Source organism: Salvelinus namaycush, chromosome 34, assembly GCF_016432855.1.
Source record: "Salvelinus namaycush isolate Seneca chromosome 34, SaNama_1.0, whole genome shotgun sequence".
NCBI classification, from domain to species: domain Eukaryota; kingdom Metazoa; phylum Chordata; class Actinopteri; order Salmoniformes; family Salmonidae; genus Salvelinus; species Salvelinus namaycush.
This window is the reverse complement of record NC_052340.1, coordinates 11,137,717-11,386,738: the sequence shown is the minus strand read 5'-3', so window position 1 is coordinate 11,386,738 and position 249,022 is coordinate 11,137,717. Positions and strand designations below refer to the sequence as shown.

Sequence of the window (249,022 nt, the reverse complement as noted above, 5' to 3'; positions counted from 1 at the left end):
AGACCTGTAACTTCTTCTTTAAGAGGCTCCTCTGTCCTCCACTCGTTACCTGTATTAATGGCACCTGTTTAAACTTGTTATCAGTATAAAAGACACCTGTCCACAACCTCAAACAGTCACACTCCAAACTCCACTATGGCCAAGACCAAAGAGCTGTCAAAGGACACCAGAAACAAAATTGTAGACCTGCACCAGGCTGGGAAGACTGAATCTGCAATAGGTAAGCAGCTTGGTTTGAAGAAATCAACTGTGGGAGCAATTATTAGGAAATGGAAGACATACAAGACCACTGATAATCTCCCTCGATCTGGGGCTCCACGCAAGATCTCACCCCGTGGGGTCAAAATGATCACAAGAACGGTGAGCAAAAATCCCAGAACCACACGGGGGGACCTAGTGAATGACCTGCAGAGAGCTGGGACCAAAGTAACAAAGCCTACCATCAGTAACACACTACGCCGCCAGGGACTCAAATCCTGCAGTGCCAGACGTGTCCCCCTGCTTAAGCCAGTACATGTCCAGGCCCGTCTGAAGTTTGCTAGAGAGCATTTGGATGATCCAGAAGAAGATTGGGAGAATGTCATATGGTCAGATGAAACCAAAATAGAACTTTTTGGTAAAAACTCAACTCGTCGTGTTTGGAGGACAAAGAATGCTGAGTTGCATCCAAAGAACACCATACCTACTGTGAAGCATGGGGGTGGAAACATCATGCTTTGGGGCTGTTTTTCTGCAAAGGGACCAGGACGACTGATCCGTGTAAAGGAAAGAATGAATGGGGCCATGTATCGTGAGATTTTGAGTGAAAACCTCCTTCCATCAGCAAGGGCATTGAAGATGAAACGTGGCTGGGTCTTTCAGCATGACAATGATCCCAAACACACCGCCCGGGCAATGAAGGAGTGGCTTCGTAAGAAGCATTTCAAGGTCCTGGAGTGGCCTAGCCAGTCTCCAGATCTCAACCCCATAGAAAATCTTTGGAGGGAGTTGAAAGTCCGTGTTGCCCAGCAACAGCCCCAAAACATCACTGCTCTAGAGGAGATCTGCATGGAGGAATGGGCCAAAATACCAGCAACAGTGTGTGAAAACCTTGTGAAGACTTACAGAAAACGTTTGACCTTTGTCATTGCCAACAAAGGGTATATAACAAAGTATTGAGATAAACTTTTGTTATTGACCAAATACTTATTTTCCACCATAATTTGCAAATAAATTCATAAAAAATCCTACAATGTGATTTTCTGGATTCTTTTTTCTCATTTTGTCTGTCATAGTTGAAGTGTACCTATGATGAAAATTACAGGCCTCTCTCATCTTTTTAAGTGGGAGAACTTGCACAATTGGTGGCTGACTAAATACTTTTTTGCCCCACTGTATATATACAGTATATATATATATATATATATCACAGGAGGTTGGTGGCACCTTAATTGGGGAGGACGGGCTCGATCAATAGTTTCAAAAAAAGAACTGTGGATAAAGTTTTATCACAAGCCCATACAGGTAACTCCTAAAATAAAGTTAACATAAAGTGTCTTAAAAGGCATCGATTCTACAAGTGGACCTAAACCATGCCAGGAAAATGCACCCCACACCATAACATATACTTTGTCTTTCATTACTCAAGTATTTGCTTTATTTTGGCAGTTACTTGTATGTTTACAGGGAAGGTTGCAATTTGGGCAGCAAGTGCGCCAAATATACAGCTTGTCACATTGTGGCCATAGACATACAATCCATAGAAATGTATTGTAAACACTTACCCTGGCAATTTGACTGTTAGACTCATGGGTACGATAGCAATGGCTGCCAGTCCTGATTTGAATGGGAACTGCCATCTATGGATTATATTATACAGTGGCAAGAAAAAGTATGTGAACCCTTTGGAATGACCTGGATTTCTGCATAAATTGGTCATAAAATTTGATCTGATCTTCATCTAAGTCACAACAATAGACAAACACAGTCTGCTTAAACTAATAAGACACAAACAATTATACGTTTTCATGTCTTTATTGAACACACCGTGTAAACATTCACAGTGCAGGGTGGGAAAAGTATGTGAACCCTTGGATTTAATAACTGGTTGTCCCTCCTTTGGCAGCCATAACCTCAACCAAACGTTTTCTGTAGTTACGGATCAGACCTGCACAACGGTCAGGAGGAATTGTGGACCTTTCCTCTTTACAAAACTGTTTCAGTTTAGCAATATTCTTGGGATGTCTGGTGTGGACCGCTCTCTTGATGTCATGCCACAGCATCTCAATCGGGTTGAGGTCAGGACTCCAGAAGGCATATTTTCTTCTATTGAAGCCATTCTGTTGGTGATTTACTTCTGTCTTTTGTGTTGTTGTCCTGTTGCATCACCCAACTTCTGTTGAGCTTCAATTGGTGGACAGATAGCCTTACATTCTCCTGCAAAATGTCTTGATAAACTTGTGAATTTATTTTTCTAGCGATGATAGCAAGCTGTCCAGGCCCCGAGGCAGCAAAGAAGCCCCAAACCATGATGCTCCCTCCACCATACTTTACCGTTGAGGTTTTGAGGTTTTGATGTTGATGTGCTGTGCCTTAGTGTTGTGTGTTCCTCCAAACAACTCAACGTTAGTTTCATCTGTCCACAGACTTTGTTGACTTTGTTGTCCTTAAGCCATTTTGCTACAACTTTGGAAGTATGCTTGGGGTCATTGTCCATTTGGAAGCCCCATTTGCGACTAAGCTTTTACTTCCTGACTGATGTCTTGAGATGTTGCTTCAATATATCCACATAAACTCTGTCGGAGCCGGCCGCGACCGGGAGGTCCATTGTGCGATGCACAATTGGCCTAGCGTTGTCCTGGTTAGGGAGGGTTTGGCCCGGTAGGGATATCCTTGTCTCATCGCACACTAGTGACTCCTGTGGCGGGCCGGACGCAGTGCACGCTGACCAGGTCGCTAGGTGTACGATGTTTCCTCCGACACATTGGTGCGGCTGGCTTCCGGGTTGGATGCGCGCTGTGTTAAGAAGCAGTGCGGCTTGGTTGGGTTGTGTTTCGGAGGACGCATGGCTCTCGACCTTCGTCTCTCCTGAGCGTGTACGGGAGTTGTAGCGATGAGACAAGACAGTAACTACTAATAATTGGATACCACGAAATTGGGGAGAAAAAGGGGGTAAAAAATATATATTAAAAAAATATATATATATACAGTATATCCACATAATTTTCCTGCCTCATGATGCCATCTATTTTGTGAAGTGCACCAGTCCCTCCTGCAGCAAAGCACCCCCACAACATGATGCTGCCACCCCCATGCTTCACGGTTGGGATGGTGTTCTTTGGCTTTTTCCTCCAAACATAACAATGGTCATTATGGCCAAACAGTTCTATTTTTGTTCCATCAGACCAGAGGACATTTCTCCAAAAAGTACGATCTTTGTTCCCATGTGCAGTTGCAAACCATAGTCTGGCTTTTTTATGGCGGTTTTGGAGCAGTGGTTTCTTCCTTGCTGAGCGGCCGTTCAGGTTATGTCAATATAGGACTTGTTTTACTGTGGATATAGATACATTTGTACCGGTTTCCTCCAGCATCTTCCCAAGGTCCTTTGCTGTTGTTCTGGGATTGATTTGCACTTTTCGCACCAAAGTACGTTCATCTCTCGGAGACAGAACGCGTCTCCTTCCTGAGCGGTATGACGGCTGTGTGGTCCCATGGTGTTTATACTTGCGTACTATTGTTTGTACAGATGAACGTGGTACCTTCAGGCGTTTGGATCCCAAGGGTGAACCAGACTTGTGGAGGTCTACAATTTTTTTTCTGAGGTCTTGGCTGATTTCTTTTGATTTTCCCATGATGTCAAGCAAAGAGGCACGGAATTTGAAGGTAGGCCTTGCAATACATCCACAGGTACACCTCCAATTGACTGAAATGGTCAGAAGCTTCTGAAGCCATGACATAATTTTCTTGAATTTTCCAAGCTGTTTAATGGCACAGTCAACTTAGTGTATGTTAACTTCTGACCCACTGGAATTGTGATAAAGTGAATTGTAAGTGAAATAATCTGTAAACAATTGTTGGAAAAATTACTTGTGTCATGCACAAAGTAGATGTCCTAACCGACTTGCCAAAACTATAGTTTGTTAACAAGAAATTTGTGGAGTGGTTGAAAAACTAATTTTACAGTTTTTCCCAATTGCTAAAACACAATTTTGCAAACTAGGCTGGTTTTATCAAAATACTTAACACAATTCACAAAACCACACACCCAAACTGCAAAATACCTCATATATCCTGCAAAATGAAGCACTGCAACCAAAACTACATATAGCATTATCAAAATCAAACGTTTGCACGAAATGGCACCCACTTCATTCATATTACCAGATTTTTGTCTAACCAACTACACACTGTTGGGCATAATGAAAAGCACTCTCATCTTTAGTATGCTTTGCCATAATACTAAAATAGTTCAAATTGTAGAAAATTCTTCAGATGCACAAAAATATTTGCAGATACACACACATGCTGTTGAAACATTTAATTTTTTATTTTTCACCAAACAAGTCAGTGCAACATATGCACAGCAGATATATTTACATTGGACTGAACAAAAATATGCTCACAAAAAAACAGTAAACTGAAAAAGAAAATTGCTGAAAAAATGTGCAGAAAAAATATATTGAAAAAAGAGGCAAGAAAAAGAATTAGGCAGCATCTTGCCGCACAGCTGGGTCTGGCCACAACGCCTCGTCCACATCACAGCTGGGTCTGGCCACAACGCCTCGTCCACATCACAGCTGGGTCTGGCCACAACGCCTCGTCCACATCACAGCTGGGTCTGGCCACAACGCCTCGTCCACATCACAGCTGGGTCTGGCCACAACGCCTCGTCCACATCACAGCTGGGTCTGGCCACAACGCCTCGTCCACATCACAGCTGGGTCTGGCCACAACGCCTCGTCCACATCACAGGCAATATCTTCCCTTGCCAGACATCGAGGGAAGAAGCGCCTTGAGTGCCTTATCCATCCCTGAATCGCACCCACATCAATCTCATCACATGCCTCTTCCATAGCCTGCACAAGAGGCATGCGCACAAGGGGCTGCCGGTCGTATACCTTCCACCGCCATGTCGAAAAGAACTCGTCTATGGGGTTCAGAAATGGTGAGTATGGTGGGAGGTATTGCACTAGAAATGGTGGGTGGTCAGCAAACCAGTTTTGGACTGGGGCTGCACGATGAAAGCTCACTTTGTCCCATACTACAACGTACCGGGTTCTTTGATGGTCTGCATCATTCATACGCTCTGGTGGTATGAGATTGTTGTGGAGTCTGTCCAGAAATGTGAGAATATGGGCTGTGTTGTATGGTCCAAGGTTTGCATGACGGTGGAGGACAGCAAGCATATTGGAGATGGCAGCGCACATTGTGATGTTCCCACCACGTTTGCCAGGAACATCTATAATGGCTCTGTGGCCAATGACGTTTCTCACCCTTCTTCTGGTCTTTGCTAGGTTGAACCCAGCCTCATCTATAAAGATGAACTCATGTGGGATTGCATGAGCATCCATTTCCAGTGCTCCCTGAAAACAAAGAACAAAAGCAGTCAATATGGTGTTATCCAGTACACTGGGAAACAATGCTGCGTGTAGTGTACTGCAGTCAATATTGTACTTACATCCACATATGCTCGTCTGACCTCTTTGTTTCTTTGAGAGTTTCTCTCAAACGGCACCTTATAAAGTTGTTTAATTCTGATTTGGTTTCGCTTGAGAATGCGAGCCAATGTGGACAGACTGACTCGTTGAATGTTGTTGAATATGGTGTTGTCTTGGATGATGTGGCTTTGAATTTCTCGTAATCTGATTTCATTATTTTCCAAAAACCAAGTTTACAATGGCAGCTTCCTGTACTCCGGTGAACATTTGGGCCCTTCCTCCACCATGGTTGCGTCTCTCAGTCCTTTAGAAAAACAAAAAAACAAAAATATAGGGCTTGGACAATGCAGCCTAAAGATATTTCCCCCACAGTAGAGTAAATTCTACAAAAAATGTGTGCAGTTAGTGTATGACATCAGCCATTCATGAAGTAAACAGGTGTCACCCAACTGATACACTATGACATGGGGTGTACTACATAGTGTGAAAGAAATGTTGGTTACATACCTGTACTCCAGTCTAAATGTCCGGATGACACAGGCGACAGTAAAACGGCTCAAGTTGGGCTGCACTCTCTGTCCAGCCTCTCGCATTGTCAGCCCATGGTTGATGACATGATCAACTAAGGTTGCTCTGATTTCATTTGAAAGTTGTCTTCTTTGGCCATGAACTCCTCTACCAGCTCTACCCCTACCTCTCACTCTTCCTCCCCCTCTCATTCTCACCCTCCCTCTTCCTCTTCCTCTCTTTGCAACAGCTTCCATTGTTGTTTCATAGTGCTTACTTCCTGATTGAAGTGGTAACAATTAACCATTGAGGGGTTTGGCCAGGTGGCACATGTATTGGCCAATTAGCTCATGTAGTGTCATTTTGAATGGCAGTGTTTTGAAATGGCAAACATGTGACTTTATGTCAGATTGTTGTGTCTTATGCAGAGAACCGTGTGCAGTGCATTTAAAAAGTGCCATTTTGAATTGCAAAATGTGTGTAAAGCAGAAAATGTGTTTAGACTTTTGGAGACTTGAGAAGAGGTTTTGCTCTCTGTGTGTCAGTTTAAATAATTGTGCTGTGCATGTCATTTTAGTGTGTTAGCAATTGGAAAAAACTGTAATGACACCAACATAAGTGTATGTAAACTTCCGACTTCAGCTGTATACACTGACTGTACAAAACATGCTCTTTCCATGACAGACTGACCAGGTGAATCCAGGTGACCTGTGATTTCTTAATCCAGCCCTGCCTCTGAGCATGGCAGCCGGGACGACATAACAGCAGGGATCAGGAGAAGAGAACATGAGGGGAATGCCTTTACAGTATTGTATCTCAAGCAGTGTTTGAAGAAGAGTTTGAAGAGTCTAGAACAAGAATACATCAGAATCCTATTGGATGTAGATGATGATGAAGTTTTAGAGGTGAAATAGGAAGCACCAGGCAGCATAGCAGACTAGTATGGCCCAAAGCAGGACAGAGGGAGAGGGACAGAACACTGCTACCTGAATGAGTTGAGAGGAGCTGCAGAAAGAAAAAACTGGGATCTCACTTAACAAAAGGGAATGTATTACATCAAGAATGTTGGACTGATTTTAATAGTGTTCCGTTTATATGAAAAATAACAAGTATTGCAGTTTTACAACGAAGATTATCTATCCTCAGTGCTCGCCGGGGTGCGTGGGAGTTGAAGAGTCGCATGCAGTCAGATCTGAAAACCCTTTGATTCCAAAAATCTCCTTGAGACTTTTTATTTTATTAACGGAGGATGCATCCTACTGATATTTTACCGTACCACTTTTTTACAGAATTTTTGTTGTTTTGTACAACTGAGAAATGTGTTTTTTGTCTCTGCATTTTAGACACGCAAGAAGTATTTTTTCCTGTCGTTAAAAAAAATCCAAGTTAATGTTACTGTTTGATTTATAATAAAATTCCTTTTACTGAATTATTGCTGGTCTTGAAGCTTGATGATGCGTCTCTGCTGAAATCTGAGCCTCAGCAATTATATCTGTTAAACTGATGATTGCTGACATCACATACATAGTAGCTAAACAAATAGCATGTTTTATTGCATCTATTATGCATCGTTATCTATCATTTGTTGTCTCTAGTGGTCTATCAACTGATGGATGTGCCCTTAGCTGTAACTGTTGCCTGATTGCAATGCATTGTTTGAGCTGTATTCATGAAGTATGCTTGTCCATGCGTCTGCAAGTTGCGTTTGTGTGTGCTCATTTTTCTTGAATGAGATCGTGTGTGTGTGTGTGTGTGTGTGTGTGTGTGTGTGTGTGTGTGTGTGTGTGTGTGTGTGTGTGTGTGTGTGTGTGTGTGTGTGTGTGTGTGTGTGTGTGTGTGTGTGTGTGTGTGTGTGTGTGTGCAGTGATCAAAGTCTATCCACTCTGGTGCGGCTTTGGTTACTGACTGACATAGCAGGGAGAGGAGGGAGGGATTTGGGGGATAATACTCTAGAAGGGAGTCTAACGATCCAAGATAATTGGATCTGTTACATTCTGTAGTTAAGAATGACAGCTCTGTTGAATGAAAGGTTGCACTGGTGTAATCTGGGCTCTCTCCAGCATCACCAGGCTTCAGGTGATTATCCACTCAAAGCTAGGTTCACTCCTAATTTCATCACTTAATCTTCTCTGGAGGTTGGGAATAAACAGGTTATCTCCTCAAAAAGTCTTGGAGAAAAAAATGATGGAAGAATGGCACCGAAGTGGATGGCTGCCGTTTTATGGCCTCCTAACCAATTGTGCTATTTAGTGTGTTTTTTCGAATTTTTTGTAACTTATTTTGTACATAATGTTGATGCTACCGTCTCTTATGACCGACAAGAGCTTCTGGATATCAGAATAGTGATTACTCACCTCAAACTGGACAAAGATAATATACAGTTGGCTGAGTTTTCCGTACATCGGCAGGACAGAACAGTTACGTCCGGTAAGACAAGGGGTGGGGGTGTGTGTCTATTTGTCAATAACAGCTGGTGCGCAATGTCTAATATTAAGGTAGTCTCGAGGTATTGCTCGCCTGAGGTAGAGTACCTCATGATAAGTTGTAGATCACACTATCTACCAAGAGAGTTTTCATCTATATTTTTCATTGATGTTTATTTACCACCACAAACCGACGCTGGCACTAAGACCGCACTCAACGAGTTGTGGAAGGCCATAAGCAAGCAATAAAAAATTATCATCCAGAAGAGGCGCTCCTAGTGGCTGGGGACTTTAATGCAGGCAAACTCAAATCTGTTTTACCTAATTTCTACCAGCATGTCACATTTGCAACCAGAGGAAAACACTTTAGACCACCTTTTCTCCACACAGACGCGTACAAAGCTCTCCCTCGCCTTCCAATTCTATCCTCCTGATTCCTGCTTACAAGCAAAAACTAAAGCAGGAATACCAGTGACTCGCTCAATACGGAAGTGGTCAGATGACGCGGATGCAACGCTACAGGACTGTTTTGCTAGCACAGACTGGAATATGTTCCAGGATTCATCCAATGGCATTGAGGAGTATACCACCTCAGTCACCAGCTTCATCAATAAGTGCATCGACGACATCGTCCCCACAGTGACCATACGTACATACCCCAACCAGAAGCCATGGATTACATCTGCACCGAGCTAAAGGCTAGAGCTGCTGCTCTCAAGGAGCGGGACACTAATCTAGATGCTTATAAGAAATCCACCTATGCCCTCAGACAAACCATCAAACAGGCAAAGCGTCAATACAGGACTAAGATTGAATCCTACTACACCGGTTCTGACACTCGTCGGATGTGGCAGGGCTTGCAAACTATTACGGACTACAAAGGGAAACCCAGCCGCGAGCTGCCCAGTGACGCGAGCCTACCAGACGAGCTAAATATCTTTAATGCTCGCTTTGAGGCAAGCAACACTGAAGCATGCATGAGAGCACCAGCTGTTCCGGACGTCTGTGTGATCACGCTCTCCGTAGCCGATGTGAGCAAGACCTTTAAACAGGTCAACATTCACAAGGACGCGGGTACAGACGGATTACCAGGACGTGTACTCAGAGCATGCGTGAACCAACAGGCAAGTGTCTTCACTGACATTTTCAACCTCTCCCTGACCGAGTCTGTAATACCTACATGTTTCAAGCAGACCTCACATCAACACCATCATCCCGGAAACCCTAGACCCACTCCAATTCGCATACCGCCCCAAAAGATCCACAGATGACGCAATCTCAATCGCACTCCACAATACCCTTACCCACCTGGACAAAAGGAACACCTATGTGACTACAGCTCAGTGTTCAACACCATAGTGCCCTCAAAACTCATCACTAAGCTAAGGACCCTGGTACTAAACACCTCCCTCTGCAACTGGATCCTGTACTTTCTGACGGGCCTCCCCCAGGTGGTAAGGGTAGGCAACAACACATCTGCCACGCTGATCCTCAACACGGGGACCCCTCAGGGGTGCGTGCTTAGTCCCCTCCTGTACTCCCTGTTCACCCACGACTGCGTGGCCAGGCACGACTCCAACACCATCATTAAGTTTGCTGACGACACAACGGTGGTAGGCCTGATAGGCCTGATCACCGACAACGATGAGCCTATAGGGAAGAGGTCAGAGACCTGGCAGTGTGGTGCCATGATAACAACCTCTCCCTCGAGAGTTTCAAGTTCCTTGGTGTCCACATCACCAACAAACTATCATGGTCCAAACACACCAAGAAAGTTGTAAAGATGGCACAACAATGCCTTTTACCCCTCAGGAGACTGAACAGATTTGGCATGGGTCCCCAGATCCTCAAAGTTCTACAGCTGCACCATCGAGAGCATCCTGACCGGTTGCATCACCGCCTGGTATGGCAACTGCTCGGCATCTGACCTTAAGGCGCTACAGAGGGTAGTGTGTACGGCCCAGTACATCACTGGGGCCAAGCTTCCTGCCATCCAGGACCTATATACTAGGCAGTGTCAGAGACTCCAGTCACCTAAGTCATAGACTGTTCTCTCTGCTACCGCATGGCAAGCGGTACCGGAGTGCCAAGTCTAGGTCCAAAAGGTTCATAAACAGCTTCCCCAAGCCATAAGACTGCTGAACAATTAATCAAATGGCCACCCAGAATATTTGTTTTTACACTGCTGCTACTCGCTGTTTATTATCTATGCATAGTCACTTTACCCTTACCTACATGTACTTACCTCGACTAACCTGTACCCACACACATTGACTCGGTACCGGTACCCCCAGTATATAGCCTCATTATTGATATTATTATAATTTTTTAAACTTTAGTTTATTTAGTAAGTATTTTCTTAACTATTTTCTTAACTGCATTGTTGGTTAAGGGCGTGTAAGTAAGCATTTCACAGTAAGGTCTACACCTGTTGTATTAGGCACATGTGACTGTCACGACTGTCGTCGGAAGAAGGTGAAGACCAAAATGCAGCGTGGTAAGTGTTCGTCATGTTTAATAGAAACTGAACACTAAAAAGCAAAAACAACAAAGTGACAACCGAAACAGCTCCGTCAGGTGCAACACACACTAAACAGAAATGAATCACCCACAACACAAAATGGGAAAACAGGCTACCTAAGTATGGCTCCCAATCAGAGACAACGATAGACAGCTGCCTCTGATTGGGAACCACACCAGGCCAAACACATAGAAAACCAACAACATAGAAAAAAGAACATAGACTGCCCACCCTAGTCACACCCTGGCCTAACCAAAATAGAGAATAAACAACCTCTCTATAGCCAGGGCGTGACAGTGACAAATAACATTTGGTTTGAACTTGGGTCAAAAGACTATTCAATGATTATGATGGATTGATTCAATGTCATGGTATGATTACTGCAATTTTCTGTTACAACGATTATTATTATGTCAAACAATACATTGTTATTGTAACCAATATATTGGTTATCTCAACCAATACATTGTTTGGGTAACACTACTTGTCTTTGTCTTGTAATAACCGAGTAACTACTTTGATATGTCAAACATTTTATTGCGCAGATAAACATAGAAACTAGATAAGCTTTTGGCTGTCATATCAGTTACTATGTAATTACATAAATACAAGATAAGTCTAACTTTATGGTAGCTGTTAAACTTAATGGGATTTTGGTCAATATTTCTGTTGAAGTGTATAAGAATGTAAACCTAGATTTGGGATTAAGATCTGTCTGTGTCCTGAGTCCTTTATTCCTCCTTCACACCTACTGAACTACACAAGAGATGACAAGCATAACACGGCTTGGTTAAAATAAATGAAAGGAATGTTGGTAGGCCTAAGCCTTTCCCTTGTAGCTGAAAGCTGGACAGACAAACAAACAGTCATCCTCTCATCATCTCATTCCACACCCAATTATGGGTTGTACCAGGCACAGACAGTGACTAGGAGGTAAACCTCAGCATTTTGTAAAAACATCACCCTATTGGTGCACTTTGTCCCAGCCCCAGGTCCTCACAAATGGGCTGGTCTGGGCATGTAGCAACAGCAGCAACAATACACGCGTCACCATGGGAATGTGACTTGAAGGCTGAAGACTTGACTGACGACTTACAGCGTCCCCTTGCAAGACTGTGCAATCTATCTACGTTATGCTGAGAAGTAAAATAATGAGTAATAATGAGGAAAATAGTCAAGGGGAGAGGCAACTGTAACGCTCAAAGAGTGAATGGGTGTGGAGTCAGGCGCAGAGAGCAGAGGATACGGGGAAAAACACGCCTTAATGTCCAACCAAAAAAGGTACAAAAGGTAACGCCGAACATAGGCGTAATACACTCCACCTAAGTACACTCTGGTATCAAACCGGACAGCGGAAAACCCATATAAATAAAGAACACCTCTCACAATACAGAAACAAGCCCGCACAAACACAAGCCGGCTAATCGAACTTAAATAACAACCACCCCAAAACCCCAACAAGGAACAGGTGAAAACTATTAGACAAAACCAAACGAAAAGGGAAAAAGGGATCGGTGGCAGCTAGTAGACCGGTGACGACGACCTCCGAGCGCCACCCGGACAGGAAGGGGAGCCCCTTCGGTGATATTCGTGACAGCAACAATACAATGAGTGTACAAAACATTAGACATGACATAGACTGACCAGGTGAAAGCTATGATCCCTTATTGATGTCACTTGTTAAATCCACTTTAATCAGTGTAGATGAAGGGGAGGAGACCGGTTAAAGACGGATTTTTAAGCCTTGAGACAATTGAGACATGGATTGTGTATGTCTGCCAATTCATAGGGTAAATGGGCAAGGCAAAAGATTTAAGTGCGTTTGAACGGGGTATGGTAATAGGCGCACTGGTTTGATTGTGTCAAAAACTGCAGCGCTGCTGGGTTTTTCACGCTCAACAGTTTCCCATATGTACATAGCCCATCTATAATTTAGCCCAAACAACTACCTCTTCCCCTACTGTATTTATTTATTTATTTAGCTCATTTGCATCCCATTATTTCTATTTCTACTTTGCACATTCTTCCACTGCAAATCTACCATTCCAGTGTTTTACTTGCTATATTTTATTTACCTCGCAACCATGGCCTTTTTTTGCCTTTACCTCCCTTATCTCACCTCATTTGCTCACATTGTATATAGACTTATTTTTCTACTGTATGTTTTGTTTATTCCATGTGTAACTCTGTGTTGTTGTATGTGTCGAATTGCTATGCTTTATCTTGGCCAGGTCGCAGTTGCAAATGAGAACTTGTTCTCAACTAGCCTACCTGGTTAAATAAAGGTGAAATAAAAAAAATAAAAAAATAAATGTGTATGAAGAATGGTCCACCACCCAATGGACATCCAGCCAATTTGACACAACTGTGGGAAGCATTGGAGTCAACTTGGGCCAGCATCCCTGTGGAACGCTTTCGACACCTTGTAGAGTCCATGCTCCGACGAATTGAGGCTGTTCTGAGGGCAAAGGGGATGGGGGGGAGTGCAACTCAATATTATGAAGGTGTTCTTAATGTTATGTTCCTGGGTGTATTGTCCACAGTATGATTTCTGTACAGATGATTTTTGAGTCTGCCATCCATTGCTTTGACAATTTTGACAGCTACACTCATGTTTGTAAGTATAACTCTCAGATTTCTGTACACATGAAGAGATAATATCCTTTACCAAAAGATGAGAGGAGGGCCATGGTACTTTACATCACAGCACTGCACATCTACATACACCTGGATAATCAGAGGCACAGTCTGTTTGTTGGACCTTGTAGCTAAACCCCTTTTATTAGTTTCCCACATGTTGACATCTGAAGAATCAGCCCTCTGTTGACCGTGCCCCCATGGAGACAGTGAGAAGTGAGGGTCCATTCATTCTCACTGGGAAGGTAGAACTGAAATGCACACTACTGTACCAAACAGAGGCCTCTCTAAGAATACACATTACACAAACACAAAGCAGCACTGTTGGAAACACACAGGTAATACCCAGAATCCTTCACGTTTGCAACTAAAAGGACATCCTTGAAATTCTGTCCATGTAGAAATCTGATTATGGGATGTAATTCTCTTGTCGGTGTAGGAAGTGCATGCCCCTGGGATTGATAGTTGTTCACTACAGATGTAATGGTATCAGAATTAAATGAAGACATAACTTCAAAGGGCTCTCTAACGTAGGCGTACACAGGGGTAAACTGTGGTAGTGCTGGACAAATAAATAAATGTCTCACCCATTAAGGATAATTACAAAGTTAAAGACTAGGGCTCTGGGACAGGGGTATTGTACTCTAGGAATAGCTGGCCGCTCCCACAGGGTAGCCAGAAGTTTACAGAGAAGGCTGATAAGAGAGGAGGATTAGACACACAAGGTCACATAAGGTGATGAGTGGCATTGAAAAAGGTTTAGGAGTGAAAACATTTAATTGTCATATCCAATGCTTTCAAAGGGGTGATGTTGCTACTAAAAAGACATAACGACAAGCATATTGCCAATGTAAAAATCATGAAGGCCTACTCAGGTAAGTGCAAAAGATGATGAGATTATTATTTTGCCAGCTCAAGATGCTCATCCTCATTCTTGGCAGTACTACAGAAGTGCAGTACTCGACGAACCATCAAACAGGCAAAGCATCAATACAGGACTAAGATCGAATCGTACTACACCGGCTCTGACGCTCGTCGGATGTAGCAGGGCTTGCAAACCATTACAGACTACAAAGGGAAGCACAGCCGAGAGCTGTCCAGTGACACGAGCCTACCAGATGAGCTAAACTACTTCTATGCTTGTTTCGAGGCAAATAACACTGAAACATGCATGAGAGCACCAGGTGTTCCATGAAGACTGTAATCACGCTCTCCGCAGCCGATGTGAGTAAGACCATTAAACAGGTCAACATTCGCCAGGCCGGAGGGCCAGACGGATTACAAGGACGTGTACTGCGAGCATGCTCTGACCAACTGGCAAGTGTCTTCACTGACATTTTCAAACTCTCCCTGTCCGAGTCTGTAATACAACATGTTTAATCAGACCACCATAATGCCTGTGCCCTAGAAGGTAACCTGCCTAAATGACTATTGGTCCGTAGCACTCACGTCTGTAGCCATGAAGTGCTTTGAAAGGCTGGTCATGGCTCACATCAACACCATTATCCCAGAAACCCTAGACCCACTCCAATTTCCATAGCGCTCCAACAGATCCACAGATGATGCAATCTCTATTGCACCCCACACTGCCCTTTCCCACCTGGACAAAAGGAACACCTATGTGAGAATGCTATTCATTGACTACAGCACAGCGTTCAACACCATAGTGCCCTCAAAGCTCATCAATAAGCTAAGGACCCTGGGACTAAACACCTCCCTCTGCAACTGGATCCTGGACTTCCTGACTGGCCGCCCCCAGGTGTTAAGGGTAGGTAACAACACATCCTCCACGCTGATCCTCAACACAGGGGCCCCTCAGGGGTGTGTGCTCAGTCCCCTCCTGTACTCCCTGTTCACTCATGACTGCATTGCCAGGCACAACTCCAACACCATCATTAAGTTTGCCGACAACACAACAGCCTGATCACCGACAACAACGAGACAGGTTATAGGGAGGAGGTCAGAGACCTGGCCGTGTGGTGCCAGGACAACAACCTCTCCCTCAACGTGATCAAGACAAAGGAGATGATTGTGGACTACAGGAAAAAGAGCACCGAGCACGCCCCCATTCTCATTGACGGGGCTGCAGTGGAGCAGGTTGAGAGCTTCAAGTTCCTTGGTGTCCATATCACCAACAAACTAACATGGTCCAAGCACACCAAGACAGTTGTGAAGAGGGCACTACAAAACCTATTCCCTCTTAGGAGACTGAAAAGATTTGGCATGGGTCCTCAGATCCTCAAAAGGTTCTACAGCTGCACCATCGAGAGCATCTTGACGTTGCATCACTGCTTGTAATGGCAACTGCTCAGCCTCTGACCGCAAGGCACTACAGAGGGTAGTGCGAACGGCCCAGTACATCACTGGGGCCAAGCTTCCTGCCATCCAGGACCTCTATACCAGGCGGTGTCAGAGGAAGGCCCTAAAAATTGTCAAAGACTCCAGCCACCCTTGTCATAGACTGTTCTCTCTGCTACCGCACGGCAAGTGGTACCGGAGCGCCAAGTCTAGGTCCAAGAGGCTTCTAAACAGTTCTACCCCCAAGCCATAAGACTCCTGAACACCTAATCAAATGGCTACCCAGACTATTTGCCCCCCTCTTTTACACCACTGCTGCTACCTACATATTACCTCAACTAACCGGTGCTCTCGCACATTGACTCTGTACCGGTACCCCCCTGTATATGGTCTCGCTACTGTTATTTTACTGCTCCTCTTTAATTACTTTTATTTCTTATTCTTATCCATATTAACTGCATTGTTGGTTAGGGGCTCGTAAGTAAGCATTTCACTGTACACCTGCTGTATTCGGCACATGATACTAATAACATTTTATTTGATTTAGTTTTATTGAATGTAAAATACGCACCAGGAATATGTGATGCCAGGCCAACGATGGTTAATAAATAAAGATACTTCACTCAGGCCGTTTACCATTGAAAAAAATGGTCAGTTTTGTTCTACTTAACTAGGTGTGTCTCCCATAGACAGTAATGCCTGGTCTACGTAGTTTATTGACTTCCACTTAACCAGAAAATAACCGTCGGAAGAAACTGCGTGTGGGGTGACTCGCTTCCTTTCCCCTCTTTGGTCAGGGCGAGGAGTGTCAGCAATACTTCCTGAAACACCTGTTTGTCAGGTAGTGCACACTGGGCAGGCACAGCGGAGAAACTGAGTCACACAAAAAAATGGACGACGAGTATCCGAAACGCAAAATTTGACTAGACTTGACAATTTATTCGAACTTTTTCTAAAGCCTTACATCATTCTACTAAAATGGTTTGGCATCAACACAGGATTATACGTTTGAACATTGTCGTGTTGCTGTATTTAATGGTTTGTTTTGGTGAGTACAACCCTCTCATTTGTCAAGCTCGTTTTCAATGTCACAGATCAACGAATTTGCGACACTAGACTACCTTTACTTTACATATGAAACACAAGCATTTGGATTGTGGGTGTTTTTATAGAATCCTGATTTTGTACCTTGTATAATTGTCTAGGCCTACTTTTAAAAAAAGCTTACAAACCAATTCCTTATGAATTATTGTTAGAATTATTATAATAAGTCACATGTTTGCCTTCATAGTTAACATGATATATTACTATGTATTTATACAACCCTACAACATTTTCAATAGGCTACTATTTATCCATTTGTGAATAGCCACAAATAATTATACTGCATGTTCACAACAAACCAAATTGCGCCTGAGGCTAGGTTCCTTACAACAGGAATGCAGTAGCCTGTCATGTGAAATTCATAAGACTCATGGCTTTGAATTGCTTCGTCTTTTTCCCTTGTTTTCAACGTCACTCGCGTTTTGTTATTGAGTTTAAAGTACCCTGCGTCCAATTCCAAGCAGCCATTATCTAGAACTGAGAATATGACTCTTGGGTGAGGTCTACTGACATTGAACAGATTTATATAACTACTGGTTCGACAGTAGGAGGAGTCATTTCCTATATGTTTGAGACGTATGGGGATACATGCAACTGGCTCAAAGGGTTGCCAACTTTCTCATCAACAATTAGAATGTCAACCGCTATCAAGCATCTACTGCTCTTCAGCTTGAAATACTTTTTTCAACATGATTGCTACCTTGGTTATGAGATTAGCTTGTTCATTCTCGGTCCACTTTACTCCAAGGTGTTTTGAAATAGAGCAGGATATCTGCATACCCTATTAACCCTCTGATTCTGCTCTGTACGGTGTATTTTAGATCACTCAAATATTTGTAGTTCACAGTACTTGGACTGTCTCTTTGTCCTTAGAGAGAGTTATTTTTTCCCTTCTTTTTTTAACATTCCTTTGAATGTGTCCTTCACTTGTCCAAGGTAGAATAATTATAATGTACTGTTGAAATCTGAATCTCTGAACCACGTACAGACCTACAGTATGCTGTATGTTAAATGATACGTTTGCATTTTCCTGTGTGGGTTGGAGTTCACATGGAAAATACAATATTGAATCTATGGGGGTGGGCCTGTTTTGAAATATAACACACATTATGTAAATGTTTTGTATTTTTTTTGCATTGCACAATGTCTGCATTGGCAACTCTCATCACAAGGAATACGACTACTACTGTAGGCTGTGTCGTTATTGCCATGTTTGCTGAAAGTTGATGGAAAGATCAACAGCTGTTGTTGTTTGCCTGCCAATCCAGGAATTGGTAAAGAATCACTATTACTAGGACACTATTACTGCTACAACTAGTCTTCTAGTAGTCTTGTTGTCAGATGGTGCCAAGAAAACAATGTTTCCCATGGAAAATGCTTTAGATTGTGTTTTTTCAATTAATGTCAGGCAGTGTACAGAAGGTTTGATGTTGCCATCTGGATACTGGGTTAATACTGGGTCAACAATGTGGGCCTTTGGGGTTACCTTTGACCTTTGACATTATACACAATTGTCAAATGAGAACTTTAGCTTTATTCTGTTTATTTGTGTTTGGTTTATGTGAACTACCTCGCTCCGAAATTATTAATCTTTTGACTTCTACAATGTATTTTGTTCCCAACTGGATTTCACTTAAAATTCTGTGCAATCGTCTGCCCTTCCTCCTCCTTAATCTATCTTCCTCATCTGACCACCTCCCTGCCCTGCTGTCTCTCTCAGTGCTGTGCCCTGTGTCAGCCATGACAGTGAGCTCCCCTGCAGAGGTCCATTCTGTGAAGGGCGACGCCGTCACCCTAACTTGCACCTTCACCTCTACCAGCCGAGCCACCAGCCGTATGTCAGTGGACTGGTCCTACAGGCCCCAGACCGGAGGCCCTCCGCAGGCAGTAAGTGCGCACCATAGAAAATGAATCAGTATATTGAGTTGATTTGTTAATAAAGCACACATTGAATGAAGAATTATTGTGCTTTTATGTCCTGGCATGGGTACACTCAATATGGCTGCCGATACGTTGACTTTAATTGTGCCGTCCGTTCTAGTAATTCTATTTCTCTGAAACCCTTAACCCCTGGGAATATGACTCAGAAACCCCAGGCAGTTAGGGGCAGGAATCAGGATCACTCTTCCACATATTGGTGATGTGGTAAATGTATGTTAAATGTATGCCTCGAGCTGGAAGTTGCGAGTCAGAGCTCTGACACCAAAGTTCCCCTAGATCCAATTTCCTTCTCCATACTCAGAGCGGCTGACCGCGTACATTTTTAATTCCATTTGGAGGGGCCGATAACGTATACGCTATGTAGTTGTTGGGATATCATATCCTATAGGAGCTCTCAGCGCTAAGTGATAGCTAATGTGCTGTGGCTCCCTTGATGGGGTGATAGAAGCTGTTGGTTTAGTCATTAAGATGTAGTAGTCAGGCCTACTGCTGTGTCAGTGTTTGCAGATAGAGTGGGTTCTTATGTCACTGACACAAACTCTTTATACTAGGGGTGTGTCGGCTTGGCTGTATAAGCGTAGCTGGGTTGGTCGATACCAGAGTATACCGGGAATCCAACAAGATCCTTGGTTTCATTTCTTTATTTACTTGAAACAAGTTTGTTCTGTGCAACTATAGACGGAGAGTGAAATGTTTAGAACATTTCGCCGCATTCCCCATAGAGCTAGCCAACACAACAGAGCTAGAGAGTGAATTTGTCTCTCATGGCACATTTGTTTCCATCCAATTTCATTAGTGGATTCGGACACTTTTATTGCCACAATCGTATATCAAAAGGCACTGTGAATAAGCATTTGAAAAAAACTCTATCAGAAATATAATTTACCAGCCAAGGCTTGAGAACTATGAATTGGTGGTGTGCTTCAGTCTCCCTGCATAATTATCAATATCTTGATGAGAATTCATTTCCAGGACTGAAAAGGCAGCTCTAGCAACGGACAGCGATGGAGGACTTGTGATTCAGTTCCTCTGAATGACACTGAATGAACAACTCCAGTCAATCAATGTCTTGTATAAGACATGATCAAATCAATTCAATATTCATTTAAATGCAATTGCCCATGATCCATCAGGTTTTTATTTGTTACGGTAACCACAAAGCTTTTAACCACAGGCCCTAACATTGCACCCTGAGTGCCGGTTTCCCGGACCCAGATTATTCCAGGCTTGAAAATCATTCTCAATGGAGAATTTCCATTGAAAGTGAGTTTTAGTCCAGGACAAGCTTTAATCTGGGTCCGGCTCTGAATGTTTCAGAGGCACTTGGCTGTGTATAATCTCCATGTGGCTAGGTGTAACCTGTCTGGTTGACTGAGTGCAGTGATTAGATTTAGTATGCTGTCTGTATCAGCCCTCTCAGCTCTATGGCTGTCTGAACTGAAGTGCCTCCTGGAGAGCCCAGCCCATACAGAGCTATAAAACAATATAACTGTTGAGCACCATTGATTGTTAACAGGCCTGCCGTGTGTTTGTCTTCGTGTATATTTTCCTGTGCTGTTTATTCCCTATGTGTAGTTTGTTTTCTTCAATGTGTCTATTTGACACTTCTTATTGTCTATTTGTCTGTGTATTACTGTCTGATGAGTCAAACCCTATTTTAGCTTCAACTTTATTCCAACTTTATTCTACACCCCCCCTACTTTTCGAAAACACAGTGATGGTTATGTGATTGATGCAGTGTTTCTGTTGTCTGTGTCTTGTAAAGTGGCTCTGTAGTTGCTAAGGTCTAAGTAACACTAAGAAACACTGTCCTGCCCAGAGCCGTCACAATCTCTCCTCTTCTCTTTGTTCCCCAGTTCTTCCACTTCTCCTCTCTGGCGTTCCCTCCTCAGGACGGCCAGTTTAACGGGCGCGTGAAGTGGCTGGGCAGCCCGGCCCGGGGCGACGCCTCCATCCAGCTCCTCAACGCCTCCCTCAGCGACAACGGCACCTACACCTGCTCAGTCAGGAACCCCCCTGACGTTCACGGATCCCCCACCTCACAGACCGTCCTCACCGTGACGCCCAAAGGTGAGGCAATTACTTAAAAAATGTATGTTTAGGGCAATGCATTGATGTCAATGGGACGTTTGAGCACATTTTCCAGTAAGAAAATGTGCATCTCAAGTCAGGATTTGGCCCTTAATTGAGAGGCAGAAGTTTAGGATTTGTTAGTAAAGGTGATTGTGGGTTCACACTATTGACCTTGGGAATGATGACGTGTAGAACATGGCTTTATGGGAATTGTGGCACTGGGGGCAGTAAAACCTACTACCTCGTGTTCAATACTGGTATGGTTGGGCGCATATTTATTGGTGCCTTTTTAAAGACTTCTACAGTAGATTTAGGTACGTATGTGCTATGGATTGAGTCATATTTTCCACAAAGCTTAAACCATCCCTCTTTAAGAAGCTTTTACAGGTTTATTAAAGCAGTTGTATGCGAGAGGGCGTGCTAAACAACCTTTTTAGCACGGCTGTGCTGCGGTCATAGGTAACGAGGCGGATCTCGTACCTAAAGAGATCATAAAATCGTTAGCGTCTCCACTCTGCGCTGACACTGAGTGTGTATGTGGTTATGATGAACCCTCTCCTCTCCACAGTGCCCACGGTTCGTTTCTCGGACGTGGCGGTGCTTCTAGCCTTCATCCTGCTTCCTTCTGCCATCATCACGCTGGTTCTGCTGGGTCGCATGTGCTGCCCTCCGAGGGACAAGAGCCAGGCCCAGGGCTACCACTCCCCTATTGAGGTCACACCCGAGTGAGTGGATTTACTCCTCAATCAGTGCACCAGTTCTTCAGGACATCCTAGACATATGGTTTTAAAGAAGTGATATGGTTTCTGGTGAACGGAGCCCCCAACCCTGACTTGCTGAATGGACATTATTGCTTTTTCTCAATGAATCTTTCCTTGATTCCTTGCGTCTTCTCTCCTCCATCTCAAAATGCATTGGAGAAGAGGGTCCAAGGGGAGGGGCAGTGGACCTTCTCCTTCAATAAGATTGTGAAGGAGCTGAGCAGAGAGGATGCGAGGAATCAAGGAAATATTCATTGAAAAACTGACTTTTGCCAATATAGCAAATTGCTAATGCTGACCGTTTTGTGATTTGACCAATTTGAACTCTATCATCTTTTTGACAGAGATGAGCCTGGCTTCAAGCAGATCAACCGCAAGGAGAAAAACATGACATGCTGCGATCTATATTTGCTGGTATGGCCCTATTTTTTATTTTTTTTTCTCATGAATTACTTAGGGGCACATGTCTCGCCCGATCAATTTCATACTCTTAAATTTTACATGTAGTCTACGTCTGACAATATGAGACGTCCATGAAATATTCATCTGTTACCCCACTTCCTGTCCCTAGGATTCCGACTATGAGGATTACTACATCCACAAAGAGAGGCCTCTGGCTCAGGGAGAGATCATGGCTGAGTCTCAGTGCTAGAGACCCCTGGTGGCAGTGCTCTGTAAGGTGCTCTGCCTTGCCAATGGGAGGGGTTGGCCAGAATTCTCGCTTACATTGTTTGTTAAAAACGCCAAGATTCCTGGACTTAGTTCTGTCTCACACATCAGTATCCACACCCACTCCCACTCCTCCCTTCTTTCATGGCTTGTCAACAGCTGATTCTACTGGTGGGATAGACATGGATCGGGTGCCTGACACACGGACACACACATACGTTTTGCACTATACTCTAAACATTTCTGGATAGATTTTCCTATTATGAAGGAGATGCGTATATTACTAAGTTATTGTCTGCTTTATCAATTTTGTAATTTAGAATCATTGTTTTTGTACAGCTATTATGAGAGTTTTTGTTGAACTATCGGTCCTTATGGAATCTATTGCTAGAATTGTAGACAGTCTTTGCCTGTGGCTACATCTGCTTCATTGAGTCCAATTAATATTATTTTAAACATATATTTCAGAGTTTGTGTTACATTTGTACCCGTTGGTATAACTACATTCAGGAGTGGACCAATTATGACCTCTGATTTAGATGTTGAATGAATTTACAGGATTTGATTTACATGTTGGAATTTGGATGTACAGTGTAGTGAATGTTGTTGAATGCATGTATGTGCAAATGATATAAAATGATGCTTAATACAATACATAAATGTTCTTGTCCGTTGGTAAAATGGTTTGTCCATTTACCATGTAAGTTGAACTACAGTACATTTTCAATAGTGTCGGTCTTTAAACCTTATCTGACTTAAACGGGCACCCATGCTGTTTGAAATCCCCATCCATGTTGCTGGTGTGAACTACACTGAAGTAAAATATAAACGCAACATGTAAAGTGTTGGTCCCATGTTTAATGAGTTGAAATAAACAGTCCCAGAAATGTTCCATACGCACAAAAACCTTATTTCTCACAACTTTTGTGCACAAATTTGTTTATATCCCTATTAGTGAACATTTCTCCTTTGCCAAGATAATCCATCCACCTGACAGGTGTGGCATATCAAGAAGCTGATTGAACAGCATGATCATTACCCAGGTGCATCTTGTGCTGCGGACAGTAAAAGGCCACTCTAAAATGTGCAGTTTTATCCCACAATACAATGCTACAGATGTCTCAAGTTTTGAGGGAGCGTGCAATTGGCATACTGATTGCAGGAATGTCCACCAGAGCTGTTGCCAGAGAATTGAATGTTCATTTATCTACCACGACCTTCAACGTCGTTTTAGAGAACTTGGCAGTACGTCCAACCGGCCTCACAACCGCAGACCACGTGTAATGGGTCCTGTGGGCGAGTGGTTTGCTGATGTCAACGAACACAATTGCATTTTATCGATGGAGATTTGAATGCACAAAAGTACCGTGATGAGATCCTGAGGCTCATTGTGAGGTCAATTTTCTTTTAAGGAATCTGTGACCAACAGATGCATATTTGTATTCTCAGTCATGTGAAATCCATTGATTAGGGCTTGATGAATTTATTTCAATTGACATTGTTGCATGTTGCATTTATATTTTTGTTCAGTATAAAAACCTAGAGCAGTCCAATAAATTAGTCATGAGACTAGTTTAGAATATTTAAATTGAATTATAAAATAAATAGCTTGTCAGATTCATTCCTCAGTCCAATTGATTTTGTCGTTTCATCCTAAATGATTTACAATAAGGTGAAATAATTGTTATTTCTACCCTGTTTGAACTACCATGGCAACACATTTGTGTTCTATTCAGTGATTCATATAAATCTAGAAGGATCACTGGTTTATACTATTGAGCGTAACCGTATTACAGTTTGAACATCTTGAAGAACAGTCTGGCCTTAATGGCCATGTACTCTTATAATCTCCACCTGGCACAGCCAGAAGAGGACTGGCCACCCCTCAGAGCCGGGTTCCTCTCTAGGTTTCTTCCTGGGTTCCTGGCTTTTTAGGGAGTTTTTCAAAGCCACAGTGCTTCTACATTTGCATTGCTTGCTGTTTGGGGTTTTAGGCTGGGTTTCTGTATAAGCACTTTGTGACATCAGCTGATGTAAAAAGAGCTTTATACATACGTTTGAATGATTGATTGACACAGTCCATAATAATAGATTTGAGTGGCTGGCTGGCTGGCATGCAGGCCACGGTGGATGGATGTCTCAGTAGAATATTGTAACGATTTCTCTGTGAGGAGGAGATGTGGCATAATCCTGCAGCACATGTGAAGACAGAGCAGAGCCCCTTGGATCCTGTCTTCGTGTGTCTGGAATCTGCCCCCCTCCCTCTCCCCCCCTCTCTTTGGTCAAAGAGGGGGTGGGGGCTCTCACCACAGCATGCGTTGTGCCTGGTCATCACAGAAGATTCTGCGCAAATTTGGGCAGAGAGGAGGGAATGGAGCCTGGCTGCTGCCACACCCGGCCTTCCTCCTCTCCTCCATGGCCACGGCACTGTGAGAGCTTGTAGTGTTTCCATGTGAACAGAGCACTGAAGAGAAATTGACGTGTGTAAGCATTATCACTCTGTTTCACACATTCTCATTGGCAGCAACATGCCGGTGTCTCTGCCAGAACAGGGAATTGGTATAGGTCATTTAGGCTGGAGCTTGGCTTATTTATTGATCTTTACCAACAACACTGACTGAGTGGGATTTTAGCAGGAAAATACCCTCTTTAATATAAAAGCTATTTAACAGGGCCACCGCCCCAGTGTATGGAGGGAATTTAAAAAAGAGAGAAAAGCAGAAGAATGGGAATTGTCTGTTGACAGATTGGATGTATTCAGTCATTCACACTAGGAGATGTGTATAGGGTGGGGTTGTAGCTCTCGCCAGTGCAAGGCTGCATGCTGGTCGCCTGTGGAGGAGAGAGGGAGAGGGAGGGAGAAGAGGGGGATAGGTTCATCACAGAGAGAGAAGGAGGGGGTGTCGGCGTGAACAGAGGGAGGGGAAGGGAAGGAGGGGTTTTAAAGGGTGAGCTTGTAGTCATTGTTAGCCAGCAAGTCAGAGAGAGGCGCGAGCAGGCAGACAGTGAGTGTGTGTGCAAATTGTGATGAGTAAAAGCATTAGGCGACTCAGCTGTTGGTACAGCCAGTGAGCGTGTGCAAGAGCGCGAGAGCGAGGGAGTGAGAGAGAAGTGTAAGGCAAAAAGGAAAGAAAGAAGGGAAAAGAGAAAGGATATTACAAGTATGCTGTGCTGCATAAGAAGAACAAAACCGGTAACTGCTTTCCTTACAGATTCTCTCATTCATAGCTGTCATTTTCAAAAATGTGGCTAAATTGTTCAACTTTTGGACTAATTACTTCCGTAACTGATCTGAGGATATGCTTGTCTAATTCTTTTGTCTTCTTGGCTCACTGGGACTTCAGTGATGTCTCGGATGCAAAACGGACACGCCTTGTTAATGTAATTATGTTTGAATGAGTGTAGCCACAATGCTGCCAGACCTCATACTGTAATAGCAGTAAGATGAGCCTGTAACATGAGGCTGTGCTCTTTTATACTATTATCGATCCACTACTTTAAACACTGAAACACGTATTGATAGACACTTGATGCACCTGTTTGCTGCCTTCTGTGATTGCCTTGACTGCTTTGTACTGTAATCAGGGGATACATGAAGACTGAGGATACCACCTCCATTGAGCACAATAGTGTCTTATTACCTTAAGGCTGCTTTTAGTTGATGCACTAATTGACGCTAAAAAAAAATCCTATTTTGGTGTTATCTCTAAGAAACAGGAGGATAGAGAGGCATGTTTGCTGAGGAAAAAGGGTGGGGTAAGGATCCACTGACTAAGACTCAACTCCTCTGGCCACGGTGTCTCCAGGGTATAAATGAGGAACTTAAAGGGATTAGCACGGTTCTGGGGTTAAAAGTGTATAGTGTCAATTAGGTCTACACATGTTTATGGGTGCATAGTTGTGAGAGAAAAAAAACTGATGAATACATACGAGAGAGCTCCTTTCTCAGAAAAGGAAGGTGTTGTGAATCTACGGGTGAGTCTAGGAGGTGTACAGTATGAGATAGTACCTTGATGTAAGTAGCTCTCAGAAGGTATTTTTCATTAGCACAGAGCTATCCATCTGCAGAAGCTATCTAGAGTGGTCGGGATTTTATCGGCTTCTTAAAGCACTGGATTCCATCAACACCTGATTGCTGCTTAAATGTCAGCATGTATGAGTCATTTTAGCTCAGCCAGGCTGCACATTGCACTGAAGTGGGTGAGGCATCCCTCTTTCGCTCTCTCTCGCGCTCTCTCTCACACAGCTTTAATACTGCATTAAGCCCTATCTCCACACAATGCTGCTATCTGAATCGTACACTACGCTCGCCACAGGGAAAACCGCCTCCCATGCAGCATCCAGCCCATTCTCTGCTTTCTGCTTTTGAGCACTGGATAATGAATGAATGAAGTCTCTGGGATTTAGACAGATGAACAGAAAGCATATAAATGGTGCAACAAGAGAGATTGCTCTCAACCGGCTTTTTCAACGGGCGCCACCAGCCCTCACTGTCAGAGCAGCCGTGATTGTGTAGCCTTTGTTCAAGGGAGAGAGAGCAGACTAATTTAATTAAATGAGGGTGGCTATTATGATTGAGTATTATCTGGTTGCAAACATCACTCTTGGGGCCATCGAAAACATGTACAAGACTCATCAATTCACCGTCCTGGGAATAAGGCGTGCGTCGGAGAGGCATGGGGCTGTGCGGATAGGTGAATGTATTCTCCTCCACCTGAACCCCCCCCCCCCCCCCCCTCTCCTGCAGGAGGAGTGAGAGGAGAGGAGACAGCTGGATGAAAGGGTGTGGTGCTGTGTGAGTGGGTAGTAGCAGCTCAGGGAGAATGGGGGCGATTCAGCTGCAGACTGCAACCCTGCCTGTCTGCCTGCCTGCCTCCTCTGTAGTGTTTCTCATCCCCATCCACTAGAAAACCAGACATATATCATGCTGGGATTTATTGAAGGATATACATTTACTCGACATACTGCGACAGACAATATATTTCTTGGCAGACTTTTTTTTTTGACCCTGTCCCTGTCTGGTTTCAGTGTTGGTGTGTAAGAGCCAAGCTATCTTTTTAGTACATCGACTGGTTCAATTGAAACACACATACAGATGTTAGTGTTGGTTTACTGAGATAAGAGCAATATAAGCCTACCTCATTTGCATGTCAACATACTTCTGTCCTTGCGTCAGCACTCTGCGTTCCTCGATGTGGGGGAGCTAGGGAGCATCTGCTCGAGTGAATAAGAACAAAAAGAGGACACATACCGACTGTGCGTTTGTGCAAGCAGCGGTCTCATTCCCCTCCTGTGGCAAAGTCTCTAATGGTTTCCAAACTGAGACAGCGGTCTGACGTGGGGGGATGGTGGCTGGCTACCGTTTGAAAGATCCATCCATAAACCCACCGTGGGGTGTGGTTCACACGGGGTTGCCGACCCAAGGACAGTGGCTGGGGCGCGAGATGTACACATTTGTCTTTCAGATACTGTAGCCTGACTTGTATTGGTGGTGTATCATATACAGGCAATCAGCTATCTAAAAGGGCAAATGCAACTAGTGTTCCTGGGAGACCGTTTTGAGATATGCTCATTTTATGAATGGAAAGATCACGCACTGAGTGACATAATGGAATCAGACTGTTGTTTAAATACGGTTGTCTGAAGCTGTCTCAGGAGTCTGGGTTTCAATTGACATATCAATGCCTTTTAACATCAATTATTTTTAGATCTTCAATGATTGAGGTTTAAAAGGGATATAGGCTTGTCTCCCCAGACATCTGGTTGGAAGACATTTCCTGAAGTCAGATTATATAATTTTGATATGTCTCTCAAAAGGATGTTCTACATTTCTGTAGGTACATTGGTTAACAACGGACATAAACATGCAAATATATCGCCTTGGACATCCTACCATTCATATTACTTGTCTGAATCACGGGTTTGGGAAGCAACCTTATAACATGGCAGGTAGACTTTACTGTTTTGTGGGTTGAATGGACAATATACTGTAAATAGGCTACAATTGATTGTGGTAAAATTGTTGTAAAATCAATGAAATGAGATCTATGCTCTTATTCAAAAAAGTATAGGTGGTCTCAACACATTTACCCAACTGAACAAACATAAACTCATTTAAAATCCCCAAATGGACAGTAAAATACAGTATCTTCCCATTAATATCAAAATTATGTCATCTCTCATATTCCCAAAACAGTTTACAATTACAGTTTATTAGATGCCCTTTTCCAGAGCGACTTACAGTAGTGAGTGCATACATTTTTCACACTGGTTCCCTGTGGGAATTGAACCTACAACCCTGGGGTTGCAAGCGCCAACTGAGCCACATGGGACCCTAAAAACATTTTTGGTAGATGCTCTTTTCCAGAAGCAATTTGGGTCAAGTGCCTTGTTCAAGGGCACATCGGCAGATAGTTCACCTAGTCAGCTCAGGGATTCAAACCAGCTACCTTTTGGTTACTGGCCCAACGCTCTTAACCGCTAGGCTACCTGCTGCCCTTCTCAATCTCCATAAGTCATTCTTATGGTGACTCACAACTCCAGTAAGTCATTCTGTTTGAGTAAGTGCTTAGACCAAAATTTGGCAATTGTGAGCACCTATGAGATCATTATATTAAATGTACCATTACGGCTGTGAGGGTGTGCCAGACACTAACAGTCTATCACATCTCACTACTCCATTAGCTATACAAGCACTTCAGTTCATTCAATTATTCAAAAATAATACAGTTTCATGGCTTTAAAAACGTAATATATTTATTGGGAGCAGGTGATTAAAACATCTTCTCCTCCTAAACGTGCCCCCTAAACGTGCCACACACACACACACACACACACACACACACACACACACACACACACACACACACACACACACACACACACACACACACACACACACAGAGAGAGACCCTGAACAAACACCCTGACCGGTGGAACCGCGAGCCCCTCCCTGCTACCCTGATTAGTAACCTGATTTATAGTTTCCTATTGGCTGTTTTCCCAAGGGGTCAGGTGCAATGTCAATCATGGTGACATATAGTCTTTCATAGCCTAAACCAGTAGTTTTCAACCTTTTTCGGGTTACTGTATCACCCCTCATGTGCATTTTACCAGTAGTCCTATGGTCTCATGAGTCTTCTCAAGTACCCCCAGTGGATAGGCCAAGTACCCCCACGGGTACTAGTACTCCTGGTTCGGAACCACTGGCCAAAAACAGCAGATGAGTTAAATGTAGCACTCTGGTTGTCAAGGTAACGTTTGATCGTTCACGGGAGGATGGCGGTGCATCTTGACGAGGTAGCAACCAAAGATGGATCCACAACTCAGCCTCCAGGAATCTAGTAATTAAACAACGATGTACGCCATTTTGAATATCATAGTCATAATAACATAATTGATGTTATTATGACTATGATATTTCAAGTGGCATTCAACATAATGATAGTAACTGATGTCAGTATCTAAAAACATAGCAAAACAAATACTAATTGGAAATGAGATGAATCATCAAAACATAACTGATCCACATGCAGCACTTTTTGGTTTATTATGCAACGAGACCAAAAATGTATTTGTAACAAGAAGCAAGAACTCCTCGTGAAAACATCACATTAGGTAACATCGTGACAGACAAAGCATGTAACGCTACATCATGGATTTAGAATCCCAGTCTCTTTGATTTGGTTTAGGCCACACTGCCTGTTATGTTTGCGTTACATTAGTTCACTCTATTATTTTCAGATTAACATAATTTGTCTGAGTGAGATAAATGCATAATTCAAATCAATACGATCTGTTTATTTATTTATTCATTTTGAATGTGATGATCATTTTTTTCCTTTGTCAATTTCAACATCATTGTTCCTTTTTCCTTATTTTCACTTCATTTCTTTTTCATTAGATTTATAAGAATCATAACACAGCCCTCTATTTGATGGACCACTCCAACTATGGATCCAGATACTGTATCAAAGGTAACATCTTGGCGCTCTGTACAGGCTTCAACACCTATCCCACTCCTATTCCTCATCTGTTCCTAAACTCTGCTCCAGTCATAACCACCAACTTCTTCCAACCCAAACCTGAACAACCCCGCTCAGATCTACATCCCACTCTCACCGCCTGCTCGGACTCTACCTTCTTCTGCCTTGAACAATCCACCTTTATTCTACCTTAATTTCCCTTAATTCTACATATAACCTAGTGTCTATTGTGGGTGGTGGGTATGTTGGTGGGATGTGTTGTTGGAGATGCCTTTTGGAAGTGTTCTTATTCAGAACCATTGGGATTGTATGTGAATGACATCCAATGGCGTTCACCACGGTGGAATGCTATTTGTTCATCTGCCACGATAAGAGGAGCTAATGGTTGGACGTTGATAGAGAAGGGCTATACAATAGTTACTGTCACTCACTATTTGGCAGGCCTATTGAGTATGGGCCTCTGATATCACTTCATTGGAGACCTTTCGCATTCAGCCATAAGGATGGGATGCAACAGCTTTCTAAGAGTTTAGTAGGTCACCGGAAGGGTACCTGTTTGGTTCTTTGAAGAGGCAATTGAAATTCTTGTTAGTTAGATAACAATAATACTGCTTCATTTTAGGGCAGACACAAAATGTCAATTGTCAAGAAGTGATATGCTCATCACTTCTTGACATCCTGTCTCTTTCCCAAGGTTGAGAAGAATGAAGAGGCTGACCAGGAAATCAAGCAGGATGAGAAGAAACCAGAGGACAAAGCCCACAAGGCGGCCACCAAAATCCAGGCCAGCTTTCGTGGACACATACTCCGGAAAAAAATGAAAGATGGAGAGGAGGATGAGGAGGCCAGCCCAGCTGTCCCAGAGGAGGCGGCGAAGGAGACGGCAGACGGAGAGGAGGAGAAGAAGGAAGACGCCCCCCCTGCGACTGAGCAGGCTGCCGAGGAAAAAGACCCCACTGATGTTAAAGAGGAGGAGACGAGCCAAGCCAAAAGCCCCATCTCAGAAAAGCCAGCAAACTCTCCTGCCCCTGTCGCCACCTCTCCCGTAGCCGCAGCCACCTCGCCTGTGGCAGCAGCAGCCTCTCCCACTGCAGCGGCGGCACCTTCAGAGCCTCCCAAAGAGGAAGCCAAGGCAGAGCCCAGCAACACCAAGGAGAAGCCCAAAGAGGTGGACAGCAGTGAAGCTCCGGTTTCTGCCCAAATCCCCTCCACTGATTGTGCTGAAAAGAGCGTGGAGGGTGGTGCTGTCCAGGAGGAGTCCAAACAAGCCGACGTGCCTGCTGCTACTGTCAGTGAGATGGCTGATAAGGAGGAGCCTCACCAAACACAAGACAAAAAAGGTAGGCCTTATTGTAACCCAGCCTCTGAGATGCCCATCCACGTAGATGAGCTTAGAAATAGGCTACAAATACAACACAAACCAAATAGTCTACACAATAGCTTGAATAATACATTTATTATTAATAATACAATTGTCCGTGAGCCAAATGTACAAAATGACATCATGTCAAGATGTTACTCATAATCTCTTTACATTATCTTTGATTGGTTATATTAGCTTAGACTAAACAGTATGACAGAACAAGGGAAAGGCTCAGTAGGTTAACTTGTTCCAGTCCAGGAACTCCCAGACTGTATGATGTAGCCTACCTAATGGAATATGTGCAGAATCCTCTACAGGAGGATCAATGTCTGAGTCCTGAATGGCACCCTATTCCCTACGTAGTGCACTGCTTTTGACTGGAGCCCTATGGGCCCCGGTCAAAAGTAGTGCACTTTATAGGGTACATGCTGCCATTTGGGACACAATCTTAGACAGGACTGGGAGAAACTAGGTCATAGAGGCTACACTGTCCGCAGGTTGTCATAGTTACATGTACTGGTGTAGACCTGGAATATCTGGCCATGGTTTTTAGACTTACCGAATGATAAATTACTTAAACTGGTGAATGATAATTTACTTAAACTGGTCAATTAAGACTGAAACCAGCAGACCGTGAAAACAAGCAAGACCTGAATGGCTAACCATCATATGAAGCACTAGACAAATGTAGGTCATAAAGACCAATGTAAAGGATATAGTGCAAATGAAATTCAATATTTTAGTGGAGTTCAGGTGGTCCTTTGTGCTTCAGCAAAAACAAAGGAAAGGAGGGGTGCTCAACAATAATGAGAAAAACTAAATATTTTAGTATTCAATATGTAGCAGTGAAGGTGTTTATATTATCTGTCCGGTATATTCAGGCTCTATACACAATGAAACAAGACCTTTCACAGAAATATTATTGATGGAGACTTTAATGAATGACTGAATCAACTTTATTGATCCCCAGAGAGAGAAATTGGGATAAATAATACATTAGCTCATCTTCTAGGATGGGTTGAAATGTCTATATTTTCACAGTGATTGCATGGTTACCACTGCCTTACCTGAAACCTGCCCATTGAGTGCCCGTAGAATACTAAGTGCTGTGTGAGTCATCTATCATGAGTCACATACACAAGTCCAGCTCCATCTCTGATTCCCAGAGGATGACCAACGAAGATGATGTCATGCTGATGATTAAAGTCAATGCAGTCAGGATGACATCACTACCTCCATGAAATGAGGACAATAGCTTTGATTGGAAAAAACTTCTAAAGGTCATTACAACTCATAGTGAAAATACTCATATTGAAAATAAATCTTAAACCTGTGAGACCCAATGTTGCAACAAAATAAAATTCCTAAATTGCATCTTATACAGGTCCTAAACAAAACAATTATGCCAAACACAACACAGTGCATCTCTTAGTAGTATTTTTTGTGTGTTGGTATGATTATTGTGGCTATCAGTAGCCTCTGAAACATTATAAACTGTCCACTCGTCTGAGACCACACTGGTCACCTACACAAGCAGTATGTTGTAGCCATCCATGCAAGTACATGACTTAATATATTTCCTGTATTCTCTAAGATGTAGTGATTATGTATAAAAAATATATATAGAAAAAAACATTCTGAGCTAGATGTAATTTGTGCTGCAAAAATGCAACATTAGGCTTGAAGAGTTGCCAAAACACTGTTTCCCTTCCAAGATCTATCTGCAAATAATAAGGACAACCAAATACTTCAGGAGTAACTTTGATGTCCCTTCTACACATCAAAAGAATATATATATATTAAAAGAATACTGCCATTGATGACCATTCATTTTATGATAAAGAAGTAAGATAAGTAATCTCTCTCAATTTACCCAGAAACGACAACCAAATATGTTATCCATACTGTACATAGAAAACCCCCAAAATAGTTGATCCTGTTTTTGATAGTTAAATACAAGAATTTGAATTGGTCAAGTCAATCAATTTCCTATTTCAAACAAAATAGGACTTAATTTCAAATGTATATACCATTAAACAATATTTTCCATCACATGTAAATGTTTTGGATCCATTTTGATGTGATTTTCATATAATTTCAGTTTTCTTACAACACGTTTTTGCTTCCATTGAAGCCCAATGTTGCACTTTCGCAATGTTTCCCCCCAAGATTTCGACAAACTTCAAATTCCAAAAACAGATTATTTTCATAATCAGATGCCTATTACAAGTATTTCTGAAGGGTAAAAAAAAATCTGATCTGGATCTATGCTTAAGTCTCACAGGGAATCATAGATATTGGCCAGCTGTACTAAAAAATGAGTGGATTTCTTTAGATTTAGTTTTGGACTTGGGAATCCCACCTAGCAGGTTCTGAGAGGAAGGAACAGCAAAATAAGTATTTTTGTAAGTATGTTAAGTAATAAGTGAAGTATAACAATTTGACAGCCACAAGCATATACAGAGCTCTTTATAATGGGTCGCTGTAGAGCGGGGTCTCTGTAGCCTTTTTATTACTGTATTTCACACAGTCCACTGAGAATAAACAGGTCTCCAACTCACCGCTTACATTACCTACTGATCAATAATATTTTCTCACACAAAATTCAAAAAAAATTCTCTCTTTCTCTCTCTCTCTCTCTCTCTCTCTCTCTCTCTCTCTCTCTCTCTCTCTCTCTCTCTCTCTCTCTCTCTCACTCTCTCCCCCCCTCTCCCTCTTCCTTCTTTCAGATGCTGCCGAAGAATCCCAACCAGCTGAGGCCCCAGCAGAGGCAGACCAGGAGTCCAAGGAGGGCGAAGAGAAAGTTTAACATAGAGAAAAAAATTACTATGATTACAAATGAATTTAAAGGGTGACTCTTCTCCTTCTGAATGTGAAGACAGTCCATTTTTATTTGTTTGTCATTTTTTGTGTGGCGATGATTTTCATATGTTGGGGGAGTTTCCAACATGCGTTTTTTGGTTCAAGCTATAAGTGCTATGATTTGGGTATGTTCCGTATCTTACATGATTGAATCGATGGTTGGACGTATCCACGTTTTGAACTGAGTTTCAAAACCCTACAAAGCTGGACAGGACATTTTCATATTCTGTTGATCAAGCTTGGTTTACGTTCTTTGAGTAGTCGGTACTTCCCCTTCCTCATTTATACAACTAACAGGTCTGAGGCGATTTTGAGGACTTTACAGAAAACGATGAATACTATGACATAAATGTTGTTGGCCCCACAACTAAAATCCCCCTTCCAAATTACATGATTAGCATGAACCATCTAACAACTTGCATGGGAACTCTTCCACTAAGAGGAACTTTTCGCAGTCACAATGCAAAAAAAATGTGGCTTCTTTTTGATGTCCTTGGTGTTGTTATGACAGTTTGATATAAATTGGAATTACTCTTGCACTGATGTTAAAAAGAAAATCAAACAAACAAAACTAAAAAACTTTTCCTATGTTCCAGTGAGTGCAATGTCCAGTTTGAATCTGAGGAGTTAAATTGTGAAAAAATTAAAAAATTAAATAATGGTTTCAATGTCTGTTTTCAAAATAAAGCAATGTGCCAATTACCATCATAAGTTGTGGAATATATTTCACCTGCCAAACAAAACATTTGCTAATGAAGGCTAATGATAAGCCACTTTCACATAACCCCTGAAATAGAGTATAATAGTAGTATTATTAATGAGATCTAGAGACATCTAGTGGAGTGTAATAGCACCTGCAGCTTTGGGCTTGGGTCTCGATTCAATCTGTATTGCTGAAGTACAGCACTATAGTGCGATTTAAATTTCTAGGTCATTTCCGATTGAGTCGACCAATGCAGTGTTTACTGTGAAAGCAGTCCGCTAACTCGGGAACACTGGCTTTAAATTTCTATTACGCTGTATGGCAGCTCTAAAGTACTATATATTGAATCGAATCTCTGGTATGAAACATTACCCAGCAATTAGCTTATTAGTAACAAATGCTATACTTTTGGGTCTCGATTATATCCTTATTGCAGAGTTTCAGCGCTATAGCTGAAATTTAAAGGCAATTTCCGATTGAGCCGACATATGGAGCGCTCACAGGGAATGCAGTCCTCGCTAATGCAGGAACATTGCCTTTAAATGTCAATCAAGCTACAACACAGATTTTCAGCACTATGGGTTGAATCAAGCCCAATTGGCTTGATAGTAAAAACATACTAGTGGTAAGCTCCATTCTTTTTTTTACTAGATAGGTTATAGATACACCCATTCTTCCATCCTCCCAGTATTTGACACAAACACTTCCAGCTGGTCAGGTCTGTGTTGGAGGATCAGCTAGTGTTTCATAATCACCAGATGGATTTCTCATGAAGGATGGACTGGTGCATGTGCTGTCCAGGGTTGGGGTCAATTCCACAAATTCAATTTTAATTCAATTCTCTCTCCCTGTCAATTCCCATTTCATTTCATTCAAATTCCCAGTCAGCCTTTGAATTCAGAGATAATTCAATTCCTCTGAATTCCAATGTTAGGTCAATTCCGATAATTCAATTCCCAATTCAATAGTATCCCCAAAAATTCCACAAATTCCAATTCCAATTCCATTCCCTCAGGCTGATTATATCACTGTTCAGACAGCCTAGCTATACTGGAATACAGGTTGAAATGATTAAAAACAAATCTTAAAACATACCATTAACTGGTAAATATATATACGATTCCAATTCAATTCCCAAGATTAAATGTTTTTACAATAAGAATTTAATTCAATGCAAATTCTCCACTTCATGAGTGAATTCAAGAATTTAATTTCAAATTTGTCTGCAACCCTATCACTACACTTTAAAAGCTACTTTTCCACTTAGGGTCAATGTAACGCCCCCACCACCTCCTCCTGAGTCGTCTTTCCCTTGAGTCTTTATCTCAAATGGGGCTTCGAGGTTTAAAGGTTAGATCAAAACGCTACAAGGTTCATAGAAAATGAATTGACTCCATCCATTCATCAGTGTCCACATATAACGTCCCTTTCCTTCTATAAAGGCTATCATTTCCGCGAGACAATGCAAATGACTGGGATCTCACTGTTCAGATAGCTTTGTCAGTGTCATTTCCAATGTCCAGAGTTAACTGGCTAGAAAGTGTCATAGAAACCCATCTCCTTTTCCAAAACAGATTTATAGTTTTTCAAGCACTCCAGAAATGTATAGTATAGGACACAACTCTCCCAATGAGAATTAACAATACGTATATTATTTTATTTGCATGTTACATGGTGATAAACACAATTGTACCAGGAAGATACTGTGTTTCAAGCGTTCTCCAAAAAGATTACTCATCGACATCTCAATCCACATTCAAATACAGAACACTGAATTCAAACAAATGTATTTTGTGTTGAAAGTTTTTCTTGTATACCTTTACATACCATTTTTAGAAACCAATCGCAAAAAAACGTTAACATAAATCAAAGGAAACAGAAAAACGGGACATTGCTGTGTAATGATTGTGTAATTGTCTAGGAATTCCATTCTTGTGACAAAGGGAAGTACAAATGTGACATTCCTCTGTGTCCTACAGTGGGTAATTATCAACAAAGTGAATTTAGGGATAGACTTAGCTTAAATATATTCTAAAAACATTTTATATACAGGTGAGATAAACCATAAGATGGTGGGTTACACATGTAACCATAGCTTGGTGGGATGGATAAACATGTGACCAATGTAAATGACTGGTAATTCATGCCGCATGTATCTCTTTCAATGGCTTAAAACAAGCCAAAGTAACTCAACAGGGTGTGCACACACACACACACACACGCCAATTTTATACAGCGATGGGATGCAATGTTCATTATTAGTAAGAATCTAGATAGACACATCAGTCCCAAGGTCTTAGTCATAAGGGATCAGGGACTGTATATACAGTCAGGGTACAGTGCAGTCAGGTGAGACCCCTCCTCTTGGGAAAGACTTCAGCTAAACGTCTGATGGCTCACTGGCTGAGAAGACTGTCAATCAGTGCAAGACTGCTTTCCCCAGTGCTTTAGCTTTGCCAGGCAGACAGGTACAGTACCGTATTCTAGTCCCCAAGCCTTTCCATTCAGACATGTAAAAACACTTCCCATCAAATTATAATACATACCCCTTTATTGAAGTGAACAGACAGATTATTCATTTCTTAATCAGATTATTTTGTTAATAAACTATCGTCCAGAGGCAGGATGTACAGTAGGCCTAGCATTCATTGTTTTATGAAAAATTTAAAATACAGAGATGACATACAGATAGATTCTCAGTATAGCACTAAGGCTAACATACAGCAAGTCTGTTTTTTTTTTTTTTTTTTTACAAAGAACTCAGACTGCTTAGATGGACAACTACCTTACAGTCATGGTTCTAAAGCAGTATGAATTCAGTGGAGGTTTTTAACAATGATGAGATTTCAGAGAGCATTACTTACATTAAAGGTTGGTTTTGTGAACACACTGACTTGACAAATAGCGGTAGACAATGTCATCAAGAGACCTATCTGTTTTGTTGGCCTTTGTTGTACTTGTTGGCCTTTGTTGTAATTTTGGCATTCCGCTCACGGTCACTCTCCATGAGCTTTCATTATAGAAACCAAATACATCTATGTACTCTACTCAAAGACAAAAAAAAAAAAAAAAAAAAAAAAAAAAAATGTGTTGGAAAGGTACAATAAATGTACTAACTTGACCTTATTAAACCCTTTTAAAAACATTGATCTCTAGTGGTCTTTACTTGCATGGTGCAAAGGGTTGCTGCCATGGAACACTACAAGTTAATTATCAACAAATTACAGACCTATTTAGAAACATGGACATATTAAATTTGTCTTTATATATAAGGACATTGGATTCAAGTATATACACCATTAACGGAAATGATTTAAAATAAATCCATAAATTATGAATTTCCATATGTCAATATGAAAACACACATACAGAAAAGAAAAGCACATCATTCATGTCTATCCAAATTCCAGCAGTATAACTGTTGTAGCTCAAAATTAAATGGAGAACGATGACAAGATAAAAGCTAATATGGCAGGCCATTTCTGAAGCTAAATACAGTTTGCCATAGAGAAACTGAACAGCATATAGTTGGCTTGTAATCATACAAACAACATACGCTGCAACAATAATTACTATTTTTCTTGTTACAGTGGTGGAACAAGTTATTTTTAACATATAGAGAAATACTTTTTTTAAATTATATACAGTAACGCATCAATATTACCTATGTTTTGTTTGAAGAAGGTCCTGAAAGTAGGTCTTCTTTTTCGACATAAAGAATGAATACACATTTCAAGCGTTTCTATGAGGGTTTGCAAAGAGTAGTTCACCAAAGCATACCTCATGCTAGTCCACAGTTATTGAGCATCCTCATCCTTTGATGCATCCAAAAATGAGGCAGTTAATTTAGAGGCAACTAGCCATGTATCTAATGTAGCTGAGGCTATTTTCACCCGGTTATGATCACTTTACTATTGAAATGAAGTATACCAAGTATAACATTGCATGTTCTACTGTTTTTCTGTAATGTTGATTGGAGTGTGTTGGCTTTGACATAATGTGTAATATAAACTGTTTAAAATCTATTGTTTTGTTTTATATTTTTTTAATTTAGATTTTTGGACAGATATTGGCATATTATTTAAGCAATAAGGCACGAGGGGGTGTGGTATATGACCAATATACCACGGCTAAGGGCTGTTCTTATGCACGACGCAAAGCAGAGTGCCTGGATACACCCCTTAGCCGTGCTATATTGGCCATATACCACAAACCCCCAAGGTGCCTTATTGCTATTATAAACTGGTTACCAATGTAATTAGAGAAGTACAAATACATGTGGTCTGATATACCACGGCTGTCAGCCAATCAGGATTCAGGGATCGAATCACCCAGTTCATAATGTCTGATAATGCACTGGTTACAATGCCCTTTTCGTTTAACAATACAGTAAAATGCCATTAGGAAAGGAACAGTAACTTGAATGTCTCAGTGCTTCTCGCAGATATCCATGATTGTTGTACTTGACCTGAAATCCCTGCCACTTGGAGGTTAAGACTTACGTATTCATTTGGACGAAATACAATGAACCACACCCCAACCGAAACAAGAGTAATGACAGCGGAAAAGCAAGACTTCAGCATGTTAAAATGGCAATAAATGTTTCTTAGAAAAAGCAGTGTTTGTTCCATTGTCTCCATTTCATATTTTTTTGTTACTAAAACTTATTAATAAGCCCATTCTATCTTCTTATTATCTAGTTTGGTGCATCGGAGCACATCAGGATTTTTGTTACATTACGCAAACAGTCTCAATGTAATAACTGGGTAGGTAATAACAATGGTAGGTTGGTGGTGTTATTAACACTTGAAGAGAAGGCAGGTGATGGAGGCCAGGAGGAGCCACAGTGACTGGGATAGGCAGGCAGAGCCGTTGATGTCTCGGCCCGTACCAGGTCCTGGAGAGAGAGGGAAGGAGGGAGGGAGAGAGGGAGAGAGGGAAGGAGGGAGGGAGAGAGGGAAGGAGGGAGGGAGAGAGGGAGAGAGGGAGGGAGGGAGGGGAGAGAGAGAGAAAAAGAGAGGTTAAAGACTAACATATTAGTTTTGTTGATGTTTAATTTAATATATGTCACTTCTATGTGATGTAATAATGTGTAAATGTATAAACTGTTATGCCTGACAGGTCCCTGTCTGAGTATCGGTACTGTTGCTATGACACTACAGGAATTCATTTGTGTGCAGTGAGTGACATCTGGTGGTCAGACCATGTAACACATCATTTTCTAGGCCCACATGTAAACGGAATAGGGCCTAGAATTTGTAACATTGTCTAAAGTGTCTAATTTCAGAGACATTTAACTAAGAGATTTTGGAGGACTGCATACTATTCCAAAGTCACTTACTATAGAGGAAGAGACTAGCATTTTGGATCCCGAGTTTGTTGGTTGCAACACAAGTGTAGTTTCCATAGTCCTCTTCTGTAACGTTGGAGATCATCAAGACAGTTGTGGTCCCTACGATCTGGATGCTGATTCCCTGGGCGTTGGATAGCCTGGACAAGACGCCACATCACGTTAGGCATTATAACACACTATGCATAAGACTCAGGACATCTGATTTGTCTGCCACTTTTGTCCTTAGAATACATACAGTAGTAGTCAGCTCGTTTCAAATAGTAAATAAAGGTTCACACAGTTCCTCTCGTATATTTACATACAAATAATGATTTATGATCACATTTGTTTGCCTTATCATAGAGTCTATTGACATTGAGTAGACACAACAGTGCACTCTTTCCTGGACATAGACTGACCAGGTGAATCCAAGTGAAAGCTATGATCCCTTGTTGATGTCACTTGTTAAATCCACTTCAATCAGTGTAGATGAAGGGGAGGAGACGGGTTAAAGAAGGATTTTTAAGCCTTGAGACAATTGAGACATGGATTGTGTGTGAGTGCCTTTCAAAGGGTGAATGGGCAAGACAAAATATTTAAGTGCCTTTGAACGAGGTATGGTAGTAGGTGCCAGGCGCACCAGTTTATGTCAAGAACTGCAATGCTGCTGTTTTTTTTAACCCTCAACAGTTTCCCGTGTGTATCAGCAATAGTCCACCACCCAAAGGACATCCAGCCAACTTGACACAACTATGGAGTCAACATGGGCCAGCATCCATGTGGAACGCTTTCGACACCTTGTAGAGTCCATGCGAACTGCCTCAATTCGTCGGAGGGGGGGGGGGGTGCAACTCAATATTAGGAAGGTGTTCGTAATGTTTGGTATACTCAGTGTATAATACAATGTAAAGGCACACTTGAGGTAAAGTATGAAGGGCTTCAAACTGATCCCGTCTTTAACATTTTAATGTGCTAGGACAGCTGAGACTGATTTAAGGGTGCAGTGGGTTTGTGCTGACACAGGTAGTATAAAACATTTGCATAAAAAGGAAAGTGAGTGCACATCATGAGACAGCATAATCTGATGGCGGGGAAACCGAAAGTTTGCAACTACTTACTACTTCTTAGCTACTTTGCAACAACTTAGCATGTTGCATGTTGCCGCGGGGCGGCAGGGTAGCCTAGTGGTTAGAGCGTTGGGCTAGTAACCGAAAGGTTGCAAGTTCAAATCCCCGAGCTGACAAGGTACAAATCTGTCGTTCTGCCCCTGAACAAGGCAGTTAACCCACTCTTCTAGGCCGTCATTGAAAATAAGAATTTGTTCTTAACTGACTTGCCTAGTTAAATAAAGGTTAAATGTAAGTCGCTCTGGATAAGAGCGTCTGCTAAATGACTTAAATGTAAAATGTAAATGTAACTAACCCTTCCCCGAACCCTTTAACCTAACTCCTAATCTTAGACCTAACTTTAAACCTTAAGCCTAACCCCTAGCCTAGCTAATGTTAGTCACAACAAATTGGAATTTGTAACATATGGAGGGAGACAGATTTACGTTTACAATGTTACGTCTTCCCCTGAGTCCTGGTTGAGCAGCATGGAATACAACATTTCCAGCTATGGTCAGGTCATAAGCAACTGTGTGAAGTCTGAAGCATCCAGGGAAGGGATCCAAATAATACCTAGTTCATTGCACCATCATCTTCCACTGGTAGATGGCAGCACATGTCTTTTCAATTACATATTCACTTTAAGAAGCCACAACCATTTTTTAACTGAAGGACAGATTTGATTCATGTACTAAAATGGGGCAAAAGGTACAGAAACTGGTTTGAACGGGAATGTGTCAAACAATCAGGCAGACACATCTCATTCGCCGCCTCTCGATGTGGCATGTGGGTGCATCTAAAGTAGGCTATTACAGGAAACGGCGAGTGACAGAAGTAGGATGTCTACAGGCTGTTGATAAAGGAAATCAACAAGACATTGTACGTGGCAGGGAAAATGGAAAATGTTGTCAAGTGGTTGTGACAGCAACTCATGTTGATGGGAGAAAGAAAAACGCTTCCCCATATTCAACATTGTGGGAATATCAGGTTCTGTGAAGAGCACTCTACCATTGTTTCAGTTCACAATGAGTGAGTACAGTGTTCAGTCTGGGTTAACCAGGCTATACTGTACCACCCTCCTCTTCCCTGAAGACATTCATGCGGCATAGTTCAGGGGCGGTGCCAGAACGCGGGATGTAATCAGAAACTAGAGACTAATAGAGGACCGGGAGGTTCCAGAACGCGGGATGTAATCAGAAACTAGAGACTAATAGAGGACCGGGAGGTTCCAGATCAAAGGACCAAGCAGCAGCAACAGTAATGAGCCTCAGAATCCCCAGTAGAGGATTAGGAGGAGCGGGTCAGTCTTGGGAAATGCTAATTGCTGCAGTATCAATAAGCACTAGAGGATTCCTATACATCAGATGCCACTGGGAGATGGTGTGGACATCTCAGTGGTAAAGTAGTTCAAACGTAACAACAGTGGTGAGCAGTCATGACGAGGTCAGTGCTGGTAAGGTTAAAGGGAATTACAGAAAACAAGTTGAGGAACAGGCCTCTTGCAAACTGGAAGTAAATATGCTTGATAAGGTACACTAAGTTAATCGTTAAAGACAAGACATATAATCTACTGGCCGAGCATTATTTGAAATTATGGTATTGTATTACATCAAGGAAGTCGTTGAAGGAGATACATTAATAACATGCAGAGGTAAAGGAAGGGCACTTAAAGGTATTAGAGTTTGAATTCAAAGTTTGGCAGATGTTTTCTGACCTGAAAGGTAGTCTAATGTGAAGACGAGTCCACATGCCATGCCATTGGCTGTGTAGATCCAGCTATATTACTCAACCCCAAATGAAAAGATAAGCAGAGCAAATCTGGAAATTATATGGTGCTTATCTTTTCCATTAATTTTCGATTGTGGCATATAGCTGGATCCACAAAAACAGATGGCCTGAGATGTGGATTTATCTCAAGAAATAACCAAGCCAGGAATTTAGGGGAACAAAACAACTACAGTAACATTGTAACCCGCAAGGTTCCATGGTTCCTTGAGATGTGTATAGGCTATGGGCTCCGCCCGGTCACGCCCTGGCCATACCCATAGTCACTTCCTGGTTTGAGTTCGTAACCAAGAAACTCTTTGTAGTTTAAAAGACTAGTTTTCTCAACTCCATACAACTTAGAACATTCACAAAGACTTGTTTAAGGGATTTTGTATTGATTTTCAATACATTTCCCTCTGTGGACTACTGCTTCTGTAACGTTTGGAAGGCTTGGTTATTTGGATTTTGGTTTGTGGTTTGACCCTGTGTGCTAGCTGATTCATTAGTGAATATACACAATTCTTTACTAGCCATAACATTTTGACAAGAAGGTATACTCTCACTTCTAATCAAAACATTTCCCATTCATGTACAGTAATGCTAGTGCCTTACAGTCCATTCACAAACCTATCTGTCGTGCGGGGGAAATATGTTAAGAGCCCTGACGCTCTGTCTAAACATTAATAACCCTTGTGATGTGGTTTTGGAAATCTTTAACACTCAACTTAATTATCATCCCAAAACAATTTCACAAATGATACACTTACACAGAGGTATTTTGCGATGCATATTTACAGTACCTGAACCACGACACTTCCGGAGCTAATGGACACCCAGGAGGGAACACAAAAAAAATGTTGTCTCGAAGCTGTGTTACACAAAAAAACCTCTGTGGAAATACGTGATAAAACAGCCAACAGTAAGTCACTGGCGTAACACAGTTTCTCTGGGCCCCCCTGTAAGGTTTGCGTTATAATAATCAAATGTGTCAGCCAGACAGCCACTCACAAAGTAGATTACCGATCGCTGTCCATGGTGCTGAAATTGCAACATGTCTACGCGACTGCATGCCTATCGAATCGATGATAAGCTTTCTATGGAGCCAGGGCACACCTTTGCTTTAGCTAATGGATAAATGTTTAATGGTAGGCCTATTTTGGTCATCATTTTCTCAAGGTTAAGCCTAACATTTCACAAAGCTATACACGGTGTCGCAATGCTGCCATTTTTAGACTGCTGGCCAGTGGAAATAATATAACTACTTTTTCAGTAATTAAAGTTGGAAATTCAAACATTATAGATTGTGAAATATATTTTAGATACAACAGAACACTAATCAGCTACCAATTGATTTTTTTTGAATATACAGCCTTTATAGGGTACCTGAACCTGCATAAACTGAGCCGTCATCCCGCTCTCTTCCAGTTTAAGTCTATTAATGCCAAATAATACATTGTCTACCCTCAAAACACTCGCTTACTAGGGATTGTTCCATTATGCAGTGTACTATCTATAGCTGCAATGAGAAAAAAAGTAGTCGGTTTGAGGATAAATTCAGCCACTATTTGTTGTTGAACTCAGTGGGTTTTGTCTGGCTAGTAGCCTACATAAATGGGCTGCAATATTCAAAGTAAATTCAATCCAACTTGAGAGACTCACCTGGTCTCCTGAAGTCCTCCTTTTTGTGTGCAAATGTTTTCACTATGGTCTGTAGGTCCAGGTTGCGGCCCGACTGTTTTCTATACTGAGTATTGCCACCCCAAATAGTCTTTCCTGAGACATAGTGCAATATACACTGAGTGTACAAAACATTACGAACACCTTCCTAATATTGAGTTGCACCCCCCCACCTTTTGCCCTCAGAACAGCCTCAATTCGTTGGGGCATGGACTCTACAAGGTGTCGAAAGCGTTCCACAGGGATGCTAGCCCATGTTGACTCCAAAGCTTCCCACAGTTGTGTCAAGTTGGCTGGATGTCCTTTGAGTGGTGGACTATTCTTGATACACACGGGAGTGTGTGAAAAGACCCAGCAGCGTTGCAGTTCTGGACATGAACCGGTGCACCTGCCACCTACTACCATACCCCATTCAAAGGCACTTACAGGAAATCTTTAGTCTTGCCCATTCACCCTCTGAATGGCACACATACACAATCTATGTCCCAATTGTCTCAAGGCTTAAAAATCCTTCTTTAACCTGTCTCCTACCCTTCCTCTACACTGATTGACGTGGATTCACCTGGTCAGTCTATGTCAAGGAAAGAGCAGGTGTTCATACTGTTTTGTACACTCAGTGTATGTCCATTGTGCTGCACACAATTTAAAATTAGTCTCGAATGACGCATGCCAAGATATACCAGAGATAGGGACTGTTGATATTGCAACCACACAACTCAAACGACGGTTCACCAGTATGAACAAAAATAGCTTTTTTTGTTCAAGGCCCTCGAGCCCTGCATCTTCTAATTTATTGGCTGTCCAGTGTCCAGACGACCTGTCCCAGAGCTTCCTATACAGTTAATCTCTTTCCATGACGTGTTGAGGCCGGGAATTAAGGAGAATGAGAGGCTCAATTAAAGATGTTGCAGAACTGCTGTATTTGTGCCCAAGAAAACTAAGGTAACCTGCCTAAATGACTACCGACCCATAGCACTCACGTCTGTAGCCATGAAATGCTTTGAAAGGCTGGTCATGTTTCACATCAACACTATTATCCCAGAAACCCTAGACCCACTCCAATTTGCATACCGCACCAACAGATCCACAGGTGATGCAATCTCTATTGCACTCCACACTGCCCTTTCCCACCTGGACAAAAGGAACACATATGTGAGAATTCTACTCATTGACTACAGCTCAACGTTCAACAACATAGTACCCTCAAAGCTCATCAATAAGCTAAGGACCCTGGGACTAAACACCTCCCTCTGCAACTGGATCCTGGACTTCCTAACGGGCCGCCCCCCAGGTGGTAAGGGTAGGTAACAACACATCCGCCACGTTGATCCTCAACACAGGGGTCCCTCAGGGGTGCGTGCTCAGTCGCCTCCTGTACTCCCTGCACGGCCAGGCACAACTCCAACACCATCATTAAGTTTGCTGATGACAACAGTGGTAGGCCTGATCACCGACAATGATGAGACAGCCTATAGGGAGGAGGTCAGAGACCTAACCGTGTGGTGCAAGGACAACAACCTCTCCCTCAACATGACCAAGACAAATGAGATGATTGTGGACTACAGGAAAAGGAGGACCGAGCACGCCCCCGTTCTTATCGATGGGGCTGTAGTGGAGCGGGTTGAGAGCTTCAAGTTCCTTGGCGTCCAAGGTCCAAGCGCACCAAGACAGTTGTGAAGAGGGCACGACAAAACCTATTCCCCCTCGGGAGACTGAAAAGATTTGTCATGGGTCCTCAGATCCTCAAAAGGTTCTACAGCTGCACCATAGAGAGTATCCTGACGGGTTGTATGGCAACTGCTTGGCCTACAACCACAAGGCACTACAGAGGGTAGTGCATACGGCCCAGTACATCTTCCTGCCATCCAGGACCTCTATACCAGGCGGTGTCAGAGGAAGGCCCTAAAAATTGTCAAAGACCCCAGCCACCCTAGTCATAGACTGTTCTTTCTGTATTGGAGCGCCAAGTCTAGGTCCAATAGGCTTCTAAACAGCTTCTACCCCCAAGCCATAAGACACCTGAACAGCTAATCAAATGGCAACCCAGACTATTTGCATTCCACCCCCCCCCCCCCCCCCCCCCCCCCACGCTGCTGCTACTCTCTGTTATTATCTATGCATAGCCACTTTAATAACTCTACCTACATGTACATAATTACCTCGACACCGGTGCCCCCGCACATTGACACATTGACTCTGTACCAGTACCCCCTGTATATAGCCCCGCTATTGTTATTTACTGCTGCTCTTCAATTATTTGTTATTCTTATCTCTTATCTCTTGTTGTTTAAGGGCTTGTAAGTAAGCATTTCACTGTTGTATCGGTGCATGTCACAAATGAAATGTGACCCGAAAGCACCATTCCTTTCTGTCCAGTTTCCCTGATGTTTCTACAGCAATCAAGCTGTTTTTACCATCCCTGTAACTGTCGCTTCTGCGGAGAGATCATTTTCTAAAACTAAAACTCATAAAGAACTACCTAAGAACCATTAGGCTCTCGTCTGACATGAGCTTTTGGACACCTGAGTAAGCTCCACTTATTGCACTGGTGTTGTCGTAGGCTTGACCACGGCAAGTGTTTGCTGATGCCCCCTAATACTTTCAATCAGTTTGTTATTTTTCAAGACCTGGGGCACTTTTGCAGTCACATTCCTGAAGCCCAAGAAACAAACAGTATCCTAGTACATACGGAAATAAAATAAAAAGTATTTATTACATTTAAAAAAATGTACATCGATGACAGGCGTAAGGGCCCCCAAAGCTCGTGGCCCCCGCCTTCCAGGGGCTGCGGGGGTGTCTGGTACACCAGTGCATCTTTTGCATTTGTAAAAAAAAAAAAATTGGGATGATAATTAAGTTGAGTGTTAAAGGTTTCCAAATACGTATCGCAATCAAGGATCAATTGTTTCTAGATAAAGCGTTTCACACTTGACCAAATCACCTCAGCTAATCAAAAGGGACGTGGAATGATTGGAGTCAGAAAGGCAAAGTGCTGACTGAACCCGTTTTATAAAAAAATGGTAGTGAACAATTTAAATATCTGAACAATCATCAATTATATACTGAGTACCTAGACTACTTTTGCAATAAAATAGCAGATAATACTTATACTAAAGTTGCTCCTCAGTTTGTATTTTTTTTATCATCACATTCATGAGCTTACAAAGACTGTTTAGTGTGAACATTACCATAAACACTTTTCGGCTTTGCATAGCCACTGAATATGTTACAGTGAAGCAATCTGAGAGGCTATTACATGACAAGTGTTAAGATGAAAGGAACATGGTTGCCATTGCTTAGTGATCACATACGAATTTCCACCTACGGTTCTCCTCTATAAGTGTCCTCTCTGTCACAGGTGTGAAATTGGTTCCCTGGACAACTTTTATATTTTCATATGACACGCAGTGCAGGCTGGTGGGAGAAGCTATAGGAGGACGGGCTCATTGTAATGGCTGGAATGGAATCAATGGAACGGAGTCAAACGTGGTTTCCATATCTTTGATACCATTCCATTTATTCCATTCTAACCATACAAATGTGCCCGGGCCTCCTATAGCTCCTCCCACCAGCCTCCTCTGATAATAGGGTAGGCTCTTCCCCCATTATGACCAAAGGACATGTATTAAAGGGGCAGTCTGGGATTCAAACAACCACAAAACGCTTACCTCTTGTCATCTCTGTACCACTCAAACTCTGGTTTGGGCACTGCGGCCGCATCACACTGAAGAACCCCCATACGGCCCACCTGGGTTTCAGAGCTCTTGGCATTCTTGATGGCGGGAGGATCTAAGGATTCAATCACAACAGTTCATCTGGTTCTATCGCTTTCATCAATTAAGGAAAGACACATCGTGGATCTCAATGTAGTAAAAACATCTGGCCGGGAAAACAGGAGTCACCCCCCCAAAAAAGTGACTTACAGTTGACGACAACATTGACGTATTTGACGTCCGGTGTGGCCACGTCATTGCTGGCTTTGCATTCGTAGCGGCCCGCCTGGTTCCTCATGATCCCTGATATATCCAGGTACTCCTCCCCATCTAGAGAATCCGCTGTGGGGAGACACACAGAGAGAGAGAGAGAGAGAGAGGGTGAATGGAGGACATAGGGAAAACAGGATAGCTTCCAGGAAAAGCAGAACAATGATGTTCAATGGGGCTCTGAATCCGTCATTACTTCCAATAAGCCTGATTAGCAAATTAATGTCGGACCAAATGTTCGAATGCAGCATCACATGGACATACCTGAAACAGCAGTTCCCTTAATTAGTCACGTATGTCTCCTGAGTTTCTCTCATTTAGCCTATCTAGGAGTGATCAGGATGAGGAGAATGCCAAGCATGCGGATAAGACTGACTCTGCAGTGCTGTCTTGGGTTGATTAGATACCCGGTACAATTGCTACATACAGTACCATGGGGTAACATTGACGAAGGTACCATGGGGTAACATTGACGAAGGTACCATGGGGTAACATTGACGAAGGTACCATGGGGTAACATTGACTAAAGTACCATGGGGTAACATTGACGAAGGTACCATGGGGTAACATTGACGAAGGTACCATGGGGTAACATTGACGAAGGTACCATGGGGTAACATTGACGAAGGTACCATGGGGTAACATTGACTAAAGTACCATGGGGTAACATTGACTAAAGTACCATGGGGTAACATTGACGAAGGTACCATGGGGTAACATTGACGAAGGTACCATGGGGTAACATTGACGAAGGTACCATGGGGTAACATTGACGAAGGTACCATGGGGTAACATTGACGAAGGTACCATGGGGTAACATTGACTAAAGCTGTTCACAAACAAAACAATAGTGTACTGTATCAACATTTCTCTTGGCATTCCTAAATGGATATTGATTGATAGGAACAATAGCCTGCAGTGAATGCATGAAGACTCCTGAGACCTGTTTAACCTTATAACTAACATGTTTTTCCCAAGCCCTGTAAATGTGTGGAAGACAGAGACAGTTTCTGAGTAAAAAAACCCAGCTAAACCTCCAAATGCCACCGAACCCAACTAAATAAAACAATGAGCACGCCGAAACTGAGCTGACACTCAGGGAGCAAGGTCTTCTACCCGTGAAATGAAGTAACAACCCTGGGAATGTCGATACGGAAGACTGTTCCTTTCCTATTAGAGACACTCAAGTTATTCTTATACATTTGTTTGTGGCTAAATCCAAAATGTAAACATACCGAACAACCTCAATTTCAAGTCTCAAACTGCATGGCAACAGCATTCACAGCTGCATGCCCAATGTATCAAGCTCTTTCTGTGCCACACCCATAGAATTAACCCTAACCCTGAACCCTAACCCTAACCCCATAGAATATATATGATAGGATCTCTATGGTTACGCTTATGTTTGGTATGATTGTCTGGTGTAGTTCAATGCTTATGAATAGAGCACTCAGATCAAAGGGTCCTCCTAGCATGGCTACCGCAGCCATATCAAACACACTCATCGTGGACAAAGGATGCCATGATTGGAAAATTAGGATTGAAATCAGTTGCCATGGAAATGTATTGTGGCTGCTTGATCGTTTTATCATTAAGGCAGTTGGACTTCACCTGAATAGATATTTCTTGAGGGGCTAGAGAGAGAAGATGATGACTTAGCTACGATCTACAGTACGGTAGCTTACTTACAGTAGCTATCTAGGTAACACTTTAGTTGGATAGTCCATCTGTAGTCACTCTACAGACTTTCAGTAACATTTCTACTGTCTACTGACCCTTACCCAAGCTCTAACCCTAACCTTAACCCTTACCCAAGCTCTAACCCTAACCTTAACCCTTACCCTAAACTTTATTCAAACCCTAACCATAGCAAGCAGGTTTCCACCAACAGATCTACAGACTATCCAAATAAAGTGTGACCAAAATGATCAATTATAATAATAAAATCAACTTCTTTATACAAGTGAACTGGAAATATTACGTCAATAACTCAGCAGGGTCCAGAAACAACTGTATTATGAATATGACCAGATTAATTGCTTAATTAATGATTCTATGAAATCAAAGAATGTCCCCCGGGAGGCTTGAGCAGCCTCGTGATAAACACTGTTCTCTCTTTACATACACTTCAAGTACTAACTCTCAGAAAGAAAGTAATTATGAAAAATAGGCTTACCTTCACCAGGAAAGAACCTGTTTCTATAGCTACTCAATCTCTGTGTGGATTCAGCAGGTATAAATCACTGCTTTCCTTGGGCCCCATGGGGAATGGAAAAGTGATTGATTTGGAGCACATTAAAAATCACATGACGGCAAAGCCATACAACTCTATGCTAATCGAGTGAGTGACTGAGAAACCCAATGAGGTGGGAGAGAATGGAGTGCACATTTCTTACTTCACATAACTTCTTATTTCACATAGATTGTCAGGGCAATAAATCAGTTTGAGTTGTGTGAGAAAAGAGAGATGAATGAGAGAGAGAAAGAGAGAGAGAGAGAGAGAGTGTAAAGAAAGAGAGGAATTCCAAATCACAGACATAAATAGTTTGTGTGGGTGTGTGTGTTTTTGTATGTGGCTGTGTGTGAACTGTAGAAAATGGAAGACTGATGTGTCTGTGTGTGTGTGTGTGTGTGTGTGTGTGTGTGTGTGTGTGTGTGTGTGTGTGTGTGTGTGTGTGTGTGTGTGTGTGTGTGTGTGTGTGTGTGTGTGTGTGTGTGCGCGTGTGTGCCTGCAGGAGTGTTAGAGAGTGTGTCTATGCCTGTATCCTGGTCTGACTGGGTGTAAGACATGAATAGGTGTTCTCTACCATTCTCCCCCTAAAGTCCTGGGCTCATTCAGTTGAAAACAAAGCCAATGATCTTCACTTGACGCAGACAGAGACCCCTAGGAGAACTGTTCAAAATCATCCTGTTGGGCGGCTAGCTCTGCCTAGCATTGCCAAACAACCCCCTTCACATCAGCTTATTGTGACTACAGGTGAAAGTTTAAGGTCCGAGTCATGGCATTCGGCAGCACACTCCTCCAGCTTGCTTTGAGCCTGGATGTACTTTAGATAGATAGATGTAGGGCCTATGTTGCTAAGCTGCAAACGCATGATAAGCTATGACAATTAAATAAACTATTTCTTCTTCACCCATTTATAATGAACAGTGTTTATTATGAAAACGGAACTTAAAAACTTCACTATGAAAATGGCACTTAAAATTCAACTTTGATGAAAAGCTCAATTTTTCTGGTGCCCTGCTTTAATTTATTGTGTTGACTGTGCGCCAGCAACACTGAAAGACAACGCATATAATTATTTTCCAACATATTCTAGTTCTGAATAAAAGGCGTACGACCCTAGGGCTATCTAATACCAGGATTTGGGAGCAACATAACAGTGCAGTGGTCTGTGAGCCTCACACTCATAAATGTGTGGTGAAAAGTTATTTGCATTGAACCGCATTACTTTGGGTTTGTCTCAACAATTGTATTTCCTTAAATTCTTGGGAAAGCAACTACATTATGGTGAAGGCTAACCACAACAGTGACAGAGAGGGCTTCCAACTACAGGGGGCTGCTGAGGGGAGACAACTACTAATAATGTCTGAAATGGTGTGAATGGAATAGTATCAAGCACATCCATGTGTTGGATACCATCCCATTTATTCCAGCCATTACTATGAGCTCGTCCTCCCCAATTAAGTTGCCACCAACCTCCTGTGCTACCAACCCACTACCACCTCCCCACCACACACACACACACACACACACACACACACACACACACACACACACACACACACACACACACACACACACACACACACACACACACACACACACACACACACACACACACACACACACACACACACACACACACACACTCCCCTGTGCCAGGAGGGAGCTGAAAGCCTGCAGCAGTAGCATATAACTCATCTCAGAATGAATCAGATGGGACTGGGTAGGTCAACTCTAATCCTGGTCACATTAGCATGGAATCACCGAAATTCCACTCACGTTTGAGCCTCGTACTGCAGCACGGAATGCCCACCTAGCCAAAAGAGCCCTTATATTTCTGATGGCATGTTTCCTTGAACAGGGTAGTTCAAGTGCACGCGTCTGTGGGCAAGCCAGTATTTTGGAAAGACCTTTCGTAAGGGAACTAGAAGGCAGATTTGAGACACTATAGAGAGCAAAGCACAAACCATCAGTGAGGAGAGACTCAGCATCACGTAGCAACACAACTGCAGTTGGGAACTAAATGCTCATTTGCATGGCCATGCATTATTCATGAGCATCATTTACCACTGTGCGAAATGTTACATTTATTTTGTGAATACTAATTTATGTTAAGCAGTTGATTTTGGGAGAACTTGGGGAGAACGGCACAAATGGCTCTGCAACATTTATTTGATTTTGTCTACACTACTTTCTAAGTGCTTCCAAATGGAAAAGGCTCGGTTTTATCTTTCTCAAACACATGGAGCCAATCTTTTTGTCGGGCCATTGTCTGATTTAGATGATGAGGGGTCAATATATAATTAGCTCAGCCTGTTCTTTAAGACTCTTAGTGGGAAGATAATGAACAAATGAACAAATGACTGAGCTAAATCACCGGCCCTTTCTCATTCTTTTGGTCATATCAGTAGCTAGAGGGCCAACCACAATGAAAACACCCACATGCTTACATATACGGAGGTCTTCAGGGAAACATTTCCACCTCAGCGAAAGACCACTCTTTGATAAACCTCAAAACCATTTTACAGATATCATTCCCATTTGTGCAGGCTTGCCGTATCATGCTGATCAGCGCATCAGATAAACAAATCAATTTTATTGAATCACAGACCGCACGTTATTCCAGCATGGCTTCTAATTTCCTGATTCTTTATGGATTGGTCAAATAGCGTTGCCTTGGGACAAGGACACTCAGGTTACACTCCGGTTACATCACCCTTAGAACATCCCATGATGCATCACGTTGTGGTCACAAATGCCTGGAGGGGAGCTGTGAGTGATGATGGGTGAGAGTCACACAAGTGTGGCTCTTCTTACTCAGTGTGGCTGGGTGGTGTGTATGGTGTGGTGTGTGTGTGTGTGTGTGTGGACGGGATAAACCTTCAGTGACAGTGGACAGGTCTGGGATCAGCTGCAGTGCCAGATGCGGAGCTCTCTCTCTGTGATCCCTGGGGGGAGCACTTAATCCCCTTCTACGAGCAGCCCTCTACATGTTTCACACCCGCTGCCAGGGCTGAACCTGAGCCACCCTGACAAGGGCCTGTCACATCTCACAGGTCACAGCCTTCTCAGGGACAGCCTGGAGAATGTCAGCAAGGCACTGCCTGTTTCCTGCACTGAGGAGCAGTGGGGAGCAGTGAGCCCTCCATGAACATGCAAGTCAGGGACCTTGGGATTGTGAGCCTAGTTCTGGGAAGTGCTCTACTTCAATCTCAGGGCTGACAGAGGTGGGGACTCTGGAGTGTGTAGCATGCTGAGCTGTGGTGGACAGGGATGAGTGGTGTATTATTGAGACCTAGTCCAAGTCACTCATAGTATAGAGAATGGCAGGGACAGACTGGGACCAGAAATATGCCCGGGCATCTCTAACACACCGGCCATTTTTTCCCCCTCGAGGTCCCCACACCGGCCCTTTTCCCCCCTCGAGGCCCCCACACCGGCCCTTTTTTCTCCCTCGAGGTCCCCACACCGGCCCTTTTTTCCCCCTCGAGGCCCCCACACCGGCCTTTTTTCCCCCTCGAGGCCCCCACACCAGCCCTTTTTTCCCCCTCGAGGCCCCCACACTGGCCTTTTTCCCCCCTCGAGGCCCCTACACCAGCCCTTTTTTCCCCCTCGAGGCCCCCACACCAGCCCTTTTTCCCCCTTGAGGCCCCCACACCGGCCCTTTTTCCCCCTCGAGGCCCCCACACTGGCCTTTTTCCCCCCTCGAGGCCCCTACACCAGCCCTTTTTTCCCCCTCGAGGCCCCCACACCAGCCCTTTTTCCCCCTTGAGGCCCCCACACCGGCCCTTTTTCCCCCTCGAGGCCCCAACACCGGCCCTTTTTCCCCCTCGAGGCCCCCACACCAGCCCTTTTTTTCCCATTGAGTCCCCCATCATTATCTGAATAATTTGAATTTTGTAAAATAAAATTAAAATGTAAAAATGTATGGTATTTTCCAGAATTGTCCTATGGCCAGTCCATCCTGGAGCATGGCTTGTTTCAGAGTAGTATGGGTGGGTGGACACTGTTAAATATTTAACGGCTAGGATGTTGTTTAAGAAGAAATCTTAATCTAATCTGATTTTAACACCCCTGTCTGAGCATATGGTTAAGTGGTTTGACCAGATGTTTAAAAGTGTGTAGTACATTTAACATTTTCACATTTTAGTCATTTAGCAGACACTCTTATCAAGAGGGACTTACAATTGGTGCATTCATCTTAAGATAGCTAGGTGAGACAACAACACATTCCAATCGTATCAAGTACATTTTCCCTCAGCAAAGTACACCACAAGATGCAAGCCAATTTGGCACAATTGCATGAGCAAGAAAAGGTCTGGATGTTGGGAGGGGCAAGCCATCATCCCTGCTTGTCCAGGTGTGTGAGTTGTCATCAGTAGAACATAGGTTGATCCAGGCTATACCCCTGCAGCATTAAATTACTGCCAAAAGGCATTATGTCAGGGGTGGGAATGTCAAATGCATATTTTAACATTAATTAACCGTGCTCGGCTCTTGAATTATCAAATGATGTGAGTGATCACACATTTAATGAGATCTCTTATTTGCATACTTAAACATAGACGACCCCCCCCCCCCCCCCCGTCTCTTTTCCCCTCAAAAAGCCATTTACCACCGATGTCTGTGAGTGGCTTCCCATAGCCCAAAGCGTGTAATATGAAGAGCACCAAAGGGCATGTATATTTCATACTTGTCTGACTTCTATTTTGGTGGTCCGGGAAGCGTGCACTGAAAGATTCCTTGCTTGACCAAGAATTCAACTTTTGTCGTAGCATTCTCAGTGTGGTGCCCTCCGCTCCCGCCTGTGACCTTTACAGATACACTTTAGAAATAAACACTGGTTGGGAGGAGACACACTGAGGCAGAGCACAGGCCCAGAACAAACAGACGCTGTGTGCCTTGCTCTATTGATCTCATCCCCACAAACAGACAGACAGTCCAGCAATGTTCTGCTTCCCAGTCAATATCAGGGACAACAACATCCCACGTCCTCAATGAATACAACTATTGGCATAAAATGCAATAGCTGACACTGCCTTCCTTCTAATCCCAATGTGTGTAAAATGTGGAAATCTCTAAAGTATCTGAATAGACAGTACATAATATGGCTAGGCCTGCATTTTCCCTGCATCTGCATCTTTTCACGAGGGAAAAATAGGTGAAGGGCTAGAATTTGGGAGGGAGACAACAGACTAATGTCATGGTTTCTGTCGGGAACTCTGGAAAGCGAATAGTGGCGATCCCATACTGTGCAGGGAGAGCTGAAATAGAAAATGACAGTTCTTTCATCCATTATTTTAAGTCATGTTACGAAACGTTGTGCTCTCTGTTATACTCTGCTAGAATAATGAAGAGGCACTCCTCTGACAAGTCAGAAAGAATAATATCAATCTTGACTCGGATGGAAAAGGGGGGGGGGGAATCTCCTGCGTTCTTTTCATTTCTCCATCTACCCTTCCATTGCATCTGCTTAGAAGCAAACATTCCAATTATAAACCAATTATCTGCTTGGTAACAAACGATCAGGCAACAATACGAGAGCTAAGAATGAGTGAGGAACCTCTGAATATCCCACCTCAGTCGACCTTGTTGAACAAAGTAGAACACTAATCAATGTAGACACCTCCAGGCAGCATTATATTACCTATCAAATGCACACCTTTATGGTGGAATACAAATGCAGTCGCATGACAATGCACTGCTCTTCGTTATGCATTATTCAAATTGTTAGATGTTAACATTCATTGAGCATTTCTAAGCCTCGCGTTAAAGGGGCAATCCGGGATTAAAAAAACAACACAGTACCACCCCGCCACTTGTTGTGGTAAACAGCTGAGGGATTTTCAAAATCATCGAGCTATTGATGCAAGGACAGATCATCGATGAGATCAAAATGATAGTTTTAACCATGTTTAACCATGTGAAGCTATACAGTGTTTGCTTACAAATACATTGTTTACAAACAATGTAGTAAAATAAGCATATATTTAGGGTTTTAAAAGGTTCCAACAGTTATACTAAGGCTGGGTAGCCAGTTATACTGTTAAAGAATCACTGGCAATACATCATTACACTTAAAGTCCAAAAATGGAAGCACTAATCCCGTGTTAAGAGGGACTCCCACAAAGGTTTGAGTGGCAGTTTGATAGCAAAACATTAACATTTCAAAATGGAGTATTGGAAAATATAATTATTGTGATAATTGGTTGTAATGGTTCGATTTAGAGCAATCACAACAACATATTGGTTTAATTATCGCAATCCGTTAGAGGGCTTTCACTTGAAATACATTGCATTGGTAGATCATTCAGTTCTGTGCTTGAATGAAGGGGGAGAGTGAGAAGCTGCAGGTGTGCCTCAGTCATTTACAGGTGTTCCTCAAGCATGCACAACTCAATGAGATGATTAGCGCCTTCGGAGACCAAGGCAAACCAACCGTGTTGACCACATCCACAGGGAGACGACAACATTAAGCAACGGGACATCATTCATCGCCCTCTCTTCTGGTCTACCATCTTTCTCTCTCGCTCTCGCTTTCTCTCAGCAATAATAAGCATCCTCTAGAACTGAAATAAACCTGACCTAAAGAATTGACTGGAGGATTACAAATAAAATCATCCTAAAACATGGAGCAACGAGGATGAATACCACATGTTTGATTTTAAACACAGGAACCCTCTCCCAACCTCATCCCTCCCCTGCATGTCTGAGACCACAGATATAGTGATAAGCAACAATGATGAAATGCTGCCCTTTGATAAGAGTGAAATGCTGCTGGGTGCTTATTGGCTCTTACCTGATGGATTGAGCAGTCGCCAGGTGATTGATGGATCTGGCCTCCCATTGGCTAGACAACTCAATGTCACGTTGCTGCCTTCGTTCGCGGTGATGTCTTCCGAAACTTTGTAAATGTTTGCTGGAACTGTAAGAGAAAGTGGCAGATATGAATGATTCTAATGGTAGTAGAAGCATTTTCTATAGTAGGGTTTGAGTCTTCCTAAGAACTGTGTAATGGATTTTCTTTAGCAAGAATTGCAACCACAATGTAGTATTACAGTGAATGAAGTGCATGGTTTATGAAATATGCAAATACTACTTTATTATGTGAGGCAAAATGTCAAACGTCAACATGAGCAATTATCAACAACAGGAAAGGTCTTGCCGCATAAGACATTACGCAAACGGCTGTGGCATGAACATAAGTCTTTACAATACGTTTGTCGCTGTGGCATAGGCTACATGTCTATTTTTCAGTATAGTTGAATGCAAATGTTTGAATGCAAAAGTATTGCCATGTTAGTTCAACAAGTGAAAAGGAAAGTTGAGAAGCAACTTTAAAGGGAAAATAGTTTCTGTAGCTCAACCCAATCCATTACCCACCAAAAGATGAAATGAACTGAAACGCTAGGTGCATGACTTTGTTTGATGTTAAAAGAAAGCCGAACGTTTTTCATCTGAATGTAATGTTTAATCGGCCTTCTACCTCTCAATTCTGATTTACTCTGTACCTAAACAAATAAAACAGAATAACGTTTTACTCAGATAGAACTGTTCTAACAAATTAAGAAAGCGAGGCGCACTCCATTTTCAAATTGGTCAGCAGAAAAAGTGGGCATACATACATCATTGTGAATTTCAAAACTGTGGGTGGATGGAGGCGAGGTGTTGTATACGCACATCTTTGCTAGAAACTATTGATCAATGACTTTTAAATGAGGAATGGGGCAAAATACACAGAGAGTAATACAGAAACAGAAATACATATTATTGTAAAAGTTGAACAAGTAGCTCAATGCTTTAAAATGCACATATACTGCATATGTCCATATACCATTCTCAGGTATAATAAATATGTTCTATAGCATTCTCACATGTCACCTAAAATAAGCTGCGTTGCTGTCAAGGTGACTCAAACTTGTAGCTGCCAAGCTGTTTCATATTTGACAACAGGGAAAACGTGTTCTATATGTTGTCAGATATGACAGAGGATTAATCAATACGTCAGTGCTCCTCTGGATTTGTCCTCCCCCCAAAAGGTCTGTTTTTATACTGATAGTGACCATGTAACGTCCCTTAGCTGATGCTGTATACACTCATCGAGATTCCCTCTCCTTGGCCAGCACAGCCTGTCACTTTAATGACATCTGACAACATAGATATTTTATTGCCAAACAACATTAAATGAAGCCGTACAGAGTTATTGCGTGAGTCAAATGGCCACAGAAAGTGAAGATGTGTTTTCGATACGGGAAAGATTGAAGTGACATGGAATTCAATAGCTTTTTCGCTAAGAAGCGGGCTGGAAATATCAATGCTCTGATTGGCTGAATGAGGACCCGAGCATTAATCCACACCAGGCCAGTCGCAAAGATAAAAATTAGTTTGAGAGGAAACAGCTCCCAGACAGATAACCCTGTCGCGTTCTAAACAGAAATAGTCTAGGTGGTTCATGAGTGAAATGAATAAAGAGTCTAAACCATTTCAACATAGTGGCTATAGCTCCCAGCAAGGATTGTAATCTTAGTCATGGGTCAACCTTCAAGGAACAGTATTTGAAAGGGCAGTTCTTTGAAAAACTCTTTCCCTGGCTGCCCAGGAATCTACAGCGATGTACAAGGGATTGTGTGAGGTTGATCTTGCACACGTAGCATAGAGAAATAATTTGCCGTTCCGTGGTTAGTTGGTGGGAACAACTGTAGCTTTATCTACTACCGAAATATTTATTTTGCGTTTCAAGTAACACGTCAATGATTTCATCTATGGGCTGAGAGAAGAAAGCAGGCATTTTTTTCCTTAATTTTTTATTTGAGCATTTTCACACTTCAAATTATTTTCAATATTTTTCTCTCTCCAAGCTCGTCAACATAATCCTATCTCGACTCAGTTTATCATACCACAGACTTAGTGATCCTAAAAAAAAGTGAAAAACGGATAGAAAATGTATTGCGCAAATACATTGACCTTCGTTTCAACTTTGATAATAAAACTTCAAAGCCTTAGAAGCATGAGAAACTACAACATAATTAGAAGAAGCTTGTTGTATCCATGTGATAATATAACCTGACATTTAGCTTCAGGCTTTTCCTGGATTCCTGACGAGCCAAACCAACCAGGGAGGTAGCGATGATCAAAGAACCCAGAATGGTTTACCTCAGAGAGGCATAAAGAAACCCAGCTGCACCTCCAGTGTCATAGATGTCCTGATCAATGTGTTTACTGTCAAGCCACAGCCTTTTAATCTAGCTATGACTCATCTTTAGCTGAATATGGTCGCAGAGAGAGGGATACACACACAGAAAATGGAACAGAATTTGCTTGGTAGCCGATTAAGATTCTCACTATCGCACTCTGCCTGGCACATGCACGCACGCACGCACGTACAACCATTTCAAGGTACCATGCATGAAATTAGCCAGTTGAAAGAGGGAGGACGACAATAACAGGTATTCCCAGCCAAAATGTCTCATACCTGCATTGTGAAATGTCTCAAAATACACTGAACATGTAAAGTGTTGGTCCCATGTTTCATGAGCTGAAATAAAAGATCCCAGAAATGTTCCATACACACAAAAAGCTTATTTGTGCACAAATGTATTTACATCCCTGTTAGTGAGCATTTCTCCTTTGCTAAAATAATCCATCCACCTGACAGATGTGGCATATCAAGAAGCTGATTAAACAGCATGTCCATTACACAGGTGCACCTTGTGCTGGGGGACAATAAACGGCCACTCTAAAATGTGCAGTTTTGTCACACAACACAATGCCCCAGATGTCGCAAGTTTTAATGGCGCGTGCAATTGGCATGCTGTTTGCAGGAATGTCCACCAGAGCTGTGGCGGTGGAGTTATGGTATGGGCAGGCATAAGCTATGGACAACAAACACAAATGCATATTATTGATGGCAATTTGAATGCCCAGAAATACCGTGACTAGATCCTGAGGCACATTGTGAGGCCCATTTCTTTTTTTAAGGTATCTGTGACCAACAGATGCATATCCATATTCCCAGTTATGTGAAATCCATAGATTAGGGCCTAATGAATTAATTTCAATTGACTGATTTCCTCAAATGAACTGTAACTCAGTAGAATCTTTGAAATTGTTGCATTTTGTGTTCATATTTTTTTCAGTATACATGCTATTCATGTAAAATGTTAATAACATTAAAGAATGCAGGTATATCATGCCAGGAACGTTGGCCTTCCTGCAAAATGATATACATACAGATATATCTGTTCTTTAGTTTTGGTTATTTTTCATTTTCTGAAAGTCCCTTTCTTATACGATCAGTCGAAACATAAGTCTTTGGGTTAGTCTGCTATCAAGTAGAGCACCACACTTTTACGTACTCCATAGTCAAATCAATAACAAATCGCAGTGCAGTATAAAATGACATCCAGTTAAAACAGAGATGTTTATACTTCATTGTACACCTGTGACACCAGAGCTTTTTAAATGACTCTACTACCATACCAACTGACCTCTGTGGATCGCTCCTTCTGTTTCTTCACCCACGCCACCCTGCCACTTTCAGATATGACATTTGGACCACTGATGTCACAGGCCTAATTGTTTTCGAGGCAATTACGTTTCCGTAATTTGAATCATTAAAACATAATCACCGGAAAGCGCTCGCAGCATTGACTTCTGCGTGTAGCACTAGCTGCCAATTACTTTCCTTGGTGTGCAACAAGGCTGTTGTACTAGGAACTTCTCACAGGAGACAGAACAATCTCCTGAGTGTTGTGACACCTCTGAAATGTAATAACATCACCTCAAACAAGCTCATGACTGGCTGATGGGCGCCTTCCCAAACCTGACCCAAAGAGGCAATCTGTTACCGCCGGAAACAGTGAGATTGACAGCCCGGCAATCTTGTCCATTCAAGGGCTCTAAAGGATAGGCAACCATCAATTTAGTGGGCGTCTTCAGAATTGGGACCGCTAAGGTCATAGGGAAGAAAAGTGTTTATGCATAAGCCTACACTCTTTTTTGACAAGCCCAAAGGACATAACACACACAAACATGAGTAATCTCTTCAACACCGTCATTGTGAGTCTGCTTGAGTAAGGCAGCATTGAAATGGGAAAAGATGCAATTAATCAACATGTTAATTAGAAAATCCTCTTAACAGATTCCGTCATTAGAAAAATATTGTTACAGGGAAGTAGATCCTTGTGATCTGACTCATTGTTAGTTTGTCTGCTTCTGTAAGCATATACTTACTGTTGCTTATTTTCAATATCCCTAAACCTATGTGACTCATTGATCCTAGTCCCTTTGAATTCTTCATGGTGTCAATGTGAGTTACCACTATGACACATTTGTATTTCACTTAATACGAACAAACTCTGGATTTTGCCAGTTTCCTCATAATAACAAACACAGAAGCGATGCCAACATGTTTAATCAGAGACCTCGGGGTGGGTTTTCTCTGCAGCGGCGGGCGTCTCTCAGGCTGCCACTGCAGAGCTGAAAGAGATGGCACACTTTTAACAGGATACTGCAGTGCACAGAGCCACCGAGCAGTGGGAGCCTCGACCCCTTTCATTGTGCACTTCTGGCAGGAATTCTGGAGCTGTTGCTCCACCAACATAATCGTAGCCAGCAGCACTCCATGATCTAAACTAAAGCTCTCTCTGAACTTTCAAAGGAAAGAGAGGATATCAAATAGACTAATGCTCATTGAAGACCCTTTGGAGCAAGGCTTTCTGTGGATGTGAAGAAACATTTGGAGGTAGTTCCTGCTGGCCAGATTAAGCTCTACTTGAGGGCAAATCCCTGATGAATTCAAATGTAGCTTTTTTTCCTTTGGAGATGTTCCATTGGAGGGCAGAGAGGTTTCCACAAGGACAGAGACTCATAAATCATACAAACAAATAATTGGTGTTTGTGTTGAAAGGAGGAAACAATAGGAAGGGTAAAGGTAGCGTCAGTATTTCTAACAAGCCAACCGAAGCCCCAGCATAGAGAAATGCATTGGCGCCCCTCAATGAGCAGAACTTCAACTTGTGAAAAATTGTTGCTTTTTATAAGTTCTTCAAGCTATACTTCTTATCTCAAGTAAACTCAAATAAATTTACTGCCAGTTCAGGGTAATATGTACTTTTACCTTGGCGATCATCCGCATCGTTCAGGATGGTGTGCCAAAAACCCTAGATTCAATTTGTATTCAACACATATCATGATTTAGTGCCTTATAAAACGGAACGAGATGATAAGAAAACAAAGAGAGGAGAAGACAACAGCTGGCTGGAGGAGAGACTCTTGGCAGTGACCTTTCCTTTTTATATGAACTTGGGTTTAACAATCCTTCCTTCTCTCTTGAGCTCTCAGTCGTCCAGCCAATTCCTCATGGGACTTTCTACAGAGCAGAGCTTTAGTTCACCCCTTATCTGTATGGCTTAAAGTTCTTTCTGGAGAAGGACTTCGTAGAATTACAGCTACTTCCCTAGACTAGCAAACAGTTACCTTTAGCATTGACCATTAGGATCAATTATCTTAATAACCTATAGAAAATATGTCAATAACATCAGGAGGGCACCTTACAAACACAAGTACAATCCAAGTTCAACTGAGGCTATAACCCTTTGAAAGCTGTACTTGAGAATATTGACAGAATATCGAGTGAATCTATATTTAAATAAGCTAATCGGCATGTAATCTTTTTGGTCAATGTGAACATCTGTGAAATGATCGTAAATTGCCACTCTAACAAACAATCCTCCATCCAACCCCCCTCAAGTGGAAACTAGAGACAAAAGTGTGTTCAGACAATACTCTGTAGATTCCTATCACTGTTGATAAGACAGAAATTAAAAGAACTATCACAAACCATCTTCTAGATTCAACCAGTTCAGCGTAAACCTGCGACATCTGACAACTGCATAGCAGATCATTGTTTTTCTTTAGACGATAGTCGTTCCACTGCTTGGATGTTTCTGACGCCTGACAGATCTTACAACGCCTGGATAGGTATTTTAAGTATCAGCTAACCACATCATATGTTATAGCATTTTGTCAATTGATGACACAAAAAAGTATTTGTCTGTATTGTCAATAATATGGTCATATATGGATAACAACTAATGGTCAAATAGGATTACATTTGTGATTGAGATTAACCATCAAGCACATTAAAACAGAGATAAGGTGCAGGCAAAGTTAATTTAATGGCATAAAGACATTTGATATTCAAAAAGAAGATGTGAGAAACAAACAATATTGTAAATAGGGGGGGGGGGGGGGGGGGGGGGGTTGCATTTCAGACCAAACAAACAGAATGCTTGGTTATTATCACTTAATCTTATGAACAGTGTTTCTGTGGATCGCGCCCGATATGTTGGAGGTGTAACTGCGTTAGAGCTGTCAAATCGGTGAGCGGATGCTCGTGTTTTCATTGTCACGAAGCCACACCCGCCCCACTCGGTTAGAAGTTCAGAAAGAGAAAGTGTAGGCTATTTAGAAATAACAACACTCAAATAAAATTAAAAAAACATTCAACTAAATAATGAGGATTTATATCAGCCCAATTAAGATGTAGATTACATCACACATTCCCAGTATTTGAATTTGTAAACACGGCTGCATGGGATTTCTTACTACGCAACTCTGTGCAGCCAACGCAATGTCCACAATAGGTAGGCTATAATGCCTGGAGCCGCTTGTGGATTTGAGAGCTCGAACGCAGTTCAACCTAGAACATCGTCAAAAAACAAACCTGCAGGTGCCGGCAAGCATGTCTTGATTGAAACAATGCTCACTTGGCCCTTTGGCTTAATTCATCTACTGCTAAAAGCACTAAGAACGTGGATGCTGCAACTCAAACCAGCAATCAGAGCAGGTAATCAATATTCCTTGATTGCTCTCCGTCCTGTACAATACTGTTGGATTAGGTAAAGTGCAGGTTGTGATGGGAGGGAAAGACTATTAACTTGTCTCTCCAGAGATGAGCCCTTTGGACCCCTTTACTTTACAGCCACTTGGATTAAACAAGCAATGGGATCAAGGTCCTTTTATTCAATTTAGAGTCTGATTGATAGACTGTCTTGTCACTATAATGGTAATGGCTTAGAAGGCTTGGGATCAATCCAATGAGGGGAGACCTCAGTTTTCACACCCATTCTATTGGTACCACTTTGAAAGTCATCTTTTACCCTCCCTTCCTCTGTTGTAGGTTTCGTTCAATATCACATTTCTATCAAACGGTTTGTGCTTACAGTATTGGACCCATGTTACTGATGGAAGCATTCCTTTCCTTCACTTTAGGTTTAATTGAATATCCCATGCCTATCAAACTGTTTTGCTTTTTGTGTTTGGTTTGTGCTTACGTGTTGAGCAAGGTAAGGGGCCGCTGTTGCGTTACGATGTAAGCATTTTTCAAATGTAATGCGAACAAACATGCACTGCAATATTTACGCAACAGCAAAAACATACCTTTTTTTACCCAGTGGGCAAATAAAATAGCTAAACTAATGTTTTCCAATTCTCCGAATAAGACATGAGAAAGCCAGGGCAGCAATCTGTACAGAGAGACTGCATAAACACTGCTTAAGCAGCATTGATTGGACCACCAGACTCCAAGTCGCACTTGATTATCAAACAAGAACAATGCAGTTCTCTTCCATTTCAACTTGATGTAGCAAGAATCAAGTTGAACCAGAATCAACCAGACCCAATGGCATTGACTGAGTGACTGATGTTTCTATCCAGACTATTAGCCTGGCTTGAGCTTCATATACTCTGACTGTTAGTACTGAACAGCTGTGGTAGTGGGGAGACCAGGGAAATATCTGAAAACCTCCCAGTGTCAAATCTATCTGAACTAACTAAGTCACAACCAAGCTGTTTTGGTTGACTGCCTTAACTGATGGACTAGCCTACTCCTCTCTGTAATGCCTTAGGCATACATACTTACCAAGTGGTGCACTTCAGCTCAAAGGAGAAATAACAAGCACGGACAATATGTACCAGCACACTTAATAACTAGCCAACACACCGAAAGCCTCTCCATGAAAGAATTGTACATCAAAGACTGTGATATCATAAATGCAGCGATCATTTTCTAACATACTGCACCTAATGGCAGAATAACCAAGTACAATGGTGATGGTCTATATCTACAGAGAGAGAGAGGGAGGGAGAGAGAGAGAGAGAGAGAGAGAGAGAGAGAGAGAGAGAGAGAGAGAGAGAGAGAGAGAGAGAGAGAGAGAGAGAGAGAGAGAGAGAGAGAGAGAGAGAGGGAGGGAGGGGAGAGGGAGGGGAGAGGGAGGGAGGGGAGAGGGAGGGGGGGAGAGGGAGGGAGGGAGGGAGGGGGGAGGGAGAGGGAGGGAGGGAGGGGAGGGAGAGGGAGGGAGGGAGGGGAGGGAGGGAGGGAGGGGAGGGGAGGGAGAGGGAGAGGGAGAGGGAGGGAGGGGCGAGAGAGAGGGAGGGAGGGAGGGGGGAGAGAGAGGAAGGGAGGAGGGAGAGAGAGGAAGGGTGGGAAAGAGGGAGGGAGAGAGGAAGGGAGGAGGGAGAGAGAGGAAGGGAGGAGGGAGAGAGAGGAGGGGAGAGAGGGAGGGAGAGAGGAACGGAGGAGGGGAACGGAGGAGAGGAACGGAGGAGAGGAAGGAGAGGAAGGGAGGAAAGGGAGGAGAGGGAGGGAGGAGAGGAAGGGAGGAGAGGAGAGGAAGGAGAGGGAGGGAGGAGAGGAAGGACGGGAGGGAGGGGAGAGAGGAAGGACGGGAGGGAGGGGAGAGAGGAAGGACGGGAGGGGGGGAGAGAGGAAGGAAGGGGGAGAGGAGGAGAGAGGGAGGGAGTGAGGGAGGAAGGGAGGGAGGAAGGGAGGGAGGGGGGGAGGGAGGGAGGGAGGGGGGGAGGGAGGGAGGAAGGGAGGGAGGGAGGGAGGGGGGGAGGGAGGAAGGGAGGGAGGGAGGGGGGGAGAGAGGGAGGGGGGGAGAGAGAGGGAGGGGGGGGGGGGAGAGAGGGAGGGGGGGGAGAGAGGGAGGGGGGGGAGGGAGGGAGGGAGGAGGAGAGAGAGGGAGGGAGGGAGGGGGAGAGAGAGGGAGGGAGGGAGGAGGAGAGAGAGGGAGGGAGGGAGGGGGAGAGAGAGGGAGGGAGGGAGGAGGAGAGAGAGGGAGGGAGGGAGGGGGAGAGAGAGGGAGGGAGGGAGGGGGAGAGAGAGGGAGGGAGGGAGGGGGAGAGAGAGGGAGGGAGGGAGAGGGAGGGAGGTGGAGAGAGAGAGAGAGAGGGAGGGAGGTGGAGAGAGAGGGAGGGAGGGGGAGAGAGAGAGAGGGAGGGAGGGGGAGAGAGGGAGGGAGGGAGGGGGAGAGAGAGGGAGGGAGGGAGGGGGAGAGAGAGGGAGGGAGGGAGGGGGAGAGAGAGGGAGGGAGGGAGGGGGAGAGAGAGGGAGGGGGAGAGAGAGAGAGGGAGGGAGGGGGAGAGAGAGAGAGGGAGGGAGGGGGAGAGAGAGAGAGGGAGAGAGAGGGAGGGAGGGAGGGGAGAGAGAGGGAGGGAGGGAGAACAACAACTCCTGGAAAACCTTTAACATGCTCTCTAATATTGAGTTGCACCCTCTTTTGCCCTCAGGAAAGCCTCAATTCGTCGGGGCATGGTCTCTACAAGGTGTTAAAAGCGTTCCACAGGGATGCTGGCCCATGTTGACTCCAATGCTTCCCACAGTTGGGTGAAGTTGGCTGGATGTCCTTTGGGTGATGGACCATTCTTGATACACACTCGACACTTCGGTGCGTAAAAAACCCAGTAGCATTGCAGTTCTTGACACAAACCGGTGCCACTTGCACCTAGTACCATACCCTGTTCAAAGGCACTTCACCCTCTAAATTGGCACACATACACAATCCATGTCTCAAGGCTTAAAAATCCTTCTTTAACCCGTCTCCTCCCCTTCATCTACACTGATTGAAGTGGATTTAACAGGTGACATCAATAAGGGATCACAGCTTTCACCCGGTCCAGTCTGTGTCATGGAAAGAGCATGTTCCTAATGTTTTGTACACTCAGTGTAAATTCCAGAAGGAGTTTGTAGATTTGCACTCGACATATTGTGTCAGACTCAGTGTTCAGAGCAGCCAAAGAAGTGTACTGCTGTCTCCAGGTTATAATAGGGATAGTACAGTGAACACACGTCTTGAGGACTTTAATGTGGAAATGTTATATCAGCTTTATGGCCAAACAAAACTGCCCTCTAGACAGCTGGAGAACGGAGAACTATTTGAATTTGTGCATTCAACTAACACATTTATAAAAAATATGCGGAGATGTGCCTAGCATGCCAATGAAACACTAATAACAGGTGCCATTGCTGAGTCTAAGCTCTCTAGCCTACTATATTTGGATATGCTTGGATGCTAGTCACAAGACTGTTTTCCGGTAATATTCTACAGATGTGGGATCTTCATTTGAGTCAGTTTGCTACAGCAGGAAAATAACCCTGCAGCAACAGGAAATGTGAATAATTATGTGGATTATAATGAATGGATTTTCTTAGGGGTTGATACATTTTTCGTTAGGGCAAAGTGGAAATGACTAACTTTAAAACTCAAATAGAGTACACGTTTGCATTTCCTGATGTGCAGGAACATTCTCAGTAACAAAAGAGGGATCAAATTAAGATCCTACATCTATAGGTAATACTGTATTTCTGACCTTCAGCATTAATGCAACAAACATGTTAAAACTAAAAGCTTTCATAACTGATCATTAGTATTCGTCACTTAACCCCATTTTGTGCATGTGATTATGACTGCAAAAGTGAATGTTAAGTTAAAAACAATGTGATCCTTTCAACATTTTGTGCTGTCAACAAAACAGGTATTTTGGAGTGACAATTATGCTTGGCACGTAGGAGGCAATGGATGTTAAAGGTCCAATGCAGCCATTTTTATCTCAATATCAATCTACATTTTTCTCCCCAATTTCATGATTATGATCTTGTCTCATCGCTGCAACTCGGGAGAGGCGAAGGTCGAGTCATGCATCCTCCGAAACATGACCCGCCAAGCCACGCTTCTGAACCCGGAAGCAAGCTGCACCAATGTGTCAGAGGAAACACCGTTCAACTGATGACTGAAGTCAGCCTGCAGGCGCCCGGCCCGCCACAAGGAGTCGCTAGAGCTCGATGAGACAAGTAAAGCCCCCCTGGCAAAGCCCCAGGCTGTAGTGACGATGCAACACTGCGATGCAGTACCTTAGACCGCTGCGCCACTCGGGAGACCTACTGTGATTGTTTTCAATTAAAAATGGTCAAAATGAAACAAAAATAGCTTCTTAGCAATGAGCAATTTCCCAAGCAAGAATTTAGCTAGGACTGTCTTGGAGTGGTCTGAGTGGGGAGGGGAATAATCCTTATTTTGTTAATTTCAAATAAAGTTACTCGTCTGTAGTGATAATAATAGTAATATGTTACATTTGTAAAGCGCTTTTCATGATACAAAAATGATCTCAAAGTGCATGTGATGGGCTGAAGGGAGATGTATATCTGAATGAGCAGAATCAATTGTCAGGATCAGTCAACTAATCCAATAATAGCACAGATCCCTTCAACAAAATGCTACTATTGGGTTGTAGGAGTGAATGATTGACAGGACAAGCTATTCACAGTTCTGGGGCCTAAGTATTTTCAGTCCTGAGATTGGACCATTGGCCAGCTCTTTCACAGTTGGCAATAAGAGTGGGAGCAAGGCCCTAACAGTGTGAACGACCTGTGTTGAGTGCCCAAAACGAGCGTACTGCTGACCTGAGGAATATTGTAGGGATAAGACAGCCTGACATAGGTGACAGGACTCTATTAAAGCATAGCTGGGGAGAGGATATTTTCAGAACAGTTGCCAGCTGAGACAGAGAGCATGTGGCCAGGTCAGCACCTCATTTTCTATACATAACATGTAAAGATGTTGGCCATCTATATTACAGAGTCTTGAAAAGTGGAAAAAGGAGAGGCTCTCCAGGAATGATGGGACGGACCTCTACTTATCCTCTGAAACATGGCAGCCCTAAACCTGAAGCCCTATTGATGAGTCTGAAGTCAAGTGTGTCCGTGGGATGGCCCCCATTTAAATGCATAAGGAGCCTCTTCTGCGGAGCATAACAAAGATAAAATGAGATGCCTTTTTCCCCCATGGTTTCAGCCAAGTGAGCCACGGAGAAAACGGAATACTAAATTGTTTCCTTCATTAAAACATCAAGGAGTCCATTTCGTTATGGGGTTCAAAGGTGACAGACAATATGTGCAGTTGTGGCATTCTCTTCCTCACATACAATCGCTAAAATAATGGGCATGGAGAAGACAGACATTTTCCAGGGGGGTGGGTTGGCGGCCGGGAACAGCCACCGAAATACTTGGCAGCTGTACCGTTAAAGCCGCCCCCAGAAAGACTAGTAACACAATATGCCTGACAATGGCCCCGACAATAAGGAGCTTTTTCAGCGGGGAAGGTTGGTGGGGGAGATGGCTTCCTGAAGCACCACTGAAAGGTTTCGATTGTCCCATGATAATTGGTGAAGGTCAGTTCCGCCTCCTTATGCAGACTTTAAAGTTGAACTTCTTACACCCGCCCCCTTCTCCCCCCCCCCCCCCCCTCCCTCTCCGCTGCTCTTTAGAGTGACACACTGCCTTCACAATCTCCTTAGTAAGCGTCTCGGGTTCACACCATTAAATACCACACCATTGTGATACGGGGCTAAATGTGGACAAAGCCATTGTGGATCACCACCGTATTGATCGGAGATAAAGGAATAACAATGCAGATCCTTTATGATGATGATTGAGATGAAACTACACTTATCTATCATTATCAACATGGAATTGATGTTAGCGCGAGAGCAGTTTTTATGACCAAATCAATTTAATGTCAATCAATTCCTTTCATTAACTGCCACTTTGATTGACTCAAAATGTGTCATGTGGACTTTGTCTTAATCCTTAGCCAAATAACGACAATCTGATGCATTGAAAGACAGCTGAGGCAACCCAGCTGGAGGTTGCTAATGGTTATTCATATGGTGATGGTAAAGAAAACACAAATGAGTTCAAATCTTGGATCTGACCAATTTTGTAAACAAGTAGGGCAGGGATCATCAACTAGATTCAGCTGCGGGACAATTTATTCTTGAGCAGATGGTCGGAACATATAAAACAAATATTTTTACATAGCAAATTGACCGCAAGAAGCCTAAACAGATATAATATTTGACTAAAACATAATCATTTCAAACCCTGATTACATTTGGGGACATTTCCCTGCGTAGGGTGCAGTCTTTCGGATGGGACATTAAAATGGGTGTCCTCTGTGGTCATTGAAAATCCCATGGTACTTATTGTACGAGTAGGGGTGTTCACCCCAGTCATGGATAAATTCCCAACCTGGCCACATTCCATCATGGCCAATTAATCATCCCCCTCATTCCTAATTGGCATATACAGTGCATTCAGAAAGTATTCAGACCCCTTGACTTTTTCCACATTTTGTTATGTTACAGCCTTATTCTAAAATGGATTAAATAGTTTTTTTCCTTCATCAATCTGCACACAATACCCCATAATGACAAAGGAAAAACAGATTTTTAGAACTTTTTGCAAATGTATAAAAACATTAAAACAGAAATACCTTATCTACAAGTTTTCAGACCCTTTGTTATGAAACTCTAAAATGAGCTCAGGTGCATCCTGTTTTCATTGATCATCCTTGAGATGTTTCTACAACTTGATTGGAGTCCACCTGTGGTAAATTCAATTGATTGTACATGATTTGGAAAGGCACACACCTGTCTATATAAGGTCCCACAGTTGACAGTGCATCAGAGAGAGAAAAAAAACAAGACATGAGGTTGAATGAATTGTCTGTAGAGCTCCGAGACAGGATTGTGTCGAGGCACAGATCTGGGGAAGGGTACCAAAAATGTCTGCAGCATTGAAGGTCCCCAAGAACACAGTGGCCTCCATAATTTTAAATGGAAGAAGTTTGGAACCACCAAGACTCTTCTTAGAGCTGGCTGCCCAGCGAAATTGAGCAATAAGGGGGAGAAGGGCCTTGGTCAGGAAGGTGACCAAGAACCCGATGGTCACTCTGACAGAACTGCAGAGTTCCTCTTTGGAGACGGGAGAACCTTCCAGAATGACAACCATCTCTGCAGCACTCCACCAATCAGGACTTTCTGGTAGAGTGGTCAGATGGAAACCACTCATCAGTAAAAGGCACATGACAGCCTGCTTGGAGTTTGCCAAAAGGCACCTAAAGGACTCTCAGACCATGACAAACAAGATTCTCTGGTCTGATGAAACCAAGATTGAACTCCTTGGCCTGAATGCCAAGTGTCACTTCTGGAGGAAACCTGGTACCATCGCTACGGTGAAGCATGATGGTGGCAGCATCATGTTGTGGGGATGTTTTTCAGCGGCAGGGACTGGGAGACTAGTTAGGATCAAGGGAAAGATGAACGGAGCAATCCTTGATGAAAACCTGCTCCAAAGCGCTCAGGACCTCAGACTGGGGCGAAGGTTCACCCTCCAACAGGACAACAACCCTAAGCACACAGCCAAGACAACGCAGGAGTGGCCTCGGGACAAGTCTCAATGTCCTGGAGTGGCCCAGCCAGAGCCCGGACTTGATCCCGATCGAACATCTCTGGAGAGACCTGAAAATAGCTGTGCAGTGACGCTCCCCATCCAATCTGACAGAACTTGAGAGGATCTACAGAGAAGAATGAGATAAACTCCCCAAATACAGGTGTGCCAAGCTTGTAGCATCATACCCAAGAAGACTTGAGGCTGTAATCGCTGCCAAAGGTGCTTCAACAAGGTACTGAGTAAAGGGTCAGAATTTTTTTATAAAATTGCAAAGAAATTAAAAAAACAGCCACCCTTTGCCTTAATGACAGCTTTGCACAATCTTGGCATTCTCTCAACCAGCTTCATGAGGTAGTCACCTGGAATATATTTCAATTGTTGAAAGTTAATTTGTGGAATTTCTTTCCTTCTTAATGCGTTTGAGCCAATCAGTTTTCAGTGTTTTGACAAGGTAGGGGGGGTATACAGAAGATAGCCATATTTGGTAAAAGACCAAGTCCATATTATGGCAAAAAACGCTATCCCATCTGGTTTGCGCTTAGTGGGACTATATTGTTTTTCAACAGGACAATGACCCAACACACCTCCAGGCTGTTTAAGGGCTATTTGACCAAGGAGAGTGATGGAGTGCTGCATCAGATGACTTGGCCTCCACAATCACCCGACCTCAACCCAACTGAGATGGTTAAGGATGAGTTAGACGGCAGAGTGAAGGAAAAGCAGACAACAAGTGCTCAGGTGAAGCTGGTTAAGAGAATGCCAAGAGTGTGCAAAGCTGTCATCAAGGCAAAGAGTGGCTACTTTGAAGAATCTCAAATATAACATAGTTTGATTTGTTTAACACTTGTTTGGTTACTACATGATTCAATATGTGTCATTTCAAAGTGTTGATGTCTGTAACGACTCCCACCGAAGGTGGCTCCCCTTCCTGTTCGGGTGGCGCTCGGCGGTCGTCGTCACCGGCCTACTAGCTGCTACTGACTTTTCCTCCCCCTCCCTTTTTGTTGATTATTGACACCTGTTTGTGGTTAGGGTGATTTGTGGGGCTTTATTACCCAGCAGCCCGGCCTGCTGGGTGTGCGGGATTGTTGTGTGTACAGTCTGTACATTCTTGTGTGTCAGGGTACGTGTTCGTTGGTTTGTGTTATTTCGTGTTTCTCACTTTGTTTGTGGTGAAGCATTTGTTTTAGAGTAGCGTCGTGTTTTCACCCGTGTGGGGAATTAAATTTGGAACGCTACTCTGAACTCTCTGTCTCCTGCGTGTGACTCCTTTCATCCACGACACCCCGGGCATTACAGAATCCCGCACCTCCTTATCGGAATGGAGTCAGCAGGAGCAGCGGCAAACCCACTCCCATCTATGGAGGAACGGGTGCTACATCACACTACCGTACTCCATCGCATCGGTTCCGCCATGGATCAAATGATGGAGAGAATGGACCGATGGGAGAGGAGTGGTCTCCTCTCTCCACCTGCAGTCTCTCCAGCTCAGGATTCCTCCTCTCCTCTCTCACCATCCTCCGGCTCCAGCGCTCTCCGTCTTGCGCTCCCGAGGGAGTATGATGGAGCGGCAGTGGGATGTCAGGGGTTCTTGTTACAACTAGAACTGTACCTGGCAACCGTGAGACCCACTCCCTCGGGAGCGGAGAGGGTGAGTGTCCTCATCTCCTGCCTAACGGGTCGTGCTCTGGAGTGGGCTAACGCTGTCTGGAATGGCCCAGATTCAGCGAAGGAGCACTACCCCGAATTTTCCCGCCGCTTTCGTGCGGTGTTCGACCATCCACCTGAGGGCCGAGCGGCGGGAGAGCGACTGGTTCATCTCAGGCAGGAGAAGAGGAGCGCCCAGGATTACGCGTTGGAGTTTCGGACCTTGGCCGCGGGGTCTGGGTGGAACGACAGGGCCCTTATAGATCACTACAGATGTAGTCTCCGGGAGGATGTCCGCAGGGAGCTAGCGTGCCGGGACGAAGCTCTCTCCCTGGATGAGCTTATTGATATGTCCATCCGGCTGGACAATCTGCTGGCTTCCCGCGGCCGTTCGGAGAGGGTCCTGTGCGTTCCACCACCCAGCACCCCTGCACCCATTCCCATGGAGTTGGGAGGAGCCGTGCGGAGGGGTACCGGAGGAGGAGGCTCCCCCTGCACCAGCTGTGGTCGGAGAGGACACACGGCCGATCGGTGCTGGGGGGGTCCATCTGGGGGTCGAGATGGCAGGCGGAACATTTCTCGGTTACCTCAGGTGAGTAAGCACCAGACTCACCCAGAACCCCCTGTTTGTCATATGTTTGTCTTAATTTTTTTTCTTACGTTTTTTCCCTCTTCCCAGCATAAGGCACTAGTTGATTCAGGTGCAGCTGGGAACTTTATGGATCGCGGACTCGCCATCAAGCTAGGTGTTCCGCTTGTGCCGATAGATTCTCCTTTTCCCGTGCACTCCCTAGATAGCCGGCCATTAGGGTCAGGTTTGGTCCGGGAGGCCACGGTTCCACTGGACATGGTGACGCAGGGGGATCATAAGGAACGTATAAGTTCCCTCTCTAGCATTCATAGTGGAGGTGGACGCGTCCGAGGCTGGGGTAGGTGCCGTGCTATCACAGCGCTCGGGTACGCCACCAAAACTCCACCCCTGCGCTTTTTTCTCTAAGAAGCTCAGCCCAGCGGAGCGTAACTATGATGTGGGGGACCGGGAGTTGTTAGCAGTGGTCAGTGCTCTGAAGGTGTGGAGACACTGGCTTGAGGGGGCTAAGCACCCTTTTCTCATCTGGACCGACCACCAGAATCTGAAGTATATTCGGGCAGCTAGGAGACTGAACCCACGTCAGGCAAGGTGGGCCATGTTCTTCACCCGATTCCAGTTTACTCTATCGTACAGACCGGGCTCCCAAAACATAAAGGCGGATGCACTGTCCCGTTGTTTTGACACGGAGGATCGGCCCACCGAACCTACCCACATCCTTCCCGCCTCAAGGCTTATAGCACCAGTGGTGTGGGAAGTGTACTCGGACATCGAGCGGGCATTAAGGGCGGAACCCGCTCCTCCTCAGTGTCCGGCGGGGCGGAAGTACGTGCCGCTTGGTGTTCGGGACAAATTGATTCGGTGGGCTCACGTCCTACCCTCCTCGGGTCACCCTGGGGTGAAGAGGACAGTGGGGAGCCTTCGGGGGAGGTATTGGTGGCCTACTTTGGCTAAGGGCGTTGGGTTTTATGTCTCCTCCTGTTCGGTATGCGCTCAGAGTAAGGCTCCTAGGCACCTTCCTAGAGGGAAGTTACAACCCCTCCCCGTTCCACAACGGCCTTGGTCACATCTATCCGTAGATTTCCTGACCGACCTTCCCCCGTCTCAAGGGAATACTACGGTGCTGGTGATTGTGGATCGGTTTTCTAAGTCCTGCCGTCTCCTCCCGTTGCCCGGTATCCCTACAGCCCTGCAGACTGCGGAGGCATTATTCACCCACGTCTTCCGGCACTACGGGGTGCCGGAGGACATCATTTCTGATTGGGGCCCCCAGTTCACGTCCAGAGTATGGAGGGCGCGTTTGGGGGTCTCGGTCAGCCTTACCTTCGGTTATCACCCTGAGAGTAATGGGCAGGTGGAGAGAGTGAACCAGGAGGTGGGTAGGTTTCTGCGGTCGTATTGCCAGGACCGGCCAGGGGAGTGGGCGAGATACATCCCTTGGGCCGAAATGGCCCAGAACTCTCTACGCCACTCCTCTACTAACATGTCCCCCTTTCAGTGTGTATTGGGGTACCAGCCGGTCCTGGCACCATGGCATCCGAGCCAGACCGAGGCTCCTGCAGTGGAGGAATGGGTGCAGCGCTCCAAGGAGACATGGAGGGCCGTCCAGGAATCACTTCAACAAGCTAGTGGACGGCAGAAGAGGAGTGCTGACCGCCACCGCAGTGAGGCCCCCGTGTTTGTACCGGGGGACAGGGTCTGGCTCTCAACCCGAAATTTGGAATTAAATTTGGAACGCTACTCTGAACTCTCTGTCTCCTGCGTGTGACTCCTTTCATCCACGACACCCCGGGCATTACAATGTCTTCACTATTATTCTACAATGTAGAAAATAGTAAAAATATAGAAAAACCTTTGAATGAGTAGGTGTGTCCAAACTTTTGACTGGTACTATATACATATATTTTATATATTTTTTGCATCTGAAAACCTGGCTTGCGGGCCATCAGTTGGGGAATTCTGAAGTAGGCGTTTATAGCAGTATCTATTCACCGCATGGTGGATCTGTGTGCTTGTATGCTAAGAACCCTGTGTTGCTGCTTAGCGCTCTAATTTTAAATGATTTTGATTTTTTAATAAAGAATGAATAACGCTGACATTAATTTAAAAGCGACCAAATCAATCCTGATAAAAATCTGCTGACAAAGCGGTGCCGTTTGCTGCGCCAAAAAATTGCTTACTGTTGCCTGCTGCAATAGGAGACCATCATGGGATCCATTTTATTGACAGATTTCAATGGTCTCAAACATTTGTCACACGACCAGCATACACACATTGCTCATGACACACTGTCACTCTCTCATATACCAAGAAAACACTAAAGTCAACCAATGGTGTCGGAGTATCATAGCCACACAGATTTTCAATGGCTCGGTGGCAACGTCTAGCTCGGGTTTCATTCAAATCAAAAACGAATGGGCTGGCAAAATCGCCATATTGTGATTCGTATCATGTGCAATGACCCTGTCTTTGAGCGCCAATGCCTTTAAGCATGCTGCAAGTTCATGGCTTTATTATTCACAGCAAATTTACTCATTTGTTTTCCAATTACACTGGTGTCCCTGCTAGCAGAAAGTGTGTCAGCTTCGGTTACATGAACATGGTCTCCGCCAGCTAACTAGCAGGTAGAGGCATTGGCTGCTGCTGTTGGAAACATTTTCATAAAAGATGAAGGGTGACTAGCCATTTAACTTGTTTTATTCTGCTTTTGGAGTCTCTTATGTCGTTGAAAGGGAAACCACACACAGAGTTTCACTTCATCTGGCAGACATTTCCACCCTAAGCTATGTGCAAACATTCTGTATTCAGCAGTAAATGTGTGTTGGATAATTGAATGATGTGATGACGATGTGACTTTCTCCTATAGCCAACCAGAATTCTACTATTACTAACACAGTGGGATGTGATATGCTTTCAATATGACGCCATAGTTTCAGCATGGGGGGAGGAAATGAATACAATGCTTTTCCCACAGGACAAAGTAAGCTGGTCCCAGATCTGTTTGGGCTGTCTTGCCAACTCATATGGTCATTTTGTCACATTGTTATAACAATGACTATAGGAGTTGGCAAGACAGCACAAACAGATCTGGGACCAGGCTAATGTTATCTCATATCCACATAACAGTGGAAAGATTAGGACTGAGGACTACTGGAGAGAAAAAATAATGAATGGTGAAAAACAATGTAGAATCAATTTTTAGCTCTAAATGTCAGTCATGAAATATGTGCAGGTAAATGGAAACACAGGAAGACGATATGAGAAAAACCAATGATCAAGCAGTGTCTAATTGAACCCAATGGGATTCTGGTAACAGGGAAGAATTTGCTGGAACAGATCCACTTAGAACATGGCACAAGCATCAATTCATGTATTGACCTTTCAGTGCTATTAATAGATCAGCTCTTAAGTTCATCGCTATGTGAACAGACAGCGTTCTCCTGTAGCTTTTGTGTGGTAAAATGCTATCTTAGGTTATCATCCATCTTCCACCCCTAATCTTGTCACTATTTGTCTGAGATGAATTTCCAATAGGCGGGTGGTGCTGCCATTAATGGTGCTGTTAGACAGAATATAGACACAATTATTGCACAAACTATTATTGCACAAACTATTATTGCACAAACAAATCAACATTAATGGGTTAAGTTGAATTTCAGCTTGAGGTTTGATATGCAGCACAAGCGCAACAAGATAAAGTTAAAGAACTACTGGAAATTGCTTCAGGTGAAACGGCAAGAAACAAGACCTCACAGCGAGGGCCTCAGATCTACATTCTGCCGAGCAGACAGACATCTCCTTGTCTTTCATACTGTGTGGACAGTTGATAAGGAGTTCTTGACAGCTAAAGAGAACTCCCTGTCAGCTGTCCAGATAATATGGAAGACAATGAGATAACAGAGACCTATAGGTGGGCTGCTGGTTGATGGAGGACGATGGTGGACTGTTAGTCTTGAGACAGGCAGCTACGTACATGGAGTTGGATTCTAGCTTGAAATAAACTTATTCTTGTTTCCATACTAGACCTTATTTATTACTTTACATGTACTGTATAAGGAATGTATATGTTAGGGGTCAATGAAGGGTCAAGAGGAACTAGGTGTGTGGAAAGTTACTAAGAGAGAAAAGGGGAAGTGTAGAAAGTTAATATTATGTTCAAATATGTTATTGTTGAATATGAATGTTCCTAAAGAGGGAGGCAAAGGGCAACAGTCTAGTGTCAGTTGTTGATAAGGCAGGCCAGTTGCTGAGGAACCAGGACCATAAGGGATGTGGAACTCAACTCGAGATAAGGTCAACAGATGAAGAGAGAAGACACTGCTGGGAGGTGGGCCACAGGGGCCCACCCCGAAGACCATCTGATTATAGTCCTATCTCACTCACACACACACACACACACACACACACACACGCACACGCACACACACACATGCACACACGCACACACACACACACTTTGCTGCTGTATGACCCAGTGTGAAAAAACTTGGTTTGAGCTGTTTCTAGTTGTCCACACTGTAAAAAGGGCATTATAAACACTCTTTTTGGATTGATTGATGGATTTATTGGTTGATTGATTGGTTAATTGTGCTAGTGCCTACCTTGGACAATGAGATGGACATTAGAGGTCTTGGACTGCTGTTTGGTCTGGATGGAGCATGTGTAGGAGCCCTCGTCGTACACATCCACTTTCTGGATGCGAAGGCTGTACTCCAGCTGGCCCTTGTTCACTAGGTCCACACGTGGGTCCAGCGACCACTTGTCCTCCCCAGCGAAGATGATGTTGGATCGGTTGAGCCAGGCAACTTTGGACACCTTATCATCCACGTAACACCTGGAAGAACAAAAAAGAGAGGAAATTTACCACGTTACGAATCAGGTTGATTTGAAAACAAGTATGCACCAGAACCGCGTGAAATGAATATTAAATATCTATGTACAGTACCAGTCAAAGGTTTGGACACACCCACTCATTCAAGGGTTTTTCTTAATTTGTACTATTTTCTATATTGTAGAATAATAGTGAAGACATCAGAAATATGAAATAACACATATGGAATCATGTAGTAACCAAACAAGTGTTAAACAAATCAAAATATATTTGAGATTTGAGATTCCTCAAATTAGGACATCAGTATCCTCTTGTTTAGCTCGGCTTGTTGCATGCTGTCAGAGCATTACGCCGTGTATAAGTATGACGTCTACGACTATGTGTTAGAGCGCCTGCTTAATGAATAAATGTAAGGGGACGTCTGAATCGATGAGAATGGATATAATGCATAATATAACCTGGCAGACATATGCCGAAAATGCAAATTGAAAACTCAGCCACTCGACACAGTATATCGAGTATATTCAAAACAGAAAGTGAATTAGTCGGGGAGCAGAAGTTGTTTCACGATGACTCTAAGGGGGTTCTTAAATGCAGTAGTGTCACTACTCTGGCCTTTCCTATCGAAGGAGAGGTGGCTTATCAGAAATCTAGGAGGGTTACCACCTTAATAACTGGGCCCGTATTTGTAAAGCGTCTCAGAGTAAGAATACTGATCTAGGATCAGAGTTGTCCAATCATGAATAAGATTATATGGACAGAGGAAACCTGATCCTAGATCAACACTGCTACTCTGAGACGCTTGATACATACGGGCCCAGGTTCTCTCTTACTTATTCACAGATGTCTACAACCCATTCGGGAAGCAGAGTGGTGCAGCGGAAGCGTGCTGGTCCCATAACCCAGAGGTCGATCGATCGAAACCATCTTCTGCTAAAAGAGTTTTGGGGCTCCCGAGTGGCGCAGCGGTGTAAGATGCTGCATCTCAGTGCTTGAGGCGTCACTACAGACACCCTGATTCAAATCCAGGCTGTATCACAACCGGCTGTGATTGGGAGTCCCATAGGGTGGCGCACAATTGGTCCAGTGTTGTCCGGGTTTGGCCGGTGTAGGCCGTCATTGTAAAAAAAAGAATTTGTTCTTAACTGACTTGTCTAGTGAAATAAAAAAATAAAAATAAATAAACTCCACCCTCCACAGGCAAACCCTAATAGTACCCAATGGCCATGCCATCTGAGCTATTGTACTATTGTCTCTTAATTAAAGCTTTTTCCAACGCCTTTATCTGCCAATAGGAACCCTTTCTAACCCTCCGCTCGCCAATCAGAAACACCCTGGACTCCCCGTCAGGTGAGCAGAACTACAGTGGGAGCACATCAGTTTCCTCATCGCGCTTCACAAACCCTCCGCAGGCCCCAACGCTCCCTGGCCACCGCATGCAGGGCGCCAGCCAAACCTTTTTCCTGTTCAAACTAACAAGCGGCTGCCCGAGAAGGCAAGCGGCTCCTGCCTCCCTCTCTCCCTGTCTCTAAGCAACCTCTGTTTTGGCGAGCAGCAGGCAGGTGGTGAGGCAGGCAAGATGACAGGGGTCTGTTGGGTTTGACGGATGCCTGTGCTGCTGAGCTGAGCTGGGCCGCGGCCATGCTGCAGGGTTCACCGTAGGGGAAGCCCACAGCTCACAATACAGGCAGCAGAGGCATAGTGGGAGACTAATGAGAGGGGAGACGTGCCAGGCTCTGGCAGACAGATACTCCCCCTGTACTCCCTTCATACTCCCCCCCAAGCAGAATGGACTGGACTGAACCATGCTGAGGTGGTGTGAGGGGGTGGTGGGAGGCACAGCTGCTCTACAGGCAGGACGTAAAAAACTGAAAACAACCAGCTCACTTACATAATCACAGATGCTCTCTCTCAAGCGATCGATCAACTTGACCAAACCCCCTGTAACACTGTTTTGATTAAAAGGATGGAGAATTATGTTGGCTGATCATGGGCTAACTCCCCTTCTCCTTCGGTTTGTGAGGGGGGCTGTTCCTTTTACTAGGTGTTCTGTTTGCATGTAGCACACAGTGGAAAAAAGCAGCAGGCAAATCAAAGCCAGGTCATATCTTTTCCCCTTACAGCATTTCCTCGCCCCAGATACGTTCTCGGTAGCAGGTTAAGAGTATTTCCGGGAAGGTGGCTGTAATCTCCAAGGACATGGCTTAGAGGGAATAGTGCATTCGTTTAGAAACTAGGAGGAATAGAAAAGCCCTTGGTAGGTACAGTACAGAGCAGACGGCCCTCAACGGATGCCAGATAAAAATGTCCTGTCTTTAGAGGACTAATGATTTCACACGTTCATAAACAACCAGGTGATTAATTAGCCACAGTAGGTGTATAGTGAACATAATAATCAACCTACTAATTAATTTCACACGTCTGCCATTTAGAAAATTCGGGTAATTTTACAGACCCAAGGAACTCCAGACATACTGTTGAATCGACGCAAAAGACGAAATTAAGTAAAGTGGGTTCAAACACAAATCATTATTATTCTTGTAAAATTGTGTTGACACCGTTTATTGTGAGGGACACATTAATTGGTTTGATTCAAAAGGAAAGTGTGATGTTTTTTAGGGTTATTTATGAAATCCACAGAGTGCCAATGAAGCATTTAAAAGAAAAATGATGAAAAAAGTAAAAAAAAGTATCCTTTTATTCATAGACTTAAAAGGAATTGATATCATTATGGAAAAAAACACCAATGGCCCCTGGATCCGAATCTAGCCCACAGGGTGAAACCTGCAGGAAAACTATTTATTCTAGATGCTACGAATATAACTAACTGTACAAGAAAATAAACCCACAGTGGCAACAGAACACACGTTGTACAATGACGAAAAGGGAGAAATGCGGAGAGAAGAAAGTAAAAAAAGATTGGAGGCTGCTGGTTATCTGAGGATGCTCCTTTCACTTTTTGGTACCTCCTTTGAATTCCTTTTCCCCAGAACACTTAGTAATTTCTCCTCAACATGATTCACTCAGAACAGCTTGCAGAGGAAGAAGCTGTGTGCGTGTGACATATACAGTATGCATCTGGAAAGATTGAGACCCTCTCCTTTGTCTTTGGGCAGGTTTCCACTGCAAAGCCTCTAAACAGCCACAAAACATTGGAATAATTTCCCATCATGCACCGTTCTTGCTCTCCTGGTTCACATACATCCCTGTCTGAATAATCAGTCAACTAGGAGATGATTATTTTGAGATGAATCCTTACAGTACAGTGACTGTTGGTTTATCTGTCTTGCTAAACTAGTTGTGGAGGTGAGAAAAGATTGCTTGAACATAACAACTGTGGGATAGATGATACCTCTGAGAATCCTAGTCAGGGGGAAATATTAGCATGTATGGAAATGGCATCCTGCTTCGATTAAACCTCCTGAGATGCTCTCTCTGCACATTGTGCCTCCATAACTGAGGATAAAGCTGAGATAAGCAACCTCTTCCCTCACAGTAAATAATAAATGATATACATTAGAAAATAATTTGCTGTAAAACGCCCTCTGTGTGATCCATAGGGAAAACACTATTGAGGACATGTTAATACTGTACTGAGAGGAAGATAATGTAAAGCAAAGAAGGAGGTATGGCTTCTAGACAGCAGGGGTACTGGAGTATGCTCCTGTGAATGATTTGTATTCACTCTACATATCACTAGCTGTAATGCTGTGGCTCTATTAGCACAGACCTCTCAGTGGACCCTATGAGGCCTTTGCAATAGCGCTCTCTCTGCTGCTTGTGGCCTTGAGGGAGGGCTAAAGGTTAGATTGCCCTGGCACAGAGGCCTCTAATTACCAAGACTTGACAAAGCACCTGTCATCTTGTATAAGAAGACCACTCAAGTCTTGGTATGAATCGTAATACTGTTGAAATTGCTTATTTACAGTATTACTTGTCTGGAAAGTTAAGAGGTTGATAACTACAATGACCATCCGCTCCACATTCTGAGTGGCTCTGAAGAGGTTGTGAGTTGCATCTGACGTTTCTATGAATACACTCCAAGCTTGATTGATAAGCTCTATTTTTAAATTGTATAAGCCTAACGCTGCAATATGTACAGTTGAAGTCGGAAGTTTACATACACTTAGGTTGGAGTCATTAAAACTCGTTTTTCAACCACTCCACAAATTTCTTGTTAACAAACTCAATTGTACAAACAATAGTACGCAAGTATAAACACCATGGGACCACGCAGCCGTCATACTGCTCAGGAAGGAGACGCGTTCTGTCTCCTAGAGATTAACGTACTTTGGTGTGAAACGTGCAAATCAATCCCAGAACAACAGCAAAGGACCTTGTGAAGATGCTGGAGGAAACAGGTACAAACGTATCTATATCCACAGTAAAACGAGTCCTATATCGACATAACCTGAAAGGCCGCTCAGCAAGGAAGAAGCCACTGCTCCAAAACCGCCATAAAAAAGCCAGAGGCTTGCAAGCCGAAGAACACCATCCCAACCGTGAAGCACATGGCTGGCAGCATCATGTTGTAGGGGTGCTTTGCTGCAGGAGGGACTGGTGCACTTCACAAAATAGATGGCATCATGAGGCAGGAAAATGATGTGGATATATTGAAGCAACATGTCAAGACATCAGTCAGGAAGTTAAAGCTTGGTCACAAATGGGTCTTCCAAATGGACAATGACCCCAACAATACTTCCAAAGTTGTGGCAAAATGGCTTAAGGACAACAAAGTCAAGGTATTGGAGCCCTGAACTCAATCCTATAGAACATTTGTGGGCAGAACTGAAAAAGTGTGTGCAAGGATCCTACAAACCTGACTCAGTTATAGGGAGCTTGTGGAAGCTTGTGGAAGGCTACCCAAAATGTTTGACCCAAGTTTAAATTGTTTAAGGCAATGCTACCAAATACTAATTGAGTGTATGTAAACTTCTGACCCACTGGGAATGTGATGAAAGCTGAAATAAATTATTCTCTACTATTATTCTGACATTTCACATTCTTAAAAATAAAGTGGTGATCCTAACTGACCTAAGACAGGGAATTTTTACTACAATTAAGTGTCAGGAATTGTGAAAAACGGAGTTTAAATGTATTTGGCTAAGGTGTATTTAAACTTCCGACTTCAACTCTAACTTTTTGGGCGACCCGGTCAAATTTGCATAGACATGTTAGTTATAGATCTTTCTTTTTCACTGAAAGCAAATCTAAGACACGGTATTATGTGCGCTATTTCTATGCTTCCCCGTCTTAACTTTCGTACTTTTGGTTTTGTACACCAGCTTCAAACAGCTGAAAATAAAACATTTATGGTTATTGAATATATATTTCACAGCGGTTTAGATGGTACAATGATTCTCTACAAAATACTTGGTTGTTTTGTCACAAACTGAAATTAGGTGAACTATTAGAATTTTAGCAACCAGGAAATGGCAGAGCGATTCCAGCATAGTGCACCTTTAATATCTAAAGTGTCCTCTACTTTCAACCTTGGGGTTGCTGTGTGGTCTGTCTGTGTCAGCTGTAAAAATAAATAATAAAAAAAGCATTAAAAAGTGGTCGTTTCATCCTGCCCATCATCTGCCCACCATCAAACCCCCATCGAGTGTAATCCAAATAAAAGGCTATTCACCTCCCAGTCTGGACTTGGAACAATAGCCAAGGTTTCTCTCTGCTCTCAGCCAGCCAGTCCTGGCTCTGCCAATCAAAGCCCAACAGAAGTGTACAGCAGTTCTCAAGTTTGAAGGTCTGCTAAGTTTAATTTGTGATAAATGTCTTTACTGGACACAGTCATGACAACAGCAGTAAAACATGCAGTAAAAGGTTGGACTGTTTGTTACCTAGTGAATAGCAACAAGACAAAGTAGTCTGTACTGCCCGACAACAGGGTTGTGTTATTGATTTGTGTTCTGCTAATGCAACGGTCTTCAGGTCCAAGGCAGAGAGCTACCTTGATTAATAAGTAAAGGATTATTAATACATTAAATGTTATAGCGCTCCAAATATCTCCATAATTGTGTGCGCGTGCATGAATTAACTTAACACACGTACATTAGCCTAATGGTTACATGGTTTATGCAGAGTTCTACATCCTGAGTTAAGGTTACTTTTTGATTACATTATAAGTGCTATGATTATACACTTTCCATATTCAAAGCATTTAAGTTTTGTTACAGGCAATATCTTCAACTGAAAAACATGAAACCCTATCTCGGGTACGTAAAAAATGAAACATCGTCAGTTGAAGTGATGATTTGTAAAGTACGACATTCCTTTGAGTGTATATGATTAAAGTCACTCATCGCAGCCTTGACAGTGTGACATGAACAAAGAAAGATTGCTTGTATGAAAAAGTGGAGAAACCGAGAGCTAAGATTTGTACTAAACTAAAGCATGGCTGTGGTCTAGAAAAAAATGTGTTCTGCAGTCGACGTTTAAAGGACACATCTGACATCCCTCGAAAAGCCTCTTCTCCAAATCTGAAAGGTGCATAGATTGGGAGGAATAATGAGCGTTGTTGGTAATGAACGATCCATCCATCTGTACATCATATACCCCCACCATTTCAGCCACGGTATATACGAGCTTACAGATATTCCATTAATTGCTTTCTGTCTGAGGAGGGCAGAGGAAGGGGTAGGTGTGGCACTGTTCCATGAGATTACACCAAGACGGTCCTGATGTGTGACTGCAAGAAAAAGTGGTTTTCCGTGCTTGAATTCATGCTTTCTCTCACTATGAAAGAGTGGAAAGCACAAGGAATATTAATAATGCAGTGAAATGCATGGCTGCCACAAAATAATACACACGATGGAATAAATGCAATTTTTTATCAGGCCAATAATTAATCACAAAGGTGTCGACGCTCGCAGTAAACATTTTCTGGGTGGAAATCTGTCTTCCTGCAGGTTAGACAAGGAGGAAGTGAGTTTTTCAGGACAGATTTGCCCCAAGTTGCCACCCAACACACTACAACAGATTGCCTCAAGACAAACCTACCAGTCACCCAGATGATTACTGAGAGAGCAACCAGTTAAATTACTCTGAAGTTGCTGATTTTTATTTCAGTTGATGGCTGGCGTTGAAGCACTCGCTCACTTCAAGTAAAAAAAAAAACATTTTGTGGGCCTCAGCATTGCCAATTTCTTGCTGTCACAGGTAGCTGGGAATTGACTGTGGAACATGCAGCATATCACTTTAAAGTGACGGGGGAAACTGGTAATCGCTTTGCGCTGGCCACATGCTCCTGTCGCCTCTTATAAGAACCTTGTTCACTCAGGAGAAATCCTTAAACCTAAACGCACTTGGAGGGAGAAGACACTGAGGATTCGCCCAGCATTGTCTCGCTAGCTCTGGCTCTGGAGTGGAGTGACCATGGACCATAGATTACAGACACAACCCAGGAGGTTTCTGGCACACACCATTACACCATATGCATCAACAACAAGGTGAACCTGGACCGGAACCATCATAGTAATCAATTGAGACAGGCCGCTGGTGTTTGGATTGCTTTGGGGAACTGTTGTTACACCCAGAAAAGGTTGAGATTGTTTCTATGGTAACGAATTGCGTCAGACATGCGTCTAAACCATATCTGAAAGGTTATTTACAGAAGTGCAACTTTTAAAACCAATGTATCTTGGAGAGGTTGGGGAATAATCATGCTAGCAGGAAATGCAGTTTGTGAATGTGAAGAATTGACAATAACATCTGCAAGACATTACAGTGTTTATAGATGTTGGGTTGAAGAGTTGAAGTATTGTCTGTTATTATGTTAAAAGTAGGCCCAGTTTACACTCGTGACCTTGGGACTATAAGGTTCTATCTGCACAAAGCACACTTCTGAACAATTGAGCATCAACGTTTTCACATCACAGATCTCAGAACAGTTTTTTAGTGAATTCTTCTTTATAACCCATTAATAAGGTCCTCACCTTAAAGGCATCTAAAGTGCAGAGTATCAAAACCCTGAGACATCTGTAAATCAATTTGGGTTCAACCATAAGGTTCTATCTGACACTTCTGAATTAGACATGTTCAGTTTTTAATAAAACTGTAGCTATTTGAATACATAAATGACAGAATAACACTATTCTACCAAGAGAGAGTCAGAACACATAATCAAATACATTAAGACATGTATTATGATCATGAGACGAATTACTGTCATCACCGAACAACGATGTGACACCATTATTTACTTTTAAGATTTCTGACAGTGTTGTTTTTTTTTGCTTGTATCCCATTATTGCTTGCTAGACTAACCTAGACCATACTTAGAGACGGCAAAGACGTGTTCTGATTGCTCCGTCTGTATTTGTTCAGGCATGTGATTGGATAGCTGATAGAGCCTTATAGCGCCCAGTTCAAATGGGTTTATACAGATAGAACTTTCTAGTTAAAAAAAAAAAATCACTTAAAATGTACTTTTTCAAAAATCTAACTTTACAGACATGTAGAACCATCTAAAGATCCATTATATGTGACCAACTCATTTTTGGAGAAAAAAAAGTAATATATAACCTTATATTCCAAAGGTCTCGCACTCCCGATATCTCAAGCATGCGAAGCTGCAACAGGATGCTTCTATACATTGAATTGAATTAGAATTGTACTGTAACAGAACACATTATGCAACCAATGGCACCAATCCATACTTTCCCTTCCCGTAGACAATGTGATATACACTGCTCAAAAAAATAAAGGGAACACTTAAACAACACAATGTAATTCCAAGTCAATCACACTTCTGTGAAATCAAACTGTCCCCTTAGGAAGCAACACTGATTGACAATACATTTCACATGCTGTTGTGCAAATGGAATAGACAAAAGGTGGAAATTATAGGCAATTAGCAAGACACCCCCAATAAAGGAGTGATTCTGCAGGTGGTGACCACAGACCACTTCTCAGTTCCTATGCTTCCTGGCTGATGTTTTGGTCACTTTTGAATGCTGGCGGTGCTCTCACTCTAGTGGTAGCATGAGACGGAGTCTACAACCCACACAAGTGGCTCAGGTAGTGCAGCTCATCCAGGATGGCACATCAATGCGAGCTGTGGCAAGAAGGTTTGCTGTGTCTGTCAGCGTAGTGTCCAGAGCATGGAGGCGCTACCAGGAGACAGGCCAGTACATCAGGAGACGTGGAGGAGGCCGTAGGAGGGCAACAACCCAGCAGCAGGACCGCTACCTCCGCCTTTGTGCAAGGCGGAGCACTGCCAGAGCCCTGCAAAATGACCTCCAGCAGGCCACAAATGTGCATGTGTCAGCATATGGTCTCACAAGGGGTCTGAGGATCTCATCTCGGTACCTAATGGCAGTCAGGCTACCTCTGGCGAGCACATGGAGGGCTGTGCGGCCCCACAAAGAAATGCCACCCCACACCATGACTGACCCACCGCCAAACCGGTCATGCTGGAGGATGTTGCAGGCAGCAGAACGTTCTCCACGGCGTCTCCAGACTCTGTCACGTCTGTCACATGTGCTGATGTGCTCAGTGTGAACCTGCTTTCATCTGTGAAGAGCACAGGGCGCCAGTGGCGAATTTGCCAATCTTGGTGTTCTCGGGCAAATGCCAAACGTCCTGCACGGTGTTGGGCTGTAAGCACAACCCCCACCTGTGGACGTCGGGCCCTCATACCACCCTCATGGAGTCTGTTTCTGACCGTTTGAGCAAACACATGCACATTTGTGGCCTGCTGGAGGTCATTTTGCAGGGCTCTGGCAGTACACAGTACCTCAGCACAGATACAATATAAAAATCCTGGAATTACAGGTGTCTGGTGAATCACATAAGTGGCAGTTCTTTGTATAGCCTATGTAATTTGCGAGACATTGTATGTTGGGAAGGTGAAGGTGCATTTCAGAAGTAAAAATTGAATCAGTGATGAAAGAGTTGTGTGTGTGTGTGTGTGTGTGTGTGTGTGTGTGTGTGTGTGTGTGTGTGTGTGTGTGTGTGTGTGTGTGTGTGTGTGTGTGTGTGTGTGTGTGGGGGATCGAGAAATTACTGTGTAATAGTCATGACATGGGTTAGTGATGAGAGGGACTGTGTGTGTAGGAGCTGTGACTGTTCTGATGGCGCGTGTGTGTGAGAGAGCACGTGTGCGTGTGCAATGCGAATGTGCGATTTGGTGGTGTCAGTGTGTACAGGAGCAGCTTGTGGGGGTGTGTGTGTTGATCCTCTGAGGGACAGTGTGGGACGGTGAAGTGAGGGACAGTCGTTTGAAGGTGAACTTGAGGTTCAGAGAACTCTCAAACAGCTCTATGATGGATTCGGGAGCGCAATTTAAAGCACTTCTACCGCCGAGTCCAGTGCAAAGAGAGCCGTTAATCACCATGGCAGTACTGTGCTTTATGTGTCAACAGGAGGGGAAACTGTGGCAGAGAGACAAGGACTTCACAGGGTAAAACTCCTAGAAGCGGTGACTTCTATTTTGTTCTCTCTACTTTTTCAGAGTGAGAAGGCAATAAGCAGCGTTTGACCAAAATCAAATATTAAGTATGTACAATAATAGCTGGCACACTGTCCACACAGTAAAACGGGCACATCTCTCTACCAAAACTAACGGGAGATACCAGGAATTCTGATATTATGTTAACCCCCTTATAGTCAAAACCTTGATTTTATTTTGAAAAGAAGTCTGGATCTCCTATTGAAAATGCCGAACTTCAGTGGTAAAATAGGTAGTCCTTTTAAATATCATGTTGAACAGATCTCTAAAAAAGTTAACAACCAGTGTGCCATAACAATTCATATTCCAGGTGCAGAATACAGCTGAGAACTTGGAGGCTGTGTGGTGGGGTGGAGAATAACAATGTGACAAATCACATCTCATTTGGAACCAAGCCTGTTTCCTCCTCTGGCAGCTACAGTCAGCAGTCCTGGGATCAGTTCAGTCCTGGCTGGAATATTGGATCTCTTCATTGCTGCTGACTACATCTCAAAGCAGCGTGTCTATGAGCCTAGAGTCTCATCCTTAAACTGCCATTGGTTAGTACCTCTGTACCTCTGCCTTGTTCCCCTATTCACTTTAGGTGATAAGAAAAACTATGAATAAATGTAGCCCCATTTCCAACATCAAGACAGCCCAAAGGTGCCACTCGTCGATCAGTATCTGAGAGATATGAGAAGCGACCGTTCTTTTCTAGGTGCTGTGCCTAGATCGATGAAGGGTTCCTTTTTGATGTCAATTTACATTTCGGTGATGGGGCTTTGAATGGAGACCGTGACAGGGTGCATATTGAAGTCAGGAGCAGGGATCTCAGGCACTAGGCTGATCAGCCTAATCTTCCCCTGAGAACGCTGGGAATTGGATTTATCATCAACGCGACACCTAATCCTCCAGGGGGGCCTCGCTCTCCCTTGCGCACCCCCCCCCCCACACCTTTAACTTTACTTGTTTCTAAAGTAATTACAAAGAGAAATGTTTCTACCAGGAGAGAGAAGGAGAGGCTTGCTATTATCCTGGCGTACCTTCTTCGAGGTGTCTGACACCGGCACCTATTCTCCATGTTGCCAGTGCTTGCGTTTGAACTAGTTTGAGAGGCTGCAAAGGCTGCTGTCAGCCCCTCTCCCGTGCTGCATTATTAATGGGAGACTGTTGTGTATGAGGCGCCAGCCAGCGAGTGGCTGGGTCCTCTGAGGCGAGGCATCCAGAGCTGATTACCCAGCCTACTAGCCTGCGCCGTGGTGGCAGCTGGACGGCTTCAGCATTCAGTCCACAGGCTAATGAAGCATCCAGCGGCGTAGCCATGTTTGATAAAGCCATCACAGAGAGCGTTTGCCAGGCCTGCTAGAGATACACAAAAAATATATAAATACAATAATATGTTGTATTGTCACACACCGGAAAGGTGCAGTGAAATTTGTTGTTTTACAGGTCAGCCAGGGTAGTATGGCACCTCCAGAGCAAATTAGGGTTAAATGCCTTGCTCAAAGGCACATCAACAGATTTTTCACCTTGTCAGCTCAGGTATTCGAACCAGCAAACTTTCGGTTACTGGCCAACACTAACTACTAGCTTACCTGCCGCCCTCATGCAGGACTTGGATGGGGAATGGCTTGGAAAATGGTAATTCAACAAGCGATGAGTGGGTGTACAGGAAAGGAAATAGTTGTGGCTTTGTCAATACACATTGCATTTACAAAAACGAAAATATAATTATTTTAGATTATTCAGATAATTAAAAAAATAATGATAAGGAATTATTCTACCTGATAATGTGGTGAAAACTCCCACTGGAGGTTATATTATGAATTTTCATCAGTGTCATGATTTTATTCACAAGGATTTGCATATCATATTCCTTGGCCACAAATCAAATGGCTAAAAAACTAACAAACAAAAAAAGTGTTTAGCACGTTGAGGCTCATCTCAGCATCTCTGAGTTCCACAGGCAACCCTTTGCCTTGCAAGATGTGGGTGGAGAAGCAGGCATGTTTACATTGATGTCATTCAGCATGTAGGAGGGGAATTAAGTGGTGTAGGTCTCCAAAATGAATGAAAGGGCCCCAGGTGTGCCCAAGGACACTTCCTAGAAGCTTCCCAGAGCTGTGTGGTCTATAGGTCTGTCACTCATCTCATGACCCAGACATAGGGAGAATTATTTACATCAAAATTAGATGGTTGCCCTATACTTGCATATTTTGTGTTTTTCCAACAAATGGAAACAAAATGTCTAACTGTGATTGTGTTACATTTAGCCGCTTATGTTACAGTCTGAGAAAGATTTAAGTATTCTTCTCTTTGCATTTTGGGTAAGGCTTTTGATGGACTTCACATCCCCACCCACTTCCCTAAAACCTCTTACCTCCCTCATTCACATCTGGCAACCACAGCTTATAGAGCAGATACCATACAGCTAATTCCCCTACTTCGCATACTACATGTATGCTACTCCAAATGTAATTACAGACCATTATAGCAAATGTATTATTTCCTTATCAATCTACACACAATACCCCCATAATGACAAAGTAAAAACCGGTTTTTATAATGTTTTGCAAATGCATAAAAAAACTAAAACAGAAATACATTAACATAAGTATTCAGACCCTTTGCTATGAGACTCAAAATTGTGCTCAAGTGCATCCTGTATCCATTGATCATCCTTGAGATTTTTCTACAACTTGATTGGTAAATTGTGGTAAATTAAATTGATTGGACATGATTTGGAAAGGCACACACACCTGTCTATATAAGGCCCCACAGTTGACAGTGCATGTCAGAGCAAAAACCTAACCATGAGGTCGAAAGAATTGTCCTTCATTTCTGCAGCATTGAAGGTCCCCAAGAATACAGTGGCCTCCATCATTCTTAAATGGAAGAAGTTTGAAACCACCAAGACTCTTCCTAGAGCTGGCCGCCCGGCCAAACTGAGCAATTGGGGGGGAAGGGCCTTGATCAGGGATGTGACCAAGAACCAGATGGTCACTCTGGCAGAGCTCTAGATATCCTCTATGAAGATGGGAGAACTATCCAGAAGGACAACCATCGCTGCAGCACTCCACCATTCAGGACTTTATGATAGTGTGGCCAGACAGAAGACACTCCTCAGTAAAAGGCACATGACAGCCTGCTTGGAGTTTGCCAAAAGGCACCTAAAGACTCTCAAACCATGAGAAACAAGATTCTCTGGTCTGATGATAACCAAGATTGAACTCCTTGGCCTGAATGCCAAGCGTCACGTCTGGAGGAAACCTGGCAGCATCCCTATGGTGAAGCATGGTGATGGCAGCATCATGCTGTGGGGATGTTTTTCAGGATCAGGATCGAGTCAGGATTGAGGCAAAGATGAGAGGAGCAAAGTACAGAGAGATCCTTGATGAAAACCTGCTCCAGAGCGCTGAGAACCTCAGACTGGGGTGAAGGTTCACCTTCCAACAGGACAATGACCCTAAGCACACAGCCAAGAAAAGGCAGGAGTGGCTTCGGGACAGGTCTCTGAATGTCCTTGTGTGGCCCAGCCAGAGCCAAAACCCGATTGAACATCTCTGGAGAGATCTGAAAATAGAGATGCAGCAACGCCCCCCATCCAACCTGACAGAGCTTGAGAGGATCTGCAGAGAAGAATGGGAGAAACTCACAAAATACAGGTGTGCCAATCTTGTAGCGTGATACCCAAGAAGACTCAATGCTGTAATCGCTGCCAAACGTGCTTCAACAAAGTACTGAGTAAAGGTTCTGAATACTTATGTAAGTGTAATATTATTTTTTTTAAACTATTTTTGCTTTGTCATTACGGGGTATTGTGTGTTGATTGACGATGGGGGAAAAAACTATTTAATCAATTTTAGAATAAGGCTGTAACGTAACAAAATATGGAAAAAGTCAAGGGGTCTGAATACTTTCCGAAGGCACTGTAGATAGCTAGGTGCTACTGAGTCTGGGTGTGTAGGAACCTTCTAATGGTTATTTTCATCACCACTGCCACTGAGTTTAGGCTAAAGTGTTGATTAATCAAGTTAAGTGTTCTGAGCCAATCACACAGTAGAAGTAAAATCACCTACATTACAGGCTGGATGACTGACTGAATACATGACTGGCGAAGATGAGCAAATCTAGTATTCATTATCACTGAGAAGCTACCGTCCAAACACTTGCTATCATTAGGATTGTCAACACATTTGTCATCGCCCAGACTGGCCTCGAAGTTAATTTACTTAATGTATGTATATTACATTCTTTAACAGCCCCAGCTGCCTCGCGATAAAGCGTAATGTTCTCTGTTGGCTTGATAAAGCCTTTTTGTCTTCTTGACTCATCCTTCTCAAGTGAATCCCTTCCTCTCCCTCCTCGAGATTGTTATTATCTTATAGCTGTACCCTCTGGACCCTGAAAACACAGCAACGCTATCGATGTCTTCCCTCACCACGGGCCATCTAAAATCCCCATAAGATTTGACTTAAGGGGAAGTCACTGTTAAGATGGAAGAATTCCACCCACTCAGACAACAACATGAATAACTCAGAAGCCTTTTCTGAATTTGACTTTTTCTCCCCCCATCTTCGTTCTAGCCAGACTATACTTCAACCACATTAGCGGTTGTTGTTTGCTGCCACTTTTAAAGCAAACAATGCAGGAAGACAGCTGTATTTTATTTTGTTATTTTGCACAGATTAAAGCATTAACAGAGAAGGCGACCAGCTCCAAGCATGAAATCTTGTTTGTTCAAAACACTGGCCCTCTTTGTGCATCTGAGGTGGTAACCCCGGTGTGGAGAAAGAAACCAATGGATTCGAGTAACCACAATCGCCCTGCATATTTCCAATGCATTTAAATGGGTTTGTTGCTGTCAGTCACGGGGTGTGAGAGATGTCTTTCATTTTGTTCGAGGTCTGTGTATCATTTCTCTTCCACTGCCGTGAGGAAAACGACGCTGCAGGTAAAACAACTTAATGTGTGCCAGTGAAAAAAGGCTGGTGAGAAATAGGGCTCAAGTGTTATCACTCTGCGCAAGGATGACAAGGGGAGACGCTTTTTTCAGGGCCAATCTCTCACATGTCCTCGGGGCTGGTGTGAAGCAGAACTGCAGATGACTCACAATTAGCATTAGCATCCTTTGCTTTGGGTATAGCAGCCCGCCGCTCTCCAAATGTATGGAGAAAGAACACGTCTTTTGATAATCTTTCGTGTTGGCAGTGAGTGGCCTCCTCCCAGTGATAGGGGGGAAACAGCAGTCAGTTAAATGTTGAATTAGCTCCAGTGGACTGGGCGTTGTAAGGCCAGACAAGGCACCCCTGTGCAGAGAGCTGCTCAGCCTCACAATGAGAGACAGGCACATTCAAAACATGTTTGCACATCAATTCCTCTCCCGAAGGCTGATGCGGCTGTGGAACGTACACTGAGCGGCTTTCCTGTAGAACACGATTAACTATTGTAATCAATGCGTGGTTGTTTGGTGGTGTTCTGGTATGGCTCTCTGTTTACAGTATAGTACGGCAACTCTTTGGGCTGTTCTCTCGATTGACTGGGCTCTAGTCATGATCACATCGACAACCACAGAGGACGAGCAACAAAGCGCTTGCCTCTGTAGCTCGTCCATATCAATACAGCCCAGCTTCTAAGGGCTGGCATCTGCCCATTCTAATCTCTATTGACACTTGAGAGGTTGACAGGTGGTCACAGGCACCCTTTCATATGAGTTACAGAACCAATAAGAGCTAGAAGAATATGCCTTTGGGGGAACTACACTTAGCAGCTTGACAGTGAGTGACAAAACAAAGGTGTCTAAACCTCGCCTTTGAATACAGAGTTTCCCATGACGTCCTGAATAATAAACAAAAGAACACAGGTGACATGCTGGTGAGGAAAAGCATTTGGGTGGGATGAAAAAGAGCTGGGAGAAGAGAGCGAGAGAAAAACAGGGGATGAAAAAATTGATTGATATTAATGAAAGCAAAAATGCAACAGCACTCTCAGAAAAACGTGTCACTCAAGATGAAAATGTGTTTTTCTTTCATCTATATCAAATCCTACCTCTACTGCAGATAAACTTTGATTCTGTGGAACGCTCAACGCTTTGCTGGTTTAATTACACAAATAAATGAAGTCCAGAACACCAGGAGTGAGCCCCACAAGACTCCAACAGACTCCCATAACTTCCTGCCTGCAGTTGCTGGTCCATGAAACCACAGCAGTAGCTAAGCATTATGATGTGATGGGAGGATGGGAGTGGATGTCAGGTGGTGGAGGGGAAACATCTGTTCAATTTCACACCTCTTTCCCCAACACACACACACAACCCTAAGCCACAGACACAAACGCACACATCTGAATATGCAGCAATGTGTCTCAAAGCAGAGAGTCTGTGCTGAAAGCAACCTCTACAGAACTTCCGACTTGTGCCGGAATAGCACTGGCACAAACAGTGCCGTCAGTACAGCTGCTGACAGGAAACACAACTCACCCTCAGCACAGCAACACTGACCCAAACACATTTCTCATTCGCCACAGCACTAAGACACTTCTATTATTCATCAAAACACTCACTGACAGACGATATAACTTCATTCTGTCACCCTCGCTCTAGCAGAAATATAACAGCATTAGAGTTTAGGCAGGGAGCCATATAGCAATGGGCAGATCCACAAACACACACGCACACATACATGCAAGCAAGCAAACACGTGGGCACACGGACTGATGCATACATGCGCATATGCGTACGCACGCACACGCATCTTTCAATAATTCAGCAAGGCACACAAATAAAAAGCAGTGATTGAGCAAAGATCAGCAGAGTCACAGACACACACACGTAGCATTTGGCAGAGGTGCCTGCAGAGGCAGGATGTGCCCAGGAGACAAGATGGAGGAAATGTCGGTAGCCCACAGAGAGCGGCGTGCCATTCAGGGCAAATCACTTGACGGATTAGCAGGTTGTCATTTCTCTTTGAGCACATACAGCAACTTAAAGATCAGCTGGAGTTCTCAGGCGGGAGGGAGGGCGAGAGCGAGAGAGAGAGCGAGAGAGAGAGCGAGAGAGAGAAAGCGAGAGAGAGAGCGAGAGAGAGAAAGAGAGAGAGAGCGAGAGAGAGAAAGAGAGAGAGAGAGTGAGGTTGGGGGGGGTGGTTGCTAACTTACAATTGATCTCCAATATCATGCAATCCACTCAATGCTGTGTGAAGCACATTTCCAAGGCAGGAAGCTCTCGTGACACGTTTCATCTCCATTTCATCATTTACTGGGAAAACCAGAAGTTTTAAGAAGCTACCAATCTTGTTCACTCTCTACAAAATATATACAGTAGCTACGGTATCCTGATGGTTAGAGCACTGGGTGGAAAGGTTGCTGGATTGAATCCCCGAGCTGACAAGGACAAAATCTGTTGTTCTGCCCCCGAGCAAGGCAGTTAACCCACTGTTCCCCGGGCGCTGAAGACGTCGATGGATGTCGATGCACCTCTCTGATTCAGAGGGGTTGGGTTAAATGCGGAAGACACATTTCAGTTGAATGCATTCAGTTGTACAACTGACTAGGTATCCCCCTTTCCCCTTACCATATGAATGAACTGAAGCGTGTTTCATTGTAAATGTAGATGAAAGATACATACCGCACAATTTCCAGAGGTCACCTTACTGTTAACATACAACCTATCCAGCTAGATCCTTATCTCTTCCTGTTTGCCTGCTCAGGGCAGAGGATGAAATGGCTCAGTACATGTTAGTCATTTATACTGTATGAGTTTAATAGCACTTGCACATTGAACATAATTACTGCTTCATAAGCTGCTCGGCTACTCCTTTTTCCTCTGTCTGAGAGAATAGACTTTTTAAAATCCCCCTGTTACAGATAGCTTTGAAGTGATGGGGAAAGCAGCAAAAGAGCAATCAAATGAGCTCATGCAGACCCTGCAGTGTTGCCTAATAATTATGTTAGCTAGACACTTAGCAAAACTTGGGACAACCCCTGAGGTAAAGGTCAAAGTAATAGCAGCTGTGGTAAAGGTACGTGGTCATGACAGATGGGTATTCTACTTGACACTGCTTGCTCTAGTACAAATATCTGGGAAAGTATAAGACAAACTTTACTTATTTGGTCAACAGATAAAGGCTTATGGAAAACGTCATAAAGTGTTACCCCAAGAATTCTAGTCTATTTTTGTCTTTGGGTTCCAGACAGCTGCATATTACCAAGTCTGCAATCAAAGTTGTTGAACAGTTGAAATCGGAAGTTTACATACACCTTAGCCAAATATATTTCAACTCAGTTTTTCACAATTCCTGACATTTAATCGCAGAAAAGATTCCCTGTCTTAGGATCACCACTTTATTTTAAGAATGTGAAATGTCAGAATAACAGCAGAGAGAATGATTTATTTCAGCTTTTATTTCTTTCATCACATTCCCAGTGGGTCAGAAGTTTACATACACTCAATTAGGATTTGGTAGCATTGCCTTTAAATTGTTTAACATGGGTCAAACGTTTCGGATAGCCTTCCACAAGTTTCCCACAATAAGGGGTGAATTTTGGCCCATTCCTCCTGACAGAGCTGGTGTAACTGAGTCAGGTTTGTAGGCCTCCTTGCTCGCACACGCTTTATCAGTTCTGCCCACACATTTTCTATAGGATTGAGGTCAGAGCTTTGTGATGGCCTCTCCAATACCTTGACGTTGTTGTCCTTAAGCCATTTTGCCACAACTTTGGAAGTATGCTTGGGGTCATTGTCCATTTGGAAGACCCATTTGCGACCAAGCTTTAACTTCCTGACTAATGTCTTGAGATGTTGCTTCAATATATCCACATAATTTTCCTGCCTCATGAAGCCATCTATTTTGTGAAGTGCACCAGTCCCTCCTGCAGCAAAGCACCCCCACAACATGATGCTGCCACCCCCGTGCTTCACGGTTGGGATGGTGTTCTTCGGCTTACAAGCCTCCCCTTTTTCCTCCAAACATAACGATGGTCATTATGGATAAATAGTTATTTTGTGTTTCATCAGACCAGAGGACATTTCTCCAAAAAGTACGATCTTCGTCCCCATGTGCAGTTGCAAACAGTAGTCTGGCTTTTTATGGCGGTTTTGGAGCAGTGGCTTCTTCCTTGCTGAGCGGCCTTTCAGGTTATGTCAATATAGGACTCGTTTTACTGTGGATATAGATACTTTGTACCTGTTTCCTCCAGCATCTTCTCAAGGTCCTTTGCTGTTGTTCTGGGATTGATTTGCACTTTTCGCACCAAAGTACGTTCATCTCTAGGAGACAGAACGCGTCTCCTTCCTGAGCGGTATGACGGCTACGTGGTCTAATGGTGTTCATACTTGCGTACTGTTGTTTGTACAGATGAACGTGGTACCTTCAGGCGTTTGGAAATTGCTCCCAAGGATGAACCAGACTTGTGGAGGTCTACAATTTTTTTCTGAGGTCTTGGCTGATTTATTTTGATTTTCCCATGATGTCAAGCAAAGAGGCACTGAGTTTGAAGGTAGGCCTTAAAATACATCCACAGGTACACCTCCAATTGACGCAAATGATGTCAATTAGTCTATCAGAAGCTTCTAAACCATGACATAATTTTCTGGAATTTTCCAAGCTGTTTAAAGGCACAGTCAACTTAGTGTATGTAAACTTCTGACCCACTGGAATTGTGATATACTGAATTATAAGTGAAATAATCTGTCTGTAAACAATTGTTGGAAAAATGACTTGTGTTATGCACAAAGTAGATATCCTAACCGACTTGACAAAACTATAGTTTGTTAACAAGAAATTTGTGGATTGGTTGAAAAACGAGTGTATGTAAACTTCCGACATCAACTGTAGCTACATTACACCACAGATTCAGATTCGGATTGTTTAATAGTCACATGTACAGGGTACATTTATCTGCAGGTGTGATTGCAGGGTACAGTGACAATTTTAGGCTTTGAGCGCCAACATGCAGGACTAGTTAAATAAAATAGAAATAGCACTATATACATACTGTATACAGGGAAAATGCCTGACAAGATGTGAAATGCTTTTGTTGTTAGCTGGCATTCATTACCACATGCTGTATTCAGTACCCTGCAAAGATCAAGAAAGCACATCAAAACTGTATAAACATATGCCACACAGACAAACTGCAAGGGCCCTCGCACTCCTCCAACGCAGACAAGTGTTTCAATTATCTGCGCCTTCTGGCATTGCGGCTTCTGTCAGGCGGGTGCCACCCACTCTCAAAACAAAAAGCAATTCATTTTTTTGCAGTTGAACAGCTTCTACGTCATTCCTTTAGCCACAAAGCAATTGTCGTGAACTTTCATAGGGGGCATATGAAAATCAAGCGCTGGGGTGAACTTCTACCCTCTTGGCCATTACATGTCAGATAAATGGCAAATGGCCATTACATGTCAGATAAAGTAGCTAAACTCTTGAAGTGTGAAGAATTTATAATATCACTCTGCCAGGGTCCTGACAGGCTTTGGCACCTAGCCATCCCTCCCACCAATAGCAGGCGCTGCATTCACAAGACAGGAAATACGAAAACAAAGCCACCAAACTACGGGGTATGTGTCAGCTTGTTGTAAACCTCTTAGCCACCCTTGTAGCCATCGTTTCCTCACTGTGCTTTTGGTGATAAAATGTTTTCTTGCCTTTGGCAATAGGCCGGTCTGCTGTCTTCACAAAGTAGACCGGTGGAGGTTGACACCGATAAAAGTCTATGCCTGTCGTTGCCCATCCCCTTCAGATAAGACGGATCACTTTAGATCACAGAGTCAACTGTTGAGGCTCTGATCCCTCTATGACACTATTTGTGTGTCTCCCGAGTGAAACGACAAGAACAACAACTCTCCGCTGTGGCCTGTACCAAATGGAGGAATCATAGCTTTTATATTTTAGTGCCAATATAGGTTCTGGTATTCAAAATGGAACATTTGAGTTGCCGGCACTTTGTACCAGTGTGCACCGTCCCAATTCAAGCACTGAGGGAAATAGCAGATGAAACAATGTTCATTTCAATATTATATCCTTTTAATAACTAGCTCGCTCAGCCTCCAAACAACAGCCACCTGAAGACACGGTCACAGACACCCATCGGTACAGTCAAGCTAATGAGATTGCCGGCGGCTAAGTGATGTTTCCAAGGAAGAGGAGCTGCTGCTACACAATGGGAAGCATCTCTATCCAATAAACCGATGCAAAAAAAGAAGAAACATGAGTAAAAAAGAAAGAGGCAAGTATACACTGCAGCCCTAGTACATAGTACAGTACAAACCATTCAAATAATACATGAAGCAATTCATAAGCTAAGGAGTTTAAGGGTGTTTTCACATATAGTCCTCTTCAAAGTGAACTCTGGGGTAAAAAAGAAAAGCTAAAGAACTATGTTCACAGTGCTCTTGCCTTTGAATGAGGACTGAACTCTTTTTCCAGTTCCCTTCACCTATTCTGTGGAACGAGTCCTCTTTGCATGTGCACCCGTGACCAGCTCGGAAACCAGATTGCATAGCGGAGAAGGTACGGTGGGATTCGAAATGGTCAGTGATCTGCTTGTTAACTTGGCTTTCGAAGGCCTTAGAAAGGCAGGGTAGAATATATATAGGTCTGTAGCCATTTGGGTCTAGAGTGTCTCCCCCTTTGAAGAGGGCGATGACCGCGGCAGTTTTCCAATCTTTGGGGATCTCAGACGATACGAAAGAGAGGTTGAACAGGCTAGTAATAGGGGTTGCAACAATTGCGGCGGATAATTTTAGAAAGAGAGGGTCCAGATTGTCTAGCCCAGCTGATTTGTAGGGGTCCAGATTTTGCAGCTCTTTCAGAACATGAGCTATCTGGATTTGGGTGAAGGAGAAATGGGGGAGGTGTGGGCAAGTTGCTGTGGGGGGTGCAGGGCTGTTGACCGGGGTAGGGGTAGCCAGGTGGAAAGCATGGCCAGCCGTAGAAAAATGCTTATTGAAATGATCAATTATCGCGCATTTATCAGTGGTGACAGTGTTTCCTAGGCTCAGTGCAGAATATTTGGGAGTTTGTGCTACAGGATGCAAATTTCTGTTTGAAAAAGTCTTTGCTTTCCTAACTTCCCTGAAAAGTTGCATATCGCAGGGGCTATTTGATGCTAATGCAGTACGCCACAGGATGTTTTTGTGCTGGTCAAGGGCAGTCAGGTCTGGAGTGAACCAAGGGCTATATCTGTTCCTGGTTCTACATTTTTTGAATGGGGCATGCTTATTTAAGATGGCACTTTTTAAAGAATAACCAGGTATCCTCTACTTACGGAATGAGGTCAATATCCTTCCAGGATACCCGGGCCAGGTCGATTAGAAAGGCCTGCTCGCTGAAGTGTTTTAGGGAGCGTTTGACAGTGATGAGGGGTGGTCGTTTGACAGCAGACCCATTACGGACGCAGGCAATGAGGAAGTGATCACTGAGATCCTGGTTCAAAACAGCAGAGGTGTATTTAGAGGGCAGATTGGTCAGGAATATATCTATGAGGGTGCCCGGGTTTACAGATTTGTGGTTGTACCTGGTAGGTTCATTGATCATTTGTGTGAGATTGGGGGCACCTAATTTAGATTGTAGGATGGCCGGGGTGTTAAGCATGTCCCAGTTTAGGTCACCTAACAGTACGAGCTCTGAAGATAGATGGGGGGAAATCAATTCACATATGGTGTCCAGGGCACAGCTGGAGGCAGAAGGTGGTCTATAACAAGCGGCAACGGTGAGAGACTTGTTTCTGGAAAGGTGGATTTTTAGAATTAGAAGCTCGAATTGTTTGGGCACAGACCTGGATAGTATGACAGAACTCTGCAGGCTGTCTCTGCAGTAGATTGCAACTCCGCCCCCTTTGGCAGTTCTATCTTGTCGGAAAATGTTATAGTTAGGGATGGAAATTTCAGGATTTTTGGTGGCCTTCCTAAGCCAGGATTCAGACACGGCTAGGACACCCAGGTTGGCAGAGTGTGCTAAAGCAGTGAGTAAAACAAATTTAGGGAGGAGGCTTCTAATGTTAACATGCATGAAACCAAGGCTTTTATGGTTAGAGAAATCAACAAATGAGAGCGCCTGGGGAATGGGAGTGGAGCTAGGCGCTGCAGGGTCTGGATTAACCTCTACATCTCCAGAGGAACAGAGGAGGAGTATGATAAGGGTACGGCTAAAGGCTATAAGAACTGGTTGTCTAGTGCGTTCAGAACAGAGTAAAAGGAACAGGTTTCTGGGCACGGAAGACTAGATTCAAGGCATAATGTACAGACAAGGGTATGGTAGGATGTGAATACAGTGGAGGTAAACCTAGGCATTGAGTGACGATGAGAGAGGTTTTGTCTCTAGAGACATCATTTAGACCAGGTGAGGTCACCTCATGTGTGGGAGGTGAAACAAAAGGGCTAGCTAAGGCATATTGAGCAGGGCTGTAGTCTCTACAGTGAAATAAGACAATAATCACTAACCAAACAGCAATGGAGAAGACATATTGACATTAGGGAGAGGCATGCGTAGCCGAGTGATCATAGGGACCAGTAGGAGGCTAGGCGAGCTGGAGACACGGCGATTCAGACAGCTAGCGGGCCGGGGCTAGCAGAAAGGCCTTAGGGGGGATGTCGCTACGGAAGAAGTCTGTTGTAGCCCCCTCGGATGGTTACGTCGGCAGACCAGTCGTGTTGGATTGGCAGGGCTCCGGTAAGGCAGTAAAAGGGTCCAGGCCAATTGGCAAAATAGTGTGAGAGGTTATGGCAGGGGGAATAGTGTTGCAGTAGTCTAGTGTGAGGGGTTATGGCAGCGGGAACGGTGTTGCAGTAGTCTAGTGTGAGGGGTTATGGCAGGGGGAACGGTGTTGCAGTAGTCTACAGTGAGGGGTTATGGCAGTAGTCTAGTGTGAGGGGTTATGGCAGTAGTCTAGTGTGAGGGGTTATGGCAGCGGGAACGGTGTTGCAGTAGTCTAGTGTGAGGGGTTATGGCAGGGGGAACGGTGTTGCAGTAGTCTACAGTGAGGGGTTATGGCAGTAGTCTAGTGTGAGGGGTTATGGCAGTAGTCTAGTGTGAGGGGTTATGGCAGGGGGAACGGTGTTGCAGTAGTCTACAGTGAGGGGTTATGGCAGGGGGAACGGTGTTGCAGTAGTCTACAGTGAGGGGTTATGGCAGGGGAAATGGTGTTGCAGTAGTCTAGTGTGAGGGGTTATGGCAGGGGAAACAGTGTTACAGTAGTCTAGTGTGAGGGGTTATGGCAGTAGTCTAGTGTGAGGGGTTATGGCAGTAGTCTACAGTGAGGAGTTATGGCAGGGGGAACGGTATTGCAGTAGTCTACTGTGAGGGGTTATGGCAGGGGGAACGGTGTTGCAGTAGTCTACAGTGAGGGGTTATGGCAGTAGTCTAGTGTGAGGGGTTATGGCAGTAGTCTAGTGTGAGGGGTTATGGCAGGGGGAACGGTATGGCAGTAGTCTAGTGTGAGGGGTTATGGCAGGGGGAACGGTGTTGCAGTAGTCTACAGTGAGGGGTTATGGCAGGGGGAACGGTGTTGCAGTAGTCTAGTGTGAGGGGTTATGGCAGGGGGAACGGTATTGCAGTAGTCTAGTGTGAGGGGTTATGGCAGTAGTCTAGTGTGAGGGGTTATGGCAGTAGTCTAGTGTGAGGGGTTATGGCAGGGGGAACGGTATGGCAGTAGTCTACAGTGAGGGGTTATGGCAGGGGGAACGGTGTTGCAGTAGTCTAGTGTGAGGGGTTATGGCAGGGGGAACGGTGTTGCAGTAGTCTAGTGTGAGGGGTTATGGCAGGGGGAACGGTGTTGCAGTAGTCTACAGTGAGGGGTTATGGCAGGGGAAATGGTGTTGCAGTAGTCTAGTGTAAGGGGTTATGGCAGTAGTCTAGTGTAAGGGGTTATGGCAGGGGGAACGGTGTTGCAGTTGTCTACAGTGAGGGGTTATGGCAGTAGTCTAGTGTAAGGGGTTATGGCAGTAGTCTACAGTGAGGGGTTATTGCAGTAGTCTAGTGTAAGGGGTTACGGCAGGGGGAACGGTGTTGCAGTAGTCTACAGTGAGGGGTTATGGCAGTAGTCTAGTGTGAGGGGTTATGGCAGTAGTCTAGTGTGAGGGTTTATGGCAGGGGGAACGGTGTTGCAGTAGTCTAGTGTAAGGGGTTATGGCAGTAGTCTAGTGTAAGGGGTTATGGCAGTAGTCTACAGTGAGGGGTTATTGCAGTAGTCTAGTGTAAGGGGTTATGGCAGGGGGAACGGTGTTGCAGTAGTCTACAGTGAGGGGTTATGGCAGTAGTCTAGTGTGAGGGGTTATGGCAGTAGTCTAGTGTGAGGGTTTATGGCAGGGGGAACGGTGTTGCAGTAGTCTAGTGTAAGGGGTTATGGCAGGGGGAACGGTGTTGCAGTAGTCTACAGTGAGGGGTTATGGCAGTAGTCTAGTGTAAGGGGTTATGGCAGTAGTCTAGTGTAAGGGGTTATGGCAGGGGGAACGGTGTTGCAGTAGTCTAGTGTAAGGGGTTATGGCAGTAGTCTACAGTGAGGGGTTATTGCAGTAGTCTAGTGTAAGGGGTTATGGCAGGGGGAACGGTATGGCAGTAGTCTACAGTGAGGGGTTATTGCAGTAGTCTAGTGTAAGGGGTTATGGCAGGGGGAACGGTGTTGCAGTAGTCTACAGTGAGGGGTTATGGCAGGGGGAACGGTGTTGCAGTAGTCTACAGTGAGGGGTTATGGCAGGGGGAACGGTGTTGCAGTAGTCTAGTGTAAGGGGTTATGGCAGTAGTCTAGTGTAAGGGGTTATGGCAGGGCTTTGCGTTCACATCGTCTTAAAAAAAGGGAACCGGACCACTGAATTGAAGCAAACTGAACTCAGACCACCTCTCAAGATGGTCTCAGTTCAGTTCGCTTCGGGGACTCTTTTGAGGGGTCCGAGTTCCTTTGGAGTGTTTACTGAAAATATGCAAACCACACGGAGTTCACAAAAAGTCATTAGCTGCCATTTAGGGGCATGCAGAGGGTAGAGTCTCGCATTGTGGGTTAGTTTAATTTGTGGAGGTGCATTTGGTCCACATGATCAACAACACAATGCAGCTGACTGGGTGGGAGCCTAATAGCGGGAAAATGTATTTCTGTGCGGGCACAGCTGCCCGATTGCCCTGGGTGGACACAGCTCAGCAAGTGTGTACCATTGTATTGTGCCGGTTAAATGATTGAATGACAAATGTATCGAAAAATGAATGACATTCCGCAGGGATATAATTATTATTGGACTCGTGGACTGTAATTGTCGCAACATTCTCAGGTCAGAATCCAGTTATAAAATAAGTGTATTGTTTGTGTGTGTGTGTGTGTGTGTGTGTGTGTGCATGTAGGTTTGCGTGGAGTATTAAGTACTTTTAGGTTTGCACTTACAGTGGAGCAAAAAAGTATTTAGTCAGCCACCAATTGTGCAAGTTCTCCCACTTAAAAAGATGAGAGAGGCCTGTAATTTTCATCATAGGTACACTTCAACTATGACAGACAAAATGAGGGGAAAAAATCCAGAAAATCACATTGTAGGATTTTTTATGAATTTATTTGCAAATTATGGTGGAAAATAAGTATTTGGTCACCTACAAACAAGCAAGATTTCTGGCTCTCACAGACCTGTAACTTCTTCTTTAAGAGGCTCCTCTGTCCTCCACTGGTTACCTGTATTAATGGCACCTGTTTGAACTTGTTATCAGTATAAAAGACACCTGTCCACAACCTCAAACAGTCACACTCTAAACTCCACTATGGCCTAGACCAAAGAGCTGTCAAAGTCCACCAGAAACAAAATTGTAGACCTGCACCAGGCTGGGAAGACTGAATCTGCAATAGGTAAGCAGCTTGGTTTGAAGAAATCAACTGTGGGAGCAATTATTAGGAAATGGAAGACATACAAGACCACTGATAATCTCCCTCGATCTGGGGCTCCACGCAAGATCTCACCCCGTGGGGTCAAAATGATCACAAGAACGGTGAGCAAAAATCCCAGAACCACACGGGGAGACCTAGTGAATGACCTGCAGAGAGCTGGGACCAAAGTAACAAAGCCTACCATCAGTAACACACTACGCCGCCAGGGACTCAAATCCTGCAGTGCCAGACGTGTCCCCCTGCTTAAGCCAGTACATGTCCAGGCCCGTCTGAAGTTTGCTAGAGAGCATTTGGATGATCCAGAAGAAGATTGGGAGAATGTCATATGGTCAGATGAAACCAAAATAGAACTTTTTGGTAAAAACTCAACTCGTCGTGTTTGGAGGACAAAGAATGCTGAGTTGCATCCAAAGAACACCATACCTACTGTGAAGCATGGGGGTGGAAACATCATGCTTTGGGGCTGTTTTTCTGCAAAGGGACCAGGACGACTGATCCGTGTAAAGGAAAGAATGAATGGGGCCATGTATCGTGAGATTTTGAGTGAAAACCTCCTTCCATCAGCAAGGGCATTGAAGATGAAACGTGGCTGGGTCTTTCAGCATGACAATGATCCCAAACACACCGCCCGGGCAACAAAGGAGTGGCTTCGTAAGAAGCATTTCAAGGTCCTGGAGTGGCCTAGCCAGTCTCCAGATCTCAACCCCATAGAAAATCTTTGGAGGGAGTTGAAAGTCCGTGTTGCCCAGCAACAGCCCCAAAACATCACTGCTCTAGAGGAGATCTGCATGGAGGAATGGGCCAAAATACCAGCAACAGTGTGTGACTTACAGAAAACGTTTGACCTCTGTCATTGCCAACAAAGGGTATATAACAAAGTATTGAGATAAACTTTTGTTATTGACCAAATACTTATTTTCCAACATAATTTGCAAATAAATTCATTAAAAATCCTACAATGTGATTTTCTGGATTTTTTTTATCTCATTTTGTCTGTCATAGTTGAAGTGTACCTATGATGAAAATTACATGCCTCTCTCATCTTTTTAAGTGGGAGAACTTGCACAATTGGTGGCTGACTAAATACTTTTTTGCCCCACTGTATCTACCTACAACTGCAAGTTACTAAAATGGCTTTAACACCAATTGAATAGCTTCTCTCCCAAGTTCTCTCCCGGCACCATGGTTCATAATGAATGCTTTGCTGCCACACTCTCCCAACAATGCAATACAACTTGCAAAGTGCTCTTTGACAGAAGGTGATATACAGTTGAAGTCAGAAGTTTACATACTTTTAGGTTTTTCAACCACTCCACAAATTTCTTGTTAACAATCTATATTTTTGGCAAGTCGTTTAGGACATCTACTTTGTGCATGACACAAGTCAATTTTCCAACAATTATTTACAAACAGATTATTTCACTTATCATTCACTGTATCACAATTCCAGTGGGTCAGAAGCTTACATACACTAAGTTGACTGTGCCTTTAAACAGCTTGGAAAATTCCAGAAACTGATGTCATGGCTTTAGAAGCTTCTGATAGGCTAATTGGCATAATTTGAGTCAATTGGAGGTGTACCTGTGGATGTATTTCAAGGCCTACCTTCAAACTCAGTGCCTCTTTGCTTGATATCATGGGAAAATCAAAATAAATCAGCCAAGACCTCAGAAAAAAAATCTGGTTCATCCTTGGGAGCAATTTCCAAACGCCTGAAGGTACCACGTTTATCTGTACAAACAATAGTACGCAAGTATAAACAGCATGGGACCACGCAGCCATCATACCGCTCAGGAAGGAGACGTCTTCTGTCTCCTAGAGATGAACCTACTTTGGTGCGAAAAGTGCAAATCAATCCCAGAACAACAGCAATGGACCTTGTGAAGATGCTGGAAGAAACTGTCTATATGCAAACCCTATCTATGTTTATATGCAAACTGAGTCCTATATTGACATAACCTGATAGGCCATTCAGCAAGGAAAAAGCCACTGCTCCAAAACCGCCATAAAAAAGACAGACTACTGTTTGCAACTGCACATAGGTAAAAATATCGTACTTTTTGGAGAAATGTCCTCTGGTCTGATGAAACAAAAATAGAACTGTTTGGTCATAATGACCATCGTTACGTTTGGAGGAAAAAGGGGGAGGCTTGTAAGCCGAAGAACACCATCCCAACCGTGAAGTACGGGGGTGGCAGCATCATGTTGTGGGGGTGCTTTGCTGCAGGAGGGACTGGTGTACTTCACAAAATAGATGGCATCATGAGGCTGGAAAATTATGTGGATATATTGAAGCAACATCTCAAGACATCAGTCAGGAAGTTAAAGCTTGGTCGCAAATGGGTCTTCCAAATGGACAATGACCCCAAGCATACTTCCAAAGTTGTGGCAAAATGGCTTAAGGACAACAACGTCAAGGTATTGGAGTGGCCATCACAAAGCCCTGACCTCAATCCTATAGAAAATGTGTGGGCAGAACTGATAAAGTGTGTGCGAGCAAGGAGGCCTACAAACCTGACTCTGTCAGGAGGAATGGGCCAAAATTTACCCAACTTATTGTGGAAAGCTTGTGGAAGGCTACCCGAAATGTTTGACCCATGTTAAACAATTTAAAGGTAATGCTACCTAATCCTAATTGAGTGTATGTAAACTTCTGACCCACTGGGAATGTGATGAAAGAAATAAAAGCTGAAATAAATCATTCTCTCTACTATTATTCTGAAATGTCACATTCTTAAAATAAAGTGGTGATCCTAACTGACCTAAGACAGGGAATTTTTACTTGGATTAAATGTCAGGAATTGTGAAAAACTGAGTTGAAATGTATTTGGCTAAGGTGTATGTAAACTTCCGACTTCAACTGTACTAGCCTACTCACTGCATCAGGGTGTAAAATGACCCATTCTATTGAAATGCACCTCTCAGGAGTCAAAATGCAGCGATATTGTTAAACATGCCTCAGCAGCAAACTCCCCATTCATATCCTTCCAATCTACAGAAACAACATCTTGCCACTCCTCCCTTCACTAACAAACAGCACATTTCTAAACTCATTTCATGGTTTGAGATGGTAAATGTAATGCATACAATGTCATTAGGTACAGTATTGTAAGATCTTAGCTGCGTTGAAATGCTTCAACATCACACTGCTATAGTAAAGTAGATCATACACAAAGTTACAACTGAAATCAATTTGTGCAGAATCTCAGCGCATGTTGAGTTACAGTCCAAACTGCCCCTCTCTATTGGAGTTCTCTGTACTCTGTGTTTCTTTGCTACACTGTACAGTCACGGACTGACCAGCCCTGTTCACGTGTGCCGCATGTCAATCTGACAGCAATAGTCAACACTGAGGACCTGAGTGGAAGTGTGGACGTGGGGAGAGTATCAGTGGTGTGTGTACTTTATGTGTGTGTGCGTGCATTTCTGTGTGTGTGTGTGCCTGTGTGTGTCTATGTGTGTCTGTGCGCATGTGTGTGTGTGTGGAAACATTACCACAGAGTACCAGCAGTTCCCAGAGCGTGATTCTCTGCTACTCCGGGCAGAAAGACAGCAGATAATTACCCAGAGCTAGCTGGTTGTCTGGTGGCTCCCTGACAGACAGGAAAATTGCCCTACTGCATTTACGAGGACATGCAGCACTCTTAACAGTCAACCTCCTGACCATTTAAAACACACAAATGAAGTGACCGAAGTGTTATGTCCTTGGGTGTCCTGGAACTGGATAAGTGCTAAGCAGTTCATATGTATCGAAGGTGCCATCTATTGGAAAGGAAGTAGAAAGTCTCTAGGAAAAGACATGTGTACATATGTAGCCTGTTCTCACACATCTGTTTGTGCTTTAGCCAAGTTCTGTCGGGTTTGTTGTAATGCCAAACATGTATGACATGAAGTTTGCTAAAGCACACACAACAGGCGACCAAGCTAGGCCATATGAACATCTGTGAAATGCCTGCTAGAAGAGTGTGTAAAGTGTAAGGTTCACTGTCAATCAAGTTCAATATCTTCAAAACATGTTCAACCCTCATCCTTTAGTTAGGGATTCTCACATATGGTAAGATGACTGTGTTGTGACTTTACTTTCATTATTCTGGTGACTTGTTATTTATTAAATCCACTAACTATGTTTAATTGTTAACCGATTAAATTAATCATGTAACAATTAATTCATTAGGAATTTGGGGCACCACGGAAGAGGTTGTTTAAAGAGGTACCATCTCCCGAATTAAACTCTATAAAGGTCTTTACCTATCACATCCATAAAACAGTCAACATAATAATCATAACCTCTTACCATATCATCACTCTGAACAGTTGTAACCTCATGCATCTGCAACAACCCCAGCCTTACTCATGATTCAGTACTACACCAATTGGTTTAATTATTTATTTACTAGCTTACTTAATAATAACAGGATAACATACACAATTAATACATGAGACAAAGGTCCCTAGCGGACTTCTACAATATGGTGGCTTTCTACACAACAACATGGAGAAGGAGACAGAGAGAGAGCGAGAGAGAGAAAGACACTTATGGTCGATACATTTCAGAACAATTCTCACAGTAATCATATAGTTCGCACACGAACCGCCCCCCGTTTGGAATAAGAAATCATGAATCTATTTACGTGTGAGTGCCTTTGTTTGGTCGGAACCAGCCCTCCTTAGGAAGGTTGTTGGTCTTTCAGTGGCAAGCTGTGATTGTCCGAAAGGGGTCTCCCCTTTCCCGTCTTCTACTGTTGTTCACTCTGGAAGATAGCTAGCCAGCCGTGTCGATGGTTCCCACTGGCGACGAGCGTAGTAGGATAGTCTCACTTCGATTCACTTTTCTAGATATCTGATTCAAGACAGCTGTCTCAGTGATTGTCTGAGAGGGGAGTTTGTTTCCCCCTCGTGTTGGTATTCAGGATTTGGAACACGATGGACATGAACGGCAGCTTGCCGTCTCTCTGGTCTAAAGGAATATGAGTTTATTTTTTCACCTCGTGTAGAGGTTCAAAGTTCAAACCATTTCAAATATGTAGCTCCCGACTCACGTTTCCTGGTCTAATGTTAACTTCATTATTCATTGATCCAAGATGGCATAGCAGTTCAGACGTCTTTTTTTGTCCTCGTATTGTCGTGTCCTGTATACATATATATTTACACCTTTCTTCGCATATCTTTATATATTTTATTATCCAAGAACTCAACTACAAAAGCTTTCCTGCAACCCGCCTCACCAATTACAAAAAAAAAGTATTATTTACCTCAAATCTGAAAATCCACAGTGGTAGCTAGCCAGAGGCTAACCAGAAGCCGGCCGAAACTAGCCAGAAGCTAGCCGGAAGCTACCCAGAAGCTAACTAGAAGCTAGCCAGTAGCTGATCTGAAGCTGCCCAGAAGTTAGCCGGTTTGCTGGCTAGCGTTGGTGTTTCAGCTGCCCACGTTTTGTGGTCTTCAGCTATTCCTTCAGCTCGATAATCTATCGGCACTTTTGTGCAACGCGACTCGGACCGGAGCATACCGGGCCTATTTTTCTCAGTGTCCCCGGATTTCAGCCGCAGGCTCTGGACGTTTGCACCTTGATTTCGCAGCTAGCTAGCTGCAAACCGTGTGACTATTGGCTTACGTCGATCCCGGAGCAAACTTAAATTATTCCGAAGCTAGCCAGCTGAGGAGTTCCATCAGCCATTCCTGGGCTACAGTCACCTATCCGGACCCGTTTTTTTTTTTGTTTTGTTGTTGCTGCAGATGCGGAGCCCCATCGGGCCTTCACGACTGACTGCCGACATTATCTGCCCGAGGGAGTTATCCAACTGGCACCTCCGTCGCAACGTTACCTGAACGCTCATCGTTAGCTGTCTTATCGGCTGCTATCTGAATAAGTATATCGGACAATTTTTCTTGGGTCACTATATCTATTTTGCCAATTGGATTGATCCCCTCTACTACACGGAACCCCACTAATCTACCGACGGAAACGCACGAGGTGTCTAAAAAAAAAAAAAAAAGACTTCCATCCTATGCTATCTTGCTACCGATAGCCATCTACCCGGCCAGCTGTCTGGATCGCCGTGACCCCAACCAACCTCTACTCACTGGACCCTTATGATCACTCGATTAAGCATGCCTCTCCTTAATGTAAATATGCCTTGTCCATTGCTGTTCTGTTTAGTGTTTATTGGCTTATTTCACTGTAGAGCCTCTAGCCCTGTTCACTATACCATATCCAACCTTTCAGTTCCACCACCCACATATGCGATGACATCACCTGGTTTCAATGATGTTTCTAGAGACAATATCTCTCTCATCATCACTCAATACCTAGGTTTACCTCCACTGTATTCACATCCTGCCATACCTTTGTCTGTACATTATTCCTTGAAGCTATTTTATCGCCCCCAGAAACTTCCTTTTACTCTCTGTTCTAGACGTTCTAGACAACCAATTCTCATAGCTTTTAGCCGTACCCTTATCCTACTCCTCCTCTGTTCCTCTGGTGATGTGGAGGTGAACCCAGGCCCTGCAGTACCTAGCTCCACTCCTATTCCCCAGGCGCTCTCTTTTGATGACTTCTGTAACCGTAATAGCCTTGGTTTCATGCATGTTAACATTAGAAGCCTCCTCCCTAAGTTTGTTTTGTTCACTGCTTTAGCACACTCTGCCAACCCGGATGTTTTAGCTGTGTCTGAATCCTGGCTTAGGAAGACCACCAAAAATTCTGACATTTTCATCCCTAATTACAACATTTTCAGACAAGATAGAAAGGGGGCGGTGTTGCAATCTACTGCAAAGATTGCCTGCAGAGTTCTGTTTTACTATCCAGGTCTGTTCCCAAACAATTTGAACTTCTACTTTTAAAAATCCACCTCTCTAAAAACAAGTCTCTCACCGTTGCCGCCTGCTATAGACCACCCTCTGCCCCCAGCTGTGCTCTGGACACCATATGTGAACTGATTGCCCCCCATCTATCTTCAGAGCTCGTGCTGCTAGGCGACCTAAATTGGAACATGCTTAACACCCCAGCCATCCTACAATCTAAGCTTGATGCCCTCAATCTCACACAAATTATCAATGAACCTACCAGGTACCACCCCAATTCCGTAAACACGGGTACCCTCATAGATATCATCCTAACCAACTTGCCCTCCAAATACACCTCTGCTGTTTTCAACCAAGATCTCAGCGATCACTGCCTCATTGCCTGCATCCGTAATGGGTCAGCGGTCAAACGACCTCCACTCATCACTGTCAAACGCTCCCTGAAACACTTCAGCGAGCAGGCCTTTCTAATCGACCTGGCCGAGGTATCCTGGAAGGACATTGATCTTATCCCGTCAGTAGAGGATGCCTGGATATTTTTTTTAAATGCCTTCCTCACCATCTTGAATAAGCATGCCCCATTCAAGAAATTTAGAACCAGGAACAGATATAGCCCTTGGTTCTCTCCTGACCTGACTGCCCTTAACCAACAGAAAAACATCCTATGGCGTTCTGCATTAGCATCGAACAGCCCCCGTGATATGCAACTTTTCAGGGAAGCTAGGAACCAATATACACAGACAGTTAGAAAAGCCAAGGCTAGCTTTTTCAAGCAGAAATTTGCTTCCTGCAACACAAACTCAAAAAAGTTCTGGGACACTGTAAAGTCCATGGAGAATAAGAACACCTCCTCCCAGCTTCCAACTGCACTGAAGATAGGAAACACTGTCACCACCGACAAATCCACTATAATTGAGAATTTCAATAAGCATTTTTCTACGGCTGGTCATGCTTTCCACCTGGCTACCCCTACCCCGGTCAACAGCACTGCACCCCCCACAGCAACTCGCCCAAGCCTTCCCCATTTCTCGTTCTCCCAAATACAGTCAGCTGATGTTCTGAAAGAGCTGCAAAATCTGGACCCTTACAAATCAGCCGGGCTAGATAATCTGGACCCTTTCTTTCTAAAACTATCTGCTGAAATTGTTGCCACCCCTATTACTAGCCTTTTCAACCTCTCTTTCGTGTCGTCTGAGATTCCCAAAGATTGGAAAGCAGCTGCGGTTATCCCCCTCTTCAAAGGGGGGGACAATCTTGACCCAAACAGCTACAGACCCATATCTATCCTACCCTGCCTTTCTAAGGTCTTCGAAAGCCAAGTTAACAAACAGATTACCGACCATTTCGAATCCCACCATACCTTCTCCGCTATGCAATCTGGTTTCAGAGCTGGTCATGGGTGCACCTCAGCCACGCTCAAGGTCATAAACGATATCTTAACCGCCATCGATAGGAAACAATACTGTGCAGCCGTATTCATTGACCTGGCCAAGGCTTTTGACTCTGTCAATCACCACATCCTCATCGGCAGACTCGACAGCCTTGGTTTCTCTAATGATTGCCTCGCCTGGTTCACCAACTACTTCTCTGATCGAGTTCAGTGTGTCAAATCGGAGGGTCTGTTGTCCGGGCCTCTGGCAGTCTCTATGGGGGTGCCACAGGGTTCAATTCTTGGACCGACTCTCTTCTCTGTATACATCAATGATGTCGCTCTTGCTGCTGGTGAGTCTCTGATCCACCTCTACGCAGACGACACTATTCTGTATACTTCTGGCCCTTCTTTTGACACTGTGTTAACAACCCTCCAGGCGAGCTTCAATGCCATACAACTCTCCTTCCGTGGCCTCCAATTGCTCTTAAATACAAGTAAAACTAAATGCATGCTCTTCAACCGATCGCTGCCTGCACCTGCCCGCCTGTCCAACATCACTACTCTAGACGGCTTTGACTTAGAATATGTGGACAACTACAAATACCTAGGTGTCTGGTTAGACTGTAAACTCTCCTTCCAGACTCACATCAAACATCTCCAATCCAAAGTTAAATCTAGAATTGGCTTCCTATTCCGCAACAAAGCATCCTTCACTCATGCTGCCAAACATACCCTTGTAAAACTGACCATCCTACCAATCCTCGACTTCGGTGATGTCATTTACAAAATAGCCTCCAATACCCTACTCAATAAATTGGATGCAGTCTATCACAGTGCCATCCGTTTTGTCACCAAAGCCCCTTACACTACCCACCACTGCGACCTGTACACTCTCGTTGGCTGGCCCTCGCTTCATACTCGTCGCCAAACCCACTGGCTCCAGGTCATCTACAAGACCCTGCTAGGTAAAGTCCCCCCTTATCTCAGCTCGCTGGTCACCATAGCAGCACCTACCTGTAGCACGCGCTCCAGCAGGTATATCTCTCTGGTCACCCCCAAAACCAATTCTTCCTTTGGCCGCCTCTCATTCCAGTTCTCTGCTGCCAATGACTGGAACGAACTACAAAAATCTCTGAAATTGGAAACACTTATCTCCCTCACTAGCTTTAAGCACCAGCTGTCAGAGCAGCTCATAGATTACTGCACCTGTACATAGCCTATCTATAATTTAGCCCAAACAACTACCTCTTTACCTACTGTATTCATTTATTTATTTTTGCTCCTTTGCACCCCATTATTTCTATCTCTACTTTGCACTTTCTTCCACTGCAAACCAACCATTCCAGTGTTTTTTTTACTTGCTATATTGTATTTACTTCGCCACCATGGCCTTTTTATATTTTTATTTATTTTTATATATATTTTGTTTGCCTTCACCTCCCTTATCTCACCTCACTTGCTCACATTGTATATAGACTTATTTTTTCACTGTATTATTGACTGTATGTTTGTTCTACTCCATGTGTAACTATGTGTTGTTGTATGTATCGAACTGCTTTGCTTTATCTTGGCCAGGTCGCAATTGTAAATGAGAACGTGTTCTCAATTTGCCTACCTGGTTAAATAAAGGTGAAATAAATAAATAAAATAAAATAAATTACCAAGCCTTTTTATGCACTCTGGCCAAATAGGACGGTTCGGTCAGTCTGACACGCTCTCTGACCTCACTCGGGGTGTGGCTACTTACTTATGCACAGATTATAGGAAATATATTCAATTATAACCTCCTAAAATCACATTCCTATCTTAACAAAAATACGTTCATAATTGCTCATAATATATGCATAATGTATTGGATGGAAACTTGACAGATAAATGGATATACTTTCCAAGTTACAGTATTTCATCCATACAATTTTTAATTACATCACAAAATAAAAACCAAAATGACCACCTTCTTATGACCACCTTCTTATGTTACTTTTTATTGTTCCAGTATTCACATTTGACCGTGTTAGAGTTTCGGTGGGAAAAGCATGTTAACAAAGCACATTCCTTTTGCCAATACTGGAGGGGAAAAGAGAATCTTCTTCTACTTAAAGTTACGACAGGGCGTGAGGTGTCAAAATCCCCACACCAGTTCCCTAATCCCCTCTCCTGTGGGGGAGAGAAAGTCTGGTTACTGTCAGCCATTGCTGATCTGACCCATTCTGATCCTCACAGGACAGTCATGACAACTGTTTGTAGAGAGACTAACTTAATTTCTTAATTTCTTGTCTTAATGGAGTACAGATGGATTCATCCACATTCTCAGCCTTCCAAGTCAGTTTACCAGCATTCTCTGCAGACGGTAGGCCACTCATTTTAATCAAGACGAAATATTGATTCGATTTTAAAATGATTATTTCTGAGTGATCAAGTCATTTTTTTCTTCTTCAATTGAATCTAGCACATGCATCAAGAGATGTCTCCATAAATGAACCCCTCACATTAACACGAGTAAAATGACATGTGTGGCAATGAGACGTTCATTGTAACAATGTGTTCCTGTTCAAAGGACACTGACCAGAAACAGATTGGTAAAATATGGAAAGGAGTATAGCCAGCAAGCTGGGGTAAAACAGTTCAGCATTTCAGTTCTACTTGTTATTATGGTGCAACATTTTTTGGGGACTATTCATAAAAATTCTGCTCGCTATGGGGATTTATGAAATTTATGAAAGCCATTGAGGAAAATATGATAAGACCTGACACTAACAACACATCCACAACATTATTCTTCGCTATGAATAGTGAAATTGGTTTGTTGCTATGGAAACACGGCACACTCTGGCAATTTATATTGCTATCTGACAATAAGGTATTTTTCCTCCGAACAATGGATTTGTAAGTGCACACTCTCCGCTCTCTCCGCAAGGCGGATTCTGTTTAATTAGCTTGCTGTTCATTGCTAAATGCAGGTAAGCAGACAAAATATGGATAAGCCTTTATTTTTTTCCAGAATTTAAAAACCCCAAATCATTTAACACCAGCAGGAACAAAAACCCCTGCTCCAGCCTGCTGAGTGACGCCCCCAAAAGTTCAGGAGAAATCTGCCGATAAGCTCCCCTGTAGTACAGCCTCATTATAAGCCAAAGCAGACAAACTGGAGTTCCATCTGTCTCCAGTCTACTTCCTTAATGAGCTTTTAGTTATGCATGACACTGAGCAGAGCCTAGTGTTATTCATTGGAGCTACCTATCCCCAAGAGTTTGATTTCTGTCGCATTTAGTCCCATCATTGAAAAGCTTGAAACACCAAGCCAAGCACAAAAAAAGCTTTCCTGTTGGCTCGTGGCAACACCACACCTGATCTGGCTTCTTCGTGATCAAAGTTGTTGAGCCATGAAGTAATTTAAGTGGCAGGGAGAAATTATGAAATTTCAATGTTTATGATTCAGTGAAAAAGGCCCAATGTTATTTGCTTCACGTCGTTTACTGGAAATGCCGTGAAATACAGTCCATTTCACAGGCCGCTAGTTACAGCAGGGGCTAATGTCAAGTTTAGCTATTTACTTACTCTCAATTAAACACTTCAACCATTCTACTATGACAAACACAGTACAGAATATATTATTGGAGGCTGAAACGTTACAATGGAATGACTTTGCGAGAAAACATTGTTCAAAAGGATCATTTTGAAGGTCACTCAACATTGTAATATCTTACTGTGTGCATAGCTAACAACATGGGGCATAGGTAGGGCCCACCACCACGGCGGTCACGAGTCATGACGGCAGTCAAATTCCACGTGATCGTTTAGTCACGGTATTTAGGCTACTCCAAGCTCTAATGCTGCTAATGGTCATAAGTAGCCTACCAAACTTGTTAACTGCGCGGTACTCAGCACTCTATTGTCCCTCTAATCACTTTGACATCAATGCAAATGCATTCTAAAATCTAATCAAACACTTTGTAACGCTTGTCGTTGGAATGAGCTGAGGACCAAAGCGCAGCGTGGTAAGTGTCCATATTCAATTTAATAACTGAACACTAAGAATACAAAAATAACAACGTGAATGATACAAAACGAAAACGTCCCGTATAGTGAAAACACAGACACAGGAAAACAACCACTCACAAAACACAAAGGAAAACAGGCTACCTAAATATGGCTCCCAATCAGAGACAACGGCTGACACCTGCCTCTGATTGGGAACCATACTAGGCCAAACACATAGATATATAACCATAGAACAAAACATAGAAAAACAACATAGAATGCCCACCCCAACTCACGCTCTGACCAAACTAAAATAAATAAATAAAAAAGGAACTAGGGTCAGAACGTGACAGTACCCCCCCCCCCCCCCCAAAGGTGCGGACTCCGGCCACAAATCCTGAACCTATAGGGGAGGGTCTGGGTGGGCATTTACTTCTGTAGCGGGACGAGGACCCCACTCCACCATAGTCTCGGCCCCCTTCTGTGATACCTTAGGAGCGGCGACCCTCGTCACCGACCCTGGATTCGAGACCCTAGTAAAGGGCACCACTGGACTGACGGGAGACTCTGGCAGATCCGGACTGACGCGAGACTCTGGCGGATCCGGACTGGAGGGAGACTCTGGCGGATCCGGACTGGAGGGAGACTCTGGCGGATCCGGACTGGAGGGAGACTCTGGCGGATCCGGACTGGAGGGAGACTCTGGCGGATCCGGACTGGAGGGAGACTCTGGCGGATCCGGACTGGAGGGAGACTCTGGCGGATCCGGACTGGAGGGAGACTCTGGCGGATCCGGACTGGAGGGAGACTCTGGCGGATCCGGACTGGAGGGAGACTCTGGCGGATCCGGACTGGAGGGAGACTCTGGCGGATCCGGACTGGAGGGAGACTCTGGCGGATCCGGACTGGAGGGAGACTCTGGCGGATCCGGACTGGAGGGAGACTCTGGCGGATCCGGACTGGCGGGCGGCTCTGGCGGATCCGGACTGGCGGGCGGCTCAGGCGGATCCGGACTGGCGGGCGGCTCAGGCGGATCCGGACTGGCGGGCGGCTCAGGCGGATCCGGACTGGCGGGCGGCTCAGGCGGCTCCGGACTGGCGGGCGGCTCAGGCGGCTCCGGACTGGCGGGCGGCTCAGGCGCCTCTGGACTGAAGGGCGGCTCAGGCGCCTCTGGACTGAAGGGCGGCTGAGGCGCCTCTGGACTGAAGGGCGGCTCAGGCGCCTCTGGACTGAAGGGCGGCTCAGGCGCCTCTGGATTGAAGGGCGGCTCAGGCGCCTCTGGATTGAAGGGTGGCTCAGGCGCCTCTGGATTGAAGGGCGGCTCAGGCGGCTCCTGACCGAAGGGCGGCTCAGGCGGCTCAGGACCGACGGGCGGATCAGGCGGCTCAGGACCGACGGGCGGATCAGGCGGCTCAGGACAGACGGGCGACTCAGGACAGATGGGCGGCTCAGGCGCCTCTGGATTGAAGGGCGGCTCAGGCGCCTCTGGATTGAAGGGCGGCTCAGGCGGCTCCTGACCGAAGGGCGGCTCAGGACCGACGGGCGGCTCAGGACAGACGGGCGGATCAGGCGGCTCAGGACAGACGGGCGACTCAGGACAGATGGGCGGCTCAGGACAGACGGGCGGCTGAGGCGGCTCAGGACAGACGGGCGGATCAGGCGGCTCAGGACAGACGGGCGACTCAGGACAGATGGGCGGCTCAGGACAGACGGGCGGCTGAGGCGGCTCAGGACAGACGGGCGGCTCAGGACAGACGGGCGGCTCTGGAGGGTCCGGACTGGAGGGAGGCTCTGGAGCGTCCAGACTGGAGGGACACACAGGAGACTTGGTTCTTAGAACAGGCACTGTACTCACCAGGCTGGAGAGATCTACTGGAGGCCTGGTCCTTGGAAGAGGCACAGGATAGACCGGTCCGTGGAGGCGCACTGGAGATCTCGAACTAAGGGCCTGAACAACTCGTCCTGGCTGGATGTTGATTTTAGCCTGGCACTTGCGGGGTGCAGGCACAGGACGCACTGGGCTGTGCAGACCCACGGGAGACACAGTGCGTAGGGCTGGTGCCATATAACACGGACCGAGGAGACGCACTGGAGACCAGATGCGCTGAGCAGGCTTCATCGCACCTGGCTCGATGCCCACTCTAGCCCGGCCGATACGAGGAGCAGCAATGTAGCGCACCGGGCTATGCGTACGCACTGGGGACATCGTGCGCTTCTCCGCATAACACGGTGCCTGCCTGGACCACCTCTCTCCACGGTAAGCACGGGAAGTTGGCTCAGGTCTCCTACCTGACTTAGCCACACTCCCCGTGTGTCGCCCCCCAATACATTTTTGGGGCTGCCTCTCGGGCTTCCTTGATCGCCGTGCCAACTCCATTCGCCGGTATCCCTCCTCGCACTGTTCCAGAGAATCCCAGGCGGGCTCCGGCACTCTCCTTGGGTCGACCGACCACCTTTCTATCTCGTCCCATGTTGTCGCCTCCTCCAGATAGCGCTGCTCCTTACTACGCTGCTTGGTCCTTTGGTGGTGGGTGGTTCTGTAACACTTGTCGTTGGAATGAGGTGAGGACCAAAGCGCAGCGTGGTAAGTGTCCATATTCAATTTAATAACTGAACACTAAGAATACAAAAATAACAACGTGAATGATACAAAACGAAAACGAAACAGTCCCGTATGGTGAAAACACAGACACAGGAAAACAACCACCCACAAAACACAAAGGAAAACAGGCTACCTAAATATGGCTCCCAATCAGAGACAACGACTGACACCTGCCTCTGATTGGGAACCATACTAGGCCAAACACATAGCAATATAACCATAGAACAAAACATAGAAAAACAACATAGAATGCCCACCCCAACTCACGCTCTGACCAAACTAAAATAAAGACATAAAGAAGGAACTAAGGTCAGAACGTGACACACTTAATGAGAGCCCACGAGCTCATGTTGCACAATATTTCTTTAGGCTATGCATTTGCGTGAAAAAACTGAGTGATGGCCTCTATTAAAAAGAGGAGGATCCCATCAGCTTTCTATAGGTTAGGCCTACTATATTTATTTCTCAATTTTCAAAATAGTAAGCACATTGCTTCTCTTTTCAACAGGAGTATAGCCTACCTGTCTGGCATGAAAAGTAACCACAGAGGGGCCTCCCGGGTGGCGCAGTGGTCTAGGGCACTGCATCGCAGCGCTAGCTGCGCCACCAGAGACTCTGGGTTCGCGCCCAGGCTCTGTCGCAGCCGGCCGCGACCAGGAGGTCCGTGTTGGGGAGGGTTTGGCCGGTAGGGATATCCTTGTCTCATCGCGCACCAGCGACTCCTGTGGTGGGCCGGGCGCAGTGCGAGCTAACCAAGGGAGCCAGGTGCACGGTGTTTCCTCCGACACATTGGTGCGGCTGGCTTCCGGGTTGGAGGCGCGCTGTGTTAAGAAGCAGTGCGGCTTGGTTGGGTTGTGTTTCGGAGGACGCATGGCTTTTGACCTTCATCTCTCCCGAGCCCATACGGGAGTTGTAGCGATGAGACAAGATAGTAATTGCTAGCAATTGGATACCACAAAAATTGGGGAGAAAAGGGGGTAATTTTTTTTAAAATAACCACGGTAAAGCATCCTCCATTCGCTATTTAAGTGCATACATGACATGTTTTTTCCCCCTTGCCCCTGTTTCGAGACAGGTGCATGATAATGGTCCATTCTAAAGGAAAACACATTTCACACATGCAGTACCAGCCAAAAGTTTGGACACCTACTCATTCAAGTTTTTTTTTTTTTTTTTTTTTTTTACTATTTTCAAAATTGTAGAATAATAGTGAAGACATCAATACTATGAAATAACGCATATGGAATCATGTAGTAAGCAAAAAAGTGTTAAACAAATCAAAATATATTTTGTATATTAGATTCTTCAAAGTAGCCACCATTTGCCTTGATGACAACTTTGCACACTCTTGGCATTCTCTCCACCAGCTTCATGAGGTAGTCACCAGGAATGCATTTCAATTAACAGATATGCCTTGTTAAAAGTTAATTTGTGGAATTTCTTTCCTTCTTAATGCGTTTGAGCCAATCAGTTGTTTTGTGACAAGGTAGGGGTGGTATACAGAAGATAGCCCTATTTGGTAAAAGACCACGTCCATATCCACACTTTTGGAGAAAATATAATTTTTATTTTATGTTCAATTGTATTCTTCATACTATAAAATAATGCCATGGAATTCTAAACAAATCTTGTCTGGTAAATTAACTAGTGTAGCCCACAGGCATATGACATAACCAGATCAGGGCCTAACATAAGGACAACTCAGAGTATGCTATTCTGTTCTTCTGAAATAAACTACATTTTCTTCAAATCATGTTTCTTTAGACCTGTCTAAAATAAATAATGGATTTATTGTGATGATGTAGGCTATATTACATGGATTTATACTCTTTAAAATGTAGATGTTCCAAAGGTCTGCATCAGTGGCTTGTAGGCTATGCGTCGAAGCCAGGAGATGCTAAATGTGTTTCTTAATTAACCGTGAGACCGGCAGTTATTTGCTTGACAATAACCGGCTGACAAAATGTCATGACCATCACAGCCCTAGGCATTGGTAGGAAACTGCTGCATTGCCATTCTTACCTCTAACAACCTTATAAGCTATGAATATGAAGCATTACTTTGTCAGGAACCGAAAACCTTGGTCTATTGCCAACTGTTCCCCCCCCCCCCCCCCAAAAATACATGCCATTAAAACCTAGCTCTAGACCTACTGCAGACTCAACTTGATGTTGTGGCTATGTGTGGGAACAGCACAGCAGAGCCAGAGGCAGTAGCTGTACTGTAGGCCCCTTGAAGAACCAATAGTGAGGCATTGTTGACATCTATCAACTCGAAACATGCTTGGTCAGCAAGTCCCCTGCAGGGGAGGACAATCTTTTTGAATTGCCAACCAGTGAACTAATAGACACTCTGCCAGTCAGGGAGGAGCAAAATTTAAGTATCTATTTTCTATAATGAATTTTAGGAGTGCGAAACGTATTCGTGGACTTGTGTATATATTGGTTGCATCTAGATTACACCCCTCCCCATAGCCACTACTCCACCTTAATGGCTTTTTGTCTACATTTTCCCCTTCTATCACCTACTGTGAAAAATGTGGGGCATTACTTTGCGCTTGACCATCCTTTGTCAAGGTAATTGTCACCTCTCCTTGGAACATCAACACATCCGTCAACAGCGATTGTCACGGAGCCTTGACACCTGAATGGTGACGGAAGTACTAACCCGCTTTTATTGCGTGGATACTTCACACCAAGTCCTTCACTTTACATTTCTCTTAGGAGCTGCTGGTGATAAGAGCATTCAGCACCTTGTGTCTGCCTCAAAGGTTTCACAATTGTGTGTTCCTGAATGTAGTGGAATCACTGAGGGTATCTTAAGGGGAAAAATAGAGATGCATTCTGTTCACCACCATATCTGTATACAGGTTCAGACCCTTCTCACCTCTCCACCATACTTTTAACTTATGCATTATTCATGTAGGCTTCCTCAGCATTTCGACCAGGAAAGGGAGATGTCAAATTCAGGCCTTACTGTGTGACTCATGTGGAATGTGGTTGTCTTATCCCTTGATATACATAATTCTTCTTCTTCCACAAGATAGAGTAGGTCTATATGATAAAATTCAACCAATAATTAACGGTCTGTAGATCCAGGAATAACAACTACACTAAATCAGTCATGTTTGTACACTATAAATGTGTCCTCTAGGGGATGCTGGGAATAAAATGAGTTATTGCTTCTTACACTTAGATGCAGAGCAGCTATTAAAACAAAAATCCTGACTTCACTTTGCACATCTGTACTCTGTCCTGTTCTTTACTAGCTTAACTCAAACACAGAGATTCAATCAGGAAGGCTATTTAAAACTTTTAAACCACTTTTTTGTTGTTGTCATTAAACATGAAATGAAAATGGAAACGCTATGAAGATGACAACAGGTTTCTAAGTGACCCACAGAGACTTCCGTTCCTCCATCTCTTTTCTCCCGGAGAAAAACACGCCATTACCTTGTCTCCCCGTCGTAAATAATTGGCATGAAGCAACTTTTATGTAGTCTCATCAGAAGACTTCCAAAAATAATGAATTCCATCTGTCCTCCATGAAAGTAGTTTACATATCATATTGATATGCAAGTTTAAGGCATAAGGAAAAGCAGAAAGAAACCCACAAGAGCTTAGGAGAAATGAGGCTGCGCTCCAGATGACTGGTTTTAATTAGGAGGAATGTTGAACTGGATGAAGCTTATGTTAACTGATTTCCCTCTTTAATCAGTTCTAATCTCCAGTCGTTTTCACAGCACAATACATTTTCGTTCATAAAGTCAAATTAATAAGTAAAAATATAGCTGCTCCTTCAAAAGCATCTTTGGTTAAGTCTGTAAGTGCCTCCGATATGTTTCTTACTTATTATATCTGTTCCTCTGGAGAGGCCAAGCATTCAGGCCCACAATTGCAATGAAAATCCCTTGATATACCTTCATTTAAAAAAAATCTAATCCTGATTTGATCATTAATGGGAGTAATGAGTAAGACTTGGTCATAATAAGAGCATGACCATTCCTTGTGTCATGAAAATAATTTGCATTGGCGGGGGGAATGTGATGAGGTGCGAGAGTTGGGGTCAAAAGATAGTGGAATATAAATGTCAAACCTCTAAATTGGATTCAATATTCAACCTTCATGACTTTATTTGATTACGGAAGACTCAGGGGAACACAGTACCTGGGACTTTCTACACCCCATGCTGTTTTGAAGCAACGTGAGATGCACCATTTAACCAAACAAGAGGGGAGCATAAAGAGGGTTCACATAGTCAGCCAAGACACCCGATCCACTTCGGGAAAGAAAGAGAAAGTCCAGGCTTGTGTGAGAGAGAGAAGGAAGTAAGAGAGAGTGAGGGGGCGAGAGAGAGAGTGCGGGGGCAACAGAGAGAGAAAGAGAGACAGAAAGAGAAAAAGAGTAAACAAGAAAGCAGATAACGAGGGAAAGAAAGATGCAGAGAGAGAGAGATAGAGAATGAAGGAGTAACTTTTAGATGAGACATCAGGAGAATTACAGGGGTATACAGTGCATTCAGAAAGCATTCAGACCCCTTGACTTTCTCCACATTTTGTTGAGAGAGAGAGATTTATCTTTGATGTAACGGGGCTATTTTGCTTCCACTGGTGCACTTGTTAAGGCCAACGGCATCATGAATGTTACCCAGAACCAAGACATTTTAGCCAAAAACCTGGTTGCCTCTGCCAGGGGGCTGAAACTTGGCTGCAAGTGGATCTTCCAGCAAGACAATAACCCCAAGCTGAGATCAAAATCCACAAAGAAATGGTTAATTGACCACAAAATCAACATTTCGTAACAGCCACCTCACTCTCCAGACTTGAACCCTATTGAAAACCTGTAGTTTGAATTGAAGAGGGCAGTCCATAAGCGCAGACGAAGGATATCAAGGATCTGGAAAGATTCTGTATGGAGGATTGGTCTAAGATCATTCCCAATGTGTTCTCCAACTTCATAAAACATTTTAGAAAAAGGCCCAGTTCCAATATCCTCCCAGATGAGGAATTGAAAGTTACTGAAAACAGGGGTGTCAATAATTTAGACCCCTACCTTTTGGAGAGAAAAAAATATTTACTTGTTAAAGAATATGCAATATAGCTCAGTATTTTAATTATGTATTTTATACAGTCATGTTTGCTCATCTTTCTCAAGGGTGTCAATCATTTCTGAGCCAACCGTAGCTTCCTCTGTCACTACAGGAGATGCATACAGATATCTCGTCTTTGTTAGTTTCATGACATGGCCAGTTAATTCTTTGGTGTATGATACCACTCCACGGTAAATCCTAGTGACTCTTTTCTTCCTTTCATCCGGCGTTTATATAGCAGATATGATTGTAGTTTTGTTACATGTACTGTATGTAGAATGATGGGGTGGATTTTCTTTTTTACTACCCTATTAGAAAGTGAGAACAGTGCACTTTAGAAGGTAGATGGAATGTTAGCAGTTGACTTCGGTTTAGGGATAGAGAGTCACTTATATTTTGTGTTGAAATCTTCCTGACCTTTCCCGGGTGCAGTTTGAATGAAGGCAATGTAAAGCAATATGGTTTCTACTCTGACCAGGTGAGGCGATATCACAGAGACCCTGAGGGCTGTGTGCTCTTCACACAACCCAATACTTTTTTCGCTTCGGCTGACTGCGGTTCAAGCTATATACCTGTGATGTTTACAAATAGGATTACTCCCAGTTTCTCACAAAAGTCTCCCCGAAATACCACTAAATCCATGGGTGAGTGTCCTAAAGCAGCCGGGGAGTTTGATACACTGGTCCCACCGTATAACCTTTTCATGTCCCGCTTAAGCCGCTCCCTTATCTAAATGAGCAGAGCATCCTCCTCATCCAGCATGGCGTTTCCATTTTCCCCAGAACACACTCATACATTGGGACCGGAGCACACAGGGAGCATGCAAGGGCGCAACAGAGGCGGGGGGCAGAGAAATTAAATGCACTGTAAATATACCGTAGCATTTGGGCATTAATAATAACAGCAAATAACGCTGAAAGCACAGTGGTAGACCACTAGAAGAAGCAATGATGATTTGCAACTAAATTCATCGACCAGGCCAAGGCTTTCGACTCTGTCAATCACCACATTCTTATCGGCAGACTCAACAGCCTTGGTTTCTCAAATGACTGCCTCGTCTGGTTTCACCAACTACTTCTCAGACAGAGTGTGTCAAATCGGAGGGCCTGTTGTCCGGACCTCTGGCAGTCTCTATGGGGGTGCCACAGGGTTCAATTCTCGGGCTGACTCTCTTCTCTGTATACATCAATGATGTCGCTCTTGCTGCTGGTGATTCTCTGATCCACCTCTACGCAGACAACACCATTTTGTATACTTCTGGCCATTCTTTGGACACTGTGTTAACTAACCTCCAGACAAGCTTCAATGCCATACAATTCTCCTTCCGTGGCCTCCAACTGCTCTTTAATGCAAGTAAAACTAAATGCATGTTTTCAACCGATCGCTGCATATACCTGCCCGCCCATCCAGCATCACTACTCTGGACGGTTCTGACTTAGAATATGTTGACAACTACAAATACCTAGGTGTCTGGCTAGACTGTAAACTCTCCTTACAGACTCACATTAAGCATTTCCAATCCAAAATTAAAACTAGAATGGGCTTCCTATTTCGCAACAAAGCATCCTTCACTCATGCTGCCAAACATGCCCTCGTAAAACTGACTATCCTACCGATCCTTGACTTCGGCGATGTCATTTACAAAATAGCCTCCAACACTCTACTCAGCAAATTGGATGCAATCTATCACAGTGCCATCCGTTTTGTCACCAAAGCCCCATATACTACCCACCACTGCGACCTGTACGCTCTCGTTGGCTGCCCCTCGCTTCATATTCGTCGCCAAACCCACTGGCTCCAGGTCATCTATAAGTCTTTGCTAGGTAAAGCCCCGCCTTATCTCAGCTCACTGGTCACCATAGCAGCACCCACCCGTAGCACGCGCTCCAGCAGGTATATTTCACTGGTCATCCCCAAAGCCTATTCCTCATTTGGCCGCCTTTCCTTCCAGTTCTCTGCTGCCAATGACTGGAACGAACTGCAAAAATCACTGAAGCTGTGATTTGCCACATGTATAATTTACGAGCTAATATTCCACATAACAAGCTGCATTTGAATAACTGAATACATGCAAAGCGTTTAGAGTAGGGATGTGACAAATAGAAACAAATTCTTTATGTTTAAATTGCCCATTTTTTCTTGGCTTTCCGTTAAAACTATCACAAAAATGAATACAATTTCACAATGCAGCAATGGTTTAGGTCTCACGGTGCATCCCTTTCAGATGGTTAAGCATCGTACCCGTACTACCATTACTGTTCCTTAATTCCACCTCGCAGTTTGCATTTCCTTCTCATTTAACTTCTCAACGTATTGAAACACTTGACTTTCTCTGCCATTTTTCCAACTGTTAACGACGATGATGTAGTGGTGGAGAGTCGACATAATTGATTCCTCGACTCCTTGTACTTCGACTCCCGGTGTCATCTCCCATTTCTGAGTGTCAAGATTTATAAGATTCAGTATTTTTGGAATTGAGGAGACTGATTAGTTGTCGTACTTCCAAGAACACAAACATCTTTCATAGCGGGCTAGCCAAGGACGAAAAGAGATGGGAGGGGCACAGTATAGGCAGGTCAGCAACCAGGCAGACAGAGTCAGAACCGTGTACTAGGCCTTTTTACTGGCAATCGAAAGCTGTATCTCTCAATGGAATGCTGTATCTTGCAATTTCTTGCCTTGTAATGTCTCGCAATTTCAGTAAAGCAGGGCATATCATAAATGAATAGGCTAGGATACTCTATACGCAACAGACTGAAGACTGAACACACACTTGCATCATTAGCAAAGAGAAAGAGCAGTGGTGTAATCATTATTCCAAACAGTTTCAAAACAAAATATTTTGCCACTAAAACAAGAGTTTCTATTGGACAAATTTTGGTATGCCCCCACTCCCGTTTTGCTCCGTTTTCCCGCGTTTAAGACATGTTTAGCAACATAATCAGCGTAATGAATACAAACCAGGCGGGGTGAGAGGAGGAGAAAAATAGAGCCGTGGTGTGCATGTCTCATATCCCTCGCAAATTCACCAAAGTAGCCTAAAGTTCACCTCCTCCTCTCTTTTATTTACATTACACAACTTTCCCCGGGCCTTTGTAGGCTATCGTCTAGTTAGGCTATAACATGGAAAATGACATGTTTTGTGATAACTGCACTGTGATTTAAATTGTGTGGGGGGATAATAGGGGCATTTGAGCGGTTCTGGACTGGTTCCAACCGATATTTCTAAGTACAGTGCACTCTGTGAACGGACCAACATCAATTGCTTACACTCCCTAAAAGCGCTGGTTGTTCTGATTAATATTCACTATTGAAAGTGCAGCTGTGAGGTTCACCGACACAAGATATCGTCTATTTGCATAGGGAGTGACGTCACATTTTCTGGCCTATCCAGACAAAGGAACAATTTCCTGTGCCTGTGGACCTCGTAGCTGAGCTTGCAATAGATCATATGAAACCGGACAGTCTAACGGATGCAACAATTCATAACGTCTAATTGAAACAAAACCCCTTTCTCTTGGTCACAGACGGACGAAATCACGTTGTGCTTAAAGCAGAAGTTGTAACGAGCCTGCACACATTTGAATGGTGTCTCTGTGTTGCTCAGTGGACATTTGGCAGAAAAGTATCTGTCGTCAGTTATATGAAATGGTCCCAATATTGTACTGTCACTAAGTATGATCATATCTATTTTACAGTTGTAAGAAAGGTGAAATCTTATAGTAAGTCATTTATTATTTGATTGTTACTATATTTAGAAAGCATTTCAGTCATTTCAAGCCCTATTGCCACACTTTTGTTAAATAGGAAAATAATAATGTAATCGTTTCATAATATTTGTACTATGTACTTGAGCTTGTGCCCTCAAAAGTGAGTACACCTCAGCAATGTATAACTATTTTTACCAGAAAGGTGAGTTCCAGACCTTTTTAAAACTATGCAGCATTACCAGGTATTGTTTATGGCCATCTCATGATTGGCTATGTCTATTTAGGCGGAAATGTACATTTTGCTCTAACGTTCAAGTGAGGACTCCGAGAGTACATACTATATTATTGCAATTTTCAAAAGCTATGAATTTCTCTTTGATAAGATATGTATGTTAATCATTAATTGAAGGGGGAGCTGCTACAGTAGTCCTATGGTAATTCAGAAAAGGCATGGCTTCCAATTAAAATAGATATAGTATGTCTGGCTGTTATCCTGCTGCGAATTAAAATGCATTGATTTGATAGAAAAGAGAGGAGACACAATCAATTGGTTATTGTAAGAAGTCATAAGAAGTCATATTCTCATCAGTTATCTGATGCAAATACCTACAAGGTTGACCACAAGACGGAAAAAAATTGGTCTGTAAGTAATATGCAAATCATGATGATAATCATGGTAAATTTTCACTGTGCAGACTAGTGTTAATTCAATCCTTGGACAGGATGGCTAAGAGCCAGGGGCTATATCAAGTGTTTCAGAGTAAGATCAGGTCCCTCCTATTTGTGTAATCTTATTCATTATAATCTAATAGGCAAAACTGATCCTAAATCAGCACTCCTACTCCCAGAAGCTTGACACATACGGCCCCAGGTGCTGGTCAGATCCAATACGGTTGCTAACGGGAATACCTTATGGTTCAGTGAAGCTTCATCCTGCTTGCAAAGACAAGCAAGAGGAAATTACAATGGCAAGGTTGTGCAAAAAATTCCACAACTCTCAAACTATGTTTGGGTTAGTAAGGTCATTTCAATAGTTTTGTCAATCACTTGCACTTCAAAGCAGCACATTGGAATAGTTTGACACGTACCGTAGAACTGTTCGCAGAGCTTTCAAATCTCCCCTGGTCTCAATTTACAGTAGATATCAACCATGTGGAATTTTGGACAGTTGGAAGCTATAATTATACTTTCATCAGTGAAATTAGCTTGGTCTGTAATCGGTGGCTTTGAGAACACGTACATCTCCCAATAGGACATCTAGCGGTGTGATGATAGTTTAGGACTCATTGGCATGAAATTAAACCACTGTGTATAAATACAGTGAAAATAAGCCTTGTGATGTATCTAGTGTAAATGTTCATCAACACATGCAACTTGACTGTGTGATAGCTGAATGGGGTTTCTTCCTTACCTGTGATTGGTTAAATCAGAGGTGGGTGGAGTCACATGACCACGGATGGACACAAGGCGAAAGGCCAAGAACATGAAAAGAGAAAAGACAGAAGAGACATTGTTAGACTAGACATTTTTGGATAATTTAAATGAAAGATGGGATGAATGTTTGGACAGGTTGTTTTCAGTGGGTCGATATGACATAGCTGTGGCTTGTAAGGAGAATAGACTGCATTCCTACGCCCTTAGACTTGAGTGTTGCTATGTTGTTCTATATGATAGAGTGGAGTCAGTTAGCTATTACATTCAAAATACATACAAACATGCCACTTATTATTGTCTCACGGTACAAATGGGCTCGAAAGAGGGTTTGAATGGCCATTGTTCTATATTATTGAAACAACACGGAGAAGAGCCTCTCCACAATAAAAAAACAAGGACAAGTGCTGTCGGACTACAATATGAAATGCATTGAGAGTGCCAGAGCGGTGGCCTGTGGCGTGTGAATAGAGCACCATCCCAGTATTTGACAATTTTTCATAAAGGTGCATGAAACACAGAAACCTGAAGCCAGCATGATTGGAGTCCTTGATGATTTCCCAGAGTTCATTTTGGGGTCACATTTAGCTGGATAAGTCAAATTCCTTCCAATGTTGGACGGCGGTCTGGGTCCGGACCCAGAGAAGTGCCAATACAACATCACATTTTATAATAGTTCAATTATTTTTAGACAGCTTCAAAAATCAACCATGCGCAGTGGCCTCTCTAACTCAGCAACCTCTATTTCGCTCTCTCTCGAAGCTACGCCCACCTCTACTAGTGCCCCGTCTAAACCAATCGCGTGGTTATATGCTAATACAAGAGGCTGCGTCTTACCAAATCACATAAATGCAAATATCTGCGGAACCTTGGGACAAGCAGGCAGAAAGAAACAGAAAGATCTGTTAATATCACAGATAGGATCTTAGTTACCAGTATCTTTGTTGATATGACTTGTTAAAAAAAATTGAAAAGTTGAAACCGTTTATTCAAAGACGAGTGGACGGATAAGTATCTATTCATTCTCCCCGCAACTAGCACAAAACCAATGTGCCTGATATGCAGCAAGTCCGGAGGTGAGAACAAACAAGATTAACCAACTCAAATCCCAATATGGGAGGTCCACCAGTCTTTCACAATTCCATGACAGCCCAACAACATGCAATGGAGTGTTCACTGAGGATAGCTTGGGTTTCGGGAAAACATTTTTAAAAAATATATAAAACATTTTCTGATGCTGAGATGGTAAAAGGATGCATGTGTGAAGTTGCTGACACCTTGCTTGAAGGTAAATAAAAAGATGAGCTCAGGGAAAAGATCAAACAGATCCCACTGTCAGATTCCACAGCAATGAGGAGAACTGAAATATTAGCTGAAGATTTAACTTCACAACTTGATGAGGCCATTCAGAATGCACCATGCATTTCATTAGCTGTGGATTAATCAACAGATAACACTGATAACACAGCTTCTGGTGTTTGTCAGATTGTATAATGAAACAAAGCAGGGATTCTGTGAGGAGCTGTTGGGTTTAACAAATCTAGAAGCACACACACGGGAATAGGATATCCATGAGACCATCAAAGGGATGCTGACAAAAAGGGGGCTAGATCTGAAGACAGTAGTCTCCATCACCACAGATGGAGCTCCAGCCACGATAGTAAGAGGGTGGGGACTAGTTGCATGGTCGAAAGAGGATATTTCATTTGATTAGATTTATTTAGCCAGGATAGTCCACTCAGTAACATGTGCCACTGTTTTCCAAGGAGTCCCGGGGAGCACCCTGACCTTACATCACCGCGTCATCCATCAATCTGTCCTGTGTGCAAGTTATGGGAAAAGAGTATTCTGAGGTCATGATACCGATGATGAAACTGAACAACATCTCTACAACACCACCTGGTACGAGGCTTTCTGACAGAGGCCAATGCCAGTTTTGATGACTTACTACTGCACAACAATGTCAGAGGGTTCAGTAAAGGCAGGGTTTTGGAACGCTTTTGGGACATTCGGTAGGAAATCAAAGCTTTCTTATCAGGTCAAAAGAGTGACAAGGCAACTGAGTTTTCAGAGTTTTTGGAAGATGAGGAGAATATGGAAACAGTTGCATTTTTGACAGGCATTACATCACACTTTAATGAACTGAACGTTAAGCTGCAGGGACGGGACAACACGGTGTGTGATATTTTAACAGCTGTCCAGGCTTTCTAGAAGAAATTTGAGCTTTTCAAGAATGCTCTCCAGGAAGAATTGTCCACTTCCCAAATCTTCTGGTGCAAACGCAGGGAGACAAAGATGTTTCAACCATGTTGATTTCATCCAGAAGTTGATGGATATCTTCAAGGCTAGATTTGATGACCACTGTTGGAAGAGAACTGCTGCTGCTCATCCTGAACCCCTTCGTGGTCACAAATGTGACAAAGTTGTCAGAAGAAGCAAAACAGATCTTCAGATGGGTAGATCTTGCATCACTGCAAATGGAGTTGATTGAGCTGCAAGAAAATGTGGCTTTGAAGGAGCAGGCTGGTGATTGTGACCTTGTCTCTTTCTGGGGAAAGATGGTGCCTGCAGCGGATGTCCCTGTTCTCAAGACACTGTCACTATACATCCTGACCATGTTTGGCTCCACATGCAGCTGTGAATCAGCCTTCTCCACAATTAACTTTCTTAAAAACAAATACAGCACCAGGCTCACCAATGAACACCTGCACCAGTGTCTCAGAGTTGCTTTCACACCATTTGTGCCAAAGTTCAAATCACTTTCAGGAGACAAAGTGTAATTTCTCTCATTGATGCAAGGGCAAGGCCCAGAGTGACTTATACATGAATATTGTATGGCCCACATTGACTTTCTGTGCATTCAGATTGTTATTAATGTTCTCCAGAAAACAAACACTTTTTTTAAATATATATACACTACCGTTCAAAAGTTTGGGGTCACTTAGCCTCTAACACCTCCCAAACCCGGATCCGGGAGCACCCCCATCAGTAGAAAAGCTACTAGCATAGCCTAGCATCACAAGTAAATACTAGCATCTAAATATCATTAAATCACAAGTCCAAGACACCAGATGAAAGATACACATCTTGTGAATCCAGCCATCATTTCTGATTTTTAAAATGTTTTACAGGGAAGACACAATATGTAAATCTATTAGCTAACCACGTTAGCAAAAGACACCACTTTTTTTACTCCACCAGTTTTTTACTCCATCAGTAGCTATCACAAATTCGACCAAATAAAGATATAAATAGCCACTAACCAAGAAACAAATTCATCAGATGACAGTCTGATAACATATTTATTGTATAGCATATGTTTTGTTAGAAAAATTTGCATATTTCAGGTATAAATCATAGTTTACCATTGCAGCCACCATCACAACTCGACTAGAATAACTACAGAGAGCAACGTGTATTACCTAATTACTCATCATAAAACATTTCTTAAAAATACACAGCGTACAGCAATTGAAAGACACAGATCTTGTGAATCCAGACAATATTTCAGATTTTCTAAGTGTTTTACAGCGAAAACACAATATAGCGTTATATTAGCACACCACAATAGCAAACATCACAACCGCATTGATTCAAGCCAAACATAGCGATTACGTATAAACCACCAAAAGATATGAATTTTTTCACTAACCTTCTCAGAATTCTTCAGATGACAGTCCTATAACATCATATTACACAATGCATATAGAGTTTGTTCGAAAATGTGCATATTTAGCGGCACAAATCGTGGTTATACAATGAGAAAAGTAGCAAAGCTGCCCAGAAAATGGCAGGAGAAATCTTTGAAGAGGCACCTATTCTAATCAGTAACTATTCCAAAACTTGACTAAAAAATACAGGTTGGACAGCAATTGAAAGACAAATTAGTTCTTAATGCAATCGCTGGGTTACATTTTTAAAATTAACGTTACTTCAAGCATACAGCGTGCGCTAAAGCGAGACCGCACCATAATTCATGGCGGAATTATTATCTGACATTTGTCAACATAAGTACGAATTAACAGCATAAAGACTGCTTACTATTAGCTGAGCTTCCATCAGAATCTTGGGCAAGGTGTCCTTTCTCCAGAACAATCGTCTTTGGGTTGAAAGATGTCCTCTTGTCCGGTCGAAATAGCCGCTAATGTTAGCCGCCAACTGGAGAGGTGTCCAACTCGTGAAAGCGCATGGCAAAGAAATCCCAGAAAATCGCAATAAACTGCTATAAACTGCTAAGTCGGTTTAAATTAACTACCTTATGATGTCTTTAACACCTATAACGAATAAAAACATGACCGGAGATATAGAACTACTAAAACGAAAGCGTTTGCAGGACGCCATTGTGATGTCTTCATGCGTCAGGCGCACCGTTGAAAAGGACGGTACTTCCGTTCCACGGTCTTATAAAGGGCCCAGATTGCGCAATCCACTCCATTCAAATTCTCCCCGCTTACTGACATCTAGAGGAAGACGTATGCAGTGCATGTAGCCCGATGGCTTACATGGGGACTTATAAACTGGCCTCAGAACAGGGACCTCGATTTCTGAAATCTCACTCCCTGACAGGAAATGTGCTGCAGAATGAGTTCTGTTTCACTCAGAGAAATAATTCAAACGGTTTTAGAAACTAGAGAGTGTTTTCTATCCAATAGTAATAATAATATGCATATTGTACGAGCAAGAATTGAGTACGAGGCAGTTTAATTTGGGAACTCATTTTAACAAAGTCGAAATGGCGCCCCCATAGGCTCAAGAAGCTTTAGACTTTCCTTGTTTTTGAAAAAGCAAATTTTTTGTCCATTAAAATAACATCAAATTGATCAGAAATACAGCGTAGACATTGTTAATGTTGTAAATGACTATTGTAGCTGGAAACGGCAGATTTTTTATGGAATTTCTACATTGGCTTACAGAAGACTATTATCAGCAACCATCACTCCTGTGTTCCAATGGCACATTGTGTTAGCTAATCCAAGTTTATCAATTTAAAAGGCTAATTGATCATTAGAAAACCTTTTGCAATTATGTTAGCACAGCTGAAAACTGTTGTGCTGATGAAAGAAGCAAAAATCTGTCCTTCTTTAGACTAGTTGAGTATCTGGAACATCAGCATTTGTGGGTTCGATTACAGGCTCAAAATGGCCAGAAACAAAGACCTTTTTCTGAAACTCATCAGTATATTCTTGTTCTGAGAAATGAAGGCTAGTCCATGTGAGAAATTGCCAAGAAACTGAAGATCTAGTATAACGCTGTGTACTACTCTCTTCACAGAACAGTGCAAACTGGCTCTAACCAGAATAGAAAGAGGAGTGGGAGGCCCCAGTGCACAACTGAGTACAAGTACATTAGAGTGTCTAGTTTGAGAAACAGACGCCTCATAAGTCCTCAACTGGCAGCTTTATTAAACACCAGTCTCAACGTCAACAGTGAAGAGGTGACTCCGGGATGCTGCAAAGAAAAAGCCATATCTCAGACTGGCCAATAAAAAGAAAAGATTAAGATGGGCAAAGGAACACAGACACTGGACAGAGGAACTCTGCCTAGAAGTCGTCTCTTCACTGTTGACGTTGAGACTGGTGTTTTGTGGGTACTAATTAATAAAGCTGCCAGTTGAGGACTTGTGAGGCGTCTGTTTCTTAATCTAGATTCTCATATGTACTTGTCCTCTTGCTCAGTTGTGCACCGGGGCCTCCCTCTGCTAGAAGCGTCGCTACAGACCCTGGGTCAATTCCAGGCTGTATCACAACCGGCCGTGATTGGGAGTCCCATAGGGCGGCGCACAATTGGCCCAGGATCGTCCAGACAACGGTTTGGCCAGGGTAGGCCGTCATTGTCAATACTAATTTGTTCTTAACTGACTTGCCTAGTTAAATAAAATACAAATTTAAAAAATAGTTGAGTACCCCTGGACTACAGTATGCAATGTTTGGAGCACTACACAATATTAGTTAACACAGAGGGTGAAAACACGCACATGCACACAGACAAAAAGACAGACACACACCTTCCGTTCATCAGCTGCTATATAAATTGCCCTAGTGTCATCATCAGGAGGACCCTGGTGAATTAAATGGTGTGAATGTGCGCACCCTGAGACAGAGAAAAGGAACATTAACCACGATAAGATACTTATTTCCTGGGGCCACGACACCACAATATGATGAACAGCCCCAGCCAGCAGATGACTTCTCTGTGGTCTAGCTCACATTTCCTGAATGCTTTTGTCGATAGCTTTAACCTTTCGATCCTTCACATCTCATCTTCAGGGCCCAGTAGCGATTGAAATGGCAGTGATTCTCTACCGCTGATTTCCTGGTATCTGTGAGGTGAAATCTGTTTAATTGGAGATACTAGTCATGCTACTGTGCTACATGGAGCCTGTCTCAAGGTAAATGGCAGAGAATTGATTGGGAGGCTAAAAGCTTCAGGAGCGGTAGGTATCCTTGGGCAAGGTCAGAGACAAACGGCAGATCCAAGGTGCACTCTGCCTCAACGACCATTAGTCACTATTTGTGAGTTATAACATCATCAATAAACAACCCTGAGTGCCTAAATGAATGCTTAAAATGCTTACTACAGGCACTTCCCAATTGAATAAAAACTTTAACAAAAAAATATTCTCTGCATCCTTCAAAAACTCATAAAACTGAGTTGCCTTGACACTCTTTTGCTCTGATAAGAAAGCTTTTATTTTTTCCCGAATGTCCCAAAAGCGTTCCAAAACCCTGCCTTTACTGAACCCTCTGACATTGTTGTGCAGTAGTAAGTCATCAAAACTGGCATTGGCCTCTGTCAGAAAGCCACATAGCAGGTGGTGTTGTAGGGATGATGTTGCTCTCAAAAGATTTTGGCAAACAACACAATGCCACAGATGTCTCAAATTTTGTGGGAGCGTGCAATTGGCATGTTGACTGCAGGAATGTCCACTAGAGCTGTTGCCAGACAATTTGATGTTCATTTCTCTACCATAAGCCTCCTCCAACATCGTTTTAAATAATTTGGCAGTACGTCAAACTGGCCTCACAACCACAGACCACATGTAACCACATCAGCCCACAACCAAAGAATGTCTGCAAAAACTGTCAGGGAAGCTCGCCTGTGTGGTCATTGTCCTCACCAGGGTCTTGACTTGACTGCAGTTCGGCATTGTAATCGACTTCAGTGGGCAAATGCTCACCTTCAATGGCCACTGGTATGCTGGAGAAGCATGCTCTTCACGGATGAATACCGATTTCAACTGTATCGGGCAGATGGCAGACCAGTTTTTGCTCTCTTCTGCAGTGTAATATATGAAAATGGCATTGTGTGGGCGAGCGGTGTACTGATGTCAACGTTGTGAAACGAGTGACCCATGCTGGCGGTAGGGTTATGGTATGGGCAGGAATCTACGGACAACGAGCACAATTGCATTTTATCGATGGCAATTTGGATGCACAGAGATACCGTGACGAGATCCTGAGGCCCATTGTCGTACCATTCATCTGCCGTCATCACCTCATGTTTCAGCATGAAAATGCATAGCCATAAGCATGTTTGGGATGCTCTGGATCGCCGTGTACGGCAGTGTGTTCCAGTTCCCGCCAATATCCAGCAACTTCGCGCAACCATTAAAGAGGAGTGGGACAACATTCCACAGGCCATAATCAGCCTGATCAACTCTATGCGAAGGAGATACTGACTGGTTTTCTGATCCCTACCTTTTTTTTAAGGTATCTGTGACCAACAGATGCATATCTGTATTCCCAGTCATGTGAAATCCATAGATTAGGGCCTAATACATTTATTTAAATTGACTGATTTCCTCATATGAACACTAACTCAGTAGCATCTTTGAAATTGTTGCAGGTTTATATTTTTGTAGCTCAATTTGCGGTTAGTTACCTGGAAGATGCCAGAGGCAGGACCAACAGGTAGGTGTGACAGGTCTAGGACCTGTTTACATTAAAAGCATTCGTGAATTACCCTTAGCAAGAGAGATGGGGAATTGTGGTGTTGATTGATATCTAAACAAAAGGTAGAGTAGCTGTTTTATTGGCAGTATTTTTTATTGTTAGTTTGTCTTTTTATTAGTGGTAGTTTCATTACATTAGTGAAGAATGAATATAAATAAGTCATTGAACAGCCTAAGAATAGTTACTGTGTATGCTTACACAGCGGTAATATTTCAAGTGTCACTCATGACATTTTCTTTTCACTTCATATCAAGGAAATTCACCTTAAAATGGATTGTCAGTACAAACCAAATAAGAACTGCAAAATGCCACATACAACCATAACAAAGGGGTGTCAACATGCATGCAGACATAACTAAAGCTCACGCCCAATGGGAGGTAATACACCATATTGTTTTCATGAGGTCATGTGAGAGGGCTCTGCATTGACAATAAATTACTCTCACCTGAACATGTTAAAACATCGTCCGCCAAAAAAGGGAACTGTTGGCGCATGAATTATTACGACAGGGCTGGTTGAGCTCATTCAGTTGAGTGTGGATAAACATTTCCAAAAGACAGATGTATGAAAAGGTTAGTTTGGCTGACATATTGAACGCCTAAGGTTAATGAGCATGGTGGTGAAAAGGAATAAGTGCACCTGACATTTAATTATGTCTGATATTCCTGCAGGGTTAATTCCACTTAGAACCCCTCATATTGCAGCCAGAATGAAAGGTCCCCAGCCATATCCTTTGTGAGTTACAGCTCTGAACACAATTCCAAAAGAATTACACACAAACCACTGGCACACTTCAAACATAGTCCTACTATGTAGCACAGCACAGTTCCAAACTGGATCCATGCCCACTATTATGTTTGCCAATAAGATGGCGAGATTGTTTGAATAATGCCCTTTATTTGTGTGTTAAATTAGCTTCTAATAGTTTGGCTTCAGTATCTCAGCTGTCAATCGCGATCTTCCTTGTCTTTAATTGAGTCGAACATCTACTTCGCACAAGGTTTGAATTATTGATCAGTGAACGCATTGATACACATCATATGCAGGTTTTCACTGGCTGGAGAGTTCATTAGATTCTATTCCATATCATTTTCTACAATCTTGTTCGAATTGGTTATGTCTTCACAAGACACTCCACTAACCTTCCATTCGACCATCGTATTGTTTCAATTCTACCTCAGGAATGGAAAGCTGTTCAAATCTGCAGGCAATCTGACAGTGTTCATCTCAGAGACGTCATTATCTTCTCTCTCAGTGAATACAGGTGCAGTGGAAGATGAGGCGAGAACATTGACAACCTGTTTCACTTTATAGATGCCACTCTAAACCAGACTTTCTATGTGATATAAGCCTACAGCAATCAGGGATCTGAATGGCCACATGTTCCATTTTTAATGCCACATGGAATAATGATGCACTGTACTCAAGCATCAACCCCCCCCCCCCCGCTGCACCCCACACACACACCCCAACTCCCCCCAATCAATCAGTCTGACAACTCGACTCCGAGCAATTGGAAAAATATGAAAAATATGAAGAAATCAATACATTAACGATGACACCTAAAATAGCTACCCTGTGCTTTACCATCATCGTTAAAACTTTCCAATGAAATCCAACCTCACGCGGGGGGGGGGGGGGGGGGGAATACCAGCAAACACCATGTTTGGAAATGCGCTGACGGGGAGAACGGAATAGTACAGGGTGTCCGCCAATAATCACCTGCAGGCCGGATGTTAATCTTAGGGGATTTCTCTCTCTCTCTGGGCAGCATAGGAAGTAGTGGTTCAGGCACGGCAGTAGACTGCTACCCTCAGCGCTCGGGTCCTTCCTGCTGATATTCCCTACCCATCCCTCTGTGGACTCTATAATCAACGGTCCCATGCACTGGTCCTATCAGCTACCCTGGGTTTATCTACAGGTTTACCCCATAAAGAAACTAGAGGAAGTAGAGGGTGGGGGTGGGAAAGAGTGGGCGTGAAAAGTAGAAGAGAAAAATGGAGGTGGGGATGAGGAAAGAGAAGACGGGAGATAAAGAAAGGAGGAGTGTCGGAGGGAGAGTGGATTAAAAGGGGGAAGGGGTAGGAGAGGAGAGGCACCACACTGACAGCAGGAGCACATCACCCAACCCCTCTGACACTACTAATCCTCCCCTCTGTTTAATAAAACATAACCCCCTTCCAACAATCAATAGAGTACCCAGAGTCCCTGAGATGCCACACACACACACACACACACACACACACACACACACACACAGAGACAGAGAAAAAGAGTGAGTGTTGGGGCCTGTTATACATTCCACCCTATCCCCGGGTTAAGAGGAGAGGAAATGTGAGCAAAGGCAATCTGACATGCTTAATATCCTTTACTTTCTCTCTATTTTCTTACTGGAGTGGATCGTCATTAACCAGCCTCCCCTGTTTACAATTGCTCCTCCTTTTGATTTGGTGACTGTTAAAGTCGGAGGAAAACTGGTACCGCTGTCACCATGCCTGAGAGCTCATCCTTTAACACTGATCCTAGTGAATGCTATTCTTAGTCACTTCAGAGAAATCTATGCTTGAGCAGATTTTCAGCCCAAGTCATTTTCAATCCCCTGTAAAGATAACCTCAATTACTTATGCTCCTTGCACAACCTAGGGCGCACACAGCTCCACAAATAGACTGCTGTTGTGTGATGCCGGGCTGTCAATGCGAGAGAAGGAGATCAATGCATGGGGCCTCTGCACTGTCGACTTTTGTCAAAGGGCAGTGCAGAGAGGACCAGGGTGTCACTGTCTTTGCATAGGACATAGAGGGCTGAACTGAGCCTTTGATACCCTCCGATATCCACAACGCCTTGGGAAACCTGTAAACAACCCGCCCTGCCCACTCCCTATATCTGTCTCTCTATCGCTCTCTCTCTCTGTTCCTCTATTTCTCTCTCTCTCACATGTACAAACACACACGCACACACACACGCACATCAACAACGGACGACAGAGCACAGGATTTAAGTAAAGATTTGGCCTGACTAGACAAGATCGCAAGAGAATGATTTGTGTGTCCTCCATTTTAAAGACAGGTCAACGCTGAGCCACAGTACAGTCCGTTCTGTTCTACAATAAGCCCCTTTAAAAAAGTAGAACTGGATTATTAAATTGCATAAAAAGAATGCCTTTCGATTATGTTATGGATTCATATGTACAGTATATGTTGGGTTAAATGGAGACGCTCCATAATTCATGTACTATGTATTATGGAGATAGTTATGATAATAGTAACCTACAGTAACATGTTCTCGAAAGGTTAAGAGTTTGCGGGTACGAATGTTCCTTTATACAGAAACAATTGAAATGGCATCAGTTTTCCAGTGAGCTGTGTCGACCTTTTAGCTGTGGATTAGATCAACTGTGGAGAACTACATTGAACCAGTCAACCTGAAATGTAAAATCCAGTCAAAAGCCATGCTCACATAATCATTTTCAATGTTATAAAAAACAGAATGAATGAATCCAAAATGATGAGTACTTCAGGGTTTAAATCAAGTATAGACTGAGGCTTTCTCTCTCTCTCTCTCTGTGTCTCGATGTTGGACCTACAAGGACAGAAAATAAATGATTAAATAAAGGGATTATGGATTTTGATGTATCAGCCCACATTGGCCACGGTCATGGTGAAAACCCATCACCTGGGTATCCACCAAACCCAGAGGGTGTAAAGCTCTCTCGTTGACAAACAGGCCTGTCTTTATTGAAGACAGAGATTGATTACCGTCTCAAGGGAGCTATGAGCAATAAAGTTATTTCTAATTGAAACTTCACAGAGGAACACAAACCCCCCCCCACAGGACCTGTGCCCGCCGCTCACACACAGACAGACACACACCACACACACACACACACACCACCTCTACATCCCTCAAACAGGCAGTGCTCCACTAACAGAATCAATGACTACAGAAAAGCATATTGCATGAACAATGCACACCATCGCCTGACGGACTCTCTGACATGGGAAGCTAGTCTTCCTCTCTTTTCTATATCTTCCTTCCCATCCTCTCTCTATATTTCTCTCTCTATCCCACCTCTCCCCTTTTTTCTATATTTCTTCCACTCAGGGTGATCTCCTCCATGCTGAGGAGGAGGGTGTTTGCCTGTCTTGACCGGGCTAAACTCCTTAATCCCTGTGTGTGAGACCCTTCATGGTCATTAGTGAGAGGGAGGGCTGAGTGGTTGTTTCCCACCAAACATCAGGAGATCAAATGCCTCAAAAAACCCTCCAGGAGCAAAAAAGCACAGGCCGCCTGGCTGACAGTTTTAATGTTTTAATTTAGAATTACCCCCGAGGCACTTTACGTAACGGTATTGAAGACGCACACACGCTTGATGGCATGTGCAATGTGCACAAGCAATGCATATATATTGACATTCATAGGCCTACCCACTCTGTCTCACAAGCACACAGCGAATATACTATAGTGCCTTGTAAAAGTATTCATCCTCCTTGGCGTTTTTCCTATTTTGTTGCATTACAACCTGTAATTTAAACAGATTTTATTTGGATTTTATGTAATGAACATACACAAAATAGTCCAAATTGGTGAAGTGAAATGAAAAAAATAAGTTGTTTAAAAAGATGAAAAATGGAAAAGAGATGCGAGCATATTTATTCACCCCCTTTGCTATGAAGCACCCTAAATAAGATCTGGTGCAACCAATTACCTTCATAAGTCACATAATTAGTTAAATAAAGTCCGCCTGTGTGCAATCTAAGTGCCATATGATCTGTCACATGATCTCAGTGTATATATATATATATATATACACACCTGTTCTGAAACGCCCCATAGTCTGTAACACCACTAAGCAAGGGGCACCATGAAGACCAAGGAGCTCTACAAACAGGTCAGGGACAAAGTTGTGGAGAAGTACAGAGCAGGGTTGGGTTATAAAAAATATCAGAAACTTTGAACATCCCACGGAGCACCATTAAATCCCTTATTAAAAAATGGAAAGAAAGCACCAGAAAAAACCTGCCATGAGAGGGCCGCCCACCAAAACTCACGGACCAGGCAAGGAGGGCATTAATCAGAGGCAACAAAGAGACCAAAGATAACCCTGAAGGAGCTGCAAAGCTCCACAGCGGAGATTGGAGTATCTGTCCATAAGACCACTTTAAGCCATACACTCCACAGAGCTGGGCTTTACGGAAGAGTGGCCAGAAAAAAGCCATTGCTTAAAGAAAAAAATAAGCAAACACGTTTGGTGTTCGCCAAAAGGCATGTGGGAGACTCCCCAAACATATGGAAGAAGGTACTTTGGTCAGATGAGACTACAATTGAGCTTTTTGGACATCAAGGAAAGCGCTATGTCTGGAGCAAACCCAATCACCCCGAGAAAACCATCCCCACAGTGAAGCATGGTGGTGGCAGCATCATGCTGAGGGGATGTTTTTCATCGGCAGAGACTGGGAAACTGGTCAGAATTGAAGGAATGATGGATGACGCTAAATACAGGGAAATTCTTGAGGGAAACCTGTTTCAGTCTTCAAGCGATTTGAGACTGGGACGGAGGTTCACCTTCCAGCAGGACAATGACCCTAAGCATACTGCTAAAGCAACACTCGAGTGGTTTAAAGGGAAACATTTAAAGGGCTTGGAATGGCCGAGTCAAAGCCCAGACCTCAATCCAATTGAGAATCTGTGGTATGACTTAAAGATTGCTGTACACCAGCGGAACCCATCCAACTTGAAGGAGCTGGAGCAGTTTTGCCTTGAAGAATGGGCAAAAATCCCAGTGGCTAGATGTGCCAAGCTTATAGAGACAATCCCCAAGAGACTTGCAGCTGTAATTGCTGCAAAAGGTAGCTCTACAAAGTATTGACTTTGGGGAGGTGAATAGTTATGCACGCTTAAGTTTTCAGTTTTTTAGTCTTATTTCTTGTTTGTTTCACAATAAAAAATATTTTGCATCTTCAAAGTGGTAGGCATGTTGTGTAAATGAAATGATACAACCCCCCCCCCAAAAAATCAATTTTAATTACAGGTTATAAGGCAACAAAATAGGAAAAATGCCAAGGGGGTGAATACTTTCTCAAGCCACTGTATATTCACCTCAGGACCTCCTTGGCTATTAGCCGCTGTACATTTCTGGCTGTTTGACAATGATCAAACTCAGGGCACTGAGAACAGTTCATCAGCGATTGGTTTGGAGCCGAGAGCAAAGAGGCAGCGCAAATGGGTCCTTAGGGAATTAGCAAAGCAGAACAATCGATTTCAACGACAGGCTAGAAGTACCAAAATATCAGTGTGTTTTTCTCTAACCCTAGCGTCATCTCAAACAATGAACTGCTTCCTTGACTGGGGAACAGATAAGACCTATAGTAACTTTAAGAAATACACACAGTTTGCTTTCTGGTGCTTGTGATTGTCCAGGTTTTCAAGACATACAGTACAGTAGGTGTGACGTAGGCCTACTGTACACTTACCATTCTGAAGACATGCTACAATACCTTTCCATTGTAAACTCACATTACGATCATATTATTAGATATGTTAAAATTGTATACTGGAATCTCGGTTTGCCTTATCCTTTACAATGGCTATCATAACCATCAATACCCCACCGTTTTCTCTTGTCCATGTATTCTGATACAAGAAATGTTTACGGAAACCACTGAAGATTATATTGATTGACAATCACAGCAGTGAGTTAGGAGACTATTCATAATAACATGTGATAATCCTCAGAATAAACGCACAAATAATAAATGAGACTCGACGGAATTACATCATACTCCTTTGCCATGCATCTCATTCCAAAGCACTTTGGTGAATTGTTAAGCTACAGCTGCTTAAGAAGAGAACAATTAGCGTCAGGCTGTATTTCACTCTTCCTTCGCATTCTGACATGAGCTATTATCGCACATCAATTTAGCACTTAAGATAAACAAGGACAAATTTGAGACAAAAACATTGTAACTCAAACAATAGCAAAATAACAAGGGGAGGGGATCTGTTTCTACAGTGTAAATGATCTGCCTATGTGGCGAGAATCGCGATAAGCAAAGCTGTTTTTTTATTTGTTGAAAAGCCTACTGTTTGAAAAGGGAATTATACACACTTTGAACAATGGATTGTGATGAGCAACTTCAGTGCTTCCGTCTTCTTAGGCCTAAGCATTGTTTTTCTAGCGATTGGCTTCAATGCTGGAAAAACAAGCCCTTATTAGAACCTGCTGCATAGAATGAAATATGAACAGTCGACTATGAAAGTGTAAAAGGGAGACTATATCTCTGAGGATAATTTTTTCACGTTAACAATTGATAAAATTTACTATACAGTGCCTTCATAAAGTATTCCTACCCCGTGACCTATTCCACATTTGGTTGTATTACAGCCTGAATTCAAAATTTATTAAATCAATTTTTTTCTCACCCATCTACACACAATACCCCGAAGTGAAAACATGTTTTTAGACATTTTACCTAATTTCTTGAAAACGAAATACAGAACTATGCCATTTACATAAGTATTCACACCCCTGATTCAATACTTTGTAGAAGCACACTGGAAGTGATTACAGCTGTGAGCCTTTCTGGGTAAGTCTCGAAGAGCTTTCCACACTTGGATTGTGCAACAGTTTCCCATTATTCTTTTCAAAATTCTTCACGCTAACCATTATCAGGTCTTGCCATAGATTTTCAAGTAGATTTATGTCAAAACTGTAAAAACAATATTCACTGTCTTCTTGGTAAGCAAGTATAGATTTGGCCTTGTGTTTTAGGTTATTATTCTGCTGAAAGGTGAATTCATCTCCCAGTGTCTGGTGGAAAGCAGACTGAACTAGGTTTTCCTCTAGGATTTTGCCTGTGCTTAGCTCCATTCTGTTTCTTATTTATCCTGAAAAACTCCCCAATCCTTAACAATTACAAGCATACCCATAACATGATGCAGCCACCACTATGCTTGAAAATATGCAGAGTGGTACTCCGTAATGTGTTGTATTGGATTTGCTCCAAACATAACACTTTGTATTCAGGACAAAAAGTGAATTGCTTTGCCACATTTTAAGCAGTATTACTTTAGTGCCTTGTTGCAAACAGGATGCCAGATTCTTTGGTAGGCATTGGAAAACCTCCCTGGTCTTTGTGGTTGAATCTGTGTTTGAAATTCACTGCTCGACTGAGGGACCTTACAGATAACTGTATGTGTGGGTTACAGAGATGAGGTAGTCATTCAAAAATCATGTTAAACATTCTTATTGCACACAGAATTATTCCATGAAACTTATTATGTGAATTGTTTAGCACATTCTACTCCTGAACTTATTTAGCCTTGCCATAACAAAGGGGTTGAATACATATTGACTCAATGCATTTCATCTGATGTTGTACTACAGTGTCCCCCGAGTTGGGTTTTCTGGGTTAAAAAGAAAACATACACTAGCCGCTGGCTGCGTTACATACAGCCAAACAGCCATCAGTGAGAGTACACCACCTCCCTTAACATTTAAAAGCTTCTAACAAACAGAAAAACCTTTTCAAAACATTTACATTTTGCACACCTCACTCTGGAACACTGAATATCAAAGTGAAAGTATAATTCCCAGGCACATGAAAGCTATCGACGGAGGTCAGTAACCGTACCTCGACGGATGAAACGTGGAAGTCACCATTACAGAGCGCCAGACGACACGCTGGGTGCAACTATGTGCAATTTTTCTAAATTACATAGAGAAGAATATCCTCCATGTATATTTAGAGAATGGTAATTATCTGGTCAAGACACTTTCCTGGTCTTCCTGTTTTCACTAGAGCAGTGTAATATTCAGTGATTTTATCACAAACATCAGACATAATAGTCTTCAACCACATAAGATCCCTCTCCGAATTGGAAGCCATTACTATGATCAGGGGCATAACCTCCAATCGTCAGCTCTACCAGGTTCAAGAGGTCATGTCTCTATTTCCTCTAGTCTATAGGGTCATGATGACTTGGATTTCATGGTAGCAATGTGTATTAGAATACACTCACATTGCTTATGTTGGAATTTCCTCTGCATATACAAGAGTCCCATTTGAATATGTCAAAATAGTGTAATTTAACCGAACTATGACACATTACTTGAAGTGACATATTACTTTTATGTTAAGATTTCCCTTCACTGGAACTAAGGGGCCTAGCCCGAACCATGAAAAACAGCCCCAGACCATTATTCCTCCTGCACCAAACTTTACAGTTGGCACTATGCATTGGGGCAGGTTGCGTTCTCCTGGCATCCGGGAAACCCAGATTTGTCCATCGGACTGCCAGATGTTGAAGCGGGATTCATCACTCCAGAGAACGCGTTTTCACTGCTCCAGAGTCCAATGGCGGCGAGCTTTACATCACTCCAGCCGACGCTTGGCATTGCGCATGGTGATCTTAGGCTTGTGTGCGACTGCTCGACCATGGAAACCCATTTCATGGAGCTACTGACAAACAGATCTTGTGCTGACGTTGCTTCCAGAGGTGGTTTGGGACTTGGTAATGAGGGTTTTTATGCTCTACACACATCAGCATTCGGCGGTCCCGTTCTGTGAGCTTGTGTGGCCTACCACTACCGCTGAGCCGTTGTTGCTCCTGGACGTTTCCACTTCATAATAACAGCTCTTACAGTTGACCGGGGAAGCTATAGCAGGGAAGAAATGTGATAAACTGACTTGTGGCATCCTATGACGGTGCCACGCTGAAAGTTACTGAGCTCTTCAGTAAGGTCATTCTACTGCCAATGTTTGTCAATGCAGATTGCATGTCTGTGTGCTCGATTTCATACACCTGTCAACAACGGATGTGGCTTAAATAGCCCAATCCACACATTTTTAGGGGTGTCCACATACTTTTGTGTATTTAGGCTTGCCATAAAAAAAGGGGTTGAATACTGATTGACTCAAGACATTTCCACTTTTACTTTTTAATTCATTTGAAAACATTTCTAAAAACAGAATTCCACTTTGACAATATGGGGTATTAGGTGTTGGCCAGTGACGCAAAATCTCAATTTAATCCATTTTAAATTCAGGGTGTAACACAAAAAAAATGTTTAAAGTCAAGGGGTGTGAATACTTTCTGAAGGCACTGTAGATTTGGGGGAGTAACTGAACGAGACTGCAACACATATCAAAGAACTTCAGATTCTGTGCTCGCAGAAAATTGTAAATGCAAATATGCCAAACATCTCAACATATGGCCTCTTATTTTCCAACGTGGTTCAGAGCTTTTTGTATTATTCTGTACGTAAATCCGAGACACTCCATTTAGTATGATACGTTATGTTTTATATTGGTATGTATTCATTTGTGGATGTCCATTATCCATTTCATATGATATATTATGAATTACAATTCGTACGATATGTTACGAATTCCATTTTTTTTGTGGCTAATGCTAAGTGGCTAGGTGGCTAATGCTAACATTAGCTAGCTGGATAACGTTTTGCTCAGCAGGGGTTAAAATTAGGGGTTAGAATTAAGGTTAGGAGTTAGGTTAAATGGGTATGGTTAGGGTTAGGGGAAGGGTTAGCTAACATGCTAAGTAGTTTCAAAGTAGCTAAAAAGTAGTTGCAAAGTTGCTAACCCACAGCCTTTACATTTATATTACATTATTTAGATACTTTTAACAATACAAATATTTTAAACACTGCTTAGTAATCAATAACCACTGGTTCTAGTATGTCATTAACACTACAAGAAGTTGAGTTGGGGCTGCTTTTTCATGATTTGACCTATTGCTATGCCTGCATAGCACCCAAACTATTAGCAAGATAGAGTGAGTAAACAAAGTCCTTTAAGGACATAGCTGTTTTCTTTTTATTCTTCACATAAAAAGCAATTCTCAGGTGGAGGTTTTTGTGCTGAAATGGTCACAGTCTGTGATATTGCAGAGCAGAACATTATTTTATCTGCCTGGGATGAGGTCACAAAAATGTGTGTCAACATGGTTCATGATTTTAACATCACATAACATCAATATGACCCCTTGACTTTCTCCACATTTTGTTACGTTACAGCCATATTCTAAAATTGATTCAATTGTTTATTTCCCTCATCAATCTATACACAATACCCCATAATGAAAAAGCAAAAACAGGTTTTTAGAAATGTTGGCAAACTTATTAAAAATATAAAACTGAACTATCACATTTCCATAAGTATTCAGACCCTTTACTCGGCACTTTGTTGAAGCACCCTTGGCAGCAATTACAGCCTTGAGTCTTCTTGGGTATGACGCTACAAGCTTGGCACACCTGTATTTGGGGACTTTCTCCCATTCTTCTCTGCAGATCCTCTCAAGCTCTGTCAGGTTGGATGGGGAGCGTCGCTGCACAGCTATTTCCAGGTCTCTCCAGAGATGTTCGATCGGGTTCAAGTCCGGGCTCAGGCTGGGACACTCAAGGACATTCAGAGACTTCTCCCGAAGCAACTTCTGCATTGTCTTGGTTGTGTGCTTAGGGTCATTGTCCTGTTAGGTGAGCATTCACCCCAGTCTGAGGTCCTGACCACTCTGGAGCAGGTTTTCATCAAGGATCTCTCTATACTTTGCGCCGTTCATCTTTCCCTTGATCCTGACTAGTCTCCCAGTCACTGCCGCTGAAAAACATCCCACAGCATGATGCTACAACCACCATGCTTCACTGTAGGGAGGTTTCCTCCAGAAGTGACACTTGGCATTCAGGCCAAAGAGTTCAATCTTGGTTTCATCAGACCAGAGAATCTTGTTTCTCATGGTCTGAGAGTCCTATAGGAGCCTTTTGGCAAACTCCAAGCGGGCTGTCATATGTCTTTTACTGAGGAGTTGTTTCCGTCTGGCCACTCTACCATAAAGGCCTGATTGGCGGAGTGCTGCAGAGATGGTTGTCCTTTTGGAAGGTTCTCCCATCTCCACAGAGGAACTCTGGAGCTCTATCAGAGTGACCATTGGGTTATTGGTCACCTCCCTGACCAAGGCCCTTCTCCACCGATTGCTCAGTTTGGCCGGGCGGCCAGCTCTAGAGTCTTGGTGGTTCTAATAAGTGGAGGCCACTGTATTCTTGGGGACCTTCAATGCTGCAGAAATGTTTTGATACCCTTCCCCAGATCTGTGCCTCGACACAATCCTGTCTCGGAGTTCTATGGACAATTCCTTTGACCTCATGGCTTGTTTTTTTGCTCTGACATGCACTGTCAACTGTGGGACCTTATTTAGACAGGTGTGTGCCTTTCCAAATCATGTCCAATCAATTGAATTTACCACAGGTGGACTCCAATCAAGTTGTAGAAACATCTCAAGGATGATCGATGGAAACAGGATGCACCTGAGCTCAATTTCAAGTCTCGTAGCAAAGGGTCTGAATACTTACGTAAATAAGGTATTTCTGTTTAGAAACATTTCTAAAAACCTGTTTTCGCTTTGTCGTCATGGGGTATTGTGTGTAGATTGATGAGCAAATTGTTTTATTTAAACCATTTTAGAATAAGGCTGTAATGTAACAAAATGTGGAAAGAGTCAAGGGGTCTGAAGACTTTCCGAATGCATTGTATACATCTACCTACTGTATATTTCCAGTGTGTTGGCCAATGCAGAACCATAACAAATATGTATTCTGTGTACTGGGCCAATGTTGTTGAAAACAGTATAGCTGCATATTAGATGTATTATATTCATGCTGAAGTTTGACAGTTACATTAAAAGTAAAGCAGCAAAGGGATTCTGAATAGCTGTTTTGATTGTGTTGTTCTCCACCACCAACACATCAGCTACCTGTCTATCTTCTCTTCTACCCACAGTATATACAGTAGTTGCCATGACTGACATTTTCACATTCACACCTTGGTTTTCCAACACAGAGATTAGCAGCTGTGTTACTATTGCAATTACAATTAAACCTCACACTTTGCTGAACTCACACAGTTATTCATTGAAAGAACCCCAAAGTGCTCAACTTAATTTGCCCCCTGTGAGCTATATATCAATAACGGCTAAGGAATCATATCCAATGGTTATCAACATGAGAGCACATAGGTATAGATGCATTAGAATCAAATGGCATCTGTCTGCATAAGCCTAGGGATACATTTGTGCTTATCTGAGAACATTTGAATGCGCGACTAGATTTTGCATCCGAGTTTAAAATGTAACATCGATATGCAACTGGAATAATGTCTGTGTGAAGCATATGGATTTATGTAATGCCTGTGGGGTTATTGATGTAAACGTCTAAACAACAGTGTCATGAAAAGTCTGATTTAAAGATTTGTTCAAACAGAGTTAGGAGAAGATAATGGTTAATGCATAGTACGCAGAAGAGTATCTGTCATTGAGGTCCTGAATGAGTACATTTTCAATAAATGTCCTCAATAAAAAGACAATTTACAGGAAACATTTCTGTAAGATTGACTGATAACACAGGAAAGATTGTCAGAGGCCCCTATACAGGAGAGTGGTGCAATCTTCATGGGTGCCGTATTAATGTCGGAGAAGCAACTGAAGGATCGGTCAACAATTACTTTCCCTGGAACTATCTATTAAATCCTCAGCTTGTTTTTTAAGAACTACTCTTTAAGCAAGTAATAGCAGAGCTACATTCCATGCACTCTTATGAAACATCTTCAGGGAATCTCAGGTAATCAATCAGATCCTAAAAGTGCCTCAAGGCTACTTAACCTTCCTGTGCACACCTAAGCTGAGAATGAGCACACAGCTCTGTTACTTGGAACCCAAGGTGTTAAATATGTATTTAAGAGAGTGCTGCAGATTTTCAGATCTCTCACCTTCCCTCTTTACATAAACCCATGTGTCTATAAATGTGGAGGGGAGTTGGTTAACCCTTTCACTGCCCGTTCATTATGGAACACTATGCAGGCCTGAAAAGGTTAACCCAACGGCCATTGTAATAGTGGTCAATGTTTTTCTCCGATCTCACTGCTGTGACCCAAACGACACGTTTGTCAACAGCGAATTCCACGACAGTGTGGGCTCTGTGTCTCTAGAGCCATTCACGTTCCTACCAATGAGCTGGAGCCATTCACGTTCCTACCAATGAGCTGGAGCCATTCCTATTTGTGCAGAGACATTCCTTTCCTTCCTTGCATATTAATACGTTCATTCACTACCTCATCAGCAGTCAAGCCTTCCTAACAGCTACATCACAGTGCTCCGCCTCTTCTCTGAGAATCTACCGTCAGTTCAGTCATCCTATAATCATGTCAGCACTGATTAGACCAAATAAGATCTTAAAACGCTATAATTGTATACCTCTTAAAGTACTCCAGTTATACACATCAGCAGACATGTAGGTATTTGTAGAGGCGAGATTGGTATATTTCGCTTTATTTTACCCAGTGCTTTGAGTGGTGATTACAATCTGACTGCTGGGAATAGAGATCTACTGACATCATAGTAAAGAGTAAGATAAGGCAAAAGGAAGCCAGGAGTAGTTGTTGTATGGGATCTGCGATTGACATCTGCAGCTTCGTATGGACAGATATGAAGTTTAAAGTGTGGGTAAATGTGATGCATGCGCAATGTGGAAAATGTCCAAACTCATCGACAGTTTCTCAGTATCATCACTTGATTGAAAAATGTACAACATAGAAAGTTATCACTTCTCCTCAGGCTGACGACGAGGCAAAAAAAGCAGAGGGTATTTCTTGTATCAGACAGGGACAGCCAATCCAAATTTTCCCTCATCGATATGGCCTCTTATTTAATTGTTCTGACAACTGGGTTTAATGACTTGGTTTATGGCCAGTCAGACAGCGTGACTCCACTTAGCCTCGTCCGTAATGGGCCTAATACTGCCATTTCTTTCCCTCTGTCATAGTGGCTGTGCAGCGCCATCCCTCATGGTCTGTCACACAGGGCCAGGCGGGCGAGGGAGGCGAAGCGCTCAGGAGGGGCCACTGAGGACACATAGAGATGGAACATTGTTTATCCACATTAATTGAGATAGCTGTCTAGTTCAGAGACAAGGCCAGGCCTGTGGGAAAGTTGGAAATGCACTGTAGGCTACATAACACCTGATCCTGCATAACTATCGCACTGGGACGTCATTACCTGCGATACATGTGTAGTTGTGTAGCCAAAGCAGGAGAACATGGCAAGTTTGTCCTTGTGGAGTCTTTTCACATGATGTTCCTCATTGTCCACCACTGCATTTTGAAAACCATACAAACTAAGGGTGTTTTTTTAAGGAAGAATAATCTAAGAGTAATGTGTGACACATTGTGTAGCTACAATCAAATTCATCTGGCAGTATCCATTGTGCCGCTTGTCTGTGAGAACTTCTTCGAGGTCACTGGATAAACGTTCCACTGTGGGAGATGTGCTGCGGTATCTGTCCGTATCTCAAGACTTCCTCTCAGAGCCAGCCCCACTGTGTTCACTTTCTTTCATTCAGGGCAGCTTCCCTAGCTGTTAAAGACAGGCCGTCTTCCGATTCAACTTCTTTTCCAGGAAAGGATAAGTCAGCAGAAAAGAGGATGACAGGAGGACTCCACTCCTCTTTTGGTCACCAAAATGAGCCAGATAAATTGGTCGCCAATGGCATCTCATTCAGGATGGAATAATGGTATGAGAGAAGGAAAGATATTAAAACAGCACTGTGTGACAAAGATAGTAACACAACGAAAAGTCTACTGAACAACATGTATAAGATGTTGTCCTCTCCCCTCCCAGGCAGGTAGCCTCGTGGTTAGAGCATTGGACTAGTAACCGAAACTAGTAACCGAAAGGTTGCAAGATCGAATCCCCAAGCCGACAAGGTAAAAATCTGTCGTTCTGCCCCTGAACAAGGCAGTTAACCCACTGTTCCTATGCCGTCATTGAAAATAAGAATTTGTTCTTAACTAACATGCCTTGTTAAATAAAGGTAAAAATAAATATAAATGTTGAGACACAAAATGAGGGTATTGTTTTACCATAAGTGTGTAGGAGGCCAAAGAGGAAATCATTTTTTTCTCACTGGAACAATCTAGAAATAGGTCAAAATAAACGTATAACCAAGTGAATAAACGTGCATCCTTTTTTTTCATGTGCTACCCTGAATCTATACTTAGAATACATGTATCTGCCTTATGTTACAGTAACAGTCAGTGCATACCATTGACACACTGAACAATACACTTGGGCTTGAATGTATCATGATACCTAAAAGTAAATCGGAGATATCTGTTAAACAACTAAATTCACCTGTTTAATTGCATGGAGTACCAGTTGAAATCTTGTTTGAACCCCGGTGCAACCTACAGATGTAGGATCTTAATTTGAGCCAGTTTGCTACAGCAGGAAAATAACCCTGCAGGAACAAGATATGTGAATTATAATTATTGGACATATTTGTAGGGGTTGATACATTTTTTGTTAGGGCAAATCAAGTCTGACATTTCAGAGTGGAAATTACAAACTTTAGAAGCCTTTTAAAAACTCAAATACACTACAAGTCTGCATTTCCGGAAAATGATCAGGAACAAAAGAGTGGTCAAATGAAGATTCTACATCTGTAATATGGTCATTAGTCAATGTGTTAGCCTAATGCACCAGCTAGGCAGATGACCCCACCACTACAGCTGAGTAGTGAAAGACTACAGCTGAGCTGTAGTGCATATTACAGACACCATTTGATCAATAATATTTTCATGATTGTGTTTCCAGGATTCTCTCTCTCTCAGAGGGGTGTCCTATTTTGCTAGAATGGTTTGCCTGCGGGTCAACAATCTGTACATCTCTCATCATAAGGGATTTGTCTTCTTAAACCCAACAGTTCGCTCGTTCTGTTCTACTCTGAGTGCCATTCGCTCATGTGTTCAACAGCAGATAAATAGATTAACATAATTAACAAAAATAAATAAAAATACATATATTTCTACTCTTTCAAACACTTAACAAGGGCATGGCTGTAATTAATTGTGCCTGAGGTTGGAGGCTCCAGCGAATCTGAGTGTCAATACGGGCCCCAGCCTGTCGTGTAATAAGCTGATATAGTTACGTTTTGTAATTGGCTGGTGCAGTCAAGCGACAAGGGCAGGCCGGATGGAGGCGCTGACCGTGGCAAATTAAAGAGGGTGGTTAAGATTGATCACTGAAAACTCACTACAGTCCTCATAATGACCCAAAAGGATTACTTTATGTCAGGGATAATCAGGAGAAATGCATAATTGCCGCCTTTCATGATATCTGTCTGTACGGTATTTGGATTAGTAAAAAGAAACTGTAAGAAACTATTTATCCACTGGTGACAGAAAAATGAAAGAGACAAAAGGTTTTTCTTCAATGAGTGTTACTTTCACCTTCTATGCTGTCTCCAATGTCAACTAGTTGGATGCAGTGTCTCGCTATACTCTTCCACCAGCTCAACACCAGCAGAATATACTGTGCAGCATAACATGTCTATTGTCAGGATGAAGACATCATTTGAGTCCGTCCCCTCAGGACTCCTCCTGGTATCGACAGCTTGCACAAGCACACTACTTTCCTCTAATTGGAATAGTGATCTACATATAAACAGGTAACAAATTGCTACAAATGACGTGTTAAGTCTGTGTGCATAATGCCAGGTGGAGTCCTGTTCAAATAAATTGGGCACAAATAGCTCCTGAGCACAGATTGTGGGTATTCTCTCCGGGACAAGATGTGAGAAGGAGTGGCTTCAACAGACAGGGAGGGGAGTGATGAGTCTTGGAGGGGGTCACCTGGTGTGCATAATAATGATCTACCATTCCCACTCACATGAGGGTGTCCTGGTTCTCTTGCCTTTTGCACATGTTCCTTGGCCTTTCGACTTGGAAGAGCTGCCATAGCAAATAACTTCCTTGTCTGACTCATGGCTCGCTGCTGCGTGACAAACAAAGTAATGCATAGAGCGTAATGAGTGTGATTTCTAAGCACAGCTAATTGGCGAACCTGTCTCCCAGTCTCATCATTAGATCCGTTATGCAAGTATATGTGTAGTTAGTTTCTAAGGATGTGGTGGACTTGGGTAGCAAACACTAATCAATGAAGGGTAAGTGTTGGAGCTGTCGGTTGTAGGGGCTGTACTTTGTTCTGGTACTCTTTTATTTCCTCAACAGCCCATTAAAAAATTATCTGTGTTTTGATTTCATGTTCAAACCTTTGTGTCATTGATGATGAAATGCCCTGTGATATATATAGTCATAATCCTGTGCCCTTCAGTCCCTCTTATAAATCTAAATGAGGGAAGGTGGTGTCACGGGGGTTGAAGGAGCTGCGTATATAAAAGAGTAATGATAGTTGTATAAACATGGCCACTTTCTGACATGAAGGTAGCTAAAATGAATTCCACCACCCCCCCCCCCCCCCCCCAAAAAAAGAAAATGACTATCATCCAGACTGACACTGATGAATCTCACTACATTTGTCACTGAGGCTGAGAGTGTCCTAAAATGTGCACCGTACTTCAGATCAGACATAGTGTTGTAACTATTTAAAACATCATAAATGCCCCTTAAACTAACGGGTTGTGCACATTCAAAAATGTAATAACTTTATTTTTTCCCATGAGGGAACTCCTTGTCTGGGCCCCATTGGCACTACAGAGATCTATGGAGAGGGCTCAGAACATCAGTATGGCATGTGCAAAGAGACAGATTAACCTTGTTTATCCCACCTCTCCCTTCTGTGTGTCGCTATGTGATTCTCTAGAGTGCGTTTAGAATTTATGAAAATTGACTCCACATCTTTACAGCAGATGCTCTCACTTGGCATGGAAAATCTGTTCATTAGTTATTTAATTCAAAAAGCTGGATATACTGGGCTTTTAATTAATCAGAGAAGGATTGAGAGAGAGAGAGAGAGAGAGAGAGAGAGAGAGAAACACAGCATCACTATCAAGGTATTTTCTCTGTTGAATACCACTGAGATGGCTGGAATTGGAAATATGACCTGTCTCTCCACTGTAGGAGGCTTCGTGTATCAGCACCTATAGGGTTAATAGTATGCATAACACTGGCCACAGCTTGACTGAGCATTAGTGAAAAACAAATGCACCACATTATAGGAGCCCCTGTTATGTGGCAATACAAGTTAAATCAACACCTAAGCATTTCCCTTCTGTACGTTAAAGCAATACTAGACCGAAGACCCCCCAAAAAACTGGGGAGAAGTCATGAGATTCAAACTAATACACTGTACGTGGCCAATGTAGAGTCTTCAACTGCGACAATGACAACCACTATTGTCATCATCTGAGAATTCCGACTCGTCTAAGTCCAGGAAGTAATTAGAGAATGGAGAGAATATCAATTGATTTAGGAATATAGATAATATCAAGGAGCGGTCGTCATAATGAGAAGTTTAATTACAATGCTAGAATCATTCTAGTACATGACTACCATAATAACGCTGTGAGTCAGAACAGGTAATACTTAATCATCTCTCAACTAAATTATTTCATTCAAAGGAGTGAAAATACTTATTAGGTTCCTCTAATACACCTTGTCCATCAAAGTAATTCCACTCATCCCTGATCAGAACATACTGTGCTACCTACTTATGAAAAGACTAAACTGAGATACAGCAGATGTATTTAACGGTTAACTCGTGTTATGACAGAATTTGAGAAAATCATTAAGAATCCCTGAATTCCTTTCTTAACGCAAAGGAAATGTCCTGTCACTGAAAATGGGTGAAGTGGTTCGTACAAAACACAGAGACAGAACCCTCTCCTGAGAGGATGAATGAAGCCCTTAACCTCCAAACACATTTACAGTATGTATTCTTATCCTCTGCATGAGAACTATGAGCCCAACGGCAAGGGGCTACAGTAGGGGAGGTCAAAATGGGTGAATCTGGGCAAATCCACTGTTTTGGGTTTGTTGTTGCTGTGATTTGAACTGATTGCTCATAGCATACAGAGTTGGGACCCAGAAAAGATCACTCATGCTGAACAGTTTGGGCCTTTTTCAGGCTAGTAGAAATGATGGATAGTACCCAGTCCAGTCAATTGATGTTGGACATGTTAATTACCCCAAAGCTGCTTGCTTCAGTCTAAAAAGGAAGCCTAATTGATGCCTGTATACTTTTAACCACAGGTTGGTGGACGGGCTTGTGGTAATGGCTGGAGGGGAATAAGTGCAATGGTAGCAAATACATCAAACACATTGTTCCAATGTGTTTAATGCCATTCCATTCGCTCCCTTCCAGCCATTATTATGAGCCGTCCTACCCTCAGCAGCCTCCACTGCTTTTAACACACACTCATCCAAATGCATTAAAACAAGCATACGATTCTCCTTCTTAACTAAAAGCTATTAGTGAGGGCTAGAGTTATAGAAGTCATTCATGTTCAGGAAGCACTGCATTGAAAAGAAAAGTCCAAACAGGGATGTAGAAAGACCTAGTTGGGAACAATGTCAGTTTTCAGACTAAGGTTTTAAAAATGAGTCTCTGTATTCGTCTTTTCCTGCTGTACACAGCAACAACTATCTCTTCCATGCTTTCTCAATGGTAAATGCATTGTGGGGCCATTCGTTGAAGTGTTTCTTCTCTCCTGTAAACGTGGCTTTAAAGAAACACCTCTTTGTGCCATTGAACTAAACATTTAAGATTGTGTTTCTGTTGGAGATGAGCCAGCGAGCCACCAAAGTCAAAGAGACCGCGTACGATGGGCAGAGAATGAAAGGGAAAAGCTGTGTATTTACAACGGATGGCGAATGCTAATTGGGCTGACACTCCATGGGGAATTACAGTTGTTATAGAGCAGAATATGCGGCGTAAAAAAAAAGGACATAATTATGACGGTTTGGTCTCATTTCAGCTTAGGACACGTTTCAATTGTTAAGTACAAAAGGATGCAATATGATTTGGAGTAAATTCTAGCAAGCGCACTGTGGTTCTGGAGATGTTGGTAGAATGGTGCTGCAATTACGGTACCGTAGGTGGGTGCTATTATAACAAGCTGGTTCAATACTAACATAATGACCATACACTCTCCAACTCAGGAAAGTGCAGAGATTTTATGTTGTTTTCACTCATCATAATCACACGCAAATTGAAGTGGATATAATAAATAACAGACAAACATGTTGGCATTTTTTCCCCTCCAAGACATCTGCATTTTTGTCAAACAAATGTGGGACAAAACACATCAAAATATCTCTTTGTGTTAATTAGTCCTTTCTCTCAGGGCCTTTTATAATTGGTCAGTGGAATCAGAAGACTTAACACGCATACTTCACACAGGAAATGCAGTTGTTGTCTGTATCCTTCTTAGTGTAACTTTAACAGAATATAATAAATATGATCTCAGAGTAATCTTTCAATGCTGCATACTTTAGTCGTTTCTTAGCTAGTGGGTGCTGACAGCTCTTCTCCTGCACTCTAAAAACCCCCAGAATCCTCATTAGTCTACGACGACGTCCTGTTGAGAACAGACTGGATCATTCTCACTAAAGTTTATGTTGGGAAGACAAAGATAATATTTTTTAATCATACCGTACCTTGAGCACAGTTCTGCATCTATGCAGCTACCCCAGCTCACACTCACTTTTAATTTGTCTCCGCAGAGGCTAATCCGTTTATAATTCAAACTTTACCCTAGGCTTAGTTATTGTCGGGTTTGGAATGTAGGCAACGGAACAGAGGGATTCTGAGGGGGGAGAAGTGAAGATGGCTGAACGTTCTCTCTCTCCTTTGGGGAAGGGATACCTTGGGGAGCATTAGGAGAGAGAGTTGGTGAGCTTCAGCTCTCATCCTGATAATAGTCACTAGTAGAGGTTTGACAGGTTGCCATCTTCCCTAGCTCTCTCCTCATCATGAGATGACACAACTTGCCTGCTTCTCCCTTCATCATAGCCCTGGAACTAGGAGGCAGTTACTGCATCTCACCATCTCCTGCTTCAGCACTTTCTCACTAGTAGTGGGTGTTTCAGCCGATATCTCCACAGCGTGTCAAGGCAATTATGTAGATAAAAAAACAGATTTCACAACCCGAGGAACTACTTTACCACAGATCATTTTTACACCCCCCGTCCCATTACGGTTTCATTATGTACAATATAAAATGCAAAGGAAGTGCTAATTTATCGTGGTTTAACAGATGAAAAGATGGTACAGTATGTAAATCGGGGGCTGTGTGTGGTACTTGGTGAAGGGGGAGGAGAGGGGTGAAAACGTGAATATCTAGGCCAGTCGTAATGACTTTTCACAGCAGCAGTAGCACCAAGTTCTTTATGATCTATTTCCACAGCTCCACTGGTGCCTTTGTGGACTGGATTTAGTGGACCTAGATTAATGCCTGCTATCCACCTGATCCTTAGCACTGGAGAACCATACCGTGAACAAACCAATTGTTTCACTTAAACTGAATCTAGCACTGTATCCCTACAGAAAGTAGAGATAAATCAAAAAGGCAGAGGTCAACAAAATTCAGCCCAAGTCTCAGGTTTCATGGTGCACACAATGACAAGCACACTAAACAGAAATTATCATGGGAACGTTACACTATAGCACTATACCCACTCAACCACACTAATACAAAATGACACAACACACACACACACACACACACAGAGACACACGCAGGAACATATGAACAGGGCCTCCCGGGCTGTTGTTGATTATTAAAAACACAGTCTAATATGTTCCAACAGGGAGGTCAGCAAAATGCCAGGCCAGGGTTGCTGCACCACTGGGTCACAGCAGGATCAGCACTTCTCTTCCTCCCTCTATTACACACAGCACAGGAGTCCAAGCCTTCACCAACCTTTACCACAGCATTGAACACTTCTCACACTGTTCCTCCCCTGTTCCTCTCGGTTATGCACACACGTGGGTGTATGAAGTCAGTCGGATAACATGCGACTGACTGGTGCACCTCCCTGGGCTGTGACGCGGTTGTTCCCATATTGCGGGGGCCTATTGTTCTCGTCTTCAAAGCTGTTGAAGCTTTAGCAAAATGACAACTGTATATCACCACTAAACACACCGGCAAACTTATTAAGGAATAATGGGGATTATTCTAAAGAATAATACCCTTTACATTTTCCCACATTCGAGAGCCTACAGGGGAAAAACTATCCATTAAAGAAATAGTGTACTTCAAACACACACACTGATACAACTCAGGGAAGGCATCATCATCCCCCCAAAAAACACAATTATGTTTGAAACAGCTTTAGGTTCCGGCATCTTCTACAGGTTCATCTCTGGGTTCTGGTGTTATTATTGCAGCAGGAGGCATGTTTTTTGTCACTTCATCATTGGAATATGCCAATTTTCCAGCTGATTTGGATTGATCTACATTAATCTCTGGTTACTTTGGGCCTAATCAGCGGGTTATCTATAACCGTTATGCCTGATAGCCCAGATGACTGGACGCTCATCTAAGTGACATAGATGTTTTTAAAACTACAGATAGATTTCCAGTCACAACGCCTTGGTTCAATTCCATCTTGGACACATTGGTTTTGCTGAACAAATCCCTCGGTTTATGCAAATCTGGATGGAAATCTGAAGAGGCACACACTTCAAACCCATAGATGGTCACATTGATAAATAAATGCATATGATAGTGTGTGTATAGCGCTTAACTAGATTAGGGAGATTGACATAGAGGCCACAGCTCCTCATATAAGCTGCCTCTGAGCAAGCCATGAATACACAGTGGAAACACGCATTTAAATATGTTTCTGAAACCTGGCAGTTATTTCCTGACAGTGCATTTGGAGAACCAAGTGACTAGGAGCAGCACTTAATGCATCTGTTTAAAAGCATAAACTAAGGAGAGTACAGTATAAAAATAGACACTACCTAAAAGCTTTAAACGTAAGAAGGAATCTGGATGTTGTTGCTTGTTTTTCTACTACTTCTTAAAATAATAGCTTTTTCCTAACATAGGATGTACAGTATTGAGTAACCCACTTAAAATTGCTGCCAGAAGTTGGCCTGTTATGAGGAGTTGATCAATTTTCTTCGACATCACATCTTCATAACTATGGATGGAGGGAGGGAGTGAGTTCCAAAACAACACAATCTGCTACAACCCAAAGACTCTTTGCAAACATAATCATCCCAGAAATGGAGGAAATTGCAGTATGATAATTGTAGAAAATTACTAGTAACACTAGCATATAATAACACACCCAAAGAACTGGCTTTCCATGTGTGTTGGTGCACAAGTCCTTCCCCGTAAATGACTGGTTGTGTGTTTGCCAGCCTGCCATGTTGTTTTGCAAGGCTGAAGTGCCTTAATTGGACAGCTCCCATGCTGTTCAGCAGTAGGGTGGCTGAGGCACATATCCTGCCTTAGATATGGCTGCTTGTGTGACTGATTACAATTATGGACTCTTGTACAAACTCCATTCGTGGATGTACAATCGGAGCCATTTGAGAGCTTAAGGAGGGCCTTCCTCTCGCTGGTCTGCCCTTGAAAAGTGGGTTTGGGAGGCTGGCAATAACAGTCAATTAGGGAGAAGCAGGGGGCTCTACTGAGAAAAGAGGAGGAGGGGAGGAGAGGAGAAGCTGACAGTGAGGAAGGAGAGGAGAGAGTGTGAAGCAGAACACACACTGCACATCTGCAGAATGCACGGCCTGGAGCACATAGTGACATTTTCAGCGAAGCGATCAATATTTCTTCTCGTCAAAACACCATCTCAGCAATTTTTTAGGATTCAATATGATCCAGATGTGATGTGAGGCTGGGAATTTTCACAAAGTGTTGTTTTGTTTGTAGTCTAAAAGGGTGAATCGGCTATATTTCTTTCCATTTAATTGTTTTATTTATTATATGATATGAATTCACTGTATATAAATACAATGTCATGAAATAATACCTTTTATTAATAGTTACAGATATGTTCAATGGTAAATATGTCCGCACTGCACCTGGAAGAGGCACTCTTCCCATTTGGCAATGGAAAAGTTCTATTCATTGTGAGTCACAGCGTAAGCTATTTTCAGTTTCTGTGCAGCAAATGTTTTCCTCCCTCATTTGTTTCTTCACCATCCCTAATGGGATTTTCAATTGTTGTCAACTGTTGTTGAGACAGTGACTCAAAAACGGAGAACCTAGTGTTTAATGGTCCCCCAACACACACACACACACACACCACCACAAACGACGTGGATTCTGTGAGATTTTGTACACGCCTCTTAGTCAACTCTCAAGCGTTACTTTAGAAGCATAAGCCACATCTCATCATGTCCCTCAGGTTTTCCACCTTTTGTTCCGCTGTTGATTTGGTTTTGTTTTGCGTATCCTGTGATCTCTCCCTCCGTTTCCTTCCAAAGCATACAAGCAGAACGTTTATCACTCATTCAGCGAGCTCCATATGGTGGATTAGAAGACTGAAATTAGAGATAAGAGCGGAGACAGTAAATGTTGTTTTATGTTTGGAAGACTTGCAATGTCTTGTGCAAGTCAAAAACAAACACCTCTAAGGTGAGTTATTTTGATTTAAAAAGTAGGGCTTGATCCGGATAAACAACCCATAGGCTTTACTTAAATAAGATCAGTTAACTTCAGTTGGATGAGCTCTCTCTCTGAATTAGGAGCTAAATCCATTAGTTATGAAGATCCTATTAAGGATGAATTATGAATCAATCTAAGGCTAGACATGAAACATTAAAGCTGGCTACCTACTCAGGCTGTACAGTAGTACAGTATGATGCACACGTACTAGCAAACGTGGGGTATTATGTTCACTAAGATTTGCATAGGACCATTTTTTTTTTTAGATTTTACCTTTATTTAACTAGCATTAAGAACAAATTCTTACTTACAATGACAGCCTACCGGGGAACAGTGGGTTAACTGCCTTGCTCAGGGGCAGAACAACATATTTTTACCATGTCAGGGGATTCGATCCAGCAACCTTTCAGTTATTGGCCCAACACTCTAACCACTAGGATACCTGCCGACTATTAGGTTACTCGCATGAAACAAAATATATTTTCAAGGGTGTTACGAGTCCCCACTAGAATGTGCATTGTATCAGTGATAGTAGACAACGGGAACCAACCAGAGACCTCCACCCAAAACGTTCTGTGAAATAGCATCTGTCTCCTGAGTGCCTTAGATTAAATCCTACCCTTCATCACGTCCTCGGATACTAAGACATCATCACCAGCTGGAAATTAGTGAAGCTATAAAAGGTCCAAGAGACTATTTACTATCGACCTGCTAATCATGAGGTAATACATGCATGGTGGAAGCACCATGGCAACAAAACCCCTCTAAGCCTCTGTTTTACTTACAACCACAAAACAGTTCCTTTTCCTGACTCTTCTTAGTTCCGACCGATTGTGAGGATGTTCGCAGGCTAACCGCTAGCTACATTTGACCCTGGACTGAGGTAAAATGAAAGAAGATGAGATTAGTGATAATCTGGGTCTAGGACTGCAGCCATAAAAGGAAAGAGCTTGGCTTGACAGCTCCCCAACAACCTCCCCCCTTCACCTCCCCCGCACTGATGGCCCTGCAAGGCTAATCCCTTCAAAACGGTGTGGTAAATTAAAGATCTGATAATCGCATAATTTTTTTCATCATTATTTCAGATCAGACAGTAAGAATTTGTTGAGGCTGTCTGTGCATATGCTACCAACATCACTGAAATAGTGCTGATTGACCTGAGACTGTTCTCACGCGTTTGCAGTATAGGACTGTATCTGTATAGGAACATATTTTCAAATTTTATTCGATAACGCCTTACGGCTGACTATGAGACGGTGAGGTGAAATCATTAGGGAGTGTTAAAATAGGAAAACAACATAAAAGGATACTTCCTAGACTCTTTGTACATAAGAACTGCGTGACAAAGAGCATCTTGGGAGAAGACACTCAAACTTCCGACATTGGGTTACCTGCACTTTTCATCACTTTTATTTCTCAATCTTCTCGAAATTGTGACAGGATTTGTCACACTGTGCTAACATTTTCTTAGCCTCTCTGCAAACCCCATTACATAAAATAGCACAAACGGCCGTAAATGCTTACGCCATAACAAAAAAGCTTTCAAAGGAACTGTTCTCTATGGTCCTCTCACTATTTGATTGAAGTAGGGGACTTGGTCTGTCCCCTTCTTGGCCTTTGAAATACCCTAGTGTAAAGGAGTACAGGAGCTGGCCAAGTAACTACATTGAAGTGAGCTGAACTGAGGTGATGAATCCCCTAAAATGGCATCGAGGTACATAACACACAGAAAGTGCAGACAAGGGACTAAATTAGACCACTGAGCTAAAGACAGAGGACTCCTTGGAGCCTAGTGACACCAACAGCCACTCACTGCTGAAATGATATAATGCAGATATTTGTTATAATGCACCATATTTAGCACAAGCTTCAGTCATTTCCATTTGTGGTCCGTGTCATCTAAGTAATGGCAGAAGTAATAGGAAAACAAACACGGTGAACTGTGTTTAAGTCAGAGTACAGATGCTGCCTATCCTTGTAAAAAAAAATGTGGTTCAATGATTAGGTTCAATACTTCCATAGAATTTGTTGCAAAGAAAAACCCTACCCAAAGCATGGATTTCATATTTACAAACACCTCTGGACAGTTTTGTTGGTTTTGGCAAAATTCTACTTGTATTTAGGGTCTGACTAATACTTGACTGCCAGAAGTGACTTTTCTAATTGAGGGGAAGGAACAGTTGTTTTTTGTTACCTATTTATGAGAAATTGAATATGATTTGAGGCCCATTCAATGAAGTGCATCATACAATCCTCTACGGAGTATTCTGTCACAGCTGATAGGATAACCATAGGGCTCTCTAATCCTGTTAACCCTGTTAGAGTGCATGCTGCAAAGCCATGAAAACACATGACAATGGCAGCTTCAGCAGGCTGCATACACCTCGACTGACAGTCTATGTGGGACTAGGAAGTCATTAGTCTCCTCAGTTTCAGAGGAATGTGCCTGAGACAAAACCCATCTATCCCTTGCAACAAAACAAGCATTATTCCAGTGAAACATACATTTGTGTTTGAAAACACAAAGAAAAATGATTGCCATTTTCGCCCAGGGATATGGCATTTTGTTTATCCACCTGTTTCTGGTCTAAGGGACACAATCCCTGGCCATTGCAGGCACAGTTGGTTTGTCCCCCCCCCCAACAGCACAAGACAAAGCAACTAAACACATTGGAGCACATGAACATCCATATATTAATGGACCAATTTGTCTTTTAATCAGATCTCAGGGAAGCTTCACAGTGTCGAGAACACTTGACTTAACGTACTTTCAGATAGATACCTTGTTTGAATTAAAGGTCCTTGGTTATCAAACCAACAATATTTCTTAGGTTCTGTGTTTTACAGGTGAATTGACAGAGACAAATGCAACCCAAAGTCCTTTGGGGTGAGAATCCATCAAATACAAGCAGCCTGTGAACCATGAGAACGCCCACATTCTTTAGCCTATGTGGCTTAAGTGGCGTTGAACACAGGGTGATGTTAAATTAGTCATACCACTTGTGCAAGTCAACATTCTGTAATGTCACCTGTGGTGTGGGGTACTGCCACCAGCAGGGTCTTTTAGAGGGCTGAGGCATGGCAAGGAGGACACCGGGGATTTAGGCAAGACAGCATTGCTCTGAAGACTTCTTTCAGGGTACAAAAAAAAGAGCTTCTCGAGCGGGTCACTAGCAAATTGAGTGTCACATTTTGACGTGAATCAAAGGTTAGACAGACATAGGCAGTCATCTTTAGTTATAGGCTCAAAAATAATTATTGGGAAGCTCTGTATCCAGCAATCCTTCATTCTTAATTAGGCTACTTGCTATGACTGTCAGTTTACAGCAGTCCTACTTCTAGCAATGGTTATCCTCAGCTAGGCTCAGATTCACTATATATTTCCGTAATAAAAACCTGGGGCTAAGACCAGGTTAGTGCCAACAAGCCATATGCGGCCCATTAACTACACGTACAGAGTAGTCCTAGTGTAGCTGGACTCATGCTTTCGGTTAGATGTTCACCTTGTCACAACGACCCTTAATATGTGTATTAGCCCTTGATGCTTATACTTTTAAAAGAGATCCATGTGTATATTGGCTTCATCATCTGAGATGGACATGCTCTCCGCATCTCAAGCTCTTTCGACAGGTCTTAAGAGTTGAGAGTGCAAATGAACACAGGCTACACACCAACATAAAACAATTGAGTGATGTGTGAATAAATATACTTTTCATATGTGGAGCTGTTTCATGTTGACTTTGATGTATAAAGGTAGCCTAGAAATCCAACCTGAATCACTCTACATTGTATTAACGTAGCGTGATTGAGTTTGCATTTTGAGGCTAGTGAGGAGGTGCTTTTGTTCTCATAAATCTGCCTCCTGTGTGTTATAATTCCTATGTAACAATTCACCCATTTTAACTGTAAGAATACTCTGCGTTTTGTTTGCTAATGGAACAATGAAATATTGTCTGATAATGTCTGCATGCCATTCAAACAATGAGCAGACAATATTTCAACTCATTAGCGATACGAAGTAAACAATAAGACATTTAGGAGAACATTTCCTCTATGTAACTCTTCAATCTGCTTTGAATCCACATGGATGTATACTAGATACCCTGCTGTGGTAACCAACGGTAACCAAATATAGTACCAATGATGCTATCAGATAGGAATCTGATTCTTTACTTTGATACTAACGGATCATCTGTGAAGAACAAAACAAAACCTTTCTCAGTGTATAGGATCTTTCAACTTCAAATACTTCTACCAATGTTGTCTCTCTACAGAAAGAAATTCCTCTTCAATCCTTTTAGCTGTCTTTTGAATGGCTTTAGAAAAAAGCATTTTGTGAGAGTGGATTCCTGATCAGACTATAGCCTCCGTTGGTAAACACCGACTCCGAATGATTGTGAAATTGGGAAAACCCACTTCTTGACCCAAATCCTTAGCAAAGTAAATGTCTCTATAATTGAGTGACTGAGAGCAAAAACCTGCTGCATGTGGGGAAGCTAAACAGCTCTTGACTAGAGGACTGTAATATGACACTGACTAATTACATGTACTGTACAAAGGGTTCAATTCATCTAATGTGAACTGGAACCTTAAGAAAATAATTAAATGACAAATCCCCTGGACCAACCTGGGTAACATAATTAAGACGATAAATGAGTTGTCGGAATGTAATGATTCACTGATACGCATCAGTCTCCGGTTAAAATATTTAAGATGAGTGCATTGGTCTGTGGGACACCAAACCGATCCAAATGAAGCATGCATGCATCGGTCAGAAAACCGATTTAAAGGTTAGGAATTGCTGGTTCTACTTACAGGAAGTTACCAAACCACATAAGAAGAAAATGTGGTTTTCGGCGATGGGTTTACGGGATAGCTTTTTCACTAGCGACAGTATAGCTTTTAGCTAGCTGCTCTGTAAGATAGCTTGACTTGCTACAAAGTTATAGAAACAAGTTGGGGAAATAGTACCTAATCGAAACATGTTCTATTATCAACTGAAACAATTAATGAAAAGGTCATATTTTGTAATCTCCTAAAATAAATGTGATCTTTGATGAGAGACTAGGCTCTCCTCTATCTTGTCGTTGTAAAACGCTATTCTCCGTCCGGTAGCGGAACAAGATTGCATGAAGTTGACGTACGGCGTAATGAAATACGTCAGGATGTAAACGGAGCGTGCACAGTTCACGATGGCTTTTGCAATGTCAAATCATAGGCTTTATTAGTTGAGTGACAACCAATATAATTTGCTGGGTCATTGTTACCAAATGCGCTGTAGAAAATTGTGTTTTATGGGAATTATGTAGCCTACCAGAGTGGACGCAACTCACATCAAATCAAACTTTATTTGTCACATGCGCCGAATACAACATGTGTAGACTTTACCATGAAATGCTTACTTACAAGCCTTTAACCAACAGTGCAGTTCAAGAAAGAGTTAAGAAAATATTTTCCAAATAAACTAAAGTAAAGAATTATAACAACACAACAAACACAATTAAATGACAACAACGAGGCTATATACAGGGGGTCCCGGTGCCGAGTCAATGTGCTGGGGTAGAAGTTAGTCGAGGTAATTTGTACATGCACTGTACGTAGGGGTGAAGTGACTATGCATAGATAATAAACAGCGAGTAACAGCAGTGTCAAATCAAATGGAGGAGGGGCAGGGGGGGTGTCAATGTAAATAATCCAGTGGCCATTTGGTTAATTGTTCAGCAGACTTATGGCTTGGGGGTAGAAGCTGTTAAGGAGGCTTTTGGTCCAAGACTTGGAGCTCCGGTATCGCTTGCCGTGCGGTAGCAGAAAAAACAGTCCATGACTTGGGTGACTGTAGTCTTTGACAATTTTTGGGGCTTTACTCTGACACCGCCTAGTATATAGATCCTGGATGGCAGGAAGCTTGGCCCCAGTGATGTACTGGGTCGTACGCACTACCCTCTGTAGCGCCTTACGGTCAGATGCCGAGCAGTTACCATACCAGGCGGTGATGCAACCGGGCAGGATGCTCTCAATGGTGCAGCTGTAGAACTTTTTGAGGATGTGGGCAAATCTTTTCAGTCTCCCGAGGGGGAAAAGGTGTTGTCGTGCCCTCTTCACGACTGTCTTGGTGTGGTTGGACCATGATAGTTCGTTGGTGATGTGGACACCAAGGAAGTTGAAACTCTTGACCCGCTCCACTACAGCCCCGTTGATGTTAATGGGGGCCTGTTCGGCCCGCCTTTTCCTGTAGTCCACGATCAGCTCCTTTGTCATGCTCACATTGAGGGAGAGGTTGTTGTCCTAGCACTGTCAGGTCTCTGACCTCCTCCCTATAGGCGGTCTCATCATTGTCGGTGATCAGGCCTACCACTGTTGTGTTGTCAGCAAACTGAAGGATAGTGTTGGAGTCGTGTTTGGCCACGCAGTCATGTATGAACAGAGAGTGCAGGAGGGGACTAAGCACACAACCCTGAGGAGCCCCAGTGTTGAGGATCAGTGTAGCAGACGTGTTGTTGCCCACCCTTACCACCTGGGGGCGGCCCGTCAGGAGGTCTAGGATCCAGTTAAAGAGGGAGGTGTTTAGTCCCAGGGTCTTTAGCATAGTGATGAGCTTTGTGGGCACTATGGTGTTGAACGCTGAGCTGTAGTCAATGAACAGCATTCTCACATAGATGTTCCTTTTGTCCAGGTGGGAAAGGACAGTGTGGAGTGCGATTGAAATTGCGTCATCTGTGGATCTGTTGGAGCAGTATGTGAATTGGAGTGGGTCTAGAGTATCTGGGAGGATGCTGTTGATGTGAGTCATGACTAGCCTTTCAAAGCACTTCATGGCTACCGACGTGAGGGCTATGGGGCAGTAATCATTTAGGCAGGTTACCTTCACTTCCTTGGGCACAGGGACTATGGTGGTCTGCTTGAAACATGTAGGTATTACAGACTCGGTCAGGAAGAGGTTGAAAATGTCAGTGAAGACACTTGCCAGTTGGTCCGCGCATGCTTTGAGTACACGTTCTGGTAATCTGTCTTGTCCCACGGCTTTGTGAATGTTGACCTGTTTAAAGGTCTTGCTCACATCGGCTACTGAGAGCGTTATCACGCAGTCGTCAAGAACAGCTGGTGCTCTCATGCATGCTTCAGTGTTGCTTGCCTCGAAGCTAGCATAAAAGGCATTTAGTTCGTCTGGTAGGCTCGTGTCACTGGGCAGCTCGCGTCTGGGTTTCCCTTTGTAGTCCATAATAGTTTGCAAGCCCTGCCACATCCGAAGAGCGACAGAGCCGGTGTAGTAGGATTCAATCTTAATCTTGTATTGATGTGTTGCTTGTTTGACAGTTCATCTGAGGTCATAGCGGGATTTCTTCTAAGCATCCGGATTAATGTACGTACGGTCACTGTGTGGATGACGTCGTCGATGCACCTGTTGATGACGCCGATGACTGATGTGGTGTACTCCTCAATGCCATTTGATGAATCCCGGAACACATTCCAGTCTGTGCTAGCAAAACATCCAACTGCTGATTGTGATTCTCAATCATTCATTTTATTTAGATTGTTCAGGTTCACCATAAGAAATAGGGGTGCACTCAGCTGAGATAAGTCATCTCAGACAGATCCAGCTCAGAGAGGCCCAGCTCCTGAGCTCCCAGCAACAGATATTAATTTAAAATGGAAAATTCATATGTTCATGCAAAAATATCGTATTGCATCAATTTCTTCCCCTAATCAAACCGAATTGTTTCAAACTGTCATTAGAGAAGCACATCCTTAATGAAATGATATTTGAACAAAGCTCACCGTTTTGTAGTGTGTACTGTTACAGAGTAATTGGTGTGAACAATTTCAGGTTGCCTACTTTCTGGACTGTTCTCCTGGTTGGATGCTGTTGTGATGATAGAGATTAAGCTTGTATACCGTATATACGGTATACAGGGGGCATTTTGAAATAGCCAAGGGATGCTTTTTTAATACCGTCAATACCATAGAAACCAAGTTTTTCAATAAATTGTAATATTAATATTATTAGGGGCCACCCGAGTGGCGCAGTGGTCTAAGGCACTGCATCGCAGTGCTAGCGGTGCCACTAGAGATACTGGTTCGAGTCCAGGCTCTGTCGCAGCCAGCAGTGCGGCTTGGCTGGGTTGAAGTGCAACACTATTTGGCTGCTCCTCCCCCATCTCCTCCATGCAGAGCAGGCAGGCCTGTTGCCCTAGCAACTCCAGACTTCACACAGACACAGCGTGCACACATGCTGCGTCAGATACAGTACTGTTCTTCCTTCAGAAAAGCTTGTGTCAAAACTTTGTTCATTTGCACATTGTCTCTTGTTCACATTCGCGTGTAAATGTCCAAACTCACCAAAATGTACATTCAGTAGCTCCTACCTACATATTTATAACTTTATGAGCTGGAATGCCTGTCTTTGCAATTTCTTTATTTTCATTTACGCTTGTTATCATATTTAGCTAGCAGCCTTCATGGAAATTCGTTATTACTTGTGCTAATTTTGTTTTCATTCTGTTGATAGATGCCCAATGGGAATTTTTGCAGGGTTTTTTGGCACCCCTTTGTGTACTAAGCCCGTAATACCGTAAATGCCGGGATGAGAGAAGTACGGTGTGGCGATATGAACATCTGGATACTGCCCCACCCTAATAGAGATGTTAATACGGACAGTGATTTCGACACAGCACCAAGCTGAAAGGAGCTCAGGGAATTCTGGGAAGCTGAGAGAGACTTTGAGGACAGAGAAAAAAAACTTGTCCTAAGCCAGATAAATGTCTAACTGTAAAGCTACAAACTGCCCCATTAACCTCTGAACTCTTAGCTTGCTTCAGGATGCCTTCAGAGTAGACATCCATCCAGATGAGAGAATCAACACGAAGATCGGCCAGCCTCGTCAAAAACAATAGCATCTGCACAATCACAACTACACAACGTGCCCTGCCTTTGACCGATTCAACTCCAGTTCAGCATGCGACATAGACAGACGGCTCTCAGATGGTTCACAGACAGAAGGCTCTCAGATGGTTCACAGACAGAAGGCTCTCAGATGGTTGACAGACAGAAGGCTCTCAGAATTGTCTCAACCGTCGACGGAACTTCAAATTGGGGAAATGTCCGACCAAACACCCCCATCCCCTCCCCCCCTTCAACCTCATTCTCCAAAACAAAATGGGACAGACAGTTAATGACGAAGCTGGCAGCCGCACAGCTTTTCAACTGTAACCGCATCATGGGTGAAAATGAAATTGATTTGAAAATCCTGGTCCTGCCAGGGCAGAAGCAGAGAGGATTATGTGGTGATTGTACTAATGCTGTGTGTCCCCGGTCTCCCTGGCTTTGAATCAGGTCAGTACCCCATCAGAGCAGCGTTGGACAACACCGTGAGAGATGCTAAAAGGCCTGGAGAGGCTATAAACTGTAAAAAACCTGCACTCAGTCGGATGACTTGTTGAGTGATAGGGACCCTCCGGGGGCAAAACATGTGAAATTGTGTAGCACAGTTTTCCTCCTTATGAAATTCCAGCCAATGTTTTTTCCCCATTTAAAATGTGACAACGCTTGTGATATGGTTGTGGAATGTATAAGCATGGTAATAGTTGCAAAACATGACTATTTGTTATTTATGCTAAATACTTTGGATTTGGAAATAACAGGAACACATTAACCATTTGACCCATCCAAAGTAATAGAATTCACATTTTTCAAAACAGGACGCGAGAGCCATACATGGCTCACAACTGAATTATGCAAATGTGTTCATATTTCCAGAACAGATTTGGTTTCGTTTCCATCATCTGTGCCATCTATGGTGCCCAGTGATGTCCTCTGAGGGTCACTTGTCAAGGATTCCTGGTAGAGCTTTAAGCTCCTATGAACATTACAGTACTGGAGATGAACACTTAGAGTAAGTGCCCTCCTTCCGAGTATGCTAACGAACTACTTATCAATAACTGCTCTTCCAAATTGAAAATCCATGTTTGGAGTCAATGACTTGGCAATTGTTAGAGGTAATGGGGGATTTATACGGTCATAACAACACAACCACATTACTCTAATAGATTTAATGGAACTTTTGGACTTGAAAAAAATTTGCCAAAGAAAAGTGAACACACAGATAACAGACAGGATAATCAGTCTGGTATATGATCAATGTGCAGTTCTTAAGGAGAACAATGAAAATGCATTTTCTATACTGGTGTTATGCAAATGAGCATAATCTCTTAACTGTGAGGTTTTGGATTTTGGATTGGGATCCGTGAGTCAACAGTTAAGCCACTCACTTTCTACTGGGATCAATAGCAGCTAGTATTGTAATAATGAGAATTGACAACACACAGGTTTGGGTGTGTTTCAGTAGCCTATAAAACAAATAACATTAAACGAGCTAGAAAGTGTTCTATCCTTCCATACACATGGTGACAGTATTGAGTAGGTATCATTTATCCGTTTTTATCCTCAAAAGAATGTCTGACATACTGTAGATAGCTCATATTCTTGGCAATGATATACTTACAACTATACAGCATAGAAGAAAAATCTTGTTTTGACAACACATGTTCACAGAAGATGTCAAATAAAATCAAACGTGAGCTGAAGTATACTCTGAGAAGATAGTAATTTCCTAGATAACGTCACATCATCCTTTCAAGGCCACATTCGCCATCAAACCACAATGTCTTCCAGCCTGATCCTGATCCGATGCAAGGGAGACCATATTAAAGCTACAGTTTGGGATTCGAAAAACAACAAAATGGCGAGCCCGCCACATGTTTTGGTATACAGCTGAGGGATGAGGCTGGGGAAATGTAACATTTTTATATGTATATGTCAATAATTGAAATGACCCTTGACAGGATTCCCAGATCACAAATTGTAGATTGAAAAAGCTACACAGGGTCTGCTATGTCGGTACATCTCAATGAGAACTCGCCTCACACGTCTGATATCTGAACCCAGCAGGTTTAAACCCACTGAGCCTTTCATACTTGAATTGAAATGGGATATCCGGGTGTCTGTGACAACGGGCCTGAGGGCAAAACACAAGCCCACAATGATCTCCAACCAAATTCCACGAGACGGAGTGGATATTGTCAAATCAATGATAATTGACCTGGCGGAGAGCAATCACAGTGTCTGTGCCATTAATGCTTTAATAAGCAATTGTCAATTTTCTGCACTTCTCCCACATCAGAACGCACCCTGAAGGCCACGGACTGCCAACAAGTGAAAAAGCAATTAAAAAGTAAAGCATTGTGACACGGAAATGCTGCAAAGGGATACAACATAACTTAGAGATGGAGCCGTGATTCACTGTGACTGAGAGGGTTACGTTTGGGTTGTTGGGGTGGTAGCAATCTCAAAGTGGTTCAGAATGTGGGACACTTTCACTGCGATCTAAATGTTTGGGGATGTAACAAGACGTTTGGGACATGAATTAAGTTGAAGCATGCAGAGAGGAAAATGTTCAATTGGTATTAATCAGCCAAAGACGTCAATAAATCGTAATCAGCATGATTCTCGGTCACAGCGGACCTATACAGTACCTCATCTAAAGAATGCGCCGACATAGACTGCTGTACTAATACATTCATGTTATGTGAATCTCATCTCATGTGATGAGACTGACTTAAACAATCTTAGGGTTTAACAGATTAACTCTGAGCTGCTAGCCAAGCACATTGAGGTTAAAGGTAAATAGATGCTAAAGCTAATGTTATACAACAGAGGTTTACTATTGCACACCAAGCATGTACAGTATAAAGATATTATTCTACAATTGATGACACCTGGAAATTCAAATAATCTTCACAAAACCCTTATTTTAATCAATATTAAAGGGCGGATGTTGAGAAAGGCCAATTATTTTGGTAATTTGTCTTGCATGTGTTATGAGGCCCTTTTTCTTTCTCATCTTAGGGACATTGTTACTAGCACACCACAGCTACTGTGTAACAAAATCGTTTCTTTAAGGGTTCAGCTCCACCTAGGCCTGTAATGTCATGACTAAGCTGCAGGCATCGGTAATGGAGTCAAGGCTATATTATTTCTCTAGGCCACGGATATCGCAACAGCATGACAAAACCAGCTTATAGAATCAAACAGGCTACACTTTCTCAAGCAACAAATGACTACCCTGAGGCCCCCCCCTGAAAGTTCTCCCATAGTGGCCCTTTTATCTTCTATCAGATTCTTCTGTTGAAACTGGGGAGTGAAAAATGCATACTGTTTGGTTGGGCTACAGGGTGCACAACTGCAGTTTGTTGTGTAGTCGTTGATAATTGAGTTAACTACTACAAAGTCAACTTCTGTTCACAAATGTAACTTCAGGAATCATGTTTTAATATTATGCTCAGTGAGTGACCCTGTATGGAAGGAAAACAACTAGGCATTGAGCAGAACATCTATTACTGTACAGACCGGGTGAAGGCTAAACTCACTCATAATTGAAGGAAATGAATGCACTGAGTAAACTGAATGACTCGATTTTTAAATGGATATTAATTGCTGAGCCTTAGTAACATTCAACAGTAACTACGTTTGAATTGATTAACTTGATGATCAAGTCATTTATTTGATGGAAGTGATTAGAGAGAGGAAATCCAGTAAGTGGATTATAGGTCCTAAACCTGCTGGGCCTGGCTGTGACAACACCGGAGTGGTCAGCACACCTTTGACCTACAGGTTAGCAATAAAGGCTGTAGGCTACCACAGGTTTTGAGATATTCCTATTGTTCCACTACTGCATCAGCATGAGAGGATCAGGTGAATAGTTCTCTAGACTGAAAGTGAAATGCTTCTCACTTTATTATAACTTTCAATAGGTCTTATGCTGGATCAGATGATGATTATTCTTTTTTTGTACCTTTATTTAACTAGGCAAGTCAGCTAAGAACTAATTCTTATTTAAAATGGCGGCCTACCAAAAGGCAAAAGGCCTCCTGCGGGGACAGGGGCTGGGATTAACAGAATGTGACTGGTAGAATGGGTGTTGTATGTGGAGGATGAGGGCTGCAGTAGGTATCTCAGATGGGGGGGGTGAGGCCTAAGAGGGTTTTATAAATAAGCATCAACCAGTGGTTCTTGCGACAGGTATACCGAGATGACCAGTTTACAGAGGAGTATAGAGTGCAGTGATATAGAGGAGTATGGAGTGCAGTAAGGAGCATTGGTGGCAAATCTGATGGCCGAATGGTAAAGTACATCTAGCCACCCGAGAGCACCCTCTACCCGAGAGCACTTACCTGCCAATTATGTCTCCATAATCTAGCGTGGGTAGGATGGTCATCTGAATCAGGGTTAGTTTGGCAGCTGAGGTGAAAGAGGAGCGATTACAATAGAGGAGACCAAGTCTAGATTTAACCTTAGCCTGCAGCTTTGATATGTTCTGAGAGAAGGACAGTGTACCGTCTAGCCATACTCCAAAGTACTTGTATGAGGTGACTACCTCAAGCTCTAAACCCTCAGAGGTAGTAATCACACCTGTGGGGAGAGAGACATTCTTCTTACCAAACCACATGAACTTTGGTTTGAAGGTGTTCAGAACAAGGTTAAGCGCAGAGAAAGCTTGTTGGACACTAAGAAAGCTTTGTTGTAGAGTGTTTAACACAAAATCCAGAGAGGGGCCAGAATGATGATGATGTTGATCTGTACAGTCCCTCACACCTTACAGACAATAAGTGCTACAATTAATGAAATGGTACTGTGAAATACATTTTCAGGTCAAGAGACACTGGATAGTTCTTGAATTCCTGTCTTCAATATAATATCTGAATGTGATTTGCCCTTGGAAGATGATTGTGTGCTCTGATACAGTCTCATGTAGCAGAAAAGGCAAGCATATTATACTGTGTATTAGTTCAAGTGCATTGGTGCACTATATATACAAAAGTATTGGAGTGAAACGTCTAGAAGCAACAACGGCTCAGCCGCAAAGTGGGAGGCCACACAAGCTCACAGAATGGGACCGCCGAGTGCTGAAGCACGTAGCGCGTGAAAATCATCCGCCCCCGGTTGCAACACTCACTACCGAGTCCCAAACTGCCTCTGGAAGCAACATCAACGCAATAACTGTTAGTCTGGAGCTTCATGAAATGGGTTTCCATGGCCGAGCAGCTGCACACAAGTCTAAGATCACCATGCGCAATGCCAAGTGTCGGCTGGAGTGGTGTAAAGGTCACCGCCTTTGGACTCTGGAGCAGTGGAAAGGTGTTGTCTGGAGTGATGAATCACGCTTCACCATCTGGCAGACCGACGGACAAATCTGGGTTTGGCAGATGCCAGGAAAACGCTACCTGTCCCAATTCATAGTGCCAACTGTAAAGTTTGGTGGAGGAGGAATAATGGTCTCGGGCTGTTTTTTATGGTTCGGGCTAGGCCCCTTAGTTCCAGTGAAGGGAAATCTTAACGCTACAGCATGCAATGACATTCTAGACGATTCTGTGCTTCCAACTTTGTGGCAACAGTTTGGGGACGGCCCTTTCCTGTTTCAGCATGACAATGCCCCCATGCACAAAGTGAGGTCCATAAAGAAAGGGTTTGTCGAGGTCGGTGTGGAAGAACTGGCTTGCACAAAGCCCCGACCTCAACCCCATCGAACACTTTTGGGATGAACTGGAACGCAGACTTCGAGCCAGGCCTAATCGCCCAACATCAGTGCCCGACCTCACCAATGCTCGTGGCTGAACGGAAGTAAGTCCCCGCAGCAATGTTCCAACATCTAGTGGAAAGCTTTCCCAGAAGAGTGGTGGCTGTTATAGCAGCAAAGGGAGGACTAACTCCATATTAATGCCCATAATTTTGGAATGAGATGTTCGACGAGCAGGTGTCCACATACTTTTGGTAATGTAGGGTATGTATAGAGAACATATAACAGCTTGGCATGCAGAGGCACTGTAAGGCAATACAGCCCAGTAGGGGTGTGTCTGGGTCAATGATTCCCAAACACTATAGACAACCCGTCAGCGAATATACAACAATACTCTCTTTGCCTCTGTCTGGTGCAGTGTGTGCACCTCACAATGGGTACAAAACCTAATATTGCTCTATAAAGATCAGATTGCTTTCATTTAACATTACACAAAAATAAAAATATCCTACATAACATCAATTTCCTCCAAGCAATTTTTCAGACATAACAGTCATAATGGTTAATTCTTTACCATGTAGGCTATGCCAGAAATAAACTCTACATTAGCATACTTTTCAATTCTGTGGTAAAAAAAAATCAGCAGGTGTGTGTGAGAGGGAGTTAGAGAGAGAAATATTATTGTTGTGTCTTGGATAGGCCCCTCCAAATAATTTGTTTTTGGGAGTGGGGAGGGGTAGTCCTAGCCTCTCACTGACCTGCTAGTCCAAAAACACATGGCTGTGACCACGTGACTAATGACATCCGTGTCCAACAATAACATAATAGCCTTAAATTGACAGCTTGCATTGTCTGGGAGGTGATTAACTATAGGCTAAAACTACTCCCAACAAACAAAAAGTCACAAAGACACGATGGATTCCATCCTCAGTGAAGCTTTTATAGCGCTTTTCACTTATTTTTCATAACCGGGTGATTTGGGACTGTTGTGCAATTCGGAAATCAAACTGCGTTGTTATGTATTGTATGCTACCCAACACAGCCCTCTCCTCTCCGACGTTGAAAAGAGTAGCCTCCTATAATCCGCCGCTTCATCATCTCTGGGCGATTCTATGACGCACTTAACGTTTTCAGTGATTTCCAATGAATACCAGGGCACTTGTCGTTTAAATTAGGCTACATCATTATTTTGCCGTTTTGGGATGATAATGTGACTGTAGCATAGACTACACAGTAGACTAGGCTATGGAGCAATATCAAATCGCATATCAGATCAAATGAAAATAATTCACTTGAAATCCTCTCTTCCAAGAAAAAGCATATTTTTATCACTACATTTATTATCCGAAAGAGCCTATTTTGTATCATATAATACCCTATTGATGAGTATTTAACTTAGTTGATGTCCTATACAATTTAAAGCACGTGACATTTCAATATTTTGAATTAGATCACATTAGGCGTCAGTAGCCTACACATTAGTGAACGTGCCAATTGAATCAGTGATAATTTTATTCCATGCTGGTTCTATGCACTGCAGACAAAACTCAGCATCACTTGGAGGCTGCGAACGAATGGAAAGTTGAGTTGAGACCTACCTGATAACCGCTGTATCGCCCTGACGAATAGTAATGTTGTCGGTCGCTCGCTGCATATCCACACTTCGGACGGGGAACCCTGTAGGAATAAGACACAGGAGTCTGAAAAAAGAAGCCTGCAATTGCCTCCAACACGGTCTCCTTCCGACCAGCATTTCCTAACCGGACGCGCAGAGACCCCAGAGAAAGTGTTTGGACTTATAAAAGAATTGAAGTGGCGCTCCGACCCGTGGCAATATCCTACTCCACGACAAAGTGTGACTAAGGGCTTCTATGATGTTGGGGAAGATAAATATGCGTTAAAATAACGAAAACAAAATGGCTTGGAGGAAAACATATATTCCGTAAACCCTCTCTGCAAGCGCTGTATTCCACTGTGCGTTCTGCTCCCGCGTAAAGGCAGTGATGAGCAGGCAGCAGAGTTCTTTAGAGGTGGGGAGGAAATTCAAACCTCTCCAGTCACCAGCGCCTCTCACTCTAGAGCTCTCTCTACCCGATTACCCCACCCCCGTTTATACATCGCACTGCTGCCCCCTTCACGAGAGTCTGATGCGCCCTTATTGGTTGTCACGACAACAGCACCAGCTGAGGTCCCTTTCTGCTAGACACAACTGCGGTCGGCAGCTGAGAGGAGAGGAAAGTCATTGGCTATGTGTCGAAGTAAATGCCTCGCTTGTTGTTCAAGGTCCAAGTTAAGACTACATGCCAACATGGTCATGACATGACCCAAAGAAATTATAAGCAAAATGTAGTTAATTAAATTATATTCATGGGCATACAGGTTCACATTTTAATTAATTTATGTTTTATTTATTTTTATTTAATAAAATGTGTGTGGGAGCCTTTTCAGCTGTGCATTAAAAACCGACAGTATTGGATGCATTGTGCTTGCTTTCCCTCATACATAGAAATAGAATGATAATTGTATTCTAATTCTGTCATTCTATTTCTATGATCCCATATAGCCTACCTCAGGTATTTCAAGAGGACTGTAGGGCTACCAGTATAACCCAACTGTGGAGCGAAATTGCTCAACACTGAAGACCTTGTCGAGCATAGCCAGGTAAGGTAAGGTGACAAGGTGCACAACAGCCTTGTGCATCTTGTCACCTTATCTTACCTGGCTATGCACAGCCACCTGAACTGAACTCTGACATATAGCCTACATTAGAAAACTATTTTGACTCAAAATATTATTTCCGTGTTCTATTTTGTAAGCTAATGTACATCATTAAAGGCTACAGAAACATATTCTACAGTGAATACTTATTTTGGGGAAGATTACTGTTCAGACATTAATTTTATTTGTATCTTTAATATGCTCACCACATGATGAAAGAGCTGATGGGTAAAGTTGTTTATTGTTTATAGGGTCATGCCCAATCTGTCATCAAAAAACGGTGTCTAGACACATTGGCTTTGATTTTAACAAGGATGGTAATTATAATCACTTTGGCTGTTACTGGTGCAAGAGTTGCAAGGGCATGCCTTCAACTTCATCAGAAATGTAAATGTGGCAACCGAGCAGTTTTTTTTTATTTCTTGCTAATCAGGAAACAGATTTAATAGGCTGTTTCCTTATGTTCAATCACCCCACAGCTTAATTAATTGTAAAGTGAAATCAGACAGTATTGCACATTTGATCATAATGGGAAAAATAGTAAACAGCATCAGCAATCACTGCATGCCGTCTTCATCTCCGGCATAGAACCTGTGTTTATATCCTGAATAAACACCAGTATTTGTTATTATGATTAATGATCTAATGTAATCCTTTGTTGACCGCCAAAGTACCTTACAGCAGGGATCATCAACTAGATTCAGCCGTGGGACGTTCTTTTCTTGAGCGGATGTTCAGGGAGCCGGGAACATAATTATAAATCATTTGTAGACCGCAAATTGACCTCCAGAAGCCCAAACAGATATAATATTTGATTAAAACATTTGCTTATATTTGAATATGATCACATATACAGTATCTCTCTATTACACGTAGGAATACTTTGGAACACGTTTCCCAAATTAAAATCACTTGGAGCTGATTTGCTGGTGTTTTTACAGTCTTTTATGTCCAACAATTAGAAAATAGCTCAAAAATCTGGTGGGCCAAATTTGGCCAGTTGGGGAACCCTGGCCTATAAGAGCATTCTGTGGTTCAGACAAATTGTGAAGAATAGCACTAAAACACACTTGGTTTCTCAGTTTTAGCATCAGCAGCATTCTGCAATGAGGCTTTAGTGTGAGATTAGCCCAGAATGGAACTGCATCTGTGAGAGATTGGAAAGAATTATGAGCATAATTAATATGGGACAGTTTATGGAAGTGCTAATACTAGTGCATTAGAGGGAGCACTAAAATGCTTTCCGCTGTGGATCCTCCCTCATGCTTCCTAGAACAAAATGTCAAACTCCATCTTCCTTTACGAAAAGCAACTGAGAAGTTTTAGCAAGATAGAATAGTTTGCACATGGCCAAGCTCTATGCATACTAAGGCCCATAGATTTTTTTAGTTTGGATAAACTCTTCTATTCATATTCAGAGCCAGATTAATTACGCATGTACTTTTTATTTGCAAGAGAAAATAGGCTACAACATTAAAGTAGATCAATAACACATTCATATTAAGATAATGAATTAAACATTAAAGTGATAATTATTCATGTTATTCACTCACTCTTGACTTTCATGTTCTAGCTTTGTTCTTACCCTTTTAGTAACACTTTACTTGACTAGTGTCATATCACCTTATGACACAGTCATAACCATGTCATAATATGTCATAACAGCTGAAATAACTTTTTATAACCTGTCATAATATGGTCATAACACTGTCATGACACATATATTTAGGCCAGTTGTGACATATATTGCATTATTTTGTGGCTGGTTATGACACCTACATAAGAGTGTCAAACCCCACAAAACCTACCACACAAGACAAAACATTACGTTACGCCATAGCCTACTTGTCAACAATATGTTTATGTTATATAACATTTGCTGGAATTGACCATATGAAATTATCATTGTAATTTCACACAACTTGATGTCAGACATGCAACTACCCGAATGCTCCGTTGCTGATGACTGGGATGAATGCAGGAGCAGATTTCAGGAGCAGGACAAGACACCCTCTTTTTGATTGATGACTGACATAAGGGCATGTACGTGATAGGCCTATCTGGCTTATATGATGATTATGATGGTCATGATGCTTCTTGACAGTGTCATAAAGTGTATATTCTTAGTCCAAGTAAAGTGACACAGGATGGTCATAACGCTTCATGAATGTGTTATAAAGTACATTTTCTGCAAGTTATTTAAAATATGATGAAAAAAAAACAGGACTGTAAAGAATTCATTTCAACAACAACAAAGGATTTAAGAAACAAACTTTCAAATGAAAGGAAACTTCGTGCCAGGGAAAAAACACATTTGAATAAATGTGGGGTTTGACACTCTTATGTAGGTGTCATAACCAGCCATACAATAATTCAATATATGTCACAACAGGTGTAAATATATAAATATATGGGTCATGACAGTGTTATGACCATATTATGACCATATTATGACAAGTTATGTCAGCTGTCATGACATATGACACAGTTATGATCGTGTCATAATGTGTTAGGACGCTGGGTGTCAAGTAAAGTGTTACTGTTATTTCTCTTATTCTCCTCTGAAAATGATAGTTTTTGCGCTGGTACAAAATGTGTAAGTTAATCAGGTCCTAAATATCCCATTGAAACATTATGCTCATAGCCATAAGCCTTCCACTGATGCAACATGGGTGAGATCATTTAGAGCTACACCCGCTCTCTTTTCCTCCCTCGCAGTCTGTACATTATCCTACTGCATTAGCATTATCCTACTGCAGTACAGTGACGTGACTGAGCACCAAGAACACTGAGAGAAGACCGGGAGCGAGAACTCCCCTCCTCCCTTCCTCTCCTCCTTCTTTACCCACCATACCGTCAACATATAATATGGTTACTGTTCATCTATATTCCAAGCCTGAACGCTGCCCTCGACCACACACTAGACTAGAGAAACCCACTCAGCCCTTCCTCACACAGACCACCCCACTCTTCCCCACATACTGTACACTGCTGAAAGAAAGAAGACTGACATGGCACTGGGCTGCTCCAAGCTCAGGCGATACCAGGGGTATTGAAACACTGGAAAGCCCTGTTGTATGTTGGGAACGACATACTGTACTATGCAAATCACGTTGTAATACGGTATGAGTTGTACTAGCGAGTGAATTTAGATGTTGAAGGTACAGTATGCATAGTTATAAGTCCACATGCATGAAGGACATCAATTTAGAGGCATTCTAGAGATGAGAAAAACAACCGTAATCCTACTCAGCATATTTATGCTTACTCATAACATGCAGCATGGTGGAGATTTGTCATGACTATCGCTATTTGCACCATGTTGTCACTCCACATGTCTGGAGAAAGTATTGTTCCACTGTCTTTGAACAAACTGTTATTGGGTAAGAGCAGAATGTAGTGAGATAACACTGAGTCAGTGAACAGTATTGAGAGAACAGTGAATGAGCCTCAAAACTAGAACCTGAAATGAGGTCCATTTAAAGCCTGCTAAGCTGAACAAAGAGTTTCTGTTATCCCCTCACTAAACAATCCCCCTCTTCAAAATGACAAACTCAAAAATATTGGAAAAGCAATTCCAGGTAAAAAGGGTTCATCATTATTGAACTCTGCAAGGCATGATTCTTCATGAACTGTGAAGGGTAACCTGATTATAAACACAAATGGTTCTAGGACCATTACTGAACTTTGGGTGATCAATGAGGCATCCTCACCCCTGAGATCATACTATTACCTAACTTACTATGGCCCGTGTCAAAAGGGAAAAGGGAACATTAATGAACACGCCCACCGACGGTGTGTGCTGATTAATTTCATTCTCTTTGTGGGAAAAAAAAAAAGAGTGGATGCATAATTTACCTTGACATCGGCGTCATACGCGAGCTCCTGGCAGCGAAATGCATGATATGCAGGAAAAAGGATACGGCACCCGCACTCAGCAATATATCACAGGAGGAACACAATGAATTACATCTTGGCCTGATGAGCCGTTTGTCAGCAGAACTCAAGCTGGCAGCAAAGATAATAAAAGAGAATGGCATTGGTGTGCTCAAAGTGGTGATTGACCTCCTTTTAGGGTTTCTGATGAGGGAGAAACCTTGTTAAGCCCTCAACTAGTACTGAATTCCAAATCAATTGCCTTGGCATGACTGTAAGATATTGCTGGAAGTACCAGATTGATCCTGTTCAGGATCAGGTAAAAGGCTGGGTGGAATTTTAGCCATATTATTCACAGCTATCCAATTGTTTCAGATCTACAGGAATGCGTAGGAAGTATGGGCTAGGCACACATTTGGAATTCAGCAAAAATGTGGTTTGCTGTTAGTGTAAAACTCTGCTTATTTGGTGAAGTTTCCTCTGTTGTCAAATGTTATCCAGTGAGTCATGAGATATTTATGCTGACGTCAGTGCTGATAATGTCCCAACTGATAATATTCAATCGCATGGCGAGCAAGTTTATTTTATTTGATTCCCAGCAGTATAGATTGATTATATGCCAAGCCAAAATAAGCATATTGTTTGTGCAGTACTGGTGTCCAAAACATCAGTCACACTAATGTGTTCTCTGTTAACAGATTTTCCTTAAATATTTGGCTTGGCAAAAGCTATCATGGTTCCTCCACAAATACTTTGCCTCATACATGGAATAAACACCCCAAAAACAATTTGGTCAACATAGCTAGGTTGCCAGAGATATTTACCCTCATCAAGATGCTCACAAGGCGAAAACACAACTCAGAAGTGAATGCTACAATAATAAACATATGCATTAATTTTTGTTTTCACACAAGATGTGTTTTCCTCAAGCCTTGTATGTAATAGAGTTAATTTTATTCTTTGCAGAAAATCCATGTGCAAAAAAAGATAACGGTCAGCAAGAAGCCTCTGAATGCTAAAATCCTACACAAGGTTAAAATCCTCACAGACATTATGTACGGTCTGTGAGGTGAACAGGGACTAAGGTGTGAAAACACTCTGCGTTATCGGATGTATGAACATTCAGATGAATATGCAATTACAAGAAGCCCTGCATATTGCACAATCCTTCAAATGATAACTCACATGCAACCGAGAGTCAAATCCATAGTGCACAACCTTCTCCAAGTCAAGGCCAAAAGATTTATGAATTCCGACATCACTGTTCCAACAATGTATTCTGTGATCAAAGGGAATCAAATGCATCTGGTATGGGTCAATCTCCATGCAAATGGAGATCCTGACATTACGCCCCGTGATTGGAGAAGCTAATCATGCAGAGACTCATTCTGAAGGCGTGACGGTGGGAGTTTGACCTTTCCCAGAGTCTCCACCAACCCTCAGGTCATTCTTTTGCTATTCATTTCACAAACAGGCTGTCCACATAGAGGCGTTGTACATAGATAGAGCAATAGAAAAATATTGTATTGAAGGCGAAAAGCACAAGAGAAAAAGCATCTGAACGCTGAGGTGTCAACAAAGGTGTTGACATATTGTACAGTACACATACTATTATAAAGGTTTCGCTAGTCGTTTATGTTTTATATACTGCAAATGTATATTACTTGTTAGAGACTCAATGCCACAAACAGCCATTGCAGACACTATGTGCTAACAATAGACTCACCTTGTTGCAGTACAGTCTTTTAAGAGAAACATAGCAACCAAATCAAACTACAAATCTTAAAAAGATCCACTGTACCGTTCACTATCTACCTCATAGCCTCATAGCATATCTTATACACCCTATTTTGGCAGCTTGGATTTAGGTTACAATCAACAATTGTTCAATTTACCGCTTCAACCAATTTATTTATCAGTTTGCTTCGTTTTTTTGCCTCTATGTAATGTTCAGCTTAGTGAGTTGTGGTGAGTTCTAACTTTTCTATGGGGCCTCTTTAAACGTAGGGACATGGGAATAGTGGATGATATGAAGGCAAATCTGTGAAAACACAACAGAAACGTACCACCGCATGAGACTTGAAGGTTACACAGGAAAATGGGATTATTTAGTTTTTGTTTTGATTGTTGACCTGCAAAAGGTCACTCTGGAGGGAATAAAATCCCTTGGGATGTACATTTGAATTTAGGCCTAATTCTAGCACATTTCCTCCAAAAACATACACTACCATTCAAAAGTTTGTGGTCACAGACATTTCCTTGTTTTTGAAAGAAAAGCAAATTTTTTGCCCATTAAAATAACATTAAGTTGATCAGAATACAGTATAGACATTGTTAATGTTGTAATTGACTATTGTAGCTAGAAACGGCAGATTTTTTAATAGAATATCTACATAGGCGTACAGAGGCCCATTATCAGCAACCATCACTCCTGTGTTCCAATGGCACATTGTGTTAGCTAATCCAAGTTTATCATTTTAAAAGGCTAATTGATCATTAGAAAACCCTTTTGCAATTATGTTAGCACAGCTGAAAACTGTTGTGATGATTAAAGAAGCAATAAAACTGGCCTTCTTTAGACTAGTTGAGTATCTGGAGCATCAGCATTTGTGGGTTCGATTACAGGCTCAAAATGTCCAGAAACAAATAACTTTCTTCTTAAACTCGTCAGTCTATTCTTGTTCTGAGAAATGAAGGCTATTCCATGCAAGAAATTGCCAATAAACTGAAGATCTCGAACAAGGCTGTGTATTACTCCCTTCACAGAACAGCGCAAACTGGCTCCAACCAGAATAGAAAGAGGAGTGGGAGGCCCTGGTGCACAACTGAGCAAAGGACAAGTACATTAGAGTATCTAATTTGAGAAACAGATGCCTCACAAGTCCTGAACTGGCAGCTTCATTAAATAGTACCCGCAAAACACCAGTTTCAACGTCAACAGTGAAGAGGCGCCTTCTTGTGAGGCGTCTGTTTCTCAAACTAGTCACTCTAATGTATTTGTCCGCTTGCTCAGTTGTGCACTGGGGCCTCCCACTCCTCTTTCTATTCTGATTAGAGCCAGTTTGCCCATTTCTGTGAAGGGAGTAGTACACAGCCTTGTTCGAGATCTTCAGTTTATTGGCAATTTCTTGCATGGAATAGCCTTCATTTCTCAGAACAAGAATAGACTGACGAGTTTCAGAAGAAAGGTGTCACACCCGGATCAGTTTCACCTGTCCTCGTTATTGTCTCCACCCCCTCCAGGTGTCGCTTGTTTTCCCCATTGTATTTATCCCTGTGTTTCCTGTCTCTCTGTGCCAGTTCGTCTTGTATGTTTATCAAGTCAACCAGCGTGTTTTTTCCCTTACTCCTTTTTCTATTCTCCTTTGCTAGTCCTCCCGGTCCTGACCCTTGCCTGTTTTCTGGACTCCATGCCTGCCTGCCTGACCATTCTGCCTGCCCTGACCTCGAGCCTGCCTGCCCTTCGGTACCTCCTGAACTCTGAACTGGTTTTGACCTTTTGCCTGTCCACGACCATTCTTTTGCCTACTCCCTTTGGATTTATTAAACATCTTAAACTCCAACCATCTGCCTCCTGTGTCTGCATCTGGGTCTCGCCTTGTGTCATGATAAAAGGTCTTTGTTTCTAGCCATTTTGTGCCTGAAATCGAATCCACAAATGCTGATGCTCCAGATACTCAACTAGTCTAAAGAAGGCCAGTTTTATTGCTTCTTTAATCATCACGACAGTTTCCAGCTGTGCTAACATAATTGCAAAAAGGTTTTCTAATGATCAATTCGCCTTTTAAAATGATAAACTTGGATTAGCTAACACAATGTGCCATTGGAACACAGGAGGGATGGTTGCTGATAATGGGCCTCTGTACGCCTATGTAGATATTCCATTTAAAAAATCTGCCGTTTCCAGCTACAGTAATCATTTACAACATTAACAACGTCTACACTGTATTTCTGATCAATTTGATGGTATTTTAATGGACAATTTATTTTAAAAAACAAGGACATTTCTAAGTGACCCCAAATTTATGAATGGTAGTGTACATATTACCTCAATTACCTCGACTAACCTGTATATAGCCTCGTTATTGTTATTTTATTGTTTAACTTTCTTTTTACTTTAGTTTATATAGTAAATATTTTCTAAACTTTTATTTTTCTTAACTGCATTGTTGATTATGGGCTTGTAAGTAAGCATTTCACATTAAGGTCTACACCTGTTGAATTCGGTGCATGTTACAAATAAAATTGTATTTTATTTGTTTCTCATGCAAACACACACACCTTCTCAAGCAAACACACATTTTTCCACTTCCTTGCAGTCTACAGCCTTCATCCCTTAATGGCTGGCCAGTAGAAAGCGGACTCTTTCAGACCCAGATGAATTATGCAGTACTTCTCCAAGTGAATGGATTGATTCCCTTGATAAAGATGTTCCTGGGATCTCTGGAGACAGAAGCCCTGAAGGCCTATCTCTAGGCCCTCATCCAAAATCTGCATGATTTCAATTTTTCTAATTAGTATCCCATATAAAAGTACAGAGCACTAATTGCAACAGCCACTGCCATCCCCACCCATTTCTTTCAACATAGAACATTTGCTGTAAGTTATCATTTCTTTCACTTTCAAATCAAAACCATGAAACAAAAGATACCGTTGTTGCAGTGCTGAGGACAGATCGGCAGAATCATTTGAAGGGAGTACAGTAGAACTCCCTAATTGCCAATGAGGACTTCACACACAGTCTTAAGAAATGTACATTCCCTTTTACTGTATCAGCTAATAAGAGGGAATGTAATTAATTTGAATTATCATAGCATTAAATTATCATACAGCCATGAAGCTTAGAATTAAATCTATTAGTGTTCCTCTGGTGAAATTGTTTATGATAGATCAGGACATCTAAGCTTATGGTACAGTTAATGCTAAGAGGAGACAGAGTACTATCTTGCACTCGCTTGCTATATGTTAGACTCTAGACTGGTACATTTTCATCTACACTACCTCTATGAACAGACACCCATAGTAACTCCAGTAATTATGCTAATCCCATAGTTTCTGCATAGCTTGTTTACCGCTGGAGTAGCTGGATGGATTATCTGACTCTTAACCTAAGGAGAACCTATAGCCCCTCCTGCAGGGCTAATTGCTCTGTCTGTCCTCAGCCAGAGCTGAGTTCTTCTGTTCTGCCGCCTGTTGGAAATGGACCAGTGCGTGATGGAAGGAGGGACGGGAAGGGAAGGTCAGAAGGGAGCGGAGGTGACCTATAATCCATCACTGTGTTATTAGGCCTCATGCATAATGACCCAGAGCAGGACACGCTGACACCAGCCAGCGGCGAGTCCTGGGATGCACAGCGCAGTCAGAGCAGCTCCTCCATCTGCTGTAGCTGCACCATGCGAGCTCAGCCAAGGGCACGGACACCTCAGTTTGCACTGTGGTATCATTACTATTTCACAGGTCCTACAACTACCACTCAGCACTCTCATAGGGTTGCCACTGCTCTGCTTTGTAGAATCACTGGGTTGTAGCCGTCTCATGGAACAACTACGTATGTCCCACAGAATATTTTCCTCACGGTTATGTAACGTTGAATATCTCAGACCTTCTACATCTACAGTGGCTGGCTGTCAGACATCAACTCTGTCTTGAAGAAACACTATCCCTCATGAGTCCCATAGCATCAGTCTTACAGAGTCAGTCTCACTCTGTCCATTATGAGATTTGCCTCGCACAGTCACAGTCTCAAAGCACAGTCTCAAATCAACTTGCAGAATCACTGTCTCGCTATCCTAGAATCCCTGTCAGTCTTAGGGAAGATAAATATGCTGAGGAGCCTTGTGGTCTGTCTTACATGATCACAATCTCCTAGAATGGTGTTCTGTAACAGCCGGGCTTAAAGCCACTCTCACTTCATCACAATCTCCTAGAATGGTGTTCTGTAACAGCCGGGCATAAAGCCACTCTCACTTCATCACAATCTCCTAGAATGGTGTTCTGTAACAGCCGGGCATAAAGCCACTCTCACTTCATCACAATCTCCTAGAATGGTGTTCTGTAACAGCCGGGCTTAAAGCCACTCTCACTTCATCACAATCTCCTAGAATGGTGTTCTGTAACAGCCGGGCATAAAGCCACTCTCACTTCATCACAATCTTATTTGAGTCACTGCAACACCATCGGTTGAAACCATTTTGCTTTCTGAAAGCATCATACTACCACAAAATCCCTCTGTGTCACGTCACTGGCTTGCCACATTATTTCCGGTTTTAAAATTGATTTCCATCAATATTGTATGACACCATCGTGCTCAACGTTAAATGTTATGTGCAGGGAAGCAAGGAGCTGGTGTTTTGTTTCCAGTGGCCAAGAAATAAAATAATAATAAACTGTCACATGAAGGCAATTAAGTTCTTTAAATTACAAAACAATGCATTCTTGGCGACAGTAAATATTTTATTAAACAAAGAGGATTTATTTAGAAATAACCAGGGTAAAGCGGTAAATGTACAGCATGAATGAATAATGGAGATGTTAATGGTAAAACTGATAGAATCAGGACAAGAAGGGGAAAGGAAAAGGATAAGGGGAGTTTGTTTCGAGCATGTGATTCATAGGACAAAAGCAAATACAAATATTTGAAAGTCTTAAAACGAACAGAAACAGGTATTTCTAGGAAACAAAAATCCTAATAATAAAAGTAACAGGTACAGATTACACACCCATATTCAAACCAGGGAAAAGAAGATGAGTTGGACATCTCTCTTAAAATCATTTATAAATAGCCAACACTAGATGACTATAGGGGCACTGTGTTGAAGCCACCATGACTCCATCTTGGTACTCCTCCACCATTGTAAAAAAATATTTTGGAATCTATAGAAATGCATTTATTAATGTCTACATTCATTTTTGCCATGTTTTTTCAATTAGACACCTTAATGCACTCTTATAATTATGTGAGCTAAACATTAAAAAAAGATCAAAACAAATATAGTGCATATACACTACCGTTAAAAATGTTGGGGTCACATAGAAATGTCCTTGTTTTTTGAAAGAAAAGCACATTTTTTGTCCATTAAAATAACATCAAATTGATCAGAAATACAGTGTAGACATTGGTAATGTTGTAAATTTCTATTGTAGCTGGAAATGGCTGATTTGTTATGGAATATCTGCATAGGCGTACAGAGGCCCATTATCAGCAACCTGTGTTCCAATGGCATGTTGTGTTAGCTAATCCAAGTTTATCATTTTAAAAGGCTAATTGATCATTAGAAAACCCCTTTTCAATTATTTTAGCACCACTGAAAACTGTCATGATGATTAAAGAAGCAATAAAACTGGCCTTCTTTCGACTAGTTGAGTATCTAGAGCATTAGCATCTGTGGGTTCGATTTGAGGCACAAAATGGCCAGAAACAAATAACTTTGTTCTGAAACTCATCAGTCTATTCTTGTTCCTAGAAATGAAGGCTGTTCCATGCGAGAAATTGTCAAGAAACTGAAGATCTCGAACAACGCTGTGTACTACTCCCTTTACAGAACAGTGCAAACTGGCTCTAACGAGAATAGAAAGAGGAGTGGGAGGCCCCAGCCAACAACTGAGCAAGAGGACAAGTACAATAGAGTGGCTAGTTTGAGAAACAGACACCTCACAAGTCCTCAACTGGCAGCTTCATTAAATAGTACCTGCAAAACACCAGTCTCAACGGCAACAGTGAAGAGGCGACTCCAGGATGCTGGCCTTCTAGGCAGAATTCCTCTGTCCAGTGTCAGTTTTTTTGCCCATCTTAATCTTTTATTTGTATTGGCCAGTCTGAGGTATGGTTTTTTCTTTGCAACTCCTAGAAGGCCAGCATCCCGGAGTCGCCTCTTTACTGTTGACTCTGTTTTACGGGTATTTCTTATTATTTGTATATATTCTTTTATACTGTATTGTTGGTTAGGGGCTCAGAAGTAAGCATTTCACTGTACGGCTGTTGTATTCGGCGCATGTGACTAATAAAATTTGATTTGAAAACTGTAGTAGCCATGCTGGTTAAGTGTGCCATGAATTCTAAATAAATCACTGACAGTGTCACCAGCAAAGCACCCCCACACCATCGCACCTCCACCTCTATGCTTCACTGTGGGAACCACACAAGCGGAGATCATCCGTTCACCTACTCTGCGTCTCACAAAGACACTGCGGTTGGAACCAAAAATCTCAGACCAAAGAACAGATTTCCACTGGACTAATGTTCATTGCTCGTGTTTCTTGGCCCAAGCAAGTCTCTTCTTATTATTATTGGTGTCCTTTAGTAGTGGTTTCTTTGCAGCAATTCGAGCTGATTCACGCAGTCTCCTCTGAACAGTTGATGTTGAGATGTGTCTGTCACTTGAACTCTGTGAAGCATTTATTTGGGATGCAATTTCTGAGGCTGGTAACTCTAATGAACTTATCCTCTACAACAGAGGTAACTCTGGGTCTTCCTTTCCTGTGGCGGTCCTCATGAGAGCCAGTTTCATCTTAGCGCTTGATGATTTTTGCGATTGCACTTGAAGAAACTTTCAAAGTTCTTGAAATGTTCTTGATTGACTGACCTTCATGTCTTAAAGTAATGATAGACTGTCATTTCTCTTTGCTTATTTCAGCTGTTCTGTACATAATATGGACTTGGTCTTTTACCAAATAGGGCTATCTCTGTATACCACCCCTACCTTGTCACAACACAACTGATTGGCTCGAACACATTAAGGAAAGAAATTCCACAAATTAAATTTGAACAAACAAACCTGTTAACTGAAATGCATTCCAGTTGACTACCTCATGATGCTGGTTGAGAGAATGCCAAGAGTGTGCAAAGCTGTCATCAAGGCAAAGGGTGGCTACTTTGAACACTCTCAAATATAAAATATATTTGGATTTGTTTAACACTTTTTTGGTTACTACATGATTCCATTTTTGTTATTTTATAGTTTTGATGTCTTCACTATTATTCTACAATGTAGAAAATAGCAAAAATAAAGAAAAACCCTGGAATGAGTAACCAATTTCCAACCAATCAAAAGTTTGGACACAGCTTGTCCACCGAAGTTGGTCCCTCTCCTTGTTCGGGCGGCGTTCGGCGGTCGACCGACCTTCTAGCCATCGCTGATCCTCTTTTAATTTTCCTTTGGTTTTGTCTTGTCTTCCTTCACACCTGGTTCCAATCCCATCAATTACATGTTGTGTATTTAACCCTCTGTTCCTCCTCATGTCATGTCGGTGATTGTTTGTTGTAAGTGCTTGTGCACGTCTGTCTTGGTGTGCGTTGGGTTATGTACCCATTTATTTTATTATTCTGTTATTTTCCTGTTGGGTTTTGTTAATAAACTGCGCCGTTGGAAACAGTTATTTTTCTCCTGCGTCTGACTTCTCTGCCGCCAGTTCGCACCCCTTACACACCTACTCATTCCAGGGTTTTTCTTTAGGTGAGGGAAAAGTTCCAGGGGTTCGAGTCTGCTCCCATTCATCGCCTGCATTGTTCTGTGACCTGTGCAGCGTATGGATCAAAAGGGAGGGTATTCTGTACACTTTACACTCTCATAACGTATTCTAACGGCCGTGTGAAGACTGTTTGGTCGCACAGACACCAAACAACATACATCTCCTTGGAGAAGTGAGGACAATACCGGTTAATTGTCAGGAAAATATATCCTACCTAAATACAAGGTCTTATTATACACAAATCTCAACACTTTTAACCATGTCATTTTCAGTCCGTTTACATTGTTTCCTTGAGAAGATAAGAGTTGTTGAGGACCTGTGTGTGCAGTTCATTGCTTTCCAATGGAGAAGCTCCTTGACTGAGCCACAGTCATCCTCAGTCTTTATCGGGACCCAGCTGAGTCTGTCTCAGGTCTGATTGCCATTTGGTTCAAACCTGCCGCTCTTGTTGCTGATCAAGAGCACCCTGACTGGTTACATCACTGCCTGGTACGGCAACTGCTCGACCTCCGACCTTAAGGCACTACAGAGGCTAGTGCGAACGGCACAGTACATCACTGGGGCCAAGCTTCCTGCCATCCAGGACCTCTATACCAGGCGGTGTCAGAGGAAGGCCCTGAAAATTGTCAAAGACTCCAGCCACCCTAGTCATAGACTGTTCTCTCTGCTACCACACGGCAAGCGGTACCAGAGTGCCAAGTCTAGGTCCATGAGGCTTCTAAACAGCTTCTGCCCCCAAGCCAATAAACTCCTGAACATCTAGTCAAATGGCTACCCAGACTATTCACAATGCCACCCCCCCCTCTCCACACCACTGCCACTCTCTGTTGTTATCTATGCATAGTCACTTTAATTAACTCTACCTACATGTACATACTACCTCAACTAACTGGTGCCCCCACACATTGACTCTGTACCGGCACCCCCCTGTATATATATATATATATATATTTTTTTTTTACCGTTCCTCTTTAATTACTTGTTAATTTTATCTCTTAATCTTATCCGTATTCTTTGAAACTGCACTGTCGGTTAGGGGCTCATAAGTAATCATTTCACTGTAACCTGTTGTATTTGGCGCATGTGACTAATAACATTTGATTTGATAGGAGAATCTTTGAAGTAGACGGGAGGTGTGAGAGAAGGCGAAGAGGTAAGAGTTCCTGCTTGGACCCTTCTGGCTCTCTCTCTGTGCTCTCTGGCTGGTAAAAGTGGGTTTGGTGTGTATTCCCTTTGTCCTTGTCGTCTGGCGTGGATGCGTAGGTGCGTCACTGCTCTACAGATCCTTATAGTAGCTAGGTCTGTTTAAAATTAATAATAAATGTTAAGCCTTGTTAAACCTTTGAACAAACAACATTCTGAAGTCCTTGCATTTGTGCTATTAGCCGTGTTCTGGGTCTATGAATACGCTTGTAAAATATGAACCATATCAGCCCCAGTTAAATACCAAAGAGCATTCCATTATTTGCATTGGGCTGAGCTATTTTCATGACCTTCTTTTTAATAAAGCATAATGTCATGTAATTTGGAATGTGTTCAAATGGGACCAGATAAAGCACAAGAACGCAGTCAAAATGTTGTTTAAAACAGCATAGCAAATGTTTATCGGAGGAATCCCTTGTTAGTGAATCCGTCAAGTCTAAGACATCAAAGCAATCTCGATTTGCTTTTATGTGGAAATTCTGTGTTTCTGATGTCCATCTTAAATCATATAGCACCATAGTCTGGCCTCAATTAAATTGGTCTTCAAATGTGAAAATGTGAAAGTATCCTCTGAGATAATATTTAATGTTTCAGGGTTTTCAGAGAGGTCTAATTATAAAGTTAAAGGACTGAAAGCCAGCGGAAGATTGTTAGGTGTTCTCTGTTCCATTATTTCAGAGAGACAGCAGTGCCTATCCAATTTCTGAATCTCTCATTTGAAAAAATGAAAGACCAAAAACAAAGTTTCAAAGACAGTCAGTCACAGCACACAGGTCATTAGAAGAGCACCATCTCAAATCAAATGTGATACCAAACCATATTGTAATGAAACAGGCAGGGAGAGTGAGCTTGTCCGCAGTGGTCGGTGAACCCTCAACCTTCTGGCCCGTAGCCCTGCACAGCCGATGCTGCATCAAGAAAGCATACTCAATTGGCGGAGTAAATATCTGCGCTTATCAACACAGGGTCTGGCCAGAAGGTTGTAACACTACAAATCTATTGATATTGACCCCACACATGGCATAGTACAGAACCTTTCTTATAAAGACGATCTTGAACTTTGCATGATTGTCATTTAAGGAAATAGCTTGGAAAATAACAGCAACAGGATAAACCTGCTAGTAGATCTTTGTAAATTAAAGGTGCTATTGGTTAAGAAAAAATCCAAGGAGGACCTATAAGCATTCTTCATATAATTAAAATGCCTTTATTATGGCATGTTCAATAGAACAGAGTAAAAAAATCAGACTGATCAGACGGGATTCGTTTTTGACATGGTCTTCGTCAAGGAGAATAATAATACAATAACACAAAATGCAACATGTCTATGTTTATGGCGATTGCATGCATCAGAAATGTCAGTTCTAGACTAGAGGATGGTACATTTTATTTTAGGTGATGAAAGGATCATACTACCTCAAAGGCAGTGCCATGTGACGATGACAGACTGCACGATGATTGTGTTTTACCAATGTAACCAAACACTTATGTAGTAGTTTCACCCAGAATGGCCACTTGGAATATCACATCTCTTGTAGCTATTTTAGAATGAAACTTTTCACGAGCTCACTCAATGTCTTGAGGAAATGACAATCAAAAGCATTCAACCGGGAGCAGAATAATTATAACATGCATTCATGATACCCAAAAACTAGGCCTATTGAAAAAGTTGAACAGGTTTGGGTTGGGCTCTTTCCTCCCAGCCTTTGTTGTCATGCATCTCTCAGATAGGTCTTGCTTTCTCGTTTCCAAAAGATTACAACCAGCACTTTAATAATCACAAACGTCCCAAATTTCTATTTCCACTTTTCTATGACGTGAAACAGTGCTTTGGCTTTTATGAAGATATGTTACACTTTGTTCAAGAAAATACCGGCTTTCATATTTTAAAAGGATAAGGATCAAAGTATTTTCAAAGATAAATGGAGACATCTTTATGTCTATTTGTATATTAGGGACATTTTCTACAACTCCCAGAGGAGTTCTCATATGTCTTGGGGCGTGATATTGTGTATGCAAAAAAAAAAATACTGAAAAAGAACATGACACTGAATTGTTAAGTGCTTTTTGTTTTCTTATGAGAAACAAGTCTTGTCAATCTATGCCTCTTTTTGACTGAGGCACATCTACCTTTATTTGGTGAAGGGGAGCCATGGACAACTAGAATATAATAGAATTTTGTTATCCCATTGGAGATGGAAATCCTTATTTTTGCTCTACTACCAACCCCCAAAATATGTGGGATATTCATGATTATTTGATTTGTATTCACAGTTCTCCCACCGTTGTCAGAAATGTCCAAAATAACTCACTTGTTGCCTCTGTCTTGGTGGAGGTGCATCTTCAGATGTAGGGGTGATGCCTGACACTAGTTGTCAGAGCATTGAGTCCTCTGGCTATACCGATGCATATGACTGACGTGGGGTAGAAATACACTACAACGTTAGCCTTACATCTACCATAAATGACTGGGCAATTTCAGAGTAATACTACACTGTCTGAATGCTTTAAACAAGTCATTTCACACGAGGCCATTTGTATGTAAAGGTTTTCACTACTCCATACATGACTAGGCATATTTATCAGTCCACCATCACCATTTACCCAAGAGTCTGTCTACCTCTGTCTGTCTATCCACCCTGTGCTTTCCTTGCCATTATGCAGACTGAATAAAAATAGCATGATTCTACGTACTGAGCTACTCAAGTGAATCCTACATTCTATTCTCATCTCCACCCATGGCCAAGGCAAGGGGTTTATGTACTATCATACTGAATGCATTTCACAAAATATCCTTCCTAAAAACCTATGTAGGGAAGGGGATACCTAGTCAGTTTCACAAATGAATGATTCAATTGAAATGTGTCTTCCTCATTTAACCCAAGCCCTCTGAATCAGAGCGGTACACGGGGCTTCCTTAATCAACGTCCACGGCGCCCTGGGAGCAGTTGTTGTTGGGGGTTAACTGCCTTCATCAAGGGCAGAACAGCAGATTTTTCCCACTTGCCAGCTCGGGATTTGAACCACCGACCTTTCGGTTACTGGCCCAACGCTCTTAACCGCTAGGCGCCCTGCCGCCCTGTATCGCATTTGATTGTGAATAACAACTAGGGTTGCAAAGGGAGGGTATATTAGTGGAAAAGTTTACCAGTAAACTACCAGAACGTTGGTATCTTTCAAGGATTTTATGTAATCTATCACAAGACATCTAGTGGCCCTTTTGGGTAATTCAGATTATCACAGGTGTCTGTAATAATCTCTGGCCATCTGTGTGGCCATATCACATGTAAAATAATGACAAAGCTGTAATAAAAGTGTCCTAAATATAAACCATAGTGAATACCATTGGCGTTTAATATGAGGGTTTCAGCATGAAATATCCTTTACAAACGTCTATTTATTTTACTATGTCAATATGTATTTGTTGTCAATGTTTTGGTTCAAACTGGTGGCAGTTGTGAAAAACATTGCAGAGTTAATTGAAAATGTCATTGTTGAATAGATGCTTTTTTCATTGTTTATGCTATTTTCTCTTGAACCATATGGTCTATCTACTAGAAACTCGTAGACAATATGGACACATATAATACATGAATACTATATATTAAATACTTTAAAAAAAAGTTGTTCAAGTATACGTTACCAAAGTTACAATATATGACCATAGATTTTCTGTTAATGACCTAAATTACTGAAGCTTTACAACCCTAAACACAACACAAGAGGAGAAAGGATTTCGCTACACCCGCAATAACATCTACTATGTGTATGTGACCAATACAATTTGATTTGACTGAGAGGGGGGGGGGGGATAAAATGAGAACGATAGGAGTGCAGTCCAGGTGAGAGAGGAATGAAATGACAAGAAACAGAAGACACGGAAACCTGGGATAGAGACGGCAATCAGTGAGAATGAAGAGAGAAAAGAGAGCGAGAGAGCAGAGGGCAGTGAGAGAGATACATCAGAGGGAGGCGGGAAAATGAGAGGGGGAGGAAAATGAGAACATGAGAGATGTGTGAAGAGGAGGAGAGAAAGATGAGACAAAAACAGATGAAGAGTCCAGATATTAGGTAAAGTGAGCTGAGCTGACTCAGTAGCTCTCGTCAAGAACGCGCATTATTAGTTCATGTTTCCCCATATATCTAGTAATTAATTTCTCCTAAATGTATTTACTGTTGTTGTTTTCCTCTTGCCAATATCATGGGTATTTAATTTTACTTAAGTAAAAATGCTTTAAAGTACTACTTAAGTCATTTTTGGGGGGTATCTGTACTTTACTATTTATATTTTTGACAACTTTTACTTTTACTTCACTGCATTCCTGAAGAAAATGGGGGACCGAGAGACTGAAAAACAGCTTCTATCTCAAGGCCATCAGACTGTTAAACAGCCATCACTAACACTGAGTGGCTGCTGCCAACATACTGACTCAACTCCAGCCACTTTAATAATGGAAAAATTGATGTAATCAACTTATCACTAGCCACTTTAAACAATGCCACTTTATATAATGTTCTCATACCCTACATTACTCATCTCATATGTATATACTGTACGCTTTACCATCTACTGCATCTTGCTGTAATGTATCACTAGCCACTTTAAACAAAGCCACTTTATATAATGTTTACATACCCTACATTACTCATCTCATATGTATATAGTGTACACTATACCATCTACTGCATCTTGCCTATGCCGGTCGGCCACCACTCATTTATATATTTTTATGTACATATTCATATTCATTCCTTTACACTTGTGTGTATAAGGTAGTTGTTGTGGAATTGTTAGGTTATATTACTTGTTAGATATTACTGCATGGTCGGAACTAGAAGCACAAGCATTTCGCTACACTTGCATTAACATCTGCTAACCATGTGTATGTGACAAATACATTTGATTAGATTTGATTACTTTTTACTCCATACATTTTCCCTGACACCCAAAAGTACATTTTGAAAGCTTAGCAGGAAAGGCAATTGGTCAAATTCACACACTTATCAAGAGAACAACCCTGGTCATCCCTACTGCCTCTGATTTAGCAGACTCACTAAACACACATCCTTCGTTTGCAAAATAATGTATATATTTTGTTTTTTATATTTTAAAATATGGTGCCATTTGCTTAAGATAAGGAATTTGAAATCATTTATACTTTTACTTTTGATACTTAAGTATTTTTTTGCAATTACATGTAAAAAACTAATATTTGACTTTTACTCAAGTAGTATTTTACTGGGTGACTTCACTTTTACTTGAGTAATTTTCTATTAAGGTATCTTTACTTTTACTCAAGTATGACAATTGGGTACTTTTTCCACCGCTGCGTGCATAATGGGGGCGCGGCTCCATAAGTAACACCCCATGCTTAACACCCCGGCCATCCTACAATCTAAGCTAGATGCCCTCAATCTCACACAAATCATCAAGGAACCCACCAGGTACAACCCTTAATCCGTAAACATGGGCACCCTCATAGATATGATCCTGACCAACTTGCCCTCCAAATACACCTCTGCTGTTTTCAATCAGGATCTCAGCGATCACCACCTCATTGCCTGCATCCGTTATGGGTCCGCGGTCAAACGACCACCCCTCATCACTGTCAAACGCTCCCTAAAACACTTTTGGGAGCAGACCTTTCTAATCGACCTGGCCCGGGTATCCTGGAAGGATATTGACCTCATCCCGTCAATAGAGGATGCTTGGTTGTTCTTTAAAAGTAATTTCCTCACCATCTTAAATAAGCATGTTCCTTTCCCTTTCGTCCGAGATTCCAAAAAATTGGAAAACTGCCGCGGTCATCCCCCTCTTCAAAGGGAGTGACACTCTAGACCCAAACTGTTACAGACCTATATCATCCTGCCCTGCCTTTCTAAAGTCTAAGTTAACAAACAGATCGCTAACCATTTCGAATCCCACCGTACCTTCTCCACTGTGCAATCCGGTTTCCGAGCTGATCACGGGTGCACCTCAGCCACGCTCAAGGTACTAAACAATATCATAACCGCCATCGATAAAAGACAGTACTGTGCAGCCGTCTTCATCGACCTGGCCAAGGCTTTCGACTCTATCAATCACCATATTATTATTATAATTTTTTTTTTTCAGCCTTGCTTTCTCAAATGACTGCCTCGCCTGGTTCACCAACTACTTCTCAGATAGAGTTCAGTGTGTCAAATCGGAGGGCCTGTTGTCCGGACCTCTGGCAGTCTCTATCGGGGTACCACACGCACCCGCCCGCCCGACCAGCATCACTACTCTGGATGGTTCTGACTTAGAATATGTGGACAACTACAAATACCTAGGTGTCTGGCTAGACTGTAAACTCTCCTTCCAGACTCACATTAAGCATCTCGAATCCAAAATTAAATCTAGAATCGGCTTCCTATTTCGCAACAAAGCCTCCTTCACTCACACTGCCAAACATACCTACTGATCCTCGACTTCGGCGATTTCATTTACAAAATAGCCTCCAACACTCTACTCAGCAAACTGGATGCAGTCTATCACAGTGCCATCCGTTTTGTCACCAAAGCCCCATATACCACCCACCACTGTGACCTGTATGCTCTCGTCGGCTGGCCCTCGCTAGATATTCGTCGCCAAACCCACTGGCTCCAGGTCATCTTTGATGTCTTTGCTAGGTAAAGCTCCGCCTTATCTCAGCTCACTGGTCACCATAGCAACACCCACCCGTAGCACGCGCTCCAGCAGGTATATCTCACTGGTCATCCCCAAAGCCAACACCTTCTTTGGCCGCCTTTCCTTCCAGTTCTCTGCTGCCAATGACTGGAACGAATTGCAAAAATCGCTAAAGTTTGAGATTTCACTAACTTTAAGCATCAGCTATCTGAGCAGCTTACCGATCGCTGCATCTGTACACCGCCCATCTGTAAATAGCCCATCCAACTACCTACCTCATCCCCATATTGTTTTTATATACTTTTTTTGCTCTTTTGCACACCAGTATTTCTACTTGCACATCATCATCTGCACATCTATCACTCCAGTGTTAATTTGCTAAATTGTAATTACTTCGCTACTACGGTCTATTTATTGCCTTACCTCCTTACTCCATTTGCACACACTGTATATAGATTATTCTATTGTGTTATTGACTGTACTTTTGTTTATCCCACGAGTAACTCTGTGTTTTTTGTCGCACTGCTTTTCTTTATCTTGGCCAGGTCGCAGTTGTAAATGAGAACTTGTTCTCAACTGCTCTACCTGGTTAAATAAAGGTGAAATATATATATATTTTGAAGTTATATGTTTCGACGCCTGTTGGCCTGCAGAACTGTTGTTATGAAATATGTATTCATTATTGGAAAGCTGTGGCGATTTTAGCATGTAAATCTTGGTGGGCCAAGAAAAACAACAATGGGAGATGCATGCCAGCAAAGCCACTACACTACTCTAAACGATACATGAATTGCACTTTAATGGTGAAAAACAGTGCCCACAAAATGTTAGGGCCAAACAGCAGTCCCAACACCTTACCACTGCTACACCTGGCTATCAGCGGAGCCATGGCAGGTAGCGAAACAGTTAATTCAGCCTCCTTTACTGCCTTTAAAAAATAGCTGATATGGCTGACTTGCTTAAACAAATGTGGTTTCTACTAACAATTGAGATGTACAAACTATGGCATAAGGGGTTAACAAGCGGATAAGAGGCAACCCGTAATTTCGATTAAGACATTAATGAGCGAGCGAGGACGGACGTAGTCAATATAACTATTTGTTCAGCACTTTTGAAATGTACAGCGACAGAATTCAGAACATGGGCCATTCTTACAGTATTCTCCCTGTACACCAAGTCAGAACTGTAGGATAAACAAAGGGGGCATATAAGCAGACAATGAAAGGTCTTACAATATTTGATGATGAAATTTCTCTAAAACAGGCTACAGTGCATCACCAAGTCTAAGTTATTAGAGGAAAAGGGAGCAAATTATTAGGGTGAGGCACATGGGCTACTAACAGCTTACTTCACAACATACACTAAGTATTGCTTTCTTAGCTACAGTGTACATATCTCCCTGGCATATTACATAATTTATGCCGCAGCATTGTTGTGCTGTGCTCACTTGAACAGGAAGGTGGCGTGGCGGTCCTCCTAGGTAAAATTTGTCATCAAAGAATGGCACTCTCAGAATTTATGGTGCTTTCAATGGGAACTCAATGATCTTCATGTCGGAGCTCTAGAAAGAGGCCATAGTTACCAACTTGGAATTCCGAGTTGGATGACCGTTGAAAACTTATTTTCCCAGTCGGAGCTAGTTCCCAGTTGTCTGGAATTCACTGAAGTCTGAGATTTCCCAGTTCCGAGTTTCCAGTTGTTTCAAACACAGGAGAAGTCCTTCTGGTTTGACAGCATGACCAATGTTGAATTTTTTATCATTTTAAGCTTGGACAAGAGGGCCTTAAACCCAGACATGGACCACACACCCACTCCACTGAATAGCAGGCTAGTGATCGCTTTGCAATGCTTGCAGTTAGCCACTGATTCCTTCCAAACCACTCACTGTTGAATTTGCGATTTCCAACTTGTTGTGTAATGTTTATGTCCAATGGCCGATGAGCACTGATACATTTTATCTATAATTTCTCTTCATAATCTTTTTTCATATGACAAGGATTGAAAAGGACTTGCCAGTATATTGTTGACTTGATTCACGAGATGACTACTAGCTTGCTAGCTAAGATTTTGAAAGTATGATGTTGACATGATCAGTTCAATTAAAGCTACGGTACATACAGTGCATTCGGAAACTATTCAGACCCCTTCCCTTTTTCCACATTTTGTTACGTTACAGCCTTATTCTAAAATGTCAGAGCAACAACCAAGCCATGAGGTCGAAGGAATTGTCTATATACCTCTGAGACAGGATTGTGTTGAGGCACATATCTGGGGAAGGGTACCAAAAAATGTCTGCAGCATTGAAGGTCCTCAAGAACACAGTGGCCTCCATCATTCTTAAATGTAAGAAGTTTGGAACCACCAAGACTCTTCCTAGAGCTGGCGCCCGGCCAAACTGAGCAGTCGGGGTGAAGGGCCTTGGTCAGAGAGGTGACCAAGAACCCGATGGTCACTCTGACAGAGCTCCAGAGTTCCTCTGTGGAGATGTGAGAACCTTTCAGAAGGACAACCATCTCTGCAGCACTCCATCAATAAGGCCTTTATGGTAGAGTGGCCAGACGGAAAACACTCCTCAGTTAGAGGCACATGACAGCCTGCTTGGAGTTGCCAAATGGCACCTAAAGGACTCTCAGACCATAAGAAACAAGATTCTTTGGTCTGATGAAACCAAGATTGAACTCTTTGGCTGAATGCCAAGCGTTACATCTAGAGGAAACCTGGCACCATCCCTTCGGTGAAGCATGGTGGTGGCAGCATCATGTTGTGGGGATGTTTTTCAGCGGCAGTGACTGGGAGACTAGTCAGGATCGAGGGAATAATGAACAGAGTAAAGTACAGAGAGATCCTTGATGAAAATCTGCTCCAGAGCACTCAGGACCTCAGACTGGGGCCAAGGTTCATCTTCCAACAGGACAATGACTAAGCACACAGCCAAGACAACGCAGGAGTGGCTTCGGGACAAGTCTCTGATAGTGGCCCAGCCAGAGCCCGGACTTGAACCCGATCGAACATCTCTGGAGAGACCTGAAAATAGCTGTGCAGCGACGTTCCCCATCCAACCTGACAGAGCTTGAGAGGATCTTCAGAGAGGAATGGGAGAAACTCCCCTAAATACAGGTGTGCCAAGCTTGTACCCAAGAAGACTTAAGTCTGTAATCGCTCCCAAAGGTGAATCAAAAAAGTAAAATGTCTGAATTCTTATGTAAATGTGACATTTCAGTTTTTTATTATCATGGGGTATTGTGTGTAGATTGATGAGGGGGGGAAAAAATTGAATTCATTTTAGAATAAGGCTGTAACGTAACAAAATGTGGAAAAAGTCAAGGGGTCTGAATACTTTCCCGAATGCACTGTATAAAGTGATTTGACGTAATTTTATCTGTGGCCAATGACCTTGAGCCTTCTTGGATGGGCACTTCTAATGTAACTCTATGGCAGCACCAAAGGGGCTTGAATTGGTTTGAGCTCTCCCTGTAGATTTTGCGGTGACGTAGTGTTCCCATCAGTGACAGAACACGGAGCCAATCACTGCACAACCTGACAACATTACCAACCCCTACGCTCCGTATTTTCCCGCTGACTGCCCCACCACCACAGAAATCACTGAGCTTGGCTGCATTTTGGAGCTGCCTTACTCAAGAAAGCAAAAAATATACCATGTTTGTATGCGGCTTTATTAACTCAATGATTATTATATATTTTTTACATTGTTTGCAATGATATGTGACATGTATTAATGCCAAAATAACATGCAAAACAGGCAAAAATAGATAAACAAATGTTTTTGTTTTTTTAGCTAAACAGGTGGCGCTCAAAACAGGTGGGGCTCTGCCCCACATGCCCTGAATGATGGGTCACCACTGATTGGAAAGTATTCCCGCTTTGAGGATGAGCCAGGAATGTTTAAGATGTTTATTTAAACAGTACATGTAAATGTGGGTATAATGAATATGTCTGTTACCTGATTTAATATGCCATATTTGGGTAAAGAGCTCCATGGTAAACGGTATGGTCCATAGGGAGGGGCCATACCCAAGAGGTACCTCTTCAACCTGCGAGCTGGTGTTATGTCCTAGCTCTGGTATGTGAGCTGGGTAGGGAGGCTGTCCATAGTCTGGTAAAACCCAACCTGCTACTGTTGGATATGCAGGGTAGGTCTGGTTGAGGCTTAGGTTTTGATTTATATTCAAACTGTATTTTGAGTCTGTTCATTTTGTAAATACCTTTTGTAGATTATATAAATATTAATTGGATTTCGTCATTCACTGGGAACCATCTTTTCACTGTTAATAAACTGGACACTATTTTGCACCTGATCCTGCTGCCTCCTGCTACTTACTGCCCTTAACGCTGCTCCAACATTCGGTCTCTACGACAGGGACATAATAATAATAACTCAGGCCAGGTGTTTTTCTTGACCACATGACCTGATCAAGGAAAACTCTTGTGGTGAATCTCAATTGTATTGCCTTTATTGCCCACATCCTATCTCCTCGCCTCCTTCTGAAAACACATTGGAGGAGAAGGTCAGAGAGAAGGAAACTTGAATCTTCTCTTCAAATGAGGAGAGAGGATATGAGGAACCATGAAAATACAATTGAGATTCATTCACCTTTTTATAGTAGATGTTTCCTGGTCAGGTCACATGGGTCAGGAAATACTCCTAGGACTTGACATACATTATCCACTCATGTCTGCTTCACATGAACATTCCTCTGAGCAGGGAATTCTGTCAATCACCTGAGTCACTACATATTCTCAATCTCTTTACAGAGCAATTATAGTCGTTCCTTGTCTCCAGAACTGCTTTGAGGACCACCCTAAGGCAAAACATATTTCAGGATGCTCAAAAGTGTTTCAAATGTGTTTTTTCTATTGAACATTTTTTCTCTCTTTGAACATTGTCTTATAAGTACATTGAAGTTGAAAAAGTAAAGTTTTGAATTGATAAGATATCTTGCATTTGCATATGGTGAAAATCAAGAGGTTCTTGATAGTTTAATTAAGTGCTGGTAAAGTAATTTTTCTTCTAAGGTTTCGCTGGTACATCACTCATATTTTATTAATTCCCATCCATCATCACTTGCTTCTGAAAAGTAATAAAATTCATTGAAGTTGTTTTCAAGCAAAAATAATGATCAATGCCATGCAACAAGCAATTTGTTAGCAGTCTTAAGCATGTCAGCAAAAGTTGTATTTTTCAATTCATATCAAACTGAAATGTTCAGAGTTATATTTAGATTATAGCTCGAATTTCGCAAACATTATAGTGTTCTAAACGAGTAGAGTTATAGGCTGACAATCAGAAAGTTCCAAAATCATTACTACTGGAATTTTTCAAATAAATATCCCATAACTGACCCAAGCATGTGAGTTTTATGTGCATCTGAAGTAAGAATTCCACCTGATGATAGTATGGCCACTCTCACTCTCTCGTTTTCCCTCTCATCTGTAAATTACCATCATTCAAATGTTCTCATTCATTGCCTGTCACTCCCGTTTCTGAATATATATGTGATATCACCTTGCAGTATTCTGCAAGCACCGCTACCCATCCAGCTCTCGTAGTAACTCAGGACATTTACCCTTTGGAATGGACCAGATGGAGACAAACCACCCAGACAACATCTGGCTCCTACGCCCAGCCAGGGTGTGGATACCCATGAGAGGAGGCAGGAGTCACAGGGGGCCTGGTGGAGCATGGGAACACAGGTCACCCTAACGAGGACCAGGGTGGCTGTTTTCTCCTTCCCATCTCCCCTCCTAATACCTGTCTGTCAGACTCTGACATGGTAATCCATCCTTGGCAGTAAGCTGAGGCTCTGGTTCAGCTCTGGTTCCTCAGCAGACAAATCAAGAGGCAGTGGAGCGGGCATGTTGGAGGGCACAGGCCTGTCTCCCAGCTAGACTCTTCACAGCTGCTCAAAATGCCCTGCTTTCTGTGCTGCTTCTGACGATTCCTCCACTTCACAATGTTAGTTCAGAGGCGAGGTAGTTTTTCTAAATCGCCTGTGATTAGGCTATAGGAAGACTCAACTACACTGAGATGTGGTCACTTGATTTCCTCCACATTTTGACATTTGGACAAATTTCCGTTTCCCTCTGTGGTTTGACAACTTTAACAAACACTACCTCACGCTGACCAACCACAGTCTTGTGTTAAATTCTGATATTTTTCTAACATATTTCACTATGGTATATGGCCTTCTTATGCATTACATAAAAATTACTACAATAGCACGCCCTCTGAAGTACCAAGATCAAGCTGACATTACAAAGACCATGAAAAGCCTAGAAGATCCAGGCATGGCATAAAAAAAAGTACTCAGACCCCTTGACTTTTTCCACATTTTGTTAAGTTACAGCCTTATTCTAAAATGTATTAAATAAATAAAAAATCCTCAGGAATCTACACACGACACCCCATACTGACAAAGCGAAAATAGGTTTTTAGAATGTTTGCAAATGTATTAAAAATAAAAAACTTTATGATAGAGTGGCTAGACAGAAGACACTCCTCAGTAAAAGGTACATGACAGCTCACTTGGAGTTTGCCAAAAGGAACCTAAAGACTTTCAGACCATGAGAAACAAGATTCTCTGGTCTGATGAAACTAAGATTGAACTCTTTGCCAAACATCACGTCTGGAGGAAACCTGGCACCATCCCTACGGTGAAGCATGGTGGTGGCAGATTCATGCTGGGGGGGGACGTTTTTCAGCGGCAGGGACTGGGAGACTAGTCAGAATTGAGGCAAAGATGAACGGAGCAAAGTACAGAGAGATCCTTGATGAAAACCTGCTCAGGACCTCAGACTGGGGGCGAAGGTTAATCTTCCAACAGGACAATGACCCTAAGCACACAGCCAAGACAACGCAGGAGTGGCTTCGTGACAAGTCTCTGAATGTCCTTGAGTGGCCCAGCCAGAGCCTGGACTTGAAACCGATCGAACATCTCTGGAGAGACCTGAAAATAGCTGTGCAGCAACGCTCCCCATCCAACCTGACGGAGCTTGAGAGGAGCTGCAGAGAAGAATGGAAGAAACTCCCCAAATACAGGTGTGCCAAGCTTGTAGCATCATACCCAAGAAGACTTGATGCTGTAATTGTTGCCAAAGGTGCTTCAATAAAGTACTGAGTAAAGGGTCTGAATAGTTAATCTGTTTTTTAATTTTTTTGAATTAGCAAAAATTTCTACGAACCGGTTTTTGCTTTGTCATTATAAGGTATTGTGTGTAGATTGATGAGGAAAAATAAACAATTTAATACATTTTAGAATAAGGCTGTATCTAACGTAACAAAATGTGGAAAAGTCAAGGGGTCTGAATACTTTCCAAAGGCACAATCTCCAAAATGTAAGTCATTGGAAATGCTTTGTATGGACATAAAATACCACTTGGCAAACACAAAGCTTTTCAAATGAAATATGAAACAGCTTTTTTGATTTCTCCCCAAAGTGGTGAATTGCATCAATATTTGGTTTCATAAAAAATCTGCCGTTTCCAGCTACAATCGTCATTTACAACATTAACAATGTCTACACTGTATTTCGGATCAATTTGATGTTACTTTAATGGACAGATTTTTTTTTGCTTTTCTTTCAAAAACAAGGACATTTCTAAGTGACCCCAAACTTTTAAACGGTTGTGTATATCCTAACAAAGCATCTTTATTCCTCCAACAGAACCTCCAACATGGAAGCTGAGCTTATGATGTTGATTATTTGATGGGTTGTCAACAAAACACTGAGCATAAATAAGGCAAGGTATTAGAATTACTTGAGAGAATGTGGCTTATGATCAAAGAGAGAGAGAGTCCCAATACAAAGCCACCCGAAACTTCTTCCCTGGCAGCATACATTTCCTCATCGTAACACCAACTGAAAATGTTCCCACAAACACCTTCCAAAACCAAATCAAACAAAATGAGATCCCTCGTAAAATAGTTACTATCTAGAGTTCAGGATGGATATATTTAACAATTTGGGTACAATTGCTTTAAACGTCTGCTTGGCATATTCCTGTAAATTAGTGGTATTATTCCAGGTCAGAGCATCAATAAGGTATACTCTGATGCGAAATAGGGCTATGTCATAATTCCGTTTCATGAAGCATACTGTAAGTGATCCCATTTCAAAGCAGGTAATGAGGTTACAGCGGAACTACATCCTAATGTTTTAATTGCCACAGCAGGGTCAGCGCTATAAGTATGGATGAGTAGATTGAAAAATAATGAGTACATTGCCCAAACTTCACTGAAGAGGTTCCAGGCTATTATATTCAAAGCTCCCTGCTAATCTTTGCAGAAATCTCATTAACTTAAGTGCAGTCTTGCACAACAAATACAGGCAAAGCATGCAAAGCGTTTCATGAATAATCACCACATGTGTTGCAGGGCCCAATATTGTACTTCTTGACTGTATGAATTATGAATTGTTTTCAGCTAGTATATGCCCTTCGCCGGTTTATTAGGATTCCATCATACAAATGGCGAAATAATTTTCAGTCCTTCTTAATGATATACTGTATGCAGAAATGGTAAGGCATGTGAAGTAACAAAACAGCCCACTTGAACTTTGCAAAGCTGAATATATTTGTGTTGGGATTTGTGTTATGCGTGCCAAAGGTAAAACACAATTTAAGGGTTCTATGAGGCACTTTGGAGAGATATTACATTGGACTGTGTCTTATAATAGACACTGTTCTAGTGCTGTGTCTATGGAATAACAGTTTAACATGATAGACGTCTAATGTCATACAAGCGGCCACAATTTCCTATTAATCCATGCAACTGCATACAATACATTTTTAAGGCACCTTTACATAGTTAAGGTGCCTTAACTATGTAAATGGCACCTTTACATAGTTAAGGTGCCATTTTTAAGGCTAATCTGAAGATGGTGCTGGCTAAAGCTAAAACTGGCGAGTGTAGAGAGTATAGAGATATTGTTATCCACGTCGGCACCAACGATGTTAGGATGAAACAGTCAGAGGTCACCAAGCGCAACATAGCTTCAGCGTGTAAATCAGCTAGAAAGATGTGTCGGCATCGAGTAATTGTCTCTGGCCCCCTCCCAGTTAGGGGGAGTGTGAGACTCTACAGCAGAGTCTCACAACTCAATCGCTGGTTGAAAACTGTTTTCTGCCCCTCCCAAAAGATAGAATTTGTAGATAATTGGCCCTCTTTCTGTGACTCACGCACAAACAGGACCAAGCCTGACCTGCTGAGGAGTGACGGACTCCATCCTAGCTGGAGGGGTGCTCTCATCTTATCTACCAACATAGACAGGGCTCTAACTCCACAATGAAATAGGGTGCAGGCCAGGCAGCAGGTTGTTAGCCAACCTGCCAGCTTAGTGGAGTCTGCCACTAGCATAGTCAGTGTAGTCAGCTCAGCCATCCCCATTGAGACTGTGTCTGTGCCTCGACCTAGGTTGGGCAAAACTAAACATGGCGGTGTTCGCCTTAGCAATCTCATTAGGATAAAGACCTCCTCCATTCCTGCCATTATTGAAAGAGATCGTGATACCTCACATCTCAAAATAGGGTTACTTAATGTTAGATCACTCACTTCAAAGGCAGTTATAGTCAATGAACTAATCACTGATCACAATCTTGATGTGATTGGCCTGACTGAAACATGGCTTAAGCCTGATGAATTTACTGTGTTAAATGAGGCCTCACCTCCTGGTTACACTAGTGACCATATCCCCCGTGCATCCCGCAAAGGCGGAGGTGTTGCTAACATTTACGATAGCAAATTTCAATTTACAAAAAAAAAAAAGACGTTTTCATCTTTTGAGCTTCTAGTCATGAAATCTATGCAGCCTACTCAATCATTTTTTATAGCTACTGTTTACAGGCCTCCCGGGCCATATACAGCGTTCCTCTCTGAGTTCCCTGAATTCCTATCGGACCTTGTAGTCATAGCAGATAATATTCTAATTTTTGGTGATTTTAATATTCATATGGAAAAGTCCACAGACCCACTCCAAAAGGCTTTCGGAGCCATCATCGACTCAGTGGGTTTTGTCCAACATGTCTCTGGACCTACTCACTGCCACAGTCATACTCTGGACCTAGTTTTGTCCCATGGAATAAATGTTGTAGATCTTAATGTTTTTCCTCATAATCCTGGACTATCGGACCACCATTTTATTACGTTTGAAATCGCAACAAATAATCTGCTCAGACTCCAACCAAGGAGCATCAAAAGTCGTGCTATAAATTCTCAGACAACACAAAAATTCCTTGATGCCCTTCCAGACTCCTTCTGCCTACCCAAGGACGTCAGAGGACAAAAATCAGTTAACCACCTAACTGAGGAACTCAATTTAACCTTGCGCAATACCCTAGATGCAGTTGCACCCCTAAAAACGAAAAACATTTGTCATAAGAAACTAGCTCCCTGGTATACAGAAAATACCCGAGCTCTGAAGCAAGCTTCCAGAAAATTGGAACGGAAATGGCGCCACACCAAACTGGAAGTCTTCCGACTAGCTTGGAAAGACAGTACCGTGCAGTATCGAAGAGCCCTCACTGCTGCTCGATCATCCTACCTTTCCAACTTAATTGAGGAAAATAAGAACAATCCAAAATTTCTTTTTGATACTGTTGCAAAGCTAACTAAAAAGCAGCATTCCCCAAGAGAGGATGCCTTTCACTTCAGCAGTAATAAATTCATGAACTTCTTTGAGGAAAAGATCATGATCATTAGAAAGCAAATTACGGACTCCTCTTTAAATCTGCGTATTCCTCCAGGGCTTAGCTGTCCTGGATCTGCACAGCTCTGCCAGGGCCTGGGATCGGGAGAGACACTTAAGTGTTTTAGTACTATATCTCTTGACACAATGATGAAAATAATCATGGCCTCTAAACCTTCAAGCTGCATACTGGATCCTATTCCTACTAAACTACTGAAAGAGCTGCTTCCTGTGCTTGGCCCTCCTATGTTGAACATAATAAACGGCTCTCTATCCACCGGATGTGTACCAAACTCACTAAAAGTGGCAGTAATAAAGCCTCTCTTGAAAAAGCCAAACCTTGACCCGGAAAATATAAAAAACTATCGGCCTATATCGAATCTTCCATTCCTCTCAAAAATTTTAGAAAAAGCTGTTGCGCAGCAACTCACTGCCTTCCTGAAGACAACCAATGTATACGAAATGCTTCAGTCTGGTTTTAGACCCCATCATAGCACTGAGACTGCACTTGTGAAGGTGGTAAATGACCTTTTAATGGCGTCAGACCGAGGCTCTGCATCTGTCCTCGTGCTACTAGACCTTAGTGCTGCCTTTGACACCATCGATCACCACATTCTTTTGGAGAGACTGGAAACCCAAATTGGTCTACACGGACAAGTTCTGGCCTGGTTTAGATCTTATCTGTCGGAAAGATATCAGTTTGTCTCTGTGAATGGTTTGTCCTCTGACAAATCAACTGTACATTTCGGTGTTCCTCAAGGTTCCGTTTTAGGACCACTATTGTTTTCACTATATATTTTACCTCTTGGGGATGTTATTCGAAAACATAATGTTAACTTTCACTGCTATGCGGATGACACACAGCTGTACATTTCAATGAAACATGGTGAAGCCCCAAAATTGCCCTCGCTAGAAGCCTGTGTTTCAGACATAAGGAAGTGGATGGCTGAAAACTTTCTACTTTTAAACTCGGACAAAACAGAGATGCTTGTTCTAGGTCCCAAGAAACAAAGAGATCTTCTGTTAAATCTGACAATTAATCTTGATGGTTGTAAAGTCGTCTCAAATAAAACTGTGAAGGACCTCGGCGTTACTCTTGACCCTGATCTCTCTTTTGACGAACATATCAAGACTGTTTCAAGGACAGCTTTTTTCCATCTACGTAACATTGCAAAAATCTGAAATTTTCTGTCCAAAAATGATGCAGAAAAATTAATTCATGCATTTGTTACTTCTAGGTTAGACTACTGCAATGCTCTACTTTCCGGCTACCCGGATAAAGCACTAAATAAACTTCAGTTAGTGCTAAATACGGCTGCTAGAATCCTGACTAGAACCAAGAAATTTGATCATATTACTCCAGTGCTAGCTTCCCTACACTGGCTTCCTGTTAAGGCAAGGGCTGATTTCAAGGTTTTACTGTTAACCTATAAAGCGTTACATGGGCTTGCTCCTACCTATCTTTCCGAGTTGGTCCTGCCGTACATACCTACACGTACGCTACGGTCACAAGACGCAGGCCTCCTAATTGTCCCTAGAATTTCTAAGCAAACAGCTGGAGGCAGGGCTTTCTCCTATAGATCTCCATTTTTATGGAATGGTCTGCCTACCCATGTGAGAGACGCAGACTCGGTCTCAACCTTTAAGTCTTTACTGAAGACTTATCTCTTCAGTAGGTCATATGATTGAGTGTAGTCTGGCCCAGGAGTGTGAAGGTGAACGGAAAGGCTCTGGAGCAACAAACCGCCCTTGCTGTCTCTGCCTGGCCGGTTCCCCTCCACTGGGATTCTCTACCTCTAACCCTATTACAGGGGCTGAGTCACTGGCTTACTGGTGCTCTTTCATGCCGTCCCTAGGAGGGGTGCGTCACTTGAGTGGGTTGAGTTACTGACGTGATCTTCCTGTCTGGGTTGGCGCCCCCCCTTGGTTTGTGCTGTGGTGGAGATCTTTGTGGGCTATACTCGGCCTTGTCTCAGGATTGTAAGTTGGTGGTTGAAGATATCCCTCTAGTGGTGCGGGGGCTGTGCTTTGGCAAAGTGGGTGGGGTTATATCCTTCCTGTTTGGCCCTGTCCGGGGGTATCATCGGATGGGGCCACAGTGTCTCCTGACCCCTCCTGTCTCAGCCTCCAGTATTTATGCTGCAGTAGTTTGTGTCGGGGGGCTAGGGCCAGTTGGTTATATCTGGAGTACTTCTCCTGTCTTATCCAGTGTCCTGTGTGAATTTAAGTATGCTCTCTCTAATTCTCTCCTTCTCTCTTTCTTTCTCTCTCTCGGAGGACCTGAGCCCTAGGACCATACGTCAGGACTACTGGGCATGATGACTCCTTGCTGTCCCCAGTCCACCTGGCCTTGCTGCTGTTCCAGTTTCAACTGTTCTGCCTGCAGTTATGGAACCCCTACCTGTCCCAGACCTGCTGTTTTCAACTCTTAATGATCGGCTATGAAAAGCCAACTGACATTTATTCCTGATTATTATTTGACCATGCTTGTCATTTATGAACATTTTGAACATCTTGGCTCTCTCTAATTCTCTCCTTCTCTCTTTCTTTCTCTCTCTCGGAGGACCTGAGCCCTAGGACCATACGTCAGGACTACCGGGCATGATGACTCCTTGCTGTCCCCAGTCCACCTGGCCTTGCTGCTGTCCCAGTTTCAACTGTTCTGCCTGCGGTTATGGAACCCCTACCTTTCCCAGACCTGCTGTTTTCAACTCTTAATTATTGGCTATGAAAAGCCAACTGACATTTATTCCTGATTATTATTTGACCATGCTTGTCATTTATGAACATTTTGAACATCTTGGCCATGTTCTGTTATAATCTCCACCCGGCACAGCCAGAAGAGGACTGGCCACCCCTCATAGCCTGGTTCCTCTCTAGGTTTCTTCCTAGGTTTTGGCCTTTCTAGGGAGTTTTTCCTAGCCACCGTGCTTCTACACCTGCATTGCTTGCTGTTTGGGGTTTTAGGCTGGGTTTCTGTACAGCACTTCGAGATATTAGCTGATGTACGAAGGGCTATATAAAATAAACTTGATTGATTGATTGACCTTTACATAGTTACTGGTTTGTCAGTGTCTTGGCTACACAAACTTATTTTAGTAGCCAAGACACAGTACACTGAAAAAAATGAGTCATTGTCATTTTGCATTGCATTGACTTTTAAAGACTCAACAGTGAATGTGGCATGATAATACCTTAAGGCTAATCATATTGGAGTAATGCAGTAGTACACTTAATTTGCAATGTAACCAAATCATCCAATCGTGGTAAAAAGATACATTAAACCAAACCATCCGATCATGGTAAAAAGATACATTAAACCAAACCATCCGATCATGGTAAAAAAACATTTAGCTCTAAATCTGGTTGAAGCAGACGTGGACCTTTTTGTCTTTATAGTGAAAAAGAAAGTACTAGCAGCAAATGTTTCAGCTCATGCTATTGTATCACGGGGCTTCCTATGACAGCTTTTATCTGCAGCTGTACTGTTGCATAGATGTGCAATTCACTTGGGGAGTAAATTGGCACGCATCCAGTTACCTTAAAGTGGGAAGAGATTGTACTGCACTTAACCAGCGAGGCTAGATTTCCACAACTACCTCCGATTTAGGAAAGGTGAAGGTAAGAACATAAATATGCCTCCCATTCCAATGTGGCTAACTTTAAAATGGTATTTTACTAAATCCCTCTCCTGGCGTGTTTGTATGTAGGCTAAATAAAAACGTAATAAAATTGTAATTGTCTCAGTCTGCTAGGCACTAATTTATGGGATAACAGTAGATTGAAATTGGTGTGTTGTCCATGAAATTGTGTATAACATGGATATTAGTCTACGTCTAACATTCAAATTATATTTCACATAGTACACACAGAAACTAAATTTGTAAATCTTTAGGCCACAAATGCTCAACAATGGTAGCTGTAAATGGGCTATTAGTTGATTGTAGTGATAGACAGAGTAGGCCTACTTGTGATTTTGCCAAGCTGGTTATAATCTCTCATATCATTGTCCAGTGACACTCTGCAACCAGTTTACAATAAGATGAGATATTATGGTAGAAACTGCATTCATACCCCCAATGCATGATGTCATGACTGTCCTGTGAGGATCCAAATAGGTCAGATCAGCTTTGCAATAAATAACTTCAAACAGACCCGCTCTCACCCGCAGAGGGGGGAGATGGGAACTGGTGGGGGTTAACACCTCACACCCTGTTGTAAATCAAATGAACATTCAGCATCTCCCTCTCCAATGTTCATCAGAGGAATGTGCCTTTGTCTTAAGAAAATGTTTTCCTGACGAAACTCTTAACACGTTCAACAGCAACTATTGGAACAATATTTCTAACATAGAACGTGGGGAATGGGCCGAGGTGACCTAAAATAACACCAATGTCATATTGTGTGTTATTTTTGGTCATTAAAAATGGAAATACTGTAACTTGAAAAGTATACATACTACATGTACGAAGTTTCCATCCTCTCTGTTGTGCATGCTATAGGAAAAATTATGAAAGTGTTTTTGCTAAGAGAGGGATGTGATTTTAGAAACTATAAGAGAAAATTGTTTCTATAACCGTGCACAGTAAGTAGTGAGGTCAGAGAACGTGTCAGCCTGACGGAACCGCCCCTTTTGAAAGAACTGTATAAAATTATGGGTTAAGAATTAACATATCAGACCAGAGAGAGGTAGAGCTGCAGCTCATGTTTAAAGTGGTTTGAACTCTGAATCTCAACACGAGGTAGAGACGATAAAGTCACCTCCCGGACAAGCACTGGTACGGCTGATTAGCTGTTCTAAGTAAAGTATCTAGAAAAGCGAATTTAAGTGGGACCATTCCACTACTCTCTTCAAACCATTGTATTCCGTTACTCTCATCACCCCACTGGGAACCATCGACACGGCTGGCTAGCCTATCTTCAAAGAAGCATCTCCATAACGAATGGAAGTAGAATAAACTTTGTAATTCTGTTCAGGACTACACCACAAGTCACCGGATACCAGACGACTGCAGAGGAAAACAACAGTAGAAGACGAGTGGGGACCCTGTTTGGACAATCAGAGCCTTACACGCATGCCGTGAAAAGGCCGAAACCCCTTTCCAAGAAGGCCCTGTCCACCGAGAGAAACAAAGGATTTTCACATAAATACATTCCTGATTTCTTACTCCAAGCGGGCAGCGGTTCGTGTGCAAAGTAAAAGTGAGAGTAGTTTTTAAATGTACCAATGTTAAGTGTCTCTGTCCCTCTCTCTCTCTCCTTCTCCATGTCTTTTGTAACAAGCAACTATATTGTTGACAGTCTGCTAGGGACCTGTTTCTAATGTATTAAGTGTGTATGTTTATCCTGTCTGTCACGTTCTGACCATAGTTCTTTTGTGTTTTCTTTGTTTTAGTGTTGGTCAGGACGTGAGCTGAGTGGGCATTCTATGTTGTGTGTCTAGTTTTCACGTTTCTATGTTTGGCCTGATATGGTTCTCAATCAGAGGCAGGTGTTAGTCATTGTCTCTGATTGGGAACCATATTTAGGTAGCCTGTTTTGTGTTGGGTTTTGTGGATGGTTGTCTTCTGTCTTTGTGTCTATGCACCAGATAGGACTGTTTCGGTTTTTCACATTTGTTGTTTTGTATTTTGTAGTGTTCACGTTTATCGTCTTTATTAAACATGTTGAACACTAACCGCGCTGCGCTTTGGTCCTCTCCTTCGTCCACAGAAGAAAGCCGTTACACTGTCTTACCATTTAGTTAGCTAGTAAATTAATAATTAAACCAATTTGTGTAGTACTGAATCATAAGTAAGGCTCGGGTTTTTGCAAATGCAAGGTTACGAATGATGATATGCTACGAGGTTATGATTAATAAGTTGACTGTTTATGGATGTGACAGGTAAAGAGCTTTAGAGTTTAATTTGGGAGATGGTAACTCTTTAAAGAACCACTCTCGTGGTGCCCCAAATCCTAATGAGTTAATTGTTACATTATTCATTTAATTGGGTAACAATTAAACAGAGTTAGTTGATTAGATAAATAACAGTCATCAGATTAATGAAAGTAAAGTCACGACAATGACTTGAAGCCTTGATATGATGTAGCTTAGCAGCACATGCTTTGTGAACTGTGTCCAATTTTAAGATGCATTGAAACTATCAATAAACGAATATGGCTATCAATAAACGAATATGGAGCAACATCCCTGGCTATTGTTGATCAAAAACAACATTGCTTTTCTGAAGATAACTTTTTGATTTGAGATTTGCATGTATTTCAGACTCTCTTCATTCTTCCAATTGGCCACCCTCCCATTCGATACACTCAATTCTGGTTTCACATGAGTTCGAGAGCAGGATCTCATTTATTTATGTCCACCCATGAGATCTAGGCTTGGCTGGCAGCTGGTCAGGGCATCGCTAGTTCACCAAATGCCAGACTCTCTCTTCTTTCCCCCCCTTAAAAAGTTAGTATCTGAAAGGCTGCATCAGTGCTACAGTAGGACTACGCTTTTTGCATTTCAAATTGGCTGAACTGTGGAAGGGCCTGGGGACACGCAGCGCTCAGATTCACATCCACACTTCTCTCTCCGCTGGATTAGCCAGCTCTATATTAGCATGACCCGGGGAGCTGCACCTCGCGTTGAAGAGTTCTCCCGTTTTTTAGGACACGACCTAAGAACCCCCTGGAGGACCATATTAGAGGGGGGAAGTATCTCAGGGAACACCTGGTGTTCTAAATATGTCAAATGTAAAACAGGGATGGGAAGACCTTGTAAATTCCCTGATTTGCTAGTTTGATTGTGTGTGTGCACGTTTGTGTAACTGTGTCCATTAAACGTCCCCAATGGCAGATTTGTCAATTGTCCAACAGGTAATTTCTAGTCATACAAATTTGATCAGGTAATGAAATAAATTGTGTATGCCATGCTGTCAATAAATGATTTACCAGAGAAGCACTCTTTGAAGGACTTGTATTCATGCATTTATGGTAAGGAGTCAGGTGCCTGCCTGTGTGTAAAGCATACATGTGTTTTACACATTTTATGAATGCATATACACTGAGTATACCAAACATTAGGAACACCTTCCTAATATTAAGTTGCAGCCCCTTTTGCCCTTAGAACAGCCTCAATTCGTCTCTACAAGGTGTCAAAAGCGTGTTGCTCCCCACAGTTGTCATGTTGTCTGGATGTCATTTGGGTGGTGGACCATTCTTGATACACACGAGAAACTGTTGAGTGTGAAAAACCAAGCAGCGTTGCAGTAGTTCACATAAACCGGTGCGCCTGGCACCTACTACCATACCCTGTTCAAAGACACATTTTTTTTGTCTTGCCCATTCACCCTCTGAATGGCACACATACACAATCCGTATCTCAATAAGATCAAGGCTTAAAAATCCTTCTTTAACTTGTCTCCTCCCCTTCATCTACACTGATTTGAAGTGGATTTAACAAGTGACATCAATAAGGGATCATAGCTTTCACCTGGATTCAGTCTGTCATGGAAAGAGCAGATGTTCTTAATGTTTTGTATACTCAGTCACTGCTCTATGGGGTGAAATGCAGCATTATAAACACATTCACCATGCATTATAGTGAGATGATTCACATAAAATGTTGCCTATGCATGCTAAATGTGAATGACTGTATAATATCATGTCTAGCTGAGAAATTGTGTTGAGAAAAGCTGGACGATTAACACTAACAAACATTTTGCAAAAACAATCTTCTAACACTAATATCACAAGTTAAAAAAATTGTCCTGGAGTAACTGCAAACACGGCTTTGTGAACATTTCTATGTATTGGTTTAGCAACATGCTTCAGAAGTCAATTTGATGCTCACAACATACTCCGAGCCAACAGTTAACTGATAGAGCAACCAGCTTTTTGCTCTGAGAGACAGTTGACCCTTAGGTTTCAAGAAGGTGACGGCACAGTGCAAGACAACGAGCGGTAACTGGTTTGCCTCCGCTTCGTCAGCGATGTTTGAGAGGACCTTATGGCATCGACAAAGCACTGGCTTCAACGCTGACATATTTCTTTAGATCTCCCAGAAACACATTTGTGGCTTGGTTGAATCTGAGTGACAGAACTGTTGCACTCATGTCATCTCTTGAGACACACTGTATCTCTATCAATGGAACATATCTGACATGCGTAACGAACCGGTGTCCTATGATGACATCCCTAGGTTTCCAACTTGTCGTGTTGTGATTGTACTGATTGACAGAGCCAGATTCGGCTACACAAGCTCACTCCTCACCGTCTCCATCTTTAACGAGCATGCCTTGATTAGGGCTCCATGGGACGTCAGTCTCTCAGTGGTCTAGATATAATGTATCAGACAGTGACACTTCAATGGGGAACTAGATGAAAAATATTGGGCTAATTATTTCCCATCCCTGGCTGTGTGGAGTCTTCCTCCTGGCTGTCGAGAATTGAGTGTCTTTTCATGATCACAATATTCTCACAATGTGCAGATATTGCAAGAATAGTGTGTGAGTTTATGACTTGAAGCGCTTCTCTGGTGGATTATGTGAAGCTTTAGAGCCTGCTGTACCCCAGTCATTAACAATCTCTTCAATAGCATCACAATCGTTTGACTGTGGGGGTCCATCCATAACTGAGTCTCAGTTATGTTCATCCCAAAAGTTATGTTCATCCTTTGCCACCCCAAAAGTTGTAGTTTCTACTGACTATATAATAAGCATAAACACCTCAACAAACAAATACAAACAGCAGACCATCTAATCAACTAATGCACATGCCAGAGTCACTTCCTTTTGCGTCATTTCAAGGGACTTTGTTGCCTAAAGGGACCGTTTCACCTGGTTTGAAGTGAAATAGAGTTTAGTTATGGATAAGAGGGGTTCCACCACTCCCGTTGATTTACACTAAACAAAGCTAATTCTAAGTGTGGATAAGCCCTGCATATTTGGTGGGATGACACACTATTGTTAGATTACTTACACAATATCAATACAATAAGAAGTATTTCCAATTTGTGTGAACTATCCCTTTAAACTTATACAAATGTAGTTTTTGAAAAGTGCCATGAAAACAAAATTAAATCTAATTGAATTCTTAACTGCCCCATTGCGCTCTGTCTAACAAGGCCGACTAGGATGTAAAGAATGTACAGTTGAAGTCAGAAGTTTACATACACTTAGGTTGGAGTTATTAAAACTCATTTTTCAACCACTCCACAAATGTCTTGTTAACAAACTATAGTTTTGTCAATTCGGTTAGAACATCTACTTTGTGCATGACACAAGTAATTTTTCCAACAATTGTTTACAGACAGATTAATTCACTGTATCACAATTCCAGTGGCTTAGAAGTTTACATACACTAAGTTGACTGTGCCTTTAAACAGCTTGGAAAATTCCCGAAAATTATGTCATGGCTTTAGAAGCTTCTGATAGGCTAATTGACATCATTTGAGTCAATTGGAGGTGTACCTGTGGATTTATTTAAAAGCCTACCTTCAAACTCAGTGCCTCTATGCTTGACATCATGGGAAAATCTAAATAAATCAGCTAAGACCTCAGAAAACAAATTGTAGACCTCCACAAGTCTGGTTCATCCTTGGGAGCAATTTCCAAACGCCTGAAGGTACCACGTTCATCTGTACAAACAATAGTACGCAAGTATAAACACCATGGGACCGACCACGCAGCCGTCATACCGCTCAGGAAAAAGAAGCGTTCTGTCTCCAAGAGATGAACGTACTTTGGTGTGAAAAGTGCAAATCAATCCCAGAACAACAGTAAAGGACATTGTGAAGATGCTGGAGGAAACAGGTACAAAAGTATCTAAATCCACAGTAAAACAAGTCCTATGTCGACATAACCTGAAAGGCCACTCAGCAAGGAAGAAGCCACTGCTCCAAAACCGCCACAAAAAAGACAGACTACGGTTTGCAACTGCACATGGGGACAAAGATCGCACTTTTGGAGAAATGTCCTCTGGTCTGATGAAACAAAAATAAAACTGTTTGGCCATAATGACCATCGTTATGTTTGGAGGAAAAAGGGGGAGGATTGCAAGCCGAAGAACACCACCCCAACTGTGAAGCACGGGGGTGGCAGCATCATGTTATGGGGAGGGACTGCAGGAGGGACTGGTGCACTTCACAAAATAGATGGCATCATGAGGCAGGAAAATTATGTGGATATATTGAAGCAACATCTCAAGACATCAGTCAGGAAGTTAAAGCTTGGTCGCAAATGGTTCTTCCAAATGGACAATGACCCCATTCATACTTCCAAAGTTGTGGCAAAATGGCTTAAGGATAACAAAGTCAAGATATTGGAGTGGCCATCACAAAGCCCTGATCTCAACCCTATAGAAAATTTGTGGGCAGAACTGAAAAAGCGTGTGCAAGCGAGGAGGCCTACAAACCTGACTCAGTTACACCAGCTCTGTCAGGAGGAATGGGCCAAAATTCACCCAACTTATTGTGGGAAGCTTGTGGAAGGCTACCCAAAACGTTTGACCCAAGTTAAACAATTTAAAGGCAATGCTACCAAATACTAATTGAGTGTATGTTAACTTCTGACCCACTAGGAATGTGATGTAAGAAATAAAAGCTGAAATAAATCATTTTCTCTACTATTATTCTGACATTTCACATTCTTAAAATAAAGTGGTGATCCTAACTGACCTAAGACAGGGAATTTTTACTAGGATTAATTCTCAGAAATTGTGAAAAACTAAGTTTAAATGTATTTGGCTAAGGTGTATGTAAACTTCCGACTTCAACTGTAAGTATAACTCCTTTCAACGCATTCATGTAATAAGCCTTTGATTTATAATTTATCATAAATTTGAAAATTACATTTTGAGCACCGGAACAGCTGATTAGAATAGCCATCAGTGTGTGATTTTCTACTAGAGTTGTAGGCCAGAAGCCTCCATAGAAATGAATCAGAGAGAAACAACATGATCTGGTCTGACACAGTATAACCCCTGATCAAATCCCCCAGTCAGTCAAAAACAGTGCTCCCTTTGATCTTGAACACTTTGAACATTCTGTCAGCCTTATGCTTTTATATGAAAAAACCTCTAGGAGGCAGCTGCTGAGATGGAATGCTTATGCAACATGCCACCAGTGCGTTCATTCAACTTTCCTTTCTTTTTTTCTTTTTCTGGGAACAATACAATGCTGATGATAATACAGCCAGCCCATGTTTAAGTGCATAATCACAGCCTTCCAGCTGATGCAAAGCCTGCCTGCAGAATGTCAAGAACAGACATGAGCGTTTGTACTAACAGATCATTAGTGGGCTGCTTTCATGGGGGCTGTTAAACTGTTGTTAAACTGCTGTTAAAGTGGCACAGTCAGAAGACAAAGCATGTATTCTCGTTTGTGCACCATATAAAATACAAATGCTCACATATTGTAGAAAGAGGGATTATTTGGCGACTTTTATAGGAGTAGCCTAAATAAATTTATGACAATGATCTTCAAAGTGATTCATGCATGTGAATTAATGAATGCATTGCTTTCAGTCTTTCCTGATTTATTTAGAGTTTTCCTCCCATCCTTTCACCTCTCCATCTTTGTGGTTGCATTGTTTTAGTAATATACAGTACCAGTCAAACGTTTGGACACACCTACTCTTTCAAGGGTTTTTCTTTAATTTGACTATTTTCTACATTGTAGAATAATAGTGAAGACAACCAAACTATGAAATAACACATATGGAATCATGTAGTAACCAAAAATACATTTTATATTTGAGATTCTTCAAAGTAGCCACTCTTTGCCTTGATGACACCTTTGCACACACTTGGCATTCTCTCAACCAGCTTCACCTGGAATGTTCCAACAGTATTTTCCAACAGTCTTGAAGAAGTTCCCACAGATGCTGAGCACTTGTTGGCAGCTTTTCCTTCACTCTGCGGCATAACTCATCCCAAACCATCTCAATTGGGTTGAGGTTGGGTGATTGTGGAGGCCAGGCAATCTGATGCAGCACTCCATCAATCTCCTTATTGGTCAAATAGCCCTTACACAGCCTGACGGTGTGTTGGCTCATTGTCCTGTTGAAAAACAAATTATAGTGTCACTAAGCTTAAACAAGATGGGATGGCGTATTGCTGCAGAATGCTGTGATAGCCATGCTGGTTAAGTGTGCCTTGAATTCTAAATAAATCACACAGTCTCACCAGCAAAGCACCATAACACCTCCTCCTCCATACTTTACGGTGGTAAATACACATGCGGAGATCATCCGTTCACCCACACCACGTCTCACAAAGACACTGCGGTTGGAACCAAAAATCTCCAATTTGGACTCATCCGACCAAAGGACAGATTTCCACCGGTCTAATGTCCATTGCTGGTGTTTCTTGTTCCAAGCAAGTCTCTTCTTCTTATTGGTGTCCTTTAGTAGTAGTTTCTTTGGAGCAATTTGACCATGAAAGCCTGATTCATGCAATCTCCTCTGAACAGTTGATGTTGAGATGTGTCTGTTACTTGAACTCTGTGAAGCATTTATTTGGGCTGCAATTTCTGAGGTTGGTACTTTAATGAACTTTTCCTCTGCAGAAGAAGTAACTCTGGGTCTTCCTTTCCTGTGGCAGTCCTCATGAGAGCCAGTTTAATCATAGCGCTTGATGGTTTTTGCAACTGCAATTGAAGAAACTTTCAAAGTTCTTGAAATGCTCCGGATTGAATGACCTTCATGTCTTAAAGTAATGATGGACTGTCATTTCTCTTTGCTTATTTGAGCTGTTCTTGCAATAATATGGACTTGGTCTTTTACCACCTGCATACCACCTCTACCTTGTCACAACAGAACTGGTTGAATCAAACGCATTAAGAAGGAAAGAAATTCCACAAATGAACTTTTAACAAAGGCACACCTGTAAATTGAATTGCATTCCAGCTGACTACCTCATGAAGCTGGTTGGGAGAATGCTAAGCGTGTGCAAAGCTGTCATCAAGGAAAGGGTGTCTACTTTGAAGACTCATAAATATACAAATATATTTCCAACACTTTTTTGGTTACTACATGATTCCATATGTGTTATTTCCTCATGTTGATGTCTTCACTATTATTCTACAATGTAGAAAATAGTAAAAATAAAGAAAAACTCTTGAATGAGTAGATGTCGAAAATGTTGACTGGTACTGTATGTCAAACCCATCATTGTCCATTTTTAATGCCATGCATTTGTCCACTCTGAATTGTCCTTATGCACCTGTCTGTTTTTTTCTCTCTCTCTCTACACCTGTCTGTTTTTAGTTCCCATAGATTTTCTGTAAACAAATCAGCATTACAGCATGTCCACTGCTCACAGGACTTTGGGTGATGCTCTATCAAAGACCAGTCGATATACTGATTGAATGGCTGATTGATTAGAGGCAACAACACGCCAGGCCCTATTTGTGGTTACTGAGAGCAGCATAGTTAATGCTGTGTAGGAAAAGCTACAACCTGGCTAGATAAATAATAAGAACAGAAAAAAAGTGTGCATACTCAATTAACATATGCGTAAGCAGCCTCCCGGGCATTCAAAACAACATAACTTTTTTTTTTTTACGACCAAAAGACAAACATGATTAATTTGTCCACATGGAAATAGTGTCGGGATCAATTGCTGTAAACACTGTAATCAGATATGTTTTCACCCATGTAAACATATATTAATACTAACATGAATTTGATTAATTCATCCCATACTTGCTTACCGTGTTTCATCAAATAGTGCAACACAATATCTGCAGTGTACAGAGCATTATACAGTATCACTATCCGCTATGCCTTTATTTGTAATCGGAGTTGTACGGTAATTTCATTCCGGAGTCCACAAAGGTCTTTGGTTGGCAATACAGTGAGCTCCCAGTGCTAAGCCCCGCACCACAACACAAATGATTCAATTATTTCTCTATAACTGGTGCTGTCTCCCCGGAGATACAACTGACAATAGCTGAATCATCAGGAAATGCCTGTAAAGGACCCATCCTCATTAGGTCTGAAGACTATAGTGTATCCATAGATAGAGCGAACAGTTAAAGCAGCACTGTATGTACAGTGCATGGAGCATGCTCCTTCCCCCTGCTTTATAAAACCCCTCGCTCAATGAGCGTTGTTGTTCTCTAACCTTGTAGCTAAGAATGGACGTACATCTCGAACACTTAGTGCTTGAATTTAACAGCGTTACGTGTTGTAGAAATCACAACAACAAGCATTCATCTGCAATGTCACAGGTGGCTGAATAACATGAACAGTTTTCATAAATTGATTGTATTGCACTGCTCACCCTTTCTTGACCCGTGAAAGCATAGCTACTCTGTTGTCAAGATGAACTGTCCAATAACATATCTAGTGCACTATCAAAATGACACTGGTATCGTCCTACTGTAATTTAATAAAAGGCAATGGAGGCTCAGTAATAGTATTCTAGAGAGGAGGTGGGTCAAATTAAAGCTGGATGGATAATGTCATTGACAATGAAATGATCTCCGATTTGCTATTTGGCCATGGCGCTCCTGTGAATTGAGATGCACAGATTGTTTTTTCCATACAGTGACATCAATCATTATTCGCTCTAGTGGACAGCAGTGCCCTATCCACATGTCTGTGTGTTTGTTGGTCAGCATCTCCCCATGGTATTGCTTTCCAACTTCCCCAGATGTTTTTCAACTTGTGTTTGCTCGTCCTGTTTATTGTGCTGCACGACACACCATCAGCATTAAAACCCCATCTGGCTTCTTGGCTGCCAGTAGGAGAGACGGCAGGGCTTTTTAACATGTCTTTAAGATATAAGTCTCGCTGTTATTGTAGATCGTCTTTTTGATATTTTTTCATCCTCCTCTTGAGCTTTGTAAATTAACGTGCATGAGTGTGACTTTGAAACAATCCTGTGGGTTGCACAATGTGCAAATCAATCGTAAATCATCTATGAAGATGAATGAGTGACTGCATGTGTGTGTGTGTGTGTGTATGTGTGTTTGTGTGTGTGTGTGTGTGTCTGTGGATGTGCGTATATATGCGCCATGCATGTGCATTCGTGCATGGGCACTAGTGATGGGCAGTAGTTACATATCACAATTCTATTTCGATATTTGACTCCAAGTACCGATTTGTAAAAAAGTAGCGTTAGCTAGCGCTAATCAGTACCTCCGCCAAAATTCTGGTATTTAAAAAAATAAAATAAAATAGTAAGCAAACATGTTTTCAGCCCTTTTATTTCCCTGACTAATCAAAGCTCATTTTCCCACGCTCTCTCGTCTCAGCAGACAAATAGTGAGCAATATGTTTGGAACATCAAATCACAATAAAATTGCAGTATTGAATTGCAATACATATTGAATCGTGAGAATCGCAATACATAAGGTATCGGCACTTAAGCATCGTGATGGTATCGTATCGTGAGGTCCCTGGCAATTCTCTTCCCTAATGGGCACGTGTGTTATGCAATACATACAGCAAGCAGACCCTTTAATGACACTGTTGAGCCCATACCAAGGTCACTGAGCCACACAACTGAAATAACCAGGCCTTTCAGAGAAAATGTCCTGGCTCTAGCATCCAATCCCCCCCAGCCACTGTACAGACACAAGCCCCAAAAGCATTATCTAGACAGACCCAGAAACTCTAGATCTCTTGCACTGGATCCCAAATAATAATGTGCGGATGTTTTGTGAGAGAGAAAAGACACAGTGGGTAAAGTAAAGAGAAGAGAGGCTGTATAGAAAACACTGGAAGAGAGCTCAGAGAAAAGAGAGAAGAGGAGAGAGGCTGTATAGAAAACACTGGAAGAGAGCTCAGAGAAAAGAGAGAAGAGGAGAGAGGCTGTATAGAAAACACTGGAAGAGAGCTCAGAGAAAAGAGAGAAGAGGAGAGAGGCTGTATAGAAAACACTGGAAGAGAGCTCAGAGAAAAGAGAGAAGAGGAGAGGCTGTATAGAAAACACTGGAAGAGAGCTCAGAGAAAAGAGAGAAGAGGAGAGAGGCTGTATAGAAAACACTGGAAGAGAGCTCAGAGAAAAGAGAGAAGAGGAGAGAGGCTGTATAGAAAACACTGGAGGAGAGCTCAGAGAGAAGAGGAGAGAGGCTGTATAGAAAACACTGGAAGGGAGCTCAGAGAGAAGAGGAGAGAGGCTGTATAGAAAACACTGGAAAGGAGCTCAGAGAGAAGAGGAGAGAGGCTGTATAGAAAACACTGGAAGAGAGCTCAGAGAGAAGAGAGAAGAGGAGAGAGGCTGTATAGAAAACACTGGAAGAGAGCTCAGAGAGAAGAGGAGAGAGGCTGTATAGAAAACACTGGAAGGGAGCTCAGAGAGAAGAGGAGAGAGGCTGTATAGAAAACACTGGAAGAGAGCTCAGAGAAAAGAGAGAAGAGGGAAGAGGAGAGAGGCTGTATAGAAAACACGAAGAAAGCTTAGAGAAAAGAAAGAGAGAGGTATTTCTTTGGGCGATAAGAAAAAGTGCAAGAGGAGGAACAATATTAGTAAAAGTGTAAAAAATAGAAGAAACGCTCTTCGTGTTAAGTGCCGTAGAATATCCTTTGCGGAACCTGGCACTTCGAAATTCGAAAACAGTCAAATTGCTTTGGATAGAGTTGCTCTTCAGGCACATAATTAATGAAAAAAGCCTTTCAAACTAGTCTTGTGCCTCATTTTCTCAAACAGGTAGTTTGGTATAATTGCTTATTTTCTGCACATAATGGAAAACAATATTTTATGCCTTTGTCTTTCTAATGCCAATAATTCCATTCTACTCAATTGATGTCCTTTGAGCAAGTGATGTCATTCTGAAGTAAAAGGTTGGTAGACCATGGCGCCACTCTCCCCCAGCCCTGCAGCCCATCCAGCTAAGTCCTATTCCCAGATTTATGACTCAAAACCCTCCTATCCAATTCTGATGGCAGCGAATATATTTTGCCTAATGCCTGATGTTCTTCCATGCTGATAGTGTTCTGCATTTGATGTCAGTGGGTGTAAATCTTTTTGCACAGGAGATTGAGGCAGACAAAGGAGACAGCTGCCAGTCTGAGCCCCTTCCTGCCAAGTGTTAGTCTCAAACAGAGAGCAGCCAGCTCTTTCGGACTCCAAACTTCCCTTTGTTCAAAGCAGGGAACGCAAGGAGAGACGGATACTATCATACTGTTGCAGGCACACTCCCTTACTGGCTAATCACGTACCCAGTGAACAGGCAAGGAGGGGGCATGAGAGCCTCCCCCCAAGAAGACATAACTGTAAATATTTCACTCTTTATGGAAAGTTGGGAAATGTTGTCATGTTGGCTCTGCAGTATACTGGGTTAGGCACACTGGTAGTGAGTGATGGGTGATACATGTGGAGACTGGAGACTCCGTTTATCCGGGCACGGTGCATGTCATTGGATTCCATTAAGGTTTCATTGTGTCCCCATAATATCCTGTGGTAAAATGTTCTACTGTAATGCATTGCATGTCGGGTGATAATGGTTCGGTAGCTTGAGAACAATTGACCCTTAGCTAAGCCCCGCCCCAGACTTTTGGGCAACTAAACGCAGTGCTCTAGTGAATAGCAACTGTCGCTAACCAAGCTCATGTCCAACGCCTTCGGACAAGCTCTAGTTTCAAACGCATGAAAGCCAATGAGAGCAATGGCTTTTTAGTTTTTATTTAAATGGCTAAATCATTTAACAGTGCACCAGGGGTACTTGTGATTGTGATTCCTGAAATGCAGAGCCTGTTTTTTTTTCAGCAATTCACCCTTTGGGTGACTCAATGTACATTATAAACTGGGTAGTTCAAGCTCTGAATGCTTATTGGTTTACAGCCGTGGTATATTAGACCGTATACCATGGGTATGACAAAACATTTATTTTTACTGCTCTAATTATGTTGGTAACCAGTTTATAATAGCAATAAGGCACCTCGGGGGTTTGTGGTATATGGCCAATATACCACGGTTAAGGGCTGTATCCAGGCACTCCGCTCTGTGTCATTCATAAGAACATCCCTTAGCCGTGGTATAATGGCCATATACCACATCCCCTCGGGCCTTATTGCTTAAGTATACTATGAACAACAGGAATCTCACATGTATCTTACCTGTAATTACGGTACAATGTAATTTTATTTAACCTTTATTTAACTAGGCAAGTCTGTTAAGAACAAATTCTTATTTAAAATGACACCCTAACCCCGGCCAAACCCTCCCCTAACCCGGATGACAATGGGCCAATTGTGCGCCGCCCTATGGGACTCCCGATCACTGCCGGTTGTGATACAGCCTGGGATCGAACCAGGGTCTGTAGTGATGCTTTTAGCACTGAGCGCCACTCGGGAACTAAATGGTAGGAAGCTTTAACCCACTTATTTGTTTGATAATTGCCTAAGCTCTGCATATAAGCGTAAGTACTGTTCTCCATGGCCAATATGTTCAAAAACATTTAGACACCATCATATGCTGTTAAATATATATTAGCAGAAAGTATGCCTTCAAATGCAAGTCATGAATATTTTCTTCTGCTCCAGCATTGAGGGATTTAGTTAGTACTGACCTTGACCACCACTGTATGTTGAGAACGTTTGCATTTCACTTCCAAGACACCTCAAACTTCTTTGCAAACGCATGAGGATTTCTGGATTAGTTTAAAGAGCTGGAAAAGATTAAAAGCCTACTTTATCACAAAGTATCCCCCTCAAAAGGTTTGACCAAACCCTGACACATTTGATTAACCTTGGGTATTTAAACTATGTTTTCTGTTACCATAGGTATCTAAGGTCACTTGTTACTGGGCCAGATTCCACTTAGACTGATATGTTTTGTAGACTGCTTTAATTGATTGTTGTGGTCACATTTAAAGGGCAGTGCTTAATTCAGCAATTCCTCGACAAACCTTGAAAGGGGAATTTGCCGTGTTTGCATTACTGGGCTTTTAATAGAGTGACATTGTGTAATGAAATTAATCCTACCCAAGCTATGGGGTCAATTACATGACATTTAAATGTAGCCTCCAAAGTGAATAGGCAATAAGACAGCCTTGGCTTAGCCAGCATGGCTCATAGGCCTAAAAGCATAGTGAGTGAGGTATTGACCCACTCATTCCCTTCTTGCTGCATTATTGATCTAACCAGGAGTGGGAGAGCCAGGGACATACTACAAGGTGAGCCAGGTACATACTACTCATTTGTTGACTGTTTCTTACATAGTGCTTAAAAGGGGCAATGCCGTTAAAAAGTTTTCTAGTTATTTTTTTATTATAAGTAAGAGACATGCTATTCATGGGTTGCATGCTTCATCACAATATTGTTTTGAACGTTCTCTTGAGGACTGATGCCCGAATGAACGGTCCAATAGCTACTCAATGGCATTCTATGAGCCGCCATCTGCCGATGAAGCTGTAGTCGAAAGTGCTGATAGTGACTAAGAAAAAACTATGACATTTCTAAAACCTTATGTCATCACTGTGATGTTGCAAGTTTACTTAGGATGGAGTATAACTTTAGCTAGCTAGCCGGATTTTAGCTAGCTAAGGTTAGCATTGCTAGCTAGCTATGATAACAATGCCATCCCTCTAAAGTCCATTTGACAACATGATAATGATGGCAAAGTTGTTTCCTACTAACTACTTGCCTACTTTAGCAATGTCACTATAGTGACAATGATATAGTGTCTCCTCACTATAGTGTCTCCTCAGATAATATTTGCTAGATTGAGCTATATAAGGCCATAAGCAAACAGGAAAACGCTCATCCAGAGGCGGCGCTCCGAGTGGCTGGGGACTTTGATGCAGGGAAACTTAAATCCGTTTTACCAAATTTCTACCAGCATGTTAAATGTGTAACCAGAGGAAATAAAACTCCAGACCACCTTTACTCCACACACAGAGACACGTACAAAGCTCTCCCTCGCCCTCCATTTGGCAAATCTGACCATAATTATATCCTCCTGATTCCTGCTTACAAGCAAAAACTAAAGCAGGAAGCACGTGGTCAATAAAAAAGTGGTCAGATGATGGAGATGCTAAGCTACAGGACAGTTTTTCTAGCACAGACTGGAATGTGTTCCAGGATTCTTCCGATGACATTGAGGAGTACACCACATCAGTCACTGGCGTCATTAATAAGTGCATCGATGATGTCATCCCCACAGTGACCGTACGTACACACCCCAACCAGAAGCCATGGATTACAGGCAACCTCCGCACTGAGCTAAAGGGTAGAGCTGTCGCTTTCAAGGAGTGGGACTCTAACCCAGACGCTTATAAGAAATCCCGCTATGCCCTCCGACCAACCATCAAACAGGCAAAGCGTCAATACAGGACTGAGATTGAATCGTACTACACCGGCTCTGACGCTCATTGAATGTGGCAGGGCTTGCAAACTATTACAGACTACAAAGGGAAGCACAGTCGCGAGCTGCCCAGTGAACGAGCCCACCAGATGAGCTAAATTACTTCTATGCTCGCTTCAAGGCTAGCAACACTGAAGCATGCATGAAAGCATCAGCAAAAACTGTAAATCTTTGAAATTGTGTTGCTGTGCGTTTTGTTGCCAACCTTACTTTGCTAGCTGACAACTTTACGTTTTTTTTCTTTTTACTTTTTAATTACCGTTTATATTTTTAGTTTTTCCATCACAACTTTTTTCCCTCATTCAACTTTTTCACTCCGGACGCTTTATCTGGACATGGTTCGTCAGCACTTTCAACAGCCGAAGCTAAGTAGTAACATTAACATGATGTCTTTTAACCTGTTTGGCGTGCAAGCCCGACACCGGTACACTTATGACAACAGCCAGCTCAAAGTGCAGGGCGCGAAATTCAAAATATATATTTTTTAAATATTTAACTTTCACACATTAACAAGTCCAATACAGCATATGAAAGGTACACATCTTGTGAATCCAGCCAACATGTCCGATTTTTAAAATGTTTTACAGGGAAGACAAAATATGTAAATCTATTAGCTAACCACGTTAGCAAAAGACACCATTTTTTTTACTCCACCAGTTTTTTACTGCATCAGTAGCTATCACAAATTCGACCAAATAAAGATATAAATAGCCACTAACCAAGAAACAACCTCATCAGATGACAGTCTGATAACATATTTATTGTATAGCATAGGTTTTGTTAGAAAAATGTGCATATTTCAGGTATAAATCATAGTTTACCATTGCAGCCACCATCACAACTCGACTAGAATAACTACAGAGAGCAACGTGTATTACCTAATTACTCATCATAAAACATTTCTTAAAAATACACAGCGTACAGCAATTGAAAGACACAGATCGTGTGAATCCAGACAATATTTCAGATTTTCTAAGTGTTTTACAGCGAAAACACAATATAGCGTTATATTAGCTTAGCACAGTAGCAAACCACACAACAGCATTGATTCCAGCCAAACATAGCGATAACGTATTCACCACCAAAAATATTAATTTTCACTAACCTTCTCAGAATTCTTCAGATGACAGTCCTGTAACATCATATTACACAATGCATATAGAGTTTGTTCGAAAATGTGCATATTTAGCGGCACAAATCGTGCTTATACAATGAGAAAAGTTGCCAAGCTGCCCTAGAAAATGTCGGGCGCCATCTTGGAGAGTCACCTAGTCTAATCAATAAATAATCATAAACTTGACTAAAAAATACAGGGTGGACAGCAATTGAAAGACAAATTAGTTCTTAATGCAATCGCTGAATTACATTTTTAAAATTAACCTTACTGCGCAATACAGGGTGCAATACAGGGTGCGATAACGCAAGGCTACACTGCAAATAATGGCGTCTTATGCATTTTACTTTTTTCAACAGAACAACGAATTATCAGCATAAATAGTTCTTACTTTTAGCTGAGCTTCCATCAGAATCTTGGGATGGGTGTCCTTGTCCAAAAGAATCGTTGCTGGGTTGGAGAATGTCCTCTTCCATGTTGTTCAATAGCAGTAAACAATGGCATGCGAAAGAGAGATACCCAATTTTCTACAACGTCACAAAATGAAATACCCGAAAATCGCAATATACTGACATAAACTGATATAAATCGGTTTAAAATAACAAGATTATGATGTCTTTAAAGCCTATATCGAATAAAAACAGAGCCGGATATATATAGGAGCTAAAACCAGAGCTTCTAAAAAGACATGCCAAGACCCTCTCTGCGTCAGCGCGAGGATCCAAAAGGGTGGACACCTCGATTCCAACCAATTTATAGACTTTCTGAACTGCGTAGAAACTCCATTTCAAGTCTCCCTATTCGCTAACAACCAGGGGAAGGTGTATGCAGTGCATCTCAACCAATAGAGGACAGGCAAATTAATACACAGGTCTCAGAACAGCCAGTAAAATTCTGCATTATTACATACACATAGGAAAATTGCTCTAAGTCGAGTTCTGTTTCACCCACAGATATAATTCAAACGGTTTTAGAAACTAGAGAGTGTTTTCTATCCAATAGTAATAATAATATGCATATTGTACGAGCAAGAATTGAGTACGAGGCCTTTTTGAAATGGGCACCTTTTACCTGGCTACTCAATACTGCCCCTTGAGCCCAAAGAGGTTAATTGCAGTCGCTGTACTCATAATATACAGGAGAACGATCGCCTTACGGCGAGGATAGCTGTGCTACAAGCCCAGCTTCAGACGCAATCGTTAGGCAAGGGTAATTTCAGTGTAGGAAAGGAAGAAACAGCGTCTGTGCCACCAGTAAGTACAGATACTAACGTTAGTATAAATCCCCCCGCACAGTCCCCGCAGCCGGACAACTTTCTCATGGCTTCTGGAGGGAAATGCTGTAGGAATGCTCAACTGGTGTCGCTCATTCAGCCGACAGAAACTTTCAACCGGTTTTCCCCATTAAGTAGCGAGTCGGAGTCTGAGGCCGAGTTTTCTCTTGTCTCTACTCCTCCCGTTACGGGGTCTGAGACGCCGAAGGCTCCCACCATTAGCTCTGACAAATTGAAAACCCTAGTCATTGGCGACTCCATTACCCGCAGTATTAGACTTAAAACGAATCACCCAGCGATCATACACTGTTTACCAGGGGGCAGGGCTACCGACGTTAAGGCTAATCTGAAGATGGTGCTGGCTAAAGCTAAAACTGGCGAGTGTAGAGAGTATAGAGATATTGTTATCCACGTCGGCACCAACGATGTTAGGATGAAACAGTCAGAGGTCACCAAGCGCAACATAGCTTCAGCGTGTAAATCAGCTAGAAAGATGTGTCGGCATCGAGTAATTGTCTCTGGCCCCCTCCCAGTTAGGGGGAGTGACGAGCTCTACAGCAGAGTCTCACAACTCAATCGCTGGTTGAAAACTGTTTTCTGCCCCTCCCAAAAGATAGAATTTGTAGATAATTGGCCCTCTTTCTGGGACTCACCCACAAACAGGACCAAGCCTGACCTGCTGAGGAGTGACGGACTCCATTCTAGCTGGAGGGGTGCTCTCATCTTATCTACCAACATAGACAGGGCTCTAACTCCACAATGAAATAGGGTGCAGGCCAGGCAGCAGGCTGTTAGCCAACCTGCCAGCTTAGTGGAGTCTGCCACTAGCATAGTCAGTGTAGTCAGCTCAGCCATCCCCATTGAGACTGTGTCTGTGCCTCGACCTAGGTTGGGCAAAACTAAACATGGCGGTGTTCGCCTTAGCAATCTCATTAGGATAAAGACCTCCTCCATTCCTGCCATTATTGAAAGAGATCGTGATACCTCACATCTCAAAATAGGGTTACTTAATGTTAGATCCCTCACTTCAAAGGCAGTTATAGTCAATGAACTAATCACTGATCACAATCTTGATGTGATTGGCCTGACTGAAACATGGCTTAAGCCTGATGAATTTACTGTGTTAAATGAGGCCTCACCTCCTAGTTACACTAGTGACCATATCCCCCGTGCATCCCGCAAAGGCGGAGGTGTTGCTAACATTTACGATAGCAAATTTCAATTTACAAAAAAAAAAATGACGTTTTCGTCTTTTGAGCTTCTAGTCATGAAATCTATGCAGCCTACTCAATCATTTTTTATAGCTACTGTTTACAGGCCTCCCGGGCCATATACAGCGTTCCTCTCTGAGTTCCCTGAATTCCTATCGGACCTTGTAGTCATAGCAGATAATATTCAAATTTTTGGTGATTTTAATATTCATATGGAAAAGTCCACAGACCCACTCCAAAAGGCTTTCGGAGCCATCATCGACTCAGTGGGTTTTGTCCAACATGTCTCTGGACCTACTCACTGCCACAGTCATACTCTGGACCTAGTTTTGTCCCATGGAATAAATGTTGTAGATCTTAATGTTTTTCCTCATAATCCTGGACTATCGGACCACCATTTTATTACGTTTGAAATCGCAACAAATAATCTGCTCAGACTCCAACCAAGGAGCATCAAAAGTCGTGCTATAAATTCTCAGACAACACAAAAATTCCTTGATGCCCTTCCAGACTCCTTCTGCCTACCCAAGGACGTCAGAGGACAAAAATCAGTTAACCACCTAACTGAGGAACTCAATTTAACCTTGCGCAATACCCTAGATGCAGTTGCACCCCTAAAAACGAAAAACATTTGTCATAAGAAACTAGCTCCCTGGTATACAGAAAATACCCGAGCTCTGAAGCAAGCTTCCAGAAAATTGGAACGGAAATGGCGCCACACCAAACTGGAAGTCTTCCGACTAGCTTGGAAAGACAGTACCGTGCAGTATCGAAGAGCCCTCACTGCTGCTCGATCATCCTACTTTTCCAACTTAATTGAGGAAAATAAGAAGAATCCAAAATTTCTTTTTGATACTGTTGCAAAGCTAACTAAAAAGCAGCATTCCCCAAGAGAGGATGGCTTTCACTTCAGCAGTAATAAATTCATGAACTTCTTTGAGGAAAAGATCATGATCATTAGAAAGCAAATTACGGACTCCTCTTTAAATCTGCGTATTCCTCCAGGGCTTAGCTGTCCTGGATCTGCACAGCTCTGCCAGGGCCTGGGATCGGGAGAGACACTTAAGTGTTTTAGTACTATATCTCTTGACACAATGATGAAAATAATCATGGCCTCTAAACCTTCAAGCTGCATACTGGATCCTATTCCTACTAAACTACTGAAAGAGCTGCTTCCTGTGCTTGGCCCTGCTATGTTGAACATAATAAACGGCTCTCTATCCACCGGATGTGTACCAAACTCACTAAAAGTGGCAGTAATAAAGCCTCTCTTGAAAAAGCCAAACCTTGACCCGGAAAATATAAAAAACTAATCGGCCTATATCGAATCTTCCATTCCTCTCAAAAATTTTAGAAAAAGCTGTTGCGCAGCAACTCACTGCCTTCCTGAAGACAACCAATGTATACGAAATGCTTCAGTCTGGTTTTAGACCCCATCATAGCACTGAGACTGCACTTGTGAAGGTGGTAAATTACCTTTTAATGGCGTCAGACCGAGGCTCTGCATCTGTCCTCGTGCTACTAGACCTTAGTGCTGCCTTTGACACCATCGATCACCACATTCTTTTGGAGAGATTGGAAACCCAAATTGGTCTACACGGACAAGTTCTGGCCTGGTTTAGATCTTATCTGTCGGAAAGATATCAGTTTGTCTCTGTGAATGGTTTGTCCTCTGACAAATCAACTGTACATTTCGGTGTTCCTCAAGGTACCGTTTTAGGACCACTATTGTTTTCACTATATATTTTACCTCTTGGGGATGTTATTCGAAAACATAATGTTAACTTTCACTGCTATGCGGATGACACACAGCTGTACATTTCAATGAAACATGGTGAAGCCCCAAAATTGCCCTCGCTAGAAGCCTGTGTTTCAGACATAAGGAAGTGGATGGCTGAAAACGTTCTACTTTTAAACTCGGACAAAACAGAGATGCTTGTTCTAGGTCCCAAGAAACAAAGAGATCTTCTGTTAAATCTGACAATTAATCTTGATGGTTGTAAAGTCGTCTCAAATAAAACTGTGAAGGACCTCGGCGTTACTCTTGACCCTGATCTCTCTTTTGACGAACATATCAAGACTGTTTCAAGGACAGCTTTTTTCCATCTACGTAACATTGCAAAAATCTGAAATTTTCTGTCCAAAAATGATGCAGAAAAATTAATTCATGCATTTGTTACTTCTAGGTTAGACTACTGCAATGCTCTACTTTCCGGCTACCCGGATAAAGCACTAAATAAACTTCAGTTAGTGCTAAATACGGCTGCTAGAATCCTGACTAGAACCAAGAAATTTGATCATATTACTCCAGTGCTAGCTTCCCTACACTGGCTTCCTGTTAAGGCAAGGGCTGATTTCAAGGTTTTACTGTTAACCTATAAAGCGTTACATGGGCTTGCTCCTACCTATCTTTCCGAGTTGGTCCTGCCGTACATACCTACACGTACGCTACGGTCACAAGACGCAGGCCTCCTAATTGTCCCTAGAATTTCTAAGCAAACAGCTGGAGGCAGGGCTTTCTCCTATAGATCTCCATTTTTATGGAATGGTCTGCCTACCCATGTGAGAGACGCAGACTCGGTCTCAACCTTTAAGTCTTTACTGAAGACTTATCTCTTCAGTAGGTCATATGATTGAGTGTAGTCTGGCCCAGGAGTGTGAAGGTGAACGGAAAGGCTCTGGAGCAGCGAACCGCCCTTGCTGTCTCTGCCTGGCCGGTTCCCCTCCACTGGGATTCTCTACCTCTAACCCTATTACAGGGGCTGAGTCACTGGCTTACTGGTGCTCTTTCATGCCGTCCCTAGGAGGGGTGCGTCACTTGAGTGGGTTGAGTTACTGACGTGATCTTCCTGTCTGGGTTGGCGCCCCCCCTTGGTTTGTGCTGTGGTGGAGATCTTTGTGGGCCATACTCGGCCTTGTCTCAGGATTGTAAGTTGGTGGTTGAAGATATCCCTCTAGTGGTGCGGGGGCTGTGCTTTGGCAAAGTGGGTGGGGTTATATCCTTCCTGTTTGGCCCTGTCCGGGGGTATCATCGGATGGGGCCACAGTGTCTCCTGACCCCTCCTGTCTCAGCCTCCAGTATTTATGCTGCAGTAGTTTGTGTCGGGGGGCTAGGGCCAGTTGGTTATATCTGGAGTACTTCTCCTGTCTTATCCAGTGTCCTGTGTGAATTTAAGTATGCTCTCTCTAATTCTCTCCTTCTCTCTTTCTTTCTCTCTCTCGGAGGACCTGAGCCCTAGGACCATACGTCAGGACTACTGGGCATGATGACTCCTTGCTGTCCCCAGTCCACCTGGCCTTGCTGCTGTTCCAGTTTCAACTGTTCTGCCTGCAGTTATGGAACCCCTACCTGTCCCAGACCTGCTGTTTTCAACTCTTAATGATCGGCTATGAAAAGCCAACTGACATTTAACCTCATGAGGACAGAGGGCGCTGTTTTCACTTTGGGGGAAAAACGTGCCCAATTTAAACGGCCTCGTACTCAATTCTTGCTCGTACAATATGCATATTATTATTACTATTGGATAGAAAACACTCTCTCGTTTCTAAAACCGTTTGAATTTTGTCTGTGAGTAAAACAGAACTCATTTGGCAGCACACTTTCTGACCAGGAAGTGGAAAGTCTGAAAATGATGCTCCGTTCAAGGGCCTGCCTATAAATGGGCATGATACGTATGAGTATACATGCACGTCATACACCTTCCCCTAGATGTCAAGAGGAAGTGAGAGAAGAAATGAAGTGTTTATCTTGGTCTGAGGTGGAATTAATCCTCTTGGCACGACGAGTCACCCATTTTTTGTTTTCAGGAAGGCGCGAAGTTGGACCTGGATTTGCCTTCTGAATAGCTGTCGTTATAGGCGACTACTATCTCCGGCTTTGATTTTATTTGATACATGTGACAATATCATCGTAAAGTATGTTTTTTCAATATAGTTTTATTAGATTTTTGAAATTTATTCGGGACGTTAGGCGTGTTGCGTTGTGTGCCTTTGTTCAGAGAGGAGAGCTTCGCGCCACTTGGCTAGTGCGCTTGCTAATTCAAGAGGGAAAATGGACGTTCTAAATCCAAACAACGATTGTTCTTGACAAAGGACCCCTTGTCCAACATTCTGATGGAAGATCACCAAAAGTAGGACCCATTTTGTGATGCTATTTCATATATCTGTCGAACTGTGTACTAGTAGTTTTGCGCCCAGGTTTCGGCCACTCTCGCTATAACATAAGCCTTATGTCGTAATTAAGATATTTTTAGAATTCTAACACTGCGATTGCATTAAGAACTAGTGTATCTATCATTTCCTATACAACATGTATTTTTTTGTAATGTTTATGAATAGCTATTTGGTCAGAATAGGTGAGAGTCTAATAGAAATATCCGCACATTCTGGGAAAAAGAAGCTACGTTAGCATAATGGATAACCACTGATTTCAGCTCTAAATATGCACATTTTCGAACAAAACATAAGTGTATGTATAACCTGATGTTATAGGACTGTCATCTGAGGAAGGTTTATGAAGGTTAGTGAAAATTAATATCTTTTGCTGGTTTATTTGCTAACGCTAACGTGCCTATTGCTATCGCTAACGTGCCTTGATGAATGAATGCGGCTGTGTGGTAGGCTATTGTAGTAAGCTAATATAATGCTATATTGTGTTTTCGCTGTAAAACACTTAAAAAATCTGAAATATTGGCTGGATTCACAAGATGCTTGTCTTTCATTTGCTGTACACGATGCATTTTTCAGAAATGTTTTATGATGAGTATTTAGGTATTCCACGTTGGTCTCTATAATTACTCTGGCTGCTTCGGTGCTATTTTTGACGGTAGCTGTGATGGTAGCTGCAATGTAAAACTGATTTATACCTCAAATATGCACATTTTTCGAACAAAACATAGATTTATTGTATAACATGTTATAAGACTGTCATCTGATGAAGTTGTTTCTTGGTTAGTTTGGTTGGTTCTTGGTTAGTTAGGTTGGCTTTGTGCATGCTACCTGTGCTGTGAAAAATGTCTGTCCTTCTTTGTATTTGGTGGTGAGCTAACATAAATATACGTGCTATTTTCACTGTAAAACATTTTAAAGATCGGACATGTTGGCTGGATTCACAAGATGTGTACCTTTCATTTGCTGTATTGGACTTGTTAATGTGTGAAAGTTAAATATTTCTGAAAAATATATTTTGAATTTCGCACTCTGCCTTTTCAGTGGAATGTGGGAGGAGTTCCGCTGGCGGAACGCTGGAGCGGTAAAGGTTAATCCTGATTATTATTTGACCATGCTTGTCATTTATGAACATTTTGAACATCTTGGCTCTCTCTAATTCTCTCCTTCTCTCTTTCTTTCTCTCTCTCGGAGGAACTGAGCCCTAGGACCATACGTCAGGACTACCGGGCATGATGACTCTTTGCTGTCCCCAGTCCACCTGGCCTTGCTGCTGTCCCAGTTTCAACTGTTCTGCCTGCGGTTATGGAACCCCTACCTGTCCCAGACCTGCTGTTTTCAACTCTTAATTATCGGCTATGAAAAGCCAACTGACATTTATTCCTGATTATTATTTTACCATGCTTGTCATTTATGAACATTTTGAACATCTTGGCCATGTTCTGTTATAATCTCCACCCGGCACAGCCAGAAGAGAACTGGCCACCCCTCATAGCCTGGTTCCTCTCTAGGTTTCTTCCTAGGTTTTGGCCTTTCTAGGGAGTTTTTCCTAGCCACCGTGCTTCTACACCTGCATTGCTTGCTGTTTGGGGTTTTAGGCTGGGTTTCTGTACAGCACTTCGAGATATTAGCTGATGTACGAAGGGCTATATAAAATAAACTTGATTGATTGATTGATCAGCTGGTCCCGGAAGACTATGTGATAACGCTCTCTGTGGCCGATGTGAGTAAGACCTTTAAACAGGTCAAAATTCCCAAGGCCGCATGGCCAGACGGATTACAAGGACGTGTACTACTGACCAACTGGCAAGTGTCTTCACTGACATTTTCAACCTGTCCCTGACTGAGTCTGTAATACCAACATGTTTCAAGCAGACCACCATAGTCTCTGTGCACAAGAACACTAAGGTAACCTGCCTAAATGACTACCGACCCATAACACTCACGTCTGTAGCCATGAAGTGGTTTGAAAGGCTGGTCATGGCTCACATCAACACCATTATCCCAGAAAACCTAGAACTACTCCAATTTGTATACCGCCCCAAAAGATTCACAGAGGACGCAATCTCTATTGCACTGGGTTGTGTTTCGGAGGACGCATGGCTCTCGACCTTCGTCTCTCCCGAGCCCGTACGGGAGTTGTAGCGATGAGACAAGACAGTAACATGCTTGAAACATGTTGGTATTACAGACTCAGTCTGGTTGAAAATGTCAGTGAAGACACTTGCCCTTTCCCACCTGGACAAAAGGAACACCTACGTAAGAATGCTATTCATTGACTACAGCTCAGCGTTCAACACCATAGTGCCCTCAAAGCTCATCACTAAGGTAGTGGGAGAAGATGGAAATAGGTGAACCTGGGCCAACATTGTGCACATTTTGTCATTGATGATGAGTATGATCCTTTAAAAAAATAAATAGAGAAAAAAAAAACTTTTTCATGGTATCCAATTGTTAGTAGTTACTGTCTTGTCTCATCGCTACAACTCCCGTACGGGCTCAGGAGAGACAAAGGCCGAGAGCCATGCGTCCTCCGAAACACAACCCAACCAAGCCGCACTGCTTCTTAACACAGCTCGCATCCAACCCGGAAGCCAGCCGCACCAATGTGTCGGAGGAAACACCGTACACGCTAGTGCGCGATGAGACAAGGATATCCCTACCGGCCAAACCTTCCCTAACGCGGACGACGCTAGGCCAATTGTGCGTCGCCCCATGGACCTCCCGGTCGTGGCCAGCTGCAACAGAGCCTGGGCTTGAACCCAGATTCTCTGGTGGACTTAGACCACTGCACCACCCGGGAGGCCCTCGAAACATCTGATCTTAATAAATGTTTTTGTTCCCAAAACTAAAATCTGTGATGAACACAGTGTACTATGTTTTATAGAGCACTTTGCACACCGTGTAAACAATCACAATGCAGGGTGGAAAAAGTATTTGAACCCTTGGATTTAATAACTGGTTGACCCTCCTTTGGCAGCAATAAACTCAACCAAACGTTTTCTGTAGTTGTGGATCAGACCTGCACAATGGTCAGGAGGAATTTTGGACCATTCTTCTTTACAAAACTGTTTCAGTTCAGCAATATTCTGAGGATGTCTGGTGTGAACCTCTCTCAAGGTCATGCCACAGCATTTTAAATCGGGTTGGGGTCAGGACTCTGCCACTCCCGAAGATGTACTTTCTTCTGTTGAAGCCATTCTGTTGTTGATTTACTTCCTTGTTTGGGGTCGTAAATGTAAATAAGAATTTGTTCTTAACTGATTCCATATGTGTTATTTCATAGTTGTGATGTCTTCATTGCTGTTCTACAATGTAGAAAATAGTAAAAATAAAGAAAAATCCTGGAATGAGTAGGTGTGTCCAAACTTTTGACTGGTACTTGCTTAATTAATGTAATGAATATTATGGTGTTTTTATTCCAAGAAAAATGAAAAACCCTCTGGGGTTATAGGACTTGCATCCTTGGCACAATAAAGTTATTATATTCTACTCAATCCATAGGCTTCATTAATGCCATTCAGACTTTAGTCAATACAACAACTATGAATGCTGAGGTTCATAGGTTCTGATCTAATATTCATACCAAACATTTTAGGGTCCATACACAGATTGGCTACATACTGTAGCTAGCTACACATTCATAGGCATACAGTTATTTTTATCCTCCACTACACAATAAGCAAATAAATAGTTAGCTAGCTATGTTACTTCAGCTACATTGCATAGCAAATATAAGCAAAGCAATCTAACACAATTGTACATTCAATTTGCAGTAAATGCTTTAGCTAGCTAGATTCTTTACATCCACTGTTTCACAAGATGACAGCCTGATTAGATGGTTCTCAGGAGTCCCTAAAACATTATAAAACACAAATTACAATTTCATACTCATGTCATAACACTAGATAGCTAGCTGGCTAATGTTAGCTAGTCAACTAACTTGCTAAATAGCAATTTTCGTAAATTTACTTTATGACAAAAAATATGCACAATCGTTTGTCTCTACATTAAGTAACATATTCCTCTCAATTGAACATGTTTTGCCTGACTCGTTATGACGTTATAATTACTTACATTTTCCTCCACTGTAATGTTTTGTCAGCCATCTTTGCTGAAGAAAGTCATCAGCGCCGGATGGCTCGCGTCAAATTTGTCATTGGAACCACTCGATATGATTGGTCATATAAAAACATTGGGACCCAAATGCATAATGAGTGCTCTAACTCCCCCTTGCGGTGGTCTGGAGCAATGAAGCCATGACGCCGAGTACCTCTAAGTCACGCGGTGTAAGCTCGCAACTTTTAAAGGAGGAACCACTGTACTTGAAGACGAGAATGAGACAGACACACAAACACACAGAACAGACAGGTGAACATCGACGGACAGAGAAGCAGCTGAACTGGTTCCCCCCTAACCCTCCTATGTGTATGATGGAGGTGGCTGATGTACATACCAAACTGGTGGTGCAGGTCGTAGAAATGCTATAGCCTGGTCCCAGTTCTGTTTATGCCAACTCCTATCCTATGACAGCTGTCATACCATGTTACCATGTTAGATTACTTGTTAGATATTACTGCACTGTCGGAACTAGAAGCACAAGCATTTCGCTACACTCGCATTAACATCTGCTAACCATGTGTATGTGACCAATACAATTTGATTTGATTATCAGTTGGCTTGGCTATCCAGTACATAGGTGTCTATAGCACAAACAGATCAAAGATCAAGCTGACATTTGGCTGATTGTCAGAACAGAAAGAGTGAAACTTCAATGTACTTGAGGACTACTCTAGAAATTGTTGGCTTTGTTAGAGGAAAGATAGAAAGGAGAATATGACGTGGTTTGCTTGGGTAGCACCTGAATGCAAGGGAAAGTGGTTGTGTATGATGCTATGGTTATGATAGTGATGTAACTTGCTCTTTGTTTTCAGATTTGAATGAGACAATGTATTCCTTCAATAAAGTTATTGTTTTCTTAATACTATATTACTTATGCATGTTTTTCCTTATCATATATAAAGACTCAATGGTTTCTGTCATTTGTTTTGGTGCAGATATGTGTTTAATTTACTATCTATCTGATTTTAGAAACTCTGTCAATTAAACAGGTGTAATTTTGTAAAGATCAGAATAGAAGCACCTTTTACTGTGAACGAGTTATACCTTCCAGAAATTGAGTTGTAAAACAATAGCAAGATACTTTCATGCCATGATTTTGTCCTTCATTATAACCTTTTTTTATGATCTGAGATTTGTATTTTATTAACGCAAATATATGTGACACAATGGAGCACTGTGGCAGTTTACATGAAAGAATTGCAGTGGAATTGTTTATTATGTTATGTAAATAACTAACAAGAGAATTTATGAAGAATGACAACAGGTTTCAAGCCTTAATCGCATTTGCACAAGTACAATGAAATGGCTTTCTCGCAAGCTCTAAATCCAACAATGCAGTAATGAACGTAGTACTAAAGATAACAAGGTAGAACAAAAAAACACAGGAGAAATAGAAATAGGACGAACACAATGTGCAGGGATACTGGAGTGATAGAGGTAGATATGTATAGGGGTAAGGTGACTAGGCATCAGGATATATGATAGAGTAGCAGTAGTGTAAATTAAGATTGTATGTGAGTGTGTGTGTGTGTGTAGAGTCAGTATGAATGTGTGTGCATGTTAGGTGTTTGTGAGCAAATGGTGTGTGTGGACCATTTTAAGTCCTTAGTGGTTTGAAGCCCGAGGAACTTGAAGCTCTCGACCCGCTCCACTGCACTTATTTGTTGCAACAACCTTTCACTGCAGTTTGGTTTCTTTATTTACTTTCAACAACAGAATTCAACAATGTATTCTCATTAGAAAATGTTTAATAATCTCCAGTATCATCACAAAGTATATTTCGC

General features: G+C 42.6%; 3 protein-coding genes across 3 annotated transcripts; 2 read left to right on the top strand and 1 right to left on the bottom strand.

The window, feature by feature from the left end:
• The first annotated feature begins 16,839 nt into the window (after positions 1–16,839).
• LOC120028877 (myelin protein zero-like protein 3) lies at positions 16,840–23,449 on the top strand. Its single transcript, XM_038974126.1, has 6 exons — positions 16,840–17,070; positions 18,847–19,013; positions 20,924–21,137; positions 21,709–21,865; positions 22,246–22,315; positions 22,473–23,449. Exons 1-6 carry the CDS (start codon positions 17,001–17,003, stop codon positions 22,551–22,553), a joined length of 759 nt encoding a protein of 252 aa, XP_038830054.1. The 5' UTR covers positions 16,840–17,000; the 3' UTR covers positions 22,554–23,449.
• A 2,110-nt stretch (positions 23,450–25,559) lies between these two features.
• gap43 (growth associated protein 43) lies at positions 25,560–35,482 on the top strand. Its single transcript, XM_038973447.1, has 3 exons — positions 25,560–25,763; positions 31,250–31,895; positions 34,648–35,482. The coding sequence occupies exons 1-3, from the start codon at positions 25,734–25,736 to the stop codon at positions 34,725–34,727; spliced, it is 756 nt and encodes a 251-aa protein (XP_038829375.1). The 5' UTR covers positions 25,560–25,733; the 3' UTR covers positions 34,728–35,482.
• Positions 35,483–40,271: 4,789 nt separating this feature from the next.
• On the bottom strand, positions 40,272–182,195 carry LOC120029166 (limbic system-associated membrane protein-like). The gene is made up of 7 exons (XM_038974467.1): positions 182,041–182,195; positions 79,984–80,216; positions 58,375–58,500; positions 49,289–49,420; positions 49,034–49,154; positions 40,825–40,973; positions 40,272–40,380 (listed from the first exon to the last, which is right to left on the bottom strand). Exons 1-7 carry the CDS (start codon positions 182,193–182,195, stop codon positions 40,283–40,285), a joined length of 1,014 nt encoding a protein of 337 aa, XP_038830395.1. The 3' UTR covers positions 40,272–40,282.
• Positions 182,196–249,022: the final 66,827 nt, after the last annotated feature.

Bases quoted from the DNA above. Each gene is read 5' to 3' on its own strand.
- LOC120028877 (XM_038974126.1), top strand. From the start codon at position 17,001: ATGGTTTGGCATCAACACAGGATTATACGTTTGAACATTGTCGTGTTG. The intron at 21,866-22,245 runs GTGAGTGGATTT...TCTTTTTGACAG, and splicing joins CCTATTGAGGTCACACCCGA to AGATGAGCCTGGCTTCAAGC. The intron at 22,316-22,472 runs GTATGGCCCTAT...TCCTGTCCCTAG, and splicing joins GCTGCGATCTATATTTGCTG to GATTCCGACTATGAGGATTA.
- gap43 (XM_038973447.1), top strand. From the start codon at position 25,734: ATGCTGTGCTGCATAAGAAGAACAAAACCG. The intron at 25,764-31,249 runs GTAACTGCTTTC...CTCTTTCCCAAG, and splicing joins GCATAAGAAGAACAAAACCG to GTTGAGAAGAATGAAGAGGC. The intron at 31,896-34,647 runs GTAGGCCTTATT...TCCTTCTTTCAG, and splicing joins CCAAACACAAGACAAAAAAG to ATGCTGCCGAAGAATCCCAA.
- LOC120029166 (XM_038974467.1), bottom strand. From the start codon at position 182,195: ATGCTGGTCGGAAGGAGACCGTGTTGGAGGCAATTGCAGGCTTCTTTT. The intron at 49,155-49,288 runs GTAAGTCACTTT...TTGAATCCTTAG, and splicing joins CGTCAATGTTGTCGTCAACT to ATCCTCCCGCCATCAAGAAT. The intron at 40,974-49,033 runs GTAAGCGTTTTG...CGTCTTGTCCAG, and splicing joins TGGTACAGAGATGACAAGAG to GCTATCCAACGCCCAGGGAA.